The 288,358-nt window shown below is 36.9% G+C and overlaps 1 protein-coding gene and 1 long non-coding RNA gene across 9 annotated transcripts; one reads left to right on the top strand and one right to left on the bottom strand.

The window, feature by feature from the left end:
• Positions 1-80,477: 80,477 nt before the first annotated feature.
• SLITRK3 (SLIT and NTRK like family member 3) lies at positions 80,478-103,381 on the bottom strand. Of its 4 annotated transcripts, none has more exons than XM_072618565.1 (3): positions 92,932-94,360; positions 85,380-87,941; positions 80,478-82,993 (listed from the first exon to the last, which is right to left on the bottom strand). In XM_072618565.1, the coding sequence occupies exons 2-3, from the start codon at positions 87,921-87,923 to the stop codon at positions 82,844-82,846; spliced, it is 2,694 nt and encodes an 897-aa protein (XP_072474666.1). In that variant the 5' UTR covers positions 87,924-87,941; positions 92,932-94,360; the 3' UTR covers positions 80,478-82,843. The 4 variants fall into 4 exon arrangements, with proteins under 4 accessions (XP_072474666.1, XP_072474664.1, XP_072474665.1 ...); XM_072618563.1 differs by lacking the exon at positions 80,478-82,993 and adding an exon at positions 103,150-103,381 and having other exon boundaries at positions 83,013-87,941; positions 92,932-93,124; XM_072618564.1 differs by lacking the exons at positions 80,478-82,993; positions 92,932-94,360 and adding an exon at positions 103,150-103,381 and having other exon boundaries at positions 83,013-87,941.
• An 82-nt stretch (positions 103,382-103,463) lies between these two features.
• On the top strand, positions 103,464-285,882 carry LOC140510166 (uncharacterized). 5 transcript variants are annotated; one of them, XR_011969125.1, is made up of 6 exons: positions 103,464-103,733; positions 192,400-192,544; positions 208,088-208,218; positions 215,637-215,828; positions 218,480-218,571; positions 285,578-285,882. It is a non-coding gene; the product is annotated as an uncharacterized lncRNA (long non-coding RNA). The 5 variants fall into 5 exon arrangements; XR_011969128.1 differs by lacking the exon at positions 208,088-208,218 and having other exon boundaries at positions 103,465-103,733; XR_011969127.1 differs by lacking the exon at positions 215,637-215,828 and having other exon boundaries at positions 103,474-103,733.
• Positions 285,883-288,358: the final 2,476 nt, after the last annotated feature.

The following is a 288,358-nucleotide window of genomic DNA, read 5'->3' as shown; positions in this document are numbered from 1 at the left end:
GAACCATCAGTTACAGCAAATGGAGAAGTTTTGAATGCTGTGGATAAATTCACTTACCTTCGTAGTGTACTTTCCAGGGATGTACATATTGACAATGAAGTTGATTGATGCATTGCCAGAACTAGCTCGGTGTTTGGGAGGCTCCGAAGGAAAATTTGGGAGAGAAGAGGTATTAGACTGACTACCAAATTGAAAGTCTACAGAGCCATCATGCTGACCTCATTATTCTATGCCTGTAAAACATGGACTACCAGCGCCATGCCAGGAAACTGAATCACTTCTATTTGAACTGTCTTTGGAAGATTTTGAGGATCACCTGGCAGGATAAGGTACCAGATATTGAAGTCCTTGCTCAAGCTGAACTGCCAAGTATTCAAACTAAGCTTCAGGGAGCACAGCTCTGATGAACTGGCCACGTAGTTCGAATGCCAAATGTACGTTTGCCAAAAAGACTATTTTATGGAGAACTTGCATGGGACAGGCAATCATATGGTGGTCAGAAGAAACGATATAAGGACACTATCAAGGTCTCTCTTAAGAACTTTGGATTTGATCGTGCAACATGGGAGATACTGTCACAGGACTGCTCACCATGGCACGCCCACATAAGAAAAGGTGCTGTACTCTTTGAGCAAAGCAGAATTGAGACAGCACAAAATAAACACAGGATGCACAAATTTGGGATATTCACCCCAAATATTCACATGGAATATCTGTGCCCAACCTGTGTTAGAGAATTCCGAGCTCATATTGGTTTGATCAGCTACAGTCGGACACTCTGAAATTTCACTTTACAATGATGACATCATTTTGGTCCTCTTCAAAGATCAAGGACAACAACCATACCATCTTGAGATTCATGGCCTTCACTGAGTCAAATACCTCTTCTCCTTGATGTAGAATATATTGTACTTCAGTTGATGTAAGAAAAACAAGGGTAGAAATCCTAACCTCAAACATAAAAAAAGAAGGAATAAGTCTAATCAAAAGAGATAAGGAAGGAAACTATATTCTGCTAAAAGGCACCACTAAAAATGAAGCGATATCATTACCAAACATATATGCTCCAAGTGGTATAGCATCCAAATGCTTAGAAGAGAAGTTAAGGCAGTTACAGGAAGAAATAGACAGCAAAACTATATTAGTGGAGGACCTCAAGCTCCCTCTCACTGAACTTAATAAATCTAACCTTAAAACAAACAAGAAAGAAATTAAGGAGATGAATAAAACTCTGTATGAGGTAGATATGATAGAACTGGAGAAAACTGAATGGGAATAGAAAGGAATATACCTTTTTCTCAGCAGCGCATGGTGCATATACAGAAATTGGCCATGGCCTAGGGCATAAATGCCTCACAATTCAGTGGAGTAAGGCAGAGATAGTCAATGCGTCCTTCTCAGATAATAATGCAATAAAAATTATATGTAATAGAAGATCATGTAAAAATAGAACAAAAATTAGTTGGAAGTTAAATAATCTAATCCTAAAGAAGGAGTGGGTTAAAACAAATCATAAAAACAATCATCAACTTCATTCAAGACAATGAAAACAATGAGACAATCTACCAAATTTTATGGGATGCTGCAAAAGCAGTTCTGAGGGGAAACTTTATATCTTTGAATACCTACATGAATAAAATGGAGAAAGAGGAGATAAATAAATTGGGCATGCAGCTGAAAAAGCTTGAAAAAGAACAAATTGAAATTCCCCAGGTAAATACTGAATTAGCAAAACTGAAAATCAAAAAAAAGATTAAGAAAATTGAAATTAAGAAAATGATTAAACTAATAAATAAAACAAAAAGTTGCTTTTATGAAAAAACAAATAAAATTTATAAAACTTTGGTCAATTTGATTAAAACAAGAAAGAAGAAGACCAAATTACTAGAAACAAAAATGAAAGTGGTGAACTCACTTCCAATGAGGAGGAAATGAAAACAATAATTAGAAATTGCTTTTCCCAATTTTATGCCCATAAACTCCACAATCTAAATGAGATGGATTATTATTTTAAAAAATATAAATTACCCAGATTAAGAGAAGATGAAGTTGAATACTTAACCCCATCTCAGAAAAAGAAATTGAACAAGCCACCAATGAACTCCCTAGGAAAAATTCTCCAGGGCTGGATGGATTTACAAGTGAATTCTATAAAACACTTAGAGAACAGTTAATTCCAATACTGTATTGGAGAAAATTTCGGGAAGATTTGAGAAAATTGGGGAAAGAGTCATCCCAAATTCTTTTTATGATACAAATATGGTTTTCCTACCTAAGCCTGGAAAAGCCAAGACACAGAAAGTAAATTATACACCAATTTCTCTATTAAATATAGATGCAAAAGTTTTAAATAAGATTTTAGCATAAAGATTACAGCAACTTATCACGAGAATAGTACATTATGATCAGGTAGGATTCATATCAGGAATGTAGGGCTGGTTCAATATTAGGAAAACTATTAGCATTATTGATCATATCAACGCCAAACCAAACAGAAACCACATGATTATCTCAAGAGATAGAGAAGAAGCTTTTGACAAAATACAACATCCATTCCTATTGAAAACACTGGAGAATATAGAAATAAAAGGAACTTTCCATAAAATGATAAGTAGTATCTACCTAAAACCTTCAGCAAGCATTATATGCAATGGAGATAAGCTAGACGCACTTCCAGTAAGATGAGGAATGAAACAAGGATGTCCATTATCACCACTATTATTCACTATGATACTAGAAGTGGTAGCTGTAGCAATTAGAGAAGACAAAGAAATTGAAGGAATTAGAATAGGCAAAGAAGAAGGTAAGTTATCACTCTTTGCAGATGATATGATGATAACACTTAGAGAATCACAGAGATTCAAGTAAAAAAACTATTTGAAATAATAAACAACTTTGGCAAAGTTGTGGTTACAAAGCAAACCCGAAACAAATCTTCTGCATTTCTATATATTACTTACAAAGTCCAACAGCAAGTGATAGAAAGAGAAGTCCCATTTAAAGCTAAGTTAGACTCTATGAAATATTTGGCAGTCTACCTGCCAAAATCAATCCAGGGACTATACGAATACAATTACAAAACACTTTTTGCACAAATAAAGTCAGATCTAAGTAAGGGGGAAAACATCAGTTGCTTGTGGTTAGGCTGAGCCAATGTAATAAAAATGATAATTCTACCTAAATTAATTTACTTATTTAGTGCCATACCAATAAAACAATCAGATAATTATTTTCTAGAGCTGGAAAAAATAATATCAAAATTCGTCTGGAAGAACAAAAGGTCCAGAATAGCAAGGGAACTAATGAAAACAAATGCTAGGGAAGGTAGCCTAGCTCTACCAGATCTCAACTTGTATTATAAAGCAGCAACTATCGAAACCACTTAGTACTGGCTAATAAACAGAAGAGTAGACAAGAGGAATAGGCTAAGTACTCAAGACACAGTAGGAAATGAATATAGAAATCTCTTGTTTGATAAACCCAAGGATCCCAGACTCTGGGAAAAGGACTCACTGTTTGATAAAAATTGCTGGGAAAACTGGATAACAATGTGGTAGAAACCAGGCATAGACCCATTCCTGACACTGTACACAAGAATAAAATTCAAATGGGTACATGATGTAGGTATAAAGGGTAATACTGTAAACAACTTACTAGAGCAAGGAATAGTGCATTCATCAGATTAACGGAGAAGGGAAGAATTTTTGACTAAAGAAGAAATAGAAAGCATCATGAAGTGCAAAATGGACAATTTTGATTACATTAAACTGAAAAGTTTTTGTGCAACCAAATCCAATGCAACCACGATTAGGAAGGAAGCAGAAAATGGGAAAAGAATTTTTGCAACTAGTGTCTGTGATAAAGGCCTCTTTTCTAAATTATATAGAGAAGTGAGTCAAACACACAAGAATACAAATCATTCTCCAGTTGATAAATGGTCAAAGGATATGAACAGGTAGTTTTCAGAGGAAGAAATTAAAGATATCTCTAGTCATGTGAAACAATGCTCTAAATCGCTGATTAGAGAGAGGCAAATCAAAACAATTCTAAGATATCACATCACACCTATCTTATTGGTAACATGACAGAACAGGATGATGACAAATGTTGAAGAAGATGTGGGAGAGTTGGAACACTAATTCATTATTAGTGGAGCTGTGAGCTGATCTAACCATTCTCAAGAGCAATGTGGAACTATGACCAAAGGGCTACCAAAATATACATACTCTTTGTCTGAGCAATATTGCTGCTAGGACTGTGTCCCCATGAGATCATAAAAATGGGAAAGGTTCCTACATGTACAAAAATATTCATAACAGCACTCTTTGTGGTGGCCAAAAACTGGAAATCAAGGGGATGCCCATCAATTGGGGAATGGCTGAATAAATTATTGTATATGAATGTAATGAAATACTACTTTGCTATAAGAAATGATGAACAGGTAGACTTCAGAGAGTCCTGGAAAGAATGATCTGATCTGATGATGCATGAAAAGAGCAGAACCAGGAGAACTTTGTACACAGCAACAACCACAGTGTGTGAGGATTTTTTCTGGTAGACTTAGAACTTCATTGCAATGCAAGAACTTAAAACATTCCCAATAGTCTTTTAAGGGAAAATATCTTCCATTTCTAGATAAAGAACTATGGAATTCAATCACAGATTGTAGCAGATCATTTTCTTTTTTATTACATTTTGGTTTGTTATGTGATTTCTCCCATGCATTTTAATTTTTCTATACAACATGACTATGGTGAAAATGTATTTAATAGGAATGTATGTGTAGAACCTATATAAAATTGTATGCCATCTTGGGGAGGTAGGGGGGAGGCTGGTGGGTGGGGAAGGAGAGCAAGGGAGAGAAATAAAACATCTAGGTTATATGGTAGTGTTTGTGGAACACTGAAAATAAGTAAATAAGTAAATAAGTAAATAAATAAATAAATGAATGAATGAATGAATGAATGAATGAATAAATAAATGAATAAATAAATAAATAAATAAATAAATAAATAAATGGATGAATGAATGAATGAATAAATGAAATTCCTCTTCTCCATACTCTGTCAGTATCTTTGCAAAGAAAATGAAGTTAGTAAGGTATTTTCTGAAAACAGCCCGTTTGTCATTTTTTTGCAGCATAATATTATTACATCCATATAAGGAAAGGCAAGTTGTTTGGTCATTCCTCAAATGATGGGCATTCCCTCAGTTTCTAATACTTTATCACAACTAAAAGAGCTACTATCAATATGTGTGTGTGTGTGCGCTTTCCCTTTTTCTTTGACAGTTTTGTAATACAGAGATAGTAGTATTATTGCTGGTCAAAGTGCATACACAGTTTTATAACCTTTTGGGCAAACTTTCAAAATGTTCACCAGAATGGTTGGAGAAATTCATAACCCAAACTATACTCCATCAATGTACCTACTTTTCCATATCCCCTCAAACACTTGTTATTTCCGTTTTCTGTCATATTGGTCAGATCAGTTGGTATGAGATGGTACCTCAGAATTGTTGTAATTTCCATTTCTCTAATGATTTGTGATGTGGAACATTTTTCATATGACAACTGAAAGTTTTTTGAGTCTCCTAAAAACTGCCAGTCCATATCCTTTGGCCACGTATAAATTTGGAAAATGTTTTTATTTTTATAAATTTGGCTGACTTTCCTCTATATTTGATAAAATAGACCTTTAACAGAGAAATTGGCATTATTTTCCCCCAGTTCATATTTTCCTTCTAATTTTGGCTGCATTGTTTTTGTTTGTGCAAAAAATGTTTTAATTCAATGAAATCAAAATTACCAATTTTTCCTCCCATGATTTTTTCATCTCTTGTTTGGTGTTAAATATTTCCTTTTCCATAGATATGACATGAAATTTCCCCCATGTTCTCCTAATTTTCTTAAGATATCACTCTTTATATGTAAATCATGAACACATTTTGACCCCGTATTGGTATACATTATGAGATGTTGGTCTATGCCTACTTTCTAACAGAATCCTTTCCAAGTTTACCAGCAGTTTTTTCTCAAACAATAAATTTTTGCCCCAAAAGCTTAATCTTTGGGTTTGTCAAATTCAGACTTTGATGATTACTATTTTGCAGTATAGTTTGAGATGTGGTAGAACTAAACTGTTTTCCTTCACTTTTTTTCACTGATTATCTTTATATTCTTTACCTTTTGCTCTTCCAGCTGAATTTTATTTTTTTCTAGCTCTATAAAATAGTTATTTTAAAGTTTGATTGAAAAATAAAAGAAAAACCTTAGGTAAAAGTGTCATTTTATTGGCTCAACGAACCCATGAGCAATTAACATTTTGCTCCAACTGAAAAAAATGTTTCATAACAAATAATATTATAATAGTAGCAAGGAAATTACAACATTATATCACAAAGATCATAAACTATGACCAAGTTGAATTTACATGAAGAATGAATGACTGGTTCAATATTAGTAAAACTATCAGCATAATTGACCATATCAATAATAAAAACAATAAAAATTATATCATTATCTCAACAGATGCAGAAAAAGCTTTTGACAAAATATAAAATTTATTCTGATTAAAAAACAAGCAACAACTGGAAAGCATAGTGATAAGTGGAGCTTTCCTTAAAATAATAAGTGGTATAACTGGGTCTGAATCACAAAAGAGATTAAAAAAAAAAAAGGAAAAGGACCTATATGTACAGAAATATTTATAGCAGCTCTTTTCTCAGGGTAAAGAATTAGAAATTGAGGAAACTATCATGTGGGGGATGGCTGAACAAGTTGTGATATACAATTATGATGGAATGCTATCATACTATAAGAAATGATGAGCAGGATATTCTCAGAAAAACCTGGAAAGACTGCATGGGCTGATGCATAGTGAAATGTATTGTGTACAAAGGAACATCAATATCATAAGATGATCAACTGTGAATGAGTTAGCTATTCTGGCAACACAATGATCCAAAACTATGGAGGACTTATGATGAAAAATACTGTCTATCCCCAGAGAAAGCACTGATGGTGTCTGAATACAGATTGAATCATACTTTTATTTTACTTTATTTTTCTCGAGTTTTTTTCTAAATTTTCTTTCACAGCATGTCTATTATGGATATGCTTTTCATGACTACATATGTATAACCTAAATTGAATTGCTTGTTTTCTCAATAGAAATTCAGTTGGGGTGGGAAAAAGGGAGAGAATTTGGAACTCAAAGTTTTAAAAACAAATTTAAAAAATTATTTCTACATGTAATTGGGGAAAAAATTAAATACTACATTTAAAAAATTTTAAGTAATATTTATCTAAAACCATTTGCAACCATCATATCTAATGGGAATACACTGGAAGACTTCTCAATAAGGTCATGGGTGAAGGAAGGATCACCATTATCACCAATATCATGCAATGTTGTTCTAGAAATTCTAACTATAGCAATTTGGGAAGAAAAAGAAATGAAAGTAATTAGAATAGGCAATGAGGAAATAAAACTTTCTGTCTTTGTAGATGATATTATGAAATGTTTAGAGAATCTTAGAGAATAAACTAAAAAAAATTAAAAACCAATTGATATAATTAGCAATTTCAACAAAATTTCAAGATATAAAATAAACCCACATAAGTCATCAGCCTTCCTATATATTACCAACAAAGTCAAGCAGCAAGAGAAAGAAATTCCATTTAAAATAATTGTAGACAATAGAAAATACTTGGGATTGGAACTTTATGAACACAATTATAAAATACTTGTCACACATGTCAAATCTAAATAACTGGAGAAATATTAATTGTTCATGGGTAGGCCAAATGAATATAATGAAAATGACAATTCTACTTAAATTCATTTACTTATTTGGTGCCATTTCAATTAAACTACCAAAAATTATTTTATAGAACTTGAAAGAATACTAACAAAATTTATCTGGGAGATCCAAAGGTAAAGAATATCAAGGGAATCAATGGAAAAAATGTAAAGCAAGGTGGATTAGCAGTATTAGATATCAAACTGTATTAGAAAGTGGTAATCATCAAACCAATCTGCCACTAGCTAAGAAATAAAGTAATGGAGCAGTGGAATATTTACTCCTGTTGCTATTTCTCCTTCATTCTTGAAGAGCACAAGGACATCAGGGAGGTGATGCCATGACAAACAAGTGAATTAGATTTAAGTGAGGGAGAACTATGCAAAGACACAAGCCTCACTTTCTTCTCAGGAGACATCTGGGTCCAGTGGCCAGATATTTATCAGGACTAGAGACAGACCAGGATGCAGTGGGAGACGTTGGCTTTTTCAAGCTCAGGTCTTTAACAGGTCTCAATTTGACTGAGACAGAACCAATTCAATGATTAAGTATTAATAAGAAATGAAGGGAAGAAAGGCCTATTTAAAAAATAAAAAGATCAGGGAGGAGAAGACCCTCAGTTTTCTGGCCCAACCAGAAACAGTTGTAATTTACATTCATTCTGAACCAGTCAGGATCCAAACAGTGACCAAGTAGGGTGTGATCTGGGACCAGAGTGATTTGGAGTTTGAGGAATAGATTAGGTATACAATACACAATAGTAAATGGTCATAGTAATCTAGGGTTTTATAAACACAAAGATCTAAGCAAAAATCTTTGGGATAAGAACACACTATCTGACAAAAATTACTGAGAAAACTAGGAAGTAATTTGGCAAAAACTAGGTATAGACCAACATCTCATACCATATACCAAGAGAAGGCCAAAATATGTACATGATTTTGAAATAAAGGGAAATATCATAAACATATTAGGAGAGCATAGAATGTTATTATCTGTCAGATCTATGAATAAGGGAAGAACTTGTGATAAAAAAAAGAGACAGAGAACATTATGGAATTAAAACTACGTTGACTATATGAAATTAACAAGGTTTTGCACAAACAAATCCAAATGCAGTCAAGATTAGAAGGAAAATAGAAAACTGAGGAAGAAAATTTAAAACAAGTGTCTCTAATAAAGGTCTCATTTCTTAAATACATAAAGAACTGAGTCAAATCTATAACAATAAAAATCATTCTCCAATTGACAAGTGGTCAAATGATATGAACAGGCAGTTTTCAGAAGGAGAAATCAAAGTTATTTGTAGTGATATAAAAAAAATGCTATAAATCACTACTGAGAAGAGAAATGCTAATTAAAGCAACTCCAAGGTACCACCTCACACCAATTAGATTTGCTAATATGTCAGAAAAGGGAAATAACAAGTGTTGGTGGGGATTTAGAAGAATTGGACCTCTAATACATTATTGGTGAAGTTGTGAACTGATCCAACCATTTTCGAGAGCAATTGAAAAGCATGCCTAAAGGGTTATAAAACTATGCATACTTTGACCTATCAATACCACTACTAAGTCTGTATCAAAAAGACATCAAAGAAAAGGGGAAATGATCTATATGTGCAAAAATATTTATAGCAACTATTTTTGTGGTGGGAAAGAATTGGAAATTTAGGGAATATCCATCAATTAGGTAATAGTTAATGAAGTTGTGGTATATGATTGTGATATGGTAACTACTATGATCAAAACAAAAAAAGAATGAGCAGGATGGCTTCAGAGGAAAAAAAAAACCTGGAAAGACTTATATGAACATGCAAAGTGAAGTGAGCAGTATACACAGTTATACACAGTAATAACAATATTTTACAATGATCAACTGGGAAAATCTTAGATATTCTCAGGAATACAGTGGTCGAAAATAATTTGAAAGGACTTCTGTTGAAAAATGCTTCCTCCAGAGAGACAACAGATGGAGTCTATTTGCAGATTCAAGAATATTTTTTTAAAATTTCTTCCTTCTTCTTCTTGGGCTTTTTTGTTTGTTTCAGGGGGTGTTTTCTGGTTTGTGTTTTCTTTCATGAAATGACTAATCTGGAAATATGTTTTGCATAAGTGCAAATATATAGTCTATATCAAATTGTTTGCCTTCTCAAGAAGGGGAATGGGGAAGAAAGGGAAAGAAGGAGAAAATTTGGAACTTAAAATTTAAAAAAACATTAAAAATTGTTTTTACTCCTAGGTAGAAAAAAATAAATGTGAAAATAACAAAGAATAAGCTTGACAGGTTTAAAAATTAGATAAGAATGTCTGTCCACATATCTTCAGATAGAGGAGAGGAACTAAGTCATGGCATATCACATACATTATGAGGGATTTTGTTTGTTTACTTGTTCTTACATATTAACCAATTTGATTTTTTTCTCTTTTTTATTTGTTGTTAGAAATATTTCATTATACAATAGTAGTCTAAGAGAGTGATGGATACAGGTAAAAATTTAGGAGACAAAAAATAAAACATATCAATTAAAATTTATTTTAAAATAAATTCAGTAAGAAGCTATAACAAATAACATCATTCACTGCATAACTACAAAACAACAGCTGGCCAGAAAGTCATGGGCAATAGAAAAGTGTCTCTCCAGCAATGTGAGTACCAACCACCATAATCAGAGATAGGAAATGTGCCACCTGCAACTCATTTTGTCTGCACATAGCAAGATGGAAGGATTCTCTTGAGAAAGCCCTTGCTAGGGTCATTAGAAAGCCCCAAGAGGTCAGACAATCTAAAGATTGAGATCTTAGAATCTACAGCAGGCAACAACTTTAAGAGTGCTGACCAATGCAGTTCCATATCATTTAAACTGGGGCTCTGAGATCCCTAACAATCTGTCCTAAAATTCCAGAGAAAACCCCGAAAATCAAAAACCAAAAAGACAAAATGAAAAAAGAAAAAGAAAAAAAACCCCTGTACCTCAAAGACAGGGAGAAGGAGTATTCCATGGAAGGTGGATGGAAGCAAAAAAATCCAGGGGATCCAGAGCAAGACTACCTGGAGGCAACCATTCCAACCCAAAATGCAACAAAATGTGAAGTCTGGCCCAGAAGCAAAGCTCCAGTTCAGAAACAAACTAAATCTAGAGATAAGAGGAAATCAAAGAAATTATTGACCAGTTTTAAAATTGATTACAACTCCAATGCCATAACAATTGTGCACTCAAAGATAAAAAAAAAAAAAAAAAGGGTTGGGGCTGCGGATGGAATTTTCCAAAGAATATACGAATACCTGAAAGAAATAAAGCAAAAGGTAAAAAAATGAAATAAAGAGTCTTGAGGAAAGAATTGGAAGGAAAATCAGTGGTTTCTGAAGAAATGAAGTCCTTAAAATCTGGACTAGAAAAAAACATAAATCTGTAAGATAGAAAGAAATCTTAAAACAAAATTAAAATGTTAAGTAGATGTCATTTGAAAGTCATTTTATTTTATTATATAATACACTAATAAATATAGCTTAAAAATTAATTTGTTCTCAAATCTTTATAAAATGTCATATCTAGTTGGGAGGTAAAATTTCAAAAGACCCAGGAAATAACTGTTTTCTATGACTACCCTTGGAGAATTTAAAGCTAAAAGGGACCTCAGAAGTTCAATCCAAATCTTTTATTTTACATATCAGAAAAGCCAAGTTAATCTCTCCATAGTCAAACAGTTTTTGGGCAGAAGAGCTGGAATCTGAACTCTGATATTCTTATTCCAAATCCAGGGCTATTTGTACTCTGCTATGTCAATTAAATAAGAAGTCATTTCTGAAATATAATCATATTGCCACAAAATCTCAGAATTGGAAGGTTTCTTAGAGATTCATCTACTCAAAGGGACTGGAAATAAGAATCCTTACTGAGAGACAGAGAGAGATAACTTATTAAGTGTTATGTTATAGGCACTGTACTGAGCACTAAGACACCAGTAAAAACAAACAAGCCATGTTGGCTCCTCAGAAGCTTTCTTTATGGGGAAAAAAATCAACATATAAATGGAAATCTGAAAAGGGAGGGAGAGTAATATTCATATGTGGTCATATTACCTCTAATGATTACCTCCCCTGATATTGAACCCCTAACCATACCTAATTGCCTTTCTGTTACCCTGAATCTAAATTTTCTTCTATGATACTTCCACTCATGACTCCTACTTCTGCCATTTGGGATCAAATAGAATAAGTCTAATCCCTCTCCATTGTATCTGAAGATTGTTATCATACATTCTCTGGCTTCTTCTTCTTAAACCTAAACATTTTGAGTTCCTTCAGATGACTCTCATATGGCCTGGCTCTAATTCTGTCAGCATTCTTCTTTCTGTCCTCTGAATGAAGTTGGGTTTGTCAATGTTATTGCTAAGTTGTGGAACCCAGAAGCAACCACCATATTTCAAATATGGTTTGATCATAGCTCTGGCAGCAGAGCAGGATCTGGTTTCAAATCCTGGTTCTCTCCCATGTAACTTTGGGGAAGTCACTTAAGTCTCTCTGGTCCTCAGTTTCCTTAATTATAAAATGAAGAGGATGGATTAGATGATCACTGAGGTCCCATCTCACACTAGATATATGAAGCTATCATTATGATCTACTGTATTTTGGATACAGTGTCTCTATTAGGATGTGTTAAATTTGGATTTTTTTGATTACCACTGTATACTAGAGAGAGGGGTCTTGCCATGAGTCTAGAGATGATATATCCGTAGCCTGTCAACTCATGTCTTTTACCGCATTGTGTACAGAGATGACATGTTGATGTTACAGAAACTTGCTTTTTCATACAGAAGAATTTGCTTTCCTCCCCCAAAAGAACAGTGTTTTTCTTTACAGTGATCTTGCAAGAATACAAATGCAGCTCTCTCAGATTCTGGCATGGAAGGATCAACCTAATTCCATAAATGATCAAGTGCATGTCCTCAGAATCAACCAGAAAGAGAGTTTATTGGAATTAATGAGTATGTTTGAGTAGTTGATGGATATTTAAATGGTAAAGGCATTTCAAATGATGAATTCTAGACTCACATATAGTACATTTATCACGAGTGTATTTCCGGTCATTTTCTGAATCACTTCCAAAAGAGTCAGTTTTGCCCCTCATTTTACCCTTCAAATGAGAAGCAAAACATATATATTCATCAGGAATTGAAGAAAAAAGACTGACCTGGATAAAATCAACCGTCATTATAATTGATTTCCTACCCCCACCCTCCCAAATAAAAAAAGTGCACTTCTTTATCTTTCCTTTCCTTTCCTTTTGTTTCTAATGTTCTTCACACTTTCTGTAGATTGGTCTCCCACCTTACATAAAGTGAACAGAAATGAAGAGAAGCAGTAAGAGGGTGTTTATATTTCTAAAAGGGCATGTACAATGTTACTCTGACTGCTTCCAGGTGATCATTCATCCTAGTTCAACATTTGTGTGACCAAGGCTGCTAATTTCTTTGAGATATTCATGTGTGACTCAACACCTAAAGATCTGAGAGTTCTGGGAATGACATAATAATTCCCTTTTTGACTGAATAGGAAGGATAATTGAGTAGATTTTTAAAAGAGAGTCACATGCCCTCAGTTATTGATTACTTTCCTAGCTGAAGAGTGAGTCACGATTATCGAAGCCTTTCACATTAGAAGCCAAGAGATGGACTTCCTTCCTCCCTAATAGACTTCTTGTACTTTATCAGCTGCTAATATCTTCCTCTTTCAGATTGCTTTCCATCTACTTTGTATATATCTTGTATGTACCCTCTTATTTGTATGCTGTTTCCATCATTAGAATATAAGATTCTTGAGGGCAGGGGCTTTATTTTTGGCTTTCCCCATATCCCCAGCACTTAGAATAGTTATAAGCACATTGTAAGTGATGAAGAAGTGCTCATTAATGACAAATTGAATGACTTATTGGCTTGAAAGAAGACTTGGGCCTTAGGAAATCCTTTAGATGATGTAGAGCTAAAATGAAATATATTAATTATATATCAGTAGTCTAATTAGTAGTCCCAAAAATTATATCAGGGCTTGATGCTTTTAGTATCTACAACCAGAGAGAGTACAATATAAATTACCTTATCCTGCATTATTCATGTGGATGAATGCTTACAAGAACCTTTTGTGTTAAGCATATCTTTTTTGTGAAGGAAATAAACATCTGCTCCATACCTGAGCTATATTGGTCCTTTCTATTTTCTATTTTGAGTGAACCCCCCAAATGTGACCCAAATCTAAGCTTTAAATTAATTTTCACTGGGGCTTCCAATTGGACAATGTGCAAAAGAATGCAAGAACGAGTCAGAGCAGACTTCAACCTTTAGTTGAAAGGGAGAAGGCATACTGGTATAGCCTACTGGGCACAAAAATGGTTTGTAATTATAGATATATGGCTCATTTAGGGTATGAGAGGCTAATTCTAGTCAAATCCGACTTATTAATGACCCTTTAGTTATACATGTTTGATGCTCATCTGAAATTTTCTTCTTTTTTCAGTTAAGCCTACTTGTTCTATTTTCCATAAGTTTAGATCTCCAGTAAGGTTGCCCTATACAAGTCATTCCCCAGCTGGTCAGTGGTCAAAGAATGTGAAATAACAGTTTTCAGAGAAGGAAACCAATACTATATATAGTTGTATAAAAGAAAAAGTTCCAAATCACTATTGATTAGAGAAATGCAAATTAAAATAACTCTGAGGTACCACCTGCACATACCTTTTGATGCAACAATACCACTGCTACATCTGTATCTCCAGGAGATTTGAGGGCAGTAGTCTATGTGGGGAGAAACAAAAATATTTAAAGCAGCTCTTTTTGTAGTGGCTAAGAATTGAAAATTGAGAGGATGCCTACCAGTTTAGGAATATGTCTGAAGAATTTGTAGCATATGATTAGAAGTGAATATTGTGATATAAACAATGACAAGCAGGATGATTTCAGAAAAATCTGGAAAGGCTTATATGATACAAGATGAAATGAGTAGAACCAGAATATTTTACACAGTAACAGCAATATTATATGTTGTACAACTGTGAATGACTTAGTTATTCTCAACAATACAATCATCCAAGATAATCCCAAAGGACTCATGATAAAAATACTATCCACCTTCAGAGAAAGAACTGATGATGTCTGATATAGACTGACATATACTATTTCTCTCTCTCTCTCTCTCTCTCTCTCTCTCTCTCTCTCTCTCTCTCTCTCTCTCTCTCTCTCTCTCTCTCTCTCTCTCTCTCTCTCTCTCTCTCTCTCTCTCTCTCTCACTCTCACTCTCTCTGTGTGTGTCTTTATTTTGTTTCCTTGTATAAATGGAAATATTTTACATGATTACATGATGATTACATGTGTATAACCTATATCAGACTGCTTACAGTTTCAGGGAGAGGGGAGGGAAGGGAAGAAGGGATTGAATTTAAAACTCAAAACTTTAAAAAAAAAGTTAAAATTATTTTCACATGTAATTGGAAAAAAATATTACTTTAAAAACAGGTTGTCCAATACATGAGAAAAAATCCAATTCAGAAAAATGGGGTGCCCTATATGTCACAGGAACCCCAGAGACATGCTACTCAAATTTTATCTGAATGTTTTTTATTATCAAGTGATTCACTGGTCTTATAATTATCTACCTTATATTTGCTAGCATTGCAACATTGCTATGTTTTAATGGTATTTTCATGAAATCTGACCTCTTGTTATTTCTAATAAACATATGATATGATAATTGAAATTAAAATCTCAAATAAAACCAAATATAAAGAAACTACAGTCAGATATTGCTTACATAACAGGAAAGAACAAGAATAGGAATAGATCAAGTATGTCCTCCAAACCTGATTCAGTTATGAAGGCATTTGTTTTCCTTTTTTGTATTATTTGGTATATTTTCTATATTCCTCTTTTCTTTCCACATTTATTAGGTCCTAGAAGTTAACCTTTACTCCCTCCTCTGAGGATTAAAAGAGGCAATGGGTTTCAAGAGGAGGAAATGAGAAAGAGCAACAATCCAAGTATGAGGAATGGCTTTAGCAAAGGCACAGAGACAGGCAATGGAATTCTATATATGAAGTGTACAAAGTAGGCTAATTTTGTTGGAATATAGAATTGTGAAGGAGAAGAAGGTAAAATCTGTCTGGAAAGAGAAATTGGAGACAGTTCACTACTCCAGCAGCAGTCTATTACTGTACCTATATTTCCCTCATCTCATTCAGTTTTTGTCATTTTGACACAGAATCACTTTAATTTGCATTGCTCTAATCAGTAGTGATTTAGAGCATGTTTAAAATATGACTAGAGATGGTTTTCAGTTCTCCTTCTGAAAACTGCTGTTTATGTTCTTTGATGATTTTATGAATCTTGTTTTTATAAATATGACAGCTCTATACTCAATATATATCTAAGAAATGAAATCTTTATCAGAGAAACTAACTGTATTTTTTAAAAATATTACTTCATTGTAACATTGTAAATGTAGCTTCCGATTTTCTCTTTTAGTTGTGCTTATTTTTTGCTTTTGCTATGTCTGAGATCATAATGGCTACCCTTGTCATTTTTGTTTTATTTGAAGCATATTACAGTCTCCTCCAGTGCTTTATTTTAACTCTATGTGTGTCTTTCTGTTTCAAGTGTTTCTCTTGCAAACAGCATATTGTTTCTTTGTAATTTCCAAACCATTATGCTATCTGCTTCTTTTTTATGGGTCAGCTCATCCCGTTCTTATTCATAGTTGTGACTATTAACTGTGTATTTCCCTTAATTTCATTATCTTCTATTTCTTCTTTTCTTCCTTTCATTTCTCTCTTTCTCTCTGTCTCTCTCTGTCTCTCTTCTCTCTGTCTCTGTCTCTGTCTGTCTGTCTCTCTGTTTCTCTGTCTCTCTCTGTCTCTCCTTTCCATCCTCCTCAAAAGTCTATTTTGCTTCTAAAAACTACCTAACTTAATCCGCCTTTGTCATTTTCATCTCCACTCTTTTTCTCTTATCCCTTTCCCCTATGACTTCCTTATTGTGTAAAATAGATTTCTGTATCCAAGTGTGTACATATATTCTTCCTTCTTTGAACCAACTATGATAAGAATGAAGTTCAAGTACTCCACAACCACCCTGCAGTTCCCCATCCACTATATAAGCTCTTTCTTGAATGTTTTCTAGGTGAGAAAATTTTCCCTTTCTACTTCTCCCTTCTTCCTTCTCTCAGTGCATCTCTCTTTCTCACCCCTTCATTTTCTGGGAGATCGTTTCAATACAATGCTTTATATTATGTAAACTCCTTTTAACTGCTTCAATGATGATAAAGTTCTCAGTAGTTATATGTATCATCTTCCCATATAAGAATGTAAACAGTTTAACTTTATTGAGCCTGTTGGGATTACACTTTCATTTTTTACCCTTTTGTTCTTTCCTGGAGTCCTGCTTGAATGTAAAATTTTCTATTCAGCTCTGTTCTTTTCATGAGGAATGCTTGAAAGTCATCTGTTCATTAATATTCATCCCTCCCCCCCCCCCCCCCACACTCCCTGTCCAAGGCTTATTCTCAGTTTTACTTGGTAGGTTTTCTTGGTTTTAATCTTAGCTTCTTTGCCTTTCAGAATATCATATTACAAGCCCTCCACTCCTTTAATGTTGAAGTCACTAAATCTTATGTGATCCTAACTGTGACTTCACAATATTTGAATTGTTTCTTTCTGGTTGTTTGAAGTATTTTCTCTATGTCCTGGGAGCTCTGGAATTTGTTATAATATTCCTAGGAATTTTCATTTTGGGATCTCTTTAAGGAGGTGATCAGTGGATTCTTTCCATTTCCATTTTACGCTCTGGATCTAAAATGTCAACACAGCTTTTCTAGACAGTTCCTTGCCTAGACTTTTTCTTTGATCATGGCTTTCAGGGACTGCAATAGTTTTTAAATCATCTCACCTTGATCCATTTTCGAAGTCAATTGTTTTTCCAATGATATATTTCACATTTTCTTCTATTTGCTTCATTCTTTTGACTCTATTTTATTGTTTCATAATGCCTCATAGAGTTATTAGCTTCAACTTGCACAATTTTAATTTTTAAGGAACTATTTTCTTTAGTGAGATTTTGTACTTCTCTTTCCATTTGGCTAATTGTGTTTTTTAAGGAGCTCCTCCCTTCAGTGAATTTTTGTGTCTCTTTTACCATTAGGCCAATTCGTTTTGTTAATGTGATTTGGTTTTTTTTCAGAATTATTTTGCGACTCATTTGCCAAGCTCTTAATATTTTTTTTCATATTTTATTACCTCACTCCCATTTCTTTTCCCATATTTTCCTTAACCACTATTACCTCTTTCTTTAACTCTTCCAGGAACTCTTTTTGGGCTTGGGTTTAATTTAAAAAATTGAAACTTTTTTGGTAGTTGTTTACACATTGCTGTCTTCTGAGTTTGTCTTGACCATCCCTGCCAACATGTTAGCTTTGTATGGTCAATTTTCGTTGCTGTTATTTGCTCATTTTTCTAGTCAGTTTCCTGACTTTGAATTTTGTTAAAGTTGTGCTTTGCCTACCTAGGGGTGGGAAAGCACTGTGCCATACTTTAGGCTTTTTGTACTACTGTTTTCAGATCTAGTTTTGCAGGTCGGTAAGTTTTCAATATTTCCAAGTTGGTGTGATCTGGGGAGAGCTGTGGTCACTGCTATCCTGGTTTGTACTCTGGTCTTAACCCAGGAAGGGCCTCTGCTACTCTGTAGCTGCATGCTCTAGCACTCTTACTTGCCTTGGAACTATAAGTAGAGCTTCTCCTCCCCTATGACTGACCAACAGTAACCCCCTCCACACTAAAACTGTGACCCAGAAATGTTTATGAACAATAGAGCTGAGGATCTGTACCATCTACACCCAATGCCAACAAAGAGTCCCCTAGCATCTCTTTGTGACCAATTGTCTGATCCACTTACTACCTCTAGGCTAGGAGCTCCCAAACCTGCTTCTGCTGTAGTCACTGCTACACCCAATGTTGCAGCCACTATTGCCACCGCTCCATTCTCAAGGCTGTCTTTGTGAGCTCTGGAGAGACCCACCTAGGTGTTACATATTTCTCCTGATGATGTCTTAAGTTTTGTTAGGACAGAAAAATATCTCACCTCAACTTTTTATTGGTTCTGCTGCTTCAAAATTGGATTAGAGGAATTATTTTAAAGTTGTTTGGAAGGTAATGTTGAGAGACTTCACCTAGTTGATGCCCCTAATCTGAAATTTTAGCTCCTTCTCAAATTCAATGCAAGTAAATATAATGCTTACTTTTTTTGTTTGATTTTATTTCCAGTTAAAATAATAACAAATTATTTTCCCACCTCTTCCCCAAATGAATGAAAAAAAGAGGAAAAAGATAGATAGATAGATAGATAGATAGATAGATAGATAGATAGATAGATAGATAGATAGATGGACAGAGATAGATAGATAGTCGTGCAAAACATTTACACATGTTGGCCATGCCTCAAAAGTATTTGTCTCAACTATCACAGAGTCCTTAGCCTCTCTGTCAGGAAATGAGAAGCATGTTTTTACCATGAGTCCTCCAGAACATACACACACACACACACACACACACACACACACACATACACACACACACACATATAGTTCTTCTGGTTCTGCTCACTTCACTTTGCACCAGTTCAAATAAGTTTCTTTCTGGTTTCTCTAAAACAATCTCTTTAATTTTTTCTTGCATAGAACCATAGTGTTTATATGCCATGATTTGTTCAGTCATTCCCAAGTGGGTGGCTATTCCCTCAGTTTCTAGTTCTTTGCCACTATATAAAGAGTCATCAAAAATTTCACACATGTTGGTACTTTGCTTTTTTCTTTGATTTCTCTGTAGTATAGACCTAATAGTGGTATAACTGGGTTAATGATTAGTTCATTTCCTTATCTTTCAATTAGGATTTAATTATTTAAAGTAATTGGAACAGTTAAAAAATGGAAAGACTGTATTAGAATCATAAAAATAAAAAACAATTAGGAGAATAAAATCCAGTAGAAAAATTTATGTTTCTCAACAATTACTTTATGTGCCATATTATTATTAAACATTTTAACTTCGTGTTTCCTCAAAATGAAGCTTAAAATAAGGCAGCTAATGCCAGAACAGTTCTTCTAAGCAGATGCAAAGAAGGGGAAAGTATTGAACAAAAATTCAATAATAGCCCAGAGTAAAGAGCGATAAGAGGTCCAGAGTACAAGACCAAGTATTCTCTTATCTATTAAATATACTTTATGACAGGATTGTTGTGTTTGTTTTATTTTTAAGTAAGAAAGTAATAGGAGGTCACAGCTCATACCCTTGCCACAAAGTAAGTCAATGTGAACATTAATTATGATATAAAATGTTAAATACATCTTTTGTTAAACCTTTCTATATGATTTATTTTATTTATTTTAAACATTATTTTTTTGATTCCCAATTTTTCCTCTCCTTCTACCCTCTCTCTCCCCAGTTCGTAAGGTAAAAAAAATAAGATATCAGTTATAAATATGAAGCCAAGGAAAATCTATTTCCATATCGCATTTTTCTAACCTTTTAAAGCAATGTAACAAGAAAAAGTAGAGAACTAACTTTAAGGTTTATACAATGAGCCTTCCTGTATTATTGCCAAATATTTATTGCATGTAAATATGCCAGGTTAGTTGAAGTTGATTCCTTTGAGTTTTGAGAGATCAGAATTAGAAGAAATAGGTGCTGCAGACAGTATGGGGCAATGGAAAATTAGGCTAGAATTGCAGTCACAGAGCTTGGGTTCTCAGTCCAGCTCTGACACTCTCTATGAAACATTAGAGAAGTCCTTCCACATTTATGGACCTTAGTCTCTTTATCTGTGAAATGAGCATATGGGACTAAACGATCTCTAAGATTTCTTCCAGCTCTAAGTGTAAGCTAACTTGCAAATTCACAGTCACAGCGAGGGGAGAAAACACTTTCTAGCAATGGAAGCTGCCCCCAAGTGGCATGGGCCACATCAAGAGACAGTCAGTTCCCTTCCTTGGAGGTCTTTAAGCAAAGAGAAGGTGACCCCTTGTTATCATACTGCTGATAGCATTCTTGTCCCAGTAAGAGTTGAACTAGATCCTGCTTGTGGTCCCTTCTGACTCAGAAATTCTGTGAATTGATGAAACTTTATATATACATGTTTAGCTGTATGTATGTATGTATGTATGTGTGTGTATGTAAATATATGTATGTGTGTATATGTGTGTGTATGTATATTATACACATGTGAAAAGGTTGCATATATATATGTATATGCACATAATGCATATGGGTATATATCTGCATACCTGTGCATATGTTTATATATGTGTGTATATTTGTGTACATACATGTATACAAACATATAACCTCTTAGAAATATATCACACACTTCTTTGACTTCTTACCTAGCTGAACAAAATTTAATTCCAGGCTCTCATCATGACCCTTGCTGATTACACAAAACTGTAATTCAGTGATTTTTTAAGGGATCTCTACACTCCATGACTGACAAGCTGACAGCTATCACTCTTTCTGGCCTGACCAACTCTTGATACCTTCCCCAGCCTGCTTTACTGCTTTGAATTGCTGTAGCTTAGGGTTGGGTTTTTCGTTTTATCCCCACGTGGAATAAAATCAGTACATAATAATAGTAATAACTAACATTTATATAGTGCTTACTGTGTGCTAGGCGCTGTGCTAAATGCTTTGTATTTATTATGTCATTTGATTCTCACAATAACCCTAGGAGGTAGGTACTCTAATTATTTCTGTTTTGCAGATGAGGAAACTGAGGCAAACAGAGGTTAAATGACATACCTAAGGTCACACAGCTAGGACCTGAGGTGAGATTTTAAGTCATTTCTTCCTGACTCCAGGCCTGTTCTCTATACACTGTACCTGTACCCCCTACCTGCTTAATAAATGTTTGTTGATTGCTTGTAGTTTGAAAAATTAGATAACCAAAATTGTTAGACATTTTAAAAATTGTTTGTAAACTAGAAAGAAAGAGAGAGAGAGAGAGAGAGAGAGAGAGAGAGTGCATGTGTAAAACTAGAATAATAAGCATGGAAGCACTGATGGTTACATGTTGAATTCATTACATACTTTTTTTTTGATTGAATTATTTTATTTGTTTTCAGTCTTTGACAGTTATTTCCACATATCTTAGAGTTTTTTTCCAGTCCCTTTCCCTCATTTTCCCCTCCCTCCCAACTTCCTTCCTGAGATGGCATACAATCTTATATAGGTTCTTCACGTGCATTCCTATTGATTGCCTGTTGCATAGAAGAATTAAAATGAATGGGAGAAGCCATAAAACAAAACATAATACAAAAGAAAATGGTCTGTTTCTGTCTGCAATCCAATTCCATAGTTATTTCTTCGGAAATGGAAGGCATTTTGCCTCAAGAGTTCACTGCGAGTTTTTTAAGTCCATGCATTTCAATGAAGTACTACGTCTACCAGAAAAATTTTTCACACACAGTGGTTGTTGCTGTGTGCAAAGTTCTCCTGGTTCTGCTCCTTTCACTCAGTATTAGTTCATATAAGTCTTTCCAGGCTTCTCTGAAGTCTTTCATTGTTTCTCATAGCACAATAGTATTCCATTTCATTCATATACCCAACACTGTTCAGCCATTCTCCAACTGATGGGCATCCCCTTGATTTCCAGTTTTTGGCCACCACAAAAAGAGCTGCTATAAATATTTTTATATACATGGGAGCCTTTCCCATTTTTATGAGCTCTTTGGGATACAGTCCCAGAAGCAATACTGCTGGATCAAAGAGTATGCACATTTTTATAGCCCTTTGGGCATAGTTCCATGCTATCCAGAATGGTTGGAACAACTCACAGCTCCACCAACAATGAATTAGTATTTGGACTCTCCCACATCTTCTCCAACATTTATCATCTTCCTGTTTTGTCATGTTAGGCAATCTGATAGGTGTGATGTAGTATCTCAGAGTTATTTTGATTTGCGTTTCTCTAGTCAATAGTGATTTAGAGAATTTTTTGTATGATTATAGATAGCTTTCATTTCTTCCTCTGAAAATTTCCTGTTCTTATCCTTTGACCATTTATCAATTGGGGATACATATTTTTTAAAAGAAATGTGTACCTAGTAGATACAGTTTAATGTACAATATCTCCCCCCTCCAGTTTTGCAAATATTTGTCTTATCTATTACTTTTTACCTCCAAATAAAAATAAAAATTTTAATTAAAAAATATCTTGGAAACAATGAGTCAAACAACATTACTTTTTAATGCATGTGTTGATGTGAGTTTGAGCCTGGATCTCCCTATCTCCCTATTCTCACTTCCTAGAACTACAGTGGCTACTTCCCCTCACTGTTGATAGGCATGAATTCTATTGTCAACCTTCATAAATCAGCTTCTTCTTAGGCAGCTTAGTGACCATCTACTATTGGAGACTTGCCATTTTGGTACTAAAGTGTGCAGGTACCCAATCAGTTTTAGCCTAACAGTATCTAAGATATCCTAGGCTCAAACAATTCACCAGCCTTGGTCTCCCCTACTAACATTCAGTTCAATCGGCTCTTTTCTTTTTTTAATTTAATTTTATTATTATTATTTTTTAATGTTTTACAATCACTGCCATAAAATTAAGATTTTATCCCTCCCACACCTACCTCCCACTACCCCCCTCCCTCCCCATGACTGCATACAATTCTGTATAAGTTCTACATATACTTTCCCATTGAGTACATTTTCACCATAGTCATGCTATGTAGTCGAACTAAAATAAATAGAAGAAATCATATAACAAATCAAAACATGATACACAAAAACACACACACACACACACAAACATAATCTGCTACATTCTGCGAATGACTTCCATATTTCTTTCTCTGAGTGTGGAAGGCATTTTGCCTTAGAAAATCACCATTGGGATTTTTTTTTTTAACAAGTTCTTGCGTTATAACGAAATTCCAAGTCTACCAGAAAAAACTCTCACACACTGTGGTCGTTGCTGTGCACAAAGTTCTCCTGGTTCTGCTCCTTTCACTCATCATCAGATCATATAAGTCCTTCCAGGTCTCTCTGAAGTCTTCTTGTTCATCATTTCTTATGCCACAATAGTACTCCATTACATTCATATACCATAATTTATTCAGCCATTCCCCAATTGATGGGCATCCCCTTGACTTCCAATTTTTGGCAACTACAAAGAGTGCTGCTATAAATATTTTTGTACATGTGGGACCTCTTCCAATTTTTATGATCTCTTGGGGATACAGTCCTAGTAGCGATATTGCTGGGTCAAAGGGTATGCACATTTTTGTAGCCCTTTGGGCATAGTTCCAAATTGCTCTCCAGAATGGTTGGATGAGTGCCCGGGGCGACTCCCGGGCCTTCGCCTTCTACTTACCTATCCCCAGTCTTCGGACGTCTCTGGTCCCTCTCCCAGTTGGGGTAGGGCAATAAACAGGCAGAGCACCCGAAAGCAGTTGCAGTCAGCAAGCTTTATTCCGTTTCTTCTCCTCTAGCTCTCGTGGTCATCCCCTTTTATTATCCCCTGTCTCCTCTCCCGTACCTCCCATGGGCGGGCGAGCTCCTCCCAAGTGCCTCCCCGTGGGTGGAGCCAGCCTGTTACCAGGGCCATCCCAGTACCCCACAAGGGGGCAGGTTCGGACCCTCAGGCGTCTCATGGTCCTCACGGGGGACCCCGGTCCAGGGCTGTCCCCCAACAGATGAGCTCACAGCTCCACCGATAATGAATTAGTGTTCCAACTCTTCCACATCCTCTCCAGCACTTATCATTTTCTTGTTCTGTCATGTTTGCCAATCTTATAGGTGTGATGTGGTACCTCAGAGTTGTTTTGATTTCCATCTCTCTAATCAAAAGTGATTTAGAGCATTTTTTCATATGAGTATAAATAAACCCACACAAATCTTCTGCATTCCTATATATTAGCAAAAAAGTTGAACAGCAAGACATAGAAAGAGAAATCCCATTTAAAGCTAGGGTAGACACTATAAAATGCTTAGGAGTTTACCTGCCAAAACAAACCCAGGGATTATATGAACACAATTACAAGACACTTTTTGCGCAAATAAAGTCAGATTTAAGTAAGTGGAAAAACATCAGTTGCTCATGGGTAGGCCGAGCTAATATAATAAAAATGACAATTCTATTTAAATTAATTTACTTTTTTAGTGCCATACCAATTAAACTATCAGATAATTATTTTCTAGAGCTGGATAAAATAATGTCAAAATTCATTTGGAAGAACAAAAGGTCCAGAATATCAAAGGGACTATTGAAAAGAAATGCTTGGGAAGGTGGCCTGGGGCTACCAGACCTCAAATTGTAGTATAAAGCAGCAATTATCAAAACCACTTGGTATTGGCTAAGAAACAGAGAGGTAGACAAGTGGAATAGACTTGGCACTCAAGACACAGTAGGCAAGGAATATAGCAACCTCCTGTTTGATAAACCCAAGGACTCCAGCTTCTGGGATAAGAACTAACTGTCTGACAAAAATTGCTGGGAACACTGGATAACAGTGTGGTGGAAATTAGGCATATACCCATGCCTGACACCATACACAAGAATAAAGTCCAAATGGGCACATGATTTAGGTATAAAGATTGATACCATGAATAAACTGGAGAAGCAAGGAATAGTGTATTTATCAGATCTATGGAGAAGGGAAGAATTTTTTACGAAAGAAGAAATAGAAAGCATTATGAAATTTAAAATGGATAATTTTGATTACATTAAACTGAGAAGTTTTTGCACAACCAAACCCAATGCAACCAAAATTTGGAGGGATGTAATAAATTGGGAAAGAATTTTTACAGCTAAGCTCAGGGATAAAGGCCTCATTTCTAGAACATATAGAGAACTGACTCAAATGTATAATCATACAAGTCATTCCCCAATTGATAAATGGTCAAAGGATATGAACAGGCAATTTTTGGAAGAAGAAATTAAAGATATCTGTAATCATAAGAAAAAATGCTCTAAATCACTATTGGTTAGAGAGATGGAAATACAAATTGCCCAGATTAACAGAAGAGGAAGTTGAATACTTAAACAACCCCATCTCAGTAAAAGAAATTGAACAAGCCATCAATGAACTCCCTAGGAAAAAATCTCCAGGGCCAGATGGATTCACAAGTGAATTCTATCAAACATTTAAAGAACAGTTAATTCCAATACTATATAGACTATTTTTGAAAATTGGGGAAGAAGGAATCCTCCCAAATTCTTTCTATGATACAAATATGGTTTTAATACCTAAACCTGGAAGAGACAAAACAGAGAAAGAAAATTATAGACCAATTTCCCTAATGAATATAGATGCAAAAATTTTAAATAAGATTTTAGCAAAACGAATACAGAATCTTATCACAAGATTAATGCATTATGATCAGGTAGGATTCATACCAGCTGGTTCAATATTAGGAAAACTATTCTCACTATCGATCACATCAACAACAAAGATAACAAAAACCACATGATTATCTCAATAGATGTAGAAAAAGCTTTTGACAAAATACAACACCCATTCCTATTAAAAACACTGGAGAACATAGGAATAAAGGGAACTTTCTATAAAGAACAAAAATAGTTTATATAGTATTGGAATTAACTGTTCTTTAAATGTTTGATAGAATTAACTTGTGAATCCATCTGGCCCTGGAGATTTTTTGCTAGGGAGTTCATGATGGCTTGTTCAATTTCTTTTTCTGAGATGGGGTTGTTTAAGTATTCAACTTCCTCTTCTGTTAATCTGGGCAATTTGTATTTTTTAAAATATTCATCCATCTCGTTTAGATTTTTGAATTTGTGGGCATGAAGTTGGGCAAAGTAGTTTCTAATTATTGTTTTAATTTCCTCCTCATTGGAGATGAGTTCACCCCTTTCATTTTTAATATTAGTAATTTGATTTTCTTCTTTCTTTTTTTAAATCAAATTGACCAAAGTTTTATCAATTTTATTAGTTTTTTCATAAAACCAACTATTGGTTTTATTTATTAATTCAATAGTTTTCTTAATTTCAATTTTATTAATCTCTCCTTTCGTTTTCAGTATTTCTAATTTAGTATTTACTTGGGGATTTTTAATTTGTTCTTTTTCTAGCTTTTTCAACTGCATGCCCATGTCATTGATCTCCTCTTTCTCCATTTTATTTATGTAAGCATTCAAAGATGTAAAACTTCCCCTAAGAACTGCTTTTTGCAGTATCCCATAAGATTTGGTATGTTGTCTCATTATTGTCATTCTCTTGAATGAAATTGTTGATTGTTTCTATGATTTCTTCTTTAACCCAATCCTTCTTTAAGATTAGATTATTTAGTTTCCAATGGATTTTTGGTTTATCTTTCCATGGCCTTTTATTACATGTATCAATCAGCTCTTCATGGAACTTGAGTGTCTTCTAAAGTTTATTTCATGTATTTTATATCACTCCCCTTCCATGAACATCCCAGACCAATTTGACCATTACATGTGCCTACTCACACAAGCACACAAGAATTACATTCCCAACTGTTCCTTGAATCTTAAAATACTTTGCTTTCTTCAAGGTTTATCTCAGATTTCACTCCCTATAGGAAATCTTACCTGACAACCTCCTCACCCACCCCACTTTCTCCTGTTACATAGATTTTCTTATCTGTGCTTATGGTGTGTTACCCTACCCCCATGAAGGACGAGGTATTCTTAAAGGCCCAGAGCTGCTAATCTTTGTTTTTGTATCCCCAGCATATTGCATCAAAGCTGTTGCTTGTTATATTTTTCCCTGGGTCAAAAGTAGCTGAGGAATGGCAGAAGGGGAAGAGAGGAAGAGGGTGGGGTGTAGAAGCTGAGTTTCCCAGTATAACACAGTTTGTAAGTGTCTGAGGTATCATTTGAACCCATGTCTTCTTGATTCCAAATTCAGTGCTCCATGCACCAAAGCAGGATGCTTTGCTACCATCTTTAAAGATTTGAAACCCGGATCATGTAATGAACAAAAAAGAGCTAGATGGTGAGAACAAAAAGACTCCACTACACGATAAAAAGAGATTACACAGGGGAAGAAGGAATGAAGGATATTATCAAGGAAATCTGAGATCAAAAAGGGTGACTGGGTGGATCATGTAGAAGAGAGAGCAAAGGATAATGAACCATCAGGCCAAATGCTGCATTGGTATCTTTACAGTGTCTGGAGAATGAAAGGAAATGAAGGGATCCAACACACTTTCATGAAAAAAGCTTCAGAAAAAAAGGTTGTTTTTTTTTTCATTTTCTTGAAAAACCCTGTGTGTCTTTCCACTTCTGTAGTGTTTTTCAGTTTGTTGTTCACCTCTGAAAGATCTTGGACTACCCTCTTATAGAATCAAAGGCCAGATCTGTCAAGTTAAGTAAGCACTCACCAGGAAGTTGGCCAGAAGATGATAAATTATTTGACCAGAAATTCAAAATCCCTTCAGTGAAGAATACCTGGAGCCATATTAGGCGCTGGCCTTATTTTACCCAGTTACAGGTCTGCAGTGAACTTCCCAGATGTTTCTACAACAAGCTTTGTACATAACTCCTCCCATCCATTTCTCATTTCCCTTATTGTGCTTGTATTTTCAATCCCATAGTTTATCATGGTACTTGCCATATAGTAAGTGCTTAATAAATGGTCTCTCAATCTACTTCCCTGTCTCTCTTCTTCTTCTTCTTCTTCTTCTCCTTCTTCTTCTTCTTCTTCTTCTTCTCCTTCTTCTTCTTCTCCTCCTTCTTCTTCTCCTTCTTCTCCTCCTTCTTCTTCATCTTCTACCTTCTCTCTCTCTCTCTCTCTCTCTCTCTCTCTCTCTCTCTCTCTCTCTCTCTCTCTCTCTCTCTCTGTCATTGACCTATGTAGCTAACCTTGAACTGGAAGAGGCAGGAGAATGCAAGTAACAAACGTGAAAGGCAAAAAATGTATTACATAATGAAGATTTCAACCTCTAGATGCTGGGGATCACATAACATGCCCATTTTCACACATGTGTTATTAAATAATTAGTTAATCATTAGGTAATTAGAAACTTTGATATTCCTTCTCACATAGAATCTGCAAATAACATGTTTGGGCAATCCAGTTAAATGATCAATTTGAGTTGGTCACCACTCCTATTTAAATAAAATACCTTCTTTCAGATAACAGAAGCTTATTATAGCTGCCCCTCTTTTTGTCCCTAGATAACTAGAAATCCTCACTCTTAAATTCTTTGTCTTTATATTACCCAAGCTCCCTTTCACAGGGGGTGAAAAATCTGTGACCTTGTGGCCACACATGGCCTGGAAACCACATGTTCTCCACCCTTGCACTAACCACTCCTATCCATTCCTATTCAGTCCTCTCTAAGTAACACCCATATCAGACATGCCAGTTATCTACAAACACAAGTGAAAAAAACAAAATTGTCATACAAGCCATGAAAAGGGGGTGGGAATGTGAAGGGTGGTACCAATAAGATCTTATTGTTCTTCTTGGAACATGTCATAGATTAGGAAGCCCACAGATGTGGGTCACATGTACTTATGATATTAATAGCAATGAAAATTAAATGTGCAGATTATGGCTAGAAGAGAGCTCAACCATGCTAATCAGCTGACCCCAACCAGAGAGATACAGACATCTAATCCACTCAGAATTGCATCCTAAACTGCTGGAGCAGGGGTTCTTAACATTTGCTTTGTTTCATGGACCCCTGTGGCAGTCTGGTGAAACTTACATACTCCATCTCAGAATAACGTTTATGCATGAATACAATAAAATACACGAGTATAAAACATTTCTATTGCATTATGGCTATTTTTTTTTAATTATAGTCTTCTTGAAATCTTTCAATGAATTAACAACTTTTGCCCTGGAGTATAACTCAAGAAACCAAAACTTGGGATTTCCAAGATTCTCAAGATAGAAGATGTTATTTGAATCCGTTTTTCTTATGTGCATCCCTTACACCCTCCAAAGATTAGATAGACAAGCCCCAGGAATCTTAAGAAAAGTATAGGGGAAAGAAATATATAGAACAGAAAAGCTCAGGAGTGGGAGTCACTTGTCTTGAGCTGCTTGCTGGACTATAAATACTTTTCAGCATAGATGGTACAAAACTTGCTTAAAATTATTTTCTGTGCCAGGAAAAAAGATGAGAGTTTGCAATTAAAATCTCAATGTAAACTCCTTTTTAAGCATGCTCCTGCCCAGTATCAAGTAACTTGTGTGAAAGCCTAGAGGAGGATTTAAAAGAACTAGAAGAAAGAAAGAGAGAAAGAGAGAGAGAATATTTTATTTATTTGGAAAAGATCTTTGCTTTCATTTCTACCTTGACACTCAAAACTATAATCCTAACAAACCCAGGTGAGCTTGTTTGGAAATGACACAAGACTGTATTTTCACTCCCAAGACCACTGATCATTAAGTAATTTAAAAGAAAAATAGGATGAGAGAAGTGGAAATTGTGAAAGCAAAGGCTAAAGGTCATGGAACACAGGCACTCATAAATACTCAAGTTAAGAAACAGAAAGGATATTTCATAGAAGAAAGGCAAGCCATTTCTAGACATTTCCAAACTACAAAGCAGGTAAATTTATCTTGTGGCGATTTTTCTGCTATGGTAAAAATTCAAATATTTTCCCACTAACAAAATCAACTCCCTTAAAAAGTCTTGTGCTTCTGAGTGTGCTTTATAAGAATTCGTCTTTTATAAAGAAATCTACATACAAATCTGAAAGCTAAAAAAAAAAATACAGTTCCAAGAAAATGAAAAAAAGCTATCTCAAGAAAATCATAAAGCCCTTGATCAGCATGGCTCCTATAGTAATGGGAAGGAAAGCTTTTAAAGTAATTTTTTTTTAATTGGGAAAAGATGGTGTTTTGCTGTGAATAGGAGTTTCTAAGAGTGAATCGTTGATTAAATCAGTGTTTCCAAAATAAAAGGGTCCTCAGAGATCTTGGGGAATCATCTCCTTCCTTATAAAAGTGGGGCAACTGAGTCCTACTTGCTTAATGTCATATGGCTGGTAAATGACTAGAGACTAATGTTTTTTGTTTTTTTTTTAATTCAGCACTTATAAGTTTAATGCCTTTATGACTGAAATATTTAGCCTGCTCTGTGAGTTACTGGTTGAAGTCCTGGAGCTCAGCAAGGAATGTTTATCTATTCTTATCTACAATCATGATTTTGATATAGAGTGCATGAAGGAAGCACACATTCTCTAAGTGACTAAGGCATCAGAAACACTAGAAAAGATGTTTTCCAAGGCCAAAAAATGATAATAATAATAACATTTCTCTCACTTCATGAAGGCTGTTTCGGGATCCTTCTATTCAATTTAATTCAGTAGGAGTTAATTAAGTGTCTGCTATAGGCTAGACACTGTACCAAAGTCCTAGGGAAGCAAGTACAGAATGAGAAAAAAACAAAAAACTAGCTCTAGCCCTCAATGGGTTTATATTCTACACAGAACAATATAGAGTATTTCTATGGAAGTGCCTGAAATAGACAGCAAAAGCCTTTTGTTTTAGAACCAAAAGCCCTGACCTAGGTTCAGGCTTTGTTATTTACTAGCAATATCACCTTAATTAAATCATGTAACTTATCTGGGGCTTCATTTTGATAAAGCACAGCAGGTTGTTGGTGCATTGGACAGTGTTGTCCCTAGAGTTAGGAAGTCTTGAGTTTAATCAAGAGTCAGACACTCACAAGCTGTGTGACCCTGGGCTAGTAACTGTACCCCGTTTGCCTCAGTTTACTCATCTGTCAAATGAACCAGAGAAGGAAATGGCAAGCCACTCCAGTACCTCTGTCAATAAAACCCCAAATTGGATCAGAGAGAGTCAGACAGGACTGAACAATGCCAGCCACAACAGGAGGGGGTTGATTTAAGGCACCTGGCAGCTGTAAATCTTTAGCCCTATGATTTCTGAACAATCTGCTTCAAACATCTTCACAGCCTAATGTCACCAAGGTCTAGGCAGCTCAGGCATCTTATGATCCTCCCTGCTGCTGACCCCCACCTCTCCAGCAACAGTATCTTTCTAACCTAGACTTTTAGATACCATACCTCCAATCCAAAATTTAATCCATTCAGTTTTGAAACTCCTCAGGGCAGAGATATCCTTGATAAAAGATGAGCAAGTCAATCTTCAACTCAGCCCTTTATTTCTAGCCTAGCCCTGGAACTCCACACTCAGCTTTTACCCATCTCAGGCCCACCAGGACACCAGAGTCTACCAGTCAATTCAACAACTAATCAAGCATACAGAGCAATTTAAAACTATGCCCAAAGGGCTATAAAAATGTGCATATCCTTTGACCCACAAATATTGCTCCTAGGGCTGTATCCCAAAGAGATCATAAAAATGGGAAAAGACCACACGTATACAAAAGTATTTATAACAGCTCTTTTTGTGGTGGCTAAGAACTGGAAATTGAGAGGATGCCCATCAGTTGGGGAATGACTGAACAAGTTGTGGTATATGAATGTAATGGAATACTATTGTGCTATAAGAAATGATGAACAGGAAGACTTCAGAGAGGCCTGGAAGGACTTATATAAACTGATGCTGAGTGAAATGGGCAGAACCAGGGAAATATTATGCACAGTAACAGCCACAGTGTGCAAGAACTGATTCTGTAGACTTATACCTTCACAACAATGCAAGAACCTAAAACATTTCCAAAGAACTCTTGATGCAAAATGTCATCCATATACAGGGAAAGAACTATGGAACTGGAACACAGTATGAAGCAGACTATTTTCTCTTGTGTTTTGTCTTGTTTTGGTTTTTCTCATGGTTTCTCCCATTCATTTTAACTCTTCTGTGCAGCATGACTAATGTGAAAATGTGTTTAATAAGAACATATATGTAGAACCCATATAAGATAGCATGTCATCTGGTCAGGGGAGGGGAGAAAATTTATAACTTATGGAAATAATTGTTGAAAACTGAAAAGAAATACCTTAATTAAATTAAAAAAAAGCAAGTCAACAAGCATTTACTAAGAACTTACTATGTAGAATAAGGTTCTAAGCATTGGAAATATGTTGGGACTGGAAGCTCAATTCCGTGTGGACAGTCTCGGGCAGGTAAAAGTGGGACTTCTAAATCTTAGAGTCTTACGAGGCCCTCCATGAACAGCGGGGGTTCGAGAAGGTCAGACCGAGCTAGCTCGGCTAGCTCGGGTATTTCTGCCTCTCCCCCGGAGATACCTGATGGGTGGAGTCTCCCTGCCCTCGAGGTCGTCCCGGATTGGAGCACACCTAGTTACCTAACAACATGGTATTGAGATGCAAACTGTGTGGCTGAAGATTAAGTAGGATTGAGGAAGCCTAAAAGCTCTCTTAGCACGTGTGGAGCCAAAGAGAAAAGTAGGGCTCCGCTTCTTTTCTTTCCTCTCTCCCCTCCCCCTCTCTCCCCGCTTGTACTTCTACTTCCAATCCCTTAAGCTTAGCCTTCTTAGGAAATCTCCCCCTCTTCGTCCTAAGAAATAAGAATCCCTGCACTTGTAACCGAAACCCTGTAATAAAGCTCAACCCCTGTTTGACTCTGGAACGTCCTTTCTCTCATACGTGCATCCGGCGTGGCCAGCCGAAGACCTGGACAGGTAAGAAAGACTTGGGTAGCCCAATACAGGCCTCTAGGCTTGGCAGAAATACAAAGCTTCAAAATAGTTCCTGCCCTCAAGGATCTCTCTTTACTCTTGGTGGAGATCAAATGCAAAGATTCACAAACAATACCTACAGAGGCTAAATTGAAGGTAATGTCAAGGGAAAGTTAAGCTTTAGCTTGCAAAAGATTGCTACAGAAAGTGGAATTGTAGCTGAAAGTTAAAGAAATCCAGGGAAACCAGGAAGTAGATATAAAAGGGGTAAGCATTCTACCACACAGGAGAGAAAGCCAGTGAGAATACATGGAAATGGAATATATTGTGAGAAGATCAGCAAGGAGACCAAAGTGACAAAACTGATGAATGCAAGGTATGGGTGAAAAAGAGAGAGAGGGAAATGAAGAAAGAAGGCATAAGAAGATTGGAAAGTTAAGAAGGAGTCAGGTTTTAAGGGCTTTAAAAGTCAGATAGAGGATTGCATATTTGATCCAAGAGGAAATGAGGAAACACTAGAATTTATTATAGGGAGGGGGAAAGGGGAACTGGGACAGGGATAAGACACCATCAGAACTACACTTTGGAAGGATCACTTTGGTAGTTGAGTGGAGAATGGTCTGGAGTGGAGAGAGTCAGAGGCTGAGAATCCAACCAAAAGGCTTCTGCAACAGATTAAGTGTGAGGTGATCTGGGTCTGTACCAGGGTAGTTACAGTGTTGGAGCAGATAGTAAGTTTAATTTGGGACATGTTGAGTTTATGTCAGCTTGTGTGTTCAGCCTTCGTTGCTGAAGAAGACTATGCCATCAGAAAACTGATAACATGACTTGGACTTGACTTTGTTTTGAGTGAGGGAGTGCTGTGCAGGTCACCAGCCTCACTTCTTCTCCAAAGCCGTCTGAATCCAGCCACCAGTTCTCATCAAGATGACTAGAGATGACCCAGGATGAGGCAATGGGGGTTAAGTGATTTGCCCAAGGTCACACAGCTAGTGAGTGTCAAGTGTCTGAGGTAAGATTTGAACTCAGGTCCTCCTGACTCCTACACTGGTGCTCTATCCACTGCACCACCTAGCTGCCCAGTAGGCAGTAGGTGATGTGAGAATGAAAGTCAGGAGGGTTGGATAAATGGATCTGAAGATCATCTGCCTAAATTTTAAGGAAACTATTCTGGTATAGATGAGGAAATTCAATTTTAAACAAAATAAAGTGAAAATAACATGGGCTCAAATAATACAACCACAAATCATGTGGTTTGGGATTGCAGGGAACATTTACATGTCAGGGTACAGGGCAGTGTCTTCCTGGGATGAATTCATGCACTCAAACTTTCTTCCTGTCAAGGAACAGTTTTTTATAACACCAATAAAAGAGGGCAGGGTTCCTAGTGAGTATGCGGCTTAATGGGGGTGAGATTCATGATTGTATACAAAAAAAGGACAGTGAAAGGCTCTGGATGAGATTAAAGAGTGGTAAATAATTGGGTGGGCCAAGTGCTACAGTGTAAGGACTTCAGGTGGACTCAAGTGATGTAGGTGGCATTGAGGAGTGGTCATTATATGCAAGTAGTCTGGGGTGGGACGATAGCAACAGTTAAAGGAACATCAAGTAAGTTTATTAAGTGATTTAGGTGGTCTGGAGTGGGCAGTTTGCCTTGGACTGAGGCCAGTGACCCAGGCTGCTGAAATTTATGGGAAAATTCAGGGACTGGCTTGCTTTCAAAGATGTGGGCTTTTCCTTTTAGAAGTCCGGGTCTCATCACCCTGTTACTGTCACAGTCAAACACATTGTATCTTGCTCCCAAATCATGATGTCATGGATCCTCTTCAAGTATGAAGTATGAATGACAACAACAGAGAGGGCTGAAGTGTTGCATTAGCCTTGTAAATTGTTTGCAAGTAGTATTAGAGCTACTTAACCCTGCAGAGAAAATATCATAATATTCACATTCTCCATTGTCATCTACCCAGTCATCTCTAAAGCCCAAGAACATAAATGTTACAGGATTTTAGAGTTAGAAGGGATCTAAGTGACTGTCTAATCTAAATAAGACCCCCAGATCACCTCCTCTCTCAAATATTGGAGGAGTGGTCAATGAGTCACTGCAAAAAAATCTCCAGGGTTGGGGAGTCTCCCTTCCAAAGCAGTTCATTTCACTTCTGTATACTCTAAAAGTTGTTAGGAAGTTTGTGTTGATATCAAACTTACATTTGACTATTTGCAAATTGCATACATTGCTTCTAGTTCTGCCCACTGGTAAGTCTACCAAGGGACATCCCTTCAGATAACTGAAGACAATTATAATGACTCAGCCCCACCCCAATCTTCTCTTCTGCGTGCTAAGCATGTCCACTTCCATCAAATGCTTCTCCAATGACATAGACTAAAAAAGCCATCCATTGTGCCTTGCTTGGATGCTCTCCAGGGTGCTAATGTTTCACCTAAACTCTCATACTTGGAACAGAATGCAATACTCCAAGTGTAGTCTGACCAGAACAGGGAACAGTAGTATTAACGCCTTTTCCTCTTCTTTATATCTACATATCCTATGTTGTTTGTAGTCCTAGATTACATTAGATTTGGGGACTGCCACTGAATCTAATGCTTTAGATGTAAATCTAAATGTAAATTTAGACATAAATCTCATGTAAAATCTCCACAAACTTGATAACTTGATCTATACTATTCCCTTGATCAACCAGTTTAGTATACCAGACAAAAAAAAAAAAAAAAGGAATATACAAGTGACTTCTCTTGTCTTTTCCTAGAACTTTTACCAAATTCCAATGTGTTTCACATATTAAAGTTCACTTGATTAGAATAATAATGGCAAGTGACATTTACCTAGCACTTTGAAGTTCTCAAAGTACTTTAAAGCAGTAAGGATCTATGACGGATGCTGGATTAGACAGGGAGATGCAAGGTCAAATTCTTCCTCAGTCATTGACTTGTACAACCTTGAATAGGTCTTTTCATTTCAATGTGCCTCTGCTTCCTTGTCTGTAAAATGAGGATAATAATAGCACCTAACTTCCAAGACTGTTGTGAGGATCAAATGAGAAAATTCATGTAAAGTACTTTGCAATTGCAATAAAAAAAATGCAATATAAAAGTATTTTTAACTCAGTTTTCTGGACTCCCATGGTATGAAGGGCCCAAATAATTGCAGAGAAATTTTCTACTTATTCAGCCCCATCAAAGATTATCAGCTAATCCTCTGTATGGTACTACCTACTTTATATATTCAATTTTCCACTAATAAACTTGCCATTGACAAGGATTGATCAAAAGAAAGAAAATAATGCTGAAACCCTTGGATGACTATACATGAGTTCCAAGCATGTTTCAAGGGAATTTTCTTGAGTCACTCACTGACAGTGCCAAAATGGAGGATGAGGACCTCTTGGAGCCTTGCTGTGGGTGAAAGGAAAATCTTGGCTTTGCCTACCACCCACTATCTCATATGAATAAAAATAACTGACATTTAAGTGAAGCTTTAAATTCTGTGAAACACTTTACATAAATATAAGCCTCAGAATAATCTTGTAAGGTTGGGAGAGGGACTGGACTTGGGATTTTCATGGTTTAGGGAAATTCCAAGAAAAGAAAACTCCTTCTATTGATGAAGATGGGCGTTTTCTTTCTTTCAATACTATGCTTTCATACAGTATTGGAGAGGTGTCTAGAACCCTGAGAGGGTAAGAGACTTGAGCAGGGTGGCATAGCCAGTACACATTGAAGGTAGAACTTGACCACAAATTTCTGTGGCTCCAAATGTCTCTCTAATTTCTGCCTCTCTTGCTCTTTCTCTGTCTCCCTGTATATGTCTCTATGTCTCTGTTTTGTCTCTGTCTTTATCATTTCTTCTTTCTATTTCTCCAAGTGTCTGTTTCTCTGTCTTTATCTCTAACTCTGTCTCTGTCTCTTTTTGTTTCTCTCTCTGTCTCTCTCTCTATTCTCCTTTTTCTCCTACTTCTCCTCTTCTTGCAACCAAAAGAAGTAGAGAAGTATGATGGAAGGAACAGAGCCTTAGAGTGATATATACAGATTTCAAATCTTGCCTTAGAAACTTACTATCTATATAAGCCTGGGCAGGTCCTTCTACTTCTTTCAACACTAGATTTTTCTTCTAAAAAAATAGGAGTGATACTGAAGGCACAGGACTATTGTGATTAACAAATGAAAAAATATCAACAGCATGCTTTGAAAATCTTAAAGTATTTTACAAACAATAGTTTTTGATATGATCATGATGATCATTATATTTCAAAGGACAGAAAAGTCAAATATATGACAAAAGATCATAGCAGAGCTTTCTATGGTAGCAAAGAACTAGAAACAAAGTGAGGGACTATTGATTGCTGCTATACCACACTTGGACCAACCATAATATAAAATGGAATACAATGTAATATTATCCTGCAGGAGGATATAAAATACCAGAATTTTGAGAAATGGGAAAGATATGTATGAAATGATGGTAGAGGGATGGAAATAGAATCAGCAGAACTATAGGCACAATGAATACAACAATCTAAATGAAATAACCATTAACAAGAAAGCTCTCTCTCCATCCCTTCCCCTCTTTCTCCCTTTTCCCTTCCCCCTACCCTCCTCCCTCTTTCTTTCATTTTTTGTTCGCTTTTCCAGTGTTCCAAAAACTCCAAGTGGGCAAGGAATATTCCATTTCCACCTTCATGTCCCCAGTGACAAAGTACCTGATAGATAGTAGATTCTTAGTAAGTATTATTGAAATGAATTAAATATCCTGACACCTTTCTGAATGGAATCCAGAGCCTTTAGCAGTTTGGCATGAGCATGCATAGAGTTCCTCTTCACAAGTTTTGCTTTGTGTTGTGACCCAAGTCTGTGACTGATAGTGCTGAAAACATGCCCACTTGAAATATATTTTCTCACTAGCTGGTTACTAGCCTTTCTCATTATAAAAGTTTTTAGCCTTATGGGTATCTTTATTCCATTTGGAATTCACTGGCTTTCCTCTGGTTTCTTTCTTTTCAGGGTCATTTTTTAATGCCTTTGCCATACAGAAGAAATTGCTTTGAAGCAAATTGAATTACATTTCCAAGGTAGGTGATGACTCTCCATTGGGGGGAGAAAGACAAATAATGTTTACTCATAATCAAAAAAAATCTTGATTGGAAAATGTGTTTCTCTCCTATCTTCAGGTATACATGTCTATGGAATCTTAACTTATCTGAAGCTGAATACTTATAGACTGAGAAGATGTAAATGAGCCTTTAATTGCTAGTAAATGTGGGTTCAGGAGATTTTCATCACAAATCATCTTTGTGATACTCCCAGTGCTCTTATTAATGTCTTAGTCTGGCCATGTGAGGTGTTGTGTATGAGGTACCAGATCATTCATTATCAATTAATTCAGGATTGACTTGGAAAAAGAGAGGGGGATATTCTGGGCTCCAAATCCCAGGATTTTTAACCCAGTATCGCCTATAGAATAAAAGACAAAAGATTCAGGTGTTGCAATGGGTTCCTCTTAATAGAAGTTCTTTGGAATTGATTTCTATTTCCACGGTTTTCATTCTTCAAAATTAGTCTGGTAAGGAAGAAAGGTAGGTTATTGTTCTCCCCTCTGTAAAGAAATATGTACATATAGTATTACATTTAATATCGCATTAACAGACAGATATTTAATCCTTGGGATGGGTGTTTGGAAGAAGAGAGGAATTTATTTGGCTGTCAAAATAGTGAACATTTTGGTAACTATGCTCAAAAAGACAAAATCTTCCCCAAATTCAGACCAAGATAAAATACTTAAGACACTTCACTAGTCAAGTACCATTGATATTGACAAATCTATCCAGCATCAGCAGAGCCTGGGGAAGAGTCATCCCAACCTCAGTGACCTTGACCCAGCTCTCAGAATCAGATTAGCCCATTGAGCCTAAAACAAACAAAACAAAACAAAACAAAAACAAAAACACATCCTGGGAGGACAAAGCCCATCTGAGCTGCCAAATTTGGTGAAGACAGCATGCCTCATGACGAACCAGAGTAACTGAATAGCAGGGACACTAGGAGAGAATGTTATTAGGACCTTCTAAAGAGGGAATAATAATAACCAACATTTATCATCTACTTTGGAGCAGGCACTGGGCTAAGCACTCTGCAATTTTTATCTATTTTATCCTCACAACAATCCTGCAGAGTGAATGCTATTATCTCCATTCTACAGTTGAGGAAACTGAGGTAAACAAAGGTTCAGTGACTTGCCCAAGGTCACACAGCTAGAAAATATCAGAGGCCAAATTTTAACTCAGGTCTTCCTGACCCCAGTTTCCTTGACTGTGTAAATGGAAATAAGTTCCATTCACCTGACAGATTTGATGAGAAGGCATTAGGGAATTAATTGCTCAGTCTTCTTGACAGGGTATGAATTTGGAACCTCTTGCCATGGTCAAACCTGGATACTGACAGGGATCGATACCACTTATGTACCATACTTGCTCCTTGTGAGTCTGATTCAATTTTATAGCTGGGGAGCAAAGTCTTGAAGTCATTCTCCAGGTCAGTTTTCTCATCTGTAAGATTAGAGATTGAACAAGATGGTATATGATATCTATCAATTCATAATCCATTAATCCAGTGCAAACTCTAATCATCTCAACCCAAGTTTATGATGGTGTCCCTCAGATGTCAATGAGCACTGTTCCAATGATCATTCAATGATTTGAAGAATTGTAATTAGTTGTATGTACTTCTTATAAAATCAAGAGCACAAAGATAAAGAGAATAAAACAATATCCTATGGAAGCTCACATAAAGCAAAATCAGCTGAAAATTTGTTGGTGTCCCTCTGATGAAGGAGGAGGAGTTCAGTGAAAACAGAAACTATTGATCTCATTTACTAGAATATGAAACTGAACAAATTAATAAGTAATTTGAGGTCAACTTAAATTGCTGAAATAATGGAAAAGTCATATATCATAGTTGTTGGAGTGAGGAATATCTAGATTCAAGTCCTAATTCTATTCATGTGAACCATGAAAAGGGTCATTTAATCTTTCACAACTTCCTAAATCTGCAAATTATAGAATTTGTACTTCCAACACTTAGCACGGAACTTGGCACATAGTAAACACTCAATAAATACACACTGGCTGATTGACAGACTTACAGTAGTTTTGCACTTGGTTAAGTAACTTTCTGTATTTGAAGTTTCCCAAAATGAAAAATAAGCACAAGTCAGAACTAGTTCCATCCCAAAATTGTCTTAATTACCAGTTGTCTTAGATTCTAAGAAATTAACTTTTGAACACTTCTGGCATCCACTGGACAATGATAAACATGAGGCTATCAAATGTCATAAAATATGGAAGTTTTCAAAGTGCTAAGGGCATAGGAAGACTCAAGAACATGACTCTTAGGCATATCACTTTCAGTAGAAAGAGGACCAGCTCTAGTCAGACAAAACCATGGTTTGACTTCTTACTTCCAACACTTACTCAGTGCCTCATGAGCTGAAAACATCTATGAATGTTGAAATGGGACACAAGGATATGGGCTAATAGAGTTTGCAAAGTGTGAGACAGATCTATACCTTGTCCTTCCAAAAAGGTTAAAGGAAAATGAAATGATGACCAATCAGAGGTTACTACAGGAAGCAAGGGGAACATAAGTCTTCTGTCTTCTACTTTTCTAGCTGTTGCTGTGATTAATAAATCTGAAAGAGTTTCCCTGTGTCTCTCTGTGTTTTCTGAGACCAGACTATAGCAACAGGTGTTCAGGTAATTACCTGAAAATCGTTTGTTTTCCTCTCTTCTATCAAAAGAAAGGCAAACAATTTTTTCAAAAATCTGACCAAAGGTTTTGATTAAAGTCAGGTGAACTGTTTCAAACACGCGCTTTGGGAGGACTTCAGCTGTAGGGAATCTTTTCTACAACTGATTCAAAATTGGATCCTACCTCCAGAAGTGTCTTTCAAATTACCTGTTCAGCATGGACTTTCGTTTAACTTTTCTTTCATTTTCAATTTATCAATGTTTATTTTCCTCACAAAGGTATGTTTTCCTTTTGGAGCTCTGAAAGTTTTGTCCTGGTAGTCAGAAGCAGTAGGTATGGGCTTTTAGGAATGTAGATCAAATCCTAGAGAGGTCTTTAATGTTTGTACACTTTGCCTTAGAATAAGGTGCTTCATTAACATTCAAAATCTGTTACTTTTCTTTATAATTGGTTTTACCTCCTCCTCCTTTTTCTCCTCCTTTCCTTTCCCCTTCCACCTTCCCCTCTTTCCTTCTCTCTCTTATCCTAGTCTAGTCTCACTCCCTTTCCTCCTTTCTTCATTGGTTGATCAACATTATCATCACTTTATTTCCAGGTCTCAAAACTTTTGAGGGAAATGTAGGTGATATAATTAATAGAACACTGTGCCTAGAGGGAGGAAGAGGTGAATTCAACCAGCCTCACTTACTAGCTAGGGGACCCTGAAAAAAATCACCTAAACTGTATCTGCCTCAGTTTCCTCAACTGTCAACGGGATAATAATAATAGCATCCATCTTACAGGGTTCTTATGAGGATCAAATGAGATATTTACAAACTGTTTAGCACAGTGTCTGGAACATGGTACATAATGAATGCTCGCTCTTTTCCATGAAGACTAGCTTAGATGAGTGTAGAGAAGTTCATCATCAACTTGGCTGCAGGGAATGAATTCTGGGACCCAAACAACTCCTAAAGATTAAAAAGAAGGTAAAGAGCAGTTCAAGTTTGCTTTGGCATCAGGAACAACATCACCCGCCAAAGCAGAAGTTCTTGAAGTATCAGAGGTTTTCTAGGTCAGGCTTGCCATATTTTTCCAAGTCTTACTTATGTGCTTATAAACTGCCATGGAGTTACTTGAGGATTTCCATCATGTGAGGTTTTCAAAAGGCTTCCAGCCATATGATGAAGATATATTTCATGTTCAGGTATAGACTGGATTAAAAGACTTCTAAGAACCATCCAGTGTGAAGATTTGTATGGGTGAAGCTTATCAAAGTTTGCTTTAGTCAATATTTGATGAAAATATTCATCCACTATAAAGTAAGTTATAGTTGAAGAAACAAAGTAATAACCCTAATTTTTGGTCAATACATATATATGTATATATTTTCTGTTCTTGAATAAGTGTCATAAAGCCTGATTCATGAAAATACACAATTGTAAATTAAGCCTTTTCCACATGATAGAACTTCGACTTTACCCATCTTTAGATAAGAGTTATAAATATAAATGTGAGCTTAATCAGAATATAAGGTTATATTGGGCATGAGTAATATTTACATATCAGTTTCACAAAGGGATAAGAATGAGTATTGGGTGTTTTAATCAATCTTTCCCCAGTTTTGTTTTTAAGTTAAAAAAAAAATTTCCTTGGGTTCTTCAGGTCAGCTAATGCATCAGGTGGAGAATTAGAAATGCAATTAGTATCAACATGATGATAAATGAATTTATTTTAGGTATGCACTCAGGACATTGCTACAATTTATGAAATCAAACTTTGGTGGAATGAAAGGGTCAATATGAATGTCTAAAGTGCCAAGATTTCTCTCAGGGAATGACTCATGCTCTGGGAAAATTGAACTGAATATGGAAATGGAGCCAGGTTTTAGGAAGTTTTTCTATTTATCAAAGGAAACATTTCACCTCTAACTTTTGAAAACTTCTCTCCAAAGTTCTTATGAACTTGCAATGGTCCTATTACCAAGACCACTTAAAGTTATAAAAAAAATCCATTGAGGAAAAGCACTACAGAGTTGTGGAAATACAAGAATTAATAACATTGTCTAGAATGTTTCCAGAACAATCCTTAGCCATCATCTTAGAGAAATAAATGTATTCTTCAAGGTTGATTTCCCAGATGTGGTTGTTTAGAACACATAACTCTTTAAAACTCTCCCAACCTTTGATTTCTCTCATTTGCTCAATGGTTGTTCATACACTGTTTAGCGAATAGTTATATAGTTATAACTTATGCAGTTTATTCACATACTCCATGATGTTATTCATCATTTTCCTTGTGTTTAGAATGCCATCCACCCCAGTTCAATTATCATCCATCTTATAAAGTCTCTTAAACATGTCACATCCTTTAAGAAGCCTTCCTTAATCTCCAGTGTTGATTATTATCTTTGCCTTTGAATCCCACATTGCAATAACTCCTTTAATGCACTTAGCATATATTATTACATTACCAGTGTTTGTGTCCTGGCTCCCAACTAAACTTTAATTTCCAATAATGACAGGATCAGAATCTTAGAGGAAGTTTTTATTTTTTTAGCAGCAATTAATACAATGTTCTGCATGCAGGAGACAAATATTTTTGAAACTGAGTAGGCAAATTATTAGAGAAAGCATTCAAAAAATGATGTGAAAGAAGACATAGACATAACAAGGAGATGTATAAGAAAGAATAAACTGAATTAGCTGGACTATGTGAAGGGAAGTCGGGTTAGATTAGACTGCAAATGCTGGTTAGAACCATATTGAACAGAGCCTAGTAAGACAAGCTAGAGAGTTTAGACATTGACAATCCAAGGCAAATGGAGATTTATTGCAAGTATTTTAGGTACTTGCAATATTTTAGGTACTTAAGTACTTAGGTACTTAAGGAGTTAAGAGCTGAGAGTTGGAATAATTAGTCTATCGGTAATATTCCTAGGGAGGTGGCATCCAGTGAGAAATGACAGGATTTCAGAATAACAAAAAGAGACTTTGTAGAGCTGGAAGGCTCTTCAGAGATCCACTAGTTCTAACATGGCCAAAAGAATTCCTTCACAACCCAGCTTATAAGGATTCACCTCGCCTCTGACTGAAAATCTCCAGTGATGATGAACCAACTCCTTCCTCCTCTTCCATTCTACTCCTGGAGAGCTCCGAATGTTAGTAAGGCTTTCCTGATGGCAAGCCTAAATTTGCCACAATTCAACTTTTAGATGCTGCTCCTGGTTCTACCCTTTGGATTCCAACACAATAAGGCTTATCTGTCCAGCTCAGCGTAGCCTTTCAAATATTTAAACACAACTATCAAGCTTTATTCTCTTCTCTGGGCTACACCTCCTCAGTTCCTTTAAGAGATTTTCCTGTAATATGCACTCAAGGCTCTTCACTATGTTGATTTTCCTCCTCTGAATGTTTCAACCTGTCACTGTCCTTCCTATATGGAGGCCACCAAAATGGAACATAATACTACCAATGTGATCTGATCAGGGTAAAGTACTGAGGGATGGTGACTCCATAACTCCTTGAAGCTATGCTTCTCAGTGTGAACTAAGATCACATTGGATATTTTCACTTATTTTTAACACTGCTGACTCATATTAACGTTGAAAATTCCCTAGTCCTTATTTCAAATTGTTATCGAATCACACTTTCCCTTTCTATACATGTGAAATCATTTTTTTTTGAACCCAACTATAAAATGTTGCATTTATCCTTATTAAATTTCTTTTTATTAAATTAGAGGTTAGCCACCAGGAATACAGTACACAGCTGAAAATATATGGCTAGAGCACAGGAAAGTGACTGGAGATGTAGATTGGGGAGGTGTCCATGTAAAAATATGTACTGAAGCCAATTGAGAAGATGGAATCAGTCACCAAGAAGAAACAGTGAAGCAAAGCTGACCACAGAAAGGAACATTCCTTAAGAAAATTCCTACATATTACAGGGTTAGAAGAAGAAAAAAACAATAATGAAGAGCTAAGAGAAGAAACAATGAAAGAGGTAGGAGTGTTAAAAATTAATCTCAAAATAAATATACTAAATTAACTTGATTCTGATTCCACCGCAGAGTAACTACCCTTCCTTCCTTTCAGCTCCTGACTCCAAAATACAGTCTTTTCTGAAGGTTCCACATTCTCAGCAGATTCATCTGATTAGCCATTATTAATGCCATTGAGAGCTGCCTCCTGTGTCTAAGGATGCTAGGCCATGATTGTAGAAGAATACTGAGCTCTTCTTTAATGAGACTGCAACACATCACTTTGGCAGATACACTGAGCTTCTGAAATCCCTTAGTGGGATGGATGGGATCCCCATAATCCTTCCTAGAGTTAGAACTCACACCAACAGAATGGCAAAGGAACAGTGAGAGGCCTTTTGAGGACCTAGCATAGGAGGTAGATGCCTGTTGTTTGTATTAATGAGTTGTAAATCGCTCCTTATGACTAATGGAACACATGCTATTTCTGGGAATTTGCTTCAACTCATCCACAAATCCAATCAATTATTTCTATGCCAAGTCCCCACTCCTCACCCCTTATCTCCTCCTGAGAACACAATGTATTCCCCCTGTCCAACCAAACAGTAACATCATTGGTAGTTATCAACCAATATTCACTCATTAAAAGAGAGAAGGGATGGGGTAGAAAAACAACTTTTTCTACAGGTCCTTTGCCTATTGTGGGGAGAAATAAGTATGCATAATGTATGATATATTAATATCCCATCTGAAAATTCAGGTCTACCTTAGATCAACCATCTCCTTAGAATCATAGAATCTCAGAGTCAGAGCTAGAAGGAACCTCACTGGCCTCTACACCAACTGTTCCTGACCAGGAATCCTTTTTCAATATTTCTAGCCCTTGATAGTATAGCCTTTGGTAAAGCCCATAAAGTCTGAAAGGAGCCCCTTTCACTCTTGGACAATTCATAATATTAGGAAAGTTTTTTATTTGTCAGTTTTTGTTTTTGTCTTTTCTTTCATCAAGCTTAGACCTGCTTCTCTGCAGTCTCTGCAGTTTCCTCTGGAGCCAAATAGAACATATCTACGTATCACTCATGTGAAGTTCATTAAAACCTTAAAGTTATCATGCCCACTCCCACTCCCCAAATTTTTTTTCCTCTAAACTAAACAATCCCACTTCCTTTAACAAATCTTCATATTTCTCATATCAAGGTCTTGAACCTTGCTTGATGCTAGTTTCCCTCGTCTGGACACTTTTAAGCTCACCCAGGAACTTACTCATCAATAGATCTTTATATTGGAAAATCATGTAAACAAGTTCTGTGATTTGATTGTAGGCAGTTCCCAGAGGAAATAATCATGCTGGATAAGGATTTTCAATTGTTCTATGATTTCTAGTTTTGCAGAACTGAGCAGGGTATTAAGAAGCGACTTGACTCAAGGTCATACAGAGACAGAATATGAACACAGATCTCTCTAACTCTAGGGAGAGAGTTAGAGAGAGACAAACAACCATCCTATAGTACCAAGCACTGTTTTAAGTACTTTACAAACATTATCCTATTTGATCCTCACTCTGGGAGGTAGATTTTATTCTTATCCCTACTTTCCAACTGAGGTACATGTCAAGTGATTTGTCCAGGATTGTACCACTAATAAATAAGACCTTGACCAATCAATTCAAATCTGAGGCTAGGTTTGAACTCAGGTCTTCCTAACTGCAGGCCAAGCTCTTAATCCAAGGAGCCAAACAGGGAAAAGATGAGGGGGAGTGAAGGGGAAAAAGAGAGGAGGAATAAGAAGAGGAAAGATCAGAAGGAAAAGAAAGTTACTTTCTTTGTCTAAAATAACACATTTGGGCAGTATAGTTAAATGAATTCCTGAATGATATTTAATTAAGCAAACTACAAAGTCATTCAAAAATAACTCAATATTGATTCTTGATGAATTCCTAGAAGTAGCCCACTTAAATATCAGGTTAAAAATAAGTCTGCCATTTACAAGCAAAAGTTAAATGAATCTGAACTTCAAGGACTAATTAACCTTTGCCCATAAAATGAAACAGCATCACAGTGATTAAAACTTTGTTTTTATTATCAGTTGATAAAAGATTACCAATTGAACCAACCCAGATGCAGAATGAGATTATAAACACAAATCAAGAAGGAACAGCCAAATTCCAGCCGTGATCTTCACGTGGTGGAAGTGAGACTTTAATACCAATAAGCTGCAACCTGTGTCAATTACCTGCAATAACATCACTTGCACTTAGTTATAAAATCCTTTATAGCTTATCACATGTTGTAACATAAATTGTCTCACCTGATACCTACAACAAACTTAGACTTCAAAAATATAATGTGTGTTGCCAGGCCTAGAGGCCTGAGGGCTACCCGAGTCTTCCCTTACCTCTATCGGAGGTCTTCGGTTGGCCAAACCGGATGCTCGTATGAGAGAAAGGACGTTCCAGAGTCGAACAAGGGTTGAGCTTTATTTCAGGGTCTAGTTACAAGTGCAGGGGAATTCTTCCTTAGGAGGGAGCGAAGAATCTCCCAAGGAGGCAAAGATCTTACAATAAGAGATTGGAAGTAGAAGTATAAGTGGGGAGAGAGGGGGAGGGGAGAGAGGAGAGAGGAAAAGCGGAGCCTTGTTGTCCTCACACGTGGCCCCTCCGCCCAAGAGAACTTTCAGGCTTTCCTGATCCTACTTAAGCTCTCCAGCCGCATAGTTTGCATCTGAATACCGTGCTGTTAGGTGTGCCCAGATCCAGGACAATCTCGAGGGCGGGGAGAGCTCTCTCCCATCACGTTTCTCACCGGAAGAGGCGGAAATACACGAGATAGCTCGGTTCACCTTGATTCCCAGTCGTTTCCTGGGGGGGCCTCGTGAGAACTCTAAGATTTAGAAGTTCCCACCTTTACCTGACCGAGACTGTCCACATGGAATTGAGATTCCATCCCCAGCAGTGTGTAATCTTGACTTGGATTTTAACTACCCAGGTGATCTTACACATGCCACCACCTTTCCAGGCCTCATTTTCCTCATCTGTAGAATAAAGGGGGTAAGCTGATCATTGGCCCTCTAATTTATTTTGATCACAGGATTCCTTTATCCTTTATAATCTTAAAATGATTGATTATTATATTAGCTGTATCTATATTTGATGAATTATAAATTAAGATATATTAGCATTATCAAAAATAGTTTTGATATCCCAGGTTCCCTGAAAGTATTTTGACACACCCCAATGGTCCTTGAATCATCCTTTGAAAATGTCAGGGCTGTATGGTCTCTAAGGTATTTCACAGGTTTAAAATTCAATAATTCTAATCTATTATGTAATTACTCCTGTTGTGTGTCAAATCAGTAAAAGTCAAATAAGTCAACAGACATTTTGTGGCACCCTTTCTCAAGACATCAAGGTCTTTGAGGCAAAAGAGTTTTCCTTGCTCCATTCTAGAAACAATTATTCATATTCATTGAGTTTTCTTCAAAGCTCAGCTCCTGGTCTACTTGGAATGTGAAAGATCTGGATTTAATTGTTGCTGAAGACACTTGCCAGCTATGTATCCCCGGAAAAGGGGAATAATATGAACACCTACATCACTAGGTTGCTTTGTGAAGTAAGTGAGACATTGAAGGTAATGTAGATTTAAACCTTAAAGAATTATGTAAATGAAAGCTCTGATCCTGATCTCATTCTTCTCATCTTTTATTTTTGGATGGAATTCTGATAGAAACAGTCTTGGGACATCTTTATTCATCAATCATTCTGTTAAATAAATGTTCCACCAATTATTGAGCAAGTTTTTTTTTTTCTGTGATTGAATACATGTTTTGAGATATAAGCTTATCCTCTTCTGATTATAAATTCCTTACCCTTTATTGATACTTCTTGGCAGTATATTTCCCTGTCCCTTGCACACATGAACCTTCACATTGCAGTCCAATGAATTTCAAAAGTCCCGCCACATACACTCTTTAAAGTCAAATCACCCTTCCATTGTGTTCCAAAGCCTTTCCATCATTAGCATCTGCTGCCTTTTTTTTACACTGGTCAAATGAGTCCATTTTGTAACATCCTTGTTACCTTTTCCAGTTCTTTCTTTTAAGGACAAGGATAACATCTTCACCCATGACACAATCTCGAGGGGCCATAAAATATCCTGAAATCCAATTTCTTTTGGGAACAAGAGGGTTGGTTGAAGATATTGGCCCCATCTAAACATTTCTGTCAATGATTAAACCTGTTGTTCTTCACATGCAATCTTTGAGGCAAATGCAGAATGAAAAAATACCAGGCATATTTTCCCAGGAAAAAATGTGTAAAACAAGATACATGTAATTTCCCCTTGTGCCCTTTCCTCCTAACCATTTTCTTCTTTATCACCCCTCTTTCTGTTCATCTTCCTCATTTACTTTTTCATCTCATTCCTTTTTTGCTATGAACTCTAATCCTCAGTGTCTGTCATATACTCACCCCTCCCAGTGAGTTCTATTCTGTTTTTGACTTACTTGAATATTCCACAACATTTTTCACATGCTCGAGGGTATTAGGTCTTTCCTAGAATCCCTGTACTATCCCTTTAGGCTTTAGGCCTGCCCCTCAGCCTGGGACCACCATCCTCTAGTTTGCCTAGGCTTCCCCAAATGGAGTTTTCTTTTTTTCTAATTAATAGCAGGACATCAGTGGTGGTTTAATTTTTTTTTTCTGTGGGAAAAAGGCTTCTTTAGGACTGTGTTCTTCTGATTCCCATCACTATCTCAGTGTCATGGTTGTAATTTCTCACTTTTGTAGAAGTAGAACAAAAGTTGTGTGTGTGTGTGTGTGTGTGTGTGTGTGCGTGTGTGTGTAGACATGGTGGGTCTTTCTCCAGTCTCATATTTCGTAATGTAATAACCACCTATATCATCTATATGTAAGGCCATGTGAGCAGTAGGGGGCCAATAACAATAACTTTTGTTGGCCTGGTAATAAAAAAAAGAGATAAAAAATGTTTTTTAAGTCCAGCAGAGAATAAATTCTTTAGATGCAGAGGATGCTTTGTTTTAAAATTCATATCTCCACTGTCTGACACAGAGCCTTACGTAGCAATTGTTTAACAAAAGTTTTAGAAATGAAGAGGGGCCTCATGGCAGAAGGGAAAATCTTGATCTATATTTCATCTTCATTTTCCACTGTGTGCCCACTACTCTGCTTTGAACTTTGCCCCCTGCTTATTTCTCCATAATATCTCAACTATGCAATAGATGAAACCACTTTTCCTTTTAGTTTCCCTAAATCTCACCATGGTAAAATAAAACATGAAGCTCTCAAACCTAGGCATTTCTCCATTGTCCATTCAATAACTCTTCCTGGGATTAAATATTCCAATTAAATATTCCAACCAAAGTTCTAGAAGTATTGATTGTGAAGTCCCTTTGGCCTCTGATACAGGTATTCTTTTAAGAATAGGGGAAAATTTAGAAGGCATTATCAAGGACATAGTTGCCACTCACAGTATGACACAAAGTTTTCATTTTCTATCCCTTTGGTATATTCTGCTCCTAAGACCTCAGGCTTCTTGGCAGTCCAGTCTGGTTCAAAATACTTTCCCAGGACACACATGATGCAAACACAGATATGTAGGGAATGTCACCCTAAGAGATGGATTCCCTATTGCTGTGCAAATCAGGCTCAATCTATTCTTGCCTACCTCTCTTGGACTCTCCCCCACTGAAACACTAGGCTTTATAGCTATAGCAAACAATTGCTTCTAGTATCTTGGGAACAATCTCCCTCTACAGCTTTTCGTCTTTTGCTTATGTGAGGCATAACCATAAAGTGGCACAAGTGATTTGTTTAATTGAGAAATGGTTGAGTAAATTGCAGTATTTGACTATTATGAAATAGTATTGTTTTGTAAGAAACAAGGGATATGAAGAATTCAAAGAGTTATGGTAAGATATATAAAGTGATGGATGTAGAGTGAAGGAAGCAGAAAAGGCAATCAACAGATCTTTACTAAGTTCTTACTATATATCAGGGGCTATGTTAAGTTCTAGGCATTCAAAGAAAAGGCAAAACAGGGGTGAGGAACCTGAATTCTCAAGCCACATGTGAACAATTAGGTCTTCAAATGCAGCCCTTTGACTGAATCCACGTTTTGTTCTTGGAATGGCTGAATCCACAGATTTGTTCTGTGGTTTGGATTCAGTCAAAGGACTGCACTTGAGGACCTAGAGGACCACATGTGACCTTGAGGCCACAGGTTCCCTTCCCCTGGACAAAAATAACCCCTGACATTAAGAAGTTTCTATTCTGATATAGGATACAAAAATCAGATATATGAAAAAAAAAAAGAAAGCAATAAACATGATAAGCACAACTATGTAAATGAAGAAAAGGGTCAATGGAATCAAAACTCAGATCAAAAAGAACAGGACCATATCAGGCCTAACTTATTAATGCATTATTCTGTCTTTTGTTTTTTTGAAGAAATAGTATACTATATAACTAAGTGTTAATGTTCAATTAGTCACAACCACTTTTTAAGGCTGTTTTCTTTAGTAGTTTCCAGAGAATACATTTTGAGCATTGTTTAAATTGGTGTGGTCAAAACAAAGTTTGTAAGCTAAAAATAAAGAAATATGGCAAATCAGGCTCATTTGTTCATAACTACATTGTACAGGGATAGGGTCTAACTGATGCTTATTGTAGATATTGTTTTTAAAGACTTTGGGGTGAATTCAATTAAGGAAATATTTGTTAAACACCTGCTTTGGACAAAGCACTGTGCTGTGTGATATGGTGATAAGAAGAAAGAAATTTTTCTTGCCTTCAAGAAGCTTATAATCTATTCAAAGTTAAAATATCAATGTACGAAAATGATATTTTCACTACTGTTCAGAAATGGTGGCTTGATTCTAGTAAACCTCTTAGATAAGGGAAAAAATATCTTAATTCTCTGGGGTTTTTTGGAGGGGAGGGATAATGGTATATGACCAATGGGAAATAGTGTAAATAGGACCTTTCATATGAAAATATAGATACTAATTTTAAAACAGCAAATATACCTTTAAAACTTATGACTATATGGAACAAAAGGACCAGAAACTCATAAGAAAAATTTTAAGAATTTCATATCATCATGTCTTTTCTACCAACAATGTTAAATTGTTATATTGTAGATTGGAAGAAGCCAGAAATTCCTACAGACTGATTTCACAAAATTTAGATTCAATAGATTTAAAAAAAAATCAACACACTAACTTCAAATAAAAGAATAAGTAAGTCTATGCTATTCCTGTAGCCCAATTAACCCCACACAACCATACTGCTGTCTACTTCTCATCTTGTGAAAATCAGCACATATTCCAAATATGGCATCATTCCTTTGGATTTATAATCCATCAAATTTATTAATGCAGCTCTAATCTTCCTGATGTTTTCTATGTAACACTTTCATACTTTGATTGAGCTGCAGATTTAGGGTTAGACTCTGATGTGTTCTTTATCATGTAGTTCACTATCTCCTATCTAAAGACCTTCTTATCTTATGTTATTCTTTTCAGTGTCATTATATACATTCTCCACAAATAATCTGTCCCAAGTTCTGGAAGTCTATTTGGTGTTCGTTTTTGTTGTTTGTTTATTTTCTTCTTTCTTTCTTTCCTTCTTCCCTTTTCTCTTTCCTTCATTTTCCCCTTACTTCTTTCTTTCTTTGATTAGATTTTGCCTCATTTAAATCCAAATCATGTACGAGTCACCCCAAAGATGTCATTGGTCCTCTTAGAAAATGAAGAAAGATTAACACAATAGCCAGTTTTTGTGGATAGCAGTGAATTATTCAGGTTGTCCATCTATCAAATATCATCAACATTATATGAGCAGTCAAATCCATTTCCTATTTTATACACATTCTTTTTGAATGTGTCTTTTATGTTACTTCCTGGATCCACATTATTTTTGGTGTGTTATAGCTACCATCTACTTTCCATTGTGCTTTTGATCATTTCTAATTTTATTTCTTCCAAAATTATGGTATTCCATGGTCCTCAACCACATAATGACACATGAAGGATATTATCAGTATTTAAAAGATTGGCTTGGGTTTTGATGAGCAATGGAATGCATATATATATATGTATATATGGTTTATTTTTATATAGTTTTTTTGATAGGTAAATTTAGTAAGAACTATAATGCAAACAATTAATTAATTTGCATAGGGATTACCAAGTTCAGATCTGAGTCTAGATGCCATCAAAACAGCTAGTTACCATAGTATTTCTGTCACCTTTGTGCAGACATTGTACCAGTTCTTTTGACCAATAACAGATGTTGCCCCTTTCCTTCAGTCATGTTAACATCCTGTAGACAAAGCCTATATCACGAAAAAGGCAATCGTCAGAGAAGTGGACATTCCCCTCTTGGAAGTCATCCATTAAATCCTTAACTTAGTGAGGCACATTTGCATGTGTCTGTGTAGTAATAAACAAGCTGTAGTACAGAGAATTAGTCATTTTGACTAATAACACAGTTGTCCAATTGAGTACATCTTTAGTAAGGACATGTCTCCTTTAGCCTCCTTCATCTATGTGATTTTTTTGAGAAGTACAAATTTCCTCTTGATATCCTTGGTTAAGCACAAATACGTATTTATAGGATGAAAAGAACACTCTATTGCTTAGAATTTTTCACTATACCCAATTTGTTTACAAACTTAAATCCAAATGAAGGTCCCCTGACATTATAGACCAATCCTAATGACAGATGTTTTCGTTTTCTATAAATTTCATCATCTCATTTATTTATCATTATGTTGACAGGAAGATAAATCTGCTTTATTTGGACCTCTATAGATATTAATTTTTGTAATTGATATAATAGACTTCAGCTATCCTCATCCTTAATTTATGTCATTATTTTGCCAACAAAACATATTATTTTGCCAACCTCTACTTACAGCCTCATAAAACAGAAGGACACACAGACCTGTCTGCTCTTTTTATGAAATTTAATCTACAAAGGCAATTATGCAAATAATTCAAGAAGCACCTGAATCATTCAGATGAAAAGGGTTTTTTTTTTTATTATTGCTGCTGTTTTCTCTGAGCTATCAACATAATTACTTTAATTCTCCATATACTTCTTAAGGTAGAACTTTAGCCATGGCATGATTCTTCCCAAGAATGACCTGAAGATAATACTCTAGTCATTTGTGAAATACTTTTCTCTTCTTGTGTTGTCAGAATCCTACAAATAATAGATAATAGCTAGGGGAGACAATTTTACCTCTACCACTACTTAACTCAGTGGCAGTGATCAAGTCACTGAACATTTCAGAGTCTCATTTTTCTCATCTAAACCAAAGGGAAAAAAATGAAACCTATCTCACAACATTATGAAAAGAATCAAAAGTATTTTGTAATCTTTTGTGGAAAGTAGTTTGGCTGAAGCTTCTCGATATTGGGCAACTGGATGAAATAGTAAATAAAGTATTAGTTTTGGAGTCAACAAGAATTAAGTTCAAATCCTGCCTCAGACACTTGATAACTGGGTGACTCTGGGCAAATTATATAACTTCATCGTGCCTCAGTTTTCTCACCTCTACAATTGGGATAAAATAGCACCTATCTAACAGTTGTGAGAATCTAATGAGAGAACATGTACAAAGAGCTTTGCAAAGCCTAAAACACAATATAAATGATAGGTGTTTGCTCCTATTTCACACCTTTAGTTTAAGCTCTCTTCATTAGTCCTTGTAGACTAATTTCAGTACCTTAATCCATCCCACTTTTTTCACAACGGTTTTATTCACATGCACAGGAAAAAGCTATCTTGCTAACTAATACAGATTTACCTAAACAATTCTGGAGTAATCTTTGAGTTCATGACCTTGCCTCATTTTATGACAAAAGGCCTAACTGTAGACATTGAGGGAAAATCTGGAATTATAAAATGTTGTATCGTACTGCTTGTATGCTTTCTTTGTTTGTTGATTATATATGTGTATGTATATATATATACGACATTTATATATTTATATATATTTATTTATGTGTATATATACACACACACTCACACACAAACACACACACACACATATATATATATATATATGAATGACATTAAAATTCTTTAAGGGTTGGGAGCATCTTCTTAGAAAATGGCGTCCCCCAATTTAGTCAACTTTTTTTTTCAAAATAATGTTGAGTAAATCTTATTGAAAGAGTTATTTTATACTTTGTAAAGGAGTGCATAGTGCTAAATAAAGTACTGGATAAATGTCACCTATTGTCAGTCTTGATTCAGTTCAAGTATCACCATTTTCATGAATCCTTCCCTGATGCCCACACCTGAAAATCGTCTTTCATTTCTCAGAAAACCACACTGCTCTTTGTACTTCTCTTAGGTCTTTCTCTTATCCCATGTTACATTGCAGTATTTGGAAGTGTGATTATGCCAGTTTAATTCAACAAATATTTATTGAGTACCCATAGATACTAGAGAGAGACAAAAGTTGGAGAAAATCATCTTTGCCTTAATGGAATTACAGTCTAATAGGAAAATGACAGAGACATATAATTCTCATACAGGATAGAATATGATAAATTCAAAAAGGAGATACAAAACTAAGTGGCATGTGAAAACTATGGAGGCAATGAGAGGAGGAAGGTCAATACTGAGTTAGCTTGGAATCATGGAAAGCTTCTGGGATATTACACCATATTAAGAATTACATAGTGTCCAGAGTAAAGGAAGTGACACTCACCATATTCTGCTCTGGTCTGACCAAGCATGGAATTTTATGATCGGTTGTGTATGCAATAGGTTAGGGACATTGATCAAATGGAGCATGTTCAAAGGAAAGAAATCATTATAGTCAGGGGATTGAAGACTATGCAATTTTAAGATTTGGTGAAGGAACTAGGGATATATACATAGCCTAGAATAAAGAATCATTAGGAACATGATTGCTATTTTATAACATGTGATGTTCTGCTATGTAAAAGAGGGATTGGACCCATTTTGCTCAATATCAGAGAATAGAATTTAAAGTAATGGATGAAAATTAAAAAGATTTCCACTCCATATAACAATAGTCACACCACTGGCCAATGCAAGTCAGCCTCCTCTCTGCAACCTATGGCAGTATAGAGTTACTGAAAGTACTAAGAGGTTTCAGAGTCACACAGGCAATATGTGTCAGAGCGTAGCCTTGAATCTCAGGTCTTCTGGCCTTTGAGGAGTGCTCTCTATCCACTATGTCATTGAGTACTCTTTCATGTTATAGCATTTTATATTTGTTACCACAAAAGATCTTGATCACTGCTTATCATAGATCATTAGATTACAGATTATAGATTATAGAATTCAGAGATGGAAAAGACCTCAGTGATTACATCATCAGGAAACTGATGTCAAGAGATTTATCAACTTGACTAAGTCGTGTGGGTAGAAAATGATTGACCTGGGATTGAGTGTGTGGGGTAATCAAACACTAATTAATCTTTACCTTTACCTAATTAATAATTACCCTACACTGAGTGTGTAGAGTAATTTGTTGGGGATGGAAGCTCAATTCCATGTGGACAGTCTCAGGCGGGTAAAGGTGGGAACTTCTAAATCTTAGAGTTCTCATGAGGTCCCCCATGAAACACCAGGGAATCGAGGAGTGAGACCGAGCTATCTCGTGTATTTCCGCCTCTTCCCGTGAGAAACGTGATGGGAGGAGCATCCCCACCCTCGAGACTGTCCCGGATCTGGGCACACCTATTGTTATCTAACAGGCACGGTATTCAGGTGCAAACTACACGGCCTGAGAGCTTAATTAGGGTCAGGAAAGCCTGAAGGCACTCTTAGCGCGGAGGGGCCCTGACAGGACAGAAGGCTCCTTTTTTCCTCTCTTAGCTCTCCCCTCCCTCTCTCTCCCCACTTACACTTCTACTTCCAATCTCTTACCGTAAGATCTTTGCCTCCTTGGGAGATTTCTCTCTCCCTCCTAAGGAAGAGCTCCCCCTGCACATGTAACCAGGACCCTGAATAAAGCCTAACCCTTGTTCGACTCCGGAAAGTCTCTTCTCTCATACGTTTACCCAGTTTGGCTAACCAAAGACCTGGGACAGGTAAGGTAAGACTTGGGTAGCCCTCAGGCCTCTAGGCCTGGCAGTAATCAAACATTGATTCCTTTAAAGTATCTTTGAAGCAGGTTAATATACCATGTGATCAAAAAAGAATTATATTTTACTTTAATATAGATAAGGGATAAGTAACTCCACAAGAAGGCAAATATTCTAAGGTTTGGGTTTTTTTAGCTCAACCCCTTTTTGCCTTTATCTCTGGAAAATATCCAGCCAGGTTCTAAAAATTGGTCTTCTACTCACCCAACAGGAGGACTGCAGATAGGTAAGATCCAGATTCCCTTGGCAACCATGACCCAATCATTTATTATTCCATAAATATAATAATCCATTCCTCCCTCCATTCTGCTCTTGAATTTTCTTTTAAATCTTAAATCATGCTTGGCCAAAGCAGAAAGTCAGTGAGAACCACTAATCACACAATAGACAAAATGGAGATTTTTAAGAAGACAACTGGAATGGTGAAAGAACTCAACTTGAGTCCGTAGCAGATGAAAATGAGTTGGAAGAATTGGTGCATTTTTCTTGGATGAGGAAAGAGAAAAGGAAGACTTGAAAGTTGTCTTCAAGTACAGAGCTATCAGGAGTTGCTTCCTGACCATGAGGGGTCCTAGTCCAAAAGTAGACTGGCCCACCTTAGGATGTAGTGATTTTCAAAGACTGCATGATCATTTGTTAGGTATATCCCAGTGGGCATGGTTTGAAGAATATGAATTGGACTAGATATCCCCTGAGGCAAATCTTTGGCAGCACAGATTCTGTGAGTGGTTCCTTGATTCCTGGATAGCAAAGAAAACAAAAGGTCAAGGCAACATCACTAACAGGGAGAAAGATATGGAGGGAACACAAAACACTGCTGATGGATAACTGTCACCCACAAGAAATAGTCTGGAAATAATGTTCTTTTATAGTACCACTCTGCTTTCCTTGCTACCCTTTTCACTCAGCTATTAAGGTATTAAGACACCACCAACTATCAAGTCCTCAGTTTTCATAAAAGCAAATGGTAGAAACTATAGACCAATGAGGTTCATCAATTCACAAGAGATTATTCAACAGCGTTTGAAAGTAACTGAAGAAACAGTGATTGACAATATAGGGACCAATATGTTAAAGTAATATTCCAACCCTCACTGCCCCCCCCCTTTTTTGATTGGCTTCCTAACTAGATCAGATGAATAATGCAGGAAATGTATCTGCATTTCTTTAAGGCATTTAACAAACTATCTCACAATAACCTTTACAATGAGGTAGATAAATATGATCTGGTGTGGATACTTCACAGAGCAAGGTGGATTAGCAAGGATAGTTGAGAAATGAAGATGAAGGGATGGATCCATGCCAAACAAACAGGAATGAAGTGTTGAGTGGTATACTTACGGGCTCAGTTTTCATATTAGTCCTATTCAATATTTTTATCAATAACATCAGATAAGACATACGTTTGACACAAATCTAAGAGTTAGCTAGGGGGCATATGTTTGCCTATGGAAAGAGATCCAGATTTGAATGGAGAAAGACCTAAATTTGAATAATAGCTCAGAGACTTAGTAACTGTGTAATTCTGGGATAATCATGTAACGTCTCTGTGGATCAGTTTTCTCATCTGGAAAATGGGGGAAGGGTGGACTTGATTGCCTCCAAGGCCACTATCAAATGATACAACAGTAGAAGAACTGTGGTCTTATCAGTGGAAATGATATTCAGGGAGAGACATCACTATCTGCTTTACTCTTGCATCCTAAGGGCCGTGGGATTTTTCTGTCTGATGTGCAGCTAAACCTTTCATGTATATTGTGCCCCCAATTAGAATCAGAACTCCTTGAGAGCAGGGGCTGTCTGACTTTGCTATTTGTATTCCTAGTACTTAGCACAGTCCTTGGTAATTTATTTATTTATTCATTCATTTCATTTTACATTCCCTTCTAGCTCTAAATCTATGACTATGTATGACAGAAATATTGCATATCAGAATCAGGGTTCAAAATGATTCTAACAGACTAGACAAACAAGTAACAAATAACTAAGTGAAATGTAATAGTGAGAACTGAAGGAATTACACTTGGATTAACTTAAATATATACACATATGTACATATACACATATATGTACACACATGTATAACATGCCTTAAAAACCACAGATACAAAAATAAACCCAAGGGCTTTCAGAGATTCAGAGAATTTCAGGATTAGAAGAGTCTTTGGTAGTATTCTAGTCCAATTATATGAATGAGGCACCTCATCATTATCCATCAGAGTAGTAGGAGCTATCTGACCTTGGCTTGCTTTATATCCTGGTAATTTCCATGTGATCCAGAAATGTGACTTAGGGGCCAAAAAAAATGAAGTGATATTAGGATTTCTAGGTGATATTTCACCTAGAAAAGAGAAAAACTAAATTTACTGAATACAGCAACAGTTGGACTACACCTGGAGTATTCTCCTCTGTTATGAGTAAAAAGCAACATTATATAAGGAAGAATGGAAGGAATTGACTAATCTTACTTAGCATGAAAAAGGTAACACTTGGATAATGACATGACAATTGAATTTAAATAATTTAAATCTAATGTAGATTGAGACATGTAGAATAGAATCCAAATTTAAATATTTAGCAGTTCTATGGAAGACCAATTAGACTTATCCTGTTTCAGCTCCAGAGGGAAGAATTAGAACCAATGAGTGGGAGTCCCATTGTAAATAAGTTGTAACAGGTAAACCTGTTCACAAATTGAATGAGATGTCATCAGATAATGAGTGTCCCATCACTAGAACAATTCAAGCATAGGTCTGATCACTACATATCATGGATCATTAGATTATTGATTACAAAATTCAGAGATGGGAAAGACTTCAGTGATCACATCATCAGAAAACTGATGTCCAGAGGGACTGCACAACTTGACTAAGTCACATAAGTACATAGTGACTGACCTGGGATTGAGTGTGCAGGGTAATCAAACACTGATTAAGAACCTACCCTGTATTAGCTACTATATTAAACACATTACCATTATTAATTTATTTTATTGGACCCCCAGTCCTTCAAACCCAGCAGACGAATTCTAATTTCTATTTGTAGTGAGACATCACTGCATAGTTGATAGAAAACTGAGCAAAGAAACAAAATGTGCCTCTGACAAATCCTGAATATGTGACCCTGGGAAATTCACTTATTCTTTCAGTACTCCCAAAACACTCTCTCAAGACAATAAGTTGTAAAGGCAATGACCATCTCATGAGTGAAGTTAAGTTTTGTCATTGAAAATTCCATATATCAATGAAGCCATAATCTCAAAGCATATATTATTAGTGAAAATATCAAGTGATTCTGATTATTTAAACACCTAGTGGAGTTTTTTCTGACTCCTTCCTCTCCTTTTTGCTTTTGTTTTGAATTTCTATGTATTCTATATTTACTTCTCTGTGGACAAATTGACTTCCCCTAATATAATGCAAGTTCCTTAAGAACAAGGGAATATTTAAAATTTTCTCTTTATACCATCAATATCCAGCCCCTCTCCACTATCCTATGATCTTTAGCATTCAGCATAGTGTCTGGCATGTGGAAAACACTTTATTAATACTTATCGAATGAATGAATCAGCCTATTTCCTCCTTGAAGCAAACAAACAAATGATAATGGAACCATTGACAATTTTGTTTTCTTCAGATAAGATAGCAATTTATAAATCATGATATATTAGTGGCATAACAGGTTCACACACATTTCTAAACACAGAATTAAAGTCGGATCTTAGGAGTGTAGCTCTTCAGCTGGAAGGGACCTAACAGGTTGTTTTCTTTCAGCTTTCATTTTACTAGGGAGAAAGCTGAGATCCAGAGGAGCTAATAAGTTGCCCAAGGTCACAATGGAAGCAATTTTCAGTGTTGGCATTTGACCTACAAATCCACAGACTAGAGTTCTTTCTACCATATCACACCACCTCCTGCTCTACCATGCAGCTTACCCACTCAGCATCCTTCCATACATGATCTTTTAGAGGTACATTGAAGGAAGTTAGGGGACCTGATGTTAATTCAGTGTTGCTGATCTCTTATTTATGCCTGCTGTCAGCTCTCCCCCATCTCCTCCTTTAGGTTTACCAAAACTATTGGGTAAGAACAGAATTGTGGTTCAACCAAAGTGGTCAGAAGTCATTAACAGGCTGGCAAAAACAAAATGTGTTGGTGGGAGGTGAGAAAGTGGACAAAATACAAGAGAGAAAATTGTGACTAACAGCAGATGTATTCTCATGTCATCAGTGAGCACCCTGGATGATTTTTTTAGACTTATACTGATAAGGTCTAGATACTTGGGAATCTTGTTTGAACCAGGACAAGGAGCAATGACTTTGCTCTGCCAATCTGGCAGAGGATTCGGTGACTAGGGAGTTTTAGACCTCCCTTGGATTTCCCTTGGACTTCTTCCTCAAAGTTACTACACATCAGAGAATGTGCTTTCATTCCCAACTAGACACCCAGTGAATAAAAGATATGTAAACCCCAGAGGCAAGAATGGTTTAGGTGCTTGCAATTGATACGCTTGAAACCTTCCATGGGAAAGGATCCATTCTTTTTTTCCATCCTTTTTTTTTCTATTTTCCTTTTCAAAAGTGCTTCTATTTTAGACTTTTTATACTTCTCCATTATATAAGCACAGCATAAATACTGTTCAGAATATTTTGGGTTAGGTGAACTTCATTTGAATATTATACCCTTTGAGGAATTCAGAACAAAGAGCCCTATTATTTAATGAGTTCTTTTGCATATAGACTCCATTTTAATATAATAATTCTGGGTATTTAAACAGGGACTCCAGTCTTAAGATCTGTAATCACTTTGTTAACATTTTCTTCTGACTCATTTTATTCCTTCAGTTTTAAAGACATACAAAAAGGTTAAGTCAATTGCCTATTTTCTTGTAAGATGACTTCCCTTCTCTCCACCCTCCCTCCCCTTATCCCCTCCCTCCAACTTAGCTAAGTTGACTCGACAAATGCCAAACAGTATCCATAATGGCAAGGCAGCCTCCTACATGTTTTTCAATATGAGTAAGCTCCCTTCATAAGTATAAGGAAGACTAGTTCAAATCCTACTTCAGACACTAGCTATGGAACTTGGGTAAGTTGTTTTACTCCTTCATGACTCAGTTTCCCCATCTGTTAAATGAGGATGATAACAGCACCTACAAGGTATTATTGAAGGTTGCTGTGAAGATCAAATATTATATGCAAAGCACTTCAGCTATTATCATTACTATTCATATGAAGATGGATGACATGATATATATACTCAAGAACCTATTCTGCATATTTCTGAGTTATGTTCACCTATAAGTCATTATTTCTACTTTACTCAAGTCATATGCAATGAATTTGCCTCAAGTAGGGAGGGAGACCAGCTGATCTCTTCCACAAAGAAAGAATCATCTGTAGCTGCATCCCTGAGGGTGGCAATAGTTGTCTCCCACTCTGCCTTATCAAATAAACAAAGAGCAAGAAAAGCAAGGAGGTCTGAGCCCTCTGGGCTGGAGAATAGGCTGTCTCATTTTCATATTGTCACCATGTAGAACAGAATCCAAAGAACTTCTTCCAACCTAGTCAAGACATTTAATTCTCATGCTCCTCTTTTTATCCCTTATGTCAAAAGAAGAGGTTGGCATTGATGACCACTGAGATCCCTAAAGGGAACTAACTAATGCACACTCCCAAAATTGTTTGAAAGGGAAAATTAATCGTGATTACATTCTAAAGAACTGTCATGTGGAATATCACTTAATGACACAGTTATAATTATTAGTTCAGGCTCTGTGATTCTATGATTCCTTAATCCCATGAAGGTATGTGAATTGAAGGAATTAGGAAAAGAGAAACAAATGAGGCCTTACTGTCCATCAGTATGGATCTCAGGCCTCTGGTTACCCAAGTGAGAGTCACTTTGTGCCGTGATGTTGTTGTAGTAGAAACTGAACTAGATTTGAAGCCAAGGGAAATGGATTCCAATTCCAGCTCACCGCCTGAATTCAAATCTGACTTTTGACACTAATTGTGTGATTTGGGACATGCTAATTCACCTCTTATGGCCTCTCAAAAATGTTAAGATTGGAAGATATAACCTCTAATGTTTTTTTTTTCATTCTGAATATTGTAAGTCTTATACATTGGGTTTTACTATAAACTGCCTGAAGTCTTAGGCACAGAATAACTCAGAAGATTGGTTAATGGTAACTCAGTGTCAGGTCAATGATAGTTATGCCCTTAATCACACCTTTGAACCCTCCTGTTGGGTTATGTGAAATTCAGGACTTTAAAATGTGTGTGCATACAAACATACACATGTGTGTACACACACATGTGTATAAGTATACACACAAACATACATGTATCTATGCATACATGTATATATATTGCACATAAATGGATAAATCTAAACTCTGAATTTGGACTGATATTCATAGTTTATTTCTACTGAATGTATTTGAAAGAACATTTTAAAACATGACTTTTTCTTGGAGAAGTACTTAATGACTTTAAATGGATTTATTTCATTAAGTCAGCATATTCAATATGTAGAGGGCTTTGTAAATGATTACATTTCTAATAATTATAATTGTGCCATAAAATGATGCTCCAGCTGAAGGTTTTTTAGTATAGAATCATAATTAATCTTTCCTTTCAAATAATTTTTGGAGAGTGAATGAGTAGTTTATTTGATCTCATGCAAACATAAAGAGAAATATAATGGTGGAGAAGACAAGGAACTTGGCCTGGAGCCACAACTAGCTGAGTTCAAATCTTATCTCAGTCACTTACTGGCTGGGTGACCCTGAGCAAATCACTGAGTCTCTCTGCTCTTCAGTTTCCTCACCTGTAAAACAGGAGGAAGGGGGATATTGGACTTGATGGCTTCTAAGCTATTTTTACCTCTGAATCAAGGAACCTATAATTCTGTCTCTGTGCAGAGGGAAATCAAGCAAAGAAAATGCTACATGTATCAGTATGGGTCACCTAATGGAGGTCCAACTGAGCAGTACTGGATCATCCAGTAAAGTCTGGAGGTTTCTCCTAATGGCCATGAACAAGCAAGATGAAGCAATGGAACTCTGATGAGTCTCTTCTTTGCTGAGTGAGGCATTGTTATTGTATAGCAATTTAAGACTTCCAGGGAAGAGGGTCAGGACCAAAAAATTAATATTCCTCTTTTCTCCTGATACACACTGGAGCCCCAGACACTGTCACTGTAGGAAATACTGACTACTGAGAGCTTCATAATATTTCCAGGATCTAAGGCTAGGGAACAGTAGGGGGAAGGGTAGACAGGGACATCCTGTTTCCTTGTCTTTTGTGAGATTTTTCTGGGGGTATTTTTGTTGTTTTTGCTCTGAAAGGACACAATATCTACAATGCTATCACTTGGTTCAGTCTATCAGCAAATATTTCAGAGTGGGGGAAAGTCTTTGTGGCTTGAATCCCAAAAGGGACTTAATAGGTTACTGATTTTAGGCAAAGAAGGTACCAAGCTCAATCATACATTCATAGGCTCATAGATTTATACTGGAAGGGACCTTAATGTCTACCTGTTCTCATTACAGATGAGGAAACTAACTCTCAGACAGCTGAAAAGATTTGCCCAAGATCAGACAGGTAGTAAATGATTTTGTCAAAATCCCAAATTAAGATACTCTAACACCAAATCTAGCCCCCCTTTTCCAGTAGGCAACAGGCTGAAGCATCTCTTAATTTCTTCAGCAACCAAATTCTGTATCATTCATTTCTTGCAATGTGGGTTCTCTTTAACTTTATCAATCAAGAAATGAAAAAGTATTTAAGTGTCCACTATATGCTAGGTACTATGTTAGGTCCTCAAGGAGAGGGAACATTGGTACAAAGACAAAAATGGAGCAATATAGAGATTTGATTCAGCAAATTGGGTTGTTAGACACCTAGTAGCCTAATGGGCAAGGAAATGAGCTACAGTCAAGAAGAATCACGTGTAAGTAAATGTGACCCTGACAAAAAAAAGTGATTTTCTCAACTTCAGTTTCTTCATCAGTAAAATGAAGATAATGATAGCACCTGCCACACGGAGTTGATCTGTGGTGTAATGGAGATAGCATATATAAAGCACTTTGTAACCATGGAAACACTATATAAATGCTAGGTTTTTTATTATTATTACTATCATCAAGGTGATTGAGAGCAGGTGTTTTTGTATTCCCAGGGTCTGGTCTCTTATAAGTGTGCAAGAAATGTCTCTTTGTGATATGGGTGATGAGTTGGCATGAGCACCAATCCTATTAAGAAGAATCTTTACACCACTACTTGAGAGAAAACCTGCTTTTATTGCTAGTGTGAATCAGTTGTCAATCACACAACTTTAGAAAATGTAACCTCTAAAAAAAATCCTCTCCACCAAAAAAAAAAAAAGAAAGAAAGAAAAAGAAAAGAAAGAAAGAAAGAAAATGAAACTAAAAATGTTGATAAAACAAAAAGAGGAGTGGGAGACAGTCAGGCACCAGAAACATAAAGGGAAAGAAATCAAGGAAGAAGAAAATAAAAATAAAGGTTTAAAATCATTAAAATGAGGAACCCACAGATGCTTATCCAGAAAACTTCCCAAGATAGAAGACTGCTACAGGCATTACTGAACTTCCTTCCATTTATATCATATCAGTACAGAGATCAAGAAAATATGAGAGTTACCACTCAGACTTCTTTGGCTGGCTTTACAAGGAAAAGGAAAAGTGGAAAGTAGAGACCATTACTCAAAAATATTGTGAACAAAAATAAACGCCCTGTGAAAAAGACAGGAGTGCTTGGGGCCTGACTCTTCCAGATTTTCAAATCCCTTTTATCTATGTGGCTCTACTCAGTTGGCATTCTAAGGGTTGCATTTGAAAGCCCCATTCTTGTGATAAGATCAATATCTACAAAGGTTTTCCCCTCCCCCTATCCCCTAATCCTCTTCTCCTGTAAACACAGATCAATTTCTTTTTCCTAAAATACAACAAATCTATCCCTGGAACTAGATTGGCCCCTTACTACCTCGACACAGCTTTTTAATTACTGAAGAGCATTAAAGAGTCCTCCAAATGTCAAGTGAGGAGGCCTCAACAACTTGGGGGATACCTGAAGATTACACATATCACCACACTGCACCCTGATCAGCAGACACATCTATATATGGAAATAATGATGAGGAATTACTCTTTAGAAACTAAGTGCTACTATATGTTTCAGGTGCATCTTTACTATGCTAGGATTAAGCAAACTTTTGGTTAACTGTTCAATGCCTTACGAGTGCCACATTTCATCCTGACATTGAATTAAACTATCAGGGTACTAACATCAAGCCTCCTCCAACAGAGTCTGGATTCTTTTATATTAGCCCTGGTAGGGGAAAAATCATTTTTTTTAAAAAATAAGATCTTCGCTAGTAGTGTCTCATATGAATAGGGATCATAGATCTTGAGATTGAAAGAAAACTTAAACGTCATCTACTCTGACCCTTTCCCAAAGACATTCTACATAAAGAAACAGCTGCCCCAGTAGTAGCTATAGAACAGGAGCAGAGATTTCTGCCAATGACAGAACAGGGAGCAAAAAAGAATCAGGAGCTAGTGCCATTTTCCACATTTCCCAAATGATTGTGCATTGATCCTTCAGGAGTCCGTGAGTGGAAAAGCAAATGGAAGAAGCTTAGGTCACAAGTGAAAGGCACACTGGATGATGCTGTCCAGTACTAGATGGGAATGGGTATTGGAAGATTTAAGTTATAAAACAAAACAAGCAAAAAATAAGAGAGGAAAGACCATGTCCTAAAATTCCCTGTATTTAGAAGGATCCAGAGCATATAAATCATGTCCTAGTTGTTTTAATATTTTTTGTTTTTATTGATTGCCCATAAGTACATAGTTGTATCTAGTCAAATGGTGCTTGTGTGACTGGTTCCATGTAGTATAAAGGGAGAAGGCCAGAGTTTTCCAGTGCTCAGGGCTGAGTCAAGAGATTAATTGGATAAATCCAATAAGACCACAGTCCTAAACTAATGAGTCCAATAATGTCATCCATAAAAATACCAGAATTAAATATCTGTCTTGGAATCATAGGGAACTTGACATTTCCCCTTAGCACTCTCTGCTGATTATTAGAATGTGTATAACTTTGAAGATAGGCACAGGATAGCTAACACCTATGCCATACTGTCTAACAATCAGTTAAGTGGATAGGAGTGCACCCTGGTGTTTCAACATCCAATTTACAGGTAGTGGACACTATTTAAACTCTTCAGAATTATCTCAAGACTTTACCCAAACAAATCTTTTAATATCTACATTCATTCAGAATTAAGGGCAAGAAGCAGAAAAGTCCTTGTGATTATAATTCCTGCACGTTGCTTCAAATTTCAAGTTGACATTTTGGCAATGTCTATTTTCCAAAGAGTGGTTTAATACATTAATGCTGGCATAAGAAAATCAAGCCAAATTATAAATGAGTTAAAGTTGTACAGTTTATGGATATATATGCATGACGTAAAACTTCTGGAGTAAAAGTAAACATTTTTTGAAAGCTTGGCAAATTTAAAGTTGTTCAGCCTCAGGAATTCCAAAAATCCAAATAATTCACTGATTTCTCATTTTCCTATTTTTATCCAGATAGTTGTTTGTGGTAGATGTGTGTGTGTGTGTGTGTGTGTGTGTGTGTGTGTGTGTTTGTGTGATGTATTATACATACATTGCACCTTAACCTTACAAGCAGGAATTAAAAGAAATGTTAAGGGAAGAAAATTTATACAAAAGAAATAAAGTCATATATTGAGACAAGAAAACCTAAAATGTGCATTGTGGAAGAGTAATAAGCCAGTTCTTGGGGATGTGATCAAAGCTTATTGTGTGTATATGTGTATGTGTGTGTATGTACCCACACATATAAGTGGAATTATATTTTTATTATATAACATGTAACTTATTTTATATATATATGTATATATATATATATATAAACTTGAAATATTTTTATTAGTTCTTATTTGTTCAATCCCTTTCTTTCTCTCTACAAGTTTCTTTCTTCAGTTGCTAAACATTTACCACCATCTTGAAACAAAGGCCCATTTTGCTTCAAGAAGCCATATTGTTGGGCCAAATGGAGCTCATATCGGGGTCTGGACACCTAAACTGAAGTCTTTGCTCTTATGCTTACCAGCTACAAAAGCACAGGCAGGTGATTTCTCTATGTTGAACCTCATTTCTCTGTGATTATAAATGGCAGGGAGGGGGGGAACAATACTGCTTTCTTATTGAGGTTGTTATAAAGAAAGTACTTTGTGTAACTTAACATGTTAGAGACATGTGAATTGTTCTAGAGGAAGCTTTTGCCCATCTAGACCTAATGCTACACTTCATGTTGAAGATGATCAGATTATAGATTTAGGGATGGAAGGGATATTAGAGGACATCTAGTTCAGTCATATCATTTGGGAAATGAACTAAGACTCAGGGAAATTAAGTAATTTGTCCAATGTCACACAAGCAGTCAGTACCAGAGCCAAAATTTAATCATCCCTCAGCCTCAAAATTCAACACCATTTTCACTGTACCACTGCACACTAATAGGTAAGGAGAAGGAAAAGCTGCTCCTGATTTCCTCTTTCATTCTTTTCCTTTCCTAAATAGAATGGAGACTACTTTAGAGTAGGCATTGTTTTCTATTTATCTTTCTATCCCCATGGCCTAGCACAATATCTTGTATATGTATGAATAATAAAAGATCCATTATTTCTTCACAATGAAGAACTTATTATAAAACTCTTTCCATCTAGACAAGGAACATCTAATATGGAATCCCTGAACTTTCAAATTAATTAATACTAATATTCCAATATAATTGATTTCATATGTATTTAATTTAATGAATTTAAAATTTTAATTTGATTGAGTAAAATGATTGAAGGGGAAAGAGACAAATGTTGGAGGGGATATGGAAAAATTAGGACACTAATTCTTTGTTGGTGGAACTGTTTCCTGATCCAATTATTTTGGAGTACAATCTGGAATTGTGCCCCAAAAGTTATTAAACTGCCCATACAAAGATGATTAGGGAGAAAAGAAAAAGAACCTACATATTCTCAAATGTTTATAGTAGCTCTCTTTGTGGTGGCAAACAACTGGAAATTGTGGAGATGCCCATCAACTGAGGAATGTCTGAACATGTGGTACGTGACTGTGATGGAATACTATTTTGCTATAAGAAATGATGAGCTCAGTGAGCTCATATTTAGAAAAATATGGATAGACTGGCATGAAATAATGAAGAGCAAAATGAGTGGAACCAAGAGAATGTTGTATAAAGTAACAGCAATTTAGTTTTAAGAACAATTATGAGTGAATGTTATTTTGACTATTTTAAGTACCCAAATTAAATACAAAGGAAACATGAAGGAAGTCTCTATCTGCATCCAGAGACAGAACTGATAAATAGAAGTATGTATAGAATGATTTTACATGTGGGTGTGTGTCTAATAATAGCCATCTCTAGGATAGATGGGAAGGGAGTGAAGAAAAGAAAAAGAAAAAAGAAAGAAAAAAAGAAATTTACATGAGAACTTTATTAGGTATTTTAAAGGAATAGCAAGTTGTACATAATAGATTTGAAGTTTCATGTGCAATCATCTTTTTTTAAATAAGTTATGTTATGGAAATGCTTATTTTGTTCCATAAATTAAAAATAAAGTAAATATTTTTTAAAATAAAAAAATAAAATTTTAATCTGAGAATCGGTCCATTGGCTTCACCAAACTGTCAAAGAATCCCAGAACACACATCAAATAAAAAAAATAACTAAGAAACTCAGGACTAGAGAAATTTAGGACTTAGGCGATAAGTCTGACCACATAGAGTTTATGTGACTTTTCCTAAATGGGTCACATAGCTATTGTTGGAAAAGAGATTTTGAAGTCAGGTCTTCTTAACTCCAAACCTAACACTTTGCCATGCAGCTTTTACATTTCCATGTACATAGCAGTCATTTAATAAATAGATATTGCGTTAGATTAGATTCTTTGGGGGCAGAGGAGAAAACTGATTCATGGGATGATAGGTTCATAGATATCGAGTAGGAATGATACTCAGAGGTTGTCTTGTCCAACCCTTTCATTTTACAGATGAGGAAACTGTGCCCAAGGAAGTTAATCTACTTCTGCGAGATCACACTGCTGTTAAGTGGCTGAGGTGGAAGATTATAAAGATAGAATTAAGTTCTTTCTATAATCCACGGAACTACAGATAGATTCAGAATTAATAAACTGATACCAATTCTGCCCTCAAAACAATCAACCTTTTCATAGGGGGACAGTTAATAAAAATTTTCTCATGTATTCTGCTCTCACAACACATCATTCTCTTCACAGAGCTCACATCTTAATTCAGGCTCAGATTGCCTCTAGGATAGATTACTGCACTAGCATTCTAATTGATCTCCTTGTCTCAAGTCTCTCACCAGTCCTATTCATCCTATACAGTTTCCAAAGTAATTTTCCTTAAGTGTAGATCTGATCTATTCAACTAACTCCAGTTACTTTCTATTGCCCAGAGAATTAAAAGTAAACTCCTTTGTTTAGGCTTTAAAGCCCAACAGAACCTGGCTCCAAACTGTCTTTCCAGACTCAGTGGATATTACTTTTCCCTCTCACACCATAAGATCCAAGAAACTGGCCTTCTCTCTCCTCATACAGCCACTCCATCACCCATTTCTGTGCATCCTGCATGTCTGAAATGCTCTCCCTTCTCACTCCTGCCTCACAAAGTCTTTCTCTTTTTTCAAGTTGTAGCTCAGGTACCATCTTCCCCACGAAACCCTTTCTTATTCCTTTCCCAACCACTAGTAGCCATCTCTCTCAAAGTACCTTCTATCGAGGACCCGTGTGTCTCTACTACTTTCAAACGTGAAAAGTCACAGGGGAAAACTGACATCCTCCCTCTGATGGCAATGAAGAAATATAATTACTGAAAACCACTGTAATGTCAGACCTGTGCAAACATGGTAGCATTCTCATATAATCACCTGTGAAGAATAAAAGTCAACTGGGACCAGTCTGACCACTTTGTAAATGAAGTAATAACCCGGGTGTCTCACTTATGGTCAGGGTAGCTTCCAATAGCTACAAAGTATGTCAAATATTTGAGTTTTCACCAACAAACAAAAATTATATAAAAACAACTTCCAAATACTTTTCATAAAAATAAAGATAAAATTTTGAAGTGATATCAATTACTCTTGATCAAACTGTGGCAATATATAAAAATGGCAATACTATCTAAATTCATTGACTTCTTGACCTATCATTTAAGCTACCAAGGAGTTTCTACATACAGTTAGAAAAACGTCATTATGCTGATCTGGAGGGGGCCAAGGATTCACAATTTCAAGGGAAATAATAGAAAAAAAAAACAGAAGGGAAGAGATCCCTCTAATACTAGATCTGAAACTACATTACAACAGAATAATCAACAAAACTATTTGATACAGGTTTAAAAATAGAAAAGTAGATTAGTGGAACAAATTAGGGACTTAAAGAAGCAAATGCACATAGTAACAGTTTTGTTTCATTTTGTGTTATTTTAATGGTAGGAATAATGCAAAAGCCTCTCTGTTGAACATCCTTTTTTTTTTTCATTGATTATTAGGTTCAGGTTTACAGAATATATCATTTTTGGCTGTATGTTGAGCTCCTTTGCTTTTAAGGAAATATTATTCCATTTTCTTCTGTGATTCCTAATGTGTACAAAATAGTTTTATGGTGACTTATAATTTCTTTGATCTTTCTCCTCTCTGCTTGCTGAATTTGCTATTTGTCACTTTAATTGTTAACTATGATGACAAATATCTTGGACTTTCAAGCATAAGGGTTTTTCATTTATTTGTTGTTTGTCTTAAATAATTTTTATAGAAAAAGGTAATACATTTCAAGACTTACTTTTCCTTGGTGGTGTTTTATATTTCCCTTTCCTGTGTTTCTGTTATTTGATGGTGTTTACAAGGCAAAAAATGTTCTCATATACAGTGGTGTGCTGGTAAATGTTTAACAACTGGTTCTCAGAAACTTATGTATAAAAAATATAATAAATCCACAGAAATGATTGAGAATATGGATCCAGTCACTGTAGGTTCCTTATCATTTTGGAGGTTAGGAGTCTTATACAACAAACATTGCAAATGAACAAGTCAGGGAAGCAGAATACACTACAAAGCAAGGCATGATGAGAGAGCCAATTTCTTCCTCGAGTCTCTAGCATTAGTCAATTGGACAACAGTAGAATTCAACATCATTAAAGCATGATGTCATTAGAGTATGTGTGGGTAGGGGTAAGGAATGAATGCTTGTCTTAGGAAATTATGCTTTAAAACATCAATGTGTTATTTGATCACAAAGATAGTATGCACAGAGAGGGGTTTATGCTTTTATGAGATTTCATTTGACTTTGATTTAGAATGTATTACTTCTGTTTTCTCCCCTACTATACAGTCTAAATCTGGAGATTCTTTTCCCATGGGATTGTAGACCTAGGCTTGGGAGAGAACTCAAAAGCCATTGAGTCTAATACATCCATTTTACAGATGAAGAAACTCAAGACCACAGATTTAAGTGACTGACTAAGGTTAGAAAGGTAGTCAGTGTTGAAGGTGGGGTTTTTATGTGCCATTTATCTACATTGACAAATCTAGAAACATAGTACAAAGTATTGAGCACAGAGTTGGAAAGACCTAAATTCTAGTTCTAATTCTAGACTAGCTTCCTGATCATGCACACATCACTCCACCTTAGTGTATTCAACCTATAAAATTAGAAAGATAATACCTCTAGTATCCCTTAATAGTGTTATGAAGATCAAATGAAAGGATTCTTGTAAAGCATAAAACAGTCTGGAAATGTCAGGTACTCTTAATACTTGACAATATGCTGGAGAATTGTCAGTCACTTTTACCCATCATATCTTGCAGTACTTTCAAAAAGTGTTTGAATGATTTTCTAAATGCATTAGGAAACTTTAATGTATATAGTTTAGAAACATGCTTTTCCCCTCACCACCCCTAATGGGATTAGAGTTCAAAGACAAGTTCAAAGACAACATAAAATGCAGAGGAGTCCATAAGCCCAACACTAGGAGTCAAGTATCCAAAATAGCAAAGGCTCGGAGCCACAGGGGCATGCTGCCAGAAACCCAAAAAGCACTCTGAATGTTCATCTTCATATCCATAGCTTTAATGAAAATAAATGTTTGTAGCTTGTACAAAATGTATTTCCGCATTCATGTATCTGCCTTAAGAGATAATAAACATTTCTTGCTGTTTCTAAGTTTGCCATCAATAAAAATCTCTGGCTGATTGCTTTGTTTTAACCTTGCAGGAGATGGAGGAGAGGGCAGTTCTAGCTGGCAGTTCAGGATTCTACTCTTAATGAGGGCGCAGATGATTTTTCTCCTGCTGTTGGAGTAACTTCAATCTGCCCTGTGATTTGAATGACAGGGGAGGAGGAACGGTCATGCACAATGGAGATAAAGCCAGCCAAGCAACCTAGCCCAAAAGGATAAAACACTCACACCGTGTTTGGCTAATTGACACCAGAAAGTCTCCTTAAACTGCCCTTCCCTCTAAAGGAAGGGTATCAGCAACTTATTTTTTTTATAGCCTATAAATGGGACTTTCCCACAGAGATTGAATCTTATGTGCTCTTTCTTACCTTTCCTTCCTTCTTTTCCTCCTTCTGTCCTTACTTTCCTTCCTTCTCTCTTTTCTTCCAACCCTCCCTTCTTTCTTCCACCCTCTCCCTCTCTTTCTTTCTTTCTTTCCTTCTTTCTTTCCTTCCTTCTTTCTTTCTTTTCTTCCTTCCTTCCTTCCTTCCTTCCTTCCTTCCTTCCTTCCTTCCTTCCTTCCTTCCTTCCTTCCTTCCTTCCTTTTTCTTTCTTTCTTTCTTTCTTTCTTTCTTTCTTTCTTTCTTTCTTTCTTTCTTTCTTCTCCCCCCTCCCCCTTTTTTTAATCATTCATGGGGACAATCAGGCTGAGAACAAAAGGGAACATTTCATATGTTTTGGTCACAACCATCAGCAAAGACTGTTACTGCATATTTGTTGCATGAGAGTCATCTATTTATCAGTAATATGCTCTAAGGAAGACCGTCAAAGGTCACATACTGAAAGGTGTGCTATGAAATTCTGGTCTGCTCATGCTGGAGGAAGAAGAGAAAAATAACTTTCATTGTACTATGATCTTGTCCCATTCATTTCTTCCAGGCTTCCTCCCATTGATTACAGCAGTTCTAAACCCCCTCCCTGCCTTTTAAGATAAGAGAAAAGTAGAGAGAATGAAGCCCAGATCAGGCTGTTTGTGAGCATATGAACCTGGAATTACAGAATGTCTAGACCTGGAAGGGACCTCTGGGGTCATTCTGTGTTGGCCAGAAGATACCAAGATCCACTTTGGTAAAGTGGGGCTTACCCAAGGGCACACAACAAGCTTGTGGCAGAAGCAGAGTTAGAACCCAGTTCTCCTGATTCTTAGGCTAGAGATCTTTACAAACACTTGGCTGCTTTTTGCACTGACTTCTATCCTTTCCTCCCCAACCAAAATGCATAGGTGTATATAAATACACACATACACAGACCAAATTTTTTGCTCACACAATAGATTATATACCCCAGTGTTCTGTCCACTTGGCAACTTTTCATTTTTTTGCGGCTGGAGTCTCCAAGTGCTTCATTAATTAACCCTTAATCAGTCATTCAGTGAACCCTTATCATTCAATGCATGTAAGAACTCTACTAGGCACCATGGGATGGACACAAAAGTTGCTGAAGACACAACTCCTACTCTTAAGAGATTTATAATAAGGTGAAGAGAACATATAAACATGGATAACTGAAGAACATTTACAATACAGTACAATGACATGTCTAAATCAATATGGTGTAAATGGAGCATATGATCATTGAAGGGGTGGCATTCTATAAGGAGCTCATTTTAGTCTGGATTTTAATGACAACAAAGAATATGCATTAGCATTTAGGAGTAGACATTGTGTTTGTCATCAACTCAAGCACAGTTTAGTTTGGAGAGACACACTGGCTGCAGCATAAAGATTTTTCTCCCATTACTCGAATGTCCATTGAGTTATATAATGACTACGGTTTGTATAGTTGAAAGAAATTTCCACATTGACAATGAAGGCAAGGATATAGATTCTCAAAGGAAGAAGACAAACGTTCCTAATGAGAAACATGGTGGCATGGATGTGAGAATAAGCAAGATACACACACACACACACACACACCATGCACGCACATGCACACACATGCAGAAATTAGCAAGCAATGAGTACGATTACTATAGAAGTGAAAAACAAACTATGAATTTGAGATAGGGATGGGGCCATTGACAGAGGATGTTGAAAGCTAGATTGATGTGTCTAAACTGACCTGAGGGACAGTAACTGAGGAAGTAATACAGGTCTATTCATTTTCTAGATGGGAAACTGAAAGACAGTTAATATATAGTCTAAACATTTCTGATCAACCATGCCATTGGGTACTCTGTGCAGGCTCTTTATTATTTGCTTCACAAAGCATGATGTATAACTAACTCCTATGTATACACAGAATCTTAGAATTTCAGAATTTGAGAGTTGAACTCAGTCATCAGCTAGTTCAATCCAGAGCCAAAAACTGTCTCCACTGTAACAATATGTTACATGTCCAGCATCTCTACATATATCCACTTACTACTTCCAAATGTGATGAATCAAGGAATTGTGTACCTAACTCAAAGCTGCAAATGATTAGAACATATTACTTCCCATTTAAATAGTTACTTTTATCATATGTAAACACTTAAAGAACAGTATGGTATAATAAAGAGAGGGCCAGCCATAGAGTCAGGAACACTGGAACTCCAGTCCTGCCTCTGATACATATTGATGGGATGACCACAGGCAAGTCACCTAAACTCTCAGTGGCCCAAGCAACCCTCTGAAACAGTAAGTTGTAAATGAAGTACAGTGGAATGAATTTCCATAGTAGGAATTCCCCATGCAAATTAAAACAAAAGTATAGGCCAAAAAAGGAAAACATTTTTCTTAAGCTAATATTTAAAACATATTACCTAAAAATATTCTGTTTGATGGGGGTCATGAGGATAGAGGATAAAATAGAATCCATCATTTGAACATTAAAAAATTGGGCAAGATGATCACCTTTGTGAATAACCTATATACAGACAATTTAAAGCAGACTTCCTCTGATTTGACAATTATTTTTAATTAGATTTAACTTTCTAATCATGTTTTGATAACTTCAATAGAAAAATAAATTTAATTTTAAAATATATATGAATTAATCGTGGGGAGACTGGCCAAGAGACATTTGTAAAAATATCTATCATAGAATCAGAATTGTCCTCTGGAAACCACCAACTAAATCAACAGATACATTCTAGTTTTTAACTCTTCTGCATTGTCATTGGCAAGTAGAAAATTGGATGAATTTTTCTTCTCTTTCCCCTTCCTTCACCCATTCCTCACGGAGGATTCTCTAAGCAGGTATATGAGGGAAATAAAACTGAAACAGTGAGTTGCATAATTCACAACGGCACATGTGCCCATATAATGAACAAACATTCTTATTTTCTATGTTATTTAAAAGTGGGACCTTGGAGTCATCCAGTATAACCCCTTCTACAAATAAGGAAACTAAGGCTTGGAGAGGTCAAGCAGATTGCGTGACAAGGCCAGAGCTATTAAGTAGCAGAGTCGTAATTCCATCATTCTTCTCCATCATGGGTTTAAAAAAAAAAAAGGCATTGGTCCCCAAGTCAATGTGTCCTACAGAATGAACTATTATTCATAGATTCTCCAAACATGATGCTCAATGCCAACTAGGAAAGCTAAAGAGAGGAACTGATTAAATATTTACATAGTGCTTACTATGTACCAGGCACTGTACTAAGATCTTTTCACAAATATTGTCTCATTTAGTCCGCCCAGCAACACTGTGAAGTGGATGCCATTATCGCCATTCACATTTTACAACTGAAGAAACTAAGGCAGTCAGAGGTTAAGTGACTTGTTCAAGGTCACAAAGCTAATAAAGGACTGAGAAAAGATCTGAACTCTGGTCTTCCTGATTCAAGCTCCCACAAGCCAAAAACACCTAGCCAAACCATCCAGCAAATGAGCATTGCAGAGTTCAGAACCTATCTCCAGCACTTAGCACAGTACCTGGCAATAGGTCCTTACTAAATGTTGGTTGACTTATTGACTAACTGATCTCACCTTCAGAACTCAGAATAATTTCTCTATTCTCTGTTCTCAAAGAAAGCTATAGTTTGGTAGAAATAAGTAACTTTTTTTTGGTGAAGTTGGAAAAAATGTTTGCAACATAGTGAAATATTCCTAGAAGTGAAATTTAGTGTCTGCATTTAGAAGTTTTTTTTTTCATTTCTGCTTTATGTGTTTGACAGATTACTTTATTTAATTATCCAATTAAATGATTATCATAGTTAAGAGAGTCACTAAAGATCAGTTCATTAGTTAAACTTTGTAAGAGATGTATCTAGAGTGGGGCAGAATAGTGTATAGGTAGTGGTAAGACTTCTAAGTTGTTGAAAAATACATAAGATGTACTGAGGGAGTTGAGATTTGGGGTAGCAGAATTTCATACGTACATTACATTTTATCAAACTAATTGATTTAGGTTGTTTTAATAACAGTGAATGAACAAAGGCATTTAAAAATAGAAAAAGTAGACTTTCATATTTTGAGGTGAAGACCGTTGCCTTCAAAACCCGTTCTAACTAGTGAATTTCATTTATCTTTCTGATTATAACAATTAATCCCAACTCCTCCACCTTTCTCTAGAGGAATAGTTGGTTATTTTCAAATTCAGCGCAAATTCGTTAAACCATGACCTTGGGCTAGATGCAAACACAAAAGCAACCAATGGGGGATTTTGTCAGAGAATATGCAAATCAGTCAATACTTACTCCTGGTCTCCAAACCAACTTTGGGTATAGTTCAATTAATTTCCCCCAATCCTAAAACCTCATTGCCAAAATGGGATCAGAAGTAGAAATGGAACATTCACAATGAAAATGAGAGCAGAGGAAAGGAAGACCCAACAGTGTGAGCCAGCAATGGTTTTTGCCATTCTGACCTTGCTGGGTCAATCCCCGTGCTGCTCATTGCTTTTTTCTTACAGGTGTCTGAATCACTTGCCCCACTGACCACACCCAAGGGTTCTTTTTTTTTTTTTCAACCATGAAACAACTCTACTGTAATAAACTTTTTAATAAACTACAAATCCCAAAGTTTGAATCAAATGTAAAATGGGAAAGTACTACTTGATTTTGTCTAGCATATATTGTAGTATTAAAGGTGATCTCTTAATTTTGGACTACCAATTTTTTATAATACAGGATTATTTTTTCATGCTGCATGAAAACACTTGCTTTTGTTGAAGTGTATTTACATTTCATCATTTCATTTTGCCAATAACTCAGAAAACTGCAAGATTGAGGTTCTGCCCAAAACTAATTGACTGTTCAGAAACAACTGGAAGGTTATACAGTAAATTAGATTTACTGGATCCTAGTGTCATGAGGTGGTAATTAAGAAGCCCCGCTATCAGTTAATAACTCTCTTTTCTTTGTTGAGCTTTTAAAGTTGAGCCAATCTGGAAAATGTAGGGGAAAGATCTGGGTGGGTAATGCTCATTCTTTGAAATGGACAATGTCTGTATCTTTTTGACATATTCTGTGTTACAGAAATGGGGAGTGGGAGATGGAGGGGAAGTTTGGGGGTGAGAGGGTGGAGTGCACTTGAAGCAAACAAGGCTAGGCCCCTTTGAACCACATTGATCACTATCATTACTGTTGATATGGAGAGAAAACACCTAAAAATCCTACCTGTATGGGATTAAATTTGTTTCTTACTTTCAGTTTTCACTTAACTGCACAGTAAAGATAGACCTGTTATTACAAAATGATTCATTACTCCCTTTATTTTTGAGGATGAGGAACCCAGTAGATCAGATTTTTAAGTGAACTTCATTTACATATTACCTTAAAATTTGCATATTTTTTGCTGTATCCAACATAACTGTGTAGCCTAATTAATAAAATTTTATAAAACTGTCTACCACTTGCAAAATAAATAATCATTCCAAAAGAAGAAAAAAAGAAAAGAAAGTAATTTCTTTCTGCCTTGACTTCAACTGCCTTCTAAAAATTAAGTTATTTTCAGGTGAAGTCCTGTCCCCATTTCAAATAAATGTTCATTTTTGGTTAGATTTTTTCACTTGTGACTCACATGTATGCTAGGATGAAATATAAAACAAAGCACACAAGGAGCCAACAGAGCTTTTAAGTTCAAAGGAGGATTAAAAAAATAGAGAATCTCAAAATGTAGACTGGCAATTCACTCAGCCTTGTTTTAGCAACTGTCACACAACACTAATTGGGGAAAGGAGATATAGAATTGAAAAACAGACTACATCTCTGAAAACTTCCACATGCTTCTTACTGGAGACATATTTATAACTATGCACATAAAATACACATATATACATGTATATAAACATATGTACACATATAAAAAGATGCAGTTTATACATGCTAAGAAGGGATACCTACATTGTTCCTTGAGACATTTGAAGAACCTTTCTACGGAGATTTTTTTTTTTTTTTTTACTATTCTCAGTCTGTTGACCTGAATTTTTGTTGATCCCAAGTTAGAGATCACTCAGTTCCAGTTAAGTTAGTCCCAGTCATTTAAGTGGACAGTGCTCCCATCATTAAGCCCTCAGGTTTTATCTTGAGCTCATTAGCTCCTCCTCCAGGACCTAATTACTATAAAGTCTTCCCTTAAGTACTTTCTTTGAAATTCCAGCTTCCTAAATTCCCAGTATTTCTTGCTCTCTGGAACCTACTTTCAGAGACACACCTGCACCTTGCTTGCCTTTCTACAACAAGAATTATAATGGTATAGTGTTGTGAATGAAATAAATCCCTTTGTTGTCCCATCATAGCATCATTTTGCAATGCAAATTTTTCAAATAAGATTTTTTTTCCAGACATTTCAAAATATCAAAAAGAAAGGGAAAAAAAAAAACTATATTTCAATCAGCAACTGGACTTGTTATTATGTCTGGCTAAATAAATAAACACACACACACACACACACACACACACACACACACATGCCTGGAATCTTCCAAATCATCATACTTACTATTATGGGATTTTGTGCACTAGCATGACTATTCCTAAAACAATAGGAAGGAGTAGTAAAGAAAATCAGAATTTTGGTGCATTAAAATGACTACAGGATTTGGAGTGAGCTTATGTCATTTGCTCTCTGTGTGACCTTGAGGAAGTCCCTTAATCTCTGGCCTTCAGTTTTCTCATTCAAAAAATGAAGAGGTAAGATCAGATGACCTCTAAGATACCTTCCAGTACTAAAGCTGTGTGATGTCTTGAAAGCTCTGGAATAAACAATAAGCTGAACTGCACTTACCATTTGTCAGAACTACTAATGAACTGAACTGAAAATGTATTATTTAAGGCTGGTTATTAGAAATCATCTCCTAGATGAATGGGAATGGTTGAATATTAAAGGATTCTAAAATGTGATTATTATGACTCAGACAAAAATGATATAATAATAGCAAATCCCTCTCCAATCTGGGTCCACTAAGGTGATAAGTAATCATGACTCAGAAGAGAGTTGAAAATCAAATGTGAGTAAATTGCAGCAAAAATCATAAAACAATTCTAATTGCTCTCTGCATTTACAAAACAACAAGAAAAAATAGGCTTTTTTAAAGAGACTGTGGAGTTGTTATGAAAAGAACTGATGTCAGTGTTCCTAAAGAGCAAATGAATGACTAGGGCAAGGAGGGTACTCCATTTAGAGGGTACTCAATTTAGTACTCCATTTAGGGGTACTCCATTTAGAGCCCTCAAATTGCCTTATTTAAATATAAAATTCCATTCTCATAGGATTCATTTATTGTCATTGAATAGATTTGCTCCCTCTCAAGAGGTAAAATGAGTATCACTGTTTAAGACAAATCAGAGTTGCTTTTGCATTTGTACTAAAATATTTGTCTAGGCTTATCGCGGACTTTGATCAGTTTTATCTTCCTCACTACTTTTCAAATGTCTAACACATCAGGAGCACAGGGGCTTGGACTTTGACCTGACTTGCATAATATACTTTGTTGTGTCTAGAATATCAGTATCCCCATCAAAGAAATTAGCCTTGTACTTGGTACTTGGAGGTTGTTTTGTCTTTTTTGTTTGTTTAGTGCCTATGATTTTCCTTGGCCATTAAAACGCTTGATGAATGAGGAAGGCAGGAATAATAACACATTTTAGGAAAGGGAAGGACTGAACTGGATTTTAGGGCATGATTAAAAAGGAATTCGGAAACGTGGCAAAGACGATGGCTAGATTACAGAGAAAGAAAGAAGAATTCTGATTATTAGGACTGACTTCCAGGGTCTCTAGCCATTCCTCTTTTTAAAGAAATAAGGGGAAAGAAATGGGGAAGGGAGAGGCTACGAGAAAGCAAGAAACAAGACAAGAAATAATAATTTCAAGTTCAGTAACAGAAAAAAAAAAGAGGAAAGGAAGAAGATAGAAAAAAAATGGAAAGCGTCTCTGGTGACATTTAGAGAATGAAATTCTTTCCGGGAGCGGCAGGGGGCATAACAGTGATAATGTGATTAAAAAGTTGGCCTTGAAGTCTGGAAGATTAGATTTCAAGTCCTGCGTGCCACATGCTGGCTGCTTTGCTCTGGGCTAGCCACTTGACCTGTTAATGAAGCTAGATGCAATGAAATGAGAACTAGATTTGGCATCAGAGAACACAGACTCAAATCCAGAGTCTATCACTCACTGGCTCGGTGACCTGAGGCAGTTTACTTAATTCCTGGTCCTCACTTTCTTCATCCAGTAAAATGAGAGCATTGGGCTAGATTATCCCTAAGGACCCCTTTAGCTCTAAACCAATTGTCCTACCTTCAACCTACGTGACTGCCATCCCCTACAACAAAATAACAGCTCCCCCCCTTCAAAAAGGAAAAAAAAATTCCATAGACTGTCATTTAATCTAACAGTGACTCCCAAGCTATGCTTTCAAAAATAACCCATTGACAAAGGGGGCAGGCACAAGTCACTTAATCGCAAGGAAACTGATTTGTTCTGAAAATCCCATCTACTGACACATTAAGGTTGCATGTGTGTTTGTGTAGGTGTCCGAATCTGTATGCATATCTCTGTGGCTATGCAGAGACAGATACTTGGTCTAACGAAGTGTCTTCCAGAGTGTAGACGCTGCTGAAGCTTTTTTAAGAACACAGCTTTGGTGGTGCAAACAGATACATAAGGAGCTGCTTTTAACAACATCCCCTTGGGAAAAAAAAAAAGAGAAAAAAAACAACTTGATGGAAGGTGTTATTGACATCCGGCGAATTACATTCGGGGTGTAAGAATGGATTTCTGCTGTGGGGTCCTGGAGAAAGCACAAATTGAAAACCGGAGTTGGTCTACAGGCTTCTGCAGTAGCTGCAGGGGCCGGGATTCGCCGGGGCTCTGGCGCCCTCTCCTGTTCTATCTTCCTCTGTGCCGACTCTCAAAGTTCCATATTTTTTTTTTTCCTGGGTCAACGTTTCCTCCCAAGACCAAGATACCAGTGCCTTAAAATAAATAAATAAATACACATACGTTAAAAATCTTATTATCTTTGGTTTCACTCACACTTCAGTGGGCTACAGCTGGGGTTATTGTCAAGTCCATTTTCTTTCTCCAACATGATTTTAATGACTAGCAGGAAGGGAATGGAAAGGTTGCAGCAGCCTCTCTTTTCTTAATTCAGACACGACTTCTGCAGAAAGTGGGAGGCAGAGAGATGAGAGCAACCAGAGGCCAAGGCGCGGAGACTTTCCTAGATAACCGGCTTCAGGGTCGTTTTCCTGAGAGGGGGAAAGTTTCAGAAAACAAATGACATCTCAGCGGGTGCCCCAGTGCAAGTTTTAAAACTGTATTGCTACTGCCCGGCTTCCCCTCGGTGCGGGGCGCCTCTAGTCTTCCCCAGGGCTAATCCAGCCGCGCCCCACAATCCATGAGGTTTTCATCCCTCTTTCCTTGCATTTTAAGAAGCCAACCTGGGCCGGTCTGACCTTGGCAACACAGTGGCAGAGTCTGTTACTGCCACAACGCATGGAGAAAGGATAGCAAATAGCAAACCTTGGTCGTTGTGGTTGATTTCTTTCCTTTTCTTTTCAGTCCCCCTAGGTGTTCCAGAGGGAGTGGGGGAGGGGAGGGAGGAAAATTGATTAGAGTTGAAGCACATCGCAGCTGGGTAAAAGCATCTTAATCGAAGGTTCTGGGGGAAGGGTGAGAAAGGAGATTCGAACTCAAACTGGGGCAGAAAGGTCTAGCTGGGGGTTGCAGGGCCGAGCTTTGTATCCTCTACATGTGTCTATTTATTTTCAAAAGTTTTTTTTTTATTAGGAAAGCTATACCAGACGCATCATCACTATACAATGATTAAACATTACCTTTACAATTGATAGTCACTGGAATTACAGAATAAATATATGCACATTTCTTTCTGAACCTTTGTGAGAAAAACATTAAAAGTGCTTCCTATAAAGCTGTTAGTGATATATTTATATATATATATGTATAACCAGTTACTTTTTATATTTTAATATTATATCTATTTATATATGTATATAAGAAAGTGCGGATGTTCTCCAACGAATCTTGGCGTCAGGATGAAGTCACAAAGAAGTTGCTTATCTCAAGCGCGCCATGGGTGGGATTCTTAGGTTCTGTGGGATTTGGCCTGGAGTGGGATTAGGGGAGGGGTGGGAAGGGAGGGAGGGCCGAGTGAAGGCGGCCCAATGCATGGGAGGGGGAGGTTTAGGTGCACTGGAAGGGTAAGAAGTGAATGCTTGTGTGTGCGTGTACCTACGTGCGTGCACGCGGCTCTAGGCACGGGGTCGCGCCCGCGGACAGAAGGCGGCAAAGGGAGGAGGGGTGGGAATCTAGGGCTGTGCGTATGTAAAAGAGACAAGAGAGTGAGAACATTCGAGCAAGACCCGCCCCCTCCCCCCCCCCCTGCATGCAGCAAACTGCATTGTTAATACATGTACAGAAATCTGCGCCATGATGGACAAGAATAAAGCCCCAAAGGCCAACCTTATTTGTTTTCTTTCTCTTTCCCACAAACCAAAAGAAAAAAAAGTTACTAAAAAAAAACACATAGAATTTTACTTAATTAGGATCAATACAAAGATCCCAGATAATATACCTTTAACATGGCACAGTCAAAAGTCTCAAGTTTCAGTATAAAAAATAATGATTGATAACATTTGCTGGCAAAATCTGCGAAGGCACTTCATTGATTAATGATCTGAGTATGGCCCGTCCTCCAAAACACATCTGGGAGGGTAAGAGCATACATCTGTATTCTCTAGTTATCATGCGGATTTTGTTTTGTTGGGGACAGGGCAGGGTCTGAGCGAGAAAAGGACTGACTCATTAGAACCGGGTGGAAATCGGGGAAAAGGTATATTTCTTTTTTTTTTTCTTTTCCTTTTGAAAAAAAAAGCGCTAAACCTTTTAAATTTTATTATTATATTATTATTATTATTATTATTCTTTCCGTTAGAACCTATAAGTTGTCTTCTCCAGGACTTCGAGGTAATCCGGCTTGGTTTGGAGTTTGGCCCTTAACTCGAGGTATTCACTTTTTTGGGTTTGGGGGTCTGTGAAGCCCTTTCCAGCCGAGAACAGAAGGGTTTCTTTGAGTCTGGCGTCCTGCTGTAAGTCTGGATATTGCATGCCAGGAGGGTGGACGTGCAGCTCCTTTAACTTGGGCACCGTACCATAGAGACAGTCCACGAAGCCCACCGTACAAGGGGTTGACTGGGGCCTCTCTCGATCAAGTAGAATGCTTCCAGGACCACAGCCTCCCCCCGGGGGAAAAAGCACCACCCCTCCATTCTTTTCGTGGTGCCGGAACCCAGCCAAGTCCCCCCCAGTGCCCCCCACGATCCCAGCCACTCCACTTACGGCTGGGTGGTGAGGGTGGGGGTGAGGGTGAGGGTGATTCATAGTCACTATGGTGTTGAGTTGGGAGCTGGATACCGCCAGGGTCCACTCCTTCTCCTTCTCTATCAAGGTCCGGTAGTTACTGTTAGTCTCCTTGGCCGTCTCAGGGAATTGCTCCCCACCCAGGAGCTCACCCATTCCCGGGGCCTGTGTCCCCGGACCTCCCCTCTCAGGACCCCCAGCCTCTGGGCCTGCCACCACCGTAGAGGCCTCCTCCTCTTCCCGGGGCTTGTAAATGGGATTGTTACACATTTGGGTCACTGGGTGAGGGATGTAGTCATAGACGTGACCCACGGGGGGCGCTTTTTCCGGGGAGGGGTGGCTGGGCCGCCCCCCACCACCGCCCCCCCCTCCACTGCCCCCACCTCCTCCACCATCCTCAAAAAGGCGGTGGCACTGCATCTGTATTCCGGTCAGGTCCACCCCCTCCTGACGCTTTCGGAAGGGTAGCTTCTTCCGACGCCTCCTTAGCACGAAGGCGAAGAGCCCCGCAGCAATGAAGACGGCTGAGAAAAATAGGACGAGCAAGCTGAGAATCAGCACGGAGAGGGGCACAGCGCCCCCTGGGGGGGCGAACTCATAGGGCGAGGCACCAGTGGGACCTCCCGCGGGGTGGACCTCACCCGGCACGGCTGGGGAGGCCCCAGCGGGCGCCAGACGCACCATCTCTGGGCACAGCACTTCCAGTTCCACGGTGCGCACGTCCCGGCGGGTGAGGTTCTCCGGGCTCCCGCACAGCACGTCCCCTACCACGCTCACCGAACTGATGGTCTCGATCCATTGCTTGAGGGGGACCAAGTCGCAGGTGCAGTCCCAAGGGTTCTCGTTCAGGTCGATCTGCACAATGGCGTTTAGGTGCTCCAGGACGCCAGCCACTGGAAGGTAGAGGAAGTAATTCTTGCGCAGGTTGAGCCGAGCCAAGGAGGTGCCAGCGAAGGCGTCTGTGGGCAGCGTCCTCAGCAGGTTATTGTTGAGAAAGAGCAGCTTCAGGTTGGGCATGAGGCTGAAGGCTGCCGGCTGGATCTCGCGGATGACATTGAACTCGAAGTACAGATAGTGCAAGCTCTGGAGGCCTCGGAACATGCCGGGAGTTAGCCGTTCGATGTCATTTCCGTTCAGGAAGAGACTCTTCAGGTTGGGAAGGTTGATGAAGGCCCCGTCCTGGACATAAGATATTCGATTGTTCCCCAGGTGCAAGAGATCCAAAGATGAGAAATTCCAAAAATCCGAGCGGTAGATCTTCTGAATCAGGTTACTGCTCAAGTACAGTTTCTTGGCGTTCAATGGCCTCGGAAGAAGCTCCGAGATGTTGTTGAACCCTCGCTCTTTGCAGTTTACGGTCAAGCCCAGATCATTAATATGTAAGCTGCAGATACACCCAGTAGGGCAGATGATGGGGATTGGGGGTCTGGTCTGATAAGCAGCAATAGGAGGTTGGTTTGGCCCAGGGTACAGACCCCTAGATGTTGGGGGTGGTTTAGGTGTCCGGGGTTGCTTAGTGGGTTTGGGCTGTTTGTTGGAAGCCTTGTATTCAACAGAAGATGCAGTGAAATGGACAGAGGACAACATGGAAGAGGGCTTGGTGGGCCATGCATTCTCCTTGCTGGATGACAATTGAGGAATCCCCAAATTGGCCTCCACCTCTGAATCAGACAGCAGGGGACAGAGTTCAGTCTTCTTGATTTCTCTCAAGTCCTTCCCATGAAAGTGAAAGGGAGTCTCACATGTAATGTCTCCAACCAGGGCTGTATATGGTATTCGTTCAAGCCAGCTCTTTAACTGTACAATTTCACAGGTACAATTCCAGGGATTTTCCTCTAACTGGATCTCCATCAAACTCCTACCAATATGGTCCAGCATTCCTCGATAAGAAAGGACCTTTAACCGATTTCCCCGAAGGTCCAAATGAGTCAAAGAGACAGCTTTAAATAAATTGGTAGGAAGCATGGGAATGAGGTTGTCATTCAAGATTAGAACCCTCAATTTGCTCAGGTTTCGGAAGGCCCCACTCTCAATCCGTTTAATGACATTGTAATCTGCCTGCAGATATTCTAGACTTTCCAAACCCAGGAAAGTGTCGTTTCTGAAGATGTCCAGTTTATTCTCATGTAGATACAGCCTCTTTAAAACTTTGAGGCCATTGAAGGCCCCTGTCTGAATGTCCTGCAAAGCATTGTTCCCAAGGTTAATAGACACAGCATTGTTTAAATGAACGAAACTGTTCGTGTACAATTTCCTCATGGAATTCCTCTGCAGGTACAGTTTAAAAGGTCGGGACCAGAACTCAGTAATTTGACTAATATTTGTAAATCCTTTACTGTCACAATGGATATGGAAAATACTTTCTTTCACTTCACAGTAACATGGATCAAAGCACGGTTCATCTATTTCCTCTGAGTCCTCTATCAAGGGAATAGGTGTAGTCCATCCTAGGGCAATTGTGCTTAAAAGAATTATCCACAGCATCCTTCCTTTCTGAAGAATTTCAGCCATGGGAGGTTTCATCACTCAGTGCTGATCAAACTGCAAGAGAAATAAAAATGTGGATTTTTTTTTTAGCATTTAGTCATAATGCACTATTTTAAAATAAACTCCTACATGTGGGGCTTTTTATGAGCCTTATGGAAAGTTCAGCCTTTGTTAAGCCAGTGTTCAAAACAAAGCTGAGCTAGGTGCAATTTTCCGAGAATGTCCTATATTTTGGATTTGAGAGACACTAAAATGTTTCATCATGAGTTACCTTTTGCCTCAACTTATGTCACACCTAGTAAATGGCTTATCACCAAAGCAGTCTTTTTGTGCCCCCTTATAGCAAACGGAAGTATGCAAGTCACAGTTCACTTTGAGGCAGAGATAGAATCTATAATATTAAGATATTTTAGACATCAGAGTTTCTTCCCACTCCTCCCTCCTATACCCATCACATCCCTGCCCTGGGAAGTAGGAAAGATCAGTAGCTCCTATGAAAAGTCCCAATAAAAATCTGATGGGAATACAGGTCATTGAAATATAGGTCTACATACATACACACATACATTCATACATACACACACAGTTCCCCAAAGTTATTATGTTAGATGGTGCAATAGCATGATCTGAGACCATATCATTCTATTTCTTTTGGCCTGGAATGTGCAAGATGGATTGATATCCCTGGAAGACTTAAGGATTTTCTTGAGATAATATCACAGTGTACTCCATAAAAGATGATGAGCAGCAACACAAAGTCCCCCAGCTTCCTCTCCCCCCCAAAAAAACACCCTGTGGAGAGTATGCAGGTGTTAATTAAACAAACACTGCCCACATATTTGCTTGGTTAAAGCCTTTAGAAATAATTAGTCTTTCCAGAACACATGCCTATGGAATTGGCAGGTCCAAGGAGACTGACAGTTAAAGGGTACTGAATATGAGACCATCTGTGTATTGAATAGCTCTAAGATCCCAGCTTGGATTATGCTATCTTTGACCCATGATAAACCAAGGGATCCTGTGAAAAGCTGGGAGAGGGTAGGTAAGGTGAGAGGAGAGAAGGAGGGTGGTGATTGAAAGATTTTGAGATATTTGAGAGATGGGTGGTGATTAAAAGGAACGAGAAAAACCTTGGCGCTTACCTGGAGATAAATGGACTATCAGACTGTATACATTGCAAAGAAAGCTATTCTCCAACAACAACAACAACAACAAAAAAAAATGCAACACATTTTGCTAATAATACACAGCTCCTTCCTACATGGTCCTCCTTTTCCTCCCCTAGATATCATATAATGTAAAGGAATGTCTACATGAATAAATTATAATAATGCAGTTTATTTGATTGTCCTTCCCAAGGTATTGAATTAGTAATCTGAAATTGATGGCCTTTTATTCTATCATGAGAAATAATTAAAAGGATGTTTTTTAGTATATCTATCTACCCCACACACATGGCATAAAGAAGTATTTTATCAATTTGGCTTCTAACTTAGGCACTGTGAGATGAATTTATAAGGAAAATGGGAAAGAATTGGATTCAACTTGCATTAGATAATGCACACAGCTGCAAGAAAAGGTGGGTCCATGAGAAAAAGAAGCACACTTTGTGCAAATAACCACTTAAAAACACATTTACAGGAAAAGAAAAGAGAAAAAGGAGAGTCTATTGCAGTTATCAATCAGTTCTCTTAGTTTTCCTTGCAAAATAATGAAATCTACTTAATATCTTACCCTTACCATTTGGGATCAAATCGTTATTTTCTCTATACTGAGGTCTCTAAAATGAAGGGAGGGGGGACAACACCAGAAGTATTTGACTTACCTGTTTTGATGGAATTTTTTTTTGCACATCTGAAAAACAACAACAAAACAACCCAGGAGTTTAAGGATTCTCTCTCTCTCTCTTTCTCTCTCTCTCTCTCTCTCTCTCTCTCTCTCTCTCTCTCTCTCTCTCTCTCTCTCTCTCTCTCTCTCTCCTTCTCTCTTTCCTTTCCTCCAGTCAAGGCTGGGGGTAAATAATAATAATAATAAAAATAATAATAATTGGAAGGAAAAAAAAAACCCTAAGCCCCAGACGTGCTGTGAATGCGATGGGTTCCTCAGTGGGGCTTCTTTAGAATGCAGAGCTGCCGCTTAGCACACTCAATGGAGGATGAAGAAGCGGGCTGCTGCAGGCACCCGACTCCGCTGTTGTTGCCGCTGCTGCTGCTTTCTCTGGGCACCAGCGGCACTTCGGGGCGGGGGGGGGGAGAGGAAAGAGGGAGGGGAGGCTCAATCACAGTGGAGGATCTCGGGCTTCTCTCGCGCGCTCCGTTTTTTGTTTTTTCTTTTTTTTGGATATGTGTTCTTGCCCTGGATCAGGCTTCTCCATGTCATGAAAATGAGCTCCGAGAAAAGGAACAAATGAATGGGGGCGCGCTTAGCATGGGTTCGGGAGCGCGCACTGGGAAGCCCTGACTGCACAGTTTTCTCGTGTGTGTGTGTGTGTGTGTGTGTGTGTGTGTGTGTGTGTGTGTGTGCGCGCGCGCGCGCGTGCGTGTGTCAACACGGGGGTGGGGGTGGAGGTTAGGAAAGCGGTCCAGGCTTAGAAAACCAAGAAAGGGAAAAAAGTAGCCACCGAGAATAATGGCAATCGCTGGGAAGAGGGGAGGGGTGATCAATGTCAGGGTTAGAGGGAAAGGGTTGGCCTTGAACTCTCCAGCAAGGGAATCAGTGCCAGACTGGTTGACTCCCAAGTCCAGTTAAGCTCCGTTGATTCAGACGGTTGGGAAAGTAAGACTTCATGCCTGTTCCTAGACCTCCCAGCTACCCTGGCCGGACTGACAGTTCCCTCTCCAAGTACTGACCGAAAAGAGAGACCTGTGCGCTGGGGCCGGGAAGTCCCTCTGGAATGTACCCGGCTGTCCTGGAACCCATGCCCAGCCAGTCCCCTGCAGGGACTGCTGGGGGCCAGCAGTGGCCGGCATTCCCCTTCAGTCCTTTGCACCAGGAATCCTTTTGTCGGTGCCGCAGCCGAAGCCTTCTTCTTTCTCCCCGGGATTTAACAGCCTTGAGTTGGCTTGCTGCTTTCAAAGGGAGCGAGGCAAAGCAAATCACTGAGAAGAGAACCGGATCACTCGGGTAACAGAAAGGCATTTCTCATTCTTCCACCGGGAAAAGCGCGAGGCACCTTAACCCCTTTGCTTCTGATGTCAAAACCTTCCCTCCCACTCCTCTATAGGGTGAAAGAGGTGGGGGAAGGGGGCTCAGTATGCGTGAGAGAGGGTGCTGCACCCAGTAGGCTAGGACCAGCAGGCAATTCGGATCTTTCCATCAGTCTCCAAAAGGAATTTTTTTCCCTCCCTTTTAAAGCTCCCTCTTCAACCCTTTTCACAGGAAAGCCCGCAAAAAGGTAATGCAGCTTTACTGAGAAATCAGAGAAGATGGAGAAAGTGGTGGGCACAAAAAGGGACTGCTTAGACGAGATCCTCAGCTGACCGGCGTCCTCTGGATTCGTGTGGTCTGAGATCCACTTGGGGAAGACCTTGTGGCCCCAGCATTGGGATCACTGTCCTTTTCCCCAGGACTGGAAGTTAACAGAGGGATTTTCCATCAAGTGTCGCGAGGAAATTGTGAAGAAAAACACGCCCCTGGATTGTTCATTTGGAAACTTACGAGCTTCAAATATCTAGGTACCCCTGATAAACAATGAACTTCTTCCAGACATTTAATCCCTCCGTGCACGAGAACATGCGTTAAAAAATGTATGCACATTCCCACCCCAGTTCCCAGGAGCTCTGATGGGAAACTGCAGTCAATTAAGCCATGTAGTCGCTGTTAAAGATCATCTCACATTTTATGCCATAAATGGGTTCGGTTTTCCCTCTTATTCGCTAGACCCACCCCTGTTCCTTCATATTCAAGGTAAACCACCTTGGCATCCTGCATATATTACATGAACACGCATACATACACACAGACTCAAACACACCACTGAGTTCCCCATCTCGCCTATGAACAATCCAAATCCCTTCTCTCCCTCAGTTCCCCTCCCCCCCACTCTCCTCTTTCCACCCACTGCTTCCCACCATCACTTAGTGAACAGAGAATATTTCCAGGATCTCCTTAGAATCCAGGATCAGTTGGAGGAATATGGAGTAACTGAAATGTCATCGTTTGCTACAACGCAACGATTGTCAATGACCCTCCCTGGTTTGGGGAATTGTTTTCTCTTCAACTACACTCCTTAAAGCTGGAGGACGCCAGCTAAACAGTTCACTCTATTTCTACCTTTTTCTCCCCCTCTCCATCCACAGTTTCAAGGGAGCCTCTTTGGGGAGGGTCCTAAAAGTTAGAGGGACCCCAAGGAGTCCCCATGCATCAGATCCGTACACTGAAACACTAGGCATAATTTGCTTATCGAAGAGCAGGACAAGGAGTCCTTTCTCCCCAACTCTAGCAGGCTCCACAGAGGCAGTCCATAGCGTCACCCCTACTCTTTAATTCAAAGAGATCTCCTCGGAGCTGAGTGAATGTGCCACTATGGAAGCTGAAAGAGTTCTCCCTCCGAAAAATAATAATCAGAATAATTTAAACTCTGCATTATGCATTTTTTCGAAGCCTCATACAAACCCCTCCCTAATCCTCTGCCATCCAGGCAAAACGAATTGGTGTTCAGAATGATAAAGTATTAAAAGCTAAAATGAGTATTTTTTTTTTTATTCTAAGAGCAACATATACAGGCCGATGGAGTCTGGGGGAGGGAGAGAGAGGGAAGCCTCAGATCTTTCACCTGGCCTATTTATTGGTGCTGCTCATCATTTGCTCTAATTACCAGGGGTTCGACACACATTCATCAGTCTCCTGCCCCCTTTCATTCGCCTGCTAGACACCTAATTCAACATTCATGCAGAGAATAAAAAAAAAAAATGCAAGAATCGTTTAAAAAAGGACAAGTACATCCATGCCTACACAAATATAGTAGACATGCCTGTACTAAAATACATTGAGGTTAAGTTATTGATTTCAATTAAACAAAGTAGAAAAAGAACTCAGTCAATACCTATCCATGCTGAGGACTAAAGCACTCCCCGCGTTTGCTCTGAGTGGCTTGGCTAGGCGAGCTGCAAACTCCTTAAGATGAACTGTATCCATAACGCCATCGCCTTGCTGTCTCTCTTTTTCTCAACCAGGAACTTTCAGGGATGCCACCAAACCACGCTTGTAATCCTTTTAAGTGTTTTTACCTTCGAGTCCTGTAGATGAGATGAAGTTAGAAATGGTCGCTGCATACCTATTGAGGATTGGGGGAAGCACCAAACACAGCTACTTCAGAGACCCCAATTCTGGGGAACTCGGCGCCTCGGCTCTGGGGGTGCTGGATCGCTATCAGCCGGAAGTTTCCAAGGACAGCATTAGTTTAATTTTCGAGAGAGGTCCTCTCAGATAGATAAGGGTATGAAATGTACGATCCCTGGGAGCCCAACGCCTTCTGGGTCCTGCTGCATTCCTTCCTTTCTTTCTTCTCCTCGCCCCTCACCCCTCTTCTGGAAAGGATGTCACTCACAGGGCAATCCTTGCCTGGTGCCTCCTTCAGTTCAGTTGAAGGTGGGACAGCTTCCTTCGCTCCCAGGGCATCTTTTACCCTGCTCCCTCGGGGTGGGTGGATGGTGTAAGGAGTGAAGGGGGAGGTGGGTGGTGGGCGGGGAGGAGAGGCGGCAGGCGGGGTTGAGGGTGGACCAGATCCAACTATTTATGCCAGCCTTAACCAGAAGGGGAAGAGACACAGAGAAGGAAAGGAGTGGGGGAGGGCTTGAAAAAAAAGATGGCCATATGGTTAGATCCGCGCCATTGGGTTTCAGGATTTAGGGCAAATGCAAGCGGAACCCTGGTCCAGGAATGGAGCCCTCTGACTATGGGAACCTGCCGCCTAGCCCCCTTCCTGGTCCAAAGATCCTGGGGACCGAAGAAGGGCAAAGCTGCAGAATGCTGGTGGAGGGTGAACAGCCTACCACGGAGGTGGCTGGATCTTTTGGCAGCTGGTCTTCCCAGAGCGCCACTTTCACTGGCCCGGAAATAACGGAAATCGGATCGGGCGGTACTTACCGGCCTCTGCGCCTTGACTATCCAGCAGAAGCTCGGGGCGTCCAGGGCCACGCCAAACAGGATACGAGGAATCTCAACCCATCAATAGCCTGCCCACCTTCTCCCCTCCCAAACTGGGGAATGAAATAGACACAGCCCTGAGCCGCCCCCTTGATCATCCCAGCACCCGGAGCCTGGGCCAGAATGCCTCCCAGCCTAGGGCCCTCCCCCGCCGGCTAGAGAAAGATGCCGCCACTGCTGCTGCCCCTACTGCTGCTGCGGCTGCATGCAGTCCGCTCACACATCGCAGCCAGATCCCCTGGTGAGGGAGGAAGTGGGCTTGGGGCTCTGGCTGGTGCGCTGTACTCAGGCTCGCTCTCTCTCTCTCTCTCTCTCTCTCTCTCTCTCTCTCTCTCTCTCTCTCTCTCTCTCTCTCTCTCTCCACCCCCAATCTCCGCTTGTCTTCTACCCCCAGTCTATGTGCAAAACGCAACTCAGTTTCAAGAACAGATAGGGGTTTCCGCATCATTGGGAACCCCTAAGACACGCATTTTTAAGTTTCATGTCTTTGCAATGGTGAGGTAGAGAGCGTCTGTTTGGAAAATTACAGCCCCAGCACGCCCAGGATTCCTCGGATCAGCACCGAGGGGACGGGTGGGTGCCTTCCCCCTCCCCCGCCCAATCCTCCCATCCAAGACTTCTCGAAGTGACGTGAAACCTGTCTCCCACCTTAGTGACAAACAAGGCACAGCTTCGAAAACGAACACATTTCCTCTTCATCTATTTATGCTTGCCTAAGAGAAGGGAGTAAACTGAAGGGGTGTGTGTGTGTGTGTGTGTGTGTGTGTGTGTGTGTGTGTGTGTGTGTGTGTGTGTGTGTGTGTGTTCGCGCGCGCGGGCGGACGCGTGTGACTGTGTGTCTGTAGGGGGCGACGAAGAAAGGAGATGCGTGCCAGGATGGTGACAAAGTAATGAAACAGGGCCAGTCGTGTTAACAAGTATAGCATCTCTGGCTAAAGTCTCCTTCCAGCATCCCATCCCCGTTGGAGTAGATCGTCGCCTTTCTCTGCAGTCACACGAATGCAGTCCTTTCAAGGCTCTGTCCAATCTGCAGTGTAAACCAATGTTTCCCTTCTTTAACAGCTCATTTACACAGGGACAATATTGGAGAAAAGAGAAGAAGACTTCCACTAAACTCTGCAACCGAACAGGAAAAAAAAAAAAGAAAGAAAGAAAGTAGTCCCTGTAACAATCTATCTAGAGCCATTCCTTCGCCAAGAGCATGCAATAAATTGTACCAGACAGGGGGGAGTTTTGAGTGGCTATTATAATTGTAGATGGGAAGGGAACACGACCTTATTTTTTAAAAAGCTTTTAAAAGAACTCTCCTTTGCCTCTTGCAAAAAAAAAAAAAAAAAAAAAGACAGGACTGGACTTTTAATCTATATTTGGAAAGCTTTGACAGGCTTGTGGAGAGACATTGCTTCCGTCTCTGGCTCGATGTAATGCACAGCATCCTAATGCTATGAGCATGAGATACAAAGGATCACCATTGTTGGACTGTTACATACAAGATTTTGCAAAGACACAACAGGTTCAGAGTCCGTGCTGCTTTTCTTTGGGAAAGGAGAGTTGGATACCAGGGGTCACAAAGAAATCCAGGGCCCTCAGAAGGTGTTCCCCCGCCCCCCTTTTTTTATTGGAGGTCCTAAATTCAATACCAGACTGCTGGTTTTCTGTCAGCAAACACATTTTCTGTTAAGCTTGAAACTTAAAATGGCTAACAAACTCTTAGGATCTGATTTGTGGCCCTGAAAGGGACCATCCAGTCAAACTCCCTGCTTTCACAGAGGAAGAAACTGAGCCCTTTGTTCCCCCGAATGATATCTACTACTTTAGAGATTACTTCACTATATCAATAAATATTACAGAGACTTAGAAACTGGTGAATGAAGAATTATTAGGTAGACAGCTTTTTTTTTAATACAGTGTTTCAGTCCTGATATGAACTACAAACCTCTCCTTTTTCTAGGCTCAGGGAATTTTCAGATGTTATTTTCACAGGATGATAGGACAAATGGAAAGAACATTTGCCTTCAGTTTTACAGACAAAGGTTTCAAGTCAAATCTCTTAACAGAAGAGAAAGGTTGTATCACTCCAACATTTCAAGCAGATTTTTGGAGAAAGGAAACTAGAGAGGAGGAGTGGTGGGGAGATGAATCACTTAGACCCTTTCCTAGCCTCTTGCAGGTGGTTGTACAATTTGAAGCTAATCACTCTTGGGTACACCATATTATATGTAGGCAGCTGTGAAAAAAAAAAAAACATACCCACATGCCCTGTTGGCTCAAAAAATATTAGGTTGGACCCAAAAGAAATAAGAGTAAGACTCAAGCTCTTTGATCTATTCTCTTGAGATTTTTTTTTCCTCTTTTCTTGTTTCTCCTTTTTGGTGTCCTCCAAGAACAAGAAAAATATTTGGTCAGGAGGGTCTCTCTGCCTCGTCTGTGAGCAGATGCTCACACGGCCTGGTAGCTACTAGGGAATAAGAGGAGAAGGTAGCATGTTAATAATAGCTGACCTTTAGAGAGCACTTTAAAGTTTGCCAAGGCTTTGCCTACATTATCTCATCTCTTTCTTGAAACAGTTCTGCGAGGTAGGTGCTATTATTATCACTGTTTCACAGACAAGGAGACTCAAACTAAAGAAGTAAGTTGACTTGTCCAAGAACTCACACCTAGCAAATATGCATGGCAGGATTCTAACCCATGTCTCCCTAAAGCCATGTCTTGCATGTTAGTCATTATGTCAAGCTGGCTCCCCTCTTAATAAAAAGGGGATATCCTTAAACATGGCTATGGCCAATGGAAATATTTCAGACCAAACAGAGTTTTGATGATCCTAATCATAGAGAACACTGTTTGAAAAGACACAAATATATAGATTTATTATCCTTATAGACTATAGGTATAGTTTTGTGTATAATACAGAACCTCTAAAAGTTAAAAGTGTTTCCTAAATGTAGCATTTGTATTTATAGAATTTTATCCTTTTTCAATTCATTCATTTGGTCAAATACTATGTGCAAGATATGTTGGGCATTGGGGGTGGGGATTAATATTGCATAATTTGAAACAGAGGTTCTGAATATGGGATTGAGTGTTGAGCTACTTGAAGAGTTTTTTTTTTTCTTTCAGAGAAGCATTTTATGTTTAAACTATGTCCTTAAATACATTGATGCTTCCTTATTGATGAGCATCTTGTGTAACATAGCCCCAGAGAATAGGGTCGGGGGGGTGGTGGTAAAAGTGTATACCATTATCTTCCTAAATTATGACTCTGTACAGGTCACCCCCACCATCATCCAAGAAACTCCACTGGCTCCCTATGGTTGTAGCAGCAAGTATCCTGACATATCCAGGGTGGCCTGCTATCACAGGTTCTTAGATCTGCTTTTCTAAAAGGAAAGCAACTTTTGAGGTGTCAACAATTTTCTTTAATCACATATACCAACAGAGAAAATACAAGCAGAGAAATAAAAACCAACAGACAAGGTTTTTAATTGTCTGACTATAAGCAATACATACATCACAGATCAACAGACAGATCCAGCTGTCTGACCATTACATACATACATAGTTACCAGAGAGAGAAGCACCAATATCTGGGTTTCCAAAGTGGGGTGGGGGTGTGGGGGTGTGGAGAATGTGTGAAGGGCCTCCTTAATGGCTACCCAGAGTCTCATTTGGCATAAGAATCTTCTTCCAAAGAGTAAGACCCAAAACAAAACCTCCCCTCAGAGTATGTATACACTTTTCTGAGCAGGTCATCCAGTGCCTCATTAGAAATTAACAAAAGGTGTGAGCCTTCGTACAAAACAAGCCTCGCTTAATCAAGCTTCCCTTAATGGACTTCTCCTGAAACTTATTAATGGGTGGAAAGACATTTAAATCTCATTAACATTACAATGGCCTCCAGAATCAAATCTAAAATCTTCTGACTTTCAAAGATCTTCATAATCTGACTCCTTTCTGCCTTCTGATTATCTTGTACTTTCCATCCATTCCTGTACTCTGGGAACTAGATACCCTGGCCTCCAGAATCTGTTTCCAACCTGACACTTATGCTGTCTCAGAATGTTTTTCCTGGCTGACTCATATTCCTGGAATTCTCTCCCTCTTCAGCTCCATACCTACACTTTCCTGGCTTTCTTCAAATCTCCACTAAAGTTCTACCTTCTTTCCCAGTCTTCCTTAATCTTAATATCTTTCCTTTAAGACCATCCAATTTTTCCAGTAAAAATATAATCCATATATAGTTTTTGTTTCTTTTGCATGTTTTCTCCCCCATTAGATCTGAAGTCCTTGGGAATAGAAGTTGTCTCCTCCCTCTTTCTTTGTGTCCCTAATACTTTGCAAAGGGCCTTGCACATAGTACATAGGCATTTAATAAATAAATTCTAGTTGAACAACAGGGCAGCTGAGTGGCACAGTGGATAGAGTGTGGGGCTGTGAGTCAGAAAAAATCATCTTCCTGAGTTCAAATTTAGCTTCAGATACTTACTAGTTATGTGATCCTGGGCAAGTAACTTAACCTTGCTTGCTTCACTTTTCTCATCTGTCAAATAAGCTGGAGAAGGAAATCCCAAACCCTTCCAATATCTTTGTCAAGATAACCCCAAATGGGGTCACAGAGACTCTGAAAGAACTGACTGACCACACAAACAAGTGATATAAGCAGTAAACTCAAAAGCAAAGTGAACTGCTCAAGCTCTTGATGAGAAGACCTGATTTATCTAATGCAATTTTTTAATTCTTTTTGTTCATATATTTTCCAAAACTTTTGAAGTTGATAATTAAGCTTTAATTTAAAACATCTCTGGCCATCTACCTATCCACAGATCCTAGCTTCTGTCTGCCTCACTGATAAGTCATTGAACTCCAGGCAACTACTTCAACTGCCCACATCCTGGGCCCTCTCCAGTTCTCCTGGTAAATATCCTGCCACTAGACTCAGACGGCTCTGGAGGAGAAAGTAAGGCTGGTAACAGTGCACAGCTTTCCCTCCCTCAAATCAAAGTCAACTGCAAGTCATGTCATCATTTACCTGACTGATATCATGGTGCTCTTTGAAAACCACGGACAAACACAACAACCAGTCACGCATGGCTCCAGAGAAATTACCTTGCTTGTCTAGATCTGCATTCCCTTCTCAGTAGCCAATTCATCTAACTTCAGTCATCCACTTATGTTTTGCCTACTATAAATGAGTGTGTGTATGTGTGTGTGTGTATACATATATATGTATGTGTATTTATGCACACACACACACACACATATATATATATACATATAAGTATGTGTATATGTACACTCATACACATCAATATATAGTTCTTTTTCCTCTTTCTTTGAGTTCTTTGGGGGTATAAGCCTAATAGTGCAATAGCTAGTTAACAGAGTAAGCTCAGTTTAGAAACTTAATGGATATACTTCCAAATTGTTTTCTAGAATGACTGGACCAATTCACAGTTAAACCAACAACTCATCAATGTGTCTTTTCCCATAGCTTCTCCAACATGTTACATTTTCCTCTTTGACAAAAGATGGCAATGTCTGCCAATTTGATGGGTGTGATTTCTTCAATTTACTGAAACGCAAAAGTTTTTAAATTTGCATTTCTCTAATTATTAGTAATTTCAAGTATTTTTCATATTCTTATTGAAAACGGATTTTTTTTCCTTTGACGACTGCTTGCTCAATATCATTTTACAATTTATCTATTGGGTAATGGCTCTTAGGAATACATGACTTCTTTCAGTGTCTCTCATCTAAATTTACTTTCAATACTCCTGTGCCATTAAACAAGTAGCATTTAGTGATTTCTTGTATCTGTAGCTCTGCCTCTTGAGTATTTAAATTGATTTTCTTTTCTCATATGGACATCTGAAGGAAAATGTATCATCCCAGATGGGTACTGGATTTTTCAGAAGAATACCCAAGGATTCTTAACTTACTTGTTTTTCTACTTGCTTAACTCAAATATGTGTGTGTGTTTGTGTGTGTGTATTTGGGAGACTATTAACTTGGTTGTTTTTCTTATTGTTTTGATAACCATATCTTGTAAAAGTCTTGCATTTTAATATAACTGGTGTCTTTTGTAATGATATGTGTTTTATATATTTAAGAACAGGATTTTGAGAATGCCAAAAGGGTCTCATACATTCCCCCCAAAATCTTAAGAATTCATAAATTAATTAATTCTACCACTACTCTGTATCTATTATTTGTTTCATATTGTCAATTATAAAGTTGATTTGATGGGAAGAGGGTTGAATTTTTTTTTTTTGCTTCCTTCGCTGAGCATCTATTTTTGTCAGTCACCAAACTGCTGTTAGCTCTGCTTCTTACTATCTGTTTGACACTATCCACTTCATCTTACCTTAATGCACCTTACCCAGTTTCTTATCATAAAATGAGAGGGTTGGATTAGCTAATATTCTAAGACTCCTTCCAATTTTAAATTCTGTGGTTCTTTCTTCCTGCTATCTTAGACAGTAAGTCTTTAGAGAGCGAGGGGACACACTTTTTTGAGTTGCTCTTCAAAATATTTGCCACGGTGCTATGGTGATGTATCTCATTATAGGAGCCCAAAGAGTGGTTTGCCTGTAGCAATTGCCCAATAAATATTTGGTGAGTGAACAAATATGTGGCAAGCACTTGAGGATTACAGAGTCCTAGAAAGTAAGAGCTGGAAAGATGGTGATGCTTTTTGAGAAATATTAAGTTCCAGTCAGTCTCTCAACTTCTAATTTATTATTTCCTTGTCCCATTCCAGGGCTGTGTATTGAACCTACAGAACAGAAATGTTATTAAATGCCACTTTTAATTGCAAACCTCTTTGAGAACCCCAAATGAGGATATTTGTATCAATCTGTCAACAGACAATCAATTACAGTCCTAATATTTCAAATGATCAGTTTCTCTACAGGCCAAACCATCCAACCATTCCATTTGATGGCTCACAATTATTCTGAAACTCCATTAATTTGCAGGACATATCTTCACACTTACAAAATCATGCCATTAAGGGTTGGCATTTCCAAACCAAATGCCACCTGCTCTCTCTCTCTCTCTCTCTCTCTCTCTCTCTCTCTCTCTCTCTCTCTCTCTCTCTCTCTCTCTCTCTCTCTCTCTGTATATATATATATATGTATATATGTATATATGTATACATATATATATACATATATATATATAAAGAGAACAGCACAAAAGCAAACAAAACAAACACACTTCCCTTTGCAGTTGAGCATGCTTGATGTTTTTCTCTCGAGACAGCCATCTGTGGTGTCATAAATGCAGCAAAGCAAACAATTCAGGAAAATATTGATGAAATATATGCCTGCAATGTTTTAATCATGCCAGAAATTCTTGAAATGCTGATTTGAACTTGAAGCTATTAAGAGTTTTCCTTTCCTAAAGAGGTACCCATACAGTATAGAACCAAGCTCTGGGTCAAATCAGACTGCAGAAATAAACAGACCATGTAGTCGATGTTTTACTTTGTATGGAACAGCAAGACAAGTGCTTTGTCAAACGTCTAATTGCTATATCAATTTCAGGTATTAATATCAAATTGTGGAATGAATGGATGAATAAATGAATAAACTATAACCCAAGATTCACTAATTCAAAAGTCAAATATTAATGTTTTATTTTGTAAGACAGTTCAATTCAATTCAACAAACATTTGTGAAGTGTTGACTCCGTATGTACAAGGTGCTCAGGGCTTGAAGAAGTGACTTGGTCATGAGCATAAAGTCTACAAATGACAGAAACAGGATTTGAATCCAGGACTCTGTGACAAGACAAATAGGAGCAGTTGTTGTATTCAAGCTGCTTATATTCTATTGGGGGGAGGGCATATGTAGACAGATATAATGCAAAGTATAGGCAAAGTAATACACAATAATTACAGGAGGAAGAAATCAGTAACAGGTAGAGCCATTAGGAATGAGTTCATGATGGAAGTGGACCCCACAAGCTGAGGATATGGAAATTTTACAGAGCAAGAGAGAGTGAAAGGAGAAACTTCATTTATCATGCTATGTACATGCAAACATAATAATAGCAATAATCCAAACTGATTTGTTAAGCAAATCCATTTCAAGTATACACATTTTTCCTCTTTAAGAGAAAAATCACTTGGTTTTCAGAGTCAGATCGCTAGCCCTGGAGTTACAAAGTTCTGGATTCAAATCCTGTCTTTGTCCCTTCTATGCTTTGCACACACTATCAAGTTAGTTAACCTCTCCAAGCCTCAGTTTCTTTAACTATAAAATGGAAATCAATAATATATTTAGTACCTCTCTCCCACAACCATCTCTACAAATTTAATATACTATATAAGTACTAGGAATTAAAATATTAACAAGTGCACAAAATACTATGTTTCTGGCACACATCTGCTAGAAATTACCTGTCTCTAATACTTAACTCAGTGTAGTACATAAACCTTGTATACTTTGTTACTCCTGCTGAAGTAAGGACATCATGTTTGGGACCTGAAAGACATGTCTTACATGCTACAGTATGGTAGCTAAGGACCCTAAAGTCTTTTCCTTGTTTAATTATCTTTTTTTAAGAAAGATGCAAGATACCACAATGCAAAAGGGGATCGAGACTCCCTATGTATCTTTTTTTCAAGATTAACCATGAAGCAGATTTAGATTTAAGAAGGACTCCAGATCTTTTGTTCAAGGGGGATCTTAATTTGGAGTCCACCAATAGATTAGAGAGAGTCTGAGAATTTCGATAGGAAAAAAAAAATCCATCTATAACTTTCCGAATCTGTGGTTCCATTTGCGTTCTTATGTATTTTACTTTATTGAAAAACCTGATTCTGAGAAGAGGGTTGTAGGCTTCACCACCCTGCTACCACTGGGTTCACCGCACTGCCAAAAGGAGACACACACACACACACACACACATACACACATACACACAGGCACACAGGTTACGAACCCCTGATCTAGTTTAACATCATTTTTCAGACAAGGAGAATAAAGCTCACTAATGTGAAGTGATTTGTCCAAGGTCACAGCAGTACGAAATGACAGAGGCATTATTTGAACCCAGGTTCTCTGACTCCAAAGCTTTTCACTATGTACCGAACTGTTGCCTGTTTACTTACCATCTGTGGGTGTACTGTGCTTCTCCAAAGCATGATTTTTTTCTCCAGGATATGGAAGACATTGCAGAGGCATCCGAAATAACAGTGCAACGTATCCTTAGACTGCTGCGATGAGGGCGAGGCAGGCAGTACCGGGAAAGAGAGGGTGCGGACTCTGGTGGTCCCGGGGAGCCAGTCCAGAGCCAGTCCAGAGCCAGTCTACTCCTGGACACAAGCGCCACCCCCACCTCCCTTTCCCAGCTTCTTTGCCGCCTTCCCAGAACGCCTCCAGGTGGCGCGCTGCTGTCCCGTCCTTCCAACCCGGGGCTCAGTCACTGTTCCAGTGATGGGGAGGGCGAGCTTCTCTAGAGATGAAACCTGGAACTGTCAAAGCCTCCCAGGTAGCGGGGTGGACGTGGGAGAAGAAAGCAGCGATTGGGGCGCCTGCCAGGACGTCTGGTGCTTCCTGGACTGAAGGAGCTGGGACGGGCAGCGCCGGGACCGGGGATTCTTTGGGAGTATTCAGAGCAGCGTGGATCTGGTCCAGTCCCTCGATCGCTTAGGAACAGAAAGAAGGAAGGACCTCGTGGATGGAGCAGAGCCGGGTAGGGAGGGGCGGTATGGGTCAGTCCAGCCGCTGGGGGCAGCGGGGTCTCGGTTGCATTTGATGGTGCCTCGGATGTGTCGACGAGACACTGGGAACCAGCTCTCCTTTATTTATTTTTAGGAGCAGTCCTTTATTGATTTTTAAAATTTGATACAGTGAAGGTAATAACAATCTTCCCTCCCAAAAAACACCCTAAAACTAAAAACAAAAACCATCTCCATGTGAAAGCACAAGAGTTTCCTTGTGCTGCTGCTGAGATAATGCACGTAGAATACTTTTCAAAGAGTATAGAGCTATGTAAGTATCAGTCCTTAAAATTCCGTGCTGATCTGGGTTGGTAGAGGGGAATATCTCCATGGCAGTGAATCACAGAGTTAGCTGCCCAGACATCATTTGGTAGCAGTTTAAAACGCAGGAGCTCTTAACATGCTTGTATTCTGGACCCCTTGGGCAGTTTGATGAAGCCTATCTTCCCCTCCCCGCCCCCCCACCCGCCAACATCATGCTTTTAAATGCATAAACTTACAAAGGAAACCAAAATATATTAAAATGCAGCTATCATAACATTAAATTCATTTTGATGTGATTTACTAAATCCCAGGTTAAGAACCCTTTGATATAAAGGGTATGCCGGAGAAAGCACTGCCTCTTGTTTCAAAGATTCTGGTATAAATTTTAGCTCTTCTATTTACCTAGATGTATGATTCTTGGAGAAATCACTTCTACTTGGAATTTTGTCCTCTTCGGGAAAAGAAGGGGCGGGGCTGCATTTCTAGAACTCTCAGTTTTTAGAGTTTTGATCTTGTTTATTTGGAAACTGGACCTCCACATTTGGATTTAGATTTATAACTTATACATTTTGGAGAGTTGCTTGGTGCATTAAGAAGTTTCAAGTAACTTGTTCATGATCACATAGATATTTTTGTGCTAATGTCAGAATATGAACTTATATCTCTCTGTCTCTGAGGCTGTCCTTCTTTTCACTATCCATACCATATTCCTCCTTATTAACAACAAAACACATATCTTTGGGTCATTCAGTTAGCTAAGAGTGTAATGAAATTATTTTTAATACATTAGGAAGTAAGTTGACTTTTCTAGACTGGATAATGAAAAGTGATTGTTCTGTCAGTGTGCATGCATGTGGAAAAAGTGTGGATGACATATTTCTGTACAGAAAAATGCCTGGAGATAAGTTTCTCCCCAGAACTGCTGTGTATAGGTATATGTATATAAAAGTGAGTCTTTAGGTTCTTAAAGTTTACACAATAATGTGCAGTAGTAAGAGAGTCAAGTTAAGTGGAAATTTAATGAAAATGTTTACCTAAAAATGGCAGGTATGAATGTTTCCATGCATCCACCCATCACAACCAGCATTTCTCGTAGACTTTATGCACACATAGACTCTGAATGAATGAAATGGTTCATTTTCACATGCACATAATACATCTGTGCATAGCAAACAGACCAGCTACATTTTCAATATCCTGAACTGCTTTCAGCCTTGTACCAAAGTAATATAGGTTTCTAGGTTCTGAAGTGAGGCACAATGTCCTTGAAAAGTTGGGCAAACATGGATTTTTTTTTTGGGGGGGGGGAGGTGGAGTGTAGAAAGGGTACAGTCCAGACCTTTCATTTCATGAATGTAAGCAACTCCCAATATGGAAATTCTCTCCAGTGGTGCAGGTTAATAACTGTGGACCACAAAATTCCGGTCTGCAACTCATGTCACTTAGACAGAATTCTGAGCATGATCAATCAATTTACTAGGAATACCAATGGTTCCTAACTTAGCTCTATTCCACTTAACAAACACTGATAGCCATTAAATCATAAAGACTTGAGTATAATACTGATTACATTGAGTAGGGGATCAAAATGATCTTCACATGACTCATTCAGTTTATGTTCCTAGACACTTACTTGGAGTCACTGAGAGGGTCAGTATCTATGTCATGTAACAAGTACCAGGGGTACTTCTTCAAACCAGGTTTTGTATTCAAGGTTCATTCTTTATATACTGTGTAAGGCTGTCTCACATATTCAAAAGTAGGGAGAATATGTTGTTGTTATTTAGTTGTGTCTGACTCTTTGTGACCTCATTTGAAGTTTTCCTGGAAAGAATACTGGAGTAGTTTGACATTTTCTTCTCCAGCTCATTTTACAGATGAGGAAACTGAGGCAAACAGGGTTAAGTGATTTGTTCAGGGTCACACAGCTAGTTAGTATCTGAGGCTAGATTTGAACTTAGGTCTTCTTGACTCTAGGTAGGGTGCTCTATCCACTAGTTGCCCTAAAGTGAATATGTTGAACTAATATACTTATTTCAAACATTTGGGTGATTGAACACATAGGTTACAGGATGCTACATATTGAGTGGAAGGAAACTTAGTACTTAATCATCTATTCCAAACCGCTCAAATTTTACAGATGGGGAAAATGAGGTATTTATATGGCAGAGCAGATAGAGCCCTGGACCTGGAGTTAGGGAAACCTGAGTTCAAATTCTTACTTACCGCATCATCTTGGGCAAATTGCTTAACCTCTCTTTCCCTCAGTGTCCTTATAAGTAAAATGGGGATAATAATAGAGTTCTCATGAGGCTCACATGAGACAATATTTATGAAGTACTTAGCATAGTGCCTGGAACAGGATAGGCACCAATAAAAGCTAGCTCTTATTATTAAGTGAGGCCCAGAGAGGTTAAGGGTTTTACCTAAGATTACACAGATTAGGAAACTTAGGTCTGGCATTTGATATCAGGTCTCTGGACTCCAAATCCAGTGCCTTTTCTCTCACTGCATCAAACCACTTTGATAGAGGACTATGATTTTAATGGGCTAAAACTCATGATGATCTCTGACTTAGTATGACTAGAGTTTTCTGAGCCAGTTCTCAGAAAGACAGTTGATGATAACAGAGTGTATAGCCTAGCAAAGTCAGGAGGCCTACCTTCTCAGTGAAGAGTTAAGCAAGCTAAACAACAGATGGGAAACAGTGCTTTTGAGTGCCACTCTGGAGATTATCATTGACTCACCCTGGACTGATGTTAGGTGATTTACTTAACCTCCCCAGTGCCTGGTCCCTGTCCTGATTCAGAGATGAAACTACTCATATGACCACTTAATAAATGTCACCCTTTAGATAATGAGTGATGGAATTCTGACATCTGGCTGTCAGAAAGATTGCACTGGCTAATGGGCACCACACACACACACACACACACACACACACACACACACACACAAGCACATACATAGACAGAGTAACCCATTCTCCATGGTCTGGATTCTGTATTTATGACCTATTATGTCTGGAACCATTAAGAATTTGGGCATGGCATAGAGAGAGATGGGATGAAGGAAAGATGCCAATTACAGCTGGAATGAGGGGGTGGGAGACCAGGTCATAATGCTTTGCCTTTATAATTTTTAAAAATAAATTTCAAATGATGAAATATTCATTTTTCTCCCCCCATACATAGAAAAGATAGCAACAAAGCACACACGTGCAAAAGAGGAAAAGGGGAGAAAGAGAGAGAGAGAGAGAGAGAGAGAGAGAGAGAGAGAGAGAGAGAGAGAGAGAGAGAGAGAGAGGCTATGCAACATAAGCATAGTTAAGTAAAACTTATTTCTACCTTGCTCACATTATAATATAAGTTTCTTATTCTCTGTATTATTCCATCACTTATCTGTCAAAGTACACTGATTATTTCATTGATCTGAGTTCTTAAGTCCTTAAAATTGATCATTTTTATAGTATTAATATTAAAGTATTAGTATACTTTACTGCTCATATGACTGCACTGATTCAAATAATTTTTTTCATGTCTCTTCACAAGCATTTTTCTTATTTCTTACATCATTTACATTTACATCACTTGTTTCTTACATCATTACATTTATATGACAAATTTGTTCAACCATTCCTCAAATGATTGGCAGTCCCTCAGTTTTTTAGGGGGTGTCGGTTATCACGAAAGTGATATTATAAATAGTTTTGTATCTACAATACAGTTTTTTTTCTTTGATCTCTTTGAGACTTAGGTTTAACATTAGTGTGTGTGTGTGTGTGTGTGTGTGTGTGTGTGTGTTCTTCCTTTGCTGCTGAAGAAGACCATGCCATCAGAGAAATAGACATGACTTGCACTTGACTTTGTTTTGAGTGAAGGAAGGCTGTACAGATCACCAGCCTCACTTCTCCTCCAGAGCCATCTGAATCCAGTGACCAGATATTCATCAAGATGACTGGAGAAGACCTGGGTTGAGGCAATTGGGGTTAAGCGACTTGCCCAAGGTCACACAGCTAGTGAGAGTCAAGTGTCAGAGGTGAGATTTGAACTCAGGTCCTCCTGACTCCTGCACTGGTGCTCTATCCACTGCACCATGTAGCTACCCACTTAGCATTGTTATATCTGGGTCAAAGAGCATGAGCTGTTCAGAAATATTTTGTACATAATTAGAAATTGCTTTGTAGAATGGTTGGATATATTCACAGCCTCACCAGTAGGATATCAATGTGCCTTTTTCCTGAAGTCTTTCCAACATTTGTCATTTTCTTTTTTGGGTCATTTTTGAAAATTGGATACATGTAAAACAAAATTTCAGAATGAACACTTCTTATATCTATAGATATGATAGATAATTTCTTCCCTATTTCTCTAATTTATTTTTGGTGCGACCTTTTTTTATCTAGTTCACATAACCATTTGGAGCTTATCTTGGTATAATGTATGAAATGTTAGTCTAAACCTAATTTCTTCCATACTTTATATGTACTTAATAATTTCCAACTCTAACCCAATGCTGCCAAGCTTTTCTAATCATGGGCAAGTCATTTGAGCTTTCTGAATCTCAGTTTACTCATCTGTAAGATGGAAATAATATATGTAACACCTACAATCACTGCTTTGAGAGAATAGAAGACAATGGGCTATGCAAAACTCTTATGTTCCCTAAGCTCTGCATCAATGTCTTCTTTTATTTTTGCCTTTCTCCTCATCCTTTGATTATAAATGGTTCCCTTTTCACTTGTGGTGGTCCTGGGTGAGTGCCCCATACCTGTACTTACCATCATTGATGTTTAATTTTCTTCCCCTCTGTAGGCCCACTTACATGAATATGTCCTTCCGTGCACAACATTTAAAATGCTATGGCATCAGAAACAGCCACATTATTTATGGCAGAGTAGATTTGGAGTCAGACAACTCAGTTCCTACACAGGCGAGCACACATACACACACACACACACACACACATGCGCACTGAGACAAACAGAGACACGGAAAGAGAGCTAGAGGCAGGCAGAGAGAGAGAGAGAGAGAGAGAGAGAGAGAGAGAGAGAGAGAGAGAGAGAGAGAGAGAGAGAGAGAGAGAGAGACAGAGAGACAGAGAGACAGAGAGACAGAGAGACAGACAGAGAGACAGAGAAAGAGAAGAAATGCTGCAGTTGGATGCTTATTGGATACAGAAATGATGACGAATGGGTTGCAATGCCTTTGGTAAATTGCAAAGGGGTTTTGGTTTTTGTTTTACTTTAGAGGCCCAAGCTCCTCTCTGAAACAAAAGCTGACTTATACAAAGAATTATATATTTTTTTAATAGTGTTGTATAGCTGGGATTCATGGTACACAACAGTTTACAAAGAACTGAAATTTCTTTACATGATATCAAACCCCCTGATTTTTGAATGCTAAAACTGCTACTTTACTAGGTAACTATAGTTTACAAAGAACTGAAATTGAAGAAAAAAGGACTTTCTTATGTAAGAAAGTAAAACTAATTGCTTATTAAGTTCTGTGCATTTTACTCCACACTCATGATAAAAATAAACGAAAGGAAGACTGTTTCTGCTCTTAATAGGGAAAGACAACACTTAGAAAGAAGTGTGGCTAATATGGAGTTTTTTCAACAGGGAATTCAGAAAGAATGATGATTAGAGCCATAGGGGAATTGATTTATACATTATTTCAAGGAGCTGTAATGTTGACCTAATTATTATTCTTAGAGCTAGAGATGAAAGTGGGGAGGGATATGAAAAAATCTGAACTACTTAGATGACTGGTCAATCGAGCCAGGATTAATAGATGAATGTAAACATGGAGGTTGGTGGTCAACAGAACACTTAAGTGATCTATCCCTCAAGATTTCTAGCAAGACTGAGATGGAAGGTAGAATGAAAGGCATTTCAGATTTCCAGATGACACAAAGTTGTGAGGTTTACTAACACGTTGGTTAACCAGTCTCCAACAAACCTGATGCAAAAGAATTCTCTTCCTTATCCTAATAAAATGAAAAAAAATGTAATAGGCAATAATATGAAAGTTCCAAGAGCTGGGTTTGAAAAATCAACCACATAATTCAACACAAGTTTATCAAAATAATATATGGTGATATAAAATTAGTATTTTTACAAAAGAACAAGTTTCACATTCTAGATAACAATTTGGAATTATGAATTTGGGATTCACTTCAATTTGGAACATGGTCCCTCTCCTAATGGAGCTTATATTCCATACATATAGGATGCAGAAAAGATGGCTAGAGAACTGCTTTTGTGAAAAAGATCTGGGTATTTGAAGGGAACACACTTTTAATATAAATCAAGAGGGTGACATTGCAGCCCCCCAAAATCTAACTATTTTAGACCGTGCCATTAAAGTTGTAGTATCTAGAATTGGAAAGATGATGGTCCAGTTGTATCCTGCTCTGGTCAAAATATATTTTGAATACTGAATTCAGTTCTGGGTACTATATTTTAGGAAGGACATCTACAAATCTGAATGTTTACACAAGAGGGTGATGAGGATAAAGACACAAGTGGTGGCTGTATCTTAGGATACTTTATTGAAGGAACTCGAAAAGAACAGCCCTAGGGGAGATGTTAGAGACAGATATCTGAAATTTTTATGAGTTGCCACCCAGAAGAAGGGTTCATTGGTTTGTTTGGAGTTCCTGAGAGCAAATGTCTCAAAATGAGAAGAAAGTAGGTTTTGGGGCAGTGAGAGTTGTCCAGTGATGAAATGTTCTCTCTTGGGAAGTAGTGAGTTCCCTGTCAGTGTACATGTTCAATGAAGTAGGGAAATTTGTGGAGAATATTTCTATTCCGGATAGTTAATTCCTGACCTCCTTTTCAGCTCTTCCTTTCTGTGATTTTATGATATAAACTTAGTGACCTGCTGACATAGATGTGAAGGTGCACTTGAGATCAAACTCCCTGATTTTTGAATGCTAAAACTGCTACTTTACTAGGTAAGTCTATCTAAATGGTAATATCATGCTTTATACATCACAGATGATAGGGAGATTTCCTCCTCTCAGATAAACCTATGTTTGATCCTGGGGCACCAGGGAGGAAACATTTTCAAAAAGGCGTATTGGAGTTGCAGAAATGTCTACCCACTACACCACAACACCTACCCTCTAGTTCTATGAAACCCTTTACACAGAGAGTTGCTGTCTTCCAGCCTGGATGTGCCTTCAGGGTGTTCTCTCACTTCGTGGCTGACAGAGCAGGGGATTTCTCAAGTTGATACAAATCAAGGCAATTCCTAGAAGCAACAAATTAACCTTAAGGATCCTTAAAGGCACTGATAGATTTTAGGTCAGTAGCTAGAGGAAAGTATGCCCTGAGAGTGAAAGGACACTTACACATATACTCCCAACCTGCTGCCTCGACCGAGTAAAGGGCCAGCTGGCAACATGCCAGATGTCATTTGACGACATGCTAGAGAAGGGTCCTTCATTTTCAGCTGGGTTTTTCAGATAGTGAAGAGACCTCTCTTGTGCTCGTGGGTGGAGGACCAAGAGAAAAGATCTCTGGGGACTAGGAAGTGACCTTTCCCAGTCAGGCTCATTTGCAGTGAGGTTGGGAGAAGGGATAATGAGGCAGCTGCAGCTGTGGGCACTGAGATTGTTTGTCACCTGGCACTAAGTTCCTGCCAGCCATTCCAAAGCTGTAGCAGGAAAAAAAAATTCCTGGAAACAACTACCCTCTGCCTGTTGTTTTCTTTTTTGGAAGGCTACTTCCCACAAGTATCTCCCTCCAACTAGGGTGGGGGATTTCCATCCCTGACTGGAGCCTGGGGATGCAGTCATGTTATTCCTAGGATTTCCAGGGAAATCAAATGTGTCCAGGGTAAATATATATTGAAGGTCTGTTTGACAAAGATTCTCTCTCACTCATCTGGGGTATCATAGTGTCAAAAAGGTTAAGAAACATTTTTATTTTTGTTGTTTAACCTCTACAATCTTTGCTATAAAAGAGAAGATGAGAACTTGAGTGAAATGATCATTGAATTAGTAATTAGGAGGCTTGGTTTTAAAGTACCATTTCTTCCACTCATTAGCTTGGTCATGCTAGACAGCCCACTTAATCTTTTCCATTCTCTATTACTTTACATATATCATGGGAATTTTAAGACATGATCTATTTAACTCAGAGGGTAATTGTGAGGGTCAGATGGGATGATTAAAATGCAATGTTCGATTCAAATGTAAGGTGATATTTTTAAATGGGATACATTTTCTAGAGAATAATCAGCATTTAGTGGAGGAGTTGACAAAAATCATAAAGGTTAGTCATTTATTAAGTGCCTGCTGTGTGTAAAGAACGTTACTAAGTGCCAAAAGTGTAGAATTTTGGAGCTGGAATGAACCTTGCTGACATCTTAGTCCAACCAATAAAAAAGAAAACTCATTTTCATATATATAGGATGATTGGTAATCCAGCCTCTACTCAAACCTCCAGTATGGAGATATATACTCCCTACTGAGGTAGCCTATTTCATTTTTAGACAGCTCCAAAGTATTTTTAGAACACTTGTTAGGGAGTTTTCCCTGACATCAAGCCTACATTTTCTGCTTTAGAACTTTTACCCATTATTCCTGTTTCTTTTTGTCGGGTCTGAGGAGAACAATACTTATCCTCCAAACAGGTGACAGCCCTTAAAAAGAGTTGCATTTCCCCACTGCCCAAGTCTTTTCTTCTTTGGTTGAAACATCTCTACTTCCTTCTGCTAATTTAAAATGGTATCACCTCAAGATTCTTCACCATTCCAATTTCCTTCTGCTGGAAGCTCTTCTACCAGAATAATAGGATAAAGATGGAGCTGTCTATAAAAGGATCATAGGATCAGGGATTTAAAGCCAGAAGTGACCTTAGTCACCTGAGTCCAGTACCCTCATTTTACAGATTTAAATGAGTTGCCCAGGGTTACACAGCTAGTAATAGTCTGAGATGGGGTGCGAACCCAGGTCTCCTCTATTGAAAAATTTCAGTTCTCTATCCACTAAACTACATTGCCTGACTTATCATGAAGACTAAAGGATTAAAGTCTTTACAATATCATGAAAATCCAGTTCTAACAAGTTTTATCTTAATGATTTATTTTGTCTGTTTCTAATGTTCTGTCAGATAATTTCATAGAGGAACTTGTTTGAGTAAGGGAATGAATATCCATCTCTGATTTTGTCTAACTTTCTCCTGTCAGCTTCAAGTGACCCCCAGCTGACATTTCTGGGGTGTAAAGGAAGCATTGTAAAAGAGCAGGTAGAAGACTAGCTTGGGAGTTAGCAAGACATCCAATCCAATCCTATCTCTGACACATAGAGACCCTGGGAACATTGTTCAATTTCTTCATATCCTAAGCATTTCTCTAAAGCTAAATTTCAGAAAAATTATTTTTCTTCAATGACAGAGGGAGTTTTCACCCCAAGCACACTGCCTGTACCAAAGAAATCACAGATATATACCCAAAACAGATGCCTTACCCACAAGAATGCCATTCCCTAGTACTTGTATAAATGCTCCTTGCTTCCTCCAGCATATTCTCATGTGAGAAGTGAGGCTGGTGACCTGCACAGCCCTCACTCACTAAAAACAAAGTCAAGTCAAGCACAAGTCAGGGGCAGCTAGGTGGTGCAGTGGATAGAGCACCAGTGCAGGAGTCAAGAGGACCTGAGTTCAAATCCCACCTCAGTCACTTGACACTCACTAGCTGTGTGACCTTGGGCAAGTCACTTAACCCCAATTGCCTCATCCTGGTTCATCTCCAGTCATCCTGATGAATATCTGGTCACTGAATTCAGATGGCTCTGGAAAAGAAGTGAGGTTGGTGACTTGCACAGCCCTCGCTCACTCAAAGTCAAGTGTGCAAGTCATATCATTATTTCCCTGATGGCGTGATCTTCTTCGGTGATGAAGGAAGAACACACATATTCTCATGTTGCTCCATTTTTTCTTATATTCTCTTTTTTCTTCAAAATGGCTGGCTTTCATGGGATCCTGGATCAACACTGGAAAAATTCTTTTATATCCTGTCTGACTTTTGTCCATATCCTACATGTCTTCCAGTGGAGGCCATTTCAACATGCAGGAGATATTCCTGTGTGGGTCTAAATGATATATGCCAATGGGATACATGGGCTTCCTTTCTAATATCCAAGTCTTTTCATTGCTCATGTTCTTATTTTGTTGATCTTTCAAAGTTCCAGTGCTTACTGCAATAGAAACAATGTTATCTGCAAACTGGAGATGTGGGAGACCTCACTAGCTAAAGGGACTCTTGGAGGCGATCCAGTAATGGCAAACCCCTTCAGTGATCAGATCTCTGTCTTCATGTTTTATGCCCAAATGATCAAAGGAGCATCAGATAAAAATCCTTGTTGTTTCATCTGTCAAGCAATCCTTTATGATCTCAGTATATGCATGATAGCCATCTTGCTTGAAAGGAGTCTTTTAAGGTTATATTGACCAACATAATACAATGAAACGATTATTAGAATCATCATGTGCTCTGCGGTCAATTTGGGTGATCATCAATATGTGCTCTGCTGTTCAGGATTATCTACAAAAGCCTACCTGTTCTCTTACATTTTCCATTAATACTTCTCCTAGTAGAGGTGAAAATTACTCTTATCTTTTGTAGAAGTAAAAATTAGGCACATTAACTTAAAAAAGTTTTCTCCACTAATTAGGTTGTTAGCTCCTTTACAGTGAGAACTGTATTGCTTTGTCTAACTGTATACTCAGCACTTGCAGTGCTTGGCACCTGGTGAGAAGTAAATAAATACTCTTTCATTCATTCATTTATTTTTTAATTCATTCATTCTTCAAATACCTTTGTACTATTACTAATATCTATGATCTTCTCCCCCTCATTCCCATTCAATACTTTTAAAATTCTTTTACCTCCAGCATGCACCTCCTCAGTTTATGTTTGGCTTGCGCAGATATCCAAAGATGGTCATCTTTGTTTCTTTTAGTTGCATTTTTTTCCTCCATATGTGGTACACCAGATTCTGCGACATTTGAGTCCAAATATGGTGGCACCCTCAATCATGGTAGATACAGACCAATAACAGATGGAGAAAATATGCCCCCACCCTATTTTGTGGCATTTACTTCTTGGGAATGGGGAGTTTGAATGTGATGCAACATGTGTATAGATTTATAATTACATTGTAATGTGAAGACTGAGTAAACCCTGACAACTGGGGGCAGGAGACTGGGAAAAGCTATGCTGCAAAGGTGGCTTGTGAGCTAAATCTTGAAGGAAAATGCAGATTAAGAAGCAGGGATGAGGATGTAGTATATTCCAGGCTTGGGGAAACAACTTATGAAAATTCACAGAATGAGCAGATAGAATATTGTGTTCAGAAAACCACTACCAGCCTAATTTGACTGACATGGCTTGTGTACAGGAAACATGTCAAACATGGTCAAGAATGTAGTTGGGAACCCAATTGTCGAGGACTATGAGTGCTAGACTGAGGAGTTTGTTCCTTATCTCGGAGTCAGTAGGTAAGCACTAAAGGTTTCTGAGCAGAAAGGTCCATAGTTAAATATATTTCTTGGAAATTGGTAACTGAAGAGGATCATCTGGGGAAAGGAAGGAGTCTGCATGTTAGGACTTCTGCCATCTTCCTGTACTTCCATCACATTGAAAAGTGACTCTCAGAAAAGCAGTTTAATGGAACCTTCAAACTCCAGGATTCCTCTAAGTATCTCTTGCAGATGGCTGAACAAATTATAAGTAATAGCAGCAGATTTCAATTCTTGAAATAATGCCACCATCCACACCTTTCTCAGAAACCTGCTTATTTACATTCATCTCTACTGTCTGTTGTATGATCTGGTTTCCTAGATCCTTGTGGAATTACAGAATCTCAGAGTGCGATGAGATCTCAGAGTCCCGACTGAGCTCATCCCTAAACATGAATCCCTAAACATGACAAAGGCTTATTCTGCTTCTGCTTTAAGATCTCCAATAAAGAGGAACCATCAACATCTCTAGATGTATCATTCTTTTTGGGGAGAGTTCTAATTGTTAGGGGACAAGCAGTGCTGGAGACAGGAAGGCCTAGACTCAAGACCCATCTTGAACACCTACTGACTTTGTGACTCTGGACAAATCACTGGGTACCTCTAAGTGCCCCATACTATTCTCTAACACCATAAGAAGCAGAAAAGTTGGGTGTCTGCATTGATAACAATTAAATCAATGGATCTTATCCAAAAATACAAATAAATAATTTTTTAAATCATTAGGAAAATTTCCCTAAAATTATACTTAAATATTTCTCTTTGCTACTTCCCACCCATTGTCCCTGACTCAGTTAATCAACAAGGATTTCTTAGGCACCTACTATATACCTGACACTGGCAATTCAAAGACCAAAGTGAAAGCAGTCCTTGCTCTGACACCATACTGAACAAGGTTGATTACTCTGCCTCAGGGCAACATTCAAAGCTGCATATTGCTCTTTAAGAGGATCCTGGTTTCAGAATTTTTTACTCTAACTTCATCATTTTACAGATGATGAGACTGAAACCTAGGGAGGTTAAGTAATGGTCACACAGGTCCTAAGCAGAAGAGGTAGAGTTTGAACCTAGCTCCTTGGACCCCAAAGACTGTGCTGCTTTTATTACATCCATTTCAAGATTTTTACCAAACCTGGTCACCTTCTTTTAGGTATTCTTTAGCTTGTCAGTGGTTCCCTTTAAAACAGCAGGGCTCCTACACCATATTTTCTTCAATTTAACTTGCCTGAGGAAACCTTGAGTTCATGCTATGTGAGGATTATTCCATAATCCCTATGAGGATTGGTAAAAGGATCTACAGATGTTTAGCCTGGAGAAGAGAAGGGATTTACAGAGCACCTGATGTTTGTCTGTAAGCATTTGGAGAACTTCCACATGGAAGAATTTCCTGTTTGCTCTTAAAGGGTAGAAGTAGGCATAACAGGATGACATTGCAAAGTGAGAAGTTTAGGTATATTGCTGGTGTGGGGGGTGGGGAAGAACAAAACCAAAAACTTTCCCCAATAATTAGAACCACATTGAAGTGCAAAGGGATTGTCACAGAGGACAGTGCATCCCCCTTCACTAAAGGTCTTCCAGCAGAGGATGAATGATCATTGGCTAGGCATGTGGTAGAGGGGATTCTTTTCTACCTAAGGTTGGTTTTCTTGAATGTTAAAGTCCTTAAAAATTTAAATTCTTTGATTCTATGCTATGTCTTTGGTGTGAGAGAACACTGCCCAGAATGAGACTTCAATGTAGTGGGAATGTTTCTTGCTTCCCAATTAGATTCTGACATTCTTTTAGCACTTCTTTGTCACTCCAAGCCTATAAGTCACTGTACTAAATATGAACCTGGCTATAATTATCCCAAACATGATGAACCTCCCTCTCTCCCTCCTTCCTTCCTTCCTTCCTTCCTTCCTTCCTTCCTTCCTTCCTTCCTTCCTTCCTTCCTTCCTTCCTTCCTTCCTTCCTTCCCTTCCTTCCTTTCTCTTTGTCTTTTTCTCTCTCTTTTTCTTTCCCTTTCTTCCTTTTTTTAATTTTACTTTACTGAAGTAGTAACCTTCTGATGACGAAACTCTCCCTGTAAATGCAGAAGAACAAGTGTTCTGAAACTTTATTATTTTTAGAGTTGCCTGGGTGATCTGAGAGGACATGCAGGTTGTCCAGGGTCACAAAGTTAGATTGCGTTAGAGGCGAAAATTGAATCCTCAGCTTGTGGACCCTAAAGATAACTTTCTATGTTCATATAGATACAAGTCATATATCATATACACACATATATATGCATACATATATGTGTATATATGCATATATAGACTATATAATATATAGACACATACATATATCCACCTACACTATGAATGTATATATAAGATATAAATTTATATGCAAACATATTTATATAAACATACAGACATGTGTATGTGCAAGTACATGCACATATACATTATATATATAACTATATAATTACAATATACATTATGTGCATGTATACATATTATATATAATAAACACTCATCTATACATATATTGTATATGTATATATGTAAGTTTGTTCAGTTGTGTCCAACTCTTTCTGACTCCATGGAACAAAGCATGGAATGCTTGTTCATGGAATTTTCTTGGCAAAGACACTGGAGGTTTTACCATTTCCTTCTCCAGTGATTAAAGCAAATGGGGCAGCTAAGTGGTGCAGTAGATAGAGCATCAGTGCAGGAGTCAGGAGGACCTGAGTTTAAATCTCACCTCAGACACTTGACACTCACTAGCTGTATGACTTTGGGCAAGTCACTTAACTACAATTGTCTCATCCTGGGTCATCCTGATGAATGTCTGGTCACTGGATTCAGATGACTCTGGAGGAGAAGTGAGGCTGGTGACCTGCACAGCCCTCTCTCACTCAAAAAAAAAAAAAAAACAAAGGCAAGTGCAAGTTATGTCATCATTTCTCTGATGGCATGGTCTTCTTCAACAATCAAGGATGAACACAAACACACACAATACACACACACACACACACACGCATGCAGAATCCAAATGTGCTTCTATGAATTTTCCTGTTTTCCCTTGAACAATCTGGTATTCCTTAATGGTGCCTCCTCATAATTCTCTTTGTAAAATGCCTTTTTTAGCTGTTCTCGTTGCATGGCTCTGATCCCTTCACCTGGAATCAACCTTAGCCAGCTCTGGGGAATTATATAAGCATTTAGGCCTTTAGATCCAAATGATGTTGGACTGAATCAACCTCAGCTGTAATGTAATCGTCTTTGGATTTTGGAAGAAAGAAAAGAAAAAAAATAGCGCAGTGATCTTTCTGAACTATCCCTGTAGTGACTTGGTTACTGATCTTGCCCATGTCTACAGAACCAACATGAGAGAGCCTGTCCTTATTGCCAACTATCCACAGGTAGCAAATCTGTGGAAAAATTCAGATATTAGTTTTTTTTTTTCTTCAGTCCAGCAAGATTTGATCATCCAATATGTCCAAAACACAAAGCTTAATGCTGTAGAGGAGACACAAAAATGACACTGTTTCTATTCCTCATAATAAAAATAATAGGGTTCTAAAGTTTATGACTAGGTAGCACAACAAACATGATATATAGTAAGTGATAACAGAACAAAGACACACAAAATGATAATCTTCACAAAGCAACATACAAGCAATGTAAAAAGCATATGACTACGACAATGGAGAGTCAAGTAAGCATTGGAATGGAGGTCATGTGGGAATGTGGAAGAAACAAATTTTAACCTTAGCTATAAATGAAGATCAGATTGGCTGGAGAACAGAGGCAAGGACATCATTTGGGAGCCAATAACAAAACAAAAAGAATGGAAGTGAAGATATTTTTTTCTAGCAACCTGTTGGAGTAGGGACTTTATAATCATGATTTTTTTTATTATTAGATAGACAGATTGATTTTTATTTGGTTAGTTAAAGAAACAATTTCATTTTATTAATGAAAAAATCAGAGATTCTCAAGGTTTCAAGGGGCCCAGTCTCTATATGACAGAATTCCTTACTGTATACTCAGAAAATAAGTCCATTAAAGAAGTGAGTGCCTTGATGAAGATGATACTTGGTGATAATTCTAGAAATAGGCCACAGGATCAGTTGGTGTGGAGAGATATGTCAAGAAGATCAAATAGGAAGCAATTGAAGAAAGATAAGATTTAGGTGATAAGGACGAGGCTAGTAAATATGGAACTATGAAGGAAAGAATGAATCTAAAAAGAAATCTAAAAAGAAAGAATTAATAGAAGCAGCAAGATTTTTAAGATGGAATGGGTGTGGAAAGTTTAGGGCAGATAGAAAGGGAGTAACAAATGACTTGGCCAAGGCTGAAAAATTAAGAGGATAATGGTGCTTCTCAAGACATAGGAGATTGAGAAGAGATGCCAGTTTTGGGGAAATAGTTAAGAGTTTATTTCTCAAGATGTTGAGTTTAAAATGTAGAAAACTAGACAAAAAGTGAGAATTAATGAATGGAAATGGAAACTTAGGAATAATCCTAAGACCAGAGCTTTAGTGCCGGAAATAATGTAAGAGATCATAAAGTCCGAGCCCCTCATCTTATAGATGAGGGAACAGACTCACACAGCAAGTTTCAAAGGATTTTTAAATGCTACTATGTGCTAACCACATAGTAGCTAACCACAACAAATACAAAGAAAAGTAAGACCACTCTCTACCCTTAAGCATCATTACTCTCCTCCATGAAAATTCTTTCTAAACATAGATGGATGGGTCAAGATTGCCAATTTGAATGCACTTTATAGAAATGTAATATATCTATTAATCTGGGAAGGTTTTGAGTATAAGCCCAATTTATCTGATGTCTGAAGGTCAGCCTGGTTAAATTCAGAGATTCATTACCAGGTTTGTGGTGGTCTGGTGATTTATTTATTTTTTGTGAAGTGGAATGGGACAGAGGGCATCACTCAAGGAAGCCTATAAGTTACAATGGAGTCAGGATATGTATTCATGGAGGTCACGTTTACATTGATGAAATACAGATCCCAGAAACATCAATGTATATACACATTATTGTCTGTGAATATAATTGAATGCTATATCACCATAAGAAATAGAATAAATGGTTCAGAGAAAACTTCAGACTTCTGTGAACTGATGCAAAGTGAGAATACCCAGAACAATTTTTGCAATAACAATAATGCAAAAATGGAAAACTTTGAAAGATTTAAATGATTCTGTAGGCCTGGTGATTAAGAACGTTACCTACCTCCTTACATATAGGGGTGAACTCAATTTATAGAATACTATATACATTTTTTAGACCTGGCTAACGTAGGAATTTGTTTTTCATAAAAGCTTATATTCACTCATGCCTTCAGTGTTTTTAAATACTGTAACCCTTATCCCATGCACAGAAAGGAACATGAAGAATCTCCTTTTTCTTTAAATTTAGTAATAGCTCTTTTATTGAATAGATGGCAAGTTATGGTATGATTTTTCAGTGATCTGGTTCTCTTCTGTTCCTTCCTTCCTTCGTTCCTTCCTTCCTTCCTTCCTTCCTTCCTTCCTTCCTTCCTTCCTTCCTTCCTTCCTTCCTTCCTTCCTTCCTTCCTTCCTTTCTTTCTTTCTTTCTACCTTCCTTTCTTTCTTTGTTTCTTTCTGGAGTACATAACTTTAATTTTTTCAGACTTCTCCACAAAGACTCTGGAATTACTTAGATGAGGTTTGATGTTGGGAAATGAGAAAGCTTCAAGAGAACAACTTGCTTTTATTGACTCTTTAAATTTCAGTTTAAAATTTGCTCATTTATGTTAAATATAGTGAATGAATAGATTTCTCTAAATGTGGATAATGAGGTCCCCAGGTTTCATTCCATATTTCAAGATGATAATGAGTTGATAAAAGTCTTTACTTCAAAAATGTAGAAGGTGGAAAGGACTTACTGGAGTCTATAAACAAATGCACCCAAAGACTTAAGACCCTGAAAGGAGTCATAAGAGCCCATACAGAGATATTGGAGATGTATAAAGTATTCATAGTAGTTCATAAGGTCCCTTTGGAAGGTCAGCACTTAGGATTTGCTAAACAAAATTAACATTTCCATTGGATATAGACTGTTCAAATCATTGTCTGTGGAAGTGGCAGGTAAGGGTAGCATGGCTTAGTATCCTTCCTTACCCAAGTCACAAGTAGTCTCCACTTCTTTTTTTTTTATTTAACTTTTAACATTCATTTTCACAAAATTTTGGGTTCCAAATTTTCTCCCCATTTGTCCCCTCTCCCCATCCCATAACACCGAGCATTCTATTTGCCCCTATCACCAATCTGCCCTCTCTTCTATCATCCCTCCCTTTCCTTGTCCCCATCTTCTCTTTTGTCCTGTAGGGCCAGATAACTTTCTATACCCCATTACCTGTATTTCTTATTTCCTAGTAGCAAGAACAGTACTTGGCAGTTGTTCCTAAAACTTTGAGTTCCAACTTCTCTTCATCCCTCCCTCCTCACCCATTCCCTTTGGGAAGGCAAGCAATTCAATATAGGCCATATCTGCGTAGTTTTGCAAATGACTTCCGTAATAGTCGTGTTCTGTAAGACTAACTACATTTCCCTCCATTCTATCCTGCCCCCTATTGCTTCTATTCTATTTTGATCCTGTCCCTCCCCAAGAGTGTTGACTTCAAATTGCTCCCTCCTCTCATTGCCCTCCCTTCCGTCATCCCCCCCCCAACCCTGCTTGTCCCCTTATCCCCCACTTTCCTGTATTGTAAGATAGGTTTTCATGCCAAAATGAGTGTGCATTTTATTCCTTCCTTTAGTGGAATGTGATGAGAGTAAACTTCATGTTTTTCTCTCACCTCCTCTCTTTTTCCCTCCACTAAAAAGTCTTTTGCTTGCCTCTTTTATGAGAGATAATTTGCTCTATTTCATTTCTCCTTTTCTCCTCCCAATATGTTTCTCTCTCACTGCTTAATTTCATTTTTTAAGATATGACCCCATCCTATTCAATTCACTCTGTACTCTCTGTCTCTCTCTGTGTGTGTGTGAGTGCATGTGTGTGTGTGTGTGTGTGTGTGTGTGTGTGTAATCCCACCAACTACTCAGATACTGAAAAGTTTCAAGAGTTGCAAATATTGTCTTTCCATGTAGGAATGTAAACAGTTCAACTTTAGTAAAGTCCCTTGTGACTTCTCTTTGCTGTTTACCTTTTCATGCTTCTATTCATTCTTGTGTTTGAAAGTCAAATTTTCTTTTCAGCTCTGGTCTTTTCATCAGGAATGCTTGAAAGTCCTCGATTTCATTGAAAGACCATTTTTTTCCCCTGAAGTATTATACTCAGTTTTGCTGGGTAGGTGATTCTTGGTTTTAGTCCTAATTCCTTTGACTTCTGGAATATGATATTTCACACCCTTTGATCCCTTAATGTAGAAGCTGCTAGATCTTGTGTTATCCTGATTGTATTTCCACAATACTTGAATTGTTTCTTTCTAGCTGCTTGCAATATTTTCTCCTTGACCAGGGAACTCTGGAATTTGGCCACAATGTTCCTAGGAGTTTCTCTTTTTGGATCTCTTTCAGGTGGTGATTGGTGGATTCCTTGAATACTTATTTTGCCCTCTGGTTCTAGAATATCAGGGGAGTTTTCCTTAATAATTTTATGAAAGATGATGTATAGGCTCTTTTTTTGATCATGGCTTTCAGGTAGTCCCATAATTTTTAAATTGTTTCTTCTGGATCTATTTTCCAGGTCAGTTGTTTTTCCAATGAGATATTTCACATTCTCTTCCATTTTTTCATTCTTTTGCTTTTGTTTTGTGATTTCTTGGTTTCTCATAAAATCATTAGTCTCCATCTGTTCCATTCTAATTTTGAAAGAACTATTTTCTTCAGTGAGTTTTTGAACCTCCTTTTCCATTTGGCTAATTCTGCTTTTTAAAGCATTCTTCTCCTCATTGACTTTGAACCTCTTTTGCCAGTTGAGTTAGCCTATTTTTCAAGGTGTTATTTTCTTCAGCATTTTTCTGGGTCTCCTTTAGCAAGGTGTTGACCTGCTTCTCATGCTTTTCTTGCATCTCTCTCATTTCTCTTCCCAGTTTTTCCTCCACCTCTCTAACTTGATTTTCAAAATCCTTTTTGAGCTCTTCCATGGTCTGAGCCCATTGAATATTTATTTTGGATGTTTGGGATACAGAAGCCTTGACTTCTATGTCTTTTCCTGATGGTAAGCATTGTTATTCTTCATCAGAAAGGATGGGAGGAGATATCTATTCACGAAGAAAGTAACCTTCTCTGGTCTTATTTTTTTCCCCCCTTTTCTGGGCATTTTCCCAGCCAGTTACTTGACTTCTGAGTGTCCTCTCCACACCCACCTGGCCTCCAGATCGGCCCAGCCAGCACTTGGGGGCTGAGATTCAAATGCTGCTTCCCAGCCTTAGGGCTTTGGGTTGGGGCAGGGCTGCTATTCAGTGTGAGATTAAGTTCAGGTGTGCAGGTGGAGGCAGGGTTGCCACAAAGGGCTTAGTTCCTTCAGGGGGTTTATGGGGAGACCTTCAATAATGGATCTGAGCTCCTGCCTGCTTTGGGAGCCCCTGTCTACTGCCTCCCGAGGGGGCCTGAGTCAGGGGGACACTCTCCTCCCCTCTTGGAGACCTGAAAAGACTTTCTCACTGACCTTTGGTGCTTGTGGGTGGAGGGGCCTGTCCTGCTGCTGGAGATTCTGTCCCTGAAGCCTGTTCAGATCTGCTCCTCTCAGTGGCCAAGGCAGGGCTAGACTCTGCACGAGGTCTGGTGCATGACAGACCTTTCATGTCAGTTTTTCACATCTCTCTGGGACAGAAATCTCCTCCACTCTGTTGTTGTGTGGCTTCCTGTGCTCCACAATTTGTTGAGAGTTCTTCTTTACAGGTATTTTATGGGCTGTGGGTGAGGAGCTAGCATATGTGTATCTTTCTACTCCACCATCTTGGCTCCTCTAGTCTCCACTTCTCCTGCAGCCTTGAGCACCATGTGGGTGATCTTCTTTTTCAAAGGTTGCTAGACGGCACAGTGAATAGAATACTGGATCTGGGCTCAGGAAGAAGTTTAGTTCAAATATGACTTCAGATACTAACTAGGTGTGTGACTCTGTTCAAGTCACTTGATTTCTGCCTCCCTCAGTTTCCTCAATAGTAAAATAAGGATAATCATACCACTTGTCTCCCATGATTGCTGTAGAGATCAAATGACATAATAACTGTAAAGAGCTTAGCACAATACCTGGAACTTAGGATGCTCTTAATAAATGCTTGTTTTTCTTCCAAGAAGAATACCTTTCAGAAACTTTTCTTGTTTCTCTAGAAGGTTAACTCTGAACTTTTGATCTGCAGTTTACTCATGAGGCAACTGTTGAGGACCAATGTTGCCCCCAAACTCTTGCTTGTCTGTCTCAAAGGCTTGATACTGGGATCATGCTGCCTAAACCATTAATAGTATTTACTCCTTGGTGCAGGAGTCTGGAACTCAGGATCAGAGCCTATGAACAATCCTCTCAAGCAAAAATATATGTGCATATATGTGTGCATAAAATATACCCATGCATGTACCAGTACACGTAGATTATACATGTGTATATATACACACATGGATGCATGTATATGTGTATAACATGTATTCACATATGTGTGTGTGCATGTTTGGGTCATTAACTTCTCCAGGAACTCTCTCAGTTTCCTCGTGAAAATCTTGGGCTCTGATGATATACTACAAGGAGCTCATCTCTTAGACTAAGTGAAAAAGCTCATGTATGCCATTGCCATGTGCTTCTATAGGAATAGTATGAGTCCTACAAGTACTAAGATGTCTTGGGCTGGGAATGCTTATTCTTAGATCTCTCACTTTTGACTTGTTCTCAGAAAGGTATGGCAACCACTTATAACTCCCATTTTCTGCTCATTAACATTATTGATATTCCCTTGTGGTAGGCGACTATGTGAAAGTGTGTTTTCCTCCCGTGAGGATTAGGTCCTTTGTTCTGTCCTCCAACCTGTCTTCTGGTCATGGATTAGGAGAAAGAAGTCCAAATAAAGTCCTTAGGATGGCTTGCCATTTTCTTTATCTTCCAGCTCAAAAGGATAGGTCTTATGATAAGTGTTCATCTTCCTGAGTTCCAACCAGCCACACATTTGAGGGCAACTTCAGTCACTGGAAACCAATAGGGACCAGTCACTTGTTTTCAACCAGTCACTTGTCTTCACAGCTATCTGTTAGCAGATCTCAACAGCTATCTCTTAACGGAGGTACCAATGTCCATGTCCAAATCCTGTTGTTCAAGACATATGCTCCCTGTCAACTCTCATGAAACTCTGCAGTCAACCTGCATTAGCATTATCCCTATCGATCTACATACATACATATACATATGTGTGTACATTACACACACATATATACATACCCCATTTTGACTGACGTTTTGTACACATAAATGCATACACATATATTAGTTTATTATGTATCTGTATAAATGTATATATGTCTATGTATATATTACATATATATTCATAAAGCCCTTGGACTGGAAATGATCATGAAACTTTCAATTCATTCTATAGCTTCATGGATGAGAAACCATACAATTTTTTAAAACTCTAAAAATTTTACTGTTTTCCTTGATAATCCTTTCAAATGTCTAATAGCCTTTATGGCCAGAAATTTTTTCTTTAAATCTAATCAAATCTGTCATTTTCTGCTTTAATTATGTGTCTTAAAATTAAATAGTGAAAATGGAGATTACTTAGCTGTCATTCTCTGTTTAAAAAACCCTTCCTACAGCAAAGGTTTAGTATTTAGAGATTAATATTTAAAACTTCATATGTTGCGAACTATTCTTTACTGGCTACTTATTACCTACCAAGATAGAGGGGCTCAAAAATCTGTCCTTGGCTCTCTTCTCTTTTTCAGTTCTTTCTCCTGACAGTCTGATTCCTTCCTGTGGTTTCAATTACCATCTCCACGTGGATGACTCTAAATCTGTCTCTCTCTCTCTCTAGCTCTGATATTCCTTCTGACCCATAGAACCACATCTCTAACTCCCCACAAGATAGTTCTACCTCCATGTCCCACTGGCGTCTGGAAGTTCACATGCCCTAAATGTAGCTTATTCTTTTTCTTAGCACAGTGTCTGGCACATAGTAATGTCACATAAATGCTTATTCCTTCACCTCCCTTTCTTCTTTATAAAACTACTTCTCTATCTGACTTAATTTTTGCGTCTGACACCCCAATTCTCCCTCTTTTCTGTGTTCAAATGTCAGACAAACCACTGAGCTTGTTGACCACTCTGTTTTGGATCATCCTTCAATTTTCTATCAGTACCCACTTTAGCTGATTCCACCTTGGCCAGTTATCTTTTATTTGTCCCTTCCTTCTCATCTCTAACACTCTTATCACCACGCTAGTGTAGGCTCTTATTACTAGCCACCATGACTAGGTTTTCCTGTTAGGCATGCAGTGAAATTGTTTATCCTGGCATTTAAAAAAGATGGATGTAAATGGATGCTGTGAATGTCACCCATAGGTTGGCCTCACTGAAGTAACTTAACCTGATATTGATCCAGTGATAACCATTCTTAGGAGGAAATTCGTCTAAGTTAGTATGGACCAATGAAATATTATGAGTCACTGATAAATAACATCCTTGAGCTGACTAACAAACCAATAAATAAAATAAAGTAAAACAATAACTGTCCATTTCACAGGGACATCTTCATGATATTATTCTGAACCATGCTTCTGTGCATTATTATGTCACTTGATAATGGATTTGAAGCTAAATGGGAACTGTGAGATCATTTAATCCAAGCCCCTTGTTTGCTGGATGAGGAAACTGAGGACTACAGATTTGTATGAAATCACATAACTATGCGGTATCAAAGTTAAAGTGCTTTCACACCTTAAAGCCTAAATAAATGCTCGCTGTTGTTACTATTATTATTAATAATAATTGTAATTAGAAGTAATATTCATAGTAGTACTGGTAATGGAGTAGTAGTGGTAATGGTAGTGGTAGTGATAGTGGTACTGGAAATAGAAGTAGTAGTAGTAGTAGTAGTAGTAGTAGTAGTAGTAGTAGTAGTAGTAGTAGTGGTAGTAGTAGTAAATTCCAGTGCAGGAATTTAAACTCAGGTCATTTAATCCCAAATCCCTCTATTTCATATTGCTTCTTATCAGAGAAATTACAGAGAAACTTAATGTTTGCCTACTATATGTATAGCAAACATGTTCTTTATATTTGAACTTTCATTTCATAAATTATTTTACTAGTACGTTATATTTCTTTCCCTTGACAATTTGGAAAGTTGACATCTTTTATTTAATAATTATATAATAACTGGGGACTTGTAAATAAACAAGAGCAAAATTGCTTAAGATTCAAAGTATCTGTTAACCATTCATAAAATTAGAAAATCCTTCTGTCTGTCAATGGATGATATACATAAAATTAAGAGGCAATGAGTTTAAAAAAATAACCTTTTTTAATAGTCACCTTACTCTACAGCAGAAAGGAGGATGGTGCAAATCACTCGGTTGTATTTTCTACTCTCTCTTGTTGCCGATAAGCCCAACTGCCCAGCATAAAGAATTACTCAGTTTAATTTTACCTAAAATACTACTTAAAAAGATTAATTACTGATTTGGACTCTGACTCTATTATAAAAGGAACTTTTGAAGGGGAAATTTCCTGTGTGGTAGATAGGGAATGAAGGCTTCCAAGACACTAACTGTATAATAACTTCTTGTGATCTGATAACAAATAGAATTATATTGAAACTAATTTATTACAAAGATGGATATGAAATTCAGTACACTTCTTGACAGAAGTAGGATTTCAGCTTCCCATAGCCAGAAAATGTGCTCTTTATTTATTCAATGACAATGTGGATATCTTTATTGACATACAGGACCATGCTTTCAAAGGCTGGATGGTGTTTCTTTGGCATCTAGAATGTCAGCAATTTATGCAAAGAGGACCGTTTTCATATTTTAAGTCTCAGGAAAAGTCACTGATATTTTTCATTTCTCAATACAAGATAAAAGTGATAGGAAATGGGGAGAAGAGAGTTCTCAGACCTTTATTTTTAGAAGAAAGTTTAAATTTTTAATATTTTGCTTCATCCTGCCATGGAGCAAGTTCAAATGACTAGAATCTAGTTTGAAGAATTCAGAGTAAGATGAGAATATAAATTTGGGGCCAGGATGGGTGGTAGAAAGTTGTACTGGGATAAGAAGAGTTTATCAGCAAGCTAGAACATGTGACTACACCTCTAAGAAGATTTTTGCCATCACAGTCAAGTCTTTATTTCAGGGAAGGTTATTTATTTTGCAGATTTTTGGCCATAAGCCCAGCCTGCTCTCTCCTTACAGCCCTCTCCCTCTCCCCACGCTGTTCTCAACCGTGGAAAACAGTTTCCTTGGGAAGAATTCAGAGAAAGACACAGAGAGATTGAGTATATGTGTGTTCCTGGATGTGTCCCAGGCTCAAGGCCAGAGAGATCCACACATTATTTTGGATCACCTGTTCTTTTGGAGAGACAACATAGAGGAGAGAAAGTTTATCTAGAAACCAAGGATATATGTGCTCAATCCCAACTCTGAAACATATAGGTTGTGTGACCGAAAGCAAATCACTTAACTGCTCTGGGCTCTATGCAACTCTTTATGATTGTTACTTTCACAGAAAGTTCTTATTTTCATTGGGGGGGGGGGGGGGGGACGGTCCTTACCTGGGAGTTCATCATAATAGCTTGCATTTATATGGTACTTGGGCTTTTCAGTAGCTCAGTGGAAAGAATACTGGTCTAACAATCAAGAAAACTTCTCTTACTGAGTTCAAATCTGACCTCAGACACTTACTAGCTCTGTGATCATGGGCAAGTTACTTAATCCTATTTGCCTCAGTTTCATTATCTGTAAAATGAGTTTGGAGAAGTAAATGACAAACCAAGAAAACCTCAAATAGGGTCATGGGAAGCTGAACAAGACAGAAAAATGATTAAATAACAACATTTATCACTTTAATATTTGCAAAGTAACATAAATATTTTATCCTTAGAACAACTCAGTGAGACAGCTGCTATTATCATTCCCATTTTTCAGATCAGGAACCTGAAGCACAGAGAGGTCAGATGCTTTGCTCAGAGTAACAGGGCTTGGTAGAATGTGAACTCAGGTGTTCCTGACTGCAGACCTGTGCTCCATCCACTTATCACCCAGTCCCCCAGATACCAATTAAATCCCATAGGTCCAGTACCTATCAGTGACCCTATTTTTCCCCCTTCATTAGCATAGAGAATGAAAAATTGATAGTATACTTTGAGTATAGTTTGTAAAGAATAGTGTTTTGTAAAGAATAGACCTTTTGTCAATAGGATTATTGAAAGAGGTCTGAAAATCCACATATGGACATGGAAATAAATGCACATGCTATGTAGGCTGAATGATTCTTCATGTACATATGTACATGTATATGCATGCATATGCATATGTAAATACATGTGTATATACATATGATACACACATATATGTGAATATATAATTGTTTTTCAAATAAATGGACATTTTCTTGTGGTTAGTAAATAAAAACTGTCTCACAATTCAAAGGAACTTTTCACAATTAGGCACTATCTTAATCAATAGATAATAGTTTCCAAGAATGTATGCATTTTCTTTACACATATAAAGGTTAAAAGATGCTGCATATACATGCTCTTATTGCATGTATATGCATGCATACATGTGTGTTTCATGGTTCTTGCTTCTCCTCCTACTTCAAGTTGTTCATTCTTTGTGTCCAGTTTCTAAACATCTTACAGAGACAGTCAGATTTCTTTCTTGGTGACCTTCAACCTTCTCTTCCACTTCTAACTTTCCCTAAAGAATTTCTAGCATGTCATAACATCAAGTGAAACACCCACAGGAATCGCCTACTTCACCAGTGGGAGTATACAGCAGGTGTTGGCATTTTTAATTTCTGATCATCCTTTGGGTATTTATTTTTAAAACTTAAATATGAAGAAAAAGAAAACATCACCAAGTCCATCATTTTAAATATTAATAGTTTTTTACATTCTAAAGTTTAATTTAGAATGTAAAATGGTCACTATTTTTGTGGAAGTGAGACCTTTCCAAGGTCTTGAGTTTTGATGTAATCTATCTAGATTGTTGGTACAATGTAAGTTCTATGATGACAAGACCCTTCCTTCCTTCCTTCTTTCCTTCCTTTTTTCTTTCTTTCTGGAATGCTTGTTGCTTGACATGGAAAATTAAGACTACATCAAAATATGCTAAGAAGAATTAGGACAGCATTGTAAATTATACAATCTCAGAGTAACAGGACGTCTCAAAGTTGATGTGGTCAAACTTATATGTGAACAATAATCCCCCCTATAAAAATCTTGACAAGTAATTGATCTACTATGCCACCGTATTGCTTTTTCAAGCAATATTCACATAGAACTAAGGTTTGCAAGGGCAGCTAAGTGACTCAGTGAATAGAGCGCTGAGCCTGGAAATCAGGAAGATCTGAGTTTAAATCTGGCCTGACATATTTACTTCCTGTATCACCCTGGGCAAGTCACTTCAGAACATTTGCCTCAGTTTTCTCCTCTGTAAAATGAGCTGGAGAAGGAAATGGCAAAGCGCTCCTGTATCTCTGCCAAGAAACCCCAAAATGGCGTCACAGAGAGATGGGCATGGCTGAAATGACTCAACAGCAGCAAGGTTTTCAAATCAATTACTTCTGCTATCTGGATCAAAGCCAAAACTCTCTTACTTCTCTTCCATTTGATGAATTTTTGAAAACTTGAAAAAAAAAGCACCCTCCATAAAATTTTCTCTTCTGTTGGATAACCATCCTCATTTTTTCCAAATGATTCTTTTATGGCATAATATTTTCCTATCCTGATCATCTTTTTCTGAAAAATAGGACCTTTGCTTCTTGTTATCCATCCTGAAAATGTGATACCCAAGGCAGAACACTACTCCAGATCTTATCTAATCACTTAATTTACTCTTGGTACTATTAACCTAAAACTAAGCCTAACTCAATACCTTCTCAGCACCTTCAGTTGCCTCTCTTCCATGAGTGGAGGGTTGGAGGATGCAGTAATAAAATCCTCCTAAAGCCTCTTTTTATGGAGGGCCCAGAATTTTCCATCTAACTTCATTTTATATCATCTGCTCTGTGCAGTTTCAACTATATCGTACTCTCATGCAAAGTACTCTCTGGCACACATCTCTTCCACCTTCTTTTTATATATTAACTTTTGCTATGCAAGTTAATATAGATTGCATATTAGATCTATAGATTACAAGCTCCTTGAGAGCAGGGGCTGTCTTTTTTTCCTATTTGTATCCCCAGCATTTAGCACAGTGCCTGGCACATAGGAGGTGCTTAATGAATGTGTAGGTACAACTAACTCTTATTAATGATCCCAAAGTTAACTTAAGGCTAAAATCTCTCATTAGTTGCCTTGTCATATTAGGTACTCATATTGACTCCACTGAAATTTCTAGGTCTTTTTTACATGAATTATTTGTTGTCTAGCCATAGCTCCCTCATGCTGTAATTGTGAAATTAACGATTTGAACTTAAATATAGAGCCTTGTATTTATCTCTCTTAAATATCATCTAATACAGTTCAATCTACCTTTCTACCCTTAACCTCATTCAGTACAGTGGATTCTACATACGTTTTTACATTAGAGTATTTCACAAGAAAACTGAAGTTAAATTGTGGTCTTCTAAACACTATTTTGGCAGGTTCTGGGATTTGCCTAGGACTCATAGAGTGTCATGGGTGGCTTAAATCCAGCGTCATTTTTTTTAAGGAACTCAGGGTGAACTTCATGAGATTACCTTGAGATGATCAAGTTCCACGGGACTTACTCAACCTAACCATACCCATAGTAGGCTGACCAGCATGCCAGCTCATTTATTTACAATGAGAAATATATTTGTCAAGATGATCACTGTATTTGCATTAGCCAAAAGGTCACAAATTTTTCAGCCAGGGCAAATCTTGGGCCAATGCTATATATTGGCCAAGAGAATATCTTTTTATAGAGATTGTAATTTTTTTCATTGTTGAAAAACACGAAATATTATAGCCAACAGAAAACCTGTTCAGAAGGAGATTAGCAGGATGGTGAGAGTTCTGAAGATCATTTGAGAGCAAACATAGTTGCAAGAACTGTGGCTGCTTTTCCTAAGGAAAAGACAACTTAGGGAGGAGAATGTATTATTTCTGTCTTTGGATATTTTCAGCATAGCCTTGTGAAAATGGAATTGGATTTGTATTCATTGCCCATACAGTTCAGAAGTGGGATGAGTGGGTGGATGTTGTAGAGTGCCTGGTTTCAACTTTATGGAAAGAAAATAAAATCCGGACAATTAGAACTGTGCAAAATGAAATGGCCCATCCTCCACAGAGCTGATTTCACTGTCACTAAAGCCTTTGTGTGCTGGTTGTGTGCCCACTTGCTGAGGATACTATTTGTAGTCATTATGTGTCAGAGACAAGGAAGACGCGTTACCTTCTGCGGTTCCTTCCAGCTACAAGATACTAAAATTCTTAGAGCACATTAATATTCTAGGAATAAAATTTAACACAAATTCAAGTTATTTGACTAGTAAATGACATTCATGCCATTTCTGAGGCCTAGTTAGTTCCTTAAGAAGAGCTTGTTTGGTTGGAGTATGTCAGAAATGAGACTTCTTGTGGAAGGATGGAAGTGACTCTTTTAGAAGAGATTCACAGAATCTTATCTGACCCATGTTCATGTTTTGTCCCTGTGATCCAAGGGAAGCTGATTAATTCCAGCTACTCCCTTATGGCTTTAACTTTGGGCATGTTAGGCAGGTTTTGTTTTCATTTGTTTGAATTTTTTAAGTTTGGAAGTAGAGAATACTCAATTTCTACTGACTGAATAAGCTTAAATTTGCATACACACAACACACACATATAAATACATACATACACACACATATTTTTTTTCTATGGGGAAGTGGTAGAGAATAGGGATCTGCTGAATTTTTTTAGAAAGCTAGGGATCTTGGGGCCTGAGCCCAAGGACCAATTTTGATTAATTTCCTCTTCTGACTTCAATCTCACCTGTGGCTCCTACTTTCATCCTGACAAGCCTAAGGCTGAACTTGATTCTCACAGTTAAAGTTGCTTCTGGCAAGAGTGGTAAGGGAATCCGCTAAATCTAAAGGGAATCGAAAGAAAATCAAATGGCCTCTAAGACATCAGGAAAAAGAATGCTTTTGACTCCTGCTGGACATTAAAGGTAGGAATTCAAGCAAAAAGAAGAGATGTTATTACTTCAGTCTTCAAAGTATTTGTGTTTCCTCAGGGGACAGGCAGCATAATGTAGTAGGGGAAGTTATAGACTCTGTAGACAGAGGACCTGAGTTCAAATTCTGTCTTTAATGCTTACTGTGTGTGACCTGGAGAAAATTATTTCACATTCTTGAATTTCATTTTCTTCACCTATATTACAAGGAGGTTGGGTTACATGACCTTTGAGATCCTTTGCAGCTGTAGATATATGACACTGTGGACTTTGAGCAGCATGATCTTAGAAACATCAATTCAAACATTTATTGCAGATAGGAAGGTCTTGGAGATGATGGACTGAGATGAGTTAATGCCACAATGAATTGTGAAGGAGGAGGAGGTAGGGAAGCATGTAACAAAGTTTCTAAAAGCAGGGAAGGTGGATAAGGAGAAAGAAGTGAAAAATATATTTCAGGAGGGGAAACCCTACATGGGATGACTTGTAGGCAGAGAAAGATGAGTCAGGCATTTTGGTTGTTGGTAAGCAGGTTACTTGACCCGAATAAATGGCATGAAGGAAAGGAGATTGAAACTTCGTGCCTGCATAAAGCAAAATGAGATCCAGTCTGGTGTCCTCATGATATAGGTTTGAACAATAGTTTCGTGGTGGGGGTGAGGGGATGATGGCATTAATAGGAAGAGATAAATATACAAGAATTATTTTTTGAGGAACTCTAGGAACAGGGAAAGGAATTTGTTTCCAAACTGGCAAAGGTAAGGAAAATCATCTGAGAACAGGCAAGAAAAATTTTATTCTAAAAATCTTCTGATCCATTAAGGAGAATGCAAAAATAATGCTGACAAAAGAAATAAGCACTAACCTCCCCACCCCCCAAAAGAAACAAAAAACACACCTACAATTCTTTAACAAGATTCAAGAGTAAAAATTGAAATTAAAACAATTAACTTCAGAAACTCACATAGTAAAGTTATTGAATCAATTCTTTATGCATTTTAAATTTATTTATAAAAGTGTGCACCTCATATTAGTGGAAAAAGTTTATCTTTTACTTTAAAAAAAAGTGGCCAACATGACTAACTAGAATTTATTCAGACTTTTTTAGGGAGGACAATTGTAACCACAAAACATTTCAGCTTCACAAGAGAATTTGAATTGGAATATTTGTATAGAATAGAGGTCACTATCCATGGCATGTTGGTACATGGTACAGTGGAGAGAACATGGTGAAAGATCATATGTAATATTGTCTCACAAAATAGTGAAAAGCAGTGGAAAGGAAAATGAGCCAGTAGAAGTCCTAATGTGAGTCCTAAATAAGCCTTATCATTTCAAGACCTTTTCTAGATGACATTGAAAGGAGCACAGCAAACTGATGGAAACAAATAACCTTTGCAGTGATTCTATCGTTATCAATGACAAATAATAATATCCCATTTAGACCCTAACACTTCTTAGTACTTAATAAACTAGAGGGAAGGGAATAAGCCTTTGTTAAACATCTATTATAGACGCAACATCAGCTAAGTGCTTTACAAACATTTTATTTGATCCTCAGGACAGTTTCTTTACAGTTGAGGAAACAGAGGTAGATGGAAGTTAAATGGCTTGCCCAGGATCTGAGGCCACAATTGAACTCAGGTCTTCCTGATTCCAGGTCTAGCATTCTATCTGCTGTACCACCCAGATGCCACATTAAATGATAGAAATAATGCTTAAGAAAATTAAGTTAGATTGATTAGCTAGACCTGAGAAGCAACTGGTATGGAAACATCCAATATCTTTGCCAGAAAAATCTCATACATAGAATGATTCACCAGGCCTTGAGAAGTCAGACATGACTGAACAACTGAATGACAACAAAGATCCTGGAGTAGTTTGCCATTTCTTTCTCTGCCTCATTTGACAGATGAGGAAACTGAGGCAAACAATTTGACCAGGGTCACACAGCTTAGTTAAGTGTCTGAGGATGGATTTGAACTCAGAAAGATGAGTCTTCCTGACTCCAGGTCCTTCTCTCTGTGTACAATGGTGCCACCTACGTGACTTTGTGTAAATTGCTTCTTCATGATTCTCAGTTTCTCAATGATAAAATGAAGGTACTGGACTAGGGGACCTCTCAGATTATTTCCAGCTCTGTAGATAGAGCACTAGAACTGGAGTCAGGAAGACCTCAGTTGTATTCTGGGTTCAGAGTTATTTACAAGTTTCATGACCCTGGGTAAGTCACTTAAACCTTATTTTCTGCAAAATGTGGATAATAATAGCACCTATTGCTCACATTGTATTTGTGAAGATTAAAAGAAGAGAAATATTTGTAAAGTACTTTGTAAACATTAAAATGTTAAATAAATTTTAGTTATTTTTAAATCTATGACCTTAGGAATACATCAGGTAATTTTGCATGCAGTAGTTTAACTTTAGATTGGAACCCTCCTACCTCTCCATTAGTTTTCTCCCAATGCTTTGTTGAGTGCTTGACATATGATAGATATTTAATCAATTCTTGTTGACTTGAATTGACTTTCCCTCTTCATTTCCCCAACCAGCTTATACCTCTTTCTTTTTTCTCAGCCCAGTTTCTGCTAAGGAGTTAGCTGATGCTTCCTTAGTGTGAGTTGAGAACTTTGAGGCACATCTGATTTTAAAAAGTGGGTTTTGAAAATACTGAGAAAACAAAACAAAACCTGACATTCACTTTGTCCAGTTTCATCCATTCCCTAAAGAGAACTCCAATTCCCAGCAAGAGAAGAAAACAACCTTGCAGCCTGGCCCCACTCCATCTTTCTTTCTCTAGGCTCATCATGGGTAGGGAGAAGCTGCTATACGATGCCTAAGCTGTTTCCAGACTCAGCTTGATTAAATTGCTGAACTTCTAAATTTTCAAAAGAGCCTAGGCATCTGGTAACTAGAGAAGGAAGAAGTAAGTGCTTCACAGAATTCCGCTGTATGGGATCATAGATTTAGAACTTGAAGAGAACATGGAGATCATCCAGCTCAACCCTGTAATTATATAGATGAGAAAATTGGGACTCAGACAGGTTAAGTCTGGGGTTTAGATCTCTGTCCACACACGCTGTTCTCTTCCTGTTGTACTGACCTGGCCTTCAAATGCCTGAGGGGGAGTCCACTGGCAGAGACTGCTTCAGATTGGTCTGTATAGTACTGTGCCCATCAACACACTCATCAGATGTTAAGGGACTGATAAAGAGAGGAACCAGCATCTTTGCCCTACAGAGCAAAATCTTGTATAAGCATAAAAGATATCACAAGGAAACATCAAAACCTGTTAATATAATGGTGATGATGGTGCCTTTGTTTTTTAAAATAAGAAACTAACAAAACCAAGAATTTTACAATTTTATGGTATATAGAGACATTTCAAGCATGGTACTATAATTTTGTATACAAAGATATACTCCCACATTGATTCAGTGAGTGACAGCTGTATCCATTTCACTGGCAAATGCTTTCTATTTTCTTTTTTGAACAGGCTTTCTCTAACACTGTAAGCAGGGAATATCAGTCTTCTTTAATGCCTTCATTTACTGTACCTACAAAGGTAAATCAAGAGAAATTTTTCAATATCTTCCCACTTCCTCATATTTTGTTAAAAAAAAATCCCCCCAGAACCATTTAGTGAAATAAAAGCTTGTTTTCTATTAACATTTCACTTAATAAAAAAAAAGTATCAACCTAGTTTTGTGAATTACTTGTTTTGTAAAGACAAGTGTTTTAATGAAGTCCCTTAATAAAAATGGTAAAAAAAAATTAAGAATGCCAATAATTTCCTTTTGTAACCTATAATGATTTTCAGTGTTGCATTTTATATAACATTCGAGTTTGAAAAGCTCGTATTGTTATCTATTGTTGGTAGATGACCTTGAATATAATTGAGATCGATTAATGAAGAGCTTGTCAAGAGCACCACGAGTTTTTCATTAAGATTTCCAGTTGCACTAAGATCCTTTCAGGCACGTGTTTTGCTATCTACAAAAGCTACTTTTGATTTTCAACTTGTGTGTGAAGGCAGCATGCTGTAATGGAAATTACGTAGCATTGGGAATCAGGGTTCAAATGACAACTCAGTTTCTTTTTGGCCATTTGAACTGGGTTGATTCTCGTTACTTCACTGTCCTATAATTCTAATAAATAATGGAAAACTCCTAAAGCTCAAGGAATGAGACAACACCCATTCCAAAAACATGGAGAAAAAGAGATATCATAGAGATATTTAGTGTGAACTGAATTTGGAGTCAGAATACCGGAAATCAAATTGTAAAATTACAAGACTTGATCAGATGGTCCTTAAGGACCCAGTATATAATCTGGATGTACTGTGCTTTGTTGGTGATTTTGTGGATGATCCTAGAAGACTCTTTTTTTTTTTTTTTAATTTTCTTGAAGATAATAGGTGTTTTCAAATATTCTTTTACTGTTGCGTTTTTGCGTGCGTGCGTGTGTGCGTGTGTGTGTGTGTGTGTGTGTGTGACAGTTCCTTGGCATCTTGCCTCCAAGAACTATAGGATCATAGATTTTAGAACTGGGAGTGATCTTAGAAATCATCATGTTCAACCCTTTCAATTTACAGATGAGGAAAATGACTCCCAGAAATTTGAAATGAATTGCCCTGAATCAACCAACAAGTGTTTGAGATGGGAGTCTAACCTAAAATTCCTGACTTTACATTCAGTGTTCTATCCAACAGTCCATGCTACAGAGACCTTAGAGGTCATCTAGTACAATCCTCTCAATTAGGTCATGCATTGTCTAAAGTATCGTGTTTGGCGTCAAAAGGATTGGAGTTCAAATCCAGCCCCAGACACTTACCAGCTATGTAACCCTTACCAAGTCACATTATCTCTCTTTGCTTCAGTTTCCTTATCTGTAAATGAGGATAATTATAGCACCTATCTCCTGGCATTACTATGAATATTAAAATAATATTTATAAAGCACTTAGCACTGAACTGGTACATAACAAGTACTATATATGCATATTAGATATTTCATTATTATTATTAATTTTCAGATGAGAAAACCAAGGTTTATGGAGATTAAAGACTTTTCCAGTTGCACAAGCGACACATACTAGAGTTGATCTTTGCCTTTGCACCAGATTCTCTTATTTTAAATTCAGTGTTCTAACACTCATTCGGTTCCATCTACATGCCCCTCATTCCCATTCTCCTTTCTCTCCCTGAGGCTCCCTCTTATTTTTTTTCTTTACCTTGAAGAGGACTGAAGCAATTCCCCTCCCCAGCCCCACACTTTCTTTTATCCTTCCATAAGACTGAAGCATTCTTTTAGGAAGGAAGAGGTATTCGTCCTTCTCTACTATTCTCTGTTCAGGCCTTATCTGTAATTCTGTGTTCAATTCTGAGAATCAGACTTTAGTTGGGGGAAGAGAGAGGCATTAATAAGTTGGTAAGCATCCAGAAGAAGGCAACTGGATGGGGATAGGCCTTGACTTTATTCTATAAGACTATTTGTAAGTATTAAGGATGTTTACCTTGGAATAGAAATGACTTAGATTTCAATATGGTACCTGCCTTTAAGTATTTGAAAGGTTATCACAAAAAAAAAAAAAGAAAGAAATATGAAGCTTGTTCTGCTTGGTTTCAGAAAAGAGAACTTAGAGTAACAGGTAAAAGCATCAAGGAGAAACATATAGACTTAGGTATATAGTTTTAATCCTGACAGTTCCTGATGATGGGGGGACTTCAGGAGGTGGGGGGACTCTGTTGAGAAAGGCTGGTTACTTGTTCAGCTGAGTTAGATGAGGTACTCTTGGTTGTTGCTTGTGACTGTGAGATTGTAAGCATTGTTCTGGAGCTTGATCAAAGCATCCTCTACTGTCTTCACAATAATGGAGATGAAAACATTATGACCATGAAAAAAACTCAGGTACCACTTAATTATAACAGTCAAGAAACTGGCCCTTGAGAAGAGGAGAAAATGCACCTCCTGCCTTCTTTGTAGAAGTAGAGAAATGTAACCTTGTAGAATATTGTTGGACTATGTTCTTGGGGACGCTTGTACTGCCTGAAATAACAACAGGACTGGCAAGTTCTATTATTCGTGACCAAAGTAATAAATGGCTAAAAATATCATTTATAAAGAATGAAAAAAATAATCATTTTCATAATATTTGAGCTGAGCTAATTTAATATAATTCTTCACCCACTTATAGACAGGGAACCTCATGCTCAGAGAGTACAAAGAACTCCCCTGAGGTCATGCAGATAAAAAACAGAAAAACTAAGATTTGAACCCATAGCTTCTAACTTCAAATATGATGTTTTCTCATTTCGCTCTTTAGGAACTTGAGCCATATGGAACCCATTTTTAATAATCTGGAACAGTATCTCTAATAATTGAATTTTGTAACTTCTTACATTATTTTCATTCATTCATTCTGGTTCAGAATATTTATTTAATGTATAAGATTTATTCCAGAACATAAGGAAATATGACTTAATTTGCCGTTTCTGTTGATTCAACTGAAATTATATGCTTTTGATGTGTTAGGGATTTAGAAGGACTGAGACTGTAACATTGACTTATTACTGCTGTAAATCTTATCATACAAGAAAACATATATTCTTTTAGGTAGCTATTTTATACATTAACCTAAACATTTTAAATCTTAATGCTACATACCCAGCCCTCTTTCTTCTTGTGAAATCCAGTCTTAATAGTGGGTATTCTTTATTTTCTTTTATCTATGCAACATTTTCCTTATCTAAGTGTTGTTGACTCAAAGCACATTTTGGTAAATAAATATCATATCTCATAATGATTCATGGATATAATTTTAGATATTTAACATTAGGTGACCTATGATAATTCTTTTGAAACTATTATTGGCTTATATATAGAGAATAAAACATCACATGGAAAAGGGATTAGATTGGAATGGTTTCTACTTCACATCAGAAGGCAGAACTCAGAACAAATGGCAGAAGATGAAAAGCAAAGAGTTTAGATTCTATGTAAGGAAAAAAAACCTTTCTAAAGTTTACAACTGCTTTTACTGGAATGAGTTACCTGGAATGAATGAGCTCCTGGTCATGAGATGTTTTTGAACAAAGGCTATATGATGATATTTTGGGTACATTATAGACAAGATTCTTGTTAAATTGTGGTTTGGATTAACTGGCCTCTGAATCTCTTTCAACTTTGGAGTTTTTCCACTTCATATGTGAAAAATTACAATAAAGTTATTTAGTTTAATATAAAAAGTTATATGTATATATATATATATATATATCTATAACTTTAGGCATAATTTTCATGTTAGAAGTCTTAATTACTGAATTCTTTCTCTCCTTTGAATATTGGACCTAAGGCTTAAAACTGGTAATTTGAAATGTTAACAGAGATAATCATCAAGTCCCACCAGGGATTAAAAAAAAAATCAGTTCTACAAGTAAATGCTTGGGGAGGGGGGAGGGGATGATTGGAGAGTTCAAGTGAAAAAAAAAAAAAGGCAGAACTAGAACCAATGGGTAAGAGATTTCAGCACAGTATAAGGAAGAACTCCCTAGTAGACATGTCCAAAAATTATAGTCATTGCCTTGAAGCTAATGAGTTTCATTTCCTTGGAAGGTTAAAGCTATTATCTGATTACTTCTTGGTGATATTGTTCATGGTTTTTAAACTTTCAGGTAGCAGCTGGACCCAAATCTCTGAAGTTCCTTCTGATAGTAAGATTCTGTGATTCCAAAGTCAGAAAGAAATTAGTTGTTAGACACTTTCTGCCACAGTCCTAGTGACCCATAATGACATGCAGGTGGTCTGAAAATCTCAAACCTGGTGCTAGCAGTACTATCTCTGGCAGGTTTTTACCAAGCTGGAAAAGGATTTTCATGTGTTGTTTTTGACAGGCTATCTCCCTCTTCAAGCCTAGCCATTAAATGCAGAAGCTCATCACCTTTATGTTGGTAGCTAGGTGATGAATCATTTGGCCATGGCAACACATGAAACAGAGACAAATAAATAAAACGTGGTCCTTAATCCTGGGCACCCCCTTTGTGTTTCCATTTTGAAGATCTCAGCATGGAAGGAAATGGGACAGCAAGTGCTAAGGGATAGAGATTGCTGGATTTTAGACCACTGGTAAACATTGATTTAATCCATTATTTGTCAGATGATTAACAAGTTGGTACAGAATATTACTTGATGAAAAGACCATATCACTGTTGACATTATTGCTATAAAATAAACCAACAAGTATGAGGAAAATATGGAGGGATAACTTACAAAAGCAAATCATTTTTTTGAGTTTGTTTTTATCATGTGTACATAGGTCATAAGAAACATCACTTCGTGGGTATTGGTCATCTTGCCTTACAGTAAAAACAACACAGATTACTTCAGGTTGTGTAACACCTTCTGCAGAGGTTGGGCAAAGGGTGAAGAGAAATGACATGAATTACTTGATTAGATTCTTTTAAACAACTTGACATAAAAATGCAAAAGTGGGTACAGGGGAGGTTGGCACCACAAATACAGTGACAGATGCTAACTAGACTTGTGATTCCATTATCATAGAAAGTTCCTGGAAAGGAATTTCATCTAATGGGATGGAATGATCCATCCATGGTGGAGTCTTCACTCCTCTGGATCTTACAGATTTAGAGTTTCCTAGAGTACTGGGAAGAAAAGTGACCTGTCCATAGTTATGGAATGTGTCAAAAATGGTAAAAACATATCTTGTACACTATGCTTTGGGTGTAAAATGAAAAGGGCCAAAATACAGAAGCCCCATAGGTGTCTGTCACGGATGATTTCTTTAAGAAGAGAGAGTAAGAGAGTAAGAAGGTGCTGGACATGGCCAACATCAAACATCACAAAAAATGACAGTGACTTTATCTTAACTAGATGAACTAGAAATATAGGTGTCTTCTTAATCAGCTTTTTATTTGCAAGTTAAACCCTGGATTAGTTAGAGTGAAGAGCAAAATCAACCCTAAATTAAAGAACATGAAAATGTGAGAACACTGAACAAAATGGAAAATCCACTTGCCATTTCAAATCTCCTATAAAATAACACTCTTCTTCACACTAACTAATCTAATTATGGGAGGAGATATGTTCTTCTAGAAGAGCGTGAACTTGGAGTTGGAAGGTCTGAGTGAAAATGTTAGATGTACCTTTTTTAACTGTGACAGCTTAAATTAAAAGTGAGCTTCAGTTTCTTCATACGTAAAATGGAGGAATGTGCCTTTTGAAGTACCTCATGATGCTGAAATATATTATTATATTAGAAGATGACTTTGTGACAGTCCCTCTCAGTTGAGCATATTCTTCAAGTTCTTTTAAAAGCTCTAATGGTTCATTGATCTAATCTGCCCAGTCAAACATACTGTTGATGCTGAAAAATGGGAAAAGAGTAAGGGTAAAAAGTATTGACTCTGATTACCATCATTTTCTACAAATATTTAAATAATAATTATGACTGCGAGGCCAGAAATATCTAGAAAAGCTTTACCAGCAAACATTTGATCTTTTTGCTGAGGGGAAGGATGAAGGAAATAAGAATTTATACAATACCTACTACGTGCCAGGTAGCATTCTATGCATTTTTTTAAAGAAATATTTTCTCATTTGACCAACCAAATAACATTGTGAGGCCAGTGGCTATTATTATCACCATTTTAGAGTTGAGGAAATTGAGGCAAAAGTATGTTAAGGGACTTGCTCACACAACTAGTGTTTGAGGCCATATTTGAACTCAAATCATCCTGACTCCAGGCCCAATGTTTTATCCACCAGCTGCATTTTCTGCTGAGCAGAAAGAAGACGGGATAGTCAAGAGTAGCACTGGCTTAGAATGTTATTTAATCTGCAAAGCATTCCAGAAGAGAATGGTGGAAGATTGCATGAATGATCTCACAAGCAGAGTGAAAAACAGTAGAGGGAAAAATGAGTCTGCACTTGATCTGACTAAGCCAGATCATCTCCAAAACATTTATATTTAACACTGAAAGGCGGACAATACATAGATGGAAACTGGAATAGATTTTCCAGTGATTCTGTCCTTATTGACAACAACAAATAGAACGTATTTGTATTTGAATGACTTTCAATACCTATTGCTTCCTTTGAGGAAATGAAAGTATATTTAAGAAAATTAACAGTAGACACCTAAAAATGTTGATTGATTGATGAATTACATATTTGTTCCCCCCCCCAACAAAATATACATCTTTTCAGGTTAAGAACTGCTTCATTTGTGTCTTTTGGTCTCTAGTGTATTACTGAATGGCTAGAATAAAGCAGGCATTTAATAAATATATACAAAATTGAAATACGTACGTATATAGACTTTTCTTTACCTTAACTAAATGCCAAGGGCTGGGAGATGGGAATGACTTTAAAGATTTTGAATCTTTACCTAAGAACAACAACTTTTAAAAATCACCATCTTGGTACTTATTTCCATTCAAGTTGAGACTATACCAACATTGTCATACCTCCCAGATTGTTGATTAAAAATATATTACAGAACTTGTGTAGAAATTGACAAATCTCTACTAAGATAAAACAAAATGATTAACATTTTTGTCTTTGGTTTGCTATTAGGCAGATCAGCAAACTCCTGCCCAAGTAGGACTGAGTTTTACTTTCCTTTTCTCTTTTTCTCATTCATCATGGTCAATTTCTCAATTCCTGAATGACTCAGAAGTATCTTGTAATGTGCTTAATTGTTCAGTTTAAAGGGCTTTTGACTGGGGGAGGTCACATCTGTTTACCTCTCTAATAGCTCTCTGTGGGAGTCAGTTGAGGTTCCTACTACATTGTCAGTTTTTGAGGGTAGGACCCACACCTAATTCATCTGTGTATCTCTCTTGGAAGATAGTTCAGGGCTTTTGACACAGTAGGCCTTCAAACAATGCTATTGGAATTGAAATGAACTTAGAACATTTTTAATGATGCTTTTGAACTCCCCTCCTCTATAAAATCTACTCCAATTACTCGATAGCATCAAGGTAATCCTAGGTCCTAGAAGAATATGCTAATACAGCATGAGATTTGGCAGGTTCTACCATGCTGGAAAGTCACTAGACACAATCCTGGCAACGTATTTTGGTTTTTTGAAAACCAGCCTAGTTAAGCAAGGAGAGGCTAATCCTTAGAAGACTGGCCACTTGGCAATACATTCTTTTGGCTGTAGCATTCTATGAAACAAAGAAAATGCAAACTGGTCTAGTTCTCTACTTCTCCTTTCTACTTCAACATTAATAGTGGCAGTAGAAGAAAAATATTTATAAAGTCACTTAATGTTGATATTGCAAATGTGAGATCTTTGTCCAATGGCCAACATGTGAATTTGCTCTTTGAGAAACTGGATTATATCAACCTCAATATCCTTCACATAATGGAAACAAGAATAAAAGATTGTACCTAAATGGCTCACTGACTCTCCTTGGGTGGGAAAAATAAGGAGTTGGTAAAGTGTTTTTTTTTATCATGTTCCCAAAACCAATCACAGCACATCATTTTACAGGACATGTGTTCATCTTATTTTGCAGTTCTCAGATAAAAAATTGACAAAAAAAGACAACCATGAAGGTATTTGCAGAGTATAAAGAAGCATCTATTACGGCTGATGATGTAGGAGACAGATTATATGACTTGTTACTGATGTGTAGGTTTTCCTGAATCTGTTGTTTGTGTAGAGCCAGTTCAGTGACTTGCTAGAATAGAGATCATAATATGAGATGAGAAGAATAAAAATGAGAGAATGTTCAAGTAAAACAATACCAACCTGACATATTGTATTAAGTAATTGATTCAAAAAAATGTGAAATAGGAGGAAATGACATTAACAATGATTACAACATAACTGGAAACTGGTTGTACAAGCATTTCTTGACGGTCTTTAGTTAAAGGGAAATCACTGCTTGCCAGACTGCCGGACCCCAGTGACAGGGCACACAGACCAGGTGTTGGGATGGAGAAGCAGAAATGGGCCAAATGCTTTTTATCCTCACTGAGCCCTCTTCCTCTACCTGCCACAATTCAGGGACCATTGCACCTGAAATTGCAATTCAATTCTAGTGACCTTCTTTCCTGTATCCTTCCTTTGAGGCTGTGGACTCTCCTACACATACAATACTACCATCCCACTTTGGCCTTGGGCCTTCTTTTCTGTGAGTGAAAGTAATTAATGACTCTTGCTTTACACATGATTCTTTTATCTGATTTTTTTCTATAAAACTTCTGAAAGTCCCCAAACTCCTGGAAAACACCAAATACAGTGATGAGGCCCCGTGCCTGCCACTTAGTAAACGTTTAATGACTGACTGACTTTTGAGGTTTTCTGTAGTTATTTCAGAATAAATGTTCAGTTCTCAAGTTTGACTGTGATCACAGTGATATGTGTTCTCTCCAAGTATTCTTCTTGAAGTCTTTCTATGAATGGTCTGCCCATCTTGTTTGAGTCTCATAAATGTTCTCTTAGGTGTTTACGACAGAGGTCTCAAGCTACATACTATGGGACCTTCTTAAGTCAGATTAGCATCTTAAAGGTGCTCATGGAATTCAGGGCTGGGCCTTGGTTTTCCTTTGTCCTAATCATAGGATCATTAGGCATCTAGGTGACACAGTGGATAGAGCACTGGGATTGGTGTCAGGTAAACCAGAGTTCAGATTTGACCTTTGATATTAGTTGTGTGACCTTGGGCAAATCATTTAACTTCTGTCTGCCTCTGTTTCCTCAGCTGTAAAATAAGCATGTTAGTAGCACTTTGCTCCCACTGTTGCTTTGAATATTTAAATAAATATTATTTATAATAATATTTGCCTGGAATACAGTAGGCATATAATGAATACTTAAATTCCTGTTCAATTCATTTGTTAAACATATATGGTAAAAGAATCTAAACAAGCAAATGGGATACTTTAGTTAATTGGAAAAAATAAAACTTGTTTTTTTTTTTCCTACTTTTTGTCTTAAAATATTTTTCCATTGATTTTCAGCCTTCTCAGTGTTTTGATGAGTTAGAGGGAAAGAAATTTAGCAAATAAATAATGAATAAATAACCTTCAGTACTAATAGTAAGTAAGAGATATATTAATATTTTACCATTATAAAATTTTTGCTATACTGAAGAATTGAGCCTGTCCTACACCTCTCCCTAGATTAATTTTTTTTTTCATTCTGATACATAATGGCCCTTGTTCTGAAACTGTACGGACATTCCATCTCCCCACAGATCCAGGGAATCATAGGGAAAGACTTTTCATGAGGTTTTAGCATGTGTTCAACATGGGATTGTGACTAGATCGTTTTGAAATTGATGACTCCTTAGGTGTTGTCTTGTTTGGATCATGATGTCAAGGAGAAAAAACACATGACCTGATATCAGAGGCATTCTTTTTTCTATGCCCGATTAATAAAACATTGCCAAATAAATCACACTCTATTGTTGATTTTGATTGCCTTAACTTTACAATTAGTACAATATCAGTATCTGTTACCTTGCACTTTGCCTGTAGTAGGCAGTGATTTTTTTTTCTTTTAATTGACTTCCTCAATCTACTCTTGTCCCAGCATATCATACTATCAGGTAGGTATATATTATAATGTAATAGATCAGAAAAGACTGGTTTAAGAGTTAGAAAAAATATATTGAAATTCTAGCTCTGTTTGTTATTACTACCAGTGCAGCCTAAGCAAATCACCTCATCCCTTTTGACTTGCTCTTTGTAAAACTAAAGGGGTTGGGAAAGAAGATATCTAAGATTCCTTCAAGTTTTTAATCCTGCATCATTTTTTACATAGTCTCTGGGAAAGGAAGCACTACTAGTAATGCTGAAGGTTGAAAATTTTCCAATTCTTCCCCACTTCTTTTCGAATATTGTCAACTTTTGGAATAACATTTTATATTGAGTCATTTTGTCTAGCCATGCAGAGGTCAATGCATTATCAAAATTCATTGATAGGTGTGGTGGCAAAGAGATAGGGTCCTTTATGTTTCCTTTCATGATATGAGTGACTCCGACTTCAAGCAAACATCCATTTCAATATAAATGAACAATCATGTCCACTCCTTTGTGTTTAAGCTTTCTCTCTTCTCCAATTTTTATGTAAGTGTGGCCACAGAGAAAAATAGCCACCCCATTCTAAGCCACCAAGTTCCACAATAGAGAAGCAGATGAGCAATTCTCTGTTCCCTCTCGTGGAACATAATAAACCCACTTACTCCAGCCCAGCTGCACACAGTTTGTCACTCAGACTAATTGCTACTTATTTCTTTTTTCTGTGTATTCTATTAATCAGGGAGAAATAACCTGGTAAGGAGAAAATCCGATAACTTTACAGATTTTCCTCTCTGAGTCAACTGGTTTCTTTCTTCTGTACCTTTTAAAAATTGCTGAATAAAGTTTTTTATTGACTTGTATACTAAGCTTGAGTAGTTTTATGTAAACATAGTCAAAATTAGAAGTAGACAAAATTGTTTCCTTTCCCATATCTTTACACTACCTTCTGGCCATTTGGACGCTCTCATTTTGGAATGGTTCTTTGTTCTTCATGCCTGTGAAGTACCTGGATATTCTAAAATTTCTTCTCCCCTGACATTTCAATTGTTCAGAACTTTTCTTCCATGTGTAAGATGAACCCATCTAGGAATAGTTAGAAAGCAATTTTATTGTAATACTACAAAATTACACATAAATTGCTGGAATATTTTCATTTTAAAAGAGAAATTCCTTCCCTTTCTCTCAATTCCAGATTGCTCTGCACCCTCTATGAGGGTATCTAGTAGTCTTGAGCCAGAGGACACCAAATGGGACATCTCATAATCTCTTCCATCTCAACCTTTTGGACTTTGCACACTTTTCCTCTTGTCCAGAGTATTGGCCCTCTACTTGCACCCTGCCAGAAGAAGCCTAGAGTCACTATCCTGACATTAGACTTATTCCCCCTTCCCAATGAGCATGAGTTATGCATATGCCCTATGGAGCAGGGACCCAAATATATTCTCAGGCCTCCCATGCCTTGCCTTCATGACACTTCCCTTAAGTGTCTTAAGGGAATTAAGACATTAGCCCTGCAGCTGGACCCTGTTTAGTTTTATCTTTCTTTCCTCCTCCATTCAAGTGCACAATCATGGAGAACAGAGATTGTTCATTTACACTGAAAAGGAGGTTTGCTTGAAGTCAGTCACTTATATCATAAAAGGAAACATATAGGACCCTACCTCTTTGCCACCACACCTATCAATGCATAGAGTTTTCTATTTGTATCTCCAATACTTAGCTTGGTTATTGCTTGGTACATAATAAGGACTTAATATTTTTTTTTATTCATTCCTAAAATAAATCTCTGCTTGGTGGAATTCCAAGCAATGGAGCCAAAGTAGAATTTTGGGCAACAGGGGATGGGGTAATGATATGAAGGGATGTCCTTGTGATATCCTTTAATTCAGACCATGTCACCACTACTTCCTTAGTCTTTATTTAAGCTGGCCTTGTATCTCACAATGAAGTGTAATACTTGCACATAATACACCTAATTTACTTTTATATGATGATGATAAAATAATTAATAATTGAATCACCAAAATAATTTCTTTTCTAGATAGTCATACTCTGTTACAACTTTATATATACTTCATTTCTTCAACCTTTTTGTTAAGAATAGGGAATAAATGAATGAAATTTAAAAGAACACATTGCATCTGAGAGGTGTTAAGTATTGTGGTAAGCTGGAAAGAGAAATACAAACTCAGGACAGTCTCTGTTCTTAAGGTACTTATAGTCCAGTAGCAAGAAGTTATAGATAAAAGGGTATGGGGGCCAAAAAGAGGTTTTATAGTTTGGAAATTCAGAGAGATGACAAGTAGAGCCACGATGGGATTGATATGCCTTTTTTCAAGTAGCAATCACAATTTTGATTTGTGTATGGATCCAGAGATGGTAAATAGCAGGTGGTGAGACAGGGTGGTAGGGTCTGGTGTTTTGGAGGGAGCAATGACAAGCAGAACAGATGCCAAGATGGCTGGGGTGGAATATGAAGCTAGAACTAGTGGGCCATGTGGCATACTCAACCACATGGGCCCACACTGGCAAAGGAGGGAGTTAAGTCCTCATGAGTTAAGTCCTGCATGAATTCTCCTCTAGAAGGCATAGAGGTAAGAAGTCAGGGCATGTGGTTAGAAGATGATTGGGTATTCAGTTAATTTTTGCCCTACTCCATTTCCATTTAAAAAATACATACATATATAATTGACTTCATGGTTTTGGAACCCTTTCACTCCCTTTGTATCTCTAAAAGCCCATGGTGATCTAGCACCAAGCCACATGGAAGATACAATAGCAAAATTCAATTATTTTTGACGAGTGTAAAGCAGTGGTTTGTCAAACTCTGCTGCCTGTGTGTTGACTAAGAAAACCACATATTAACATTATCTACTTTTGATTATATTTTTATTTTGTAAAATATTTCCCAATTACATTTTAACTTGGGTATGGCCACACTAGAGAATGTTGTAGACCTTAGACCTTTTTCATACTCCTGGTATAAAAGTATTTTTATTTGAATATTGGACCTTTGTAAAAAAGAAAAAAAATAAAGAAATGATAACAACAAAAATTGGACACTAAACAAATGAAAAATCCTGAATTCTAGGCAATGATTATCTTTGGTTCTTTGACCCTTTCACCACGATCAGGGATCAGTCAAAAGAGAGAGTGACTTTGAAAAAAAGTTAAGCTTTTAAACTGTCTTAATGCTTTTCAAACTCCCTCAAAATACTCTTCCTATGTCTTTATGTCACAGGGCCATATTTGCCTAATGTGAACATAGTTGAAAATGGACTTCCCTTTCCCACAAATACATACACATATAATTTTAAAATTATATGCATATCTGTGTATGTATATATGTATATATACGTGTGCATACATACACACACACACACATATATATATGTATATATATATATATATATATACACATATGAGAGAAATATAACTACAAAGCAAAATTATTCAATGAAGTTTGTGAAGAGTGATAAATCAAATAAGGGAAGCCCGGGTCTTATGTAGGACACCTCTGGAACATAAAAGTCATGAAATTTCAAATTTTATTTTTGCTGTTTAGCTGTTTTTCAGTCATGTCCAACTCTTCATGACCCCATTTGGGGTTTTCTTGGTAAAGATATTGGAGTTTTTTGCCATTTTCTTCTCCAGTTCATTTTACAGATGAGGAAACTAAGGCAGAATTAAGTGATTTCCTTAGAGTCACACAGCTAGTAAGTATCAGAGGCTAGATCTGAACTCATGAAGATGAGTCTTTCTGACTTTAGGCCCAGTACTATCTCCACTGTCATAATGGCCTGTATATGATAGTTTAAATCGCATTGCAGAAAAATATTTCAATATATTGCAAAAGGTAATAGTTACATGGGTGGCATGAGTTTGCACACCGTATTTCAGCCAACATGTTGTACTCAGAAGAAGTGGTAAAAAGAATATTAATTGTCCTATGATGAGGAGATATGGTAATATAGTAAAAGAAGGGAATGACAGATGGCTAGACCAAGTAATTCACTGGACTTGAGGAAACATCAGAAGAACTAGAGGAAAGCTCCTAGTTTATTCAGTAAGTCTTATATGGAGAACTTCTTGAAACAAATGGACAAAAACCATATTAAGTGAACAGACATAAGCAGATTGTTTCCTCCACTTGTAGAGGAAATGAGTTTTTTGAATTATTTTAGAAGAAGAAAAAATATACCATTTAACCAAAAATATTATTAAAATTATTTTTGAAGGAAGAGGCAAACACTTTTGTCTCTTGATCTCATCTATGCCAGAAATGAAGCAGCTTCTCATAAGTGTGATCCCAGTGATGATCAAAATGGAAGTTTTGATGTGCTCTCTTTGACCTGGGTTGACTAACTCCTCCTTAGGTCACATACAGGCCCCACCTCTGGGGGAAAGGATGACATCATAATAGTAGTATAGGATTTAATGCACACATCTGATTGGCTTTAATCCTACTGAAACTCAGAACACTTGAGCTCAATGAACCAGCAGACTCAGTCTCCTTATGGAAATATGTTACAGTATCAGGGCCTTTTAAGTCAACACTATGCAAGAATAAAATTAATGTAGGATGAAAGAAGTTATAAATAAATTTTAACAAGAATAAATTTAAATAATTTACATATAAGGCTATTTATTTACTTAGTTCTTTCTGCATTATTTATGCAAACACTTGAGAGGTTCCTAAACCATATTTTATTTGGCCCTAAATGTTAGAATTAGATACTTTAATTTCCTTTCAGATATCATGATACCATGATAGGTCACAGACAATCATCCATTTTGTAGCTATTAATATCAGGTACTGCTATGCCCCATTCATTCCTGCTTTCAAAAGTTATTTTGTTCCACCAGTTGAATTTTGTTATTTTATTTAATTCTATTAACTACTTGCCAGATTGATTGGTATAGTACTAAATATATAAATTAAATTAGCTAGCATAATCATTTTATTATATAGAATGACTTCACCATGAACACTAAATCTCCTCTTGAATTACTTATGTCTCATTTTATGTCTGTAAACAACACATTACTTTATATATTTTGTCAGTTAACAATAACCTTTTCCTCCAATGACCTCTTCTTTGAAAAAGAAAGAAAAAGCATAATAATTATAAGAATATGTATTGTTAAGCAAAATAATTCCTCATTGGACATGTCATATGTATAGGTGTATATACACACATGTACACATACATATAAACTTATGTAAATAGACATACATGCATATTTGCATACATATTTAAATCTATACCTATATGCATATCTACATCTCAATTTGGACTCTGATTCCAGAGGTGGGCTGCTGATAGGTGACTCCCACATATTTTATATATTATGTCCTTATTTTGAATAGAATTTCTCTATTGTTCTATCTTGGTTTGTATTTAGTGCTGTGTAGGAATGTGAGAATTTCTAGAATTATTCCAAATAGCAGCGAAGAGAAGGGGCACCCTTGATTTACTGCTGTACTCATTGGAAAATATTTTTTATATTTTGTAAATTATAATTTCATAATTAAAATTTGTAAATTTAATTATTGTAGATACTACTAAACTTTGGCTTTAGGTACAAACTTTTGATTTTATTAGAAAGGGGGAGGGGTGTTTTGTCCCCTAGATTCTTTAAGATGATGAAACAAAAGTGAATATTCTATTTAGTCAATGATTTTTTCCCATGTCTATTGATATGATCATGCTATTTTTCTTTATACGATTAACTGTATTGGTTTTCTGGTATTGAATCTGTCTTGCATTCGTACATAAAATCAGTTGATTCAGAGTATAGAGTTGGGTTTTCACTATAGTGGGGTAGTCTCACGGATATTTTATTTAGTCAGTTCACTAATTGCCATGAGAGATTTTGGTTTTTAGTTATTTTTCTTTGCCTAACCTTGGGTTTGGTATCAAAACCACATTTGTCTCATTACAGGTATCTGCCCAAATGTCCTCTTTCTCAATTATTGAAAATGGTTTTTATATCATAGATATTAATTATTCTTTAATTATTAATACCCTCCCCTTGTAATTTCATTTGTTTGAAGGATTATTTTTCTTCAGGAGTTCATTTATGGCCTACTCAATTTCTTTCTCTGAGATGGCTATTTAAATCCCTAATATTTTGTGCTAATTTGGACATTTTTTGTTTTCTTAGGTAATCAGTTATCCATTTCTTTAAAGTTTCTATTTTGTTATAATATGATCATTTGTAGATTTTATCTTTTAGATTTAAAAACGTCTTAATTTTGATTTTTTGTTTGTTGGGGATTCACCTTCATTTAAAAATTTTGATAATTTGAATTGTCTTTCTTTTTAATGATAGATAATCCTTAATTTATTTTGTAAATCTTTTAAGTAGTTCTTTGAATAAATGGAATCATGGAATAACAGAACTGTAGAACTTTAGGGATGTAAAAGGAGCCTACTTAGTCCCACATAAATATGTATCCCAATTACAATCCACTGTACAAGGGATTAAGTGACATTTGCTGGAGACTCCAGTAAACAGAACCTATTACCTTCAGAGGCAGCCCATTTTGCTGTGGGATGGCACTGATTGCCAGCATGCTTTTTTTAAAATTTATTTACTTACTAATCTATCTATCTATCATCTATCTATCTATCTATCTATCTTTCTATCTATCTATCTGTCTGTCTGTCTGTCTGTCTGTCTGTCTGTCTATCTTTGGTGAGGCAAGTGGGGTTAAGTGTCTTGCCCAGGGTCACACATCTAGTAGGTGTTAAGTGTCTGAAGCCAGATTTGAAGTCAGATCCTCCTGACTCCAGGCCTGGTGCTCTATCCATGGAGACACCTAACTGCCCTTCCAAGCATATTTTTCTTATGACATGTCTCTATATAGCTCTTTTTAACTTATGTTCATTCATCCTTTTAACAAGTTAAATAAGTTGAATCCATCTTGAAGACGATGATTATGCCCATCTAAATCTTCTCTTCTATTCTATGTTTTATATAGAATTCTATAGAATTTTTATAACTCTAAAACAGAAGTTGGCCCAAGATGCAATGAAATTTTTCAAGAAGAAATCCTGAAAACACATGCAGAAAGAATTCTGATAAGGAAAACAAGGGGCTTTCTAAACAGACCTATATGGAATTCAAAGAGAACTCAGAAAATAATTCACTTCTTCTGGTTAGTTGCAAACTCATATTTATTAAGTACCTCTTAAGAGAATATCATTGTGTTTTTCATTGTGTTCAGTTGTGTCTGAGTCTTCATGACCCCATTTAGGATTTTCTTGGCAAAGACAGTAGAGTGCTTTGCCATTTCCTTCTCCAGTTCATTTGGTAGATGAGGAAACTGAGACAAACAGGGTGAAGTCATACAACGAGTAAATGTCTGGGGCCAGATCTGAATTCAGGAAGACAAGTCTTCCTGACTTTAGGTCCAGCCCTCTATCCACTATGCTCTCTAGCTGGACAAGCATTATGTTTTACACAGATTGAAAAGAAAATATAATACAAAGGAGAAGATTATTAGATTGCAAATTAGGTGGACTATCTCAGGAAACTAGCCTTGTCACTGTGCTTTTAACTATTCTATAAATTAATTGGCGTATATGTAGATTTTTCAGTTTGTAAATATTATGAAGTTAGGAGGGACACAGAAATATTTTACCTGACAAACAGGATTCAAGAGGATTTTGAAAGCTACTGTGACAGGTCAAATCTAACAAAAAGTAGGATATTAAGTATATATTCCTACATTGGTTCAAAATAATCAGCTTCACTATTACAGGATGGAGGAGACTTATTAGGTAGTAGTGTATGTTAAAATATTGCGAGGGTGTTGATGGACTATAAATACAGTACACCCCAACTTTATTAAAATGAGGGAGCTAAGTATAAATGATCAATCACTAGACTTTGAATGAGACCTGTTTTCAAATCCTGCCTCACATACTAGCTGTGTGACTCTGGACAAATCACTTAACATTCCTGTGACCCAGTTTCCTTATCTTTAAAAGAAGTTAAGACTTCATGACACTAATGTCTCTTCTTGCCCTAACTCTATGATCTTATGAGCTGTACCATCTTTGGCTGCCTTGGAGAGTTTTATTGCCATACTGAGGGAGTTGACTGGCTCATAGCATTCTGTTTCAGTCAGTCACATTGGAACTGTTATGTCCAGTTCTAGGTTTCACATTTTAGGCCAGTCATTGACAACATAGAGAAGGGATTGAATGGTAGGAAAGGAAACGGGCTTGTGAGGGGGAGAGACTTGGAAATAGGCTGGACAGAATAGAGAAAACTGTGAGGCTATGGAGGTAACTTCCAAGTATTTTAAGGACTATCATGTGGAAGAAAGATTAGATTTATTTTATGGGAACCCAGAGGGCAGAGCAACAAAAACCAAGCCAAAGGTGCAGAGAAGGCTTGGTCTGAGGAGAAGCATTCTAGCAATTTGACCAAAGGGTCAATAATTTCCTTCAATGGAGTTCAATAAATTGAAGCTGATGGAGTAATGGGTTCTCTGTCAAAAGTATTTCGTTAAGCAAATGGTAGATGATTTTCAAAGATGGTGTAGAGAAGTTCTTGATTGAGGCCTCTGACACTCTTCCAACTCTGAGGTTCTGTGATTCTGAGAATCTGGGATTTTCAGTTTCAAGGGTCATATATGTTAGGCCACTTAGAAAACAGTGAGTGAGATCCTGTAATACAGTATCATCAATATTAGCTTTAGAACTCCTTTTCTTCTGACCCTGACTATAGGGTTTCCTAGGTACACTCTTTTCTGAAATTGGAACTGTGTAATTGAAAAAGTAGCAGTTCAGACTGGGTATGACAGAGGTAGATTCATGGAAGAATCATGATAAGTTCATTGAAAATGTTACAGTATCTGAGTTGAGTTATTTGCCCTTAGGGTAAGTGTGGTCTAATGAAAAAAAAAGGAGTGTATTTAAAATAAAAAGTCCTAGGTTTCAATTTCAACCTGGATTCTTAATGCCTTTGAGGTAGCTGGTAGCACAGTATGCTGGGCCTAGAGTCAGGAAAACTTGAGATCATGTTTAGGCTTAGACACTTACCTACTGGGTAAGTCACTTAACCCCTGTTTTCCTTAATTTCTACAATTGTAGCTTGGGGATAATAATAACTCTCAGGGTTGTTATGAGGTTTAAATAAGACAATATTTCTAAATAGCACTTAGCACAGTGCATGGTACATAGTTGGTGATACACACACATACATATACATATATGTATACACATATGTACATGGTTATTCCCTATCCCTTTGCTTTGTAGTTTTGGGTTAATCATGTGACTTTCCTGAGTGTTGCCTTTCTTGTGGAATTGAGGGTTCTCAACATCTTTCATGTAATGGAAGCCGGAGGCAATCTGATGAAGCCAATGGACAAATCCTCGGTACAGGATTGTAAATATGTGAAATAAAATATTTATAATTTTTATATGTAAAATAAATGTGTAAAATATTATGTAAATATATAGAAGAAATTGGATTACAAAGTAAATTAAAGGTTAGTGGAAATAAGGAATATACATATATAATATAATATAATATAATATAATATAATATAATATAATATAATATAATATAATATAATATAATATAATAATATGTATATTTCTCACTCAATTTCACAGACCTTCTATCCAGGGAACATGGATGCCAGCTTTAAAAAAATATCACTAAGATACCTTCCAGACCTAAAATCCTATAAATCTGGCTCACAACTATAGATTTCTCCTGGATCTACAGTACAGATTTAAATGAATATTATCTCCTCTCACTTGGAAATTTAACCTCTTTCTTTTCTATGTAGATATCAAAACACTTCACTAAACATTAACAGATTTGATGGCATCCTCAGATAGCAATTAGAATTCTTCAACTTCTGCAGAAAACATAGGTTCTCTATATAAATGTACAAGTTGGTTTTTAGCGTATTATGTCTTTGCTTCATATTCCTACCAGAGCATTTAAATTGATTTCTCTAAACTTTCAAGAGAAGGAAAGTTGATCTTGTTAGTGGATATATTTGCTTTTTAGTTGAGGCTGGAGAATGACAGGGAAGTTGGTTGGGAACTAATACAGTGCAATGTGATCTCATTATTCCTTGATATCTGTATCTAATGATACGTATATTATTGGAAGATAGGAACTTTACAGTACAAACAGGAAGGTCATTTTGGATTATCTCTTTCAATGCCTGAATTTTGTAAATGACAAAAATGAGAAGCAGAGAGTGGAAACTTGGGTAAGATCACCTACCCAGATAGTAAAAAGCAGAGTTGGACTTCACGGTCAGATGCTCTGATTCCATCTTATCTCATGATCTTTGACTCTATTACATTACCTCACCTGAAAGCCTTTCAAAATTCTAGGTATAGTTTTCTAAATTTCTAAGAGATTCAGTTGTAAACAGTTTCTGTCACAGGTATTCATTTAGGTAATAAGAAGTTGACCAAAACAAAAACATATGCTGTCCAGCCTTTATATGTATAAATAATGATGACACCCTCCTCCCCCCCATTTTATACCAATATCCTTTTAATAATCTATAGGCTTGTGTCAGAGGCTCCCACATCTCCAAACCTCCTGAATTCCCTGACTTCTTCCAAGTTCCAGGTAAAATTCCACTCTTTATGGAAATACATTCTCTTTTCCTCTTCATAATAGTGCCTTCCCTCTCTTGATTATTTCATCTTTATCTTGTATATAACATTTTTTTTTTTTTGCTAAATATAGTTTGCATGTTGTCTCACCTATTAGACTGTGAACTTTTCTAGGAAGGGACTGTCTTTTCATTTGTCAGTATGGCTGGCACATAGTAGCCTCTTAATAAGCGTTTAATTATTGATTATACTATTCATTAAAGGGCAGACAAAAAAGAAGACGTTTAGAGATTCCTAATTTGGGGTTAACGTGGACTATGAAATTTAACAAGTAGAAATGAGTGACATCTGTTGAAATGATTCCTTAAGCACAGTCAAGAAGCCATCGTCTAACTGTGTGAGAAATTCATTTAATCCCTCTAGAACTTGATTTTCTCCCCTCACTGGAAAGCTCTATGATTCTATGGTTATGGAACCTTGGTGCTATGCTTTTCGGAACTATGTGGTTCTTGGGCCAGAGGAGGGCGCTGCTTACCTGGCAATCCTAGCCTATCCAGGTATAAAGTGGGCAGAAGGAAGCAGTTCCTTATGAGTGGAGAACCCAGTGCTAGGAGTGTCTAGCACTTTCAGTTCTAAGATGGAATTTGGTTTGGAACTGAGTAGTTATGTTGCTTTAAACTCCAAAAAAAGCAGCTCTTACTTGCTTTATAAGAAAATTATTAGGAGAGGTCTTTGAGTTGGGATGAGACCCGGGAGTGAAATGTGGTAGAATATAAACTCAAGTGGAAGTAGAAGTTAAGCCGTGGCATTTTCAACCCTCTTTTCCTTAGTAAGGAAAATTTTAGTTCTCCACATCTAAAATCTAGGTAGCAAGAAACTGTACCTTTAAGAATCATACTTATTTCTCCTTCCTTCTTTCTTCTTTCCTTTCTTCTTTCCTTCCTTCCTTCCTCCCTCCCTCCCTCCCTTCTTTCTCCCTTTCTTTTTTCCTCCTTTCTCTCTCTCATTCATTCTTCCTTATTTTCTTTTTTGTTCTGTCTTTAAATTATTTAATTGGATTACTTTAATTTTGAAAAAAAATGAGATTTTTGTTGGAGAAGATGTAAATACCATTGCATTTGGAGTTGCCATTCCAAGGTTCCCATCCTGATTCTGTTGCCTATTCACTGTGTGACCTCAGAGAAGTCATTTCAACTTTCTGAGTCTCAGTTTTCTCAAGTCTTTGTTTAGGGATTTAGACAAGAAAACTTTGAAAGTCCTTTTCAGATCTAAATCTTTTAGCCTTTGATGCCTGGAGCCATTTATACCTTCAAAAGAGGCCTTTGTAAGTTGTGCGCCCCCACCCCCAAATCCTGATTCTATTACCTTATTTAGGCTACTGATATACACACTTGTGAACAGTGATTGTAAACATCACTTTTTAAAAACAACTCAGTATGTATTTAGTAGCTTACTGTAATTTATAAAACAATTATCTTGGCTAGAACGTCATGGAGTTGCCAGCAATATAACCCACTTAGGGACTTCAGGGGTAGAAGATCTAAATGAGTAAATATCTCTATAATAATACTAGTTTTATTTTTTCCTAATTTGATGCCTTATTTTAAATGACACAAGAGAATGGTACAATTTCAATTTAGCAAGGATTGATTAAGTGCCTAATGTGTGCCCTAAACTGTGCTAGGTCTTGGGGTCACAAAAACAATAATGAAAAATGCCCCTGCCCTCAAGGAGCTAACTTTCTGTTTCAATGGCCCAATGACATGAAGGTGTTTGCCTTCTTGTCCTAGCTCTCCCACTAACTGGTTGTTTGATCACGATCCAGTCATCATGTCTTCTCCATGGTTCCTAATTTCCTTTTCTTTAAAAAGAGATTTTCTCTCCTGGATCTGCTTCTGATTCTCTGGATTTCACCACTCTACCTCAGCTGTCTTTTCACCCTGAAACATCCCTCTACCTCTGCGCACTCATTCTCCTATTTCTGAGCTCCTACAGGAAGATTTATGTTGAGGAAGAGTCCTGCTTCAGATTCTGATTCTCTGGATTTTGTTTCCATTTTCTGACATGAGCAGTTTACTTACTTCCTGATTTTGTCCCTTTTATGTGTCATCTTCCCTCTTTAGAATATTAGCTCATCAGGGGCAGAGACCAGCTTTGTTTTTGCTTGTGTTTGCATGCCCAGAATTTAGTATCATGCCTAGATTGTAGTAAATGCTTAATAAAATGCTTGCTGACCATTGTTGAATGGAGGGGTGGAGGTGTAGACATAAGGAAACAAGTACTGATTAGGTACTTACTATTTGCACTGTGTTAAGTTCTTTACAAATAATATCCCATTTGGTCCATTGGAACAGGTCACTTTCACTTTTAAAATTCTGAGGTCCTTTCAAGATCAAGTATAAATTTTATATTTTCCAAATGTGATGAGACTGAAAAGAAAAAATACTATTATATTATGAGTACACACTGCATCATGAACAGATTTAGAGGTGGGAAATTAATCTTACTTAGTTGTGTCCTACTATCAGCAAATACGCTGACAGATTTCATTAGCCATTTGCCAATCTATCAGTTATATTTGGAAGAATTAATGATATTTCTGTTTAGAAATTATAATGAACCATTTCCTTGCTCTTTTTATCTAGTACAACTTTTATAATTTCTTAAGCCTTAAGGGGGAAAATAGTTCACAGTTACATTTCTTTTTAAAGAAGTGATAATGAAACATGAAAGTGTGGATCCTATCTCGTAAGCTAATATCAATGAACTTCTTGTTATATTGATGCTAGCTAGAGGCAGTGAGGTGGTCTGGTGGATGGAGTGCTGATCTTAGACTTAGGAAGATCTGCATTTGAATTTTTCCTCAGACACTTATTAGCCATATGATCCTGGTCAAGGCACAACATCTGTCTTCCTATTTTTCTCATTTCTAAAATAGGGAGATTATTTTTTATGGAATAATAAATAGAGAGCTGTCCTCAGGACAGCTTTTGTTTAAATCCTGCTTCAGACATTAGTCACTGACGTTGAAAAATTTACTTAATACCCCTGTTCCTCAGTTTTTTCATCTGCAGAATGAGGATTTTTTACTAGATAATCTCAAAGGTCTTCCCCAGCTCTAAATCAATGAACCTATGATACTCTTACTAATATTGTCTTAGGATGTGGGGAAATATGATCACGGCAAAAGCTAATAATAGCAAAAATCACATAATAAGAAGTTGATGCCAGAATTTAGAAGATCTTGTAATGTACTGAAAGTGTAACAGTACTGTTTAATAATAAGGCAGCATACAAAACTACTTTTCCACAGTCCAGTCAAGTAGATTAATCTCCAGGAATCTTTCATTTGAAATTTTCTAATGGTAACTGGCAGTTCTTTGTGATAACAACTGTTTGGATCAATTTGATCATAAGTCCAAAGACATTTGGGGGCAATCTGGACAGGCCTTCAGAAGGGCTTCTCTCACCAGAGGATTAGAGGAGGCTGATCAATCCAGGGCTTAGGGGTGAGATGACCTTGGGATAAGACACCAATTTGGGATTTCAGTTTCATTGGAAGCAATCAAAACCATTACCAAAGAATTTATCTTAGTGTTCAGATAAATTTTTAGCTCATCTTTATATAGCTCATCTTCATGAAGCATTGCTTTGATTTGCCTTTAAACCGAAGTTAATGAGAAAATAATGGAGAATTGTGATTATAAGCAATTTTTTCACAATCACTGTTATCATCTTTTATACAGCCAGAGGGCTCCCTGAGAGGGTAAGCTGATTTATTTTATGTACACAAAAGCCTTTAACAATTTCTTTTTTTGCATCAAGCTTTTTGATTCCAGCCCAAAGTCTGCAAAACTTACTGTCTAAATACATTTCTAAATCCACAGATCTTTCATAAATCTTGTCTTATCCTTAATAGTAAATTTTAAATGGTAATTCTTAAGCTTCACCTTAGCAACATCGATTCTCATTTTATTGGCTCTTTCTCTAGGCTGAAATCGTTGCTGAGATACTGTATATGATGAGGGAATGGGGATTACCTATCAACTGCTGCCTGTAGTCAACTGTGTAATGAAGTCTTGTTTGTGGACTTTCCCTTATCAGGCACTGCAGTGAGTCCACGTACTTTTTTAGCTGGTGATCGACTTCTATTCATTTCATCACTTCTAAACATTTGGTAGCACTTGGGGGACTATTACTGATGACCATTCCAGTTTGTTCCCCTAATTAGGCATTGAGGAGATTGTTGATACTGCAAAGGCTAATAGGTGCTGATTCCAGAGAAAACATCAAGTTGATAGGAAGAGGAAAGACAGAATTGGAAGTCAGAAGATAGAATCTTTAGTAGTCTCAAAATTAATTGTCATGACTTTCTACTTCAATCATCAAATTTCATTCATTCCACTTCAGTGCAGCCTGGAGTAGTGGACAGAGAGATGGTTTTGGAGTTACTTAGACATGGGTTCAAGTACCTCTACATATATATATATATATATATATATATATATATATATACGTATGTATATATCTGTTTAAGTTTAAATCTGGCCTCAAACACTTACTAGCTGTGTTATCTAGGCTAGTCATTTAACCTTTTTTGCCTCAGTTTCCTCATTTGTCAAATGAGCTAGAGAAGGAAATAGCAAACCACTCCAGTATATTTGCCAGGAAAATCCTAAACAGGGTCACACAGAGATGGACATGACTGAAATGACTCAATAACAACAACAAAATGTGATCTTCATCTCACTGACCTTTGACCAATATGTGAGTATATGTTAAAGAAGTGGTCCTGACCTGCCTTGATACAAAGAGCTTCCTCATCTAGGAGGATATCAATTAAATCACACATCCAGTCTGGCCCCTATTTGATTCTTCACATATTGGAAGAATAAAATATTAAAATTAGGAAAGATTCTCACTGCATATATTTTTCAAACTGTAGAAAACAAATAATCTCTTTTCTACCATACCTGACAAATTGCCATCCAACTTTTGTTGAAGACCCCCAAAGAAAGGGATCTCATCCATCAAGACCACCCAGTTCACTTTTGAATCTCCAATGGATAACACGTTTCTTTACCTGAAGTCCAAGTTTGCTTCTTTATAACTCCCAACCATTCATTGTCCCTTCTACTGGACTCTGGAACACAAGAGAAGTGAAGTGACACATCTCATGACAGCATCCTTTCTGATATTTTAAGTCAGTTTTCCTGTGCCCATTGAATATTGTCTTAGGCATTATATTGTGAACTCTTTAGGAACAGGGACTTTGCACATTTATTTGTATCCCAGTGTTTAACCCAGTGCCAGGCACATCATAGACATTTAATAAATGCTTATTGACTGACCAACGGACTAACTGATAGACCTAGAGATCTTTGTTAGCACCCATACAGCTATTTATTTGGACTTTGAACTTCAGGGTGTCATCACCTCCTGAAAATGCTGAGTTACTGGCCAGCACTGCGTAAGGATTGGGCATTGTTCCTGTCTTCACTTGCAACAATCCTGTCTCTAATATGCTCCCAGCCCCCAAATTTGACTGGATCTTGCCCTGGATTGATTAATGAAAAATCACACCAACAAATTTAGTTGTACTTCAACCTACACACAAGCACATACACACACACACAGACACACACACACACAGACACACACACATACACACACACATTGAGCAAAAGGAAAGGAAAAGGATAAAACAAGATATCAAAGAAAAAATTTTCAATTATTTTGGAAGGTGAAACTAGAAAGCATTCTAGGTTAAAAACTGAAAATGATGTCCTGGATGTGGTGGTCAGAAACTCCCACTGTTTTACCATAACTCCTAGGCTTATTTTTTTCCCCCAGACAGATTCTGTTCAGGTCAGGTGTTACTGTGTGAGCCATCAATAAATCATAAAAGAAGTGAAAGCACTAGCACAGTTCTATTATTTCAAATCTCTGTCAGTCTGAGAAGTTGCAAGAGGTCCGGAGGAAGCTTGTATTATTGAGGAGAGCTGACAGGATGATGCTCCCTGTATTTTATACATACATATATATATATATATATATATATATATATATATATATATATATATATCTGTGTGTGTGTGTGTATGTATGTTTGCATAACTGGACAGTTATATATATGTATAATATGTATATATAATACATATAAAGTCTTCTACATACATACATATATATATGTGTGTGTATGTATAACTGGGCAGTTATATATATATGTATAACATATATATTATACATATAAAGTTTTATACATACATTACATACATACATATGTATATAAAATGACAATGCAGTGAAAAGAGGTGGCAAGAAGAAAACCAAGTCTTTTATCAGAGAGCAGTGAAACATACAAGTCTACAATGACCACTCATGTCAGAAGAGACTAGATCATAAAATGGGCAGGGGCTGGTAGAGGTGTGTGTGTGTGTGTGTGTGTGTGTGTGTGTGTGTGTGTGTGTGTGTGTGTGTGTGTGTGTGTACGTAGGTGGGAGGGAACATAATAAAACAGAAATATGATCTGACTGGTTAACTAAGGAGGGGAAAGTATCATGGAGGGTATAAAAGGCTAAACTTAATGACCTCTGCAGTTTCCAAAGGCCCTAAGGAGGCACTGAAATTTCAGCTTTTCTAGCTGGATTCTTTGTCCCTGAACTATTTCTGTGAACTTTGGCAGTGCGAAGCATGCTGGCTTGTAGTATTTCCATTAATACCTTTTGTTGACTCAGGCAGAGTCAGAAGAAGATCTGTGTAGGCCTTGGGGAGCTGAGAAGGAAATCCTTTCATATTTTATATCTGGCAAATATTCTTTTAAAGAGAATATGAAATAGCCTACAGGTGAAAAGGTATATTTAGAAGGGTCTCAGCAAAAATTGGTTGTTCTTGTCCCTTATCTTGGACTGCCCAGTGAAACCAGTTTGACATGCCCACATCTTCATTACTGCATTCTTAAAGATCTCCAATGCTAAAGAACCCACTAACTCCCGAGAGAGTCTCTTCTACTTGGAGTTCATTTAGCAGACGTTTTATTTTAAGTTGTCAAGTCCAAATTTGCCAGCCTGCAACTTCCACTATTTTTCTTTGGTCTGCTCCTAGTGTTCAAGGAGAACGGGTCTGTTTTTCAACATATTTAACCAGAATTTGGGTTAAGTGCTGTTAAATTCATTATTTAAAACTTCAGGGATTCAAATATGAACCTTATGTCTTAATGTATTCCCTTAACACTGAAAACATCCTTTTCATTAACATGGCAAGGGATGTAGAATGAGGGATCATGGAGGTCTGGAACCATTTAGAAGTCTCTTCCCTTCAAAGTTTGCAACTGCCTTTCACTAATTCTATCTCTTGTTTTTCCTACCTGGTGCTATGGGACAAGGTGCCTGAGCACTTAGGATTCAAATTTGTTACTAATGTCCTTTCTCTCATTATAGGTTGTCTCCCTGTCTATAACAGGAAGTCAGAGGGACTGGGCAGTTTCACTGGAAGAAGCCATAGATCCCTTTTCAGTGGTCATGGATATAGAACATGTACTCCTTAAGGCAGGGACAGTTTTTGCTTTTAAAAAATTACTCTAGACATTAAGCATACATGAGTCAAATCACATGAAGTCGAGTCAATGAACATTTATTAAATGCTTATTATGTGCCAGACATTGTGTTAAGCTTCAGGGATACAAAAAAAAAAAAAAAAGAGCAAAGACAGTATTTGACCTCAAGGAGTTCTTACCAGAAGTAGGGAGAAGGTGGCAATGTGCAAACAGCTATGAATATGAAAGAGATATGCAGTGTTGATAAGAGGTAATTTTAGGGTAAGGCATTCTGGTGTCTAGAGGACTCCCAGAAATGGAGAAATCTATTGAAAGTTATGGTGGCTCAGCATACCATTGTTCCTAGCCCTGTTTATCAACCAGAGTAGGGGGAACCTCTGTTGGGGAGGGAGACACCAGGTCTTCAGTTTTTTGGATTACCTACTCTTTGTTACATACTCCTACCTGCAAATTGTCATGTTCTTGCTATCTTTGGAAGGAAACTGAGATGCAAGCTCTCAGCCTCTTCTGCTGAGCTGGACTTATCTGAATTGTCTTAAGGTTACCAATAAAAACTCACCCCACCTTGCAACCATGACTGATATCCAGTGATTAGCCTATCAGTGTGTTGCTACCTTGAGGTACTTATAATAAAATCTTTTTACTTCTCTTTGGTCTGAATTTTGCACCATTTATTAGGGTGAAAAGCTCAAATGAAATAGTTTTCCTTTCAACAACTTCCAGTGGAAAATAGAACTTGTCAAGTCTTGAAGGACATCAGAGAAGCTAGCAGGTGAAGGTGAGGAGGTAAGCATTCCAGGCATGAAACATAGGGTGTATTTGAGGGCCAACCAGTATTACAAGATCATAGAAAGCATGAAGAGGAGTACAATGTAAGGCAATTGAAAAAGTAGAAAGGTGCCAGGTTGTGAAGAGCTCTAAGGCCCAACAGAACTACATATTTGCTTCTGGAGGTAACTGGCAGGCTTTAGGATATATTGAATGGGGGAGTGATGTAGTTAGAGCTGAGCTTCAGGAAAATAATTCTGGCAGCTGAGTGTAATGAAGAGAGACTTTAGGCAGGGGGACCAATTAGGTGGGTATTACAATAATTCAGGCAAGAGGTAATGATCTATATTACAGTGGTAGCCGTGTAAGTGAAGGGTTGGGGACATAGGGAAGATGTTGCGGAAGTGGGAATGAGACTTGCAAACAGATTGGATGTGTCTGGTGAATTTGATTGAGTTGTTGAGGATGGTGCTAAGTTTGTGAAGCAGACCAATTAGAAGACTATTCTAATAGAAAAATGTGATGAAGGCTGTCCTATAATAGGAGAGAGAAGGGGACTCAGTGCAAATGTAAAGTAGAGGGTCAAGGCAGAGCTCTATTGAGTTTTCTTCCAACTCTAAAAAGAATTTACAAACCTTGTGCTCCTTAATCTGTCCCCAACCTCTCAAAGCAGAAAACCAGGCAAGCTCTAACTCAGATTTTAAATCAGCTTCATTATAATGCAAATAGGTTTTATAACTGCAACTAACCAGAATGACTGTAACAATTGAGTAAGTCACTTGTTATCACAATTAAGAAAAGTAGTATCAATTGCATTAGACTTTTGCAGTAATAGAAATTTTTATTTTTCCACCATTTACATTTAGAATATTCTTCTCTTTATAGAACTTTTGTATCTGGGAGTGACTGGAGAGATCACCTAATTAACTCCCTTCATTTCACACGTGTGAAAATTGCTGGAAGCCCAATCAATAGAAGGTAGCACTTCTTAAACATGCCATCCCTGCCTCCAGTGGAATGAGCTGCCTTCAAAGTAATGACTTCCCTAGGACTTGAAGTAGGTTCACAAATCTTTTGTTGTGGTTATTATAAGAGGTGAATTAGGTGATCTCTGAGGAACCTCATTCTATAAACCTGATCATGCCTGTCATTTCACTCTTCAATCATCTTTGTTATAAAATGAGAAAGTGGAAACACTCAGCTGTTCAGATTCAGGCAGGTGGTGTCAACTTGGATTTTCATCACCACTTGTTCTCCATTTTCGTTGAATGATATATGTGGAAACTGGTAGAAAATAAACTACCAACCCAACAAGACACAAACACCTTTGAATTCAATTCAAACAATTCTATTTAATTCAGCAATATCCATTAAGCATCTTTCCTGCTAAAGGTGTGCCTGTGGAAGGGAGATATAAATTTAACCTTTTTGAAAGGAATCTAGGCTGCTCCCAATGAGTTTACCTTTTACTGAAATAAATAGGAGTCCAATCTCGCCATTTGTCTCCCCCCAAATCCAAACACATACTAGGGATACAACAAAAGAGAGACAGTCTCTACCTTCAAAGAGCTCACTGTCTAATGGAGAAATGACACATAAAAAAGAAGTGGAAAAAGGATAGGGGCACGATGAAGTTCTATGGCAAGGGTGAGGAATGATCTTAGAAGGTGTGAATTTCAGAGTTGATTTCAACTTGCAAAATGATTAAATTCTGGAGATAGCGAAGTCTAGGAAGGTAGCCAGGTAGAAATTTCCTGATGAGGAGAATTCCCTTAGTGCCCTCCTTAGATGAAGGAGGATCAGGGAGGAACAACACTTAATTATCCTCTATTAAAGGAGTTCTCTCCCTTTTGAGGCAAGAGCCCATGGGATATTTAATCTGTTATAGCCTATGGACCACTTCTCAGAAAAATCTTTTTAAATGCCTAAAATAAAATACATCGGATTGCAAAGGAAATTAATCCTATCAAACATAGTTATGAAGGGGCACCTACGTGGCACAGTGGACAGAGTGTGAGTCCTGGAGTCAGAAAGATCTGAGTTCAAACTAGACTTCAGACACATAACAGCTATGTGATTCTGGGCAATTCACTTCACTCTGCCTCAGTGTCCTCATCTAGAAAATGAGCTAGAGAAGGAAATGGCACACCACTTCAGTATCTTTGCCAAGAAAATCCCAAACAGAGTCAAAAAGAGTCAGAAACAACTGAGCAACGAAAACAACACCATTATTATACATATTTTTAAAAGTTCTCAGACCCCAGGATAAGAACCCTTGTTCTATCATTTTGGTATCCAGGCTAACCAAATGACTCATCACCAGCAAATAAGAGGATGATTTCTGGAGTGAGAAGACTTGGGTTCCTATCTTTATCTTTGATATTCCCTCTGTGCATTGGCCTTCATTTTCACCATTTACAAAACGAGGCATTCAGACTGGATCATTTCTCGATTCTCATACAGCTCTGAATCTACGATCCTAGAAATCTTTCCTCTGTATCCACTTTGCATCATCCAATGACATGCACTGTGCTGTCTACTAAGTCAGTAGTATATCAGCTCTCATCTCCCTACTGTCTTGAACCTTGGTGGGAGTGGAAGAAAGGGGTAGGGAAGAGCAACATTTGAGCCTGTTATCTGACATTGGGATATGTATTTATAAATTATATGATGCACAACTTTAATATGTGCACTACAATAATATAATTTTTGCTGCTCAGTTGTTTCAGTCATGTCTAACACTTTGTGACCCTATTTGGGGTTTCCTTGGCAAAGGTACTGGAATGGTTTGCCATTTCCTTCTCCAGCTCATTTTACAGATGAGGACACCGAGGCAAAGAGAGTGAAGTGACTTACTCAGGGTCCCATAGCCAGTAAGTGTCCGAGGCCAGATTTGAAATCAGGAAATGAGTCTTTCTGATTCCAGGCTCAGAACACTATCTACTGTGCCACCTAACTGCCTAAATAATATAATTACAGAATTTACATTGAAATGGCTGAGGGAATTACAGAATGTATACTTAATACATTCTCATTTTATTTATTGATAATGCAAAACTTTTTTCTGAGTAAAAGTAATAATATGTTATTGAACATGTTTAATTATTTTTAATCATGGTATATTTCCAGAAAGACACATAATAATATTTTAAAAACTGTTAATCATTAATTTAATCAAAGTAAGCATTATAAAACATTTTAAGAATTTTTAGAATGATTTACAATATGACACTCAAATAACAGTTAACGAACACAACTTCTGCGCAAGTCATTTCTCTGTGTAAATACAGTGTAAGAGCAATAATTAAAAAGGAATTGTTTCTGAAATAATCTATTCCTTTTTCTTTACAAGGTTGTGCTGCATGAATAACATTGTAGTTGAATTTCCTGATCATGTTCAGATATTTCAAATATGGTTTTGTATGAGTGTGAGAAAGAGCAAACAGGGTTGTTTGACTGGACAGTAGAGCTTGGGAAAGGGAACAATATGTAATAAAGCTGGAAAGGTGGGCTTGGGGCCGATTGTAAACTGTTTAAGTACCATACAGCTGAGCTTAGAAAGCCCCTGGAGTTTATTGCCAAACAAGTGACATATTCAGTCTTGAACTTCAGAAAAGTCACTTTGGTGACCAAGTGTGTGATAGATTGGTTTCTGGAGAAGATTGTGGCACTGAGACCAATTGGAAGGCTGTTATAATAGTCCAGGTGAAAAATGATGAGGATTTGAATTAAAATGGTAGTTGTGTGAATGGAGAGGAGGGATGGATATGAAATAACATGGAGGTAGATGAGAAAAGATTTGGCAATGGATTGGATCCATCCAATTAGGTTTCAAGGATGACTCAGGGTTAAATGCTGAAGTCCTGGTAGGACAGTAGTGCATCCAAAGAAAGAAGGATTCAGAAGAAGGATAGGTGGTTTGGGGTTATTAAACTGAGGTTCATGAACTTATTATATATATATGTATATGTATATATAAAATCTGTCTTTATACATATGACTATTTTACTATACTTGATTTCCTTTTTAATCCTATGTCTTCTATTTTACACATTTAAAGACACTATTCTGAGAAGAGGTTCAGAGTTTTCACCAGTATGAGGCAGTATGAACTGTGACCACAATATAACATTTTCTTGTCTTTTCCTCCTGGTATAATTTGGGGCACAGGCTGGCTCCTCAAAGACATTTATTTTTCCTCAGGATTATTCACATACTCAGCACGTATATTGGTATAGAAAACAAGGCATGAATCAGTAGTGAAGTCCAACTGAATGATCTGGATTGGAATTCAGCCAACTGTGTTAGCTCTTTAGCTACTCAAGCCCCAGTGGGTTCCATGAGGCAGCAAAGCTTATAAACTCCTTGATCTAGAAAATGCTCAAGGATTGAATCACTGAATTCTGAGGTGATGCAGTGGGCATGATTCTAATTGGATGGCGCAGTAAGATGAGCAACATGAGGGGAGTGGGATTGTACACCAGAAGATATGATGGGTTCAAATCTTGATTCTGATACTAATTCCCCACATAATATTGTGCAAACCACTTCATTCCTCAGCACCTCAGTTTTCTCTGCGTGGTGATGGGCTGAATAAAATGATTTCTACTGTCCTTCACAACTCTTACTCTATAATCCCATGCCACATGCAGGGACATTGTTGCGGAGTCACTCCTCTCCTAATCCGAGCTAGTAAATTCTTTAATTGCTCTTTCTCACTCACCCACTCTATCCTGACAAGGCATCATGACTAGGGAAGAAGGAGCTGTCTCCATGGTGTGTTGATATAACTGCTACATAAATCTATTTCCCCTTCTTTCTCCTTCCTTTCTCAGGACAGGAACCCAGAAGCTAGCACAACTGGTATAATTCTGATGCAGACTGCTCAGTTGGATTCCATTACTCCTTCTTGCCTTGCTTCCTATACCAGTATACATGCTGAGCATGTGGACACTAGAACATCCCAAGCCACAGACCCGAGAAGAAACAAACGCCTCTGAGTAGCCAATATATACTCTGAATTATGCCACAAAGAAAGGAGAAGGGAATGTTATACTGTGAGCACAGCTGCCAGGCTGTGCCAGCCTCTTCCCTAGCACTCTCCCCACTAGTTCACTTAGCAGACTAACACCAGCAAGTAATACTCTCTTTTGCACATATTCTTGGTGGCATCAAACAATGCCCTCACTATACATTCCCCAAACTGCTGGTATGCCAACCTCCTTCCTTTTATCTGAGACATCGAAATACCCAATCAGAAATCTTCAAAAAATCAATGACTTCCCTTGTCTGTGAGCTTCTTTATCATGAAAGCTGAGTAGAGAGTTCTTTCTTTGCAAAACAAACAGTAATGTCTTTGCTCACCCTCCTCCTTTCAGTGACGTGGTGCCCTCATCACTCCGGTCTTGGTAATTATAAAATTCTGTGAGTCTATGAAATAGTTTGTCCTAGTTCACATGGTAATTAGTGATAGTATTTGAACTAGGATTTATTCTTCCATTCCTCAGAGAACATTTATTATGTCCCTACCATGTCCTTGACATTATGTTGATACTGGGAATTCAAAGAGAAAAATGAAACAATCTTTGCACTTGAGGAACTTGCATTTCATTGGTGATGGTGGTGGTGGAGGTGATATGTATCCATGTGTATGTGTGTGTGTATGCATGTACACACTGATATCACGTACATGCTAATCAAAAGCCTGTTATATAGAGGATTATCTGGGCGTTGAGAGGAGCCACTAACAGCTAGGGAATCAAGATTATTTCCCTTTAGGAGAAAACACTTGAGCTGAGATTTAAAGGAAGTTAGGTTTTCTATGGTATCGAAGAAGGAAATTTTAGATATGATGGACAACCTGTTCAGAGATATAGTCCTACTCCAATGTTTATCTTATAACTTACTGGATGTAGAATCTTGGGGCATTTTCCATTAATTTCTAGGTGACTTTCCATTAACTTTCAGTTGTCTCAGTGATTCGCTGGGGATAAACACATGATTGTAAGTACTTGCAGTCTTGATATTGTGGCAAATAATAATTATCCTCTTTTAGCTAGATGTTATGAAGGTTTGATTGTTCCAATGACAAATAGTTAATCACCTGCTCATTAACAACTTTTTGAAAATCAGTTTTCAGTCTTACAGCTTTGGCATCTGCATTCAGTTCATCTTAAGTACAATTCTATTACCACTGTCTCATATTTCTACTTTGGTTAAGAATTCAGAATTCTCATCAAAACTGGTGGTTTCCTTTTTTAATATAGTACCCCATGGTATTTTCTGAAAACAAAATAAAACAAAACAATTCATATCGGAGTATAGTAATAATAATAATAACATATATTTACATAGCTCTGTAATGTTTGCCAAGCTCTTTATATGTATGACATTAGATCTCTACTTTGGTACTTACTGGTTCTACCATAAAATACTCATTTCTCCCTTAAGGAGTCTGCTGCTCTGGACCCATACATGGATGCAGACCTGGGAGAATCTGAATTCTAATGAGAAAAGCTTGAGGTTCTATTTTCTCACATTCTTTAGCTAATTAAACTTCTCCATCATCCCAAGGATTTATCCTTGTATCTAGTGTTTCCTCAAAAGGGGAAAAACAAGATACACAGTGTAATCAAGTATAGGACTTGTATTTCACTCCTGCATACAAAAAGAAATGTTAATAGATACAAAAGGCTTGCAAAATACATTGATAGAATAACCTAAGCCAAGGTTTGTTAATGTATAACTGCCATTACATTCTCTTCAGTGGCTGATACTTAAACCTCATTAAACATTTGGCATTTAAAATTTTGCCTCAGTTTTGCTCTGCCTAAACATTCCAGTCTACATTTTCTGATAAAATTGGCCAGGCTGGTGCAAATCTTCTTGTTAGTAATGATCTTAGTTTATGAAGATGCCCCCTCCCAGGAGCCTGAAATAGTCCAAATAGGTATAGAAAACTGGAGCTGGGGAGGGGAGAGTCACAACCTCTTTAATATAAGCTCAACCATCAACATTTCTAGCTCAGTTCACAGTAATGAAACTCTTAATGATTTCAAAGATCAAGTCCTTCAGAGTCAAACAGCCAGTAGTGAGATCAAGGTTGGGGAAAAGATGTAGACAACAATTAATAATTGAAAACTCCAAACGAGTCAACAGTGAAACCTGGCACCTAGAAAAACAAATTAATTGATATTGCAATGAAGAAAGTCACACAACAGATCATAATTTCATAATTCTCTGATCTAGTTGGAATACTTTTCAGATAGGGATGTCAACGCTGCATTATAGGAATGATATTGAAAGATTGGTCTTCAAGTAGAGAGAGGTGAATAGGATGGTAAAGGGAATGGAGGTCACACTGCACAGGATTGATTGGAGGTACTGAGGCTGCTTATGTCCAAAGTTTTGGACAGCTAGATGGTGCAATGGATACTGCACTGTTCTTGGAATTAGAAAGAAACATCTTTCTGAGTTCAAATCTGGCTTCAGACACTTACTAGCTGTATGACCTTGGGCAAGGCAGTTAACCTTGTTTGCTTCAGTTCTCTCATTTGTAAAAATGAGCTGGAGAAGGAAATGGCAAACCACTCTAGTATCTCTGCCAAGAAAACCCCAAATGAGATCACAAAGAGTCAGACACGATGGAAAAAGTACTGAAAAATATCATCAATGGAAAGTTCACACTTCATAATGTTTCTATTTTTCTATTCCCTGATGAAGAAATTAAGTGTTTGCATTTAGAAAAAAAAAACAAACATTTCATTTAAATTAAAATATAGGCATTTAGGAAATGAATTAATCTGCTAAAGAAAGAAACAAAAGTCATTTTTTATTCATGAAATATTGACCAATATGCCATTCTGCTACTGATTTCTGAGAAAACAATGTAGTTAAGAAATGAAATAAGGAAGAGAAAGAAAAAAACATGCAAATAAGTCAACAGAGTTAAAAATATCTTATTTTAAGATATATCATCTGCATGGGATTTATTATGATATGTGAAAATCAATATAAAGTATATCTTCTTGCATTAATTTCCCTCCCTAAAATGAAATCTTTAATAGCACCCGATGATCCTTTTAAAATCCTGGGACACCTCACAGAACAAAATTTTCAGTAAGGAATTTATTAACTTTGCTCCATAGCTTCTCCAGATACAATTTATACAATAATATATCCAACGCTTGTACACAAACACATAAAAATAGGGTCTTAAACATTCCATTTTAAAATCTTTCCTTTTAAGTAAGACAAATTATTATTGGAGAACCTTGTAAGCATTTGTTACCATGACTTTTTTTCTTTATACATCAATTTCCTCTCTAGTTGTTTAGAAGGATACAAAATTATCAAAATGCCTTCTTCTAAATCTCTTCCAGAATCCACTAGTGACATTTGGACATATTTTAAAAAATATAAATCATCACTTCTCTGGAGTTTGCTTCTCTGGTTTCCTCAGAAACCAAGAACTGGAAGGAAGAAATGAAAGGGTCTCCAAGTCAGCCCAAATAGATATCACAAAGCTCATGCATGTTGCTCTAAGAGAAGTCTTCATTAAGTGACCATTTGTATAATTTTAACCAGCTTGGTATTAGATTTCCTAGAAAACAGAATATCAATAGTAGTATTTGGATGAGAGATGGGGAGAACTATTGGAGATAAACATTGATGACCACAAGAATGACAGAATGGGATCTGGAAAAAATTAGACATAGCAGTCTCATGGTAATTTAGCATCAGGGAAAGTAGTGGCAGAACGAACTTCAATACTCACTAAGGCCATCATTTATTTAATGTTTTATAGCACAGCACAGTACTTCTTCATGATAGGCATAGAGTCAAGCAATCTTGGAACTGAAAGGTCGCATCTGAGATTCAACTCTCAAATCCAATGATCTGTGGTGTAACTTGGTGATGAATCAGATTCCTCACATATCTGATCCCCCAAAGGGCTGTCTTACCTTGTGAGTTATCATGGCAATGTTGGGTTATATTCTGCATAGAATGCATAAGATATTAAAAGGATTTTCATCTGAATTGCTTACTTTTTTTAAGTTGTAGGAGTCATAAGGACATAAACTTCAGTTTGGAAAATTCAGTGATGTGGAATCACTTATTCCCTGACAGTGTTGAGCAAATGAGCCATTGTATTTGGGAAAAAAAAAAAAACACATTCTTTCAGTCTTTTAGTGATGGAAGCAGATACAATTTTCTATATAGTCTTTCAGTGCTGACTTCTGATCCTCCTCACTTGTACATATTGCTGTTCTCTGTCTCCCTTGGAGAGCAATAGATGGAAAAAAAATCTTGAGATTATCTCTTAGGATAAGGATTGCTCAAAAGCATTTTTTTTTCAAATCTCTACTCCCCTTCCCAAGGCCTTAATTGTCGCATCTGTTTATCCATACATAGGATGTGATTCGAGAATGCACTATAGTGAAAAGGAACCTTTTGCCTAGAACTTTTCCTCTTGAGAGGGACATGATACTTCCATTGATATGTGAGAAATATTTACTTAACTTTGTTGTTTTACCAGAAATTTGTAGTTGATAATTTCCCAACCAGTCAGAAAATGTGTGAGGGGAAAGTTGTAAAATTTGTGTCATTTAATTATATATTTTTAAACTTAGTATACTCTGAAACAACAACCTAATGCTTCCTAAAGTGGTGCTGTCCAGGATAGTAAACCTTCATTATAAAGATATGTCACTTTCCTTAATATTGATAAATGTGATTTGATGAAGTACTCATATATATGGTGCTTGGTGGTGGCAGGGGCATTTGTCACATGCTCATTAAATGTCAGATCCTTGTTGTTTCAATTAGCACCATTGTCACCATTGGAAGAATTAGTAATATTGTTGTCAAGTAGGAACCTTTTATAATACTAAATGAAACTGAACTTATTGTTGTTCACACTGCAGCTTAATATTTATAAGTATCTGATGATTTTATCCACTGATGGTATAAAAGGTCAATCTTATCCTTTCCTCCATAAATGAAATATACTCTCTTCTCTTTCCATGTGTCCTCCCAAATCCAGTATTTATCCCACCTGTGACACAGGTGTCACAGAAGCATGGCATGCTTCTAGCTAAGGAAGGGAAAATTCATTGTTCTATCCCTTCATTGTCATTTCCCTATCTTCTAATGATCCCATCACATAACCTCTTTGTTTCAAATGCTCCTAGTGATTTTTTAAAAAATTTATGTGATTGTGTGTGTGAGTGCGTGTCTTCGTATGTGTAAGTATGTGTTTCCTGAATGGAATAACAGTAAGACAAATATGTAGACTAGGACAATGAAATGAATGATTTCATTGATACATAGAAGTAATTATAGATCAGCACCTTCTCTGCAACTTTTAACCTTAAATATTCTTATAGTGCCTAGAACATTGAGCACTTCAATGACTTACCCAAGATAAGCCAGTAGAAGTCTTCCTGCTTCAAGTCTAGTTCTCAATCCATTCTGCCATTTTACCTCTATAAAGAACACACAATAAATACTTAATAGCTTTTGGTTGATTTTATATATGTATGTATGTATGTATGTATGTATGTATATGTATATGTACACACATATATGTATATATAGTATATCTCTATGTAGAGATATACTATATAAGCACACACATGCACATATACATAGGTGTGTATGTGTTTATGTATATGCATATGCACATGCCTGTCTACATATATTTGAATCTTCCCAAGTGCTTGAGGACAGTAACAATGTCTTTACTCCTTCACCTTCCTGAGAAGCTTTGCAAAATGAATGCACAAAACAGATAACCCACTATATGCTGATGAATTCATTTCTTAAGCAAATATTATCTATCATTTGCAATGCATGTAATTCATGCATGTAATTCATTATCTGAATGATTTAAATTTTCTTGTGGTCATTTTTCTGAAAAATCTGTGGTTGTTATTTATAAAGGTTTCAGGTGATACAATCTCAGAATTTTCAAATATTTGAAAGATCATTTTCACATTTGATGTTGTTTTAAGATAACCTAATATTATTTTTTATTTATACTTTTTATTTTTAAGTTCATATTTATTCGTAATTTATCCCTGCCTCTTCCCCTACCTAGCATGCCATGCCTTGTAACAAAGATTTCCAAAAAAGAGAAGTCATTATAATTACAGTTGTTATCTTTGTTTTTTAAATAATTTTTATTATTGTAATCTTTGTGAATACTGTTTTCAGGTTTTGATTTTAAATTCTTCCATTTTGAGGAAAGGCCCAGGCCAGCCATCCCTGATATGCCTCTAGTTCTCCTTACTTTATTGTCATTCCTTAGCAGCCCATTTATATTGCACCACTCCTCATCATCCCTCAAATGCACCCCAACTTCTTTCTCCCCTTGATCAGCTTTTACTTTAATCTCCATTTGAAGAAAGACCTACACTGTTCATCCTACATTCCTCTGCTCTAATTCTGATATGGACAGTGTATTGTCTTCCTTTATCAGAATGTAAGCTCCTTGAGAGAAGGGGATATCTTTTTTTCCTAAAGAGGAAACCTAATACTTGTATCTCGGATATCTAGTCCAGTGTCAGGCAGGTAATAAGCAGTTAATAAATGCTTATTTACTTGACTTGATAGATTAACTTTGCACGATTTCATGAGAATCCATTTCCCCTAAATTCATTTTCATCATTGCCCTTTTTCTTGTTAGAATTTTTACCCATTCTTTAGATCTCAAAAACTGTGAGAATTTTCATACTTTCCAAATTCTAAACTGTCAGATCTGTTGGGTAAATGTAATTATTTCTCTGTTTTCAGGACAAGTTAGTTTCAAATCAGAAAGATCTTTCTCTGTTCACAATGAACTAAATGTTCTCAAGCCATAAACGAATAATTACTTGATTTTTCTTTGAATCGATTTTCTTGAGATAGATTATTTTGGCTGGAGTTAAGTGGAGGAAGGATAGATTATTTTGCTTCTCCCCATCCTTAATTTTAAATAGTTACAAATTAGAAAATAGATTAGTTTAATTTTGATGCCTGTAACAGATATATAGAAAGACTAACAAATTATCTATATTGCTTTTATAACAACGCCTGGTTAGAGATTGGCTGGCCCAAAGCTCTCTGGGATGTTTTTTTTTTTTTTTTAATTTTTATTTATTTATTTTTAATTAATTTATTTAACTTTTAACATTCATTTTCAGAAAACTTTGGGTTCCAAATTTTCTCCCCTTTTGTCCCCTTCCACCACGCCAAAACACCGAGCATTCTGATTGCCCCTATCACCAATCTGCCCTCTCTTCTATCATCCCTCCATTTCCTTGTCCCTATCTTCTCTTTTGTCCTGTAGGGCCAGATAACTTTCTATACTCCACTGCCTGTATTTCTTATTTCCTAGTAGCAAGAACAGTACTCAACAGTTGTTCGTAAAACTTTGAGTTCCAATTTCTCTTCATCCCTTCCTCCCCACCCATTCCCTTTGGGAAGGCAAGCAATTCAACATAGGTCATATATGTGTAGTTTTGCAAATGACTTCCATAATAGTCATGTTGTATAAGACTAACTATAATTCCCTCCATCCTATCCTTCCCCCCATTGCTCCTGTTCTCTCTTTGGATCCTATCCCTTCCAAAGAGTGTTGATTTCAAATTGCTCCCTCCTTCCATTGACCTCTGCCCTCTCTTCCATCATCCCTCTCCCCCCCCCCGCTTATCCCCTTCTCCCCCATTTTACTGTATTGTAAGATAGGTTTTCATACCAAAATGAGTGTGCATTTCATTCCTTCCTTTAGTCAAATGTGATGAGAGTAAACTTCATGTTTTTCTCTCACCTCCCTTCTTTTTCCCTCCACTAAAAAGTCTTTTGCTTGCCTCTTTTATGGGAGATAATTTGCCCCCATTCTCCTCCCGATATATTTCTCTCTCACTGCTTAATTGCATTTTTTTAAGATATGATCCCATCCTATTCAATTCACTCTGTGCTCTCTGTCTCTGTGTGTGTGTGTTCATGTGTGCGTGTGTGTAATCCCACCCATTACCCAGATACTGAAAAGTTTCAAGAGTTACAAATATTGTCTTTCCATGTAGGAATGTAAGCAGTTCAACTTTAGTAAAGTCCCTTATGACTTCTCTTTGCTGTTTACCTTTCCATGCTTCTCTTTATTTTTGTGTTTGAAAGTCAAATTTTCTTTTCAGCTCTGGTCTTTTCATCAACAATGCTTGAAAGTCCTTGTTTTCATTGAAAGGCCATTTTTTTCCCCCTGAAGTATTATACTCAGTTTTGCTGGGTAGGTGATTCTTGGTTTTAGTCCTAGTTCCTTTGACTTCTGGAATATCATATTCCATGCCCTTCGATCCCTTAATGTAGAAGCTTCTAGATCTTGTGTCACCCTGATTGTATTTCCACAATACTTGAATTGTTTCTTTCTAGGTGCTTGCAATATTTTCTCCTTGACAAGGGAACTCTGGAATTTGGCCACAATGTTCCTAGGAGTTTCTCTTTTCAGATCTCTTTTAGGTGGTGATCTGTGGATTCCTTGAATACTTATTTTGCCCTCTGGTTCTAGAATCTCAGGGCACTTTTCCTTGATAATTTCATGAAAGATGATATCTAGGCTCTTTTTTTGATCATGGCTTTCAGGTAGTCCCATAATTTTTAAATTGTCTCTCCTGGCTCTATTTTCCAGGTCAGTTGTTTTTCCAATGAGATATTTCACATTCTCTTCCATTTTTTCATTCTTTTGGTTTTGTTTTGTGATTTCCTGGTTTCTCATAAAGTCATTAGCCTCCATCTGTTCCATTCTAATTTTGAAAGAACTATTTTCTTCAGTGAGTTTTTGAACCTCCTTTTCCATTTGGCCAATTCTGCTTTTGAAAGCATTCTTTTCCTCATTGACTTTGAACCTCTTTTGCCAGTTGAGTTAGCCTATTTTTCAAGGTGTTATTTTCTTCAGCATTTTTCTGGGTCTCCTTTAGCAAGGTGTTGACCTGCTTCTCATGCTTTTCTTGCATTTCTCTCATTTCTCTTCCCAGTTCTTCCTCCACCTCTCTAACTTGAATTTCAAAATCCTCTTCCATGGTCTGAGCCCATTGAATATTTATTCTGGGTGTTTGGGATACAGAAACCTTGATTTCTGCATCTTACCCTGATGGTAAGCCTTGTTCTTCCTCATCAGAAAGGATAGGAGGAGATATCTGTTCACCAAGAAAGTAACCTTCTATGCTCTTTTTTTTTTCCCTTTTCTGGGAATTTTCCCAGCCAGTGACTTGACTTCTGAGTGTCCTCTCAACACCCACCTCGCCTCCAGATCTGCCCAGCTAGTGCTTATGGGCTGAGATTCAAATGCTGCTTTCCAGCTTCAGGGCTTTGGTGGGGGCATGGCTGCTATTCAATGTGAGATTAAGTTCAGGTGCTCAGGTGGGGGCAGGGCCACCACATGGGGCTCAGTTCTCTCAGGGGGTTTATGTGGAGACCTTCAACAATGAATCCAAGCTCCTGCCTGTTTTGGGAGCCCCAGTCTTCTGCTGCCTCTGCTGCTGCCTCCCGAGGGGGCCTGAGTTATGGGGACACCCCACTCCCTTTTCGGTGAGCCAAAAAGACTCTCTCACTGACCTTTGTTACTGTGGGTAGAAGGACCTGTGTGGCTGCTGGAGACTCTGTCCCTGAAGCCTGTTCCGATCTGCTCCCCTTGGTGCTGAGTGGTCAAGGCAGGGCTGGGCTCTGCTCCAGGTCCAGGGCATGACGGACCTTTTGTGTGGTTTTTCAGGTCTCTCTGAAACAGAAATCTCCTCCACTCCATTGTTCTGTGGCTTCTGTTGCTCCAGAATTTGTTGGGAGTTCTTCTTTACAGGTATTTTATGGGCTGTGGAGCTAGCATACGTGTATCTTTCTACTCCACCATCTTGGCTCCTCCCCTCTCTGGGATTTTTAATTTCTCCAAGTTTGGGAAGAGAGGGTATGGATGTTAGATTAGCTTTTGGAATTGGAGAAGAAGATTTTCATATACAGTAGTAAGAATTTGGGGGAGTTTTCAGGAGAATAATGACAGAAGAAAGGAGAGTCAGCAGTGGTGTCATAGCAGCAGGTAGTGTCTGCTCCTTCTGAAGTCCTCTTCCTCAAGCCAATGAAAGATGACCTCTATCTAAATGAATAAACTGGAAGCTATGTGTGCATGTGTGCATGTGTGTGTGTATGTGTGTGTGTGTGTGTGTGTGTGACTGTGTGTGTTTTGTTGTGGGCATTCATTTAAGAGAAACATGCCAGCTGAGAATTGGCCAGCCACATCTTTGTCCCCAGTCTTACTTCTGTTGGCATATTTCTTAAATTTATTCTCCTTAAGATTACTTTTGCTAGACTTACATTATTTCTCACCACACCTGTGGTCATCTCTGTCCTGCTGCTGATTGTCTTTTTGTTTGGAGCACAAGGGCAAAATGTGAACCAAAAAGGAAAGAAAAATCTGTCCTAGAGCACAGCTGGGAGCTCAATCCCAAGCACATTGTTTGAAAGTTGTGCCCTTAATTTTTTGGAAAGTTTATGCCCCTAGGTGGAGGCATAAGCAGGAATCATTTCACAAATTCAGTGACTGTCCATTTCAGATTCATAACATCTCCAAACTTGCTATGCACTCTATTTTTGTTGAGCTCAAAATCATCTGTAAATATTTTACTAGAATAAGGTGGATCCCAACAGCATGTCAACCTTCCTCTAAGCAGATATTGGTCAGTTAATGAAAAGTAACAGTCAAGTCATTCAGCCATTTCCTAAGCCACCCTAACTGCAGTATCATGTACCTCACATCTCTTCAACTTCTCTACAAGAATGACTGAGTTACAACCTAGCTCAAATAGAGGAGAGGAGACTTGTTCCCTTCCCTTTCCCTTTGGGCTCTATGTCAAGGGCTGATGCGAAACTCTATTGAGATTCCTACCAGTTTAAAATGATTAGAGCTGGCAATGCACCCAGTTGTCTGAGGCTGGGGAATGTCTAATCAGTTTGGCATAGGTGACATTGCTCAGCATTCCACCTAGTGGATGTCTACTAAGTTTTATGGCATTGCAACTGGGAGGAAATAAGCATCTTCTTGGTGAGTAGAAATTGAAGATCTTTATGAGGATGTTTAATATCAAAAGGCTTATTATCTTCAAGATAAAGCCCAGATTTATTTGCCTTAATGTAAGTCCTCTCCAGGTGGTTTTAAACAACAATCTAAATTCATCTCTGATTATTCCTCAACACAGACCATTTGCTTTAGGCCACAGTGTGGCCTTCTTACATTTTCTTAACTGGAAATTCTTAACTAGGAATTTGTGTGTTGATAATGTTTATCCTTTTGATCTGTTGTGAAGAATTTCCCTTTCTTCCCTCTCGACATAATAACTCTACATAGTCTAATTATATTCATTCTTTTAGAGGCAGCTAGATGGTACAATGGATAGAGTATTGGGCCAAGAGTTTCCAGGAAGATGTGAGTTAAAATTTGGCTTCAGACACTTACTAACTCTGAGACCCTGGGCAAGTTACTAAATCTCTGTTGTCCTCAGTTTTGTTTTCAACTGTAAAATGTGGATCATAATAATTCCTACTTCAGAGGGTTGTCAGGAAGTTCAAATGAGATATTTGTAAAGTACTCAAAACAATGTCTGGTGCATAATATCTGGTTAACATTTCCCTTCAAGGCCCAGCTTAGGTCCTTTCTTCACCATGCAGTTTTCCCTGAACTAGCCATCAGAGCAATGACTTCATTCTTTTTTTTTTTTTTAAATATCTGGGGCAGGGTCCAAGACAACCAGAGTAAAGCCAGAACACTGGCACCATGGAGAGCAACCTGTGAACAACTTTAGACAGCTGCTGAAGAAGCCATGCCGGTGGAGATTGGGATGGGAATTAGGTCATGATAGGACATAGCCCACCTAGAGTTTGTTTAACATCTGGTACCTTCCTCCTTTAGATAATTATTACTAATGAGGTGCAGAGCTTGTTGTTTACACAATTGTGACTGCTGTGAGCATCATCTAAATTAAGCATCTTGAGATAAAATCTGAGTTCCCCCAACCTAGTTACCTCTTACTGATCTTTCTGACCCACAGCAATCTTGCTCTTCTCCCAACTCCATCAATTAGTGTTTGGAATATCCATTTGTCACTTAATTATAGTCAATGCCATATTCTTATTTTAGTTTCTAGAATGTATGAGTTTTGTTTTCTTAACTTGCAACTGTGGATCCATCACATGGTATTATTTGGTTAGACGAAGATATCTCATTGGCTTTTACTTTTAGACACACTGAGAATTGTACATTAAGATTCTAGATTGTGAACTGAAAGCCACTGCAGAACTCACCTCACCCAAACTTCTCATAATTCAGATGAAGTAAATGAGACTCAGGAATAGATGAGAGCTAAAATTTGCTCCCAGCATTTCTGGGAGTCACTAAAGGTCCTCGGGGTTAATTTTTCTGTAATATTTTGTGTTGATTTTTTTTTTCTCTTTCCCTGTTTACATTTAGATTTAATCTTCTTTTGCTGGTTGTTATTTTTCATATATTTCACAGTAACAGTATCTGATACTTGTGTAGCATGTTAAGACTTGCAAAAAGCTTTATATCTATTACCTCCATTTATTCTGAAAGCAGTCCCATGATGTTCATACTACAAATATTATCATCCCCAATTTACAAATGATGAAATCAAAGTGTAGAAAATATTTTATGACTTGGCCAAAGTGACATGAATAGTAGGTGTCAGGGATAGAACTTGAACTTAAGTCTCACTGTCATGAGCGCATGCTGCATGTTCCCTTTTATGCATGCTATCTCTGAGTGTTTCTTTGACTACTCCTTGGTTCTATTTGGAATTTCAATTCAGCATGTGTCTACTATGACCAAAAAGTTGTGCTGGGATACTGGTGGTAAAATGTCTGTGTTCCAATGGTGCGGTATCTGTCAACAGATAAATATGATGACTAAGGAGAATATGGTAACCACAAAGGATATTGAATTTACCTCAACTTGTGAACAAACATTTTGATGAGAATTTTTAGAAAGAGTTCAGCATTCTGAAAACACTGAATAGTGGAATTCTGTTTCCACATTGAGAATATTATCAACAGTATCAGTGATGTTTAGATGTTACATTTGCTGTGATTATTTTTACAGTTGATACATGGTAAAATATTTGTGTTTTTGCTTTATTAGTTTTATAATATAAACATAATCAATAAACTTGATGTTTAAGTCTAAGATATTAAAGGAAAAATAAAGGCATGTGTATTATATATATATGTGTGTGTGTGTATAGGTATTTATACACATATGAATACATACATAGTGAATGAATAATCTATTCTTACAAACATGTATCTATGTACATATGCAGAGAGGAAGAGAAAAAGAGATACAGAGGGACAGAGGAGTGTATAGGAAAAGTTTAATAAACAACAACAAAAAACCCTGACGATGGGGTTCAGAGCTAATTGATCATTTAATGAAAGATATTGTAAGCGTAGTAATTAATTGACAATGTTTAGAACAGATTTTGGTTTCCTTAGTACCTGACCTGAATATGAATAAACTAGTAATTCACATAACAGAGAGCTATAAGGCTTGTTGTTGCTGCTGGATAACACGAACCCCACATAATCCATCCCCATAAACTATATATGAATGTTAACATTAGTCATAGCTTCTAAAAATCTGATGTATATACTGATAAATGCATATATGTGTACAAATGGATTGTGCACATAAACTAGTTGCTGGGGACAAAAAAGACAAAATGAAAATAAATCCATAGGATCTTCTGTTCTACTGACTGTATCTAGATAGAGGGTATCTTTCTGTTTATTTCTAGTTTCACATATTTTTTACATTATTTTCTTGATTCTTATCTGAGAGATTTATGTCATTGTCAGTGAAAGAACATTGTTTCTCATTTCAACCTTGATCTCTTTCACCCATTGTCTTGACTTCCTGATAAAAGCATCTTATATGTGTTACAATCAATAGAAGTATTGCCTTTAAAGGATGTAATCTGGTGGAATAATGCATTAATACTCAAATAAGGTTTTAAGGTCCTCTTTTTCATCAGGTGTTCTTGTTTCATATTTATTGAATACCAGCTCTATGTTAGGCTTAATCTAAACATTGAGCTTTTAATTTCCTCACTATTTGCCCTTCTTTATAGTGACAATCATTTAAATATTTTTGAAAGACCAGGGGAAAACTACACAAGATGGAAAACCGCATATTTAAGCAAAAAATGTTCAGACTCTACTGCTCTTATCCTCAGTAGGAAGCAAAAAAAGAACATTGATTTCTTTCAGGAAAACATATACCTGTCTAGGAAACTGTTCAAATAGATAGAATGCTACAAATAAGTAAATAATACATTTGGGAACATGGTATGCTAACTCTCCAGTTTTTCAGGAGCACAAGAACTCTTAAAAAGACAGAGGAAAATAATCTAAATAGGTTTCTATGTACTATGCTTTTGTCTTGTTTCTGATATATTTATCCACATATTTCATTCTTTACACTGATATAATTTTTATTTCATACAATATTATATAATTTTTCTCCTAATTCTGCCTTTGGACCATGTTATTCTCATTTTTTTTTGCATGGTCTTTATTGTTCCTTCATGATTATGAAAATATTTTTTTTTCCTGAATTGAAAAACTTTAGAAACCATGAATATAACATTAATTTACCTCTTATATGCTTTGCATATAGCAAATAATAAATCATTTCCACTCATTCGTTCATATACATATATGCATGAATGTATGTATGTATATATGTACATATATACATAAATACATACTTAGGCATTGTTATTTCTCTTGAATATTATTGAACAATGAGTCAGTCAGATTGGACTGTCTCTAAAGACTCATCTACTTATGACATCCTATTAATTCTGTTTTAAACTCTGAAGCCCCAATAAAATTTCTACCTCATTAAATGATCATGGTATAGAGGAAACCCTGCGTTCTTGAAGGTTACGAAGCAGATATAAATAATGTTCTCTGGAAGAGATTACCTAACTGTAAACCCTTCATGTATGGTATTGGTGACAAGTTGTCTTTACGATCTCAGGACTAGCCTAAAGAAGTCAGAGAGACTTTGCACCAGTATTTGGCCACTAGGAAATGATTCCTTTGCCCATGAAAATATTTTTAAAAATAAAATATGAATTGATGCTCCTTCTATCTAATAGTAGCTCTCCCATTGTGAAGTAAAGATAATACAGTTGAAAATACCATCTAAGTTGAGATACACACTCCATCTTGTGTTTCTGTACTCATAGTGACAGAGTATGGAAAGGTGAGGGGTGGAAAAGGTCCTTTGTAAGACATATTCTCTGAGCCATTTCTAAACATTCATTTAAGTATAGTTCTTATCACGTGAGATCTTTGTTCAAGGACAAATATATTGTTAGGAAGCAGCTGGCAGAAAAAGTGTAAACTTTTTATATCAGAGAATCTTGGGTTTGAATTTTCAGCTCTTCTACTTTATACATTTGTATAAAATAAGCATGCCAGTTAAGTTCTCCAGGCTTTGATCCCCTTGTCTGCAAAATTATCTAAATCAACTAGAAATTCCTAGAAGCCCTTCACTACGAGGCTATTAGAGAAATTAAAACAGAGAAATAGAGAAAATTTTAATCCAAATTAAATCAGAAGACAAAGTGGAGTCAAGTGTATTTCTTGAAGGATCTGCTGTGAAGGAATGATGAAAAAAAATAATCGACTGCATCCTCTTTCCAGAAGAAATAAGAAAAACAATTTTGAGACCCTTGGTCATTTTCCTTTACAGGCATCATTATAAAATAATACAAAAATTGACCAAGGTGATTGCAGTATACCTTCCAACATCTGTGGCACAAAACAAAATAGAGATCTATAATTTGGCAAGCTCCTCTTAAGTAAGTCGACAAACACCTGGATATGTTGTGAACAAACACATTCAGGTAGAGACAGAGATCAACTGAGTTGAAAGTTAGAGAGAGGTCAGGAAAAATGATGATTGATAAACAACCATTAGCTTTGTCCAGCTTTCATGAAAGAGAGGGACAGGCCTCCCAAGATGCCTTTGAAAAATAGCTGGAGGAAAATCTCCAGCAATTTGGGTACATAATTTCTGCACTATGTTTAGGGCGACAAGAAAAAGAATTGTACAGGATGAGAAGGTCCAGAGAGGCCACGGTATTTACAAGTGGAAGGAATACCTTTGCTGATAAAATCACAAATCCATTGAAATATGAACTCTTTCATATATATATATGACAGCAATGTTTTGTTTTGTGCCTCCTTCTTTCATCTTTACCTAGATTCTACCTTTTAGTGGACTTAAATTCTTTTCATAGGAGGGATGCTGCTTTGGTGCTGGAAGCAATCACTATCAGAAACTACTTTCTAAAATTCTTTTTTACAAAGAATATTGTAAGGTGGCTAACCCTTTACGAGTTTTCATTTTATGCTGGGATTATTCAAAGGAGAAATTGAGCAACTGTGAATGGATTTGAGACAGTATAGTAGTGTACTAGAAATAGCATTAGGTATGAAGCCTGAAAATCTGAGTTTGAATTCTCAGTCCACCACTTTTTTGCAGAGTAAGCTTGGTTGAATCATTTATTTCTTAAAGGTTCAGTTTCCTCACTTGTAAAATGTGTCTAATAATAGTTCTCTCATTGTGAAGTAAAGATAACACAGTTGAAAGTACCACCTAAGATGAGATAAAATGTAAAGTGTTGCCCTTATCATGTAATTTCTATGGGCTGAGAGAACTGCCAAAAGTTATTTATGCCTTTGGGGATTTTCATAGATGCAAAATGGCTTAAGCTTTTTCTTTTACTTACAGCAATATTCATTCAGATTTTAAAGATTCACAGAAAAGCATCAGATCCAGAACATTCATAGTCCACTGGCTGTGGACCAGTGATTCACGTCTCCAGGAAAGTTATGTGAAAGAAGGGAATGAGTGTGTGTGTGTATGTGTGTATGTGTGTATGTGTGTGTGTGTGTGTGAGAGAGAGAGAGAGAGAGAGAGAGAGAGAGAGAGAGAGAGAGAGAGAGAGAGAGAGAGGGAGGGAGGGAGGGGAGAGAGAGAGAGAGAGAGAGAGAGAGAGAGAGAGAGAGAGAGAGAAGGAGGGAAAGAGAGAAGGAGGGAAAGAGAGAAGGAAGGAGAGAGACACACACATTCACAGACATATATACAAGATAGTCTGATAGGAAGAAGAAAAAAGGACAATTTTCCTTTCTAAAGATTATAATTTCTTTCTTTCCTCAGCTATAAGTTAAAATACACTTTAACGCCTCAATTAAAGGCAGATACACACAACCTTCAAGCACACGTATGTATGCTGTTCACATATGTTTGTGCATAAACATTTGTATTTGGAATGATTTGTCCTGTTATTTGGATAGTATGTAACAATTTAAAATGGAATTGAGTCACATGCTTTCTTGATCTAGAAGTGAGGCAAAAATAAGGTGAGTTTCTCAGAATGGAGTGATTTCATTCAATTAATGAAACTTTGAAATCTGAGCTTAATAAGGGTATTGAATAAAAAGTGAATCTTTTGGTGTAATCATTACGGACAGAAACTCCACAACTCTTCTTAATTCCATACCAATCCAAGAGAGCTTAAAAATGTTAAACAATTTTCTAAATGCAAAGATTATTTACATGGGTATATTTATCTGATGATTTTGGATATGGTAAGATGCAAATGTACTCAACACCTGTGATTTTAACAGAGCATGGGTTCTTTACAGCGACACAGGATTTAATCTTTCTGTATATCACTATCTGTTCTTTGGGAGTTATGGTGACCCTCCACAAATGGGAAAAAAGTCATCTTGGCATTTTGCAATTAACTAGATCATGTTCTTGTTTGTCTTACTATGAGTTTATCACAGTTAATATTTGGAGTGTTTTCAGCTTAGTAAGACCTATCAGTTCTGTAGCTCCTGTGCAGCCTTTCAGAACTCAGAGCAATCTTCAAACTATATTGTGGTATCAGAAGAGGATGTTAAAGGGTGACTGAACCTATCTGATACTTATGGAATATCCTTGGATAGGAAAATAAGACTGACAGGCTTCCGAACTCTGATCAATATAGTGACTAATAGTCACGTTAGAAGATTGATGATAAAGCTTGCCTCCTATCTTGTGGGAGAAAGGTGGTGGATTTTAAATTTAAAATTTAGTATACAATGTTAGACATGACTAATATATTGATGTGTGCCTGTTGAAATGTTCTTCTTTGTTATAAGGTAGGAGTCTATTGTATAAAGTTATAATTGGAGTCAGGAAGATTGGAATGCAAAACTTACTGGCTTTGTGACTCTGGGCAAGTCACTTATGCTTACTCAGCTTCAATTACCTGACCTGCTAAATGGGGATAACAATCGAAGAATACTGTGAAGATTGAATAAGGATACACATATATATTCATGTATTTCTATAGAGATCATATATATATATATGTAAACTTTAAAGAATTACACAAATGCTAACTATCATTATTATTATTGGTTATTGTTTTCTGATGTATAATAAATGCTTTTAAATTGATTCATTCATTAGAATGGTTAGAGGGAGTCATGAGGAAGTTATAAAGATTAAAAACATATCAATAAAGCATTACTCAAAAGAACACAAATCTTTATTGAGAATATTGTTAACTTTATTACAAAGGAATCCACAGGCAAGAATGAATTTCTTGACAGGGACATGCAAGGCAACCATGCCATGTAAACAGAAGAGAATCATGAATGACTGAATGTCTGCTAAAGGCTGAAGATGATTCTATATGTGAAGCTTTTCTTGTATGCTCCATTGTGTCACATCTGACATGTCACAATATTTTGTGCTGTCACATTGGGATATTCTGTGAAGCAGCTCAAGCAGCATAACAGATTGTGACAGAAAACATTTAGGCAAAAAATATATTCACTTATTTTTTTCAGATACTTACTTTCATTTTGAATCAACATACCAAGTTCTGAATGGGGCTGACATATTGGGGTGAATGGTCATATCCATTGTTCTCAGACTATCTTTCATTTGGTATATATCTGACCTTTCACACACATATGTCACTTTCAATGTGTATTTTCTTTCTATAAATCAATGTTAGCTTGATAAAAAAAAGCAGATTTTTGAATTCAGATTGGAAGCAATATAATACAGTTGAACTCTTGAAATTCTCATTTCCTGGTATCACACTTGTGTGGCATTAACTTGTGACTGACTAACTCACCAAAAAATGACACCAAGAGAATTAGGGTGCCCTGAAGCACTGTACTTTTCAAAATGTCAGAATATAATATTAGAGACATGTACTTTATTGAGGGTAGGAGTTGCTTAGGTGATACTTTGTGAAAAGGACATCAGTTTTAAGTAGAGTATATTTTAAAGTTCCATACTTCTGTATTCAGAAGCAATGTTTTGGGTAATGTCTTTTCTCATTCTGCATTCTGAAATGTACCCAGTGTGGTACAAAGGAAACCTTGCTTGGCTTGGTGCTACAAGACACAGGTTGAAATCCCAATTATATTAAAAAGTGCTTATCTTACTTTGTGCTAGTCAGATCACCTTTGGTTCCTCAAGTGACTCATCTACAAAAAAGGGGCTTCGATTAAATTATCTCTAAGGTCCCTATCAGCTCGTCATCAGTGATCCTATGAGTGGATGAGCTTTGGGATCTTTTAAAATCTATGGTCCTTGATATGTGTGTATGTGTATGTGATATATATATATATATATATATATATATATATATATATATATATATATATATATATATATATATATATATATATATATATATACATATATATGTGTGTGTGTGTGTGTGTGTCTGTGTCTGTGTCTGTGTGTCTGCGTGTCTGTGTGAAAATAAAAAAACAGCAGACATGCATGCAGTAGTAAATTTTGTGGATCAAAATAGCATGCTTCCTTTTTGTTATAGGCCTATTTTATAATCCTTACTTTGAATTTAGTTTCTTTCAAAGTTCAACCTCCTTATTCATGAAGCTTACTATTTCCTCCCCTGATTACCTTGTATTTACTTTGCATGTAATTGGTATAAAAGACCATGGATAGGGAACTGGCCTCACAATCAGGAAGACCTGAGTTGAAGAATCATTCCTGCCACCTGGTAGCTGTCCAAAGTGACCTCAGACAAATCACTTAACTTCCTAGACCTCTAGGCAGCTAAAAGTATAAGTTGAAGATAAATTGTTAAACATTAATAGTACAAGAAACTCCTTGCTAGGGAATGGTTTTATGAATTAGATTATAGATGTACCCCCACACCACACATACATGTCTAGACACAAATATACATGCTTATATATTCTACATGCAAAAGTTGTCTTACCTGATGAAATGTAAAAAAGTTCCCTGAGGGCAGAAAATGTTTTATTTTTGTCTTTTTCACCTTTAGTGATTTACCTAATGCCTGGCACATAGTTGAAACCTAATAAATGATTGTGGTTTAATAGACTGATATTCTCAAAATAGAAAGGTATTCTAGCAGTATTGAAATGGAACAATTCCTAGCTCTCCTATTAAGATAGTACAGTGGAGGGGAGAGCTGTACTGACTTTATCATGCATCCTTATGCATACACCTTAATTCTGACATATAAATCTCTGCTAATCCACCTCAGGGTGTCTCTGGAGCAGGAAATGACAAGTGAATGAAATTGGATCATAGTACTGAAATGAACCATAGCTGAAAGACATCTATGCCTCATTATCAATTGTGACTGAAGGTAGAATGTGGATTATGAGGAGTGTGCTAATACCTAATCCCGCTGCTTCCCTGCTATCATACAATTGATTGTCTAAAATGTGAACTATAACATTGAAGGTCCAGCCAATAAGTAAGAGATCAAATATCCTTCATTTTGAACAGAAGGTGGAGAGTCTATGATCCATAAGAATTTGCTATTGTGAAGATTTATTGGGGAACGTTAATACTCCATGTTCTGTCTGTTATGAAAGTGACACTCTTTGAGGTTCTGAGGTTTTGACTCATCTGTGCCCTCTCATCTGTGCTTTTATAGGATCAGAAGAAAAATGTTATCTGCTAGACTTTCACTGTGAAGAAGATGAGAACAAATGTGACCTCTCCCTGGGACAGATGACAGATTGTCAATGATTTTCTTTGGATTATTGGCCAAGTTTTGGCAGCCCAGAGATCTTTTAGAGGTAAGTGAGGTTATAGTGACTTTGAGCTAGTAAATGTACATAATTTTATTAAGTTTAGGCTTCCCACTCTTTAAGTCATCTATCTGTTTTTAGGTAAGTAACAAACACATAAGTTGAAAACAATCATGTTGGCTGTAATTTATCTTTTTGGGCTAAGAGGTAAGTAGTGATTGTACTTGAGAAATATCCAGTATATTTTTCTTTTAGACAATGAATCTACATACCAATCTATAAAAGGCAGCATGATGTGGGAGACTGAGAATTAGGCTCGGATCCAGGAATACTGGATTGAAATCTCACCTTTGATGTAAATTGACTGTGGGACATTAGGTAAGTCAGTTAAAATCTTAGTCAGGATTCTAGACAGCTAAGATTAAAAATTCCAGAGAAGATACTCCCTTGTAGAGGAAATTGTCTCATCTAGGAATTGCATATACCAATTAAATCACAAATCCAGGATAGATAAAGAGACAGACAGATGGTTGGATAGATAGACAGACAGATAGACAACTAGATAGAGGCAACTAGGTGTCACAATGGATAGAGTCCTGAGTCTGGGATCAAGAAGACTTCAGTTTGCATCTGACCACAGATACTATCTGTGTGAACCTGAGCAGGTGTTTAGTTTCTGTTTTCCTCAATTTCCTCAACAAAATATTCGTGATAATAACATATCTTTTATAGGGTTTGTTAACCCTGAAAGGAACTCTCTTATGTTATACACCAACTATCAGCTCTGAAAAAATAGCATGAAATAAACCAAAGAGCTATAGAGATTATAGCAAAAGCTTTATCTCAACTGTCAATTCTGAAAAATAAAATAAAGTACCAAAGAGCTCAGAGATGTTATAGGCAAAAAGCCTTCTTTATTTCATTGGAGGAGGGAAACTAGACATGGGTGCCGGGGTCTCCACTACCACCATGGAGACACAAGTCAGTGAGGTTAAGCTTTGACACATATAGTTATGCCTGGCAAAGAACTAAGTAGTAAGGTGGAACCACAGCAGTGAGGTATAACAACAAGGTAGGTTTGCTTAGTGACAAAAAATCTATTCATAGTAGAGCTCTGTGACCAAAACATGGCTCCTATAGGTGCTTGTTCAAGCTCAGGGACCATCTGGGCCTGGTCTGATCAAATTCTGTAATTTAGCACAGCAGAGTTCATCCAGAGAATGAGAACAAATGAATCTTGTTATGCCAAGCTCAGGGCACATCTTGCTTTTTGGGCTATAGCTCTGGAAAAGAAAATATCTCTTGATTGTAAAAAAAAGAGAGGAGGTTGTTCTGATGCTCAAGTGAAATGGTATTTGTAAAATGTTTAGCACACTGCCTGGAACCTAGTAGGTGCCTTAACCAATCCTTACCCCCTTCCTTTCACTCTTATAAAGCATTTATTAAACATTTACTATGTTTGTTCCAGGTACCATACAGATACAAAAACAGGAAACCAAGATAATTTCTACTCTCAAAGAGCTTATACTCTAACAAGGGAAGGTAGTAGAGGGAAGGTAGAAATTAGGGGTCTTGTTGGATGAGTAGCTACCAAAATAGAAACATGGTATCTAGTGCATTGTGGAAGGTAGGGGCCATAGTGAATAGAGTGTTGGGCATGAAATCCGGAAGACTCATCTTCCTGAGTTCAAATCTGACCTCAGATACTTTCTAGCTATGTGAACCTGGACAAGTCACTCAATTCTGTTTGCCTCAGTTCTTTATCTGTAAAATGAGCTGGAGAAGTAAACAGCAACGTCTTTTTTCAAGAAAACCCAAAATGGGGTCACAGAAAGTCAGATACTACTGAAAAATGACTGAACAACAATATCTAGTGCATCGATGGGGTAGACCAGAGAGTAAGTTGGAAAGAAAGTGAGGAGTATGGTCCAGGCTTTTAATGATTTGTGAATGCAATGTAAATACTCACCAAAAACAAGGCAGCCACTATGTTTACCTACTGAAGATATGCAGAATGAGGAAAGTATAGTGCCTTTTGGAATAGATGTAAACAGAGAAATCAGTTTTGCTTTCCTTCTCCTGGATGACATTGTGGAGTGAAAGAATGGCAGTAGTCTGGTCCATAGAACAGACTCTCAACCACTCTGTGTGTGTGTGTGTGTGTGTGTGTGTGTGTGTCTGTGTGTCTGTGTGTTGCACCACTCATAAGGATGTCTGCTCCAGTTCTCCTTCAAGGTTCTGTCATGGCATGAAGGTGAGCCTGAGCTCTTGAAAGCAATGCCAAAAGTTCAGTCTCTGGTAGGTGCTACTAAGATGGAAATGCTTTGATTTCATGCCCAGAAAAGGACTATGTATCTGTTGGCCAAGGACCAATCTAGTTAATTTCAGAGAATCTCATTCTGAGAAATATAGCCACTAGCTAATTATTATTGTTATTCTTAGACCACAGGAGCTCACGTAGGATAGCTTGCTATGGTGGGAGTGGGTTGTTTCTATAACCACGACACTTTTAAAATTTTAAAGAAGCCATAATAAATTCTGGCTAATTCCTTCCCAAAAACTTTTTATTGAGGGCTTGATATGTTCCAAGCATTTTATAAAGCTTCTCTGTCAGAAAAAAGTTAACTTTGAAGTACTAGATGAAGTCATTTCTGCCCTCAGAGAGCTTACAATGTAGCATAGGGTATTAGACAAGTGTCCACAATAGAAGATATATCCTGGGTGCTATATGAGGAGTACTATGTTCAATCTTTTATTGTAAAGGTCTCCTCCAGCTTTTAGTCTCCTCTCATCTATTCCAATCCTCATCTAGAAACAGAATCACAGAGTATCAGAGTAGGAAAGGGTCACAGAGGCCATCTGATGAGACCCATCTGTGGACAAGAATCCTTTCTACAACTTAACTGGCTAGTAGTCAATTAGCCTTTGCCTCAGAACTCAAAAGAAAGGGGGAGTACTCTATCCCTATGTAACCGGTTTGTCTTTGGGAAGGCTCTAATTTTTAGAAATCTTTTCCTCCAAATAAACTTAAAGCTGAATCTCAGAAACTGCTTCCCGTTACTCCTAGTTTTGTCTTCTGCCTCCAAGTACACCAAGCCTTAATCCCTCTTAAATACGATATCGTTTGACTAACTTGAAGACAGCCATCACAGGCAGTCATAATCTTCTCTTCTCTTATACATATATATATATATATATATATATATATATACACACACACACACACACACACACACACACACACACACACACACACACACATATATTTCAACCAACAATACATTTAATGATCTGGAGTTTGTCTATCTCAGTTATCCTACGGGCAATGCTCTCCAGCCTTTTAATGTCCTTCCTACAATATCATGATGCAATTGTCATCTGATGAGACTAGAATGCACTGGAGACTCCAACTGCCCTAGTCCTGGATATTTTGCTTGTCTCAATGAAGTTTAAAATTGCCTTAGTTTTCTTGGCTGCCATACAATACTGTTGCTCATTGGAGTTGTTGATCAGTCATTCAGTTGTGTCTGGCTCTGGGATCCATAGAGTTTTCTTGGCAAAGATATTTAAGTGGTTTGTCATTTCTTTCTTCAGTGGACTAAAACAAACAAAGGTTAAGTGATTTGCCTTGGCTCACACAGTGAGGTCAGATTTGAACTCAGTTCTTCCTGACTCTAGGCCCAGTGCTCTATCCACTAAGCCATCTAACTGCCTTCATTATTAAATTTACAATCCATTAACACTACTCCAGCCTCCAACATCTTTTTCAGATGAACTACCATCTAACCACAAGTCCTCTATCATGTGATATAAAATATAATTTTTAACACAAATGTAAGACTTTGCACTTATTCCTATGAATTGAAATAAAGAATTAAAAAAATTATTAAACACAATATGCTAAGCCCGGTACAAAATGCTGGACATATAAATGCAAAAGACAAAAAATAATACATTAAATAAATGTCAGCTTTTTAGATTTATTCCATGTTATCCTGTTATGATCTTTTTGGGTACCAAGTTTGTTTTTCAGTGTTTTATTTATCTCTCCCAGCCTTGTGTCAGGTGTGAATTTGAGAAGAATCTTATACATGTCTTTATTAAATTTTGTGATATAAATATTAAATAGCTCATAGAGGAAAACAGATTCCTGAAGCATTCCTCTGAAGAACAACTTTGAAGCTGAGATTGAATAATTAACTTACATTCCTCTTTGAGCACCACCATGCGAACAGTTCCATATCTACCTAACTGTACCTCCCTCTGAGATTACGTTCCCTTTGCGCTATGCATCACTTTTATGAACATGGTTCTTTGTATATTTTCTCCGTCACTAAAATGTGAGCTCTTGGAGGGCAGGGACTATCTTTGCTTTATATTCCTAACACTTAGCATGGTGGATTGTAGTAAGTACTTAATAAATGCTTGCTAGTTAACTGACTGTTCTCATTGAATCCAAAGCTCTTCATTTAGTCTACAGAAATCGTATGTGAGGTTTTATCAAATGCATTGCTAAAATATTTGGACCATTCCCATTATCTGTCAAAAATGAAGTCTGACATTACCTATTATGGACAAAACCATGCAGGCTTAAAAACAATTTTTGCATATCATTTCTAAATGTATTCCTCCATTCTCTCCTTTGACACCAGCCAGTAATTCCTCTCATTGAAAAAAAAATAATCAAAACCTACCCACATCACAACCATTTTAGGGGCATGTGAACCATTCTAAACCCATAGTCCACCACTTTTCCAGGGAAAGGACAGGTAGTACGTTATGTCATATATCCTCAGAAGTCAAGACCTGTCATTGTAATTACTTTTGGTGTTATTTTTGTAATTAAACATTTTGTAGTTATTTTATATATTGTTTCTTCTAGTTCTGTTTACTTAACTTTTCATCATCTCATACAAGTCTTTATTATTTGTTAGATTGTATTGATGTATCACACTTTATTTGACTGTTTTCCATTCATGGAAGCCAACTACATTTCTTTTTACCATTATAAAAATGCTGGTATGAATATTTTGACATATATGTGGCATTTATTTTTATCCTTGACTTCTTTGGGCTATACGTTGAGCATTAGAAATTATTAGTTAAAAGAAACAATTTGTTGACCTTTTCTTTCATAATTTCAAATAATTTTGCTGAATGTTTGTATCAAATCGTACAACCCAAAATTAATGTATGTGCCCGACTTTCCATAGCATCTTCAACATTAGAGTATTTCCATTTTTTTTTTTTTATTTCCTTGCCGTTTTCTGGATGTGCGGTGGAACTTCACAGTTGTTCTAACATTTATTTCTCCTATAGTGAAAGACTTGGAACAATCTTTCAAAACTTCTTAATAATTTGCACTTCCTTCCAAAACATTGTAAATTCCCTACATATGTATCCTGTTTTTAACTAAAATTTGATGTAATTTCCTCACGCTCTCTCCAAATGACAGCTTACTTTTTAATGCTAGCTTTCTTGATTTTTCATGTGTTTTCTCTTTCTCTTTTTCTCTTTATTGATTTACACTATCCCTTGTTTGGTCAAGGAAACTTGATCTTCCTAGCCTGAATTATTAAGAGTATTTCCATCTATTCTCCTTTAATTTTTCCTTAAATGTGAGCTCTTGCATCCAAATGGAATATATATTTGAAACATGTTGTGATATGTAGGGTAAAATGCTACTCCAAACCTACTTCTTTTGTTTTGGCTGACACTTTTTCATTTTTTTATGAACTACTCTACTCATCAAGAGTCCTGACTCGAGCAGATTATGTTCTGGGGTGGGGGATGAGTTTAGCTATTTCTGATTTGTTATTATATCTTTACAATCACTGCTTTCTTTTCTAGATATTCATTAACTATACCTTTAGTAATAATACATTAAAATGTTTTGTTAGAAATTTTAGTCAGATTCACTAGTATAGTTTATTAATGTTATTCTGTTTTCCTTTTTTGATAGGCAAAACAATATTTGCTTTTCTCCTATTCCAGAGAACCTTCTTCTGTTAAATGCAGATTTTTCCAAAAGTCTTCTTACAACTTTAAGGGAGCAAAATATAAAACTTTACTAAGAATTTTGAGATATCTTTTATGTCAAAGTTCACATTTGTTATTTCAGCATTTGGGGTTGTAGTTCATCTGAGCTTGGTGACTTGACCATATTAAGCAGAAATAGGTGTTGATTTAAAAAAAAATTCCATCTTGGGCATCAACACTTTAATAGATATTTTTCTTGTCTTGGCACAGAAAACAGAAGTATAAGGGTTAACTATTCGTACTTTATGGCATTCATTGTCACCTTCTTTCCACTATTTTGTAGATACTGTTTTGTTCTAGACTTTCCTCTTTTTCCCCAGCATATCAGAAAGACTGTTTTATTATCATAAGATTTAATTGCCATTACAGTTTGTTAAGAGCTTAGCCCCTGACACAATTTTTAATAGGGTCATGACACTATTTAACATTCACCATTCACCATGTGTACCAACTTTTACCTTGTTTGCATGACAATTTATTACCTAAGTTGGCTGACAGTTTCTCTGTGCATCCACAATGTTCAGACAAGTCTATTGTTTCCTTCCTCTTTGGAATTATTTTTCTTTATCTATTGAGAGTTTCAATTTCAGGAGATTTTTTTTCCTCCTGGACTAATTCTCTCTGTTGAATTTTAGTCAGAAAGACCTTACCACTCTTTGATTTCTGCCAAAATAATTCTCCTGAAGCATGTCTAATAAAATCATAACCCCTACTAAAACACTTTCCATTATTTTCTTTTCCTTATGGGATGAAATACAAATTCCTTCACTTATTATCCAAGGCATCAACAAAGTCGCTCTAATTTCTCTTTCTTGATTTTTTTTTCAAATTACTCCATTCACTTTCTCTTCCACTTAAAACATTATTTCACTTTACTCTGTTGACTGTGTATCTTTGTCTTCCCTAAAATTAGAGCACATACCTACTGATATTATTTTCTTCCTTTTTGGCCCAATTTAGATGAAACCTCCTCCTTCATGAGTACTTATGGGACCCTCCCAGTAGAAAGTGAGTTTACTTAAAATTTCCTAACACATCATCTGGGTCAATATGTTATTGTTACCATATTTCACATCATTCGTATTTGTATATATGTCATATTGTCCCTATTACATTGCAAACTCTTTATAAGTATGATTAGTTTTATTTCCCATCTTTCTGTCCAGAGATCTCAGCAAAGTGACTCATAAAAATATATACGTTATCAGTGGTAGTAGTATTAGGTTTCTATTTTAATATTTGAAATAGAGGTGCCAATACTGGAAATATAAGTGCTGATCTTGACCACAAATATTGAAAAATATTAATATTAATATTGAGCTACTAATTCAATGATGCCTTTAATAGAAGCATCAAGAATCCTCTGTCCACATAGAAGGGGTTTGGTTGTTGCTATATTTGCACAATTGGAGAAGAAAGAGAAGGGAAGACCATTTTTACAGATATTCTTCCATATCTCTGAGATTTATTATGATAAAGTACAGAAATATAGGTAATAGGTATTGGATAACCTTCTTTCAAGTCTGGCTCTATACCCCTTCTTTGCCTTCAACTCTCTGGGTCTCAGTTTCCTTATAAAATGAATGGGTTGAGTTACAGGATTTCTAAAATCTTTTCCTAATCTAAAAGCTTCTGATTCCAAAGATTTTATAAAATGCTTAGAGAGGAAAAAACATACATACATATAATAGCTAAAGGACAATTTCACAGAACTATCAAGCCAACAAACTATAATACAGTGCAGAATGCCTAGGTAAGTTCTAAGGCAACATCTTTGTTAAAGCTAGATAAGATATGTGATTTACAGAGGCAAATTCACCTCATCAGACGTGTAGCTTCACACTTGCCAAAAATGACTGGTGAATGGTCTCCACAAGACTAAAAACATTCATCCTTTAAATCTGAGTGAAATGTAATTGTGTTGCAGCTGGGCTATCTCATATACTCTGGGTTCGAAGCCATGTTCAGGTCGTCTAAACATTGAATTCTGGGAACTTTCCCAGCCAGTAATCAAGGCAGGACCCTGTGGCAGAAATCCAGTGCAGATGCTTGGCTAGATGGTCACCTCATGTTTTCTGCTGACTTCTACTACCTCTGTTTTGGCTGCCAAGAAGTTCTGGACCAGAGCCACACACAACAGCTCAAAGTCAGTGGAACCAGTAAGCTCTGTGAGTTCAGGTGTACTGATCTCCAGGAACCTAAGAGGCACTGAAGATTGAATGATCGCTGCAGACACGTGAAAACAAAAACTCCTTAGTTGGGTATCAAAGTGATCAAGAACATTTCTCAGTATTTAGTTTAATTAGAATATCCTTAAACACCACAGACCAAACCAAATTGTATTCTGACAGACTTATAAGGAATTAAACAAAGAGGTTTTCAAAAACTAGCTTATCAAATGTCATAATCAGAATTCCATCAGGAAAAATTAATGAAAAAAACATAACTCAGTTTTATACAGTGCTTTAAAGTCTGCAAAAATTTCTTTTGGCAGATGCTATTATTATTCCCATTTTACAGATAAAAAACACTGAGACTCAGAGAAATTGATTGTCTTGGCCAAGATCATATGGGTCCTGTCAGAGGTAGAATTCAAACCTTGATATTACTGATTCCCAAATCCAGAATTCTACCCATCATGCTATACAGATAAGGTGAAAGAAGCCCCAGACTCTCAGTAATAAAGATGATGATGATAGCTAGCATTTCAATGTTTTACAATGTACTTTACATATAATATCTCATTTGATTCTCATGACATTTCTAATAAATAGGTGCTATTATTTTTCCTATTTTATAGATAAGAAGGCTGAGGGTAAGAGATGTTAAATGAATTGTAGAGGCTCACAGAATAAGTAAGTATCTGAGGCTGGATTCCACTCCAGTTCTAGCACTCTATACACCAAACAAACTAACCTCAAACTTATATCTTGCGATATTACAAATTTGTGATGTGGCTGGTCAGTTTTGAGTCTATTCTTTTAGATTTATAGAAGATTTTACTTGTCAAGGTCCTTAAAGTTCATCTAGTGGATATCCTAAATCGTCAACTGAAGGAACTGAGGTCCAGAAAGTCTTGCATTGTCCTTGCATTTTGATCTCTCTGGATCACAAGCTTTGTGAACAGAGAAGTCATGCTTTATGTTTTGTATCACCAGGCATTGTCTTTTACAGGGGTTGAAATATAGAAGTCAGTTTGCATCACATTAGCATGTTTTATGTTGTTCTACAGTTACTCTTTAGTTATTTAGTGTATGGATGTATGTGACTGTCTTTTATTTTAAATCACATTGTAAGATGAATCATTGTATCTCAGTGCTAGTAAGATATTGGTTAAATAAGATGACATTAAAGTTTGCTATTGGTAACACAGTTTCCACTTAGTTTTACATGGTCAGTTTCTCTCCCTTTGAATAGAGGCCCGAAATGTAGAATTCAGCTGGGAATTAGGTTTTGCTATGCTGAGGATAAAAGTATGTCAGCATACTAGGCAGGCTATATTGAGACTTTTAGATAGTAATTCAGTTGGCCTCTGGGGAGTCTGATCTTCAGGGAATTTTTATGTTTCATTTCAGTCTCTCAGAATGGAGATGAAAGATTTAAGAAAAAAAAGCAATGGGGAGTCAGAATAGGAGAGAAAGCAACATGTGCAAGGAGACTGTTCCTTAGTGCAGTAAGATTGGGCCATTTTTGTCTCTCTTGTTATATGAATGAGGGAAAATGATTTTAAAATCAGTCATATGGTGGACTAATCAGCAAACAAATTTGTCTTCTGGAGTGAGAACTTGATTACGTGACTGATTTACTATCTTCATTAGTCAATATGAATCTTCTTTTTAGACACATATCTCTTTTTTATATAACATAAGGCTAGCAATACATGCTTTGTTCTTGTGGTATGCATTAGATGTGACATTTTTGACCTTTCAACAGGTAGCACAAGAAACTGTACAACTCTAAAATTATCACCTAATGGTCAGCACTGTATGAGATCAAGAGCTCTGAATTCTCAGTCAGTAAATCTGAGATTTCATTACAAGTTTTGTTAATGACTTTTTATCTATATAACTTTGGATGAAATAATTTGCTTCTTTGAGTCTCAATTTGCTCATCTGTAAAATAAAAGAATTAAAATATACTAATCCTTATTACCTTTTTAAAGTCACATAGTAAGTTTATTTGAGACTTCATTGAAATTCTAAGATTTATTTGGAAAACGGAGAAAACAAGAGATAGGTCCCAGAGAAATGATGGCTCAAGGGTAGGTCTTCTTGTCAAAAAGCTCTTTATTACTGGTTCTCAGGGTGATACAAGTTGTTAGATTCTTTCAGAACCAGTTATGATATTAAAAAAAAAAAAACTATTTGTGTTCTCCTAAATTTATTTTTCTCCTTCCTTCCATTATTTTTTTTCTTAATCGGACCTGTAGAGTCAGTCAAGAGAAATAGTGAACTAATTCTCAGAGGATGCATTAGCACCAAAGCCCAGAGGAGGCTGCTGGCCATGGTGCTGATGCAGCTGGGCTTTCACACAGCACAGCTGTTACTATTGAAGGCAGATTAGCTAAGATTGTAGTGTGAGCAGAGGTTGTTGACTGTATGAACCAGTTAGGAGGTCCCACTTAGAATTGATAGTTGTACATTTGCTTTTTCTCTGCATGTTGAAAATTATTCAAAATCTGTACAACTCTGAAATTAATAACTCATGGTCAATATGGCATAATGGCAAGAGCTCTGTATTTGCAGTAAGTAAACCAATAATTTAATTATTAGTTTTGTTATTGTCCTTCTTACCTTTGTGATATTGAACAAAACAATTTACTTCTCTGAGCTTTGGTTTTCTCTTCTGTAAAATAAAAGGATTGAAACACATAAATCCCAAGGCCCTCTGTAGTTGTGATCCATATTTGAGTATTCTCAATCTTAGTAGGTTTACATTAGCCTGTGTGAGCTCTTTTGGGATGAGGGAACATCAGGATTTAATCTTGGCTTAGTTGATCTGCTAATGAGTTTGTGCCCTGAAACAAAAGTTGGCTTGAAGTCAGGTTAGTTCCTACATTCTTGTATGAGAATTAATACTCTTCAGCCCTATGTTTATTCACCATGTTGAGAGAGGTGGATCATAACTATCAGAGACTGGTCCTGGCTCTGCGCCCCTCCCCAGTTTCATATGCTTCTCTCCCAGTCATATCTGAGTTTCTAAAGCCACATGATATAGAATGGAAGACAAGGCATCATAACACGTGCATCTAATCCATGGCCATACCATTTTTTTGTAATGTAACTTTAAGCAAGTCATTTAACATACTGTTAAGTGAAGTATTGAACCTCAGTATGCTTACTGGATTAAGGGAAGTAGAATTATTTGTCAAATCTACCCACACAGTTGTTGTAAAGAGAAAATAAGAGTATTATCATAACAATTCCTATTTATATCACTCCATTAGGATTACAATGTTCTTTCCTCGGAACAAAACAATGAAGAACATAATAAAAGTCTTACTATCCTCATTTCACAGAAGAACCAGTAAGCATCAGTGCCATAAGAGTTCTTCCTTAGTCTGAAACAAGTGATACTGCAGTGAACCAATTCTTCTTGGGCATCTAAGTGGTACATTGAATAGACTGCTGGGCTTGGAGTCAGGAAGACTTATATTCCTGAATTTAAATCTTGCCTCAGTCATTTACTAGCTGTGCTACTGTGGAGAAGTCATTTAACTCTGTTTGCCTCAGTTTCCACATTTATAAAATAAACTGGAGAAAGAAATAGTGAATTACTATAGCACCTCTGCCACAAAAATCCCAAATGACATCATAAAGGGTTAGACATGATTGAAAACAACTGAACAGCAACAAACCCAGTGTTTTACAAATGTAGCATATCATTTTTGAACAAATATTAACTCAAAAGAATTAATTGTACTGCCTGCACATGAGGCTAACTCTTCTCATGGTTCAGTGGTGTCCATTAGAGAGCTTCATGAGTATCAACTAACTAGGCATTCACCCAGTTAACTACACACATTCAGGACTCAGTGCCAGGCTGTCATATTGGCCCCTCCAACTTGTTCAGTAAAGTGCGTAGTAATAATACCTGTAATACCTCTTTTCTTTTTAGTTCATGGGAATGTCATGAGGATTGATGAGATCATTTAGAGGAAGCACTTTGAGATCCAGGGAAGAAAAGCATTACATTAATTCAGGTTATTGTTTTTTTTCTTAGTAGCAATAAGAAATACTGTTTTGAAGTAGTCTTGATATTGAGGACTAAGCTCACCTGGTCCTTGGGCATAGAGAACCCGTACAAATTGTTTGCTGCCCACTTCCCATTGAGAGGGATGGTGGACAACCTTCTCATTCCTTTTAATTCTGAGAGTTAGAGTGGTTTACCTTTCTGAATGTTTGTAATGTGTACAATTTGCTTTATAAATAAAGGACATTTTTCATAGTTGACAGTAATTTCCAACAGAAATGTAAGTTAAATTGATGAATTCATTAGGGAGCATATAGTAAGGTAGTCCTCATTTATTTTCATGAGGTGAATGCTGTGTCTATGCCCTGTTTTGTTTTTAGATCAGTTAAATGGTTTTTTTCTCCTTCATGTAGAAGTCAAGAAACCCAAAATGAAAAAAAAAAGAGAATTAGGTGTAGAGAAAGGTGGAAGGCCTAGAATTTTTTTTACAGAAAGACTACATTAATTTAAATGTAATATTTAGCAGTTTTGGTATGTTTGAAAGAAGGTAAATCCTCTTCTACTTTGAGATATTCCCATTTCCACAGATTAACTACTCTCTCTGAGCACCATGGAGGCTCTTTTCAAGGCTGCTAAACCTCAGAGTATAAATACAGAGTCTAAACAGTAGGAGGTCTGATGCATTACTTTAGTTTCATGACAGGCCAAATTTTTCTGTTTAATCTTCTCCCTCTTCATTCTCAATGGATCATTTGTATCTGACAGGGAACAGCCTGCTTCTTCTAGCAGAAGTGTCCTTATTTATCCTTGAGCCAGACCCTAACAGAAACTACCTCTCCTTAGCAAGAACACATTTGAGATCCCTCTCCTTTAATATTCTTCTTTTCCCTGGACTGAGACAAACATCTTCTTCTCAAGTTTATCTAATTTTTCAGGAACAAAAATACATTGATTTCCATTTCACCATGACATACGGGTCCCTTGTTTGACATGACAAAAAGGAACTCTCTCTCCCCAATGACAAATTCCATGCAACAGAATTTAAAAAAAAAAACAGAAAAAAAAGAATTATGAAATAAAAAGAATTATGAAAAGGCCATAACTCATACAGGAGTATTATGCTACATAGACAGAAAAATCATCACCACAAATATTAAGAAAAAATGCATTATTCATTAACAATGGTTGTAATAATACCATTTCTTTTCCTATGTGATATTAGTGTTCTGAATAGATTGTATTCTGAATATGAAAACTAAAGATTGGAATTCAAATATGATATAGTAGGAGAGAATGTAAAAAGGTAGCCAAAATGAGTTTTAAGTATATAAGATGAAGACTAGGAACAATGGGAGAATATACATTTTCGAACTGAGTGTGAGAGACAGAGAGTGAGAGACAGACAGATAGACATAGAGACCCAGAGAGACATACAGAGAGAGAAACAGGGACAATCTGGAAAGACTGAGACAGAGAGTGTTAGACAGGGAGACAGAGAGAGACAGAGTCAGGGAGAAGAATACATATTAAGGGAAAATGTATTGAAAAATACAATTAATTACTGATTTGCTCTTAGGTTGAATCTGTTATTTCCTGGAATTTAGGAAATCCAATAACCAATTATTTTTATACCTCCTTTCTGCCCTCTCTCCATACTTTTGTTTAACATTCCATGAGCTTTGAGATTATATGGAAATGGGCAGGCCTGGCAGTGAAATCTATGAACTAGGGATGATTGGTCTACTGAAGACTTGGAAAGCATAGCATTCAAAAATTCAATGTGATTTAACAAACACTAAACACCTACTATGTGCCATGTGCAGTAACGTACACTGACTTACAAAGATAAAATAAAATAGTCTCTATCTTCAAGGAAGAAAAACAATCCCCATGGAGATCTTTAAATGCTCAATAAATAAATATGAAATCAGTCTTTTATTTAGTAAAAATTCAATTTTCTAATCATAATTCTCATTGACAAGGAAAAAGACTGATGAAAAGGATGATGATGATGATGACCATCATTTTTATAGTACTTCAAAATTCATTGTGTTATAATTCAGACTTTCTCCATTTTGTTCTTTTCAAGACCAGATCCCAAATATAAAATAGTTTTAGAAAGAAATTTACTAGGTCATTTGTTAAATAAGAATGAGCTAGAAAGGGAATGAATTCTTTATCCAGATTCTAAAAGATTCATGTTACATAGAATTTTGACAAAAGTTTCCCGCACAGGAACCCCATCTACCTTATGTATTCAGTTAATTAGTTGTGCTAGGAGGACAACCCAAAAGCAAAGTAGATTGAGATAGATAAGAACAACTGTAATTCAAAACAAAAGCTTGGATAGATTCCTTAGGAGAGCCTGGATATGGCAAGCCAAATTAAGAATTCATTGGGTGGCTCCAGGACCTGGAAGAATTGGATCCATCCATTATATCCATCTCTGTAATTCTTAGAGTTACTGAAATCAAGTGACGTTTTGTGTGCGGACAACCTTTAATCACATAAGATTGAATTTCAGTAATATTTTCTTACACCAAACACTGTAAAAATCATTTTTCCCCAGACACACTGCAGTCATGGTTATCACAAACTGGAAGTACCTTATGGTATCTCCTTTTAATCAGGTAGATCCTTCCAGAAACCCCTCTTAAAGAAGAAACTTAGTTCAACTATATCTCCTTTATCTCCAGGTTGCACTGTGAACTTTCTCACCCATACCTCCACCCACACCTTTCTCCAATTTTCAGCTTATTTTTATTTGTGGTCTTCCCTCCTTATGAGCTTCCTGAGGGTGGAAACTGTCCTTTTTTCTGCTTATTAGAACTTATCACAATGTGTGGCACATAGCAAATATTTAAAAATGCTTGTTGACTGGACTTGACTTGACAAAGTAATTTCAGATATTGGAAACAGAACCAGAAGCTGGGTACCATGAAAGACTTTATATGAAAGCTAGAAGACTTTTGCTGGCACTTGAATTGTGAAAGGAATTTGAAATTCTAAGAGAAAGATTTTAAAGGGAGGGCATTCTAGGCATGGCAAATAGACCAAAGGAAGCAGAAGAGGCATAATAAAGAGTGTCATGTACATGGAAAAGCAAGGAGGTCAGTTTGACCTAAATCAACATTTCAACTAGTCCATAGCATTCTAATAGATGATATTCATAATTCTGATCCCAGAAATAAAGATTTACGAAATACGTTGTTAATTATCAAAAATTAAATGATATTCAATACTTTTTTTTTGGTATTTGTTATAGTATGTATCTTTGGGTCATGAGCTGCCATGAACAATGGATTTCTAACCAAGTGATTAGGCCAGAAAAAGTGATGCACCTTTCTATATTCTGTTTAGCTGGTCATAAGAAAGCAGACTTCATAATATTTGGACAGCTTGACTGATTCACCAGTATCTTTCCAAAGTCAAAGCAAAGCAAGGAAGGTCTACAGCATGTTGGATGGACTCCATCATAATTTCATGAGAGGGTAAGAATAAGAGTCATGCAAGATAAGAAAGTGTGCATAGCATATGATCTGTATCTTTTGAAAGGATATTCATTTGGGGAGACTATAGAACTACTTTAATGTTTAGAGTATTTTATAATATTCAGTGTCTTTCTACTATATGGGTGAGAAAAGCAGCTATTCTTCATGACACAGACTACTTGAAAATATCCTTTCCCCCACCCTCTAACCTTCTGTCTTCCCCCTATTCAATCCTGGATTAATTTACTAAATTCTGTAAAGGCCTCAATATTAATAAAAGAAATGATGTTTCAAAATTATAATGGTTATTAAAAATTACCCTTGAGAGAATGTTTATTTTTTTCTTACAATTTGTTGGAAAAACAGCCTTTTAAATATAGGCCAACTTGTGCCAATGTTTTGACAACATTGTCAAATGTGCTGTTTAACATTTTTTATCAATGACTCAATGACTTGGAAAAAGGAGTAGATGATCTCCTTATGTTTGCATATAATTCTAATAGTTTTGTATGATACCTTAAAATTTTCAAAGCATTTTACATACATCATCTGCATATCATTAAATATTTTCCCTATTTTATAAATGAGGAAGTGTAAACTAAGATAAGTTAAATTATTGGCCAGAGATCATAAAGTTATAAATGTAAGAAGTAGGGCTTGTGAAAAGCTCTGAGGGATAGCTAACATACTAGATGATAGTGAAAATTTCAAAGGATCTGGCAGCTTAGAACACTGGGATACATCAAACAAGATGAAGTTTAATTGGGTTGAATGTAAAGTTGTATAAAATTCAATCATCTTACTAGGAGTATGAGATGAGGGCCAGAATGATTAGATATCAACTAGTCTGATTTGGGGGTTAATATAAAATTAATGAGGGAGCTATCCAAATAATGACATCCTAGTCTGGGTTAAGAGAAGAATAGTATAGCAGAATATGGAGGTGATAGATCCAGTGTTCTCTGCCTGGTCTCTCTGTTCCTGGAGTATCAGATTCAGTTCTTGCCACCACAGTTGAAGAAAGATTTTTAGTAAGCTGGAGTATGTCCAGAGAGTAATGATTTGAGTTGTGAAGGGTCTCAAGCCTGTCCCCCAAGGGGATCATTTGAAAGATTCAGGAATGTTTATTTTGGAGAAAAAAAAACAAGGTGGTGGAGAGGGAACGTGATTTCTACATTCAGGTATTTGAAGGACTGTCATGTGGGAGAAGTATTGGATATGTCAAGTTTGGCTCCAGAGGGAAGAGTTAGGAGGAAAGAGTGGTACATGCCAAGGGGCAAACTTATACTTGATAACAGAGAAAACTTCCTTCAAAATTACTATCCAAGGGGGCGGAGCCAAGATGGCGTAGTAGAAAGACGCACATACACATAGCTCTGAACCCACAACCCATAGAACAACTACAAAGAAGTAACTCATGGCGAATTCTGCACCCAGAGGCCACAGAACATTGGAGCGAGGGAGATTTCTGTTCTGGAGAGACCTGCAAACCTCTCGTAAAAGGTCCTTCGTTCTGCGGACTGGGCGCCGGGACTGGGAGCTGAGTACAGCCCTGCCGTGGCCGCGGCACCGAGAGGAACAGATCCGAGCGGGCTTCAGGGACGGGATCTCCAGTGGCCGCACAAGTACCTCCACCCACAGGTGACGGGGGTCTGTGAGAGAGTCCCTTTGGCGGGTCGAGGGGGGAGTGGGGTGCCCCCATGGCTCAGGCCCCCTCGGGAGACAGAAGCTGAGGGGCAGCGGCAGACCAGGGCTCTCCAAGCAGGCAGGAGCCTGGATCCATTGTTGAAGGTCTGTGCATAAACTCCCTGAGGGAACTGAGCCTGAGAGGCAGCCCTGCCCTAACCTGAGCATCTGAATTTAATCTCACACTGAATAGCAGCCCTGCCCCCGCCCAAAGCCCTGAGGCTGGAAGCAGCATTTGAATCTCAGACCCCAAACACTGGCTGGGAGGATCAGGAGGTGAGGTGGGTGTGAGGAAAATATTCAGAGGTCAAGTCACTGGCTGGGAAAATGCCCAGAAAAGGGAAAAGAAATAAGACTATAGAAGGTTACTTTCTTGGTGAACAGGCATTTCCTCCCTTCCTTTCTGATGAGGAAGAACAATGCTTACCATCAGGCAAAGACACAGAAATCAAGGCTTCTGTGTCCCAGCCCACTCAATGGGCACAGGCCATGGAAGAGCTCAAAAAGAATTTTGAAAATCAAGTTAGAGAGGTGGAGGAAAAGCTGGGAAGAGAAATGAGAGACATGAAGTCAAAGCATGAACAGCAAATCAGCTCCCTGCTAAAGGAGACCCAAAAAAATGTTGACGAAAATAACACCTTGAAAACTAGCCTAACTCAATTGGCAAAAGAGGTTCAAAAAGCCAATGAGGAGAAGAATGCTTTCAAAAACAGAATTAGCCAAATGGAAAAGGAGATTCAAAAGCTCACTGAAGAAAATAGTTCTTTCAAAATTAGAATGGAACAGATGGAGGCTAATGACTTTATGAGAAACCAAGAAATCACAAAACAAAACCAAAAGAATGAAAAAATGGAAGATAATGTGAAATATCTCATTGGAAAAACAACTGACCTGGAAAATAGAGCCAGGAGAGACAATTTAAAAATTATGGGCCTACCTGAAAGCCATGATCAGAAAAAGAGCCTAGACATCATCTTTCATGAAATTATCAAGGAAAACTGCCCTGAGATTCTAGAACCAGAGGGCAAAATAAATATTCAAGGAATCCACAGAACACCGCATGAAAGAGATCCAAAAAGAGAAACTCCTAGGAACATTGTGGCCAAATTCCAGAACTCCCAGGTGAAAGAGAAAATATTGCAAGCAGCTAGAAAGAAACAATTCAAGTATTGTGGAAATACAATCAGGATAACACAAGATCTAGCAGCTTCTACATTAAGGGATCGAAGGGCATGGAATAGGATATTCCAGAAGTCAAAGGAACTAGGACTAAAACCAAGAATCACCTACCCAGCAAAACTGAGTATAATACTTCAGGGGAAAAATTGGTCTTTCAATGAAATAGAGGATTTTCAAGCATTCTTGATGAAAAGACCAGAGCTGAAAAGAAAATTTGACTTCCAAACACAAGAATGAAGAGAACCATGAAAAGGTGAACAGCAAAGAGAAGTCATAAGGGACTTACTAAAGTTGAACTGTTTACATTCCTACATGGAAAGACAATATTTGTAACTCTTGAAACATTTCAGTATCTGGGTACTGGGTGGGATTACACACACACACATGCACACACGCACACACACATAGAGACAGAGTGCACAGAGTGAATTGAAGAGGATGGGATCATATCTTTAAAAAAAATGAAATCAAGCAGTGAGAGAGAAAGATATTGGGAGGAGAAAGGGAGAATTGAATGGGGCAAATTATCTCTCAGAAAAGAGGCAAGCAAAAGACTCATTAGTGGAGGGATAAAGAGGGGAGGTGAGAGAAAAACATGAAGTCTACTCTCATCACAATCCACTAAAGGAAAGAATAAAATGCCTACTCATTTTGGTATGAAAACCTATCTTACAATACAGGAAAGTGGAGGATAAGGGGATAAGCAGAGTGGGGGGGGATGATAGAAGAGAGGGCATGGGGAGGAGAGTGCAATTTGAGGTCAACACTCATGGGGAGGGATAGGATCAAAAGAGAATAGAAGTAATGGGGGACAGGATAGGATGGAGGGAAATATAGTTAGTCCTATACAACACAACTATTATGGAAATCATTTGCAAAACTGCACAGATTTGGCCTATATTGAATTGCTTGCCTTCCAAAGGGAAGGGGTGGAGAGGGAGGGAACTAAAGAAGTTGGAACTCAAAGTGTTAGGATCAACTGTAATGTTCTTACCACTAGGAAATAAGAAATACAGGTAAAGGGGTAAAGAAAGCTATCTGGCCCTACAGGACAAAAGAGAAGACGGAGACAAGGGCAGAGAGGGATGATAGAAGAGAGAGCAGATTGGTCATAGGGGCAATTAGAATGCTTGGCATTTGGGGGGGGAGGGGAGAAAAGGGGAGAAAATTTGTAACCCAAAATTTTGTGAAAATGAATGTTAAAAGCTAAATAAAAAAAAAAAAATAAAAAAATAAAAAAAAAAAATTACTATCCAAAAGTGGTACGGGCTTCCTTACATTGTAGGTCCTCCAATAGAGGCTAGTTACGTACTTGTCTGGTATCTTGTAGAAATGTGGATTTATCAGGTATGAGTTAACCAGGGGTTAGCAAACTGGCCCATGGGTCAATTCCAGCCCACTGCTTGTTATTGTATGTCATGAGAGATATGAATGAGGTTTACATTCATATAAGTTTTGGTAAACAAAAACAAGTAGCCGGTATTTGTCTGTCATACAAGCCACGTTTTTTGATCTTTGGCTTAAAGAAAAGGGATTCTGATATTTCTTTTAAATGTGAAATTTCTATGATCTTGTTATTTCTCACCCATTTAGTCTCAGAGGAGATGATTCTTTCAAAAAAAAAAAAAACCCAATAATACTAGACAGATATGTGGGGAAAAATAACACTTTTTTGAGAAAATGTTTTTTTTCTAGTTCCCTTTCCTCTGTTTAGAGAGCTGATTGTTTACTAAGACATAAGCTCCTTGAGCTAAGAAGCTATTTTTGTATCCCAGTGACTCTCTAAAAGCATTACATATAGTAGGCCATTAATAAATGCTTGTTGATACATGTTTTATGGGCTAAAGACAAAATTTGAGCTAATGTCTATAAAGAGCTCCCAATAAATGAATTGTTTAGTGTTCCTTTTATAGTTCTTTTGGTAAAGGAAAAAATATTATCTTACATTATTCTTTGTTCCAGCATGCAAAATTATCTTCTCTAAAATTTTTAAGAAAGGATGAAATGTAAGTGTATTATTTATTTTTCCCCATAAGAGGTGATGATGGGGAGGAAATGAGATGAAAGTTAGGTGAGCTCACTTTAAGTTGATTTGATTTTAGTGATCTCATGGAAAGAACTTTAGGCTTGGAGTCAAACAACTTGGGCAGAATCCTAAGACTGAACAATTATTAAGTATGTAGTAGGTAAAGAGCCATGCCTGAAGTCTGGAAAAACTCATCTTTCTGATTTCAAATCCAGACTTGAGACACTTACTAGCTGTGCAGTCCTGGATAGGTCACTTAACCCTGTGAGTAGGGGATTTTATTTTATATAAGGTCTAGAACTGAATGGCACCAAAATTCCAGCTCTTTGGGCAAATCACTTAATCTTCCTGTGCCTCAGTTTCTTCATCTGTAAAATGAAGAGAGAAGCATTAAAGTCTGCAAATACTGTTGTCTTTGTTGCAAGTACTTGTAACATTGTATGTAACAATGTTGTATCTAGATTATTAGAGATTTGATCATATTTGTGCTAAAAATCATAACCTCTGTGAATAGAAATGTAAACATATTGTCTATTCTAATGAGTATATTGGATGCTGTTGTCTTTTTACATGAAGATATTGGGGTAGGTAAGGGAGAGTAGTTTGTTATGGCCAGTGAAAAGAATAATTTTGCCTAAATATACATATTTGTAACATATTTTATTTTTCTTACTTTCTCAATGAGGTGTTAGGCAGGGAGATAATGCAGATCTAAAAATAAAATAAAGTTGAATTTAAAAAGAAATGAAAGTGATATAAAGCAAATATATCAATAAAATATTTTAATGTGAATTGAAAAACCCACTCTATCAAAACAAATTCATCAAAAAATTAAGAGATGTGAAAGTAGATGAAATATCATGTCTTTAATTAATTAACATCCTATCTAATAAAATATTAATTTAATTCCGTAGTCATAATTCTTACTGACCAGGAAATGGCACTTATAAAGAGTTTAACAACAACACAACAACAAGTAGCATTTACATAGCACTTTAAGGTTTGCAAAGTATTTAACATATGCTATGTCATCTGGCTCTCATAATAAAAGTTTGCGAGGTAGGTACTGTCATTACCTACATTTTATAAATGAAGATGTTGAGGCTGACAAGATAAGTGACTTGCCTACAGTTATATTTATACAGTAAGTGTATGCGGTTTTGAACTCAAATTTTCTTGTCTCCAAGTCCAGAATGATATTCATTGCAATATCTAAATTTTGTTCAGAATCCATTTTCTTTTTTAGAAAATTATTTTAGAAAAGTATCATGCTACAATTACAATTGGAGGACCATCCCCCACTTCTGACATTAGCTACCTGTAAATCTTTAGGCAAATTGCTTCATTTCTTTGGAGATGTATAATATAGGGCTTTCATGTCACCGCCAAGATGTTGAAATTTTACACACACATGCACACACACACACACGATTTTGCTTTTAATAATGAACATACGATATTCTCATCAGCATGAAAGAGCATCATTTTAGTAAGATGTTGCTTCTCATAAATGAAATGAAGCATACTGATATTAGTTGGTTTTCTAGCATCTTTGAATGGAATGGAAAAAAGGAGGTAGGATGTGACTTGCTGTTAACAGGTCTGATAGTTCAAAAGGATAAACAAAGATAGTATTTGAATATTGTGTTCATAGATGAAAAGAAAACCTAGCAATACAAACCCTCAATTGGTAACAGAGGCAAGATTCTTTTCCCCCTAAAAATTAAGCCCTCTCTTCTGCTATCATATTTTATTTTTCTTCTTTTGCTTTAAATTCTTGTCATTCTGATTCTGAGATATTTAAAAGAAAACACAAGACAACAGGAAAATAAGTCCCCTTCTAAGGAGTGATCTTCTGCTATGGACCAACTGCTCATGAATGAACATTGTGACTTAGATTTCTAGTGCTCTATCTCCATTAATATAAAAACACAAAGACTTGTAGGTGCCCAGGTTCAACTTTTAAATAATGTATTTTACAAAGATAAAGTTATTTTGGTGTGTCTGTATTTGCGTGAAGGAGATATAGAGACCAAAAGGTAGGAGATACAGAGAAGGAAAACAGAATGAAAAGTAGGAGAGATACTAGGAGGAGGAGAAGGAGGAGGAGGAGGAGGAAGAGGAGGAGGAGGAGGAGGAGGAGGAGGAGGAGAGGAGAATGAATGTAGAAAGGAGAAAGGAATTATTTTTTGTCTAATTGGGGAATTAGGAAGGGAATTCCTTTTGAAAGGAGGATGACACATGGTTTGGTTCAAAAAAGTGAGCTCTATGGCAATGGGAAACTGGTCAGCTTCATCTGATATATAAAAAAGATTGAGATCACAAGTTCTTACGTTATCCTTATTTTCTGCTGCCAAGTATACAGTGTGCTGAATATCACCTAGTTGGCAATAAACATTCATTTATATTGAATAGAAATTTGTGTCAAGAAAAGAATCGTTCCTAGTTTTAGCTAACCAATTTGCAAACTTTCCCTCTCCCTCTCTCTCTCCTTCTCCCTCTCCCTCTCCCTCTCTTTCTCTCTCAGTCTCTCTCTCTCTTCTCTCTGTCTCTCTCTGTCTGTTTCTGTGCCACTCTGTCTCTCTCTGCCCCTGTCTTTCTCTGTTTATGCTGAGAGAGAGTGTTGTACAGTAGGAAGAACATTAGAGCATTGTTTGTGGATTCAGAAAGACATACTCTTGAATCAAGCCTCTGACGCCTGTCAGCAGTGTGACTCCAGGTAAGCCCCTTGACTTCTCTCTGAAGCTCTATTTTATCTATAAAATAAGGGTAATACCTCCTATAATACATACTTCAGAGGGTGGTTGTGAGGATTAAATGAGATCATGCATGCAAAGTGGTTTGCAAATTTAAAACACTTTGCCTACTTCAGTTTTAGCAGTCTAATCCCCCAAGGTTCAATGGGGTCAGAGGATAATAAATATAGAGTTGGAAAGAATTATAGTGGCCATCTAGTCCAAGTCCCTCATTTTGCAGCCAAGAAGACCTAAGTTTGTCTCTTATCTCAGACACTTACTGGCCTCTAACTACATAGTTCATGTTGCCAGGGAATGAAATGTCAGGGCTTCTCCATGATACTGCTGTTGAATAGGCTCAGAAAGGTCACTGAGTCCCTCCCTTCCCTTTAGGACATAGATGTTATTGATCTCATTTTAAAAATATTTCCAGAAATGCAATTTCCCTAAATCTCATGAGAACCCATTTAGTAATTAACAGTCTTTTCCCATTCTCAGGGGTTTCTTTCTTCCATGACTTGTTTTGCAACTAAAATTCATTTTTCTTTGCTCTATTTTCCATGGAAGTGGAAAGATTACCACACTCTGCATAATCACCCCTCACTTAAGAATATTATTAATAATCCTTCAGCCATCTCTTCTCATAGCTAAACAATATAAATCTTTTTAACCTTTTTTTTTTTTTTGTTCTTCCACAGCTCCCATTTTGTAACCCTTTAATTATCTTTGTTACTCTTCCAGGCTTTCTTAAGTTGCAGAATCTGGTCACAGTTGGGTCTCACTAGAATTGAATAGAATGGGAGGGTTGCCTTGCAAGTTCTATAGTGTGTGCTCTTATTTTTGCATCCAGTATCACTCTGAGAGTGGTAGATAAGATGTAAATGGGTGTCCCAATGCTCATGGTCATGAGTCATTTCATAGTACTTTTCATAAAGATAGGGATGTTATTCCCAGGTATCTGGCTAGGTTGTATTTACTTGAATTACTTTTTGCCTATCTATAGTACTCTAAATTTCAATTAAATAAATTATTCTTCTCATTCACTGTGGAAACTATCATTGAGAAAACTTATCTGAGCAGAATATAGTGGCTTTGCATTTTAACTGAGGGAGGAGGAATTTCTTTTTATGGTCAGTATGTAAAATATTTTGAGATTCCTTAATGGTAGAAAAGGCAGCTGGACAAGACATTTGTGCAAACTAGCACCCATAGATACCATATGATTCTTCTGTGTACATCTATATCTATATCTCTATGCATACATGTATGTATTAAGTGTATATGTATATATACATACATATATATATATATATATATATATATATATATATATATATATATATATATATATATATATATATATATAGTTGTACTTCTTGTGTTTGTCCCTTGTTCTCGAAGAGTACCATGGCATCAGGATGATGACATGACTTTCATTTGACTTTGCTTTGAGTGAGGGAGGGCTGTGCAAGGTCACCAACCTCACTTTTTTCTCCTGAGCCATCTGGGACCAGTGGACTCATATTCATTGGGTGACTAGAGATGGCCCAGGATGCAATGTGAGGCCCTGGCCCTTTTAGACTAATGTATTGGCCTAGGCATTGCCTGACCAGACAAATTTACTCAATAAAAATGTTATTCCAAAAGTTTGTAATTATATATATATACATATATACACATACGCATTATATATATATATATATATATATATATATATATGTACAGAGAGAAAGACAGAGAGAGACAGAGAGACAGAGAGAGAGAGTATGAGAGAGAGAGAGAGAGAGAGAGAGAGAGAGAGAGAGAGAGAGAGCATTATACATATGGTGTTACATTATGGGTTGAGGATATAAAGACTAAAATGATAAAGAAAGTCAATCCTGTTCTCAATGACCATATATTCTATGGTATGCATAAAAGCTGTGAATAGTAACTATGTATACAACGATATAATGATGTAGAGAATATTAAGGTTTCATGGAGGATGTGGTACATGGACAGAAACACGAAGGATGCTAGGAGCTCTACGAGGCAGAGGGGAGGAGATAGAGCATTGAGAATTAGCCATTGAAAAGATAGAGCGATTGTTACTAAAACTATTAATTCAATTCAATATGTATTATTAAGTGTTTATTATGTGAAAAGCACTGACAAGCTTCTGGGAATAGAATGCAATCCTCAGAGAGCTTCCATTCTAATAGAGGAGATAAGTTTAAAAATGACTACAATGCAAGGAAGAATGAGATTGGCACCAAAGAAAGATGAATAAACTTATGGCTCAATGGTACAGGAGATAGGAAAACAGATCTGGATTGAACAAGAACTGAGCTTAAATAAGGCCTCGCTTACTTGCTGTGTAACCCTGAACAAATAAATAGATCTCTGGCTGTTTCCATTTCCTCATCTCTAAAATGCTTCTTACAGTTGTTGTGAGGACAAAATGAGATATTTGTAAAATGCAAACCTTAAACAACTAAGTAAATGTTAGTTATTATTATTATTATGAAAACTGCATGAAATAAGTGATTAGGGAGAGAACATATAAATGGTTGAGATGACAGCCATCATCAACATCACCATTTTTATCATCATCTTCTTCGTTGTTCTCCCCATCCGAACTTATGTTTTCTTTCAGATTACAAATCATAGAAAGTCTCATGGAAGAGGTGGTATCTTTATTGGATCTTGACAAAATGGCAGACTTTGAATGAGCAGAGATGGGTCATGGTGAGTGTATTCTTTTCCTTCCAGTCAAGGGAGAGGTAGTAAACATATAAAAGAGCAAGAAGAGAAAAGAGATGCAAGAATAGATATGCTGTTTGAACATCAAATATGTAAAGGAAAGTGATAGAAGACAAATGTGTGGCATTAAGTTGACAAGTGTTCATGGGGGAAAGGGTCTTCATTTTCAAGCTTGTACATGATTTGGGAGGAAGTAGAAAGCACTGCCTCATTTTGAGCAGGATTATGTGATCAGAATGGTCCATTAGGAATCTTAATTTTGAAGCAATGTGAAAGAAACATTAACAAGGAAAGAAAATGAAAGTAATAAGACAACTATATTAGTCCAGCTAATAGCTGATGCTGTCTGAACTGGAGTAGTCTTTAGTGGGAGTGGGAAAGTAGAGATGTAATTTCTAGAAATGAAACAGTATTTGTTCAGTGTGCAAAGTGAAAAAGAGTCTGATAAAGTTGAGATTAAAGTACTTTATATCCTGCAAAGAAGGTCAAGTGCTGGGCACCAAGGAGGCAAAGAAAAAATCTGACATGGTCAGAATTCTCAAGGAGCTTACACAGGGTATCAGCAGCAGATATATGACACATACACAGTTACTATACAAGATGGTGAGTGATGAGAGGAAAGGAGGGCTCAAGCACAATATCCTGGGAATATCTGAGGAGAAAAGTGAAGACAAGCAACTAGAAGGACGAGAGACAGCAAACCAGAGAAAGTAGCACCTCAATTGGGTCTTTATAGAAAGCAAAGGAATCTGGTATGTAAAGTAAACAAGGATCTAATTTTTTAAAGGACTACACAGGTGGGAGGTGGCATATTGAGTGTGGGGAATAGTTTGAACACATCAAATCTGGGCAGGGGAGTTGTTGGGCTGGGATGGTAGGTTGGAATTCAGCTGAAGTGTTTTGAACACATAGAGTCATCAGAAGAAGACTAGAACTGGAAAACTGGTGGGAGTTCAGGTGTGGTAGGGCTTAAATATCAGGTTGAATAGTTTCTATTTTGTCTAAGAGGAGATAATGAACATCCACTGATGTTTATTGAGGAAGAAAGTGACCCGGTCAGACTCATGCCTTAGAAAGATTATTTTGACCACTGTGTGAGGTTGGATTGATGGGGTGAGATCAGAGCCAGGAAGTTTTAATGGCATATTATCCCAATAGTCTAGCTGAGTATTGTTAAGGGCCTGAAGAAAATGGGCGAAAGTAACTAAATGTGAGACATGCTATGGAAATAGAATCAACAAGATTTTTGCAGTAATTTAGATGAGGCAAGTGAAGGCAGAACCATAGATGAACCTGAATTACTGGGAGGATGCTAGATTATTCAACAGAAATAGGCAAATTCAAAGATGAAAAGTGTTGAGCTTTGTACATGTTGAATTGGAGGTTTCTATAGAATGTTCAGTTGGAGATGTCTGACCTGGAATTTGACTGTGGAAGACTAGAGTTTTGGAGAGCAAGCTACACATAGAAATATAAGTTATATGAATGAAGATTATAATTAAACAATGAGAAAGATGAGATAGCTGATAGACAGAAAAGAAACAGCAACATGGAGGTAAATAGAAAAAAAAACAGAGTTCAGGAAAGATACTTGATGTCACCAACAATGAATGGACTGAGACAGATAATGAAGCAACAAAGGAGACTAAGTTGAAGGTGGCAAACAGGTAGGTAGGGAACCAGGAGTAAGTTGACCAAGGAAGAAGCCAAAGAAAAGTGGAATAGACAGGAGAAAGGGTTGGCCGACAATGTTGATAGTTGCAAAAGGTCAACAATGATGAGAAATTCGGAATGGTCATCAGATTTGCCATGAAAGGAAGCACCGCCAACCTTTGAGAGAACAATTTCATAAGACTGGGAGGTCAAAAGTCAACTTGAAAATATGAGCTTGAGAAGTGAGTGGGTTGTGAGGAAATTGAGAAAAGTCAAAGATGTCTCCTAAGTTTTCAGCTGGAGTGTTGAGTAGATGGTGGCAAGAGAAACAGAAATAGTGATATAGGTTACATGGGTAAATTGGTGGATTTTCTTTGGGACATGGAATATTTCAAGTGACAGATATCCAGATGGTAATATCTAGAAGATAATTAGCAGTCCTGGACTAGAGCTATGGGGCAACAGAAATATATATTTATGAAGATTTGAGAGTCTACCTCATGATGATGAGCATTTAAAATATGCATTTAAAACATGAAGAGCATAAGGAAAGAAGTCCAAAATCAAACTGGATCAGAGAATTTGGAGCTGAGAGGAAACTTAGAGCTCATTTATTCAATCCTTTCTATTTGTAAATAAGGAAAGTGAGGCCTAAGAAGTTAAAATGATTTGTCTGTGGTCAAAAAAGTATTAACATACTGGGTTGGGATTTGAATCTGTATCTTCTGACTCCATATTAAGTTCTTTTTTTACTATACTATGACAGGTTTCTAGGAAAAAAATAACTAACATAAACTTCTCGAGGGCCTAGTCAATACTCTTTCCATATTGTCTTTAACTAGACTTGGAAGTAAGAGCAGAGGAAGCAGATAATAGGGTATACACAGGATTGAGAGTTAGAGGCAAAATGGATCAGATCAAAGACACTCTGGGTTTTTTACTTGTTCCTTTTAGAGAAAACATTTGTGAAAACATTTTCTAGAGCAATGGCAAAGTAAAAAGGGCAGATCTTTGCCTTTGGGGTCCTCAATGGTCCATTTTAAACTGGGATTAGATGCAGGAAGAAAGAAAAATGATGGTTTAAAATGTGTTGTCCTCTCAGTGTTCCATGTGGGGAAAGGATGAAGAAGCTATCTTTTGAATCAATAATCACATGAAGTCAAGGCAATCTATGTGTCGTGAGTAGCTCTAAGCCTGTTACAAGCAGCCTCTCTTTCTATTTGTTTTTTTTAGGTGACATTTTCCTTTCTTTTTTCTTCCTTCAGGAATAGATTTTTTTATGCTATTACTTTTTTTTTTTAAAAGGAGGAGTATAGTAGTTACAATGCTATCCCATTTTCCTAAGACCCAATCAATCAAATTACACGAATTTGCCTAATACAAAAATATTCATGCTTATCATCTTTGTATGTTACTGTAGTTATGGGAACTTTGTTATCTTATCAATCAATAAACATGTAAGTGACTACTAAGTACTGAGGATATAAAAAGATGCAAAAGAGTTTCTACACTCAGAGTTTACAATTCCACCCCTTGCCCTATTTGAACATTTCTATTATGTTTTCAGCTTCTGATTTAAAAAATAAAGTACTCTGAGTACCCACTATACTCGTCCATATTGAACATTGTCCTGTGGGAGCTGATTAGTTGAAGAAGGCAGAGTACAGAGAGAAAAGACAAGAGAGTCCACAACAGAATCTTGAGCAACTCTCATAGTTAGAGGTTTTGATCTGGATGATCACCAAAAAGGACTGAGAAGCAGTCAGACAAGAACTAGAACATTCTGTTGAGAAAATGAACATAACATGCCGTGATGTAAAACCATCCTTAGAAGCTAAAGGCATAAGTTGATAGGAACCTCTGGGTTTTTCTTTTTTTTCTTTCAGTTTTTGCCCATCAGTGACTTTCTGCCTAAGACTCAGTTATTTTTCAAATAGGTAAAAAGTGGCAAAATTGATTCTTAGAACGTAAGTTTTTTTCTTTTCTAATTTACTTAATGACTTCAAAAGACAGTTTCAGACCCCTTTCATTGGGATGTTTTCACACCCATTTTCAGTTCACTGATGCATCAGGCATCATTTTTGATCAAATATCCTCTCACTCACTGTATCAAAATAAAATTATTGTGCAGTAACTTAATGACATAGCTCTTCCCTTTTATGAGCTCTGAAAATATCTCATTAGCAGTTTCACAAATTACCACAATAACTTATGCTGACATGCTCGTTTGTTCTCATTTATGAATAAATGTAGTAGATGAGTCTAATGAAATATTACAGGGAATTCCCAGCCTCAGCTACGGCTTAGACTACAACCCGAACACCTCAAAATGGGAATTATTTGAGCAGAAACACTATACTACCAAAGTGTGATATTCACTTTCATCAAATGTTCCATTAGAAATGTACTTGTTAACTGACACTTGTTCCAACTACAATGTGGAAATGTTCTGACATCCCACTCAACAATAGTTCCAGCAATCTTCACCATCTGGCTAAGTACTGCAAAGGAGAAAACAATCTTAGAGGACTTAATTTTTCTATATCTTTAGAATGTTACTTTAATGACTTTTTTCCTCTTTAAATATGACAGGCTGCCCTCTAAAGCTTCTGTGTAGAAAAAAAAGCATTATAAAACTATAATTGGAGTTACGCCAATTACATTTTCACTGAAATAGTACAAACAACTTAACACTTTTCATGAGTCCTCCCAGCACACATTAGACTTAAGGGAAAACAAATAGCATTACCTTCCATTTCTATTGAGGAAATTCATATATACTTATATATATGCACCTATATACATACACATATATGCACACATATATACATGCATACACCCATACATATATGTGCTTTACCTCTGTATAATAAATGCTACATTTTTATTATTACTAAAAAGAGACAGGACAGTGTGGTGACATAGGGAATAGCAGACTAGCTTATGACTAAGAACAATTTAAGTTCAAGTTCTATATCTCACAGGTATTGATTTTGTGCCCTTGGTTAAGTCATTTGACTTACCCTTACTAGTTTCCTATCTATGAGCTTCAGAATAATTGTAGGTCTATTTTGTTGGAGGGACTGTCCTCCCTATTGATATTATAGATATACTTCCTATATTCTTCTTCAAATGCTACAAATGTAGCATTCACAAAGCATATTCACATGCAAACATGGGGCAGATATTCATCCCAAACCACTGTATTTGTACCATTTGCATGGTAGTCAAAAGGAAGCATATATATATATATATATACACACATATACATATGTATATATACCATATATTTTAGCAAAAACAAATAAACAAAATTCTCACAAATGAACACAAATAATAAGTAATATTTTGTTTTGTGTCCCCTTCATAGTCCATCTTCTTTTTTGGTTTTCCATATAGATCTTTGTGTGTGAGTGTGGGGGAGGGATAGAAAAAGCAACTCTGGCATGGAAGAGAGTGGGCTGGCTTCATAGTCAGGAAGACTTTTAAGTCTTTCCTCTAAGATGTAATAACTATATTACCCTCATCTTTTAACCCCTGAATGCCTTAAGGGTTTCTCAAAGAATAAATGTTTCAGAAGATTAACTCAGTGTAGAGGTTTTCCAAATTATCATTTTCCTATGAGAATGTAATCAGATGCTTAGAAGAAAATTTCTTTCTGTCTTTCTCTTTGTCTCTGTCTTTATATATGTCTATATGTCTTCTATCTATTATACTAAGATTGAAAAATAGTATTTATATTGTGCTTACCGTGTGTGAGGCATTGTTGAAAAGTGCTTTACAAATATCATTATGCTTTATCCTCACAATAACCACAGGAAGTAGATACAGTTATTATCTCCATTTTATAGAAAAGGAAACTGAGGCAGAAATTAAGGGAATGGCCCAAGGTCACACCACTAGTCTTTGTCTGAGTCCAAATTAAATTCACATCTTCCTGACTCCAAATTCAGTACTCTAGCCACTGTGCTGTCTATCTGTCTCCTCTCTCTCTGTCTACTCTCTCTCTGTCTACTCTCTCTCTCTGTCTACTCTCTCTCTCTGTCTCTCTCTATCTCTCTCTCTCTGTCTCTCTGTCTCTGTCTCTCTCTGTCTCTGTCTCTCTCTCTCTCTCTTTTTCTCTCTTTCATCTCCATCTCTCTATAGCCCTAACTATCACCCAGTGATTACATGTATGTTTGGGAAGAAAGGGGGATTGAGGACGACATTAAGATTTTGAGCCTGGGTAATGAAGATACTGGAATCCTTGATGCAACTTTAAAAAAAAAAAAGAAAATCAAAAAGGAGATATGACTTTTTTCGTGATGTGTTAAATTTTAGTGGCTGTAGAACATGTGACTTTTCATTTTTACATCATAAGCACATCAAACACTATCTCCCACATAAAGAAACTACTGTTATTAGTACATTATTAACTAATAGATTTAGAAATTGAATGGACCAACACTGCCATCTCTCTCATTTTACCTCTAAAGAAGTTGAAATACAGAGAAGTTACATGCCTCACTCAAGGTAAAAGCTGTTGTGTCTATAGTGAGATTTGACCCTGAGTCTTCTGGGCAACAAGTTCAGTGCCCTGTCCACTACACCATGCTGACATATTTTTTGACATGAATTTTATTCCCCTTGTATTGAAGGTAGTGGGTAAATATGAGGAGAGATATCCAACAACGAGTTAGAAATAAAGACTGGGAAATAAATCAATGGTTGACATATAGACTTGAGGGCCAAATTTGTAGAATTAATATTTAAAAATCAAAAAGCAAGGGTTAGAGCGTGGAGAAGATATCACTTGTACTGCATCCTTCTCTGCCTTTGGTAGATGAAAGTTGAGTGTGCAGATGGTGAAGGCAGAGAAGGAACAGCCTGGGAAGTTGGAGGAGAATCAGTACAAACTAAAAGAAATATTTCATTAATGAAATGATAGTTTGTAGGTTCCTCATGTTTCCATGGCACTGTAGAGTTCATTAATATGATAATATATTCATATAATACTGCATATGGGTGGTTTATTCCATGAATATTCATCTATTTATTGTCTGAGAACCTTGAGAAAGGAAGCTACATTTGACAATGAAGGAAGGATTAAGAAAAGGTTGTGTTTCTACGTTATACATTGAGTAGTGCTAATGGAAGAATGTAATTTGGAGGAAATACATAAACACTAATAATTTTTTAAAAGAAGGGAAAAGGAAAAGAAATATGTTTTGTTCTCAGAAAGCTACTTGAGATCAAAAATTCTGCAGAGCAAAATGAGGGCTAGTGATCTAGCTTCAGTCCCATAGTAAGGAGGAAGGTTAGCAGATGTTGTTCATAAAATGAGATCTCCGAATAATTTTCATTTTCCCATGTCATTTTGAATCAGTCTATCCTAGAGTGGAAAGAGTAAAAATAGATGATAAACAGAAGAATAAATAAATGAATGTTCTTCCAGTTTGTTTTCATTTTGGCTTCATGACCAACAAAGGACATATTGTCCATCCATGAAAATATTTGATGTTGTCTTCTATACCACTTTGTGAGTGTAAGGCATATAAAGCTGATTTGTACTCACTGTGTGTGTCTTTTTTTGCTGTTTGGACAAAATTCATAAGATGCAGAAAGGCAGCAGTGAATAATGGTTAAAAAACTGGGTGTGGAGCCAGGAAACCATAATGGTTACATGTCTCTGGGTTAGTGATTTAACCTGTCATTCTTCTAATCAACTGTCTACAAGTTGCAAAGTAGGTGATGACTCCCATTGGTAGGGGGAGGTTCTTCAGTATAATAATTCCCTACATTACAAAAACCATAGGTCTAGACTTTATCCCTAGTCTCCGTGAGATGATCCAATTTAGCCCAACAACCATTTATTAAATGTATCATGTATGAAAAGCACTATGTGTAGTGATGGATGTACAAAGAAAAGTTGCTTTTGACCTCAAGAAATTTATGTTCTGCTGTAAAAAGGCAGTATATACACAGATGTACTCATAACTACAGGGATGATAACTTGAGGGAATAGATAACACTATTAATGAAAGGATCCACCTGGGATAAAAGGGAGCTCCCCAAATCTTAAAGAAAAACTAGGGCATTGAATAGCTAATTTCATAATTATACACACACATGTATAGCATATATGTAATAAGGAAACTAAATCCATAAAGATATGTGTGTATGAAATAACTACTTTTTACAGACTGGAGCTATTTCACTGTTATCAACAATTTTTAAATTAGTACAAACTCCTTTTATTGATTCAGAATGTCAACTTCTCTGCAACTTACATGTTTTAAGGCTTGTCTGAGGACACTGAGAGCCTAAGCAGCCCCCCAAAGTTTGTGTAGTGTTTATCAGAGGGAAGATTTGAACCCAAATACTCCTGACTGAGTGTTCCTATCTGTCCGTAAACCACTCTCACGTCTCTGCTCCCTCTTTCCTCTCTCCTCTCTCTCTCTCTCTCTCTCTCTCTCTCTCTCTCTCTCTCTCTCTCTCTCTCTCTCTCTCTCCTCATCTTTCTATCTGTCTCTCTCTGTCTAAATACACACACACACACAAGCATGCACACACAGAACAAGACAACCATTCTTTCTTCTTTTTGGGAATTATATATTTGGCAAGAAAGAAAAATCTATCAAAGCTAATCAGATTGCTTAGGTTCCAGATACTCAATAAAACTGCTAATGTAATAAATTAAAAAAAAATTCTAAAGAAAAATACCACTTTGCTGTTAAATATACCTTTATACATATATGCATACCTATAGATATACATACATATAGATATATGTATGCATATATAAACATACATACATATAGATCCAACATCCCTCACCCTCAAATGACTTTTATTTCCTGAAGCAACTCAAATACCACTTTAAAACCTCGAAGAAATGTTTGGAGCTCATCCTCTGTTTGCCAGCAGAGGTTGCTCTAAGGTTAGCGATTACCTGGAGATTACATGATGCCCGGAATATTAAGCAACTGACGCTAAGCTCCATTCGGGTGAAATTACTCAGAAGATAGAATGAAAAAGGATAATAGGCCCTTGAGTGGCTCCTGCACGTGCACTGATCTGGGCATCACTAGAAATGATGCTTTTGAAAAAAGTTATTGCTTGAGCAGAAAGTGATGATGCTCTTGAAATGAAAAGCATTTGTGGCTTTGCCAGTAGCTCAGACTTGCTAATTTAGGCAAATCGTAATGCAGGATTTTCAAGGATATCACTAAGTGTTTATGAATTCTCAGGCCTTCTAAGCATCAGATTAACTCAGAGCATTTTTTTTAATTCCCTGCCAAAAAGAAGAATTAATTCTAGGTTTGTTTTAACTAAAGTAATGATTCAATTATTTAAACAGGTGAGAAGGAAAGTTGATTTCAAATTTTAGAAATCTTAAACCTGACATGTGTCATCATAGGAATTGTGCCAGCAAGGGCTCTTGGAGTGTTCTCATAGCATACATGGCCCTTAAACCAGCAGCTGTTTCTGTTTTTTTTTAATTTCATTTTGTTTTGTTTTAACCTCATATGCACGTACTCTGAGAATGTCACTATAGTGACTAGATACTTAATAAATCCTTGGTGAATTAAGTTTGATTGAATTATCTAATTTAGAACTGCATTTCAGAAAGGAGGAAACTCAAGCCCTATAAGATGAACTGACTTGTCAAAAAATATGTAGGGAGAAAGTAGCAGATTGAGGAGTTAGACTAAAAGTCCACGCTAAGTCTCCAACACCCATCTGCCCTTCCATCCATCCATTCATCTATCCAAGCACCCATCTCTTTCTCTATCAGTCCATCCACCCATCTATTACCCATCAATTAAATCATCCACCCCTCCAACCACTGATTCACCCATCCACTCATCCATCCATCCATCACCCACTCACCCACCAATAATTCAACTCATCATTCAGTGAAAAAACATTAATTAAGCACCTATCATATGCCAGGCAGTATGCTAAGAGCCAGGGACAAGAAAAAACAAGCCAAAACCATCCTGGACCTCAGGAATATTCCATTCCATAGAGGAGAAAAATGTACAAAAATAAGTCTATACAATATATATTCAGAACAGACACAGTATAACATTGGAATAAAAAGCCAAAGTAAGTGGGGGGGTCAGGTAAAGTCTCTTGCAGAAAGTTATACTGGAGCTAAATCTGGGCAGAAACCAGGGAGAAGCAGAGGTGAAGAAACAGAGAATTCTCACCAGGGGTTCAGTCAGTGAAAAGACATGGAGGGTGAAGATGCCATGCTGTGTGTCAGCAACTGCATGCTGGCTAGTATGTCTGGACTAGGTAGTTCCTTAAGGGAAATGAGATATGAGAAGATTGGACAATAGGTAGAGGCCAGGTTTGGAAAAACTTTAACTACTAAAATGGAGGACTTTATAAGAGGCACAGGTGGCCACTGTATGTTTTTGCTTGTTCATTTCTTGTAGTGGGGAGTGACGATCAGACTTGCACTTTAGAAAACTTATTTTGGTAATAATGTGAAAGATGGATTGAAGTGGGGAGAGACTTGAGCCAGGGATACTCATTTGGAGTCAGTTTTAATAGTTCAGACAAGAGGCAATGAGAACATGAACTAAAGTGGTGGCTCGTTGAGTGGAAAAGTGTGGATGCAGATTAGACTTGTGAAAATATAAACATGTTTTGGCAACTTCTCAGATATGTATACAAGTAAATGTGAAGAGTTGAGGATGACACCAAAGTTGTGAATTAGGATTAGTAGAATGATAATTCTGAATACAGAAAGAGTTAAGTTTAGGAAAAGGGTAGAAATATATCGAACTCTGTTTTGAACATGTTTCATTTTCAATACCTGCAAGACATCCAACTCAAAATGATTAAAAGACAATTTCAGATTCATGACTTTAGCTCAGCAGTGTGACTGGAGCTGGATATATCACTCTGAATGTTTTATGAATGGGATTGCTTTTCAATTAATGGAAGCCAAGGAGATTAGCAAGTGAGAGACTGTCGCAGAAAAGAGAAAAGCTTCCAGGAAAGAGCTTCTTTGATATATCCACTGTTAAAAGGCATGACATAAATAAAGGCAGAGAAAAGGAGGCTGAGAAGGATGAGTTTGGCAGGTAGGTCAAGAACCAAGTGAGCAGTTTCATGAAAACTCAGTAAAGAGAAAACATACAGGAAGAAAAAAAGTGGTTAGTTTTGTTAAATGCTGCAAAGAGTTAAAAAAAGATGAAGACTGAGAAAAAGTTATTGCTTATAACATTTAAGAAGTCATTGGTAACTTTGGTGAGAGCAATTTCAGTTAAATATTGAGGGTGTAAACCAAATTGTGGAAGATTCACCAACCATAGATGACTCTAAATTTTATTTTTTAAATGAACAGATGTTGCTCTTGGCAAAAACTTGATCATCATGAGAGAATTGTCTAAAGGACGGGACAGTGAGTAATGTTTTCAAGGCATCTAAGATGAAGGGAAAAAGGGAAAAGTGTGCTTGGAGTAGATGACCTCAATTGTTTTTCCATGACTTATAAAGTGAGGCAAAGTCTTTAGCAATAAAGGGCGGGGTTACACAGGCAGTGCAGTGTTATGAGAAGCTTCGGAAAAGAAGAGAATATTTTAGAAGAGCTGCTGTGTTGAATGCAATAGAGAATTGTTTGGGAATAAATAGGATTTCTCTTCAATGGTGAAGGTCAGGTTTAGGGTTGATGACAGAAATTATAGTGGATCCAATCAGCTCAGTTTTGTGTCTTCAACCAGCTTCCTTAAGCTATATACGGGTAAAAATAAATAAGGTACATGATAATAAAAACCAATGATTTGTATATAAGGCATGATTAGAGATAATTAATAAAGATTTATTTATTAAGTACCTACCGTGTGCTTGTCACTGTGCTAAGTATTGGACATAGAAATAAAGGCAAAAAAATCAGTTCCTGCCCTTGAGGGGCTCCTAATCTTATATGGGAGATAACATTGAAACAGCTATGTACAAACAAGTTATGTGCAGGATAAATAAGAAATAATCAACAGGAAGAAGGTACTAGAATAAAGAGGGATTGACAAAGTCTTCCTGAAGGTGAAATTTTCACTGGAGCCTGAAAGAATTCAGGCAAACCAGGAGGGAGACATGAAGCGGGAGAATATTCAATTCATGGGGGCAATCACTGAAAATGCCATGTATTAGGAGAAAGTATCTTGTTCAAGGAATAGCAAGGAAACCATTATCACCGAATCAAAGAGTATGTGGAGTGGTAGAGGAAATGTAAGAAGACAGGAGAGATAGGAGGGGGCTAGATTATGAAGGGTTTGTAATGCCAAGTAGAGTATTTTGTATTTGATTTTGGAGGCAATAAGGAGTCACTAGAGTTCATTTAGTAGGGGAGTGACATGGTCAGACCTGTGTTTTATTACTTTCCTACCTAAATGGAGGAGGGACTGGAATTAAGAGCAACATTAGCAGGAAGACCAACAGTAGGCTATTGCACTAGTCCAGGTCTGAAGTGATGAAGGCCTCTACTAGAGTGGTGGCAATATCAGAGGCAAGAAGAGTTAAATATCAGAGTTGTTAAAAAATAAAATCAGCAGACTTTGGCAACAGAATAGATACAGAGAGAAAGAAGAACAATGGACTTGGGAGAAGAAGATAGTGGAGAGTTGACATAATTCATCAAATATTAAAGATTGGGACAGGAGAGAAGTTTAACCAGAGTAGAGGTGGTAGCTCAGGAAAATGTCTAAAGGTGGAAGGGTTATAGATCATGGTGAATAATAGGGTTGGGTTCAGAAAGTGAAGGGAGAGAAAGAATGATAAAATATGATGAGATAAAGGGGTTTGAAAGTCCATGAACACAGAACTGGAACACTTCTTGGTAGTGGAAGGAATAAAGTTGTGACCATCCCTAAGTGCAGCTGAGATGAAGTAGATCATGGGAACTTAGTAGATTGAGGAACCTGAAATTTAGGGTATTTGGAGAAACATCAATATGGGTATGAAGTCCCCTAGTATGTTAACATAATGAAGTGACTATCATGTGTATCGTCCTTTATAGTTTGCAGTGTGCTTTAGATGCTAATTCATGATCCTTCCTATATTGTGAGATAGATGCTTTTCTCATCTTCATTTTACACATGAGAAACCTGATGGTCATAGAATCAGATGAATGACTTGCCTACGGTCATACTGCTAGTAAGTGTCTGAAGTGGAATTTGAACATGTTCTTCCTGAGTCCATGTCCGACACTGTTCATTCTCTGGGCCATGTGCTACCTGTTGTATCCTCTCAATGTTAGTTCTTTGAGGGCATGATCTATTTCAAGTTTTTGTCTTCATAGCTATCAAGACTGAGACTTTAATAAACATTTGTTGAATTGAATTGAACTGAATTGAATATCATCCTTCCCTAAGCCATTATGAATACCTTAAGAAAGGTGTGAAAAGATGTGGGCAATGGAACATTCCCTTCCTTGCATAAGTTCTTGCTTCTTTGGTTGATTCATTGCACAAACAGCAGCTGTGCTGCTGTATTAACATCTGCCTCCCCTGGAGGGAATTTAGATAGTCCAACTTCACTAAGCACCCATTAAAATGGTCCTTTAAGAAAGTAATATCACTTTGGAATTTTAAAGATGCCACAGAATATTCTGTAATGGAACATTTATCTTCATCACTGGGAATTTTAAACTTAAGAAAAATACCCTCTAGTCATATTGGTTTTTTGCTAACATATACTCGATGCTAAAATGTGCTTGAAGTGTTATTTTTGGCAATAGCTATGTTGTCAGCCGCAATGGGCCTACTAGAACAATATTCTACATTATGATTTACAGGCTAAACTACTATTTTCACTTGAACTCCAATTGGGTTACTAGTGTTGCCAAGCCCCTTGCCTTTTTCATGGCAGCTCAGGAATTATTACCCATCTGCATATAATACAGGTAACAATATATACTGTCTATTTGAAATAATAGTCATGTGAATCCATGGAGAATAGAATATATCCAGTTTATTAGGTGACTTAACATTCCTTTTAGAGGTTAAAAAAGGTTAGCTTTAACAATGCTGAGCTCTTGCAAAAAAAAATATGTAATACACAGACAAAGCTAGGAGAATTAATTTTCTCTGAGTTCTCTAGTTAAATGAAAACTGTTAAAAAGCATTTCTGAAAGAAATCTGATATCCTATGCTTGGATTCTTTGTGCTTTGCCTTTACCTATTCCTCTTGTAATTTGGTATTTTATGCAAAAACTTAAAAATAAATGGCATTATGCTACTGAAGAAATTATATCATGTCAATGAACATTCTTGCTCAAAAAGAAACCAATAAATTGGGTAATCCAAAAAGACAGAGTAAGGGTTGGGGAGCCCAAGAGCCCATACCTTTACCAGCATCCATGCAAAGTCTCAGTATATGAACATGGACCTCACAGGTCATGTGAAGCCTTATGGAGGATTTTATGCAGGAAGATATGGAAGAGAGGGACACAAGAGGTTTGTCATCTGTATCACTGCAGGAGTTTCCCAGATTGATTAAGTCACAAATCCATTGCATTTGGGGGTGTATTATGCCCTTTTAAAAAGACATGGATATTGAATTTTTGAAATCTGTTTTGGATGGAGCTGGTGGTAGGATGAATTTAATTAAAGGTTACTCTTCGCTGATCAACTGATCAATCAATTAACAAGCACTTATTAACTGCTAATTGTGCTAATTTAGACCAGGCATGTGTGAAATGCTGAAGATTAAAAAAAAGAATGGCCAAAAAAGAGAAAACAGCTATTCTATTCTTTCTCAAAACTATTCTGTGTTTTCAAGGAGTTTACATGTTAATAGGAGCTAACATGCAAATAAACTAGACAAATACAAGACACAAAAATATCAGAATAAAGGTAGCACTGGAGGTAAAGCTTCAAATGACTTGGGGTCCTAGAAGAATTTTTGCTGAAAGAGCATTTGAGTTGAGTCTTGAAAGAAGCCAGGAATGGCAATAGGCAGAGAAGCAGAGGGAGAGCATGTCAATCATGAGAAGCAGACAGTCAAAGAACATGGGGTATTGTTATTATTAGGATTACCTCTTTGGCAGCAGGATTGGAACTCTATTATGTGCCTGCAGTCTGACTCTATTATCCTGTCCCACCCCATTCCAATGTTCCTGCTCTGTTCACATACCTATGAGTCAAAGGTATGATCCTTTTTGGCAAATGACCCTCTGTGCTTTCTTAGATTTTTTTATCAGTACTCTGATATGTTCCTCCTAGAACTTTTGGAATGGTTACAGGGGAGTTTACTATTGCTTCTTAATTTTGACTGGTTTCTGATAAAATTTATAATGGATCCACTTAGCATGATTTCATAACTACTTCAAGCTCTGTACATAGTGGAAGAGGCATGTGATAAGAAAGATGGGTTTGGGATTTTGTAGTGGGTGTTGGCAACAAGATAAGGGAACATGAATAAATAGCCTCCTCTATTGCTGAATTTGTTCACCAAATGGTCAAGATAGATGACAAAAGGGAGTATATCTACTATACGGTTCTGAGAAAATCATCAGAATTAGAGCAAGTGAAGCCCCAGATTAGATATTGTAAGGCATAAGGAATCTTGAAATGTGATGATCACATAAAATAATGTGGAAACATTTGTGGATAAGAGCTAGATCAAGGTTGCAACCTCTGAGTGTGACTGAGGTAGACGGAGCTGGCACAATTTTTGAGGGACTCTAAATATGTATGTTGAATCTTCTAACATGAAGATTTGTGGTGGAAAGACTGTGAACTAGGAACCAAATTCATTAAAGAAGGAAGGAGAATAGAGTGGCCTGTGGTTCAGTAGATAACTATTGTCAGGATTAGGTGATAAATTTGGAGGAAGTAAATTGCAAGGAGAAAGAGGGTGCTGAGTGCTGGTGGTAGTCAGAAAATCTCGAGATGGAAGTGAGGACTAAAGAGTATTCCCATTCCTCCTCTACATTCATGTGAACATATATGAACCAAGGAATGCCAGAAAAGGGGGCAATGGAAACAATATCCTTGGATGGGATTCAGGTCTCAATGAGTGCCAGAGGTGGGAAGGATTGGGAAAGGAAAAGGGTTAAGATGAAAAGAAGATTGTTAATGAAGTAACAAGCTTTCTGGAGTATATAGTGACAATGTGAGGCAGACCTAGAGTGAGACATTGGGTGAATAGGCTTATGGTAGATGGCAAAAGGGGAGCATATAGCTGGTGAAAGGAAAGAGTTGGTGTATACTAACCACTGAAAGATGAGACCAGGCATACGAGCAGGTAGGGAAAAGTTGTTTTGAGGGAGAAAGCTCAATAGATACTGTATGATTGTCCCTAGTGACCTGACTTCATATGAGGTGTCACTACAATGACCTGTGAGGGGGAGGTATGACATGGAGATCAAGGCAGATGAATCACTCTTAGGAGATGCAGAAAATAGTTAAATAATTTATTATTGGCTTTGGGCAGCTAGGTGGTACAGTAAATAGAATATGAGGCCTGGAAAACTCATCTTCATGAGTTCAAATCTGACCTTAGACCCTTACTAGCTATGTGACCCCGGCAAGTCACTTAACCCTGTTTGCCTTAGTTTTGTCATCTGTAAAATGGACTATAGAAGAAAATGACTGACTAATGAGGTATCTTTGCTAAGATAATCCCAAATGTGATCATAAATACTTAGATTACTGAAATAACTGAACAGCAACAACATTATTGGCTTAAAAAGGGCTACCATCTTGGTTTATATGTGGCTAAGGACCAGATCATTAAGGATATGTATGATCAAGAAAGAAGGTAGAATGACCATGTATTAAAGGTGAGGGAAAATAGACTGACAGCCCTGGTGTTGATCTGATATCAAAAAATATTGAAAGTATGAGAGGAAGGCATTTGGTATGTTTCATAGAACCTAGTGTAGAAATTTAACGGACAGGAACAAAATTTCACATATTGTGTTTTCATAGTTGGATATAAGTTCTGTTGGAGGAAGGGGCTACATAGGTGACATCACACAAACATCTCACATACGTATTGGACATGTAAACATAATTTCTACCTGCCCCATCTCAGTTAATTTCAGTGTGTGTCTCCATATATAGATATTTTTTGATTGTCAATAATTATATTAGGTACACTTCTGGTTCCACTTGAATGACTATACTCAAATAACAAAATCATCAGCCTTAGAATGACTAACCAGTCTAGAGAACATTTGCATGCTCAGTATGTGTCAATTTATTCACCTCTAAAATGATAATAATTAACTCACATTTGCGTATCAATAAATCAACCAATTAATTAAGATTTGTTAATCACTTACTGTGTGCCAGGCATTGTGCTAAGCACTAGGAACACAAAGATAAAACATTAAAAAATCTTTCTTCTCATTGAAATGATATTTTACCAAGAGAGATAGCCTACAAATATAGAGATATGAAAGATACATATATAGTAAGGGCAAGGTAACCTTGGATGACAATTCTCTAGTACCTGGGGGGACCAGGAAGAATGTCTTGGTCCCTTCAGATGCTACACTGTGACCTCCAGTAGTGCTTTGAAGATTATAAAACACTATCCTCACAATAATTCCATGATAATAATATTTATACTACAAAAGTTTTATTAGCTGAATGTGGTGGTCCGCACATCTAATTTCCACTAGGAGAGAAACTGAGGCTGATGAATCTCTTGATATTGGGAGATTAGAGCTGCAATAGACTAAGCTGATTGAATATATGCACTAAATTCACTATTAATATGGTCATTCCTTAGGAATGGAGGGTCACAGGGTTACCTGAGGAAGGTCACATTGGCTTAAGTTAAAAACAGAGCAGGTCAAAGATTTCCTATTGATCAGAATGGGTCTGGGTTCAGTGATGGGTAGTCACTGTACTTCTAGCCTGAACCATACAGGAAAATACAATTTCAAAAAAAAATTATTTCTGTGTTAGAGATGTGGAAACTGAGACTCATGCGTGTGCTACGTAACCTACCCAGATCATATAGCTAGTAAATTTCAGAAATAAAATCCATATTTTACTCTGACTCTAGTTTAATACAAGGCAAACATTTTGAAAACTGTGATATGCTGAAAGGTTGTTATTGTTGTATGCATTTGGATTAAAAAGTCAGGCTTTATAGACACGTGTGTAGTGCATGTGTGCATGAAAATAGTTTGTCCCCATACTTTGCATTTTTTTTTCACATTTTTCTACCTCCTTAACTGAATGGAATTGACATTTGCTGATGGATGATAGATAGAGGCCAGATCTTCAATGAAATTGTAATTTTAACCTCTGCAAGTCACCATATTTGTTAGGATAAATTAGTGATAAATCAATTAATAAAAACTTTCAGGTGTTTTTTTTTTTTTTTACAGTCTGAAGTAGATTTTTGTCACCAAGGTAGATTCATTAAGAAACCAAGTTGCATCTTTTGTGAATCTGTAGTTCTTGTAAAATGCTTATTGTAGAATTTAATAAGCACTGATGGCTTATATATTACACTGAGTCATGCAATGAGGTTTTTCCGACTCAACCTGCCTTTGCTCCAAACACTCCCACTGTCCCAAAATAAATACATAGACAAATAAACAAATCCAGGACCAACAGGTTTGCCTTAAAATCAACTGAAAGTAAAATTTTACCACCTCGAATGACTTAGAAGTTGAGAGCCTATAATAAAGTACTGAACTAAGTTAATACAGGTTGATAATCCATAAAGTGAATGACTAGAGTAATTGAAAATATCAGTGTCCTTCCTCCATAAGATTTGCCTAGCCAATCAGCACATTTCAAATACTTAATATATTAAAGCTTTTGCCTATAAGGTAACAGTCATTTTATGCTGACAGGGAAAGTGATGTTTTTTCATTAGGTAAAATAATTATGTCATTTGTTCCTAGAGTGTCTCTGGACTTTGATTTCTTCAGCAAGGAAGCTTAGATAAAATCCACACCTTAGGAAAAAAGCATCCCTCCAGAAAGTTGGTTTTATTTTATTAATCTAAAATGTGTTCAAGGTCATGTATAAAAATCAGTAATATCGCTGAGAGTCGTTGTGCCATAGCAGAGAAAGATGAGAACTCAACAACTGGAAGAACTGGGTGCAGATCCTGCCTCTGCTACATCCAAGTTATGTTACCCTGGTCAAGTCTCTTAATCTCTCAATACTCTTGGCAACTTTGTAAGACTGGAAATTATGGAGAAAGTGCTGAATTTCCTTGTTAGAGAGTACTCTCAGCTGGGAGTAATATCTCAATGGTACTTTAGATTATATAGTCAGAAAATTATCATTTTGTAAAGACTGAAGATAACAATGACAATTCCCAATGTGGGAATCTTCAGCAAACCTATGCTCAGTAATTTTAGTGGGTTCTTAGTGGTGAAATCATTATTTCATGATTTCATTCCATCTGGGAATAACATTAATCACTAGGAGATTCTTCCTTAATTGAAATCCGCTTTCTTATAACTTATAAACATTAATTCTAGTAATACAGTATGGAATCACGTCATTCTGAAGGTCGTTCAATCTAATCCAATTCAAGTCAGCAGATATTTTTTAAGTAGCTACTATGAATCCTGCACTGGGCATATAAACAACAGAGTAGAGCTGAGAATAGAACCCTTTGGCATGACATAATTCCACAGGCTGATATTTGTCAAGGACCACTGAGTACATTCAACTTCTTCTGCTTCTACTTAATTATGTTTTTTTCTCCATCTTCATCACAATGATAGCGTGAAATTCTTAAAATGTATCTCAGAAGTCTGGATGATTTATATCTTTAACATTTTCCTAATATACCAATCCAGTAAATCCTTAAAAATAAAAATGAGATTAGTCTTATATAACCTGTTCTTAGTAACCTCATATTGACTCATAGTCACTTATAGCTTTGTTTACTAACAATAATCCTTTAAATAATCCATTCTAGAGCTTTTCTAGTGCTATATGGGCCAATCAATGCCCATACAGAATGGCCCATGACACAATTAGAGCATTCACAAAATATTATTATTTTTATTTCTCTCTCTTTTAAAACTCACCAACATGCACAGTGTCTTCTCTGACTACGACCTGCTCTCCTCCTTCCAAGTTTGTGAATTTACACTTAGAAGTATGTCTCCTTGATGGATAATGGCAGTGGTGCTCTTTCTATCTTTAGAACAAAGTATACCCTTTAATTATCATAGTCAAGTCATAAATGCTGTCACCAATTTAAAGCCCATTTGAGCCTATAAGAAAGCCTCTAGCAAGGTTTTCATCCCTTCTCAAGAGATCACGATGATCATATCAAAAATTATTTGCCTAGGGACAAGGTGCTAATATTTCTTTTTACTATTTATTGATCTTAATGTTCTCATTCACATACTTGATTCCCTTCCAAGTTCCCAACTTTTAACTGATGGAAGTGATAAAACAGTATCCATGACTGAGGTTTAATACATACTGTCTCATCTAATCGTTAAAACAATCCTATGCAATAGGAAGGACAGACATTATTACCATTTTACAAATAAGGAAACTGAAGTCCATAGAATTTAAGCCATTCATCCGAAGTTATACAAATAACTGGTAAAGCTGATATTAGAGTCCATTTTTTCCAACTTTTATGTGTTATTAAAGGATGTATATCTGCAAATCAGTTTGCAAACTTCAGATGATTTTTTAATGTTGACTATTATTACCTTTATTATTACTGATATTCATTTTCTTAGTTCCATATTCTTTTTGTTTTACTTCTGATATGACTAGATGAGGCTCCTACAGTAGTTTAAGTGAGTTATCTTGAATAACTAATGCAATATTATTTTAAGTGTTTATTTGGAAACCCAAATTCTCTAGTTATTGTTATTATTATTTTACAACTCAGAATGAGTGGTAAGTTTTGACTACAATCAAATAATTCTTGTTGATGTGCATGGAGACAAATGCTTGTAATTCCTGAGGGGGGGAATACCGTGTGGTTGACTTCATTAAGATAGTTTTCATCCAGTCATTTCACTGGATGACCCTGAATTTGTAAACTGATTTCCCTAGGTGACTGCTTCGTATCTAAAACATCATTACTTAGCTCACATTCTTTCTTTAACAAAGCTGGGGGTAGGGAGATTTTACAAGGTAGTTTTGAGATTTCAGATTACAGAGACATAATCATATTCAGCTGAAAATAAATCTGTGGTTTACCAGTAGCATATATGCTCCAAGTGAATACTCATATAAGAACATTTTAAGAATACATGTGGTTCCAACTAGATGACAATCTTGGATTCTAACTTTGGTTAGGCTCTGGGGGGAAAAAAGCAAACTGCCACATATATTGCTTTTCTGACACATTTGACTCTATTTAGATAGAGTTTAACCTGAGATGGCCCAAAACTGCTAGAGATTATATAGTTTTAACACCCATATAAAAGGAATTTGTGACTTCTGACATGCACCAACAGAGACTCAGCAGATCTCAGGTACCTTTCAATACACATATTTTGTGTAGGTCAGATGAGGAGAAATATAGGAATCGTAGAATTCTTCACCCTAATTGCTACAATCAGGGATTAATCATTCATTCTAGTCATTTCTATCTACTTGGCTCCTCTCCTCCCTCTGAAGAAAGGAAGTTGATCTAAGCAGCTCACATCAAGTCCCCCAAATGGCTTTTTACTTGGAAAAATTAATCAAGGCAGCCCCTGATTTTGTTTGTGGGGGGCAAATTCAAAATCCATCATAAACCTCATTTTGAATACTTTCTCACTTGGGAATCTGATGAATTTCTAATTTGGGGATCCAGGAAGAGAGATCTGATTTTGTAAGAGATAAGAACAGGGTTATTCTGTTATGTATTTGAAGATTAAAAAAGTAGGTAGCAGAATGCCAGCTCTTTTTCTTTTTTTTAATTAGAAGAGCAATTAGACTATTACTAATTATGATTAAAATGCCCTATAACTTAGTCAACAGACTTGATTTCGTATTCCTCATTTTCCTTTCCTGTAAATGGGGATAATAATAAGATTCACACTAAAATGCTATTGTGAAGTCTAAATGAAACAGTACGTATCACAACTATTTAAGTTCTGTATAGTTATAGGTGACAATACTATTTTCATTGTTTTTCCCCACGTCTGTAATTTCAGCGAGGTAATGGTGTGATCAATTTCTTATGAGGAAACCACCTCTACCCATACCAACCAGAAATTTCTCTGCAGTTTATAAGCTAAAGGAGTTGCCCAGGTGAACTGCCTTGCCAAAGATCACACATATACTTGTCATGCGTCAGAGACCACCTTTGACCCATCTTTTTAGCTCTGAAGCCAATTCTTGATCTATTATGCCATGATGCTTCTATTATTATCATTATTCTTGATCCTTTCTCATCTTCACTGGATGGTCATCATCAGTCATCACCACCGTCATCATCATCACCATCACTCTGATACTTATTAGCTCTGTGATCACAGAAAATACTTTAGCTCTGTCAGCCTCAGTTTTTTCGTATGCGAAGTGATGATAATAACACTTACATTATTTGCTTCACAGTTAAATAAGGAGCTTTGAAAATCATAGCACAATACTAGGAGTCCTAGAAGGTTATATCTCTCATCTTTTGGGGTAGATTGAGAAATATCTAGGTTCATAGGAATTCTGCCATTAGTAATGTAGTATTGAAACAAATATGGTTTGTGATAATGTCCTCAATCAGATAAAAATCGCTAACGTCTTTCTGAGACTCAGGAACCCCAGCTAAATGCTAAATGCTCTCCCTTCTGTGCCTTCCAAATCAGTATTGTACGCTCATGCTACAAACAATTGAAATTCCCCCCCCCCCCCACACTAAGAATGGGGTCAAGTATTGGTAGTCTTTAGAAATAAGAAGAGATTTACTAGACGTAGTCTTTTACAGGATAAAATAACATGCTTAGAAATGTGTACATGGCTAGAAATAGGTGCCAGTATCAAGTTAAGCAAGGGAATGAAATAAAGACTTTCAGGCCCATTTTGTTGATTTAGTGTGTTTTGCCCCCCCCCCCCCCCCAGGTATCCAGCCAGCTGAGCAACTCTCTCTCTCTCTCTCTCTCTCTCTCTCTCTCTCTCTCTCTCTCTCTCTCTCTCTCTCTCTCTCTCTCTCATACACACACACACACACACACACACACACACACACACACACACACATGAGCAAGTGGGACATGCTTCCCCACCTTATCAATTTACTTTTTCCTCTCCAGACTGTTCTCAGATATGATTTGAGGAGAACTGCTAATGTGAAGCCAGCGCATAATGTGATTGGGGCACAACCCCAATTCCCTTCCTTCTCAATGTGTTCTCTCTCTTCTTATTCTGTCCCTCAAGATTTCCAAAGCTAAAATTATAGTTCAGTAGTCTTGTCTTCCACTTCTGATCTCATGTCAGTTTCTTTTCTTTTCACATTGGAAACATAAACACTCAAAGGGTCTTCAGAGACTTTGGTCTCTTGGTAAGGCAGCTAGTCTAAGCTTTGCCAGAAGGATTATTACAATAGAAATGTGATTCATAATTGATATTGTAAGGAAAACTGAAACTATACATTCATCCTTAAAGACATGAACATTTTCTTTAAAAAAATAAAAGTACTTCAGAAGACAAATAAATAAAGGTTATCTGAAGCTTCAGTCTGTTGAATTGCTTGCATGAAGACTGATTTAATAAAGAATCATAGAAGCCCATGTTTAGCACATTTCCTGGCACACAGGACCTTAATTTCTGACTTGACTTGATATTTAATAGCTAAACAGACATAGAATTATGAAGTTACATGACGTTTAATGTGTCTAGCTGAAGTTTAAATTGAATGTTTATTTTATATAATGATTTTATATAACACTTAAGAAAATTCACCTCTTTACATTTAAATTTCATTTTAATTCAAATGTTTATATAAAAACTAAAGTGTAAATAAAAGCTCAACTGGAAATAAAGTGGAATTTTTATTAGAATTTGCTTGTGTAATGTATAAAGAGAAATATGTGTATGTATGTACATATTTTAAAAATCCTTAACAATATTGGCTATACATTTATTAGCATTACGATTCCAGGATGTTTCCATTTTGAAGTAGTTTAAAAAAATCTTTCTATGGGATGTCTTCTGTCTTAGTTTATATTCACAAGTTCATTTCTGCTGACAGAAATTAGTTTAGGAGGGCAAATATTACTACTAGTTATAAACTCTAAATTTTATTGACTTTAATTGATTGACCCAATTGCCCTAACTGAAAGATAATATTTAGTCCTATATGTCCAAATGTCATTCGTGACTAGAGAAGTTTTTATTTTTAATTTGCTTGTTTTTGTTTTTTAGTCAGATTTCCAATCTTATCCATGACTTAATATCTGACGTGGGAACTAACCTGCAGATTGATAATTCATCTGTAAATAATAATTTTAAATAATGACAGGGTCACTAACAGATGAATTTCTTGCCTATACTCTCACAGTATATGTCTGAGACAGACCTTAAAGACACATTTTTCAGACTCCAGGGCAAGTCAGTTCTCTATACACTATGCAATACTGATTCTTCAGTTTATCAAGCTAAAGTCATACTTGAGTTATCTGGAAAGACTGACAAATATGTTCGGAACTACAAGAGGTTGCCTCCTTATATACCACAGATTTCTGCCCTCCCCTTTCATTTTAGCTTTTTTTTTTTTTTTGGCACAAATATTTCTACAATATATTACATACTTCTCTGCCTTAATAAGTAGGCTGAACACCACATTAATGTTTCCTTGCACCATTGTTGCTCCTGTGCTTCCTAAGGGAAAGACTTCCACCTAGATTTCATAGATCTTATCCTTTCCCTTTTACCTGGGTACCTTACTGCAGTATCTATTTTTCTTGCCTCTTCCAACTCATTACCTTTCTACCCTCAAACACATTTGTTCCTCCTGTTCTAAAATAATAAACATTACATTTCTATCCCTTCTAACTAAAATCCAAATTGTAGCCATCTCTTTCTTTCCCAAATATCCTTGAGAACTGAACTATATGTCTCACTTGCTGGTCAGGATTATTCTGAGATCTTCTACATTTATTATTGCTATTGTTTCTAAAAATCTCTCTCATCTCCTTTATTTGACATTTGAATGCTAGAAACAGGGGGATTCAGAAAGACACAACTTTTTATAATGCTATAATCTCATGGTAATTCAATCTCTAAACTCAAGATAAAAAATAAAGTTTAGTGAGAACTAAATAGTATATATGTATATGCACATACATATATATTAACCCATATATTTTTAAGGCATTATCAAATTCATCTAGATATTATTTTCTAGGTCTTTTGAAATATTTTCTCTACAAATGATGAACTATGCTTAAGATGAGAAGGAACATTACATCAAGTTAAATTAGTGAATATTTTTTGGGCACCTACTACATGCCAGACTCTATGCTAAGGATTTCACCAATATTTTCTCAATAATAATCCTAGTCCTCATAGTGACTAGTCCTCACAATAACTCTGAAAGTTGGGTACTATTATTATTTTATTGTACAGTTGAGAAAACTGGGAAAGACTGGGGTTAAATGATTTTCCCAGGTTCACATGACTGGTAAATGTGTGAAACTAAATTTGAATTCAGGTCTTCATGACTCCAAGACCAGCTTTCTATCCACTAGGAGGTAGATAGGTAGATAGGTAGGTAGGTAGGTAGGTAGAGTGCTATGATGATGACTCTACCTTTTGATATCTAGGTGCTGGGCACATAATGCAAAATAAAAATAATTCCTGGCCATAAAGAGTTCACAGTCTAACGGAGGAGACAACATGCAAGAAATTTTGTACAAACAGTATACATGCAAAATAAATTGGACATTATCTCAGGGAAATGACATTAACACTGACAGTGAGGTAAGAAAAATTGCTTAGAGAAGGTAAAATTTTAGCTGAGACTCAAAGGAATCTAGAGAATCCAGTGAATCCAGGAATAAGATACAAGGAGGGGGAGAATTTCAGACATAGCAGCTATTGAAAATGCATGAAATTAGGAAATCAAGTGTCTTTTGACAGGAACAGAAAGAAAGCCAGTATCCTTGGATCATAGAACATTTTGACAAGAATAGAGTTTAAGAGGACTAAAAAGTCAGAGGAGACCTGGATATGAAAAGCATTCTAAGGCAAAGAGGATTTTAAATTTGGTCCTAGAAGCAAAGGGAAGCCATTGAAGTTTACTGAATAGAGGGTGTCATGGGTCTGATGTAAACTTAAGGAAGATCATTTGGATAAGTGAGTGGAAGATATATTAGAGTGGGGAAATTTGAGGCAAAGAGATCAACCTACAAGCTATTGAAATAGTTCAGGAATGAGGTAATGAGAGCCTGCACTAGGGTGATTGCAGTGTCAGAGGAGAGAAGGATGACTATTTGAGAGATTACTGGCAACAGTCAGGACATGGGGAAGCATGAGAGAAGTGAGAAATAGAGGATGACAAGTAGGTTTCAAGTGTGGGCAAGGGGGTAGGTAGTAGTGCATCAATAGTGATAGGAAAGTTAGGAAGAAGGGAAGATGTGGGGAAAAGATATGGGATGGGATATGGGATATGTTGAGTTTAAAGTCAAAGTGAAGGTTGAGACCACTTAAATCACATAATTTTGTAAAAATTCCATAGTTCTTAATGTCTGTATACACACAAATATAATTCACACGCCTTCATACGTATATTAACACAACACTCATAATGTGAGTATAATTTAAGATTTAAAACCCAATTACATAGAGGAATTTCCTTGTTGATAGAAATAGATTACTCAATAATCTCAACTTGTGCGAGGGTTAGAGTTATCTAAAGTCTGAGAAAGGAAAAATCTTAACCTTTTGACTTCCTCTCTACATAATGATAAGAAAAATATTCACTTTGAAACATTTTAGCTCTGAAAGAGTGGTAGATGGCCTTCAAAGTCTTCTCTTATTCTAAAAATATGATTCTCTGAGTTAGAATCTATGTTGTTGGAGAAAGTACCTAGATTAAATAACTGAAATATATAAGGGGTTAGAAAGTAACCTCAGAACATTTGCATTTGGAAGGAATTTCAGTGGCCATCTTAGCCTCACAGGTTTAGAGACAGAAAGGATCCCAGAGGTCCTATGGTTAAACCCCTTCATGTCACAGATAAAGTAACAGAGGGTTAAAGAGGCTAAGACAGTGTTCAATAGAAATTAAATGACAGATCTGGGATCAAAGACCCCAGATTCTTTGATTCCAAACCTGTTGTCTTTTCCAAGGTATACTCTATTGACTACTTCAACCTATTGCCTCACAAAAATTCCTCTGCAACATATTCTCCAAGTCATTATTTAGCCCCTAGTTGTTTTTCTTTCCCTCAGTGACTATAGAACATAGGAAATCCAAATATGACTTTCAGAATTTTACAGATGTGTAATTGTGTCTCAGAAAGATTGTTACTTGACTTTGGTCATACCGCTATTCAGAGCTTAACTCTGCTCCTCTGACTAAAAGCCATAGATTCATCCTAATACTTGTCTTCACGTTGTATTTCTCGGTATTTTCTTTTTCTTTTTTCTTCTTTGTTCCTTGTGAGACTGTGAGCTCTAAGGATGGTGATAGTGGTCACTTTTGTTCCACCTCTTCACAACATCTATTCTAGCAGTCATGCCACAGCAGGAGTGCAGAAGTAGTCTTGGTTTTTCGAGACTTTCTTGACTATGGTACTGCTTGGCAGTGATCTTTATCTCTTTTATTATTTGTGTTTGAATTTAAATAATGTTGGAATATTTGCAGGCTAAGGAGCCAACTGTATACCAATGAAATCATGTGTATAAAGTGTTTTGTAAATTTTAAGCCATTACGTAAATATCAGTTACTGCTGCAGCTACTGCTGGCACTACCACCACCATCACTACTCTTCATTGATAGAAAGGAGTGATGAGCAACATTGGCATGCCCTAAGCTTCCCTTCTTCCCTAACAAATGCTGAAATGTCTAAGCATATATATATACCCTTAGGCTTTCAAAGTCATTTTATTCAATGCTTAATTGTTAGGAAGTAGAATCCCTAAGTGTCATTTTGACTTTGAGAACTGACACATTCAATTAGAAATAACAGTATCCAAAAGAGAAATTATAGTTAATTTCTAACACTGAAATGGCAAATAAATTCTCCCGGAAAACACAGAATCCAAGAAAGCTCATTGCAATTAGGGAAGTAATTTTTGGATAGAAATATATTTGTCCCTTCATCTGATTTCTTCCTATTTCATTATCAGTGTCACCTCAAATAAAATCGTATATACAAGGGCAAAGTCAAATAGAAAGATCCTCTATCAATGGCCTTAAATTATTAATATGAACAGAGAGAGCTGTGTGAATTTCATGTTGCCCAGCTTTTTGTCTCTGGAAACTTCAGAATTCATCAAATTGTTCATAGGAATATCAATTATTTTTTCTTGTTCTAGATGCATAAAGTTGATAAATCACTTTAATAATCATAAAAATGTTTTGAATCCAGTTTGGAAAGAGGCCTGAATTTGGAGTCAGAGAAAAGTGAGTTCAAATCCTGACTGCTGTTTATTGTTTTATGATGATTTCAGTCTCTTGTTCTCAGTTTCCTCCTCAGTAAAATGAGGATGTTGGAATAAATGAACTCTTAACATCAAGTCCCAACATTACCTCCAGTTCTTTGATCTTTTGAAAATAATTATATTACTTTAATTCTATTATTATTACAATAATACAATAATTTGTTTACCTAGATCATTTTATACTTATTCTATTTATAGCAATGTTTTAACTGGTTAAGTCACATATATCTATATATAATGCATATGTATGTATTTATACATGCCTATTCATATATATATATATATATATTTGTCAGCAGAGTGATATTTTCACATGGCTTTTTTTGAATTTACTATTTATGTAGGGTCTGATTCAGTTTCTGGAGGCAGTTGCCTGTGCTCATCATCTTAAAAGTTACAAGAGAAATAGATATGGTTTTGTAAATAAGAGAACAATTTAGACTGTTACTTTCTATTTTTATTGGTAAGACTAAAGTTAGGGATTTGGTTCCATCAGTGTATTACACAAGCAAAACTGGTCAATGTTTTTAATGCTAACGTGTGTTTTCCAAGCTCTACTGTTTTCCCCTTCATTGTTTTCTCTTCAATCTTTCCTTTACCAATTTCTTCCAGTTATATTTCCAGTGCCTAAACTTCCCTAATGAAGGATGGCAAGGTGTAGTAGCTAGAGAGCCAGATTCATAGTTAGGGAGACGTAGGTGGAAGGCTGGTCTCTGACACACACCACTGCTTGACCCTAGGCAAGTTGCTGTACCTCTAAGGGCCCCTAGGCAATTGTCTGGGCTTCTCAGTTGCAGAATAGTTCTAGTTCTCCTTTGGTAAATGGAATTTATTGGCTTGGAGTTGCCAAAATTAATGATATCACAGGTGTAAGGGGAAAACCCAGAAAATAAACAAACACGAAACTACCTGATAACCCATTCCACATGAATTCAGTCCAATTCAGCAAGTTTCTTAAATGCTTAATAAAGTTCTGAGTGTTATTCTAGGTCATAAGGACATTCCAAGCTATAACTAAATCAAAGTTTCAGATTCTCCCCCACACGCAAGAAATAGAATGAGAATATGGTAAAAATGAGCCATCATTCACAAAAAAATGATGGGGTGGTAGTGAAAAGAGCACTGGGTCTCCCTGTGGGCAAGCGTACCGAAGTTTTGTGTTCAAAATTTCAATGGCCACCAACTCTAGAGGAAATATGAGTGGAATTTCTCAAATTTTGACTTCTCTGTATTTCAGCAACATAGAAAGTCTTGACAGAAACAGCTGAATACAAAGCAAGATCTAAATTTAAAATTGTGTATATAATTTTCTAATTAGACTGTTATATAGTACAACAAGGTCCTATACAAATCTTGGCCATTTTATTATCTTTGCATGAATGACAAATCTCTTTTTCAGTATCAGAGCTTTAAATTTATTAGCCTTACATTCCACAAAATCATGTTTATATATTTAAATACATCCCTACCATCATATCAGTATCTATAATAAAATCAAATCTGAATAACATAATCTAAGATTTAGATGCATCCTTAGAAGGCATCTACTCCAATGTATGCTTGAACAAGAATCCTCTTTCCAACATCCACAATGAAAGAGTATGCAACCTCAGGTTGAAGACCTCCAGTAAAGGAGAATATGTTATCTTCCAGAACATTCAGACAATTCTACTTTGAAAGGCAGATTTTTCCTTTTATTGAGCCAAAAATAGGCCTCTTTGAGATTTCTACCCATTGCTTAAAGTTCTGTCACATGGGTAAATCTAATCCCTTTTCTTCACAATGCAACTTAAATACTTGAAAATTATTTTTCCCCATTATCTTCTTGTCTACTAGCTTAAACAAAATTAATATTAAAAATGGCATATGACATTTTATTTCCAATGAATATATAGAATTTATGTGACCACATGTAATCAAAGCCAATAAATAAATTAAATAACCTGAACTTCCTTTGAATAGGGAATTTATCAATATGTGAAGGAGACCTAACTCTTGCAAAGCAGATCACAGTTTTTGTATATTTTAGTAAATTCAATAAAATTCTCCAAGATCTTATTAAATACCTACTATACCTAAGGTTGTATACTTAACACTGAAGATATAAAAATAAAATGAAACTCTCTTGATCTTCAGAGAACTTCCATCATATTTAGAAACAACATGCACACAGATTTAAAGGACTGGGAAGGTGTGCAAATGACATCTGGAGATGACATTCCATGAATTGCAAACTGTAACATCTCTCTCTGTGCCTTGATGGAAAAACTGGATGAGACCCAATCTGTAATAATAGCCCATTTCTCTGTCTCAATATTGACCCCGTTTCCATGGAAGTAACAATTTGCTCCAATTCTGAGCTGCTTAATACATAAAAAAGATGAACATTTTTACAGAGAGTAACAAATAAGTGACCCTGTTTCTGAATTTAAGGCAGCATCGCCTACTCTTTGGAACCACTCCAGAGGTCTATATTTTTCTGCTGCTTTGTATTAGCAAAAGGAAAAATAATCATGCTGGGTCAAACAGAGACAACCTCAAGACAGATATACTCTCTGTTTCTAGTCAAGTGTACCTGAAATGAGCGTGGGATGCCCTTCCTTGTTATCTGCATTCTTTCATTTACTATATTATGATAGCCCACTAGAAAGCTGGAAATTCTAGAGTCTGGATAATAAGTGGTTGAGATAAGCTTAAGGACGTCATTGTGCAGCAAGGTACAGTGTTACATTATATCAAATGCTTAGCCATCGCTATGTAAGGGTGTCTTTTCTGCATTATTTGTCCTGTTTCTCTATTACTTTCTTTATTTCTATGTGATTTTCTTATAACTTTAGTCAAAGGCAAAGAAATCCTCCTTAATTTGTAAAAGTATAAGCAATCATACATATATTTAAAATTACTGATTAGAGTATTATACTATAACATAGTAGAGCTGTCAAATTTGCCAGTCTGTTATATAGCTCTTCTAACCGATTTACAAATTTGACCTGTTTCTTTGTATGGTACTTGGCCTTTTGAAATAACCTTCAAAAGTCATGAATTGTTTTCATCCTCCATTTCCAAACCTAAGGAATGACATTTACTTTACAGGATTGCTATGTGGCTCCTAACATCTAAATACTTGGTCTGTGCTGATCAGTACATTTTTAGAATTTCTACCCATTTTTAGCCAATAAAGAGTCATTGTTGGTTGGGTCATCTACCTATTATGATACACTTGTCCTCTGGCTCACAGAGTCCTCATCTCCTTCTCCTGTGTTCTCAGAAAAGGGAGGAAATTGGATTTTGTTTGAAAGGAAAAGTTCCTATACATCTCAGAAGACACATAAAGAATCTTTTTAGATAAATTAATGTGCAAACTACTGAATAATTAAACTTTCAATAAGTTTTAGCTGGGTGCCAAAATGAAAACATAATAAGTTTTTATTAATTAATAAATAATACTTTTAGTCAATCACAGGATTCAGACTTCCCTTTTGAATGTAATGTTATCTTGTCAATAAGACATTCCCAGATTTGAGGAAGGTTGAGCAAAATTTTCATAGCATTTAGCTTTCGCTTTTCATAATTATCCACTTGTGTATTTGTCTGGGGCAAATGCCAAAATGTTTTAAAGCATGTGTAAATAATATCCCTTTGACACTTATCCTTTATAATAAGATAAATACACGATACTATGTTCAAAACAATGTAGACATCTAATCACAAACCAAAGCTTTATAAGCTCTTTAACGAAAAAAAAAATTAAATTTAGCTCAAATGTTAAGAAGCCCTAGTTTAGAAATGCAAACGAAGAAGTAAAGAGGTAGAAAGACCTCAATCAGTCAATTTTTGTATGATGTTAGGAAGTTTACTGTCTTGTTTGCATATGGGTGAAATTTCATATTTTAATATGAAAAATTGTCACTTAGACATGCAAGAACTAGTAGGTATGGTAATACTGTTATTTAGAGAAATAACCATTACATCCTTACAGTAAATTAACATAGTCAGGAAAAGAAATCAAACATTGTAGTGGACTTTCAGAAGAAGGGTGAAGACTACAGTGTCAAAGGTTTCTGAGACCTCTAATAGGATGAAGTAATCAGATTTAATAAAACAGTGACTCCTGATGACTCTAGAAAGAGAAAGAGAAGTTGTAATTGAGTATGGAAAGGAGCCAGATTGGTCAGGGGTTGAGAAATGAGTGGGAAATGAGAGAGCAAGACAACGAGTGTAGGTGAGTTTTTCTAAGGCTTTGGTTATGAAAAGAAAAAATATATATGATAGCTTGAGGGGTAGTTAGGTCAAAGGAAAGTGTTTTTGTTTTACTGTATTTTAAGGATGAGAGAGATCTTATTTAAAGATAATAAACAAAGGACCAATGGCTAAAGAGAGACTACAAATTTAGGACAGTAAGGTACTGGTCAAGTAAGAAAGATCTCAGAGGATATGGGCATCATGAGCCCCAAAGGGACTTATTTTCATAAAGAGAAAGGTCACTTTATTCTCAAAAACTAAGAAAGGAGGATCATCTGGAATTCTTATGTCAACTGCTGTATAGAATCACAGAAGAAAGGGACCTCACAAGATATGGCCTCAATTTTTTGTACAGTGTAATGCCATTTGTTGAGCAAAAAAGATGACAGTGGTGTCAGTAGCTCAAAGACAGGAGATAATTTTGGATCCGACACTGTAAAAAGTATGATAGCTAACTAGGGAAAAAATAATACAATATTTCATTGGAACCATATGCTACAGTTTGTCCAGCCATTTCTCCATTGCAGAGGACCTAGATTATTTACAGTTCCTCCTCCATTAGAATAGGAAAAATGTCCCTGTCAGTATGGTTATTTTTGTACATATATGATCATTCTTTCTGTCTGGCATTCTTAGGGTATATGGCCAGAAGCAGAATCCCTGCATTGAAGGTTATCAGTGGATTAGTGATATTTCTCATATCAATTTTTTAGAGTTGTTGGACCAATTTACATACCCGCCCACAGTGTATTCCTGTTCCAGTCTTCTTGCAGCCCCTCCAGTGTTGACTATTTCTATCTATTGTCATCATTGTCAATTTACTGAGGGTACTGTGAAGCCTCAGTTTTATTAATTTTCATTTTTCTTACTATTAGTGATTCAGAGCAAGCTTACATATGGTTGACTGTTCAGAATTCTTCTTTTCTAAACTTTTCATATCACTTGATCACTTACTAATAATCCTGCTAAAAAATATCTGTGAGGACTCAAAGCAAAGTCAATAAGAAAGCTTTGTCATTAATCCATAGGATGCCTAGACATGTATCCAGCAAAACTCTGGAGACCTGAATTTTCAGTGGCAAAGGAGTTGAGAGAAGGGACCTCAGAATCAGAGGGGCTGCAAAAGAATAGTCCTGGCTCTATCACTAAAATGGTGCTGACCATCAGCTAAGTCATTTTCCTTCACTGGGCTTTAAATGTTTCAATCTGAATAATAAGTTAGTCCTGCATGATATTTAGAGATAAGTCTGACTCTAAATTCTAGCCATTTCAGTGAATCCAGTTCAAACTACGTGGAGACAGGTAGCCTAGAACAGGAATAAGCACCAGTCCTCTTAACTGATACTTGCTTCCTGCCCTATTCCAGGGTCATTTCCCCTAAAACCTTTACTGTAAACTACCATTTTGAACTCCTAACCTACCCTGATGTGTAGTTTTTTTACTTTGTTTTTGAGTTTCTTTGAAATGGGACCATGAAAACCCTTAAAATAATCTTATGATTCTTTGAAACTGGGCTATGACTTTCAGGAAGAAATAATCTAGAATAGTAACTCCAGATGCATTTCTACACAATGGGGAGGCAAGGAGAAAGGAACAAAACAGTACTGCTTCTGCATAGGCATGGGCAGGGATATCAACATCAATCTAGCCAGATTTTTCACAGATTTGTAAAGCAATGAAATAAAAGACTCTTCTCTGAGTTAAGATATAAGGATATATGCAAAGCAACTGTTACAAAAGATCTGTGACAATTATTAGTCTCCAGACCAGCAAACTAGTGGCTCTTAACTGGAAATAAGAGTGACAATTAGAGTCTATTTTAAACTGTATTTTAAGGTTTTCTTTTGCAATAAAGAGATAAGTAGAATCATTATCCTTGTCATTTCTGTCATCCGACCACTGCTTTAGAAGAGTTCAGAGAAGCTTTTCAGAAGAGCTGAATTTGGGAGTGAAGTTAGAAATAGGAATTAATTGTTCAGAGAGCAATAAAAATGTCCTGGAAAATTCAATTCTTTCATTTTGTTTTTGTTTTTAAATTTGAATTAAAAAACATTTATGGTTTCCCTACTATTTGCTGATAGGCATCGGTAGAGATAGTTTTTTCATGTGGATAATCTGATACTAATGCAATTATAACCTGAGGACCCATCCTGTCCCAGGTGCCATATGCTGTACCAGGTGCTCTAGTTATAAAGACAAAGCTGAAATGATTGCTGCCCTCATAGAACTTACATTCTCCTTAAAAGAACCAACAATATAGACAAGTGAATGCAAAATATTTAAACAGTAAATATGATGTAAAATGTTTTAAGGGGAAGGGGAAGCATACATTAAGGGATTAGGAAAATTTGAACTGGCATTAAAGGAGAGAAAAATGTCTTCAAGTTTAAATGACAAAAAAAAAAAAATGAACTATCCACATGGGGGCACAGCCAATGCAGGGACAAAGAAGCAAGAGGTTGACTCTTATGAATTGAAGTTATTCAATAAGCAAATATGTCTAGAAAACAGGTTATATGTGAGAAACCAATGTGTAATCACTCTGGAAAGATAGGTTGGATTCACATTGTGAAGAACTTTAAATGTCAGCCAAGGGGCATTTTTTGTGCTAGGGTAATAGGAAGAAAGAAATTTCTGAAGACTGAATGGTTGACATATCTGATTAGAATAAGAAAAATAGAAAAAATAGTGATTGATGAGATGTGATAAGAAGAGGACAAGAGAGTTAATAAAAATATCTCATAGTGAATACTGGTACTTCTAAATTTAAAAAAGAGGCAGTAATTTAGTTTAATAAATGTAAGAAAAATGATAATCTCAATGATAATCTCATATTAAAACATTCAAGCTACAAGATTTAGTGCAAAGTTGGGAGTGTTCATGGTGACCAGAAGGGAAATGGTTGATGAAACAGAACTTGACTTTAGAAAAGTGTATAACAGCAAGGTCTGCTGGTTTTAATCTGAAGCAAGTCAAAGGTGAGATCAATGAGCTAAGTGTAGGCCAAAAAAATGGAAACTTTTAAACTGATAGATGGCCACAATATAAATGGACATTAAAAGGTAGCTTTGTTAAAAAAAAAAAACAAAAAACCACCAAGTATCAATGGCATGAAAAATAGCAAATAAGGCTAATAGTCTTGAAAGCATTTTTTCCTTGTTTTCAGTAGCCCAGATGAAAAACAAATATATTTTTACCATGAACATTACAAGCTATTAGATTAGACTCTCTCTTGTAAAAGATTTTTTGACTAGCTCCCAAATTTCAAAAAGTTAGGACAGTTTATAAAAACTGTTGTTCTTTAGCCTTGAACCTGGAAGTACCATGTAAGTCATGTTTCACATACTTTCATTAATGACACAGTTGAAGTAGAAATTTTTTTTGAGGGAAATGATCTCTTGATGTTGGTACTTCTTACAAAATGTAAAGAAGAAGAAAGACTGTCCATTGTAAAAAAATGATTTCATATTAGGCATAGGAGTCTAGTGAGAAATGACTTATTTTCAGAGAATCATTTAAAATTTGATACTCCTGACTCTACGACTTTCTCTATAATTCCTCAGAAACTCTTTCATCTGGGAAACTCACTCCATCCTGGATATCACCCATTGTAGCCAAACTTCACCTCTGAGGCTATCATCATTGGCTAGCTCCTCTCAGAAATATCGTTTGAAACAGGGCACCCAGGCCAACCATGTCTTCATTCTTCTCCAGCCTACAGATCTGACTCTACAACTTTCAGGGTATTGCCCATTGCTAGGTGCATTCACTTATCCCCACTCCCCACCCATACCCTTCCATATTTTCAGTTTCTTCTTGTGCATTATCAATAACAATAATAGCTAAAATTTACATGTCACTTACTATGTGACAAGAACTTTACAATAATTGTCTTATTTGATATTCACAACATTCCTGAGAGTTATTACACCATTTTCATCCCCATTTTCAATATGAGGAAATTGAAGTAAATAGAAATTAAGTTACTTGCCCAGGGTGATGCAAGCTCGTAAGTGTCTGAGGTTAGAATCTAAACTCAGGGCTTCCAGACTTCAGGCTTGGTACTTTATTGACTGTGCTTAACACTGGGTATACAAATAAAAAGAAAGACAGACTACCTGCAAGGGACTTATCATCTAATTGGGGAAGATAATGCACACTAGGAAGATTATAAAGCAGTGGGGAGCACCCACTGAGAAGGCACCCAGGAGGGTTCACACATAATAATAACTAAGCAGAACAGCTGATAAAAAATCAAGTAAATTGGAAAAGTCCATGATCCAGTGATAACTGGTCTACTTACTGTTCCTCATGTAAGAAAATCTGTTTTCCCAATCCAGATATTTTCACTGGCTGTCCCCCATACCTGGAATGCTCTTTCTTTGATTTTCTGCTTCCTGGCTTCCTGTAAGTCCCAGTTAAAATACGAGTTCCTGGAAGAAGCCTTAGCCAATCTCCCTCAATGCTAATTTCTTTCCTCTGAGATTATCCCCAATTAAACTTTTATAAAACTTGTCTGTACTGTGTTATATGATGTTGTCTCTCTCATTAGCCTGTGAGTTCTTTAAGATCAGGAATTGCCTTTTGTATCCCTTGTTTAGCACAATGCCTAGCACACAGTCCTCAATAAATGTTTGTTCTCTGACTGACTTTTTCTAGAAAATAACTTTTAAAGGCTCTCTTTTTCATTATTTGTGTTTGTTTTTTACTCTTATGGACATAGTGACTTAATGGTTTCAGCTAGCCACTCTAAATCTATTATTTAATAGTGTTCTTGTGTGTGACACTTACCTATACATCTATATATCAAAACCACAGTATCAAGGTTAACCAAAGGAAGTTTCCTTCAGCATTTATTTGGCCACAAAAGTACAAAAAAATCATGTCTACTCTTGTTCCTTTTCCTGGCTTTGGCCATTTGACTTCATAATACCTGGATGCAGACTGACAAAAACATCTGGAGCTTGATCTCTGACTACAGAATTTCAGTTCATTTCACATCCTTCCTGATCAATAAGATCTAGGACAAATGAGAGACTATATTCTTTGCATCAGAACTACTTTTTCATGGAAATATATTTCGTTTCTTGGCAATATATTTCTAAGAGATGAACTCATCTCCTGTTTCATAAGCTTTTGAAAATATAACTTGCAAGGCATATTGTACAAATGGTTTTTTTTTTAACTCCTCAAATCATAAGACCATAAATTTAAATACAGAAGGCACCTGAGAAGATATTCATTTCAAAACCCTCATTTTCACTGTTGAGGAAAGTGAGGTCCAGTATAGTTAAATGACTTGTCCATGGTCACATAGCTACAAGAATTTTAATTTAAACCCAAATCCTCTAGCTCTAAATACCTTTTTTGTTGTACCATGCTGCTTTCTCTCTCCCTCACCCTTTCTCATTCCTTTTCTCTCTTCCTTCCTTCCCCTTTTCTCTGTGTCTCTGTATCTCTCTTTCTCCCTTGCTATTACTTTGTTGGTCCCTTTATTTTGCTTTACTCCTGGGTATCTTAGTGATTTCAACTACGTCATGAAAAATCAAGAATGAGTGACAAATGAAATTTGAGAAAGAATGAAACTACAGGAGAAAATGGAAATTTCTCTTTTAACTTGGCCCTAATTAAAAAAAAAAAGTTTATTTTTGAATTCTTCCTACATGAATGTCCAACTTTATCTTAGAAGTGAAACAACCTGAGTGCTTTTACTATTCCTACTGAAATTTTCTGAGGGTCGACACTATAATCTAATTGTATCTTGCCAAACTCAGCATTACTTTCTGTATAATCTAGGAGCCTAATAAAAGCACTAATAGGACAAGATTTCAAATGTAGAATGCATTATATTTTCACAATATATCAAAGTATACAACAAGAAAAAGAGCATTTAGATAATGACAATAATTAATAAAAATAGTAACCTACATTTTTATGATGCTTCAAGTTGACTTAGTATCTATATTCATTGACTTTTGATCCTCAAAACAATTCTGCGAGTTCATGCAACGTTAATCAAAGAGGTAAAGATCTTCCTCACCCGTTAATATGCCTGTCCATTAAGGGAAGCTTGATTAGGGGAGGCCCATACCTTTTGTTAATTTCTAACGCACTGGTTCTCAAGGGTTGTGATGCCCTCTGTCTTTGAAAAGTGTACAAATACTCTGAGGTGACGTTTTACTTTGAAGCTCATTCATTGGAAGTGTCCCCACTGTTCCCCACCTCCTTTGAAAACCCAGATGTTGGTGCTTCTCTCTCTGGTAACTATGTATGGTCAGAGAGTTGGAAGGCCTTTCTATTGATTGTTATTTCTTTGTATTTTCTCTGAAGTTCAGGGTGCTGACGTGACCCCCTGAATTAAGGAGTAATACATGTGCTTGATTAAAGTGATTGCTGACTGTTCAAAAGTTGCTTTCCTCTTTGAAAAAGTGCATCTAAGAACCTATATGGAAGGCCCTCCTGTGTATGTCAGAATTCTTGTTGATTCATGTAGGTCCTATAAATATCTTTCCCCCATTTTAATGATGTGGTAATTGTAGCTAAAATAGGTTAAATTAGTTGTCCATTAGTTTTCTCAGGTGATGATGCCTCAACATAGGGCAAAACATAGGTAAAACAATTGGGCTTCTTCCATTTCAATAAAGAAAGAACTTGCCCCTTTTTTAGCAATTTATTTAACTTCTATTAACAACAACAATGACCATGATAAATATTGAAGGAGAATAGACACCCTCAGTGTCCTATGGTCTTCCTGAGACAATTAGTTGGAGAATAGGTTCTGACCTGCATTGTTAGAGCGAATTGTGCCCCGGGAATTCACTTTACTGATGAATTCACATCTATTTGTGTAATATACACTCACCCCTTCCACTAATCTATATATTCATACTCACATACTCAAAAATATATGCCACTTGTTTATGAAGTTTATGTTTATAGCAAGAGTAAGTTTAAAATAAAGGCACATTTACAATAATGGTGACTTTCATTAAATGAATATTTGTTTAAAAGTCACATTTGGCTCTGGGGTGAATTCAGATCGCATCAATGAGCTAATCACAAAGAGTTTCTCTTGGGTTTCACCATGAGAAAAAGGGGAAATCTTGGGCTGTCAAAGGCCATGCTCACTTTATGCAACTCTCCCCAAGCTGACAAGGTTCCAAACAATGGCTGACTTCTTTGAGGACCAACTTAGCTAAATAAGGAACAACTCGTCATCACCTTGGCCAAAGTATGATGAAATTTTGGCCACCACAGCGCACAAAAACTGTTTAATGAGGCATAGAGGAGTTGCCATCTGTGTTGATGGAGGGGGGTCCTGATACTGACTAAATCATGGATCCTTGACATACTAACATATTGTCATTTGCATACTTGGGCATGATGTTCATTCTCCAAAATCTTTGGAGACATTTCAGATCACAATATCCCCTTAGTAATCCTTTTTAATTAAGTATTAGGTGTTTAAATTAAACTGATGGTGATGATGATGATGATGATATATCTGCTATCCATACTCATGCATCAGAATGAAAAGGCTGATACCAGACTTGTATTTCTTTTCATTCTGTTCTCTGATAGGTATCAGTAGCTATTGTAGTTCTTGGTACTATTATTATTAGCTCTGATGTTTCTCTGCAGGTTCCAGCTCAAAGTGTTCACTCCCATATGTCCCTGTTACATTCTCGATTATGCTTTCCAGAACTCAATATGCTATAATATTTGAACTTGAATAATTTTCTCTTTCTCTTTGGTGGTTTCTGCCTGAACCACTCAGTTTAGGAATCTGCTGTCATATAAATTCATTAATTAGTCAGATTTGGAGTTTTAAGGTGCAGAGATAAAATGTAAGGCAAAGCTTTACACTAAATACACTCTGTATTTATTGGACATACTCACTTATACAAGATCACTACAAGTCACATTTCATCTGCCTCATTGTCACCCTAGTTCCCTCATTTTGCTCTGGTTCATGTAAATAGAGACCCACCTTTAGTACAACCTAGATAAAAAGCTATATGCAGGCATAAGACTAGGTGTGGACGGCCTCTCGACATTAGAGATTTCATGATTTTATATTGAAGTAGATAAATGAAAAGGGGTTTTCTTGAAAATGAAAAAATCATAGGGTAAGTAGACTACAAGTAACTTTGAATACACCAGTCACAAAAAGATCATATAATTCTAAACATAGAGATTTTTACTGTATTTAATCATAGTCTGCAATCATAAATTAGTTATTTATTAGTTATTATTAGTATTTGTTAGTTATTTTTGTCATCACCTATATTTCCTCATTCTCTTTGTGAAAGGACCTGGCCCATAAATTCCAAATCACTAATCCAGAAAAGGGTTGGCAAACTATTATGCTAATAGACAAATCTGGTCTGCTGAGAGTTACAGTATACTCTGATGAACTACTTTTGTAATAAAGAAAAAATTTATTATTTTTTAAACTGATTCTTAGATCTTGGTAATATGAGAATAAGGCCCAGGTCAGATGTTTCCCAAGGCATATATATGGATCATCACAGGTCCAGGCTAAAAACAATCATTATTTTTAACATTTTAATTTAATTTTGACATTTAATAATTTTAACCTCAGTGGTGTATGGCTATCATATATACTTAAACTTCACCCCAGATCCCAAATAGAATGGACTGAATTTCTTTCTCTATAAGTGAATGAGTATTCTATTAATATCACATAATTTGGCATTAAGTTCATTGTTACCAGTGCGATTTAACAAATAGTGTAGTCACATGACTTCAGCTTGGCTCAAACATTACTCCTGTGGTGACTCTCAAAGTTATCACACTCTAATATGTCTTCTTTCTGCTCATTCTCCAAGCAGTCTTTTTTTGATGCCACTGCTATCTTGTAAATGAAGGGGGGGTTGTTAGCAGAGCCTCGCTGTCATCCCAGTTCCCTTATTTTGCTGTTTTTCAGGCAAATAGAGATCCACATGTAATAGAACCTAGGTAAGAAGCTAGAATCAAGCATAAGATTAGGTGTGGATGGCCTGTGGACATTAGAGATTTCATGCTTAACATTGAAGTAGAGATGGAAGTTTGTCAAAATGATGAAGTGTTACCTTTTATTTTTACTTTCTTGGAAATGCAAGTAAAAGCCCAGAAATATACTTGACACCTCAACTAAAAACAACCATAACAATGTGAAATCATAAAATGATTCATTAAAAGTGAATCAAGGAAATTGAAAGGCAATTATCATTTCTTTTTTTTATAGTAACAAATGTTTTCATTTCACTTTTATTTGCACTTTAATGTTACATCTACTCCTGTGCCATAAACTTTTGTTTTTTTCAGTTTCTTCTGGGATAATCTTTTTCTTTTGAGCAACTTTCTCTCTGGCTTAGAACAATCTTTTGCTTTTCAGTAAGTATCATCTCAATATGGAAAGGAAAACTCATATATGGTTTGATTTGACCATAAGTCCTCTAAGTACGCCATCACATTTTGGAAGCCTTGTTAACCTGGGTATACTCAATGACAAGACAATCTACATCCAAATCCTTTGGCTCTGCATTACTCTCTACATTGTTAAGCATATGCAGCAAAAATTCAGCAGTCTTCTTGGGCCGACAACCCAGTGTCCAACACCGTTGCTTAGACTGGGCACACCTGCCAACTCTACCATTATACCAACTGAAGGGAACACATTGTTTCTTCAGAGTGACATCTTTCAAATTCTTGGTAGCTTTTCGGAAATGCATGCTCTTCATAGCTTGGGCTGTTTCACAGATGTTCTTGAAGCAGACCCAGAGATTTGCATGATTTTGTGGGGTTCTCTGGATGAAGAGATGCTTCACTATTTTAAATGATTACCTAGGATAGCTCAAGGGTAGAGGAGCAACAGTTGCCATTTCTTAAGCACTGACTATCTACAGAGCATTGTGTTAAGCATAGGAGTGAGGAGCAAAGCTTAGATAAGCCAGGACTTTGGCTTTTAGAAGGTTAGGATACCTCTGAGTCATACAGCCTGAGGGAGAACTTTGTCTAAGATAGTCAATAGCTCTGTCTCCTTAGACAAGTCATTTAACTCTCAAAACCTCTTGTATACCCATTTTTATATGAGAAAATTAATATTTGCACTGCATATTTACTAAGGTAGTTGTGAGGAAAACATTTTGAAATATGAGAAACAAATGACAACAGCAGACCTAAGAACCTGTGCAGCAGGCCCTCCTGTGTATGCTGGAGGAGTTACTGCAAATCAACTCAGTCCCATAATCAATTTTCTGAAAGTACTGGTATCCATGTCTGTCAATTTCAGTGACTTCCCATTACCTGTGGAATCAACTCTAAACTCCTTTGTTTAGTCTTTAAACCCCTTCCCAGGGTCGTTCCTTCTTACTTTTTTTTATTTCTGCTTGCACTTTACTCCCTATAGTATGTTCTTTGATCCAGCCACACTGGCCTCTTTATCGTTTCTTACATACTACACTTCATCTCCCAGCTCTGTGCTTTTTCTCTGGCTGTAGCCCATGTTTTAAACATTCTGCCTCCTCAACCATCCTTCCTGCTACCCTGGATTCCTTCAAAACAACCCAAACTTGGCCTTTTGCATTAGGCTGTAGTTTTCGGGGATTACTTTCCATTGACCTAGTATGTAGTTTGTAGGAACAATTGGTTTTTCATGTTGCCTCCTCCAAGGAATATAAGCTCCTTAAATACAAAAACCTTGTTTTTGCATTTCTTTGTCTCCCCAGTGCTTATCATAATGCCTGGCCTTTAGTAAGCATTTAATAAATGGGTTTTGGCATGCTGTTGACTAACTGTAAAACACAGATATAGACAGTTACATTACAGAAAAATACAAGTACATTAGAAGGAGAGGTCTAGCACAGAGTACTATGTGAACTAAAACAGTGTGTGTCCTAACATCTTCTGAACGAATGGGATGACAAGGATAGTGGTAGTGGTAAACAATGATACTACTGCTTTGTTATTTCATTACAGGGAATTAAGGCAATATAGAGATTTTCACCAGTGTAAATTTTAAAATTTAGTTCCATACATAGCTTGTATCTGCTTAAAATCTCTATCTGTGTATCATATATACATATATGTATATCATATGCACATCTATATGCATAATATGGATGTATGCATTAAATATGTTGCTGACCTCAAGGTCTATAAAATATTTTGTTATTGTCATTATCATTATTTTTTGACACATAGCCATTTTAAATGTTTATGTTCAGTGATCTGTGGTAACTGGTACATGCAAATGATAACAGGGATTTTTCTATAGCAGCTAAAAAGAATAATGTCTTAGCAGTTTTTATAATTATCCAGTTTTGGTCTTTTCTTATACCTGTAGATGGCAATGGTGCTAGTGTGCTATAGACGCAAAATCCCTATTCTTTATTGAGTGAGAAAGGATCCACATACAGCCAAACCTTTCATTTAGACTGGATTAATTTGTAATTATAATCATCCCATTGGAGCTGGGCTGAAGTTTATCTCTTCACTATCCATAAAGAAAGGGTTGGCAAGCCAATTAATACTTAGTATAAACACATTTTCAGGAGGCGTATTTAACTTACTTAAGCAAACAAACTGTATTTTAAGAATTTTAGCACAGTAATTATTTATTTGCAGTTCATTGTTGCTAAGCATAAATCTCTTACTTATTCATAAAAGCAGTCCCTTTAGCAAATACCTTAATTTTGGGAGTACTAGTGAGAGGAACTCAGGTCTGCTACCTACTACCATTTATATAGCACTACCTGGTTTGGCTCCCAATTTTGGTTGCAGGTGCTACCCATTTTCATCTACTCTGCAAACTCTTCCTTTGTAATGTCCATTGTCAGAGTTATACGTAGGTGGCAAAATGGATAAAGCAATGAACTTGAAAGGAAGAAATGAGTTTGAATCCAGTCTCAGCTCTTTGCTAGCTCTGTCGCCCTGGCAAATCACTGAATATTTCTCAGCCTCAGTTTCATTTATAAAATGATGGAAACAACAGCTCTTACCTCCAAGAAGGTTTGTGAGATTTAAATGGAATAATATATGTAAAGAATTTAGCAAACACTGAAAGTGACGTAATGCTTCGTTTTGTCCTCCTACTTCTTCTTTGTTGTAATTTTCATTCTTATTATTCCTATACTCTGCATTTGTGAGGAGGGAATGTAAAACACCAGCTATAATATTTTACTAACACTAATTGGTTGCAAACATCATCACCATCATCATAAATCAGTATCACTATTGTCATCAATATGATCATCACTTAATAACAGCATATAAATAATGCTGTATGGTTGGCAAATCACTTCACATATCTTATCTTATTTGATCCTGCCAAATATGGCAGGAAAAGGTTAGAACGTTCTATGTCTGCTACCATTTAGCAATGACTCAATCAAATGATTTGTTTCAGTTAACATGAGGGAGTGTCTTATAGAATGAATGAAAAAATGTTGGAGATTGAATTAATTTTTGATGAATGCAAACAGGCTCCTTTATTGAAATTCTCACCATTAATGCTAAAATGATTTTTTCCTTAACTGAACTTTTTTTGAATTCTGTGTCCTAAATTCTATCTCACCTTTTGCTCCATGCATATAGAAAACTATCATGTGTCTTTTTTAGATCATTCAGGATGAGCTTTTCCTTTCCATTTACTCATTAGGAAATTGCTGTTGTCCTGTATCGATAAGCAAAATTAATATTTTAAAGCTTTGAATCTTAATGAGTGGCATTTGTTTTTATCCATCAATATACATCTATTAAGTACTTGCTGTATGCCAGATGCTGAGCTAGGGGAGACAGACAGAGACATAGTTAGACAGAAATAGACAGAGACAGTGAGACAAAGAGATAGACAGAGACAGAGAGACAGATAGAGAGTCAGAGACACAGATAGATAGAGAGAACCTGCCATTAATGAGTTTACATTTTATACCATACAGATTTATTTTACTTCATATTAACAGATATGTGAATACAGTTATATATATATGTTTATAGACATCTATATCTATATGTAAATGTCAATATATCATTCCATATAAACATATGTGCATATACAGAAGTGTATATGTGTGTGTGTTGAATTAGCTGGGACTTTTTTCCAAGAGGCATGGAGATGGTAGATGGAATGTTGTCTAGATCAAATAGGCTCATTTAACTGAAGCATGACAGAGAATAATATGCAATCATCCTTGAAAAATGAACAGGATCCAGATCGTTAAGAATTTAAAAGACCAAAGAAATGTGTTTTTATCTTGCCTGGGAGACAATAGGAATCCCTGAAACTTCTTGAACAGGAAAGTAATATGGTCAGAATCTATGTAACCAATTTTTTTTTAATATCATTTATTTACTTCTGCATAGTGCTGTCCATATTCATCAGAATAGCTTTGACCTCCTTACCTCCATCGACATTCCTCATCACACTCAAACCAACTTTGTCATATCCTGCATTTCACTATCTCAGGGCACTGTTCATACTTTAAGATCCATAGCCACAAATGCCCTCTTCACAATCACAACCCTTTCCTTATCCTACTGCTCTCTCTCATATTTATTTATTAGCAATCTATTTTCCCTTTCTACTCTTCTATCCTTCTATCAATGCTTCTATTTCATTTCAGTCATTATCTCTTTACTGCACAAGATGAAATGCTTTCATCCTCATACACAGCAGGGAGGGCTGTGTCGATGCTGCACTCGCTATTGTTGGTCTCTGATCTTCCAGTAAATACGGACCACTGATCTCCAACACTAAATTACCTCTGCTTTCTATCAGCTTTCTCCACTTCTGTACCAGATCACCTTATCTTGCTGGAAAAAATCCCTTTAATGGGATAACCTTGGCTACTTCCAATTTTATTCCTTGACACTATTCAGCATTCCTTTAATTGGCCACACACCAACTCCCTTTAGACCTACACAAAATCCTATAGACCTTGTCTCTCACTATCCCTTTTTCCTTCACGAGAAAGAGGAGTAGCCTAGTAAATGTTTAACAATCAGCTCTCCAGAAGAAAAAAGAAAGATGTATTCATGACATACATTTAAGTAATACTTTTGTTATTAACATTTTCAGCATTCCTTTCTAAGTTTAGATAGTCAACAACAACAACAACAACAACAGATAAAGCCCTGATTTTTAGTGTTTCTCAATTTCCACAGATAAACAGAGAGAAACTGCCATTAATGAGTCTACATTTTACATCATACAGATTTTTTTTTACTTCTTATTAAGAGATAAATGTCCTTCTAAGCCCCAAATCTGGCACATAGTGGCTTCTAAGTGATTGCTACTTTTATTTCACCAATCTCAAGCAATCTTGACTTAAACTTCCTTGATACCATTTTTTACCTCACTATATCCCTGTTTTTCCCTCTATCTTCACATCCTTATGTAAAAATGAAACAAAACCAAACCCAAAGAGGATCGATTCCTTCTGTCTAAATCCAACTACACTCTAATTCAGCATCCTGTCCCTTATCTGCTGAGAGGATTTGTACCCACATGTGTTGTCTTTTTCTCTAGCATATTGGATGCCTTCTTGACTCCTGGTGCCTTCCTGTCTTCCCTTAAGGACACACAAGGTTTCCCTGCCCTTCCCTACTTAGATTTTTTTTCATCATAGTGGACACTTTCTCCTCCAACACGGATTTAAACTTTTCCATAGCCTTTTATCCTCTGATTTGTGTTTGTGATGTGACTTCCCTTTTTTTTTTTATTTTGGAGAGTTTACCTCAAATGTTGGAGGCCTTCCACTAAGCCCATTTATGTGCATCCCAGGGGCACAATTGTACAACTTGTACTGTCCAACTATTGTTTCCCATTCTTAATAGATGACCAGCCCACATGATTTCTCAGTTAATGCTCTTTTTCTTGATATTGTTCAATATGCAAGTCATTGTAAGGAATAATCTGAATCCTATTAACAACCACTTTTTTTAAGTGTCTTTTTTCTTTTTTCATCTTGAATATAAAAGTTTTATACCTTTTACATTCTATTTCTTTTCCTCATCTCCTCCTTCATAATATCCTTGAAAAGATTATGCTCAATGACTCCATTTCCTATAAGTTCTTTCTTTGACTGCCTGCCTTCTAGCAACCCCAACACTGCCCTGAAATTATAAGCACAACTTTCTCCTAGCCAAATGCACTATTGTTTCTCAGTTCTCTTACCACCTTGACCTTTTTCCCCTTGCCCACACATTTCTGACCTTCTGAAATTTCCTTTTGCCTTTCTTTTGACTCTGACTGCTAACTCTTAATCTCAATTGTTACCTCTCCATTTTCCTGACTCCCACATCTCTGTGTCTCCTAACACCCAGCTCATTAACCTTTAATTCTTCTCTTCATGTGCTTTTATCCCTCAGGAAACATTTGTAGTTCATGGTCTTAGATGTTTCTTTGGATAAAAAAACTTTACATCTATGCCATATTGTTTATGGGACATTTTTAGTTGAACATCACATATACCTATTTACTCTAGAATTTATTTTATTTTGTGAAAATGGTTTTGAATTTTGCTGTCTTAGGCAGAGGAAAATGCATTAGGTATTCCATACTGTCTTAAGAATAAATAAAAAACTACTCCACTATTAAAATCCCTTCACCACGTGGGTAAAACATCCCCCCCCCCAACTCTTCTCTGTCTCTCTGTCTCTGTCTCTCTGTCTCTTTCTCTCTATCTCTGTCTTTCTCTTTCCAAATTAGATGTTATATACTTGAACTTAATAACCATAAGTAAATATAAGCTTTTTAATATACTAGGAAGCTGAATAAAAGATTGTATGAGAAATAGTGATCTGATTTCACATAATGTCTTTGAACAAGTATATGTACACATACTTCCATATTTTGTCATTTTTTCCAATTTTTTAGGTGTGCATATTGTTTTTTACTATCAAATATAAGCTCCATGAGGAGAACATCTATTAAATTTTATCTTAATATCTTCATCCAATGACTATGTTTACAGGGCCATGCACATAGTAGCAAGTTAATATACCTGTTCATTTGAATTGTAATGGGAAGGAGATTGATCTGAAAAGCCACTGAAGGAGAATGGTAAACTGATTTGGTTGGTTAAGGAATTAAGTGCCATAGATGACCTAGAACAAGTTAAAATACTTGTAAATGGAGAGTTAATTTGATGAAAATGAATAATGACAATAGTTACGTGACTTAGTATAAAGATCCATCTTGGCAACTAGTTCCCCTATGGAGTCAGTTAACAATAATACTTTAGTAGATATTTGTTAGTAGAGGGGCTAGACTAACTGAATCTGAATAACTAAGTAGATAAAATTTTAAAAAGTACTTAATGAAGGAAGTTTTGATCATCAAGTGGAGGATTTTGTATTTGGTCATGGAAGCAATAAGAAGTCACTAGAGTCTGAGTAGGGAATGACATGATTAGAAGAACTGTGCTTTAGAAAAATCACTTGGATGGTTGAACAGAGAATGGAATAGGGTAGGTAGAGACTTGAGACAGGTAGCCTCACTAGCAGGCTATTGTGGTAATTTAAATATGAAGTGACAAGGGCCTATACTAGAGTGGTGAATATCAAAGGAGAGATGCTGCAAAAGTGAAATACACAGGCATTAAAATGGATTGGATCAGGAATGTGTGTGAGATAGTGAGGATTTGAAGCTGACCCCTAGATTTTATTATTGTGTACTATAATAGGTAAGGCATGAGATAGGGAAGGTTTAGTGGGAAAAAGAATCAATTGGGTTTTAGACATATGGAGTTTAAGGTGTTTATTGACCTTCCAGTTTGAAATGTCTAAAAGGAAGTGTCAGATGCGAAACTGGAGGTCAACACAGAGATAAAGTCAGGATAGATAGATTCGAGAATTAAGAGTATATAAATGATTAAATTAATACAAACTGATGAGATTAGCAAATGAAGTAATCTAGAGGGAGAAAAGAAAAAGACTCAGGACAAAATCCTGAGAGGTATTAGAGGACAGGATCTGATGAAAGTCAAGTGAAGCAGACTAATGAGTGTTCATATAGGTAGGAGGAGATCCACGAAAGAGTGGTGTCCCAAAAAAACCTAAAGAGAAGGGGGTATCAAGGAGCAGAGGGTCATCAACAGTGCCAAAGGATGAATAGAAGTCAAGGAAAATGAAAACTGAGAAAAAAAAAACATTAGATTTTTAATAAAAAGATCTTTTTGTAACTTTATAGGGGCCAGTTTTGGTAGAATGAAGTTGCAAGCCAAATTGTAAGGGGTCATGAAGAAAGTGAGAGAAGACAAATTGCAGGCACCTGGTGTAAATGTCCTTTTCTTTATTATCCACAAAAGGTAGAATATATATGGGAAGACAGAGGGAATGGAAGAGTCATATGAGGATGGATGAGAAACATGAGCATGTCTGCAGGCCTTAAGAGAAGAACCACTAGAGAAAGAGAGATTAAAAATAAGTGATAGAGTGGGCATGGCAGTGGAGATGACATGGAATGGGATTGTTTGAGGAGGTAGAAAGATTAGTTTTGGTAAGGAGTTAGGTCATTTATTCATGTGAAGTGGTGAAAAAGTGGTAAAAGGCATATGAGTGATATGAGATAATGAAGAGGGGAGGAAATGAGAGGGAACACCTGGTGAGTTGACTCAGCTTTTTTTCTATAAAATCCTATGCAATGTTCTCAGGTGACAGAGTAGAGGGAGGAGAATCCTTGGAATTTTTGAAGGGTGATGGAAAAGTTTTAGAAGAGACACTGTGAAGAGTAGAACAGTGAATTGATGAAGGAAGTATTGTATGATTTCCTTGACACAGTGAAGGCACAACTGGAGCTTTGTAGTGAGCTCAATCAGAATATTTGCATAATTTTTTCCAACTTCCATCAACAACATGTATGTAGGAGTGAAGACAGTTAGTGGTGGGAATCAAACATGGCTGAGACTTTGTAGGATACCCTCAGTGAAATGGTAAGGAGGCTAGGAACTCAAAAGAAAAGGAAAGTGTAGAATTCAATTAACTCACCAAGCTGTCAAGATAGGTGTGCAGGGGAGTGGCTAGCGCAGGGGAGATGTCCTGGGAGAGAACTGAGGAGTCATGACTTGAGGCGTCAAGAGGATGATGACATTTAATAAAAGCCAGCATCACTTCTTGCATCCTGCCTAGGACATTTCCCTAATTGTACTTTGAAATATTCAATAGAATCATTCCACTCACTCTGCCTGCCTCCTTGCTGTCCAATTGAGAGGATTTTGTACTACAATCAACATCCTTAAGAAAATGAAAACACATACTTTTTGGTAGAGGTGCCTTCTTAGAATTACAGGCTTTTAGCTATTTTTTGGAGGTCATCATTTGTTTCCTCCAAAAACATTTCATGGCATGGAATTGACCTTGGCTTCTAAAAGGAATCATCAGTGGAGTAAACCCTAAAGAGGGTGAAGGCTCCAAGATAAAGGCTCCAGGTAAAAGCCCACAGATGAATGATGTATTTGGCACCTTAGAAACAACTGGGCTAAATTTGGAAAGGCTCATCATAGTTCTGGCTACAAGTTAATGCATTTTTCAACTTCAACTGTTCTTAAGGATAACCTTCATAACTCAGGGAGATCATTATCTGTAGTAGTGGAGATAGTGCTCACTGATGAAATTACAACTTCTTGAAGTATAATATCTACTTGACTAAGTAATATTTTCTGTTTATTTTATTTTTGTTTTGTTTTGTTTTTATTATATCTGTGATTTCATTAATATAGGAAACTCTCATTGTTAAAACTCCCTACTCCTTTCCAGGCACCCTTCCTGACTCTCTGGATTTATCCAGCATGTATCAGCTGTCTTTCATTCTAGAATATTCCTGTGCCCCTCCAAAACAGTCCTCCCATTGCTGAATTCTTCATGAAATCCCTATTCATTTCTTTACTCTTTGGTGCCTCCCTCCACTCACCCAAACTCTGGAATTTACCACTATGTCTATGTTCTTATATTCTTGCTTCCCCTTTCCAGATTGCTATTCTTTGTTACCTTCTTTGTTAGGATGAATATAAGTTGATTGAGAGCAGAGACAGTCTTTTTTCTTTAAATTTGGTTTGTTTTTATAATCCCATGGCTTAACATGGTGCCTGCTTATTGTCTTAGCTTTACATATTGGCACTGGCTGTGCAATTTATATTTTTATAACTCTTGACTTGGCCTTCATGAGTAGATTTCAGGGTGGCAGTCAACTTGGATGAGAAAAATATTATGTATTTATTTTCCCTAATCTCTAATGAAAGTGTAATGTTTAATTATAAATTTGAGTCAAGGATAGAATGAAGATGAAGTAGAAGGAGAAGCCTGCTAGAACTCTCCCTCCCAAACCTCTAAAAAACCTGTATAAATAACTCTAAACAAGTTCTAGAGCAGCAGAAGCCACAAAGTGACAGACTGAAGCAAATTTCTAGTCCAAGACAATCTGGAATGTCGACTGCAAGAGTCTGTAGCATAGGGCTGGAAGCAGAGCACAGTTTGTCGTGGGTAGTGCCAGCATGGATCAAGCTGGAGCATGCCTTAAGGGACTGAATCACTGACAGTTGCTGTTTCCAGACTTCTCAACCCAGAAGCACCAGTAAGCTTTGAAAGGTCTCTCACCTGGCTGAGAGAGGAACATGAACCAGCCCCAACTCCAGGGTGGCAGCAGCCACTGCTGAAGGAGAGGCTACATCTGGAGCCCCTTATTTAACAAAGTGCTCAAAACTCAAGGAATTGACTGGGCAGCTACTTCTGGAGGTCTTGACTTAACAGAGAGCTGAAAAGTCAAGTAATTGACTGAAAGAAATGAGCAAATGGTTGAAACAGATTTTAGATTCTTACTTTCTCGGTGAAGAGGTATTTCTGTATGTCATTGTTGACAAGGAAGATCAAAACACACAACCAGAAGAAGATACAAGGCCAAAGCTCCTGAATTCAAAGCCTCAAAGAAAAATATGGATTGATCTCAGGCCATGGAAGAGCTCAAAAAAGATTTTGAAAATCAAGTAAGAGAAGTAGAGGAAAAATTGGGAAGAGAAATTAAAGTGATGGAAGAAAATCATAAATAATGAGTCAAAAGCTTGATAAAGGAAGCCCCACCCCAAAAATGTTGAAGAAAAGCACATCTTTAAAATCAGAATAATTGAAATGTCAAAAAACATTCAAAAAGTCAAAAGCAAGAATGCCTTAAAAAGCAGAATGGACCAAATGGAAAAAGAGGTTCAAAAGCTCACTGAAGAAAATAATTCCTTCAAAATTAGAATGGAGCAAATGAAGCTAATGACTTTATAAAAAATAGTAAAACAAAACCAAGAGAATGAAAAAAATTGAAGACAATGTGAAGTATCTCATTGGAAGAATAACTTACCTGGTGAATGGATCCCAGAGAGATAATTTAAAAACTATTGGACTACTTGAAAGCCGTGATCAAAAAAAAAGAGCCTAGACATCATCTCTCAAGAAATCTTCAAGGAAAACTGCCCTGATATTCTAGAACCAGAGAGTAAAATATAAATGGAAAGAATCCACCAATCACCACCTGAAAGAGATCCCAACAGAAAAATTCCTAGGAATTTTGTACCCAAATTTCAGAGTTCTCAGGTCAAGGAGAAAATATTACAAGCAACCAGAAAGAAGCAATTCAAGTATTATGGAAAGACAAACAAGATTTAGCAGCTTCTACACCAAGGGATCTGAGCACTTGGCAAATGACATTCCAGAGGTTAAGGAAGGTAGGATTAAAACCAAGAATCACCTACCCAGCAAAACTGAGTATTATACTTCAGGGGAACACATGGAACTTCAATGAAATAGAGTATATCCAATCATTCTTGTTTCAAAGACCACAGCTGAATAGAAAATTTGACTTTCATATATATGAATCAAGAGAAGTATGAAAAGGTAAAGAGGAAAGAGAAACCATAAGGATCTTATTAAAGTTGAAGTATATACATTCCTACAGGGAAAGGTTATATTTGTAACTCCTGAGACCTTTCTCAGTATTAGGATAGTTGGAGGGAATATATGTGTATATTTGTACAGATACTTATGTATATTTATATGCATATGTTCATGTATGTGTACATGCATATGTGTGTATGTGTGTGTATGTATATATATATATGGAGAGAGAGAGAGAGAGAGAGAGAGAGAGAGAGAGAGAGAGAGAGAGAGAGAGAGAAAGGGAGAGATGGAGGAGGGGGAGAGATGCGAGGAGGGAGAGAGGGAGGATAGGGTGTTTTGAATAAGAAGGGATGATATCTGAAAAAGAAGATTAAGTGTTGAGATAAAGAAAGAGACAGGTAGAATTTAGTAAATCATCTTCCATAAAAGAGGCAAGAAAGAGTTTTTGAAGTGGAGGGGAAGAAGGGGAAGGTGAGAGGGAATAGGTGAGCCTTCCTTTCATTGGATTTGGCTTCAGGAGGGAATAACACACATGTATACATGTATACATATATATGTGTGTGTATGTATATAATTCATATATAAGCATATATACATATATACATATGCATATATACACATACACATACACATATACATATACATGTATGAATTGGAAACAAAAATTCCCTGAGAAAGGGCTGTTAGAAACAAAGGAAGGAATTATGTTTCCACAGGATTAATCCTACTCCCAGCTTTTCAGGAGTGATAATAAAGCATAAGTCAGAGGTGACTGGTTCTAATTGGAGAAGTGACCTAGAAGAACCAGGCTTCTGATCAAGTAAAAGTTCAGAAGCTTGTACACATGCTTAATGAGCTGTTTATTATTATCCAACACATCCCCAGGGTGGGGCAAACTAATTTAAATGCACTGTGATCCATGAGAAGTGAGGGGGGACATATCAAGGAGGAGAACATGAAATAGGTATTTCAGGAAGTGGCATCTATCCAATGGGGAACAAAATGGGGAATTCAAATCTGGAACAGGGCATAAGTAACCTTGCTTTTGTCTGAGCAAGTGTGCTCCTTTAAGGAGTTATCCATTCACAAGAAATGTAAAATAAAATAAAACGAGCTTTCCTGGTTTCAACAATGAGTATTTTTCTTTCTAGAATGAGCATGCTTCTCACAGGGTTTATAAACCCCATGATATTGCTAAAGAAATCTCTCTCTCTCTCTCTCTCTCTCTCTGTCTCTCTCTCTGTCTCTCTCTCTCTCTCTTTCTCTCTGTCTCTGTCTCTCTCTGTCTCTCTCTCTCTGTCTCTCTCTCTCTCTCTCTCTCTCTCTCTCTCTCTCTCACACACACACACACACACACACACACAAGATGTTAAGAACCTCTGCTTTAGAGATTATCTAAGTAGTTGAAAAGGCCTAAATATGATCTCTGAAAATAATGCTATTCAAAAACCTAAATTCCTTTTATCCAATGATATTATTTGTATTATCAAGCCATCTTCTTTTTGCCTCTGAATAATGCAAGCCCAAGAGGGCACACAGCCAGTTTCCTTTAGGCTTGATTACTCAAACTTACTTTAATCTCTGTGGGTTTGAGATCTTTTTCATTCCACTTTCTCTGGCACTTTGAAGACATTACTTATATCGTTACTCAGAGTTTAGCCCAGATTCTTCCTGCAGTGACTGACCTTCCAGAGCAGCCCCGTAATAGAGGAGATCCAGCCTCTAGAGTACAGTTAGGCAAGCTATTTTGCATGTATTACGCTTTACCCTGGAGAGCCCTGGCTTCAAATATGAACCTATTCAAGAAATGCTTTGTATGTGAGAGCTGAGATAGTCCTTAGGTTGCAATTTACCATTTACAGATGATGACACTGAGACCCAGATGGGAGAGGGCAGTTGCCAAAGCTGACCAAGGTAATCTCTGTCAAAGACAGAAGCAGGCCTCTTAAACATCGTTTTGGATATTCTGCTATACTGGCTCTATGAATTAAGTTGCTATGCTGTCCAGTCTTCTCTTAATCAATCAATCAACATTTATCTATACAAAAATAAACCACACAAAACACAATGATGCAAAGACAAATTTGAAATATTCTCTGCATTCAAGGTTCTTGGTATATACCATTATAATAAAGGGAGAGAGACACACAGAGAAACAGACAAACACATAGATAGAGATGCACAGTCAGAGATAGGCAAAGAGGGAGAGAGAGAGAGAGGGAGATCACATTGAAATCCTAAATCCCAAAACAAGTGACAGTATATTATTTTTCTCTTATATTTAAGTACATATATGTATATATTTAACTATATGTGATTATATAGTTAAATATATACTATATATTGTATTCCTTTATAGAATATATGCTCCTTCAGGGCAGGGCCTGACTGCTGTTCTTTTAAAGATTTTTATTTTTTTTTTAATTACCAAAGGGCACAACAGTGCCTTACCCATACTAGATGCTTAACAAATGTTTATTAGCTTATTGGTAACATCAACTTGTGTTCCCTCTTTTGTAAATTGTTTCAAAGAAGAAAAAGGGTGAAATGACAAGAAGTAAAAAGTAGCCTTAGTTAATGATTAAGAAGGCCAATGGAGAAAGACATGAGTGTACCTTTCACTTTCAGTCATTATTTGTGCTTCATCTAATTCAACATCATTTTTATTTGGCAAAAAAAAAAAAATATAATATAGTTGACTCAGGTGAGGTACTCTACTCAGGTTTCAGATCTCTCCCTGTTTTTAGGACATGTCAACTTTGATGACTCTTGCTCTGAGCTGAACAGTCATCTCCTTTCCCAAGCTACCTCCTCACCTCCTTTTCCTTTCTTGGTCCAGGACACTGTCATTATCCTAATTACTTAAATTTGAAAATTTGATGTCATCTTAGGATCCTCTCCTTCCCTTAATTCCTGTAATCTGATTGTTACTTTAGCAACAATTCTTACCGCTATTCTCTTTGTAAAGACCCTAACATTTCTTGATTGCTTCTTTTCTGTTCCACATCTACCAAGCTAGTCAAAGCCTTTAATTTGTCCTCTAACTTGTCTTGCAGGTTTAAGTCTTTTCTTCTTTTGTTGCCAGTTTATTCTTGTTCCTTTTCTATTGTGATCATGTCCCTCTCCACTCTCGAACAAACAACCCAAATGAAAAACCTTTTAGTGGCTGATTTCCCAAACCCTCAGTTTTAACCTCCATTTACAATCAGTCACTCAGTCCTGTCTATTCTTCCTTTATCATGCCACAATGAGACATAACTATATTTTACTCTAAGATAATATGAATAGCTAAAATGATTAGTCATGGGATACCTACTGCCATTCTCATCAAAGGCTCCTCAGATAGGCAACACATTTTTTTGAAAGGAAATTAAGAGATCAGTTTCAATTTTATTAAAGGTAAATTACCAGTGACAATGAGGCAATTGCTTATGTGAACTTGGCAGATCATGTCATCCAAAAATCCAAAACTATTCTTGAAAGTAAATTTCTCCATTTAGGCTTTTCATCCTGATTAACGAGGTAAAACTCAGGACAAAGAGAATTAAAAGTTTATTGCAAGTAAGTGGAGGTGCCAACACAGTGATGAGCTGATCACTGAAGATAAGCAATGTCTTCAAAGTCCACCCAGCTTTTATGAGAACTTTAAAGACAATTTAAATAGGTTCAGTTTAGCCAAAGAGACTTGTCCCTGGCATCTCAGTTTCTCACCAAAGTAATAAAAATTTGAGAATTTGCAGGTAAGGATACATATATCACAGGCAGGGGTACATGACAAACAGTACAAAATGCAAAGAACTACAGATTTGCTGACCCTTCCCCAACATAGAGCTGGAAATGAGTTAACACAGTTTTCAATATCATCATAATCTCTGAAATTGTTTTCCTTTACATGACAGAGACCAGAGTGAAAGTACTCATTATGTGGCACTGCTCAAGGCCAAGTCTTCCTTAAGTATATGCTGTGATGGATGTGCCCCTTCCATTTTGGGTCACCTGAGTCTTCACTATAGCAGCCCTTAGGAAGTGTATACATATGTATGTTTGTGTGTGTATATCTCTGTGCATACTTGTGTTTATATATACATACACAATAATATAATAATATACACAATATATGTATGTATGCATATACATACACATACATACTTATATATACACATACATATATACATACACATATGTATACATATATGTGTATATATACATATATGAGTTTTACAGTTGTGAAGAAAGCTAACTTATGAGGGAAGAGTCAAGATTGCAGAGTGGAAGGACAGATGTGTAGAAGCTCTCCCCTCACAGCCCATAAAATGCCTGTGAAAAATGATTCTAAATAAATTCTAGAGCAGCAGAAGCCACAAAACCCAGCATGAAAGAGATTTCCAGCCCAAGACAGCCTGAAAGGCTGACAGGAATAGTCTATCACACTGTGCTTGGAGCAGAGCACAGCCCAGCCTTGGCCAAGCAGCATGGCAGGGACAGGGCCTTAGTAGACTTCAGGGTGTGAAAACTCAGGCAGCAGTTGTGGTTGCCAGATTACTCAACCCACAAACACCAAAGACGGCTTCAAAGGTCAGTGAGAAAACACTGTCACTTGAGTGAGAAGGGAGTAGGATCCTACCCTAGTCCTGGCCCTAGGAGGCCCCAGTTGGCAACCACATCCAGTTTTGGAGCCCTTGGCCTAAAGACCCTGGAGGAATTGAACCATTGATCTAGATCTCAGCCCTGAGAGGTGACCTTGGGGTGAGGAGGAGCACTGGCTGGTGGAACTGGTGGAGCCTCTGTAGAGGGAACTCTATTCGCAGATCCTGGGCAGAAAAACTTGTGGTTGCTCCCAGACCAGAGCACAGGTCAGAATAGGAGTAAACTCCTCTGCCTTGATTGTGCCACCTTGGAGGAACTGAGAACTTACAGGTCCCTTTAATATACCGTACTCTTGACAAAGGACTCAAAAGTCAAGTAACTGTATAGGAAAAACTCAAAAAATGGAAAAAAAAATAAGACTACAGAAGGTTACTTTCTTGGTGAGCAGGTATTGTCTTCCATCCTTTTGGATGAGGAAGAACAATGCATGCTAACAGAGGAAGACATAAAATCAAGGCTTCTGCATCCAAAGCCTTCAAAATAAATATGTGATTGTTTAAGGCCATGGAAGAACTCAAAAAGGATTTTGAAAAGCAAATAAAAGAGGTGGAAGAAAAATTGGGAAGAGAAATGAGAGCAATGCAAGAAAATCATGAAAAGCAAGTCAATAGTCAATAGAGACCTAAAAATGCTGAAGAAAATAACACCTTTAAAAATGGACTAACTCAAATGGCAAAAGAGAGAATAATGGGTTCAGCAGTAGGGGCAAGCAGTCTCTTAGCATATGAGGTTAGGAAAATTGCTAAGGAGGGTCCCTCTTGCTGTGGCTGAATGAGACCAGTGCAGGATGGAGCTGTCCCAGACAGCCGCACCTCAGGAAAGCAGGAGGAGATCCTGAGCCCCAGGTAGCTGAAGCCCACAATCGCCAACACCAGGATCCCAGGCATGCCTCAGCACCCAAGGGAAATTGGGAAGACACTAGCACTGACAAGATCACCAATCTCTGAGTTTGCCTATGCTGTAGTTCAGCAGAGGAGACCTGCTGCAGTCACACCATCCCTCTTGACACTTAACACAGCTAGCTCCAGGACAACTCTGGGGAAATGCAAAAAGACTTCACCTGGCTTCTACTTTCTTACACTAGCCAGCTTAGGACCAGGTAAGCTGCATCATTTTAGCTTCTAGTTGAAAGGACCAGAGGGCACAACACACAAAGCCTCAAGATAAAGGCACAAGAACTGTGGGACAGAGTCCTTTGTGGCCTAGAAGCAGAGATCTACTTCAAATGGCAATAGATGTCCAAAAAGTCAATGAGGAGAATGTTTTAAAAAGTATAATTAGCCAAATGGAAAAGGAAGTTCAAAAGTTCACTGAAGAAAATGTTCTTTAAAAATTAGAATAGAGCAGATGGAAGCTAATGACTTTATGAGAAACCAAGAAATTATAAAACAAAACCAAGAGAATAAAAAAATAGAAGACAAGGTGAAATATCTCATTGAATGAACAACTGACCTGGAAAATATATCTAGGAGAGACAATTTAAAAATTACGGGACTACCTGAATGCCATGATTAAAAAAAGAGCCTAGACATTATGTTTCAAGAAATTATCAAGTAAAACTGCCCTGATATTTTAGGACCAGAGAGTAGAATAAATATTGAAAGAATTGAGCAATCAACTTCTGAATGTGATCCAAAAAGAAAAGCTCCTAAGAGCATTGGAGCCAACTTCCAGAGTTCCTAGGTCAAGGAAAAGGTATTCCAAGCAGTCAGAAAGAAATATTGTGGAAATACAATCAGGATAACACAAGATCTAACAGCTTCTAAATAAGGGATCAAAGGGCTTGGCTTATGATATTCCAGAAGTCAAAGGAACTAGGATTAAAACCAAGAATCATGTACCCAGCAAAACTGAGTATAATACTTCAGGGAAAAATATGGTAATTTAATGAAATAGAGAACTTTCAAGCGTTCTTGATGAAAAGACCAGAGCTCAATAGAACATTTCACTTTCAAACACAAAAATCAAGAGAAATATGAAAAGGTAAATAGGAAAGAGAAATCATAAGGGACTTACTTAAGTTGAACTGTTTACATTCCTACATGGAAAATAACATTTGTAACTCTTCTGTTTTCTCAGTATTTTGATAGTTGGAGGGATTACATCCATATCGACAGAGGGCACAGGATGAGTTGAATAGGAATGGATGATATCTAAAAAAATAAAATTAAGGGATGAGAGAGGAATATATTGGGAGGAGAAAGGGAGAAATGGAATGCAGCAAATTTTCTCTCATAAAAGAAGCAAGAAAAGACTTTTTCAATGGAGGGGAAAAGGTGGGAGGTGAGAGGGAAAAAGGGAACTTTACTCTCATCACATTTGACTTAAAGAGGGAACAACATGCATATTCAGTTTGGTATGAAAATTTGTCTTACATTACAGGAAAGTAGGAGAGAAGAGGTTAAGTGGGTTGAAGTTGGGATGATATAAGGGAGGGTAAATGGAAGAAGGGAGCAATTTGAAGTAAACACTTTAGTGGAGGGACAAGGTCAAAAGAGAGAATAGAGCAAATAGGGTCCAGGATAGGATGGAGGGCAATATAGTTAGTCTTTCACAACATGAGTATTATGGAAGATTTTTACATAGCTACACATATATATTCTACACTGAATTGCTTACTTTCTCATTGAGGATGAATGGAGAGGGAGGAAGGGAGAGAAATTGGAACACAAAGTTTTAGGAAGGAATGTTGAGGATTTTTTTAACATGCAACTGGGAAATAAGAAATACAGGTAATAGTGTATAGAAATCTATCTTGCCCTACAAGAAAAGAGAGAAGATGGGGATAAGGGATGGGAGGGATGTCATAGAAAGGAGTGCAGATTAGGGTAAGGGGGAATCAGAATGCATGGTGTTTTGTGGTCAGGGAGGGGAGAGATGGGGAGGAAATTTGAAACTCAAAATCTTGTGGAATTGAATGTTGAAAACTAAAAATAAATAAATAAATTTTAGATAAATAAATAAATTTCAGATGTATATCTAAAAAAGAAAGTTAACTTATCTCAAAAGATACAGATAAGTGGGTTGCACCACATGGCTGTGGAAGTCCCTTCCAATGCCATGTTCTTAGAAGTCAATCCTGAGATGCAAAATACCCTTATAATTAGAGGTCCCAATGGATGAGGAAAAAGCAATATGGATCATCATTTTAAAAATTCTCCTTAATTTTATTCAGACAACATTCTTAAAAAATGAAACATCTCCCAAATCTTTGATAAGTATATGGAAATAAGTGAGTGAAGGGCTCATAATGAAAATGAAGTGTAGTGCAGCTTTAGAAAACCTATGACATTTGACTCTCCAGAAATTTGTGGCTAAACCATCCCTCAAGACTTTAGGGGTGTTCCTGAGAGTTTATGAGGTATCTTTCTAACACCCTAATTTTCTGTAACTCATGAATTTCTATCATGTTGCCTTTCAGGATCGTCAGCTGTAATCAATTAGTCATTGAGACTTAATTACCCTTTAGTAAAGGATATTTGTTAAGGTAGTATATTATCAGCAATTGGTACAAGCCATCCCCCTAAACGTCTGTAACCCACTCTCACACCAGTATACATAGCAGCTGGGTAAAAGTAGCTGGAGGCTTAGTGAGCACTTGAGGTAAAAGAACTATTCACAGCGTTTGGTTGCTGGAAGTGGTTTCTCCACTTCCTGGTGTACTTATTAAGTCTTTCTTAGTCATAATTCAGCATTTCCTTATAGAGCCCTAAAGCTGCCTTTCCTCAGTGTGTGTGACTTGCTTTTGGCCTCAGAAAAAAGACATTTTTGATAAGCCAAGAATACAGCTAGGGTGCTAATGACAAACTGAATCCTCAGGTCCTCTGAAGTTCATTGTGTCCTCTTACTTAGGTCAAGGAAGGGAGCACATGAAAGGTGCTGAAGATGAGGTTCAACGTATTTCTTCTCAGTTTCTTAGTTGGAAAGTTCACACTGTTAACTGCTACATATTTCAATCTCTCAATTCTCAACTCATCAATTTTATACAAAACCTATTGTACTTCTGAATTTCTGTTCCAACACTAGTATAGTTCCCCAACAAGGTCACTCTTTTTCATCCAATGACTTTCAAGGACTTAAAAATTGATGATGGACTTTTTGCACTTAGTCTAAACTTTGATTGATAGCTTCAACAGATAATTCTAGACCTTGCTCATATCTAGTTCATGCTTTTGATTGATTGGTTGCTTTTACCTGACAAAAATACCAGGACATAGCATCTTGTCACTAAAATGGAGTGGGATAATTTGAGTGATTCAATTGACCCCCCCACACGCTCACACACAGACACACACACACACACACACACACACACACACACACTCACACACTCAGAGAAGAAACAAAAAAAAAACAAAACATTGATACTATCTGTGAACAATGATCTTCCCCAGTTCTTGCTATTACTTCCTAACCAGCAGCATTAATGGAAGCTCCTCTTTTTGGCAGTAGAAAAGTACAGTTGCATCTGACAGTGTATTATCTCATTGTATTTTCACAGAAACCTTGAGTTAAGAAGGATGTGCATTTTACAAATAGGAAAACACCACAGGGAGAGCTTAAGTAACCTGCAGAAGTAACATTATTTGTATGTGATCAAGTTGGTACTGAAGACAGCTTTACTAGACCCAAATCTAAGGCTATACTGTGGTGTCTTTTATGCATCTAATGAGATGGAGAAGCTATAGAATGAGATATGAGTCATGAAAATCTCCCTGAGAGTAAATCTTTATAATGCAGTATTAGGAAGTTCTTTCAGTCTTCTATTTTTTTCTTCTATGTCTACTATTATTGCTTATTTTCCTTTTCTTTGTTCTCTCTTCATTTCCTCCTAACTACGTAAGATGAAGAGTATACTTAGGTAAAAATGGATATCAGAATCACTCATCTCTATTTCCTTCTTTCAATTATCCCTTCCGAATTTCTGCTGAATCCCATCTGTGCTTATGAAGTGCTTATGAGGCTTATGAGATTGAAGGCACCTAAGCATGGCCCTCCTATGTGAGATGTAATGCCTAAAGAAAAATAAATGTCGTTCACTTTCAAGGACATTGCCCAACACAGCAGTTTGTCCTAATTAACTAGTTCCTTAAATCTACAGAAATAGTCATAGAACTGTACCTGTCCCCAAGGACCATCTATGTGAACCCAATATGAATGCAATGATTTCCTTTAATATACACCTGGCACAAAGTAGGTACTTAATAAATGCTTATTAAATGCTTGGTCATCCATCCTCTGCTGAAAGAACTTCAGTTAAAGAAACCCACTGATTTTGAAAGCATTCCCTTCCCCTTTGGACAGATTTAAGTGTTGGCAAGTTTTATCTTACAATAAGCCAAAATATGCCTATCTGCAACTTCTACAAATTTCCCTTAGTTCTGCCTTCTGAGGAGTGTCCGGGACAGGTCCGACTCCTTATTCATATTGCAGTCCTTCCAGTGAAGACATTTCACACAATCCTATTACCTCATGTCTTCTCTCCTTCAAACTAAATAGCTTTAGTTCTTATACCCTGAATTTCTATCACCTGGTTTAGCCTTCTTATCATATTGATCAGTTTTCTAGGGATGAATTCTTATTTGTTGCTTTCCTTCTCAAACTGAAGAAAGTTCTTAATCCTAGGTCTGTCAACTTTAGAAAGTGATAACTGCATTTTACTTGAGTTTCCTTCGATTTCTAAATATTTTATTTTATTCGTTTGAAAAAAAAAAAGATGATTTTGACAATGGGTCCATAGGTTTCACCAGATTGCTAAAGTAGGGGTCCATGATACAAAAAAATGTCAAGAACCTCTAATCTAGATCATTTCTCTTCAGGGCTGAACACGTTACAATTGTCACCTTCCTTATTCTGAACACTATGCATTTCCTCTACAATCTAAGCAGAATTATTCTATTTAGCTGTCATATCACACTGCTGAATTAATTCATTATTGCCCTTGCAATTCTCCAGAATCTCTAGACATTTCCCTTTCTTTCCATTAACAAGATAACAAAAAAGATAACAAAAATAAGCAACAGTAACAATAATAAAAGCAACTCAGTGATCTGCTTAAAGCTTATGTCATAGTACTATTTTTTTGAAAAGCACTGAGTGAAATGAGTCTTTCAAGGAACTTTTTACTTAAATGAACAGTTAGATTTTTTTTTTTTTGCTTTTTCTGTCTTTTTTCCCTTTCCTTCCCATGATCTTTACTTAGGATAAACTTGCACTGAATTCAGAATCAAGCTCATTTTGCTGTTTCCTAAACAATAGTAGAAACGACATGTTATGTATAGCTAGTATAGCATAATTGCCAAGACACAATTATATTTTTGCTTGCAAATGTGAAGTTTGCATGCTTGACAGATGGTTGCCACTTTTTTTCTTAACTGCAGCTATTCTTTAAAATTTGTATTGTGCTTAAGATTTTTCAAAATACTTTTCTATAATTTCCATTAGTATGGAGCTGTTAGCTTCAAGTTCAGCCACAAATAAGTATTTCCCTGAAATTACATAAGAGAGTCCAAATAATCAGCAATATGAGTATTACCTAATCTGGCAACTGAGTAATAGGCAATTTTTTTCAGTCTGTTTCTGAAGAAATGTAAGTCAGTGACCTGTGGTTCTACTCATGGCCCAAACCAGCCCCTGTACTGAACATCTCAAGTGAACATTTACCTTAATTGCAAATAGTCAAGGAATCTTTTGGAAAGCATGCTGCATACAGCACAGTGAAAACAAAGTAAGCATGTAAATTACACCATTAGGGGAAATGTATAGAAATTGTTACATCTGCCAGATCTATAATTCACACACACACACACACACACACACACACATTCTTTCTCATAGTAAGGAAGTGTTAGCCTTCATAGAATATGTGTTTCCATAACAAAATTTGGGAATAGAAAACTTTGGAAAACTAATAATATGGAGATGGTGAAACTTCATTATGTCCAAATTGAATGAACCAGATACCACTAAACTTTAACCAATATTTGTTTAATCATGTTGTTGTTGCTGTTGTTTTCCTTCAACTCTCAGGACAACTTATTTGATGATTATAAAATCTCCTTTGACATAATAATGGCTAATGGTGAATTATTTCAAAAGGTCCTAAAATAATCAACCATAAACAGGTGGGATGAGGAGAGGAATATAATGAATCAGCACTAGGGCATATATATCCATTATACGTCTAATAGCAAGAATAAATTTTACTTTTCCATTCTTTTGCAAAGTCCTTTCAAAGGGGTAGAAAAGGTGGAGAATCTAGTCTTCCATATTTGACCAATAAATACGGCTGAACCTTTGGGTCTGCTTTATTTTTTCCTTTAGGATTCATTTTCTGCATTCCTCTTAAAGAAGTCAAATTCATGATGATCTATTTTGTTATCTCTCCAGAAGTGATTTTCCCCACTCCACTAGTTACAGCAGCAGTTGCTTCTGCAAAACTCTCCATCAGCAGTCCTTACTCCCCTAGAGGCAAAGTATAAGGAAGGCAGGTATTGATCAATTGCAGGCGGGGTTCGCTCATCCAGGAAAGCAAAGCTTTGTAGACCTGGGCAGATGGGAGAAGCCATTACTAGGACTAATGATTTCCTGTCCTTTCATATACAATGGGCTTAGCCATTTTTCAAGAAAAATACTCCTTTGAAGCATATTTAAATATAATAAAGTGCATCTCATCTTGCTTGCAGAAAGGACCTACTGGTCATTCTGAATAGCGTTCTGTGCATTATCCTTGTGTAAGTCTTTTATTGCCAACAACTTACTCTGCGTAATTGACAGTGAAACTGACATTGTATATGTGACACAGTGTTGAATTCTGTACCTTTTTAGATTGGTGTTTCATGAGGAAAGGCTTCACCAGTGAGAACACTAAGGACCAGAGAAATGATTTTATGTGCCTTTGGTCACATGGTTAAGACTCAAATCAAGCTATTCTGACTAAAAACCTATTTCATCAGCTTTACTTGACTATATCTCATAGGTTGCTACAGTCAATAAACAAGAGTTTATTAAGCACTTTTTATGGTCCAAGTATTGTACTAGTATCTCCCAATATAAATACCCCAAGGTAAGATAGTCTCTACGATCAAGCAATTCTGCAGAGGGCTACAAAATTTACCGTAGAGATGTGAACAGGAAAGAGAGCTTTGGTTTAAGAAGTCTTGGGTCTGTGAGGGGGTAGAGAGTAGTACACTAGATTGCCCCATCTCTATTATTATGGGTTTGATTATTGTTCCTAAGGAAGTGGTGGGAATCTGGGATCTAAGTAAAGGAGTCCTACACTATGGTGCAGGTCAGGTGCAAGATATCGATGCTAATTAGTCCTTAAAATGTTTTTTTTTTAATTGAAATGAATTGATTTGAATTGAATTGAGCTAGAATAATGAAAGGAAAAAGGAGAATAGTGTAGTGGAAAAGATGATATGATTTTCAGAGCAGGGTGGTACACAAGAGGTTCAACCATCTTAACAGGTAAGGCAAACGACTGCAGAGAAAATGAGTAAATTCATCAAAGATATGAATTTGCATATTTGAGACAAAAATTCAGATTTTCTGATACAAAGTCAAGTGCTATGTCCAGAACATCATTTTCTAGGGATCATTTCATTCAACTTTGCTTTGAAATATTGCTGACTGTAGTGTACTGATGGTAAGAGCAACACTTCAAATTTGAAAATCTGATTTCTTCCACTGATCCTTGGACCTTGGAGAAAAGATCTGTTTCTTTCATCTGTAAAATGGAAAGGAGGGCTGGTAACTAGAACTCTAATATTTCTCTCTAGACCTAATCAGCTATAAGTTAATAGATTTCTTGTTTTGTCAGGATTTTATTTGTTGCCCCCAAGTAACTATAAGGGAGGAATTTTACTTGTAATAGACTCTGTAAGTAAATGTTTATCATTGTTCAGTAAGCCTATAAAAGATTTTGTAAATTGGCTCTGCCTTATTGATCATTATCTCTCAAAATCCCTGTTATAATTAAAAGAAAATTAAAGCTGATGATTGCTAATGTGACATTTTAGGGCCAGCTCAGTGGAAATGGAGTAACATTGTCTTTCGGAGGTCCAAAATCATCACCAATCCAATTCCAAAGTACTGCAGTGGTAATTGAAAGCTAGAAGATGTTGCTTCAGCAGAATTTGAAGATGGGGATTGAAAGAAGAAGACGTCAAAATGCAGTAAAACTTAAAACATTTCCTTTACAAATTCTGGACAGATTGAACACTGTCACTGTGTAACCAGTGGAGATGGTCCAAAGAATGCAGATACTGAAGAAAGACCTTCAAATGTTGCTCTGCTTTTAAAAAATAATCACTTAAAACAAAAAGACTAATGTGTGTTTCACATTATTTTCATCAGAAGTTTTTAGACTCATTTACATTCTTGGGTAATTCAAGGGTCCATATCACTAGGTAGCTTATAAAATTAGTTACAATGCACAGATTTGGCTCTCTGTGAGGTAGGTTTTATAAGCTAGTCTGGGACACTCAGTGCAGCATATCTGAAACCAGAATGGAGCCCAAGAGGATAACATTTCAACACAGTTTTCAGAGTAACTGGGTTTGAAACTCTTGTAATAGTTTATAGGATTTGTTTGTCTAGCTGTTTGTTTTATGCAAGGGAAATTTCCCTTTTGTCGTATCCGTAGTAGCTAGCAATAAACCTTCTTTTAAAGACATACAAAATAAATTCATTTTTTAAAAAATTTCCTTGAAGTCCAAAAAGGTGAAATATCCTAAACTCAAATTTGCAAATGCTCTCATCCAGAAGTCATATGTCAAAGCTCAATTTTACTTTCCCTGATCACTGTTAAACAACAATGATTTTTACAACAGATGGAAACAACTCAGCACATACCTATTTCTCAGGGGGGCATTTGTCATGAAGATTTTAAACGGATGTTGGAAAAAACAACGAAATCATCAAAATAACATCTACCCCCCAAATTTTATTTTTCTTCTTCTTTTTCTTGTTGATAATGCATATGGCATGAAATATTGTGTTAAAAGTTCGAATGATGAAGTAGTCAATAAAAATAAGCATTTATCTAATGAATGCTATGTGATAGAAGCTATTATAGGCAGATGGAATATAATGGCAAAAATAGAAATTTCTAGTCTCAAGGAATTTACATATCATTAGGAGAAAGCACTTAGTCCTAATATGAGCTTTTTGAGAGCACCTTAATTTTTTGACTATCTTAAGTTTGAATTTATATCATCAGTGCTAAACACAATATTTTGTATTTATTAAATATTTAGTTATAGTTAATTAATGAGAACTTATAAGTAGATACATGATATACACACATTTATACCTACACATACATATATATATACATATATGCTTATATATATATTTAAAATGCAAAGTAATTTCAAAGGAGTTTGTGTAAGTACTTCCGGGGATCAGAAAATGCCTTATGCAGGACATAGCCATTGAGCTAAGCTTTGAAGGAAAATAGATAATCAAGGAGACTTCATTGGATGTGAATCCAGACTTTCTAGAAGGTATATGCAGAGTCATAGAGTTGGAATACAGAATATCACTTATGAGGCAAAACCAATAGATCAGGTTAACAGGCTAAAGAATATGTGAAGGAAAGTTATGTGTCTCAAGTGTGGAAGAGTAATTGATGATTTTTTTTTGTTTGTTTTTTGTTTTTTTTTTATGGTTTCAGTCATGTTTGACTCTTCATGGCTCCATTCTGAGGTTTTCTTAGCAAAGATACTGGAATGGTTTGCCATTTCCTTCTCCAGTTCATTTTATAGACAAGGAAACAGAAGCAAAGAGGGTTAAGTAACTTGCCCAGGGTCACACAACTAATAAGTGTCTGAGGCTGGGTTTGAGCTCATAAAGATGAATCTGCCTGATTCCAATCTCAGTGCTTTTTCTGCTGTGCCACCTAGCTTCCCTGAAAGGGTAGGAGGACTGTATTGGGTAATTCAAACAACAATCACTTCATTCTTCAGTTTGAGACTCTCTAGTGGAACTCCTCAGTTTTAAGACAAAAGAATATTTTTTGGGTGGGAATTATTTCATAAGTATAGGAAGTCTCAGATGGAAATTCCCTCCACTGATGTATTATAACCTGATATATGTAATTTATAGTCTTAGAAAATTATCAGAGACATTAAGAAGCTGAGACTTGTCCATAGGTAGTATTTGTCAGAGACAGGACTTGAATCCATGTCTTTCTTGATTCAAAGATTAGTCTTCTATCCACTAAAAGTTTTCCTATTAATATTATAGGTCCTTTTATGGAAACATATAATAACAGTTCCATAATAATTTATTTTAATTCATGACATTTAAGAGACTTTCCAATTTCTGTGATCACTTAGACTTATTTTATCATTCATTTAAAGTATATTCAATACATTATTAACCTTTGCTGTAGAAATAATAGCAAACTTTTATATTTTTTAAGTTTTTGAAGTAATTTGCATATTATCACATTTGAATATCACAATATCTTTAGGAGGAATGCTATTGTTTTTTTCAATTTAATGATGAAGAAAATGAGACTGAATTAAGGAAACAAAGAGCCATGTAGCTAGTAAATGTCTGAGACAGTATTTGAACTCAGGCCTTCCTGACTCCAATGTCCTCCTGTATAGGCACTGTGGCACTTATTTTTTTTATAATTAAGGAATTACTAATTTTGTATATTTAAGGAGTTCTAAATAACTCAGATATAGGAGCTTTTATATTAAAGTATCTTTTTGTTAATTTGATATTTTTAAGAGAAATCAAAGGAACTAGATAACTTTACTGTTAATGTATTCTAGTCTCATCTTAAA

Source organism: Notamacropus eugenii, chromosome 6 (genome assembly GCF_028372415.1).
Source record: "Notamacropus eugenii isolate mMacEug1 chromosome 6, mMacEug1.pri_v2, whole genome shotgun sequence".
NCBI classification, from domain to species: Eukaryota; Metazoa; Chordata; class Mammalia; order Diprotodontia; family Macropodidae; genus Notamacropus; species Notamacropus eugenii.
The sequence above is the reverse complement of the archived record's forward strand: the minus strand, read 5'-3'. Positions and strand labels throughout refer to the sequence as shown.

What these genes read in the sequence shown, in the direction of transcription:
- SLITRK3 (XM_072618563.1), bottom strand. Translation starts at nt 87,923, where the DNA reads ATGAAACCTCCCATGGCTGAAATTCTTCAGAAAGGAAGGATGCTGTGG.